This window comes from Gymnodraco acuticeps, unplaced genomic scaffold (assembly GCF_902827175.1).
Source record: "Gymnodraco acuticeps unplaced genomic scaffold, fGymAcu1.1, whole genome shotgun sequence".
NCBI classification, from domain to species: Eukaryota; Metazoa; Chordata; class Actinopteri; order Perciformes; family Bathydraconidae; genus Gymnodraco; species Gymnodraco acuticeps.
Window position 1 is genome coordinate 423,599 of NW_022990304.1, and position 217,476 is coordinate 641,074.

A 217,476-nucleotide genomic window follows, 5' to 3' on the forward strand; every position below is an offset into this window, starting at 1 on the left:
AACATCAGCAGGAAGGACTCTTTAAAGTAGAGACCTACATACTGATATACACCTGAACATCAGCAGGAGAGGACTCTTTAAAGTAGAGACACTACAACTGATATACACCTGAACATCAGCAGGAGAGGACTCTTTAAAGTAGAGACTCTACATACTGATATACACCTGAACATCATCGGAGAGGACTCTTTAAAGTAGAGACACTACATACTGATATACACCTGAACATCAGCAGGAGAGGACTCTTTAAAGTAGAGCCACTACATACTGATATACACTGAACATCAGCAGGAGAGGACTCTTTAAAGTAGAGACACTACATACTGATATACACCTGAACATCAGCAGGAGAGGACTCTTTAAAGTAGAGACACTACATACTGATATACACCTGAACATCAGCAGGAGAGGACTCTTTAAAGTAGAGACACTACATACTGATATACACCTGAACATCAGCAGGAGAGAAACTCTTTAAAGTAGAGACTCTACATACTGATATACACCTGAACATCAGCAGGAGAGGACTCTTAAAGTAAGAGGACATCTACATCGGATATACACCTGAACATCAGCAGGAGAGGACTCTTTAAAGTATAGAACACTACCATACTGTATATACACCTGAACATTCAGCAGTAGAGGACTCTTAAAGTAGAGAACTCTACTGATATACACCTGAACATCAGCAGGGAGGACTTTAAGTAGAGAAACCCTCCATATAAACTCAGCAGGAGAGAACGCTAAGTAGAGACACTACACATACGATACACCTGAAAATTCAGCAGGAGAGGACTCTTTAAAGTAGAACACTACATACTGATATACACCTGAACATCAGCAGGAGAGGACTCTTTAAAGTAGAGACACTACATACTGAATATTACACCTGAACATCAGCAGGAGAGGACTCTTTAAAGTAGAGACACTACATACTGATATAACACCTGAACATCAGCAGAGAGAACTCTTTAAAGTAGAGACACTACATACTGATATACACCTGAGCATCAGCAGGATGAGGACTCTTTAAAGTAGAGACACTACATACTGATATACACCTGAACATCAGCAGGAGAGGACTCTTTAAAGTAGAGACACTACATACTGATATACACCTGAACATCAGCAGGAGAGAACTCTTTAAAGTAGAGACACTACATACTGATATACACCTGAACATCAGCAGGAGAGAACTCTTTAAAGTAGGACACTACATACTGATATACACCTGAACATCAGCAGGAGAGGACTCTTTAAAGTAGAGACACTACATACTGATATACACCTGAACATCAGCAGGAGAGGACTCTTTAAAGTAGAGACACTACATACTGATATACACCTGACCATCAGCAGGAGAGAACTCTTTAAAGTAGAGACACTACATACTGATATACACCTGAACATCAGCAGGAGAGGACTCTTTAAAGTAGAGACTCTAAATATTGATATACACCTGAACATCAGCAGGAGAGGACTCTTTAAAGAGGAACATGTCCTCTTGAGGATATCAGAGAATCTTCTTTCAAAAGTGAGGTTAAGTAATAATCCTCCTCTCCGCTCACCCTCCGTATTCTCTCCTGGTATCTGACTGTAGCTGCAGGAACGATCACCCTCTGCCTCCACTCGGAGCCGAAGAAATGTTCCAGATCTCTCTCCAGAGTTTGCAGACGAGCGAGTTCCTGAGGGAAGTAGATGGGAGCGACGGCGGGGTGTGAAGCGTTTCTGTCCAGCTCCTCCTCCAGAGCTCTGTAGATCTCATACAGCGAGCACAGCAACAGCTGAGGGACAGTTCAGGACAATGTGTCAACAAGTCATATCAAATACACTCTGTTAAAGCTCATTATTTTGTACTCAGATCCCTTAAAACTTGAGGAAGTGTCCCTTATTAAATGTTTTACCTTGTACTGAGGCAGGGTGATCTTTCCTTTCTGGTAGTCCAGCATCAGCGTGGTGTTTTCAGCTCGCACATGACTGTCCTTAGTGGCTGCTTTAATCTGCTCCGATAAATCACTGAAGATGGGCAACACAAAGGACACAGTCATTCAAATATATATCAATCTGACACTGTCTTTGGAACACACAACAAAATGCAACAAATATCAAACTTTGAAATACATACTTTTATACTGAAAAAACTTAATTTACTTTTAAATCTGGAGCTAGAACAGTTAGGGTAACATTTGGACTTCAAAAACTAAAATTGGATTAAAAATGATTAACAAAAAAGACATCTAAAGATTGTCTTTGGAAAACAAAGTAAAATGCAAAAGACAGTATACCAAGAACAACGACCTATCTCAATTTCTGAACGAACCCGGGGAAGTGGGGCAGGATAATATGTTACAATATCTTAAAATGTAAATGACTGTGATAGCCTCTGCAGAAATACGGTCCTATTGCTGGAAAACTGGATAGTTCCCGATGTATCAAACTGCTCTTGTTGTATGTATGTACCAATTTAATTTAGTGTCGTTATTTTTCTTTAATGTAAAGTAATGTAGTTGTCCTGTGTATATGTATGTATTGCTTTTGGCTCAATGTTTTCGTCTTATGTATGGCATTTTTTTTGTATAAAAAGAATGCAAAAGACAAATCTCGGTAAAATATCTTTAATGACTTCGAAAACCATAAAATCATATCCTTAAAATAATAAGAATTGATCAAATCTATATAGATGAAAAAGTTACGGTAAGATTTGGCATTCAAAATCTAATTTGGCTTTGAAAAAACACATATATAAATATATGTAAATATAAAACTCGATTTACTAACTATTTCGACTTATTACCACGGTGTACATTTCTGCTATTTTGTTTTTGTGTTTGACTTATTGTGTTATTTGTAACGTGTGCATAGCAATGTTTCTGCTGTTGTAATCATGTACATTCCCCCCATTGAGGGACAAATAAAGTATTAGTTAATGCCTTGGAAAACATATACAAATATATTGAAAACACAATAATCTAACACTGTAAGGATTGTCATTGAGATCACACAAGAAAAATAGGCAAAAAATAACAAAATAAAATATTGTTTGATGTTGTTGTCTAACCTCCTCTCCAGCCTATGTTTAATTTTAGTGTCATTATTACACATATATATATGTTCAATGCCAATGCTGTTTACACTATGTTTGTTCAAACAGTGTAGTGTATATCAATAGTTATCACCGCAATAAACCGTATCTTAATTTACTTTATTTATTCTGTTCTTGTACAGATCATATTCTATTGACATGTATATAGACTTTTTGCACTACTTTTTATTTAGTATTTTATTATATGTGTTGCATTGTGGGAGGAGCTCAGGTCAGAAGAATTTCATTGCCACTGTCGCTTAATAAAACATTTGAATTGAATTGTGATTATTATTGGGTTAATAAAACATAAAGTCCTACCTGCCGACGTCCTCCGTATCATTCTTCCTGGCACTCTTCATGGTCTCCATCTCTGCAGACTGGAACTAATGGTTGCTCTGTATTTAAAAATGTTGAAATGCACCTGCGATAAACTGAAGGCTGCTCGGTCCTCTGTTTCCTCTCAGCTCTGTGTCGCCTGTGTTTATATATGTGTGACTTTCTGCTGAGTCACATGGGAAGTGTGAGTGGGGTTTGATCATGGGTTTGATGCGAGTCATCACTCTACTGAGGCTTAAACATGACAAGGCATGTAGAGAGGACATCTGAAAACATGATGAGGCAAAATCAAAAACTCTACTTAATGCTCATTCTAGATAAAAAAACACTTAGGGGTGAAATGTAAAGAAATACATTTTCGCAAGTACTGTAAATAAGTCAAATAATGAGGTACATGCACTTTATTTTTGTAATATAACATGATATATATTAGTAATAAAGCGCCAGTCTGCATGATGAATACTTCCAATGACCCACTTCATATGGATATACTATAAAGGGCTCATTCTAAGGTAAACATACTGCATTCTTTAAACTAATAAATACATTAAAAAGGGAAATATATCTTAAGTTTAAGTCAAATAGGAAGTGTGACTACTGAGGCTTAAACATGACAAAGCAGTTCTGTGAATAAAGAGAGGAAATCTGAAAACATGATGTGGCAGAAACCTTGTAAATATTATAATATTCAAAAAGAATATATAACTATTAAAACAAAGATTCAAATGTTTATATAAAATTATATATATATAGGCTATATATATATATAGTTATATACATTTAAATACAGGATATGATGATTACTCTAAAAAATGTATCATTATTTATATATATATATATAGTTATACCTTTACCAGCTGTGACAAAACCAACTAATGTATCAATGATCATAATCCAGACATTACACATAATAAGTACTTTTAATTAGGGCTGTCAAACGATTACAATTTTTAATTAGATTAATCACAGTTTAAAAATTAATTAATCATGATTAATCACCATTCGAACTATGTCCAAAATATGCCATTTCTTTATGTATATTGTTGTGGGAATGGAAAGATAAATGAAAGAAGGCGGATATATCCATTTAACATACAGTATCTATGTTTATTATAACATTTTTCTGCGTGTCAAAATGAAAGACAACCCACACACCTATCAATCATCAAACCGTGGGGTCTTAATTCATTACAGTGTTGATTTCTATCAACGGGGGAGTACTTCAGGAAAGTCGACAGAGGGGGGGCTAGTGGAGTACTTCGTGACCACAGAGTGTGAACGATCAGCTGTTTTAGCGCAGTTCTCCAGTGAAGGGGGGAGTCTCCCTCCGCAGCCGGTTGGCGTAGTTTTGACACAATTCCGTTGTACAGACCGACGTTAACAGCAGCCCTGTCTGTGCACACGGAGACCGACTCTGTCGTCCGGTGATCTAACCGCCTTCTGGAAAAGCTTCACAAGTACGTCATCGGTACGCAAATGCGCTTTGTGACACAAGTGACGGTACGCATTTCAGATTACGCACATAACCTGCGTACCAGTTATGTGCACCCCTGTACTACAGCAAAAGTATTCTCCGTCGGGACTTCCTGCAACAACACCACGCCGTTATCAAAGATGTTCTATTGAGAAGACGATCACTACGTGACAAAAGTTTTCAAAACCGTGGCTACTGAAATCAATCTTACTAACTGCTGTCTGTGCAATTTACTCCGCGCGAGTTGGCAGACTTTATTTTGCTTACTTTAACATCATTTGTCATGGTGGGGCTAAGCCATTTCTTGGTATGGGTGTAGCCCATGGTGTAGCCTACCCCAGCCATACCCTGGCGCTGCCACTGGTGGCACGTATAGGGCGGGCCATTCTGCACATGCGTTAAATGCGTTAAATATTTAACGCAATTAATTCAAAAAATTAATTACCGCCGTTAACGCGATAATTTTGACAGCACTACTTTTAATGTTTCAGTACTTTTACTAAAAGTACGTTTTGCAGGAGACTAACTTTACCAAGTATTTTCACACATTTGTACTGCTACTTGTACTTAAGTAGAATACTAGAGTACTTCTTCCATATCATGTCATTTAAGGTTTATTATTACATTCTAATTGAGTCATAGAGATTATTTAGGTTGATTAAACACACTTTGTGGACTCCTCATCACAACAACCCAGTGAGATCCAGCCCCTCTCCCCTGTCTGGTATGTTGTAGCCCCGCCCCCTTATGCAAGCAGCCTCCATTGGTGTGTGTTGAGGGGGAAGTGTGTTGTAGCGGATTTCATACACACACTCACACACACACACTTTAAAATGCTCCACAGTAAACATGTAGACTTCATACATGTTGAACTACACATGTTGCGTCCAAGGGCTCGCCTGATGTAAAAGGTAATGGTGTGTTTATGGATCATAACGCCGGACACTCATCTGTTCACCGGTCGATGGCAGAGCCGCATCCCCAGGAGAGGCACTAACCGTCGGCTGGAGAGCTGCTGCACACCCGGGGGATTACATGCTGTCTAAATGCACGTTTACACCTATTTAAAGTCGGTATATTATATATTATCCCATTAGATGCATGTGTTGTCTAGTGAGTCGCCATATTATTTTGGATTTGTGGATGTTTTCAGGAGTAGAGGTGTTAATGTTGGCTAATCATGGCCCACATGCAGGGAGTGAATGATGCAGTGTTATGGAGTTACTTCATAACACTGCATAAAAACATGATTGTAATGTATTGAATTACATTTACTCTAATACTGTACTTAAGTAGCCTAACATTTTAAGGTAGCCTGCTTGATGGTGGAAGGAGTTCTCATTTAAAAGTAGTAATACTGATTTGTAAAAATACTGTTGCAAGTTCAAATGTATTTAATATTACTTGAGTAAAAGTACAAACGTTTTGGCGTCAAAATATACTTAAAGTAGGCCTTATACAAGATGGGAATTCTCAAGCAGTACAAGTACCTCAAAACTGTACAGTACTTGCGTAAATGTACTTCATTACATTTCAGCATTGTATTAACTCATGTACTGTACTTAAGTACAATGTTGAGCTACTTTACCTGAGTATACTATACTATATACTTTTAATTTATTACATGTTGGACTCTAAAAATAAATATATTTGGATGTAACCCCTTTGTATTTACCAACACTTTGATTAGTAACTGTCATTTAATTACATATTTTGTCTTAGTAAGTTTAACTAGTAGGCTACCCAGAGGTGTACACAAATACTCAGATTGTATAATTAGGTAAAAGTATCAGTACTTAATTGTAAAATACTGTTACAATTGAAAGTCCTGCATTAAAAATATACTGGTAGTAACTGTCATTTAATTACATATGTTGTCTTAGTAAGTTTAACTAGTAGGCTACCCAGAGGTGTACAAAAATACTCAGATTGTTTAATTAGGTAAAAGTAGCAGTACTTAATTGTAAAATACTGTAACAATTGAAAGTCCTGCATTCAAAATATACTGGTTTCCATAACATAGTGGAGTACAAGTACAAAGTAGCATAAAATGAAAATACTTGTGTATGGTGGAAGTACCTCAAAACCTCATACTTAAATTCAGTATTTAGTTTACATTACACCACTTGCGGGGGGATGATAGGTATCTTATGGTCCTACAATATTCTAACTACCCAATGGATTTTCTTTATGGTTTCTTATGCAACACTGACACACTTTGCTTTGTGTCCAACAGGTAATGGATTCAAACCTCCCTTGTTTAATCCTCCTCCTCTTGATTGGCTGTGTGAAATGCTCGTCTGATAACCAACACAATGGCAGCCGGCGCTTTGGTTACTGTGTGCTGGGAGCCGGGCCTGCAGGGCTGCAGATGGGCTTCTTCCTGTCCAAGGCCAAAAGAGACTACATCATCCTGGAGAGGAACTCAGGACCGGGCAGCTTCTTTAACAAGTAGGAAACCTTTTTGAAACTTGTCGTATGGTAAAGAAGCCCAGAGAAATTTCTGAAGAAAAATTGTAACTGTCTATCCCACACCTTAAAGGTAGGGTATGTAAGTTGGAGAAACCAGCTCGAGATCGCTAGAATTTAAAAATACACGACCGGAGAAAATCTGCCACTTCCTCACAGAGCCCCTCCTCCAACACACGAACGCGCACATGACCAATGAGGGCATGAGATAAGTTTGTGCACAGATGGAAGGCTGACAGGCAGGTAGGCCATCCAGTTACTTTAGCCGGGCCGGCTCAGATGATTGGTCGTGCTGTTTACAGCGCCACGGCTTCCACAGATGACATTTTTTATGTCATTTCATATTTATGGATTTTTTGTCAAAGCACTTAAGATATTCATTGCTATCGGGATGTTAAGAGCATTCCATGGGATATAACAAAAAGTGTATCTTGAACCGGTTTCTCAAACTTACATACCCTACCTTTAAGAAAAGTACGCCATGCACCGAACAGTGGGACTACAACTTCTGTGTCTTGGGCCCAAAACTACTTTATCCCATTGACTCACATTGGAAAAGGGATGACCGTAAATGAGCATATCATAGCCCGCATTCAGATCATTATATCCTAAAAGTGAAAAGTTCGCAAGGGTTTTCTCGACAATAGCAATGGGGTATTTCCATTGGATTTTGGAAAAATCAAGATCTGTTGCAAACACACATTTCTGATATTTCCACGTCTTGTTCAGTAGGATGATCTTCACCTATTAACACCACTTTATGATTTCTGAAGTAAAAAGCTAACGTTAGGTTATAAAGGAACTACAGCACGGTCACATGACTTCACGTCACCACTGCTAAGCTAAAGGTGGCTAATGTTGGGCTATAAAGGAACTACAGCACGGTCACATGACTTCACGTCACCACCGCTAAGCTAAAGGTGGCTAATGTTGGGCTATAAAGGAACTACAGCACGGTCACATGACTTCACGTCACCACTGCTAAGCTAAAGGTGGCTAATGTTGGGCTATAAAGGTAACTACAGCACGGTCACATGACTTCACGTCACCACTGCTAAGCTAAAGGTGGCTAATGTTGGGCTATAAAGGAACTACAGCACGGTCACATGACTTCACGTCACCACTGCTAAGCTAAAGGTGGCTAATGTTGGGCTATAAAGGAACTACAGTACGGTCACATGACTTCACGTCACCACTGCTAACCTAAAGGTGGCTAATGTTGGGCTATAAAGGAACTACAGCACGGTCACATGACTTCACGTCACCACTGCTAAGCTAAAGGTGGCTAATGTTGGGCTATAAAGGAACTACAGCACGGTCACATGACTTCACGTCACCACTGCTAACCTAAAGGTGGCTAATGTTGGGCTATAAAGGAACTACAGCAAGATCCGGGGAAGATTTGGGTATTTTTGTTCTCGAGACTCAAGCTATTTTGGCTTCAATGCGCCACTGAGTAACCTTCATAGGAATTAAGAGGGCCTCCAAAGCTGTATCCACTCCAGCTCTCGCTATACATCCATGGTCTAGCCTCCTGAATCACCTTTGCCTTCTCTGCTCTGTTTTGTCCTTCAAGGTATCCCAGGCACAGGAAGCTCATCAGCATCAACAAGATCCACACAGGAAGGCAGAACCGAGAGTTCAACCTGCGCCACGACTGGAACTCGCTGCTGAGCGATCACCCCGACCTCCTGATGAAGAGAGTGAGCTCTGAGTTTTACCCTCCGGCCGACGCCTTCCCCCTCTACCTGTCCATGTTTGAGAAGCAGCTCGGCCTGAGGGTCCGGTACGGTGTGGACATCGGGAGGATCAGGGCGGTGCAGTCGCCCAAAAACAGGAGCTACATCCTGACGGACCAACATGCTGCAGACTACACATGCAGGTAGTGGAACACCTGGCTGGATCAGGCCTACGTTGGGTCAGATAAGATAAGATGGACCTTTATTAATCCCTGTGGGGAAAGTCAGTAGTTCAACAGCAACAGGGTAAGAATGAAAAACAGGACAGCACAGATTCACACAGATTAGAGATTAATTAAATGAAAGATGCAAATACAATTATATAAATATTAAGTAACTTTTAAATAAGAAATGAATTAAAATGAACATATATATATATTTGGGTCATATATACATCTTAGATATATTTACATGTATGTGTGAAAGCCTTATCTGACGTCCACTGTTTGTCTTTTAACCTCTTTCAAAGTCAGTCAATCTTTCAGTTTGTGTGTACAGACAGAGAGATCGAAATACCGTTTCCCACAATCCCGAATACAATAACAAGATATATTAAAATATGTAAAAAAACATGTATATACCTATATATATATATATATATACACAATCAACAGACACATTTATACATATGCATTATTTCCTTCTCTCCCTTGATCCTCCTTAGCAATGGTGATGTTATGCGTAGCAGCAGTGTGTTATCAAGTATTAACCTCTAAAAGGACCATATTGACCAATCAGAATCGAGTATTCAACTAAGCCCTGTAATCATTCGTGATAATCGGCTCTTTTAATAAAACGTGATGATTTTGATCCTCTCCCTCAGCGTCCTCCTGGTGGCCACAGGTTTGTGGGTTCCTCAGAAGGTGGAGTTTGTGGGTTCTGACCTGGTTGAAGGCTACGAGTCCATCTCCACCGATCCTGAGGACTACAAGGACCAGGCCGTCCTTATTCTGGGGAAGGGGAACTCGGCCTTTGAAACGGCCCAGAGCATCTTGGGAAGAGCGAGCAAGGTCCACATGCTGAGCTCCAGCCCGGTCCGACTGGCCTGGCAAACACATTATGTCGGAGATCTCAGGTAGGGTTAAGATTTGGTTACTACTGCTATCTATTGTGTCTGTTTGCTGGAGGCTGCTTGCACATCAGGGCTTCCAAACCTTTCTTTTAGATGTAGTCCCCTCAACCCTATGAATTCTTCAGGCCTGACACCATTATTTGATGTTAAACTAGATGTTATTTAACACTTCAAAGTGGATATTTACAATACTATTTTCAATTGAATTGGTCGTGTTTAGGCCAGTTTTGTTCAAGTCTGCATTCATACTTCTTCATTCATCTAATTCAAAAGTATATCCCTTGCTATTAGCTTACTATTTTAGCCATTCATGCACTGATTTTAGCTCACTATTTCGACTGCTAATTTGGTTATTTAAGATATTATTTTAGTTATTTATCAATTACTTTAAACTAACTATCTTAGCGAGTCATCCATTATTTTAAGATGACTTAAAAAAAATCTATTCTACTTTTAGCTTACTATTTTAACTTTATGTTCTTAGTGTTTTAACTACTACTTAACTTTTATTTGAGCTTTTAATTTTTACCTTGAGCAAACTGTTTAAAGGTCCCATGTCATGCTTTTCTGTTTATCACCCGTCCCCTTGTGTTATGAAGGTTTTTCTGCATGTAAACGGTCTGCAGAGTCACAAACCCTCAAAGTACACCCTGTAGCGAGTATAACTCTAACACAGAGAAGACCTGTCTGTGCTGCCCCAGAACGCCTCGTTGGACATTTCTCTTTTTCCATTGTTTACTTCTTGGGTATAGTGACGTATTTCGGGTATAGTGACGTAACGTCTGCGGAGCCGTTACGTTTGGACCAATCCGTGGACTTCCTCACACACACACACACACACACACACACACACACACACACACACACACACACACACACACACACACACACACACACACACACACACACACACACACACACACACACACACACACACACACACACACACACGTTGCGAGACTCGCTGCTGCGAGGAGCGGGACACTGTGAGCTGGCTCACTGGTGTGGGGTCGGCGAGACAGCGAGACACCGCGGAACTCAGCCTGGGCACACACACAAACTCCCAGCCAGGCTGCGGGTGTGAGTGTGCCCAGGCTGTGTCTCGCTGTCTCGCAGAAGGCCACTGGGCTCACAGGGAGGGGGGGGCAGGAGCTCCAACAAGCTGTTTAGGACAGAGAGTGAATATACTATACAGAGATGCTGTATGAGAAACCAATGTGAGTTTGGAACATTGCACAATATAAATGTATTCTAGTAGACCTCAACAATGGAATTATGATCAGTAGAAATGGCCATGACATGGGACCTTTAAACTAGTATTTATCCGTTATTTGTTTCTATTTCACAATTAATCAAAGCCTTAATGACAGTTATTCCCAAAACATTGTTTAATTACTTTAAGCTAATTGTTTAGCTCTGCTCACTTACTAACTAATTTACTTATTTAGTAAGACCTCACTCAATATTTGGATATACATTTCTCATTAAATCAGTTTAACGATTTATTTTCTCACATTTTAACGTAGCTACCCCATTGCAACTTTAGAAGGACCCAGTTGGGAACATGTGTCCTTAATTACAACTTCACCAACTGTTCTTCATTAGAGTTATAAGCACTTTTATTCTAAATTGAACTTTTGTTTTTGTTTTTCAGAGCTGTGAATAACGACCTTATAGACACATATCAGCTGAAGTCTCTAGATGGGTTGGCGGAGGCTCGTCTGGAAAAAATCGGCATCACACAACGAAAAGAGAAGAGCAGCAGGAGAGCGGGCACTCAGAATAAAGCAAAGTTATACCTGACTCTAAAGAAGCACATTCAACACCAGGAGAAGAAGAACAGCTCTGACGTGTCAGGAGAGGAAATGCCAGGGTATCACATTGATAACTTCTCCATGCGAAAGCCCTATGACCGAGTGATTCGATGCCTCGGGTTCAGGTTCAACTTCAGCGTGTTTGACAGGTATTAATGGTAGGATTTTTATAAAGAGTGGTGCAAGTATGAGTCCTAAACCTGGAAATAATAAAGCATTTCAGCAATTCTAGTTAACTTATCTCATAGTCAGTGTTTTTTTGGTTGGGTTTAAGTGTCTAAATGAGAAGACTAAACGTCATCACGTCCAACATTAGCCACCTTTAGCTTAGCGGTGGTGACGTGAAGTCATGTGACCGTGCTGTAGTTCCTTTATAGCCCAACATTAGCCTCCTTTAGCTTAGCGGTGGTGACGTGAAGTCATGTGACCGTGCTGCAGTTCCTTTATAGCCCAACATTAGCCACCTTTAGCTTAGCGGTGGTGACGTGAAGTCATGTGACCGTGCTGCAGTTCCTTTATCCCAACGTTAACTTTTTACATCCGGCAATGCATTTATGTTTCAACAATTATAAAAATAGTATCATAATAGTTTGTCTTGTTTTTGGCAATATTCCAAAATCCAATGGAAGAATCCCATTGGCTTTTTATCGAGGGAACCTTTGTGATGTTAACTTCTTGGTCAATCTACAAAATAACGTCATCCCTCCACCACTCCATAATGTATCCAGTAGCATAATGTTCCGCCCTGTCAACAAAGCCTCTCTCTGGTGACTCTGTACATTTGTATATTACTTATATAATGTGTTATCTCCACAGCTCTGCCTGCCCTCCCATCAGTGACAATGCTAAAGGCAGGTTGCCCGGTGTGACGCCATGGTATGAAGGGATGAACACCCCCGGCCTGTTTGTTCTGGGAACAGCTGCTCACTCCAGAGACTACCGCTCATCTGCGGGCGGCTTCGTGCATGGTTTCCGTTACACAGGTACATTACATGCCGGCACACCTGACTCTGTAGACTCTTTTAAATGTCATCTAAAGACATTCCTGTTTGGGCAGGCGTTTGGGTAACTTGTGTGCTTTTATTCTAATGTAATCTTTAATGATTCGTATTTTTTGTTTTTAACATGATTTTTCTTAAACGCTTTTTAAATATTCTGCCACAGTGCGAGCCGTACATCGCGTACTTGAACAGCGTTACCATAGTAACCTGTGGCCATCGACAAAACTGTTCACGACGCAGCTGCAGTCCTGGATTCTGAAGCGGCTCAGCGAAGCCTCCGGGCCGTACCAAATGTTTCAGGTGCTGGGGGACGTTATACTTCTTCGAGGGTAAGCCAGCGGTGTTATTTTGATATCTAACATTAGCTTTTTACTTCTGGAAATCATGACTGCGCCACTCTTTTAATCCCTTCTTCATACTCATTATATAATGATGCTTTCTTCTGTCCTTGACTCTCAGCTCTCACTGTGAATACGTGGAAGAGTTTACTCTCCAGGCTCTGCCCCAGTTCTCCTCTGTCTCGGGCCACGAGGTCTCCGAACATGGGCTGATAGTCCTGGTGATGCAGTACGGGAACAACAAGATCGACTTTCTGGGGCGGAGCAGGGCCGAAACAGACTGGACCAAAGCCTGGAAATCCAACTTCCTGCACCCTGTTTTATACTACTACGACACACTTCCTACTGGTGAGTGGAGATGCTGTTTCAGGAAGAAATAAAAACATTACATTACATTACATTGCATTTAGCTGACGCTTTTATCCAAAGCGACTTACAATAAGTACATTCGACCAGGAAGACACAACCTTGAAGAAAACAGAATCATAAAGTGCATCAGGTTTCATAGAGCCAAACATTTCAAGTGCTACTCAACTGGCTTTAGATAAGCCAGTCCTTTATTAGTATAAAAGTGCTTTGTTAATAAATCTATCGCTCGAGGTGGAGTCGAAAGAGATGAGTTTTCAGTCTGGAAGGTGTGTAAGCTTTCTGCTGTCCTGATGTCAATGGGGAGCTCATTCCACCATCTTGGAGCCAGGACAGCAAACCCATGTGTTTTTGCTGATGGGAACTTGGGTCCCCCTCGCAGCGAGGGTGCAGCGAGTCGTTTGGCTGATGCAGAGCGTAGTGCACGCGCTGGGGTGTACAGTTTAACCATGTCCTGGATGTAGGAAGGGCCAGATCCATTCGCAGCATGGTAAGCAAGTACCAGTGTCTTGAAGTGGATTCTAGCAGTTACCGGAAGCCAGTGAAGGGAGCGGAGGAGCGGAGTGGTGTGTGAAAATTTAGGAAGGTTGAAGACCAAACGAGCCGCTGCATTCTGGATGAGCTGCAGAGGTCGGATGGCACATGCAGGTAGACCAGCCAGGAGGGAGTTGCAGTAGTCTAGGCGTGAGATGACGAGAGCCTGGACCAGAACCTGAGTCGCTTTCTGTGTCAGCTGGGGACGCATCCTCCTGATGTTGTAAAGCGTGTATCTGCAGCAGCGGGTTGTAGCAGCGATGTTTGCAGTGAAGTTGCTTTAGCCGTGTGCAGTTCCTCAGAGACAGCAATGAGAGCAGTTTCTGTGGAGTGACCTGCCTTGAAACCAGACTGGTGCGGATCCAGAAGGTTGTTCTGATGGAGATAACAGGAGAGTTGTTTAAAGACAGCGCGTTCAAGTGATTTAGACAGGAACGGGAGTAGAGAGACAGGCCTATAGTTTATAACATCAGACGGGTTGAGAGTGGGTTTCTTTAGGAGAGGGTTTACTCTTGCCTCCTTGAGACTGTTTGGAAAGTGACCAGAAGTTAGAGAAGTGTTGATGAAATGGGTGAGAAACGGTAGAATATCAGGAGCGATAGTCTGAAGGAGGTGTGAGGGGATAGGGTCCAGAGGACAGGTGGTAGGGCGGGCAGAGGTAATGAGGGTAAGAACCTCACTTGGAGAGAGAGGGGAAAAGGAGGTTAGTGTGTTTGTGGAAGGAGGGTCTGGTGACCCAGCGGTGAGTAAAGGTGAGTCAGAAAAAGAAGAGCGAATATCATCAACCTTTTTTTCAAAGTGGATAACACAGTCGCTTGACAGAAGTGAGGAGGGGGAGGGGCTTTGGGGGGGTCCAAGAGGGTGGAAAATAGTTTTTTGGGATTGGAATAGGAAGATTGGATCTTATCTTGAAAGAAAGTGCTTTTTGCCTGAGAGATCGAAGCAGAGAAAGAGGAGAGGAGAGCCTGATAGGTTAGGAGGTCGTCACGGTGTTTGGATTTCCACCGTTTCCGCTCTGCTGCCCTAAGGACGGTTCTATTAGCACGCAGTGCATCATTTAGCCAGGGAGCAGGAGGGGACTGACGAGCCTGCCGAGATGTGAGAGGACAGAGCGAGTCCAGAGTGGATGAGAGAGTAGAGAGGAGAGTTTCTGCAGCAGAGTTTGGAGGTAGTAGTTGGAACGAGTCAGAGGAAGGGAGGGCTGAGAGCACCGACGAGGCAAAGGTAGAGGGGGAGAGGGAGCGAAGGTTACGGCGGACAGGTGCAGGATGAGAAGAGATTAGTTTGTTATGTTTGTAAAGGGATAGAGAGAATGAAATGAAGAAGTGATCGGATGTGTGGAGCGGGTTTACAGAGAGGTTAGAAGTAGCGCAGTTCCTTGAGAATATGAGATCAAGGACATTGCCAGCTTTATGAGTTGGTGGGGAAGGAGACAGTGAGAAAGCAAAGGCGGTTAACAGAGATGTTAGTTCATCTATCTTCCCCGCTTGGTGGTTGAAGTCTCCAAGAAGTACAGTGGGAGGGCCAGTTTCAGGGATGTGTGAGAGGAGATTATCTAATTCCTCCAAGAAGTCCCCCAAGGCGCCTGGTGGACGGTAGAGAACAACAATGGTTAACTGTATAGGATGGGTTACTGTGACGGCATGGAATTCAAAGGTGGAAGGAGTGAAGTTAGGTAGCTTGAAGAGGGAAAAGCTCCATTTGGGAGAGAGCAGGAGACCAGTGCCACCTCCTCTGCCAGTGGGTCTGGGTGTATGGGAGAAGGAATATGCTGTGGAGAGAGCTGCTGGGGTGGATGTGTTGGATGGAGTAATCCACGTCTCAGTGAGAGCAAGGAAATCCAGGGACTGCAGGGAGGCATAGCCAGAGATGAAGTCAGCCTTAGGAACAGCTGAATGGCAGTTCCACAGGCCCCCTGAAACTAGATGTTGGATCTCAGTGGAGAACGTGGGATAGATGAGAGCAGGCCGGTTATAGCGATTAGGAGATACACGGGGCCAGTGATAATTGCGAGAAGACACATGAACAGGAATGGAGAAAATACACATGATTATAGCATGAGGGGCTAGAAAACTAAAGAAAAGAAAATAGGACACCAGCGGTAATTAGCTCAATCAGAGTAGGATTTGCCTCCTCTTTGCCTCCCGCAGGACTCCAATGTCTTTGTCAGTCTTAGAGACTCCCGCAGGACTCCAATGTCTTTGTCAGTCTTAGAGACTCCCGCAGGACTCCAATGTCTTTGTCAGTCTTCGGCTGTCTGACGCTGAAGCTGACGCTCCAGGAAAGAGCTACCTAAAATGGACGCCTGATTGCTGAGTTCTCACAGCTGATGGGCGACAGCAGAGTGGCCCTGCCTATATTGTAATGCAGGCTTGAGTGCCCACTGCGACCTGTGTAACAGGTTCCCTTGAGCAGATCTGAGATTTAAAAAACAAACTCTGAATGTATGTTAATGTTCTCCTCTTGTTCCCCAGAGGAAGACATGAGGCTGCGTCCCACTGGCTGGCCGTTACCGAGGCCCAAAGCGATGCATCACATGGTGGAGGACTTCCTCGCAGAATGGGACACTCCAATTTCTCATATCCAGCCTCTGCGGCGCTTCCTGGAGCATTGTGTCCAGACTGACCTCAGGGCCTTCTATGCTGGTAAAACTGTTTGTTTGTGATACAAATGGTATTTTTTAAATGTATGAATTAATTTATTTTTCATGTATTTATTTGTGTATTAATTATTAAAATGGTGATCGCAAATTTAAGGGTTAACATTATTGATTTATCATTGATTATATAGCAGACCATTTATTTTTATTTTTATTTTTAATTGTACATTGATTTTACATTTCTGTCCCTTTTTAAGAAATAATTTATATTTATTTAAAATAATTACTTGGCCTTTTAAAAAACAAGATATATTTTTAAATAACTTGGCTGTTTTTGGAAATATATATATATATATATATATATATATATATTCTTATAATTTCTGTGGCTTCTAGAAATATATATATTTAAAATAATGTCAGTGTTTTAAAAAAAATTAATTATAAAAAGAAATGATTTTAGAATTTTTCTTTATTATTAATAATTCCTTTCGTTTTTTAGAATTATTATATCTATTTTTAATAATTTCTGTATGTTTTAGAATGTTTTAATTTTTTTTTACAATTTCTGTGTCTTTAGAAATATAATTTTAAAATGATTTCTGTGTCTTCAAGTGTTCAAGTTTATAAATGATGAATTTTGTAAAAACCTTTTTTATTTAAATAATAATTTCTGTGTCTTCCAGAATCCTGTTTCCGCTCCTCCCTAACCCACCGCAAGCCGCCGCTGTTTTGTCAGCAGGGATACTTGAAGCGGCAGGGAGTCGCTCACAACACTCAGCTGTGGCAGCAGGTTCACGGCGCTGGGCTGATGCCTACTGACCAGGAAACGGGAAAAACATCGGGGTCCGACCCAGCGTTCCCAAACTACCTGGCACAAGCTGGAGCCTCCGTGTCTTCAGGACTGAAACTAGACTTCTGATTGTTTTACTGAAGCGTGATGAAGCTATGCCTGAGATGCTGTTAAGGACCCTCAGCCTTGCTACCTCCAGCATCCATAATGATTCTGTCCATAAAACCAAATACCTTGACATAGTAACAACCTACTGATCACTGGTTCCAAATATTGTCGGCTTGTTACCCTTTAAAATAAGGCATGTATAATAACAAACGTGATGTAAATGTCTCACACTTGACCATTTCAACCAAAGAGTGATTTTGTTTTCTTTATTTTGATATTAAGGGTCCAAAGAAGTAATATTATCCAGTAATTCACAAGAAAAAGAGCAAAGATTAGTCCATAAAAAACGTAATGTGTTGATGACTTATGTGTTTACTTTTTTAATAATGATCTCACAGCCCCTCCAACGTCATCATAATGCGACCTGTTGGGGACCCGACCCCCCATGTTGGAAATCACTGCTTATCACTGGAGCGGCACGTTGCCCCTTGAATCTTCCATTATTGTTGTTCCTTGTAAAATATGTAAGTGCTTTATATATAACCATTTTCATATCATGTAAATCTAAATTATCTGAAGCTTTATAGGTGGAGGGTGGGTGTTACCAAACGATTATGCATTCTACCTTTTAAATGACGTTACCTGATGAAACGTATATTAAAGAGAGTGCTTTTAAATCAAATGAATGTGTTTTGTGGACTATAATTAAAATTACTATCATTAAAATATATATTTTTATTTAATTTCAAAATTCTTACTTCAACTCTTTGTTTATAAAAATATTTTATTATTTTTTGTATTTATCTTTAACTTTTTTTTAATCTTAAATGGAACAATTGTCCATTAACAAATGTGTTAATGGGCTCAGGGGGAATATACCCTAGAGGGGAAGGTGCTGTCATAACAACCTGTACACTATAGGTCCACCCCATCAACTCACTGAACAGAACAACCTGTACACTATAGGTCCACCCCATCAACTCACTGAACAGAACAACCTGTACACTATAGGTCCACCCCATCAACTCACTGAACAGAACAACCTGTACACTATAGGTCCACTCCATCAACTCACTGAACAGAACAACCTGTACACTATAGGTCCACCCCATCAACTCACTGAACAGAACAACCTGTACACTATAGGTCCACCCCATCAACTCACTGAACAGAACAACCTGTACACTATAGGTCCCACCCCATCAACTCACTGAACAGAACAACCTGTACACTATAGGTCCACCCCATCAACTCACTGAACAGCACAACCTGTACACTATAGGTCCACCCCATCAACTCACTGAACAGAACAACCTGTACACTATAGGTCCACCCCATCAACTCACTGAACAGAACAACCTGTATCTCTAGGTCCACTCCATCAACTCACTGAACAGCACAACCTGTACACTATAGGTCCACCCCATCAACTCACTGAACAGCACAACCTGTACACTATAGGTCCACCCCATCAACTCACTGAACAGCACAACCTGTATCTCTAGGTCCACTCCATCAACTCACTGAACAGCACAACCTGTACACTATAGGTCCACCCCATCAACATACTGAACAGAACAACCTGTACACTATAGGTCCACCCCATCAACTCACTGAACAGAACAACCTGTACACTCTAGGTCCACCCCATCAACTCACTGAACAGAACAACCTGTACACTCTAGGTCCACCCCAACAACTCACTGAACAGAACAATCTGTACACTCTAGGTCCACCCCATCAACTCACTGAACAGCACAACCTGTACACTATAGGTCCACCCCATCAACTTACTGAACAGAACAACCTGTACACTATAGGTACACCCCATCAACATACTGAACAGAACAACCTGTACACTATAGGTCCACCCCATCAACTCACTGAACAGAACAACCTGTACACTATAGGTCCACCCCATCAACTCACTGAACAGAACAACCTGTACACTATAGGTCCACCCCATCAACTTACTGAACAGAACAACCTGTACACTATAGGTCCACCCCATCAACATACTGAACAGAACAACCTGTACACTATAGGTCCACCCCATCAACATACTGAACAGAACAACCTGTACACTATAGGTCCACCCCATCAACTCACTGAACAGAACAACCTGTACACTATAGGTCCACCCCATCAACTCACTGAACAGAACAACCTGTACACTATAGGTCCACCCCATCAACTCACTGAACAGCACAACCTGTACACTATAGGTCCACCCCATCAACTTACTGAACAGAACAACCTGTACACTATAGGTCCACCCCATCAACATACTGAAACAGAACAACCTGTACACTATAGGTCCACCCCATCAACATACTGAACAGAACAACCTGTACACTATAGGTCCACCCCATCAACTCACTGAACAGAACAACCTGTACACTATAGGTCCACCCCATCAACTCACTGAACAGAACAACCTGTACACTCTAGGTCCACCCCATCAACTCACTGAACAGAACAACCTGTACACTATAGGTCCACCCCATCAACTCACTGAACAGAACAACCTGTACACTATAGGTCCACCCCATCAACTCACTGAACAGAACAACCTGTACACTATAGGTCCACCCCATCAACATACTGAACAGAACAACCTGTACACTATAGGTCCACCCCATCAACTCACTGAACAGAACAACCTGTACACTATAGGTCCACCCCATCAACATACTGAACAGAACAACCTGTACACTATAGGTCCACCCCATCAACATACTGAACAGAACAACCTGTACACTATAGGTCCACCCCATCAACTCACTGAACAGCACAACCTGTACACTATAGGTCCACCCCATCAACTTACTGAACAGAACAACCTGTACACTATAGGTCCACCCCATCAACTCACTGAACAGAACAACCTGTACACTATAGGTCCACCCCATCAACTCACTGAACAGCACAACCTGTACACTATAGGTCCACCCCATCAACTCACTGAACAGCACAACCTGTACACTATAGGTCCACCCCATCAACTCACTGAACAGCACAACCTGTACACTATAGGTCCACCCCATCAACATACTGAACAGAACAACCTGTACACTCTAGGTCCACCCCATCAACTCACTGAACAGAACAACCTGTACACTATAGGTCCACCCCATCAACATACTGAACAGAACAACCTGTACACTATAGGTCCACCCCATCAACTCACTGAACAGAACAACCTGTACACTATAGGTCCACCCCATCAACATACTGAACAGAACAACCTGTAGACTATAGGTCCACCCCATCAACTCACTGAACAGCACAACCTGTACACTATAGGTACACCCCATCAACATACTGAACAGAACAACCTGTACACTATAGGTCCACCCCATCAACTCACTGAACAGAACAACCTGTACACTATAGGTCCACCCCATCAACTCACTGAACAGAACAACCTGTACACTCTAGGTCCACCCCATCAACTCACTGAACAGAACAACCTGTAGACTATAGGTCCACCCCATCAACTCACTGAACAGAACAACCTGTACACTATAGGTCCACCCAATCAACTCACTGAACAGAACAACCTGTACACTATAGGTCCACCCCATCAACTCACTGAACAGAACAACCTGTACACTATAGGTCCACCCAATCAACTCACTGAACAGAACAACCTGTACACTATAGGTCCACCCCATCAACTCACTGAACAGAACAACCTGTACACTATAGGTCCACCCCATCAACTCACTGAACAGAACAACCTGTACACTATAGGTCCACCCCATCAACTCACTGAACAGAACAACCTGTACACTATAGGTCCACCCAATCAACTCACTGAACAGCACAACCTGTACACTATAGGTCCACCCAATCAACTCACTGAACAGAACAACCTGTACACTATAGGTCCACCCCATCAACTCACTGAACAGAACAACCTGTATCTCTAGGTCCACCCCATCAACTCACTGAACAGAACAACCTGTATCTCTAGGTCCACCTCATCAACTCACTGAACAGCACTGAGTCTGATGAATAGCCAACAGAGTATGAGGTGCTTCAGATAAGGATCTGCTCATCCAGTACTCATGTAAAGTATTATTCAGGATTCAAGGCTTTATTGTCATGTGCACAGCAGCTACAGTGTACATACAGTATGTCAATGAAAAACTGAAGTCACAGGCTCCTCCAACAGTGCAACATTAATATATATAGGACATAAAACTAATAAAATATTGCAAAATAATGTTTTGAGATGTGCAAGTAAATACAAATAAAATAGTGCAAGTGCATAGAAGAGACTATAAACGTAAATTGAATATGATGCAAGAAGCAAACTGATGAATGTTTATGGATGTTCTTTACAGAGTTCAGGTGTTTAATAGTCTTATGGCCTGTCGAATGAAACTGCCTCTGAGTCTGGTGGTTGTTGTCCTAATGCTGCTATATTTTACTTCTTTACTTAAGTTCATCAGCTTTGTACTTCTACTGGGGAAATGCATCATCACAAAGATAAAACATGGCTGTTTCTCTGAGAAAACATGTGAAAAGTTGACTCTTAAGCAGTATGTGGTTTTCACAGGGCACTGTTACAGACACATATAGAATATGATGCAGATTAATCTAACCAACAGACCTCAGTAATGAACCTGGAACCTCAGACACAAAGTAAGAGTCTGTTTCTACTGGAGACTGACCTGAAGAGGAAAATGTGTCTAACTGTTTGGCTCCCTCTAGTGGCTGCATGACATCTGAATCTGAGTGTTTGATTAGGTGATCCATCAGCTGATGGTGAACACACTTGGCCGATCAGCAGCTACTTAAACTCAGGTGTGTGAGTCTCACGTTTAATCCCTTTGTGTGTGGCTCCGACATATCAAGTCCTCAACCAGGTAAAGTGACTCAACATTTCCTTCATAACAGACAACATAGCAAATGCTTTGGAAAGATTTGGAAGCATCATTTTTTGGAGTGTTGGCAAGAGCTTTCTGATTCAAAATCTGGGTACTTAGGCTGTCATTCTTTTTGATGAATTCAGTATTTTCTTCTCCCTGACACATTGGGGGGTTTCTATACTGTAAACAGTTCTTTGGTTGTGTTCAGATTTGGCCATGCCCTTACCCTCTGAGATTTACCATAACGTTTCCAACAGTTCGATGATTCATTTTTGGGTTTTTCGTTCAATATTATCTAGTGTGTTCCATTTTTATTCATTGGCTTTATTTACTTTTGTTCCACATTTGAGATCAGAGCTTCAAGCTTTTAAAATGTATGTTTTGGTGTTGCAAGTCACTTTTGGTACAGAGTGTGAGGAGAGGTCTAAAGGGTTCAGAACAACAAATCAACATGGCTTATTTCACCCTAACATGCTTGGTGTATGAACATTAAAACTCTGGTGGCAAACAATTGTGTATATTGAATATAATATTTAAGAATCTAAATGTCTAATATTCATGTGTAGATGCAGGTCTCTAGCCACTGCAACAAAGACAGACCAAAGTGAGAAACATAACTGAAATGCCCTCATTAGCAATGCTTGAGAGGTAGCTAGGTGTGAATGTCTTATCTGAACTGCAGTGGTTATTTGTTCCCCCTTTCTTGAGCAGTGCATATTTTAAAATATTGTAAACATGCACTGAATTTGGTCCAAATACTCCTAGTAAATTATATCCTAAGAAAATACTCTCAAAAAGTGTCATCCTGTTTGTGTAATGTTTGCTCAGATCTACAGTTCTTTAGAATTATTGCTGTGGATCCACACCTGACGGATCCTCCTCCTCTGCAGGTCCAATATGGCGACGAAAGCTGTGAACAAACCTCCGTCAGCTCACCCAAGCAGAGTGCATGGAAACACTCGGGCTAACAGTGGTGGGCCGTCCTCTGATCAGCATGATCCAGGACTATACACCCCCTGCCAAGACCCCGGAGCTCCACCCCACCACCTCCAACACCCCCACCTCCAACACCACCACCTCCATGGCCGGCCTGTCTACTACGTCCATGCTCCACCCCAACCCCCACCCCCTTTCCACCCCTCCCAGTGGCCCATGCCCTTCTCCTATAACCCCTTTGCTGGCTTCCCAGGAATGGGTGAGTCTTGAGTTTTTACATTTTGCTGGAAACATTTAAAAATTCATTTTGTTCTATATTTTAGGTGAAAGCCAAAGACTGGGTTCAGTTAGTTTGATGCAAGTAATGGACACAATAACATGAACACTACAACATTTATTATCCAACACCAGAGATGGAAGCAGTACTCAGATCTTGTACTTGAGTAAAAGTACCAGAGTGTAGGAATACTCTGTTACAGTAAATGTACAAAATATAGTTGAAGTCATGACAGTAAAAGTAGTCATTGTGCAGATTGGTCCATTTCAGAATAATATATATGATATGTTTTATAATGATTGATCATGAAAGTGTTCTCAAAGCTGGTGAAGGTGCAGCTAGTTTGAATGACTTTGTATACTGCAGGGTAGCTGGTGGATTTACTCCAGGTGGAACTAAAGTCTGATCTAAGACTTGATTAGATTTCACATCATTCATCCACATCTGTGAAGTAACTAAAGGTATTGAGTAGGGATGCACCGAATATTCGGCCACCGAAAATTATCGGCCGAAAATGGTTAAAAAGGCCCTTTCGGCCGAAAGGGTTTTAGCACCGAAAAAATATCACCGAATGTCAGAACAGGCTTACGTTGGTAACCTAACGTGTTGTTGTGATGACGTAATAAAGACGCGGCGACCATGCTCGCGGCTGGCTCACAGGGGGGGGGGGGGGGGGGAACATTGACCTTTGTCATCGAGATTGCCTTGAGCCTTTAACAAATCGTATTAAATAATCTGATGACAGACTGTAAACAGAATAGCTGAAATTTTAACAAACTAAATAGCTCAGTTTCCTCTAATCATTAACCTATGTTTGTATAATGTAGTTAACTCCGTGTGTTGCTGCTAGCATACATAACACCTGACGTGGAAACGTTACTCGTGGATGGGGCTACAGAGCTGCTAGAAAGACGGTCGAACCCGGTACATTCCTCCGTCTGCATGCGGTGCACTTTTGATAAATGTTTAGACAAATTGCTCGTGCTTACATGCTAAACTCTTATTGCACTTATGGTAACAAGTATTCTCCACATCGAGACGGGTAAAGTTTAACCACACCTCGGAGCGCGTTCTCTCCGCCATCTCCGCAGTGTGCTCCGCTGCATGTAGCAGCTGCGTGTGTGTAAACTGCCCCGCCCCCTCGCACACAGACGGGGGAGAGATCTCGTCTGATCGAAAATACATCATAAACGCATTTGTTGTCTTTGCATATTAGAAACGAGTTGGCGACACTAAGACTGCGATATAATGTTTTTTAGCAATAATACATGACATATATAAATGTACTGTATGCATTCAAAAGTGCTGAATAAATGTTTTATGGACCCCTAATAGTGATTATTATTTAAGTTTTGCCATAATCATGTCTATTTCCATAATCAGGTAGCTGAACAACATTGGTAAAAAATGTATATATATATATATATTTCTATTAATCATTTTCGGCATTCGGTTTTCGGCCAACTGTTTCCTATTTTCGGTATCGGTTTCGGCCAAGAATTTCCCATTCGGTGCACCCCTAGTATTGAGTAACTGTTTAAATAAAAGTTGAGTAAAAATACAAAGTAGCAGAAATGTAAATGCTCAATTAAAGTACGAGTATCTCAAAATTGTGCTTGATGAAATGTTCTTGGTTACTGGACATCACTGTCAAACACAATGGTCTTATACTGTATGTATGAAACTTTGCTTTAACTTTTCTATGACAGAAATGTAAACACGGATATTGAAATTTGAAGGTGCTGCTCACTGAACTTGAACGTCCATCTCCAATTCACCGTTTCTTGTTTCTACTTTTCAGGCTATGGTATGGGGATGCCCCCGTTCCCTCCTCCCAATCCCTATATGGAGGTTCCAGCATACATCATGCCCCGCCCTGACATGCAACCGGTCGACTACAGACGTTTCATCCACCCCCAGACCCAGGCTCCTAGCGTAGCGTATCAGAACACATACCAGCCCTGTAGAGTCCACCCACATCATACCGACCCAGTTAGAGAAACCGTGAACTCTGCGGTCCAAACAGAACCCCAACAGAGAGGAAGAGGTTTCAGTGAGGAAAGCCCACTCAACAGTGCAGATTCGGGTAGTGGAACCGCAATAAACTCTCCTTCGTCCTCGAGCTCAAGCTCCCAAAAACAAAACACTGCTGAAGTTGAGAAGGACGCGTTACACAAGCAGTAATGAAAAAGACCTCCCGGTTAAAGAGACCAGTATCAAACATGGCTTTAACGTCCTCCGACCTACAGGAACGACAGCCATCCAGTCATGTATCCGAGAAACCCTGGACACTGAGAAGAGCCGAAAAGATAGTGTGGGTCAGGAGAATGTTGCCCCATGCAGGAACGCTCACTGTAACATGTGGTCTGTTGGCTCTCAAGATGGTATGGTTCCTGTGTGTAGCTCCCCCCAACAAGAGGAGAAGGTTGTCAAAGAGAGGCGGATCTCCGTTCCTGACATCCTCATGAGTTGGGGAGGTGGTACGCCTCAGGAAAAGATGATGGTAGATAAGCTGCTTCAGAATGACCTCCAAACTGAAGTAGAGCAGGATAAGTCTGTTCACCAGAGTGGAGTCGAGACCAGAATCAGTCCAGAGGTGGCTTATCCTAAAGATGATGCTGAGGGTAACTTAATCTCTGAGCGCAGTGAAGTCCTTTTCAAGATCCTCAAACTGAGAGAAGCTGAAGAAGAACAACACGCAGAGTCCAGCAACAATGAAGAGTATTTGGGACTCGTTGGCTCCGTAAGGCGTTGTCTTCCATTCGCAGATGAACTCCTACAATCCTCATCCCATAAGCTCCCTGACAATGAGCAAGACTATAGCATCGAGACAAATCTGCTTGAAGACACGGCACAAATCATTCCCTCTATAAATAATAGCTCCTACCTGAAGAGAACCTGGAACGAGTCCATTTGGTCCGTGGAGTCTCTGGCCCCCTTCATCCCCACCAAGGAGTGGTTACAGCGTGACGACCTGTTGGCAGCCGATGTGATCGTGGAGCTAGCCGAGAACGACAACCCCATTGTCAAATCTTCCCCCACTAAAGAGGACAAAAATAGGTCTTCTGAACCTGAGGCTAATCGAAGCCCAAACCAGGACATGTTAAATGAGCAGCTGCAGGAGAAAAGAACCAGCCCTCCTCAGCAGGAAGAGAGTCTGAACTTGAACTATATTGGGAAGACGTGCGCAAGAAAGCTGAATCTACAAAATGGAGCGGGCATCGAGGTGGAAGATGGAGCACTTGGGAACGAAGAAGTTAGTCTGCTTGGAAAAGAGCAGCTGGGCCTCCCGATGGCTGATCAGAAGACGGCAGAAGTGTCTCCATCGAAGGTGGACTTTGGAGTCCAGTGTAATGAGTTCCAGGAACACAAGTGTGCCTGTGAGGAGAGGAGATGCAGCATGGGACCAAACGGGAATCAGCCTTTTACATATTCTGGTGATCTTCTTTTTGATTTGACCATAATTAAATGATCCTGAAAATGACCATGGTGCTGTAACTAGCTTGCTTGTCTTGTAGAAACTAAGAATGGGAACTATAGACAAGGAGAAGGACCAATCATGAGGGGACAAACCCAGAAGAACCAGAGGAAACAAGGCTACAGGAAGCCCAGGGGTCAAGGTAAGGTGTCTAAAAATTGATTTAGCCAATACAGCATCTTCAGGTTGGAAAACACTGAACTGGGCTCAAATGACTCGTCTAAAATGTTGACACTTTCTGTGTGATTCTGGACCCTGCCCATTTTAGGAAATGTCAGTCATTATTTTTTAACCATAGAATGTTCTGTTGATTGAACAGCATCGGAAAAGAAATGCATGAAAGAGTTTAATCATCCATCCCAACGTAAAGTAATGCAGGGCTTTGGACGCGTTCTTGAACCTCTTAAACCCCACGGACCAGCCGAAGGGGCCGAAACCACAACAGTGTCCGAGGGCATCTTAAGATTTAATAAACTATGAATGTTTCATATCCATGTAACTGGAAGAAACTCAGCTAACTGATCTTTTTTTTTTTAACGAAAAAAAACACACAGCTAACGTTGAGCCTCTGAATTAGCCACGAACGAAAAAATGCTAACGGCGTGTGCACAGGAAACACGGTATAACACCCTTATTACTTATCGTAACTGCACATTCAACCCATCGATTAGCATCGTGAGAAGACACATCGATCGGTATCTAGATCCTCACTCCATGATAAGAACTCGCGACATAATAAGCAAACAGACATCATAACACGTGGCGCTAGGTAGCAAAAACGGCAATTTGTCTCACCTTCGTTGTTGTCTGATCAAAAGTGGTCTTCAATGGCATTAAAACGATAACAACGCTGCTGAAGGTTAATCCAATGTGTCTGTCACTTTGAAATTATTTCTGATAATCCATAAGCAATAAACCTACTTTTCCGATTTCAGAGCGTGAGATGGGTTTCGGTTTATGGCAAACTGCATGGGCGAAGCCCCCTCTTTTTTTTTGGTAACGTTGGTGTGTATGTGGAAATTCCCCTTCGATTCTATTGGCCCTAACGGTTTAAAAGAGATGTCAATCACCAAAATCGACCAATGGGTTCCAGAGAAACGGCAAAAACGCCCATTTCCACCCAAATCACCCCAGAGGTGGAGTTTTTTTGCTAAACCTCTCTACAAAGGTCAAATGTCACTTGTTTTGCATCAATCTTGATACAGGGTACTTATTATATGTTGTACTTTGGATTCGTACAGCTTTTAGTATACTAACCCATCATCCAAGGGTATTTTTCACTTATAAGTACAAAATAATTTATAGTTGTTTTACTATGTTCAATCTGCATTTTCTTTAAAATAAAAAAACATCTATATTGATTCAGACTTTTCTACATCCAACTCACAGGTTTATCATTATTTTTGAGAAAAAAGATTATTTATTTTCCCCTTTTTTTAAAAGTGTAGTTATGGTCATTTGTTCTGGAAATGTCATTTTCGAGCCTGAGACCTGACAAACAGGCTTGGGGTCTAATTTTTGATTGATAAAAGTCAAAGTTTTTCTGAAACTAACCCAGAAAATCTGCAAACAGAATTTTCAGATTTAACTTTTAAATTCAGGACAGTGTTGGCTTGACAACATAAATTGACCAAGTATTACCTTATTTTGTTTACCAAACAAATCAACATGTTAATGGTAGTCCCAACAACTGTTCAGATTTGAGCAGAACATGGTGTGATGATGTAGGACACAAAGCTGATTGGACATATTTTCAGGCCCTTTTTTAAAATGTCTCTATTTTTAAAGACGGCAGCCAGCATGAGGCCTACAGTGGATACTATGGCAAACCTGGGAAACACCAAGGTGAAAAATGTGTCATTTGTTAGGAGTGGTGGTCTCGGTCATGCGGGGTGGATTCAGTTTTCAAGTTGGAGTCTTTCATTTCAATGAAATGTCTTAATTTAGACTGTTGGAACATTTGAAGGGTTACTTTAAAAAATGTATTCCGTTACAATTACTAGGTACGATAAACAATTTGAAATGTGGGTGTCACAATATAAAAGTTATGTAAGATTATTAGTTTTGGATTACTTCAATGTGCTGCTCACTGGACTTGAACGTCCATCTCCGAGTCACCATTTATTTGTTCTACTTCTCAGGCTATGGTATGGTGCAGCGGCGATTGTATGGTGATGTACGGAGCCCCAGGGGACATGGAGAAGGAAAAAAAATTGGTTGGGAATTTTTTTTTCATTTAGCTCAATGTAAATCCTTGTAGGAGTCGGGAGGGCTGATAATTTATGCCGACAAATTACTCAGACCTACTAATTAACCTAACAGAAGTTATTGAGTCCATGTAAGTTTACTGCTTGGCTCAGATCCACCAACGTCAGCAAGATCTCACCTCTATTAACTCCTGAAGAACCAGGTTCAATTAACTGCCGTTTCAATTCAGACGATCCTCTAAATCTGTTTAAGCGATCCCGAAGGATTTTGATATCAGTAAATAACGTCTGGCCCTACCTAAGTGTGAGTGTGGCAGGGTGCAATCTTACCTTTTGAAGCAGGAGAGTAGAGCGCAGATGTCTTTAAGTTGTCCCAATCCAAAAGGTGGGATCAGTTTATTTGAAGACAAATTGTCCAAATGTATACAGGGTGTTTACCTTCTCTCGTTACAATATTATAATCCTACTAAACATTTCATGCTGGGGTCATTTCCTAATCTAAAACCTTAATTCATAGTTTAGACATTAAAGTCTTCCGACAAAATCCAAAAATAATTTCCTCACCGATCAACGGGGTTAACATCCACACTCTATGGCCTGACACATTTAAGAGGTTGCTCCTCAAAATGTTCAGATTGAGTTCCGACATAACCCAGAGGGATCTCCTCACGGATCGAAGGTTCTAACATTCACAGCCTATAGCCTGACACATTTAAGAGGTCGCTCCTCAGAATGGTCAGTTTGGCAACACAGAAACCACAACAATGGAGCGGTTCATCGATTTTTACTTTGAGCTTGGCCTCAAATATAAAGATATAACATCAGTGCTTGGCAATAGGCACGGGTTTCACATAAGTGAAAGACACCTCAAGAGAACACTCAGAGCGAGGGGACATGCACGTCGCAAAGCATACTCTGAGCCGAGTTATTGCCGGATTCGAATTTTGCGGATCAATAACGTTGTAAAAATACAAACAACATGACTTTACAATCATAGCAAGTTAGACAACGAGCTACAGAGTCGTTTTAATCAGAACAGTTCGATATGCGCCGTCATCCGAGCTAAACTTCAACAATTGGTAACAATCTGCAGCTGAAGGAGAGAGAGGAGTGCTTAGGACTTAGTGACTGAGTCCTAAGACTACAGACGTTTCCTCCACCCCCAGGCCCAGGCTCCTAGCGTAGCGTATCAGAACCCATACCAGTCCTGTAGAGTCCGCCCACATCATACCGACCCAGTTAGAGAAACCGTGAAGTCGGAGATCCAAACAGAACCCCAACAGAGAGGAAGAGGTTTCAGTGAGGAAAGCCCACTCATCGGCGCAGATTCGGGTTTAGTTTAATATAAAAAAGGTTTCTTAAATGATTGGCAAAGACTAGAGGATACAACAAGTTTACAAGAGCTGTTTTACTACAATATACGCTTTAAAAGCAAAGTATTTTTGTTCAATTAATCAGGTACATAAAAAAAAAAAGAACTAGCCTGAATACAAATAAATCAAATTGCAGGCAGTACCTCTACTCTAATATATTTATTCTAAAATATATTGTTGTCCAAATATATATATTTTTTTTACCAGTAATCTGATTACCTCTTTTAAACTTTAAATTGGGGATTACACTTTCCTTTGTCTCCTGCTAAATTGCTAACATATTAAAACTACCATTTGAATCCATTTTGCAGTCTGCATTATGGCCACGTCCTAATTCTTTCCACCAGAGGGCGCAAATAAATCTTTCGTTGGCAGTCTCGGCCAACTTAACCCCTCCACCTGTACCATTTGTTGTAGGAAAAAATAAATTAGAGGTGTTGCTGTATGTATTCTTTCAATTGAGAACAAAATAAATCTTATCACTTGGCATTATGACTTATGTGGAAAATGTGAGTCTATTTCCTGTGATTGGACCAACTCTGACTTGCATGATGTATTGGTGACAAATCGGACTTCCTTTGGCCTAATAACATGCGTTTCTTCTTCCAGGTGGAAATGGACGTAATCCACCGTACTGAGCACTGCAGCCTCTTCAAGAACTCTTATTTTTAAACAAATGCAATATTAAAATGTATTTTTAATTAAAAATGTAATGTCATATTTTTCAATAAATGTTTTTTATATTTTAATGTTCACTGTCTCTCCCATCAGTTTTTTCCAAACTAACTAAGTTATCTAAACTTTTGGGATTCCCTGGGAACATGTCGGTTAGGAATCATGCTCACACCTCAGGGCGCTAGCTACACATTCAGAGTGGAATAAAACCAGGCAGGTTTGGACAAACGAGACCCCTGGGGGCCCAGACTGTAAGGAGTGTGGCTGCCGCTCCAATGGGGCTTTTATTGTTTATACACTTGTGTTTGTCTGTTTTTTTTATTCTCCCATTTAAGTTGAAGGCTATCTTTATTCATGTAGCCTATAGTGCTTAGTGTACTCTGGTCAATTGTAGTTATTCTACCCAGAATGCATATGTCAATAAAGGAGGGCTTTCCCTTTTTCCCCACACTTCAAGCACTACCTGGGGGTAGTTTCTAGAATAGTCAACGCCCTCACTTGTAAGGCATAAACTACTGCTCATTAAGTTCTGGAATGTTCTGTCCTCTCAGGTCAGTGTCAACACCATGTTGAAATATCAGATGAAGTAGAGCAGTGTCATTTGAAGTGGATTTAAAGTTGAATGTAAAATGGTTGTTATGGTTAGGAACCATCCTTCGGACTGCTGAGCGGAAGCGGTGGAAATCCAGACACCAGGACGACCTCCTAACCTATCAGGTTCTCCTCTCATCTTTCTCTGCTTCGATCGCTCAGGCAGAAAGCACTTTCTTTCAAGATAAGATCAAATCTTCCTATTCCAATCTCAAAAAAACTATTTTCCATCTTATCCACCCTCTTGGACCCTCCCAAAGCCCCTTCCCTATTTAGAGACAATGGACGTCCACTCTCGGGAGAGAGACCTCCAGCATGTGTCCCTGAAATGGGGACTCAGGTTATTTCACACATCCAGGACAGAGACCGGGGAAATCACCTCTCTGTGGCCCCTCACAGACCACCAAAGGACGGACTACAGACCTCCAGCATGTCTCCCTAACATGGGCACTTCCATAACCTTGCACACCGTGAGACCCCAGGCCCCCGGACTTAAGCACTCCCCCACGGACTAAACCCAGATGATCACACCGTACAGAACCTCATGCCCCTGGTAACCCTAAAAGGGGGGTGGATTTTGCGGTGCTTTACCGTCCGCCCATCAGAGAAGCGGGGTGTGATGAAGTAGGGTCGACCCTATATCATGTGAAGCCACCGATCCGTGGTCCCCGAGGGAACTGATGCCCGGAGCAAGGCCAATTGCTGAATGCCGCAGCCGAGTAAGGCCGCTATGCAACAGTGGAGGATTAGAGAAACTGATGTTTGCCTGGCACTCCGTGGGGAGGTGGAACTTCCACCCCGCTGCGGAACCCGTGGTGGGACCCCTAAGTCAGACGGTTCGTCTTGAAAACGCTTCATATCGGACGGCCCGGGAGGTAAGAGACACGCAGGGTTACCCCGACGCAGCACACCCTCCCGGCCGTCAGAGTCGAACCCGCAGTTCGGAGGAACCGACCGCCAGAGCACCGGCACGAGGCCGGGCCGGCGGAGCCCCTCAGATGGTGGGTCGCGTTTGCCATTCGATCAGTGAGGTGAGAGGAGAAGACCGCAGCAAAAATTGACAAAATCCGTTAATGTACAGTCGAGTTGGGGGGGGCTGGACAAAGGCCGTCGGAGGGCACCCAGGACCGGGCAGTGACCCCGGTAGAAGGAACCGGGTGAAACGGGCCAAAACAGAAAAAGAAAGAAAAAGAACCAGGCAAAAGGGGTGAAAATGTAAAAAAGTATCCGGAAATAGTGCCTCATAACCCGGGTAGAGTCCCCTGTCAACTCCCGTGTCATTCCTCCACAGGAAAAATAGTCAGATTCAAGTTTTTGGAGAACCATAAAAAAGGGGTGAAAATGTAAAAAAAAGTATCCGAAAATAGTGCCTCATAACCCGGGTAGAGTCCCCTGTCGACTCCCCAAACATTCCTCCAGTTCAAAAACTTAAAGTTTGGTAAGAACCATGCTGGGGGGTCTCTAGGCAACAAATTCATCCGAGCCAGAGTGCACAAGAAGCGGACACATTCCTCCATGAAGTGAGACAGCCGTTTTTTTTCTGAGTCCTCTGAAAAACTGGGTTTCCGATTTCGTGCGGAGAAGGGGAGGCTTGGTTTCCCCTCTCCGTTGTAAGTTGCAATGGGGGAGTGGAAAAGTGTCCGGGGCTTCCGCCCGAAAAGCCGAAGACTTGAGCTTTTCGGAGCCCCTCCTCCGTTGGAACTCTGTCGTTTATTCGAGAATTTTTTTTAACTTCATTTTTGATTATTTTAAGATATAATTGTCCGCGCATGGCATTCCGCCTATGAGCTCCAAAATTCGGCCTGGAACCTCCAGGATCTGTGGGCTAAGCTCCATAAACTGACAAAGTCACCCAGAAATGTCACTTTTATAGCCCAAAAATATATAATACAAATTCATTTAAATAGTAAAAAGTACAATTGTGCTCCGAATTACCCGGAATTTGATTTATATAGCCCCATGATAGTGAATACAAATCATTTTCATGGAAAAAAGTGTTAAAACGCCTGATTAAAGCATATGCAGGACCCCAGTGAGCTCCAGACTATGTGCATTGTGTTAGGGAACCATATTAATGATAGAATAAATCATTTAAATGCAAAAATAATGATTACAAATCAGTTTTAGGGTGACAACTGTGGAGAGGAGCCTGAAAATGACTCTCCAGCACCCCGGAGAAGCAGGGTCTCAGACTCACAGGCACACAGGCAGAGACCCAGGGTGATGCACATGGCTCTTCCACACAGCAATAAGTCTTTGAAAGCTGGGGAAAAGTTCTGTGAATAGAGGGAGAGAGCAGCCAGAGAGAAGCGGGCTGTGAGACCCACAGAGCGCACCCACAGAGCTCCTTGCAGCACATGGCTCTCCCACCCAGAGGACAGGCTGCTTCACAGCACTTTGTAACTCAGGAAAGCAGCTTGAATCGTGGGTACATGAGTGTTAAAAGTGCATTAAACTGTTTTAATTCCAATGCACATTTGACTGCATAAACAGCCGGTCATATGGACAGGAAACTGTCCATTTCGTCCACATTTGACTCATGAAATGTAAAAGAAGATAAGTACAGCAGAGTCACTGCTGTTAGAAGGGTCTCACACTCACAGGCACACAGGCAGAGACCCAGGGTGATGCACATGGCTATTCCACCCAGCAATAGGTTTTTGAAAGCTGGGGAAAAGTGATGTGAATAGAGGGAGAGAGCAGCCAGAGAGAAGCGGGGTGTGAGACTCACAGAGCGCACCCAGAGAGATCCTTGCAGCGAATGGCTCTTGCACCCAGACTGCACCCAGAGAACAGGCTGCTTCACAGCACTTTACAAGCCAGGAAAAGTGATTGAATCCTGGGTATACATGTTTTAAATAGTCTTATACCTCTAGGGCGCATCACTGCATTTTACAAGCCAGGGAAGATGCCTGAATCCTGGGTAAACATTGTTTAATTGTTTAAGTGTTTTTAAATGTGTGAAACAGTGTTTTGTCACTTTCAAAACTCTCCCGTCATTGACCGGAGAAATTGGGTCGATGTTGTATTCAATCTGACCGTTAATATTCCAGTGAGATGAAGTATGTACAATGACCGGAGTGATTCCATGTTCATTTTATCCCAAAACCGGAGCATTCCATCACCCCCTCCTCCCTTCTGTCAAGCGACTTTGTTAACCACTTTGAAAAAAAGGTTGATATTCGCGCTTCTTTTTCTGACTCACCTTTACTCACCGCTGGGTCACCAGTCCCACCTTTCACCCACACACTAACCTCCTTTTCCCCTCTCTCTCCAAGTGAGGTTCTTAACCTCATTACCTCTGCCCGCCCTACCACCTGTCCTCTGGACCCTATCCCCTCAAACCTCCTTCAGACTATTGCTCCTGATATTCTACCGTTTCTCTCCCACTTAATCAACACTTCTTTAACTTCTGGTCACTTTCCAAACACTCTCAAGGAGGCAAGAGTAAACCCTCTCCTAAAGAAACCCACTCTCAACCCGTCTGATGTTATAAACTACAGGCCTGTCTCTCTCCTCCCGTTCCTGTCTAAAACACTTGAATGCGCTGTCTTTAAACAACTCTCCTGTTATCTCCATCAGAACAACCTTCTGGATCCGCACCAGTCTGGTTTCAAGGCAGGTCACTCCACAGAAACTGCCCTCCTTGCTGTCTCAGAGGAACTGCACACGGCTAAAGCAGCCTCCCTCTCCTCTGTCATCATCCTGTTGGACCTGTCTGCTGCATTCGACACGGTGAATCATCAGATCCTCCTCCGCACTCTCCAAGAACTTGGAGTTCCAGGCTTTGCACTTTCCTTCCTCACCTCATACCTGAAAGACCGTACCTACAGGGTAACTTGGAGAGGGTCAGAGTCCGACCCTTGTCAATTAACTACAGGGGTCCCTCAGGGCTCTGTTCTTGGTCCCCTCCTCTTCTCCCTGTACACAAACTCGCTCGGATCTGTCATTAGCCCGCATGGTTTTTCATACCACTGCTACGCTGACGACACCCAATTAATTCTGTCCTTTCCCCGCTCAGAGACCCAGGTCGTCGCACGCATCTCTGCTTGTCTAGCGGACATCTCTCAGTGGATGTCTGCTCACCACCTCCAGCTCAACCTTGACAAGACTGAACTGCTTTTCCTTCCGGGAAAAGATTGTCCCACTCTTGACCTAACAATCAACATTGGCACCTCTGTTGTTTCCCCGACTCAGACTGCAAGAAATCTGGGTGTGACCCTAGATAGCAAACTGTCCTTCACTGCAAACATCGCTGATACAACCCGCTGCTGCAGATACACTCTTTACAACATCAGGAGGATACGTCCCCAGCTGACCCAGTAAGCTACGCAACTTCTGGTCCATGCTCTCCTCATCTCACGCCTAGACTACTGCAACTCCCTCCTGGCTGGTCTACCTGCATGTGCCATCCGACCTCTGCAGCTCATCCAGAATGCAGCGGCTCATCTGGTCTTCAACCTTCCAACATTTTCCCACACCACTCCGCTCCTCCGCTCCCTTCACTGGCTTCCAGTAACTGCTAGAATCCACTTCAAGACACTGGTACTTGCGTACCACGCTGCGAATGGATCTGGCCCTTCCTACATCCAGGACATGGTTAAACTGTACACCCCAGCGCGTGCACTCCATTCTGCATCGGCCAAATGGCTCGCTGCACCAGCACTGCGAGGGGGAACAAGTTCCCATCAGCAAAAACACGTCGGTTTGCTATCCTGGCTCCAAAATGGTGGAATGAGCTCCCCATTGAAATCAGGATAGCAGATAGCTTACACACCTTCCGGCGCAGACTGAAAACTCATCTCTTTCGACTCCACTTCGAGCGATAGAATTACTAACAAATCATTGCTAACAAAGCACTTATATACTAACAAAGGACTGGCTTATCTAAAGCCAGTTGAGTAGCACTTGAAATGTTTTGGCTCTATGAAACCTGATGTACTTATATGATTCTGTTTTCTTCAAATGTGTATCTTGTTGGTCGAATGCACTTATTGTAAGTCGCTTTGGATAAAAGCGTCAGCTAAATGCAATGTAATGTAATGTAATCTCACAGCCCCTCCAACGTCATCATAATGCAACCGGTTGGGGACCCGACCCCCCATGTTGGAAATCACTGCTTATCACTGGAGCGGCACGTTGCCCCTTAAATGTTCCCTTATTGTTGTTCCTTATCAAATATTTAAGTGCTTTATATATAGCCATTTTCATATCATGTAAATCTAAATTATCTGAAGCTTTATAGGTGGAGGGTGGGTGTTACAAAACGATTATGTATTCTACATTTGACATGACGTTACCTGATGAAACGTATATTAAAGAGACTGTTTTTAAGTGGAATGAATGTGTTTTGTGGACTATTATTTACTATCATTAAAATTACTATCATTAAAATATATATTTTTAATTAATTCAAAATTCTTACTTCAACTCTTTATTTTATACAAATATTTTATTATTTTTTGTTTTTATCTTTCACTTTTTTAAAATCTTAAATGGAACAATTGTCCGTTAACGAATACAACTGGATAAATATTAATGTTTGTTTATGAAGAGATTATATTTCAGGGCAGAGTGTTAATGAAAATATCAGTTAACCAAACATTAGAGGATTATCATTAACTAAATATGCATAAATAAGTAACAAGAATTCATACTCTTATTTTACATTCAAGTTTTCAACGGTAACTATGTTTGGAGGTACATTTCAGAGAGGTTGTGTAGAACTGTGCATGGCCTGGAACATGTGTGTAACTGTTTGGCTCCCTCTAGTGTCCCAATGGCTGCATGACATCTGAATCTGAGTGTTTGATTAGGTGCTCCATCAGCTGATGGTGAACACACTTGGCTGATCAGCAGCTACTTAAACTCAGGTGTGTGAGTCTCACGTTTAATCCCTTTGTGTGTGGCTCCGACATATCAAGTCCTCAACCAGGTAAAGTGACTCAACATTTCCTTCATAACAGACAACATAGCAAATGCTTTGGAAAGATTTGGAAGCATCATTTTTTGGAGTGTTGGCAGGAGCTTTCTGATTCAAAATCTGGGTACTTAGGTTGTCATTCTTTTTGATGAATTCAGTATTTTCTTCTCCCTGACACATTGGGGTTTCTATACTGTAAACAGTTCTTTGGTTGTGTTCAGATTTCGCCATGCCCTTTTACTTTAATGTTTCCAACTGTTTGACGATTCATTTTGGGGTTTTTCGTTCAATATTATCTAGTGCAGGGGTTTTCAAAGTGTGGGCAGGTGAGCCTCACCTCAGAGAACATAAGAACAGCCGCGCCCCCCCTCCCAATTATTATTGCTATTATTATTATTAGTGTTGCTATAATGCAGGGGTATTATTATCCAGTTTAATGCCCTTACCTACTGGCCTAGTTAAATCAAAGTGGTTACTTTTTTTGGCTGGGCAGTGTAGTTTCTCACACCGTCTTATTTGACTTTCTCAGGACTTCAAACAGTTTTTTGGGGGAAGGCCCCCACAAAGAAAAAAATATATTTACACACGTAAGGTCATCATCTTAACAGTTGTTTATGCTCATCGAGTCATCCGTGAGCAGAACATCAAGTTGGCATGCCTACAGCTGAATGTGGCGATTACCGTCTTGTTCAGCAAAACGGCTCACAAACGTATTAAGATCTAAAGCTTTAGTGCGTTTTGATTCAATGCTGAGTACAGCCAAACTTGAAAGTCTCTTCTCTGTCATTGTAAACCGCAAATACCTCATTCCTTCCGTCTACTTGGGGTCCAAATGCGCCGTCCCGTTCAAATGAAAACGCCGCCAATCATATTTCCTCGCTCGCGCCAGGGAGGGGTTACAAGGCTCGCGTCTTGTGCTGCATTCACTTGCACTCGGACATTAGGGATTTTCTCTCATAAATGTCCGATGAGCCACAACTTTTATTTCAAAACAAAGCTGAAGTTTTCTGCCAGACACTGTCTCCTCTTTCACTTTTGGTAACTTCACTAAAAATCGATCCATGTTGCCGCTCGCATTAAGTTAGGTGAAGTTAACTTGCTAGATTTCACTGTTTCTCGCTATTTTTTCTCACGCTGCGCCTCCCTTGAAGCTCTCTGGTGCCCCCGAGGGGAGGCGAGCCTCTCACTTTGAAAACCGCTGATCTAGTGTGTTCCATTTGTATTCATTGGCTTTATTTACTTTTGTTCCACATTTGAGATCAGAGCTTCAAGCTTTTCAAATATATGTTTTGGTGTTGCAAGTCACTTTTGGTACAGAGTGTGAGGAGAGGTCTAAAGGGTTCAGAACCACAAATCAACACGACTTATTTCACCCTAACATGCTTGGTGTATGAACATTAAAACTCTGGTGGCAAATAATTGTGTATATTGAATATAATATTTAAGAATCTAAATGTCTAATATTCATGTGTAGATGCAGGGCTCTAGCCACTGCAACAAAGACAGACCAAAGTGAGAAACATAACTGAAATGCCCTCATTAGCAATGCTTGAGAGGTAGCTAGGTGTGAATGTCTTATCTGCAGTGGTTATTTGTTCCCCCTTTCTTGAGCAGTGCATATTTTAAAACATTCTTAACATTGTAAAAATGCACTGAATTTGGTCCAAATACTCTAGTACATTTTATCCCAAAAACAAAATACTCCCAAAAAGTGTCATCCTGTTTGTGTAATGTTTGCTCAGATCTACAGTTCTTTAGAATTATTGCTGTGGATCCACACCTGACGGATCCTCCTCCTCTGCAGATCCAATATGGCGACGAAAGCTGTGAACAAACCTCCGTCAGCTCACCCAAGCAGAGTGCATGGAAACACTCGGGCTAACAGTGATGTACCGTCCTCTGATCAGCATGATCCAGGACTATACACCCCCTGCCAAGACCCCGGAGCACCACCCCACCCCCACCCCCACCCCCAACACCACCCCCAACACCACCTCCCTGGCCGGCCTGTCTTCTACGTCCATGCTCCACCCCCACCCCCACCCCCTTTCCACCCCTCCCAGTGGCCCATGCCCTTCTCCTATAACCCCTTTGCTGGCTTCCCAGGAATGGGTGAGTCTTGAGTTTTTACATTTTGCTGGAAACATTTAAAAATTCATTTTGTTCTATATTTTAGGTGAAAGCCAAAGACTGGGTTCAGTTAGTTTGATGCAAGTGATGGACACAATAACATGAACACTACAACATTTATTATCCAACACCAGAGATGGAAGCAGTACTCAGATCTTGTACTTGAGTAAAAGTACCAGAGTGTAGGAATACTCTGTTACAGTAAATGTACTCTCATCAAAATATAGTTGAAGTCGCGACAGTAAAAGTAGTCATTGTGCAGATTGGTCCATTTCAGAATAATATATATATGATATGTTTTATAATGATTGATCATGAAAGTGTTCTCAAAGCTGGTAAAGGTGCAGCTAGTTTGAATGACTTTGTATACTGCAGGGTAGCTGGTGGATTTACTCCAGGTGGAACCAAAGTCTGATCTAAGACTTGATTATATTTCACATCATTCATCCACATCTGTGAAGTAACTAAAGGTATTGAGTAACTGTTTAAATAAAAGTTGAGTAAAAATACAAAGTAGCAGAAATGTAAATGCTCAATTAAAGTACGAGTATCTCAAAATTGTGCTTGATAACATGTTCTTGGTTACTGGACATCACTGTCAAACACAATGGTCTTATACTGTATGTATGAAACTTTGCTTTAACTTTTCTATGACAGAAATGTAAACGCGGATATTGAAATTTGAAGGTGCTGCTCACTGAACTTGAACGTCCATCTCCGATTAACCGTTTCTTGTTTCTACTTTTCAGGCTATGGTATGGGGATGCCCCCGTTCCCTCCTCCCAATCCCTATATGGAGGTTCCAGCATACATCATGCCCCGCCCTGACATGCAACCGGTCGACTACAGACGTTTCATCCACCCCCAGGCCCAGGCTCCTAGCGTAGCGTATCAGAACCCATACCAGCCCTGTAGAGTCCACCCACATCATACCGACCCAGTTAGAGAAACCGTGAACTCTGCGGTCCAAACAGAACCCCAACAGAGAGGAAGAGGTTTCAGTGAGGAAAGCCCACTCATCAGTGCAGATTCGGGTAGTGGAACCGCAATAAACTCTCCTTCGTCCTCGAGTTCAAGCTCCCAAAAACAAAACTCTGCTGAAGTTGAGAAGGACGCGTTACACAACAGTAATGAAAAAGACCTCCCGGTTAAAGAGACCAGTAACAAACATGGCTTTAACGTCCTCCGACCTACAGGAACGACAGCCATCCAGTCATGTATCCGAGCAACCCTGGACACTGAGAAGAGCCAAAAAGAGAGTGTGGGTCAGGAGAATGTTGCCCCATGCAGGAACGCTCATTGTAACGTGTGGTCTGTTGACTCTCAAGATGGTATGGTTCCTGTGTGTAGCTCCTCACAACAAGATTGTCTTCCAGACGCAGATGAACTCCTACAATCCTCATCCCATAAGCTCCCTGACAATGAGCAAGAATATAGCATCGAGACAAATCCGCTTGAAGACATTACACTAATCATTCCCTCTATAAATAATAGCTCCTACCTGAAGAGAACCTGGAACGAGTCCATTTGGTCCGTGGAGTCTCTGGCCCCCTTCATCCCCACCAAGGAGTGGTTACAGCGTGACGACCTGTTGGCAGCCGATGTGATCGTGGAGCAAGCCGAGAACGACAACCCCATTGTCAAATCTTCCCCCACTAAAGAGGACAAAAATAGGTCTTCTGAACCTGAGGCTAATCGAAGCCCAAACCAGGACATTTTAAATAAGCAGCTGCAGGAGAAAAGAACCAGCCCTCCTCAGCAGGAAGAGAGTCTGAACTTGAACTCTATTGGGAAGACGTGCGCAAGAAAGCTGAATCTACAAAATGGAGCGGGCATCGAGGTGGAAGATGGAGCACTTGGGAACGAAGAAGTTAGTCTGCTTGGAAAAGAGCAGCTGGGCCTCCCGATGGCTGATCAGAAGACGGCAGAAGTGTCTCCATCGAAGGTGGACTTTGGAGTCCAGTGTAATGAGTTCCAGGAACACACGTGTGCCTGTGAGGAGAGGAGATGCAGCATGGGACCAAATGGGAATCAGCCTTTTACATATTCTGGTGATCTTCTTTTTGATTTGACCATAATTAAATGATCCTGAAAATGACCATGGTGCTGTAACTAGCTTGCTTGTCTTGTAGAAACTAAGAATGGAAACTATAGACAAGGAGAAGGACCAATCATGAGGGGACAAACCCAGAAGAACCAGAGGAAACAAGGCTACAGGAAGCCCAGGGGTCAAGGTAAGGTGGCTAAAAATTTATTTAGCCAATACAGCATCTTCAGGTTGGAAAACACTGAACTGGGCTCAAATGACTCGTCTAAAATGTTGACACTTTCTGTGTGATTCTGGATCCTGCCCATTTTAGGAAATGTCTGTCATTATTTTTTAACCATAGAATGTTCTGTTGATTGAACAGCATCGGAAAAGAAATGCATGAAAGAGTTTAATCATCCATCCCAACGTAAAGTAATGCAGGGCTTTGGACGCGTTCTTGAACCTCTTAAACTCCACGGACCAGCCGAAGGGGCCGAAACCACAACAGTGTCCGAGGGCATCTTACAATTTAATAAACTATGAATGTTTCATATCCATGTAACTGGAAGAAACTCAGCTAACTGATCTTTTTTTTTTTTTACGAAAAAAAACACACAGCTAACGTTGAGCCTCTGAATTAGCCACGAACGAAAAAATGCTAACGGCGTGTGCACAGGAAACACGGTATAACACCCTTATTACTTATCGTAACTGCACATTCAACCCATCGATTAGCATCGTGAGAAGACACATCGATCGGTATCTAGATCCTCACTCCATGATAAGAACTCGCAACATAATAAGCAAACAGACATCATAACACGTGGCGCTAGGTAGCAAAAACGGCAATTTGTCTCACCTTCGTTGTTGTCTGATCAAAAGTGGTCTTCAATGGCATTAAAACGATAACAACGCTGCTGAAGGTTAATCCAATGTGTCTGTAACTTTGAAATTATTTCTGATAATCCATAAGCAATAAACCTACTTTTCCGATTTCAGAGCGTGAGATGGGTTTCGGTTTATGGCAAACTGCATGCGCGAAGCCCCCCCTTTTTTTTGGTAACGTTGGTGTGTATGTGGAAATTCCCCTTCGATTCTATTGGCCCTAACTGTTTAAAAGAGATGTCAATCACCAAAATCGACCAATGGGTTCCAGAGAAACGGCAAAAACGCCCATTTCCACCCAAATCACCCCAGAGGTGGAGTTTTTTTTGCTAAACCTCTCTACAAAGGTCAAATGTCACTTGTTGTGCATCAATCTTGATACAGGGTACTTATTATATGTTGTACTTTGGATTCGTACAGCTTTTAGTATACTAACCCATCATTCAAGGGTATTTTTCACTTATAAGTACAAAATAATTTTTGAACGGACACTATAATTTGTTGTTTTACTATGTTCAATCTGCATTTTCTTTAAAATAAAAAAACATCTATATTGATTCAGACTTTTCTACATCCAACTCACAGGTTTATCATTATTTTGAGAAAAAAGATTATTTATTTTCCCCTTTTTTAAAAGTGTAGTTATGGTCATTTGTTCTGGAAATGTCATTTTCGAGCCTGAGACCTGACAAACAGGCTTGGGGTCTAATTTTTGATTGATAAAAGTCAAAGAGTTTTTCTGAAACTAACCCAGAAAATCTGCAAACAGAATTTTCAGATTTAACTTTTAAATTCAGGACGGTGTTGGCTTGACGACATAAATTGACCAAGTATTACCTTATTTTGTTTACCAAACAAATCAACATGTTAATGGTAGTCCCAACAACTGTTCAGATTTGAGCAGAACATGGTGTGATGATGTAGGACACAAAGCTGATTGGACATATTTTCAGGCCCTTTTTTAAAATGTCTCTATTTTTAAAGACGGCAGCCAGCATGAGGCCTACAGTGGATACTATGGCAAACCTGGGAAACACCAAGGTGAAAAATGTGTCTCATTTGTTAGGAGTGGTGGTCTCGGTCATGCGGGGCGGATTCAGTTTTCAAGTTGGAGTCTTTCATTTCAATGAAATGTCTTAATTTAGACTGTTGGAACATTTGAAGGGTTACTTTAAAAAATGTATTCCGTTACAATTACTAGGTACGATAAACAATTTTAAATGTGGGTGTCACAATATAAAAGTTATGTAAGATTATTAGTTTTGGATTACTTCAATGTGCTGCTCACTGGACTTGAACGTCCATCTCCGATTCACCATTTATTTTTTCTACTTCTCAGGCTATGGTATGGTGCAGCAGCGATTGTATGGTGATGTACGGAGCCCCAGGGGACATGGAGAAGGAAAAAAAATTGGTTGGGAATTTTTTTTTCATTTAGCTCAATGTAAATCCTTGTAGGAGTCGGGAGGGCTGATAATTTATGCCGACAAATTACTCAGACCTACTAATTAACCTAACAGAAGTTATTGAGTCCATGTAAGTTTACTGCTTGGCTCAGATCCACCAACGTCAGCAAGATCTCACCTCTATTAACTCCTGAAGAACCAGGTTCAATTAACTGCCGTTTCAATTCAGACGATCCTCTAAATCTGTTTAAGCGATCCCGAAGGATTTTGATATCAGTAAATAACGTCTGGCCCTACCTAAGTGTGAGTGTGGCAGGGTGCAATCTTACCTTTTGAAGCAGGAGAGGAGAGCGCAGATGTCTTTAAGTTGTCCCAATCCAAAAGGTGGGGTCAGTTTATTTGAAGACAAATTGTCCAAATGTATACAGGGTGTTTACCTTCTCTCGTTACAATATTATAATCCTACTAAACATTTCATGCTGGGGTCATTTCCTAATCTAAAACCTTAATTCATAGTTTAGACATTAAAGTCTTCCGACAAAATCCAAAAATAATTTCCTCACCGATCAACGGGGTTAACATCCACACTCTATGGCCTGACACATTTAAGAGGTTGCTCCTCAAAATGTTCAGATTGAGTTCCGACATAACCCAGAGGGATCTCCTCACGGATCGAAGGTTCTAACATTCACAGCCTATAGCCTGACACATTTAAGAGGTCGCTCCTCAGAATGGTCAGTTTGGCAACACAGAAACCACAACAATGGAGCGGTTCATCGATTTTTACTTTGAGCTTGGCCTCAAATATAAAGATATAACATCAGTGCTTGGCAATAGGCACGGGTTTTCACATAAGTGAAAGACACCTCAAGAGAACACTCAGAGCGAGTGGACATGCACGTCGCAAAGCATACTCTGAGCCGAGTTATTGCCGGATTCGAATTTTGCGGATCAATAACGTTGTAAAAATACAAACAACATGACTTTACAATCATAGCAAGTTAGACAACGAGCTACAGAGTCGTTTTAATCAGAACAGTTCGATATGTGCCGTCATCCGAGCTAAACTTCAACAATTGGTAACAATCTGCAGCTGAAGGAGAGAGAGGAGTGCTTAGGACTTAGTGACTGAGTCCTAAGACTACAGACGTTTCCTCCACCCCCAGGCCCAGGCTCCTAGCGTAGCGTATCAGAACCCATACCAGTCCTGTAGAGTCCGCCCACATCATACCGACCCAGTTAGAGAAACCGTGAAGTCGGAGATCCAAACGGAACCCCAACAGAGAGGAAGAGGTTTCAGTGAGGAAAGCCCACTCATCGGCGCAGATTCGGGTTTAGTTTAATATAAAAAAGGTTTCTTAAATGATTGGCAAAGACTAGAGGATACAACAAGTTTACAAGAGCTGTTTTACTACAATATACGCTTTAAAAGCAAAGTATTTTTGTTCAATTAATCAGGTACATAAAAAAAAAAAGAACTAGCCTGAATACAAATAAATCAAATTGCAGGCAGTACCTCTACTCTAATATATTTATTCTAAAATATATTGTTGTCCAAATATATATTTTTTTTTTACCAGTAATCTGATTACCTCTTTTAAACTTTAAATTGGGGATTACACTTTCCTTTGTCTCCTGCTAAATTGCTAACATATTAAAACTACCATTTGAATCCATTTTGCAGTCTGCATTATGGCCACGTCCTAATTCTTTCCACCAGAGGGCGCAAATAAATCTTTCGTTGGCAGTCTCGGCCAACTTAACCCCTCCACCTGTACCATTTGTTGTAGGAAAAAATAAATTAGCGGTGTTGCTGTATGTATTCTTTCAATTGAGAACAAAATAAATCTTATCACTTGGCATTATGACTTATGTGGAAAATGTGAGTCTATTTCCTGTGATTGGACCAACTCTGACTTGCATGATGTATTGGTGACAAATCGGACTTCCTTTGGCCTAATAACATGCGTTTCTTCTTCCAGGTGGAAATGGACGTAATCCACCGTACTGAGCACTGCAGCCTCTTCAAGAACTCTTATTTTTAAACAAATGCAATATTAAAATGTATTTTTAATTAAAAATGTAATGTCATATTTTTCAATAAATGTTTTTTATATTTTAATGTTCACTGTCTCTCCCATCAGTTTTTTCCAAACTAACTAAGTTATCTAAACTTTTGGGATTCCCTGGGAACATGTCGGTTAGGAATCATGCTCACACCTCAGGGCGCTAGCTACACATTCAGAGTGGAATAAAACCAGGCAGGTTTGGACAAACGAGACCCCTGGGGGCCCAGACTGTAAGGAGTGTGGCTGCCGCTCCAATGGGGCTTTTATTGTTTATACACTTGTGTTTGTCTGTTTTTTTATTCTCCCATTTAAGTTGAAGGCTATCTTTATTCATGTAGCCTATAGTGCTTAGTGTACTCTGGTCAATTGTAGTTATTCTACCCAGAATGCATATGTCAATAAAGGAGGGCTTTCCCTTTTTCCCCACACTTCAAGCACTACCTGGGGGTAGTTTCTAGAATAGTCAACGCCCTCACTTGTAAGGCATAAACTACCGCTCATTAAGTTCTGGAATGTTCTGTCCTCTCAGGTCAGTGTCAACACCGTGTTGAAATATCAGATGAAGTAGAGCAGTGTCATTTGAAGTGGATTTAAAGTTGAATGTAAAATGGTTGTTATGGTTAGGAACCATCCTTCGGACTGCTGAGCGGAAACGGTGGAAATCCAGACACCAGGACGACCCTCCTAACCTATCAGGTTCTCCTCTCTTCTTTCTCTGCTTCGATCGCTCAGGCAGAAAGCACTTTCTTTCAAGATAAGATCAAATCTTCCTATTCCAATCTCAAAAAAACTATTTTCCATCTTATCCACCCTCTTGGACCCTCCCAAAGCCCCTTCCCTATTTAGAGACAATGGACGTCCACTCTCGGGAGAGGAGACCTCCAGCATGTGTCCCTGAAATGGGGACTCAGGTTATTTCACACATCCAGGACAGAGACCGGGGAAATCACCTCTCTGTGGCCCCTCACAGACCACCAAAGGACGGGACTACAGACCGCCAGCATGTCTCCCTAACATGGGCACTTCCATAACCTTGCACACCGTGAGACCCCAGGCCCCGGACTTAAGCACTCCCCCACGGACTAAACCCAGATGATCACACCGTACAGAACCTCATGCCCCTGGTAACCCTAAAAGGGGGGTGGATTTTTGCGGGCTTTACCGTCCGCCCATCAGAGAAGCGGTGGGTGTGATGAAGTAGGGTCGACCCTATATCATGTGAAGCCACCGATCCGTGGTCCCCGAGGGGAACTGATGCCCGGAGCAAGGCCAATTGCTGAATGCCGCAGCCGAGTAAGGCCGCTATGCAACAGTGGAGGATTAGAGAAACTGATGTTTGCCTGGCACTCCGTGGGGAGGTGGAACTTCCACCCCGCTGCGGAACCCGTGGTGGGACCCCTAAGTCAGACGGTTCGTCTTGAAAACGCTTCATATCGGACGGCCCGGGAGGTAAGAGACACGCAGGGTTACCCCGACGCAGCACACCCTCCCGGCCGTCAGAGTCGAACCCGCAGTTCGGAGGAACCGACCGCCAGAGCACCGGCACGAGGCCGGGCCGGCGGAGCCCCTCAGATGGTGGGTCGCGTTTGCCATTCGATCAGTGAGGTGAGAGGAGAAGACCGCAGCAAAAATTGACAAAATCCGTTAATGTACAGTCGAGTTGGGGGGGCTGGACAAAGGCCGTCGGAGGGCACCCAGGACCGGGCAGTGACCCCGGTAGAAGGAACCGGGTGAAACGGGCCAAAACAAGAAAAGAAGAAAAAGAACCAGCAAAAGGGGTGAAAATGTAAAAAAGTATCCGGAAATAGTGCCTCATAAACCGGGTAGAGTCCCCTGTCAACTCCCGTGTCATTCCTCCACGAGGAAAATAGTCAGATTCAAGTTTTGGAGAACCATAAAAAAGGGGTGAAAATGTAAAAAAAAGTATCCGAAATAGTGCCTCATAACCCGGGTAGAGTCCCCTGTCGACTCCCCAAACATTCCTCCAGTTCAAAACTTAAAGTTTGGTAAGAACCATGCTGGGGGGTCTCTAGGCAACAAATTCATCCGAGCCAGAGTGCACAAGGAGCGGACACATTCCTCCATGAAGTGAGACAAGCCGTTTTTTTTCTGAGTCCTCTGAAAAACTGGGTTTCCGATTTCGTGCGGAGAAGGGGAGGCTTGGTTTCCCCTCTCCGTTGTAAGTTGCAATGGGGGAGTGGAAAAGTGTCCGGGGCTTCCTGCCCGAAGCGCCGAAGACTTGAGCTTTCGGAGCCCCTCCTCCGTTGGCACTCTGTCGTTTATTAGAGAATTTTTTTAAACTTCATTTTGATTATTTTAAGATATAATTGTCCGCTGCATGGCATTCCGCCTATGAGCTCCAAAATTCGGCCTGGAACCTCCAGGATCTGTGGGCTAAGCTCCATAAACTGACAAGTCACCCAGAAATGTCCACTTTATAGCCCAAAAATATATAATACAAATTCATTTAAATAGTAAAAAGTACAATTGTGCTCCGAATTACCCGGAATTTGATTTATATAGCCCATGATAGTGAATACAAATCATTTTCATGGAAAAAAGTGTTAAAACGCCTGATTAAAAGCATATGCAGGACCCCAGTGAGCTCCAGACTATGTGCAATTGTGTTAGGGAACCATATTAAATGATAGAATAAATCATTTAAATGCAAAAATAATGATTACAAATCAGTTTTAGGGTGACAACTGTGGAGAGGAGCCTGAAAATGACTCTCCAGCACCCCGGAGAAAGCAGGGTCTCAGACTCACAGGCACACAGGCAGAGACCCAGGGTGATGCACATGGCTCTTCCACACAGCAATAAGTCTTTGAAAGCTGGGGAAAAGTTCTGTGAATAGAGGGAGAGAGCAGCCAGAGAGAAGCGGGCTGTGAGACCCACAGAGCGCACCCACAGAGCTCCTTGCAGCACATGGCTCTCCCACCCAGAGGACAGGCTGCTTCACAGCACTTTGTAACTCAGGAAAGCAGCTTGAATCGTGGGTACATGAGTGTTAAAAGTGCATTAAACTGTTTTAATTCCAATGCACATTTGACTGCATAAACAGCCGGTCATATGGACAGGAAACTGTCCATTTCGTCACATTTGACTCATGAAATGTAAAAGAAGAATAATTACGCAGAGTCAAATGCTGTTAGCAGGGTCTCAGACACTCACAGGCCACAGGCAGAGACCCAGGGGAGCCTGGCTATTTCCACCCAGCAATACGTTGTTTTGAAAGCTGGGGAAAGTGATGTGAATAAGGGAGAGAGCATGCAAGAGAGAAGCGGGGTGTGATACTCCCATAGCGCACCCGAGAAGATCCTTGCGCCGCATGGCTCTTGCACGCACAAACAGACTTCACCAGAGAACAGGCTGCTTCTGGAGTCAACAGCACTTTACAAGCCAGGAAAAGTGATTGAATCCTGGGTATACATGTTTTAAATAGTCTTATACCTCTAGGCGCATCACTGCATGCATTTACAAGCCAGGGAAGATGCCTGAATCCTGGGTAAACATTGTTTAATTGTTTGTGTTTTTAAATGTGTGAAACAGTGTTTTGTCACTTTCAAAACTCTCCCGTCATTGACCGGAGAAATTGGGTCGATGTTGTATTCAATCTGACCGTTAATATTCCATGAGATGAAGTATGTACAATGACCGGAGTGATTCCATGTTCATTTTATCCCAAAACCGGAGCATTCCATCACCCCCCCTCCCTCTGTCAAGCGACTTTGTTAACCACTTTGAAAAAAAGGTTGATATTCCGCGCTTCTTTTTTCTGACTCCACCTTTACTCACCGCTGGGTCACCAGTCCCACCTTTCACCCACACACTAACCTCCTTTCCCCTCTCCTCTCCAAGTGAGGTTCTTAACCTCATTACCTCTGCCCGCCCTACCACCTGTCCTCTGGACCCTATCCCCTCACAACCTCCTTCAGACTATTGCTCCTGATATTTCTACCCGTTTCTCTCCCACTAAATCAGCAACACTTCTTTAAACTTCTGGTCACTTTCCAAACACTCTCAAGGAGGCAAGAGTAAACCCTCTCCTAAAGAAACCCACTCTCAACCCGTCTGATGTTATAAACTACAGGCCTGTCCTCTCTCCTCCCGTTCCTGTCTAAAACACTTGAATGCGCTGGTCTTTAAACAACTCTCCTGTTATCTCCATCAGAACAACCTTCTGGATCCGCACCAGTCTGGTTTCAAAGGCAGGTTCACTCCACAGAAACTGCCCTCCTTGCTGTCTCAGAGGAACTGCACACGGCTAAAGCAGCCTCCCTCTCCTCTGTCCATCATTCCTGTTGGACCTGTCTGCTGCATTCGACACGGTGAATCAATCAGATCCTCCTCCGCACTCTCCAAGAACTTGGAGTTCCAGGCTTTGCACTTTCCTTCCTCACCTCATACCTGAAAGACCGTACCTACAGGGTAACTTGGAGAGGGTCAGAGTCCGACCCTTGTCAATTAAACTACAGGGGTCCCTCAGGGCTCTGTTCTTGGTCCCCTCCTCTTCTCCCTGTACACAAACTCGCTCGGATCTGTCATTAGCCCGCATGGTTTTTCATACCACTGCTACGCTGACGACACCCAATTAATTCTGTCCTTTCCCCCCGCTCAGAGACCCAGGTCGTCGCACGCATCTCTGCTTGTCTAGCGGACATCTCTCAGTGGATGTCTGCTCACCACCGTCCAGCTCAACCTTGACAAGACTGAACTGCTTTTCCTTCCGGGAAAAGATTGTCCCACTCTTGACCTAACAATCAACATTGGCACCTCTGTTGTTTCCCCGACTCAGACTGCAAGAAATCTGGGTGTGACCCTAGATAGCAAACTGTCCTTCACTGCAAACATCGCTGATACAACCCGCTGCTGCAGATACACTCTTTACAACATCAGGAGGATACGTCCCCAGCTGACCCAGTAAGCTACGCAACTTCTGGTCCATGCTCTCCTCATCTCACGCCTAGACTACTGCAACTCCCCTCCTGGCTGGTCTACCTGCATGTGCCATCCGACCTCTGCAGCTCATCCAGAATGCAGCGGCTCATCTGGTCTTCAACCTTCCAACATTTTCCCACACCACTCCGCCTCCTCCGCTCCCTTCACTGGCTTCCAGTAACTGCTAGAATCCACTTCAAGACACTGGTACTTGCGTACCACGCTGCGAATGGATCTGGCCCTTCCTACATCCAGGACATGGTTAAACTGTACACCCCAGCGCGTGCACTCCATTCTGCATCGGCCAATGGCTCGCTGCACCAGCACTGCGAGGGGGAACAAGTTCCCATCAGCAAAAACACGTCGGTTTGCTATCCTGGCTCCAAAATGGTGGAATGAGCTCCCCATTGAAATCAGGATAGCAGATAGCTTACACACCTTCCGGCGCAGACTGAAAACTCATCTCTTTCGACTCCACTTCGAGCGATAGAATTACTAACAAATAATTGCTAACAAAGCACTTATATACTAACAAAGGACTGGCTTATCTAAAGCCAGTTGAGTAGCACTTGAAATGTTTTGGCTCTATGAAACCTGATGTACTTATATGATTCTGTTTTTCTTCAAATGTGTATCTTGTTGGTCGAATGCACTTATTGTAAGTCGCTTTGGATAAAAGCGTCAGCTAAATGCAATGTAATGTAATGTAATCTCACAGCCCCTCCAACGTCATCATAATGCAACCGGTTGGGGACCCGACCCCCCATGTTGGAAATCACTGCTTATCACTGGAGCGGCACGTTGCCCCTTAAATGTTCCCTTATTGTTGTTCCTTATCAAATATTTAAGTGCTTTATATATAGCCATTTTCATATCATGTAAATCTAAATTATCTGAAGCTTTATAGGTGGAGGGTGGGTGTTACAAAACGATTATGTATTCTACATTTGACATGACGTTACCTGATGAAACGTATATTAAAGAGACTGTTTTTAAATGGAATGAATGTGTTTTGTGGACTATTATTTACTATCATTAAAATTACTATCATTAAAATATATATTTTTAATTAATTCAAAATTCTTACTTCAACTCTTTATTTTATACAAATATTTTATTATTTTTTGTTTTTATCTTTCACTTTTTTAAAATCTTAATGGAACAATTGTCCGTTAACGAATACACTGGATAAATATTAATGTTTGTTTATGAAGAGATTATATTCAGGGCAGAGTGTTAATGAAAATATCAGTTAACCAAACATTAGAGGATTATCATTAACTAAATATGCATAAATAAGTAACAAGAATTCATACTCTTGATTTTACATTCAAGTTTTCAACGGTAACTATGTTTGGAGGTACATTTCAGAGAGGTTGTGTAAGAACTGTGGCATGGCCTGGAACATGTGTGTAAACTGTTTTGGCTCCCTCTCTAGTGTCCCAATGGCTGCATGAACATCTGAATCTGAGTGTTTGATTAGGTGCTCCATCAGCTGATGGTGACACACTTGGCTGATCAGCCAGCTACTTAAAACTCAGGTGTGTGAGTCTCACGTTTTAATCCCTTTGTGTGTGGCTCCGACATATCAAGTCCTCAACCAGGTAAAGTGACATCAACATTTCCTTCATAACAGACACATAGCAAATGCTTTGGAAAGATTTTGGAAGCATCATTTTTTGGAGTGTTGGCAGGAGCTTTCTGATTCAAAATCTGGGTACTTAGGTTGTCATCTTTTGATGAATTCAGTATTTTCTTCTCCCTGACACATTGGGGTTTCTATACTGTAAACAGTTCTTTGGTTGTGTTCAGATTTCGCCATGCCCTTTACTTTAATGTTTCCAACTGTTTGACGATTCATTTTGGGGTTTTTCGTTCAATATTATCTTAGTGCAGGGGTTTTCAAAGGTGTGGGCAGGTGAGCCCTCACCTCAGAGAACATAAGAACAGCCGCGCCCCCCCTCCCAATTATTATTGCTATTATTATTATTAGTGTTGCTATAATGCAGGGGTATTATTATCCAGTTTAATGCCCTTACCTACTGGCCTAGTTAAATCAAAGTGGTTACTTTTTTTGGCTGGGCAGTGTCGTTTCTCACACCGTCTTATTTGACTTTCTCAGGACTTCAAACAGTTTTTTGGGGGAAGGCCCCCACAAAGAAAAAAATATATTTACAACACGTAAGGTCATCATCTTAACAGTTGTTTATGCTCATCGAGTCATCGTGAGCAGAACATCAAGTTGGCATGCCTACAGCTGAATGTGGCGATTACCGTCTTGTTCAGCAAAACGGCTCACAAACGTATTAAGATCTAAAGCTTTAGTGCGTTTTGATTCAATGCTGAGTACAGCCAAACTTGAAAGTCTCTTCTCTGTCATTGTAAACCGCAAAATACCTCATTCCTTCCGTCTACTTGGGGTCCAAATGCGCCGTCCCGTTCAAATGAAAACGCCGCCAATCATATTTCCTCGCTCGCGCCAGGGAGGGGTGTTACAAGGCTCGCGTCTTGTGCTGCATTCAACTTGCACTCGGACATTAGGGATTTTCTCTCATAAATGTTCCGATGAGCCACAACTTTTATTTCAAACAAGCTGAAGTTTTTTCTGCCAGACACTGTCTCCTCTTTCACTTTTGGTAACTTCACTAAAAAATCGATCCATGTTGCCGGCTCGCATTAAGTTAGGTGAAGTTAAACTTGCTAGGATTTCACTGTTTCTCGCTATTTTTTTCTCACGCTGCGCCCTCCCTTGAAGCTCTCTGGTGCCCCCGAGGGGGAGGCGAGCCTCTCACTTTGAAAACCGCTGATCTAGTGTGTTCCATTTGTATTCATTGGCTTTATTTACTTTTGTTCCACATTTGAGATCAGAGCTTCAAGCTTTTCAAATATGTTTTGGTGTTGCAAGTCACTTTTGGTACAGAGTGTGAGGAGAGGTCTAAAGGGTTCAGAACCACAAATCAACCACGACTTATTTCACCCTAACATGCTTGGTGTATGAACATTAAAACTCTGGTGGCAAATAATTGTGTATATTGAATATAATATTTTAAGAATCTAAATGTCTAATATTCGTGTAGATGCAGGCTCTAGCCACGCAACAAGCCCGACCAAAGTGAGAAAACATAACTGAAAATGCCCTCATTAGCAATGCTTGAGAGGTAGCTAGGTGTGACTGTCTTATCTGCAAGTGGTTATTGTTCCCCCTTTCTTGAGCAGTGCATATTTTAAAACATTCTTAACATTGTAAAAATGCCACTGAATTTGGTCCAAATACTCTAGTACATTTTTATCCCATAAAACAAATACTCCCAAAAAGTGTCATCCTGTTTGTGTAATGTTTGCTCAGATCTACAGTTCTTTAGAATTATTGCTGTGGATCCACACCTGACGGATCCTCCTCCTCTGCAGATCCAATATGGCGACGAAAGCTGTGAACAAACCTCCGTCAGCTCACCCACGCAGAGTGCATGGAAACACTCGGGCTAACAGTGATGTACCGTCCTCTGATCAGCATGATCCAGGACTATACACCCCCTGCCAAGACCCCGGAAGCACCACCCCACCCCCCCCCAACCCCCAACACCACCCAACACCACCTCCCTGGCCGGCCTGTCTTCTACGTCCATGACTCCACCCCCACCCCACCCCCCTTTCCACCCCCTCCCAGTGGCCCATGCCCTTCTCCTATAACCCCTTTGCTTGGCTTCCCAGGAATGGGTGAGTCTTGAGTTTTTACATTTTGCTGGAGGAGAACATTTACAAAATTCATTTTGTTCTATATTTTAGGTGAAGCCAAAGACGGGTTCAGTTAGTTTGATGCAAGTGATGGTACACAATAACATGAACACTACAACATTTATTATCCAACACCAGAGATGTGAAGCAGTACTCAGATCTTGTACTTGAGTAACAGTACCAGAGTGTAGGAATACTCTGTTACAGTAAATGTACTCTCATCAAAATATAGTTGAAGTCGCGGACAGTAAAGTAGTCATTGTGCAGATTGGTCCATTTCAGCATAATATATATATGATATGTTTTATAATGATTGATCATGAAAGTGTTCTCAAAGCTGGTAAGGTGGCAGCTAGTTTGAATGACTTTGTATACTGCAGGGTAGCTGGTGGATTTACTCCAGGTGGAACCAAAGTCTGATCTAAGACTTGATTATATTTCCACATCATTCATCCACATCTGTGAAGTAAACTAAAGGTATTGAGTAACTGTTTAAATAAAAGTTGAGTAAAAATACAAAGTAGCAGAAATGTAAATGCTCAATTAAAGTACGAGTATCTCAAAATTGTGCTTGATAACATGTTCTTGGTACTGGACATCACTGTCAAACACAATGGTCTTATACTTGTATGTATGAAACTTTGCTTTAACCTTTTCTATGACAGAAATGTAAACGCGGGATATTGAAATTTGAAGGTGCTGCTCACTGAACTTGAACGTCCATCTCCGATTAACCGTTTCTTGTTTCTACTTTTCAGGCTTATGGTATGGGGATGCCCCCGTTCCCTCCTCCCAATCCCTATATGGAGGTTCCAGCATACATCATGCCCGCCTGCCTGACATGCAACCGGTTCGACTACAGACGTTTCATCCACCCCCAGGCCCAGGCTCCTAGCGTAGCGTATCAGAACCCATACCAGCCCTGTAGAGTCCACCCACATCATTACCGACCCGTTTAGAGAAACCTGTGAACTCTGCGGTCCAAACAGAACCCCAACAGAGAGGAAGAGGTTTCAGTGAGGAAAGCCCACTCATCAGTGCAGATTCGGGTAGTGGAACCGCAATAAACTCTTCCTTCGATCCTCGAGTTCAAGCTCCCAAAAACAAAACTCTGCTGAAGTTGAGAAGGACGCGTTACACAACAGTAATGAAAAAGACCTCCCGGTTAAAGAGACCAGTAACAAACATGGCTTTAACGTCCTCCGACCTACAGGAACGACAGCCATCCAGTCATGTATTCCGAGCAACCCTGGACACTGAGAAAGAGCCAAAAAGAGAGTGTGGGTCAGGAGAATTGTTGCCCCATGCAGGAACGCTCATTGTAACGTGTTGGTCTGTTGACTCTCCAAGATGGTATGGTTCCTGTGTGTAGCTCCTCACAACAAGATTGTCTTCCAGACGCAGATGAACTCCTACAATCCTCATCCCATAAGCTCCCTGACAATGAGCAAGAATATAGCATCGAGACAAATCCGCTTGAAGACATTACACTAATCATTCCCTCTATAAATAATAGCTCTACCTGAAGAGAACCTGGAACGAGTCCATTTGGTCCGTGGAGTCCTCTGGCCCCCCTTCATCCCCACCAAGGAGTGGTTACAGCGTGACGACCTGTTGGCAGCCGATGTGATCGTGGAGCAAGCCGAGAACGACAACCCCATTGTCAATCTTCCCCCACTAAAGAGGACAAAAATAGGTCTTCTGAACCTGAGGCTAATCGAAGCCCCAACCAGGACATTTTAAATAAGCAGCTGCAGGAGAAAAGAACCAGCCCTCCTCAGCAGGAAGAGAGTCTGAACTTGAACTCTATTGGGAAGACGTGCGCAAGAAAGCTGAATCTACAAAATGGAGCGGGGCATCGAGGTGGAAGATGGAGCACTTGGGAACGAAGAAGTTAGTCTGCTTGGAAAAGAGCAGCTGGGCCTCCCGATGGCTGATCAGAAGACGGCAGAAGTGTCTCCATCGAAGGTGGACTTTGGAGTCCAGTGTAATGAGTTCCAGGAACACACGTGTGCCTGTGAGGAGAGGAGATGCAGCATGGGACCAAATGGGAATCAGCCTTTTACATATTTCTGGTGATCTTCTTTTTGATTTGACCATAATTAAATGATCCTGAAAATGACCATGGTGCTGTAACTAGCTGCTTGTCTTGTAGAAACTAAGAATGGAAACTATAGACACGGAGAAGGACCAATCATGAGGGGACAAACCCAGAAGAACCAGAGGAAACAAGGCTACAGGAAGCCCAGGGGTCAAGGTAAGGTGGCTAAAAATTTATTTAGCCAATACAGCATCTTCAGGTTGGAAAACACTGAACTGGGCTCAAATGACTCGTCTAAAATGTTGACACTTTCTGTGTGATTCTGGATCCTGCCCATTTTAGGAAATGTCTGTCATTATTTTTTAACCATAGAATGTTCTGTTGATTGAACAGCATCGGAAAAGAAATGCATGAAAGAGTTTAATCATCCATCCCACGTAAAGTAATGCAGGGCTTTGGACGCGTTCTTGAACCTTCTTAAACTCCACGGACCAGCCGAAGGGGCCGAAACCACAACAGTGTCCGAGGGCATCTTACAATTTAATAAACTATGAATGTTTCATATCCATGTACTGGAAGAAACTCAGCTAACTGATCTTTTTTTTTTTTTACGAAAAAAAACACACAGCTAACGTTGAGCTCTGAATTAGCCACGAACGAAAAAATTGCTAACGGCGTGTGCACAGGAAACACGGTATAAACACCCTTATTACTTTATCGTAACTGCACATTCAACCCATCGATTAGCATCGTGAGAAGACACATCGATCGGTATCTAGATCCTCACTCCATGATAAGAACTCGCAACATAATAAGCAAACAGACATCATAAACACGTGGCGCTAGGTAGCAAAAACGGCAATTTGTCTCACCTTCGTTGTTGTCTGATCAAAAGTGGTCTTCAATGGCATTAAAACGATAACAACGCTGCTGAAGGTTAATCCAATGTGTCTGGTAACTTTGAAATTATTTCTGATAATCCATAAGCAATAAACCTACTTTCCGATTTCAGAGCGTGAGATGGGTTTCGGTTTATGGCAAACTGCATGCGCGAAGCCCCCCCCTTTTTTTTTTGGTAACGTTGGTGTGTATGTGGAAATTCCCCTTCGATTCTATTGGCCCTAACTGTTTAAAAGAGATGTCAATCACCAAAATCGACCAATGGGTTCCAGAGAAACGGCAAAAACGCCCATTTCCACCCAAATCACCCCAGAGGTGGAGTTTTTTTTGCTAAACCTCTCTACAAAGGTCAAATGTCACTTGTTGTGCATCAATCTTGATACAGGGTACTTATTATATGTTGTACTTTGGATTCGTACAGCTTTTAGTACTAACCCATCATTCAAGGGTATTTTTCACTTATAAGTACAAAATAATTTTTGAACGGACACTATAATTTGTTGTTTTACTATGTTCAATCTGCATTTTCTTTAAAATAAAAAAACATCTATATTGATTCAGACTTTTCTACATCCAACTCACAGGTTTATCATTATTTTGAGAAAAAAGATTATTTATTTTCCCCTTTTTTTAAAAGTGTAGTTATGGTCATTTGTTCTGGAAATGTCATTTTCGAGCCTGAGACCTGACAAACAGGCTTGGGGTCTAATTTTTGATTGATAAAAGTCAAAGTTTTTCTGAAACTAACCCAGAAAATCTGCAAACAGAATTTTCAGATTTAACTTTTAAATTCAGGACGGTGTTGGCTTGACGACATAAATTGACCAAGTATTATCTTATTTTGTTTACCAAACAAATCAACATGTTAATGGTAGTCCCAACAACTGTTCAGATTTGAGCAGTACATGGTGTGATGATGTAGGACACAAAGCTGATTGGACATATTTTCAGGCCCTTTTTTAAAATGTCTATTTTTAAAGACGGCAGCCAGCATGAGGCCTACAGTGGATACTATGGCAAACCTGGGAAACACCAAGGTGAAAAATGTGTCTCATTTGTTAAGAGTGGTGGTCTCGGTCATGCGGGGCGGATTCAGTTTTCAAGTTGGAGTCTTTCATTTCAATGAAATGTCTTAATTTAGACTGTTGGAACATTTGAAGGGTTACTTTAAAAAATGTATTCCGTTACAATTACTTGGTACGATCAACAATTTTAAATGTGGGTGTCACAATATAAAAGTTATGTAAGATTATTAGTTTTGGATTACTTCAATGTGCTGCTCACTGGACTTGAACGTCCATCTCCGAGTCACCATTTATTTTTTCTACTTCTCAGGCTATGGTATGGTGGCAGCAGGCGATTGTATGGTGATGTACGGAGCCCCAGGGGACATGGAGAAGGAAAAAAAATTGGTTGGGAATTTTTTTTTCATTTAGCTCAATGTAAATCCTTGTAGGAGTCGGGAGGGCTGATAATTTATGCCGACAAATTACTCAGACCTACTAATTAACCTAACAGAAGTTATTGAGTCCATGTAAGTTTACTGCTTGGCTCAGATCCACCAACGTCAGCAAGATCTCACCTCTATTAACTCCTGAAGAACCAGGTTCAATTAACTGCCGTTTCAATTCAGACGATCCTCTAAATCTGTTTAAGCGATCCCGAAGGATTTTGATATCAGTAAATAACGTCTGGCCCTACCTAAGTGTGAGTGTGGCAGGGTGCAATCTTACCTTTTGAAGCAGGAGAGTAGAGCGCAGATGTCTTTAAGTTGTCCCAATCCAAAAGGTGGGGATCAGTTTATTTGAAGACAAATTGTCCAAATGTATACAGGGTGTTTACCTTCTCTCGTTACAATATTATAATCCTACTAAACATTTCATGCTGGGGTCATTTCCTAATCTAAAACCTTAATTCATAGTTTAGACATTAAAGTCTTCCGACAAAATCCAAAAATAATTTCCTCACCGATCAACGGGGTTAACATCCACACTCTATGGCCTGACACATTTAAGAGGTTGCTCCTCAAAATGTTCAGATTGAGTTCCGACATAACCCAGAGGGATCTCCTCACGGATCGAAGGTTCTAACATTCACAGCCTATAGCCTGACACATTTAAGAGGTCGCTCCTCAGAATGGTCAGTTCGGCAACACAGAAACCACAACAATGGAGCGGGTCATCGATTTTTACTTTGAGCTTGGCCTCAAATATAAAGATATAACATCAGTGCTTGGCAATAGGCACGGGTTTCACATAAGTGAAAGACACCTCAAGAGAACACTCAGAGCAAGGGGACATGCATGTCGCAAAGCATACTCTGAGCCGAGTTATTGACCGATTCGAATTTTGCGGATCAATAACGTTGTAAAAATACAAACAACATGACTTTACAATCATAGCAAGTTAGACAACGAGCTACAGAGTCGTTTTAATCAGAACAGTTCGATATGCGCCGTCATCCGAGCTAAACTTCAACAATTGGTAACAATCTGCAGCTGCAGGAGAGAGAGGAGTGCTTAGGACTTAGTGACTGAGTCCTAAGACTACAGACGTTTCCTCCACCCCCAGGCCCAGGCTCCTAGCGTAGCGTATCAGAACCCATACCAGTACTGTAGAGTCCGCCCACATCATACCGACCCAGTTAGAGAAACCGTGAAGTCGGAGATCCAAACAGAACCCCAACAGAGAGGAAGAGGTTTCAGTGAGGAAAGCCCACTCATCGGCGCAGATTCGGGTTTAGTTTAATATAAAAAAGGTTTCTTAAATGATTGGCAAAGACTAGAGGATACAACAAGTTTACAAGAGCTGTTTTACTACAATATACGCTTTAAAAGCAAAGTATTTTTGTTCAATTAATCAGGTACATAAAAAAAAAAGAACTAGCCTGAATACAAATAAATCAAATTGCAGGCAGTACCTCTACTCTAATATATTTATTCTAAAATATATTGTTGTCCAAATATATATTTTTTTTTACCAGTAATCTGATTACCTCTTTTAAACTTTAAATTGGGGATTACACTTTCCTTTGTCTCCTGCTAAATTGCTAACATATTAAAACTACCATTTGAATCCATTTTGCAGTCTGCATTATGGCCACGTCCTAATTCTTTCCACCAGAGGGCGCAAATAAATCTTTCGTTGGCAGTCTCGGCCAACTTAACCCCTCCACCTGTACCATTTGTTGTAGGAAAAAATAAATTAGAGGTGTTGCTGTATGTATTCTTTCAATTGAGAACAAAATAAATCTTATCACTTGGCATTATGACTTATGTGGAAAATGTGAGTCTATTTCCTGTGATTGGACCAACGCTGACTTGCATGATGTATTGGTGACAAATCGGACTTCCTTTGGCCTAATAACATGCGTTTCTTCTTCCAGGTGGAAATGGACGTAATCCACCGTACTGAGCACTGCAGCCTCTTCAAGAACTCTTATTTTTAAACAAATGCAATATTAAAATGTATTTTTAATTAAAAATGTAATGTCATATTTTTCAATAAATGTTTTTTATATTTTAATGTTCACTGTCTCTCCCATCAGTTTTTTCCAAACTAACTAAGTTATCTAAACTTTTGGGATTCCCTGGGAACATGTCGGTTAGGAATCATGCTCACACCTCAGAGCGCTAGCTACACATTCACAGTGGAATAAAACCAGGCAGGTTTGGACAAACGAGACCCCTGGGGGCCCAGACTGTAAGGAGTGTGGCTGCCGCTCCAATGGGGCTTTTATTGTTTATACACTTGTGTTTGTCTGTTTTTTTATTCTCCCATTTAAGTTGAAGGCTATCTTTATTCATGTAGCCTATAGTGCTTAGTGTACTCTGGTCAATTGTAGTTATTCTACCCAGAATGCATATGTCAATAAAGGAGGGCTTTCCCTTTTTCCCCACACTTCAAGCACTACCTGGGGGTAGTTTCTAGAATAGTCAACGCCCTCACTTGTAAGGCATAAACTACCGCTCATTAAGTTCTGGAATGTTCTGTCCTCTCAGGTCAGTGTCAACACCGTGTTGAAATATCAGATGAAGTAGAGCAGTGTCATTTGAAGTGGATTTAAAGTTGAATGTAAAATGGTTGTTATGGTTAGGAACCATCCTTCGGACTGCTGAGCGGAAACGGTGGAAATCCAGACACCAGGACGACCTCCTAACCTATCAGGTTCTCCTCTCTTCTTTCTCTGCTTCGATCGCTCAGGCAGAAAGCACTTTCTTTCAAGATAAGATCAAATCTTCCTATTCCAATCTCAAAAAAAACTATTTTCCATCTTATCCACCCTCTTGGACCCTCCCAAAGCCCCTTCCCTATTTAGAGACAATGGACGTCCACTCTCGGGAGAGAGACCTCCAGCATGTGTCCCTGAAATGGGGACTCAGGTTATTTCACACATCCAGGACAGAGACCGGGGAAATCACCTCTCTGTGGCCCCTCACAGACCACCAAAGGACGGACTACAGACCGCCAGCATGTCTCCCTAACATGGGCACTTCCATAACCTTGCACACCGTGAGACCCCAGGCCCCCGGACTTAAGCACTCCCCCACGGACTAAACCCAGATGATCACACCCGTACAGAACCTCATGCCCCTGGTAACCCTAAAAGGGGGGTGGATTTTGCGGTGCTTTACCGTCCGCCCATCAGAGAAGCGGGGTGTGATGAAGTAGGGTCGACCCTATATCATGTGAAGCCACCGATCCGTGGTCCCCGAGGGAACTGATGCCCGGAGCAAGGCCAATTGCTGAATGCCGCAGCCGAGTAAGGCCGCTATGCAACAGTGGAGGATTAGAGAAACTGATGTTTGCCTGGCACTCCCGTGGGGAGGTGGAACTTCCACCCCGCTGCGGAACCCGTGGTGGGACCCCCTAAGTCAGACGGTTCGTCTTGAAAACGCTTCATAACGGACGGCCCGGGAGGTAAGAGACACGCAGGGTTACCCCGACGCAGCACACCCTCCCGGCCGTCAGAGTCGAACCCGCAGTTCGGAGGAACCGACCGCCAGAGCACCGGCACGAGGCCGGGCCGGCGGAGCCCCTCAGATGGTGGGTCGCGTTTGCCATTCGATCAGTGAGGTGAGAGGAGAAGACCGCAGCAAAAATTGACAAAATCCGTTAATGTACAGTCGAGTTGGGGGGGCTGGACAAAGGCCGTCGGAGGGCACCCAGGACCGGGCAGTGACCCCGGTAGAAGGAACCGGGTGAAACGGGCCAAAACAGAAAAAAGAAAGAAAAAGAACCAGGCAAAAGGGGTGAAAATGTAAAAAAGTATCCGGAAATAGTGCCTCATAACCCGGGTAGAGTCCCCTGTCAACTCCCGTGTCATTCCTCCACAGGAAAAATAGTCAGATTCAAGTTTTTGGAGAACCATAAAAAAGGGGTGAAAATGTAAAAAAAAGTATCCGAAAATAGTGCCTCATAACCCGGGTAGAGTCCCCTGTCGACTCCCCAAACATTCCTCCAGTTCAAAAACTTAAAGTTTGGTAAGAACCATGCTGGGGGGTCTCTAGGCAACAAATTCATCCGAGCCAGAGTGCACAAGGAGCGGACACATTCCTCCATGAAGTGAGACAGCCGTTTTTTTTCTGAGTCCTCTGAAAAACTGGGTTTCCGATTTCGTGCGGAGAAGGGGAGGCTTGGTTTCCCCTCTCCGTTGTAAGTTGCAATGGGGGAGTGGAAAAGTGTCCGGGGCTTCTGCCCGAAGCGCCGAAGACTTGAGCTTTTCGGAGCCCCTCCTCCGTTGGCACTCTGTCGTTTATTAGAGAATTTTTTTAAACTTCATTTTTGATTATTTTAAGATATAATTGTCCGCGCATGGCATTCCGCCTATGAGCTCCAAAATTCGGCCTGGAACCTCCAGGATCTGTGGGCTAAGCTCCATAAACTGACAAAGTCACCCAGAAATGTCACTTTTATAGCCCAAAAATATATAATACAAATTCATTTAAATAGTAAAAAGTACAATTGTGCTCCGAATTACCCGGAATTTGATTTATATAGCCCCATGATAGTGAATACAAATCATTTTCATGGAAAAAAGTGTTAAAACGCCTGATTAAAGCATATGCAGGACCCCAGTGAGCTCCAGACTATGTGCATTGTGTTAGGGAACCATATTAATGATAGAATAAATCATTTAAATGCAAAAATAATGATTACAAATCAGTTTTAGGGTGACAACTGTGGAGAGGAGCCTGAAAATGACTCTCCAGCATCCCGGAGAAGCAGGGTCTCAGACTCACAGGCACACAGGCAGAGACCCAGGGTGATGCACATGGCTCTTCCACACAGCAATAAGTCTTTGAAAGCTGGGGAAAAGTTCTGTGAATAGAGGGAGAGAGCAGCCAGAGAGAAGCGGGCTGTGAGACCCACAGAGCGCACCCACAGAGCTCCTTGCAGCACATGGCTCTCCCACCCAGAGGACAGGCTGCTTCACAGCACTTTGTAACTCAGGAAAGCAGCTTGAATCGTGGGTACATGAGTGTTAAAAGTGCATTAAACTGTTTTAATTCCAATGCACATTTGACTGCATAAACAGCCGGTCATATGGACAGGAAACTGTCCATTTCGTCCACATTTGACTCATGAAATGTAAAAGAAGATAAGTACAGCAGAGTCACTGCTGTTAGCAGGGTCTCACACTCACAGGCACACAGGCAGAGACCCAGGGTGATGCACATGGCTATTCCACCCAGCAATACGTTTTTGAAAGCTGGGGAAAGTGATGTGAATAGAGGGAGAGAGCAGCCAGAGAGAAGCGGGGTGTGAGACTCACAGAGCGCACCCAGAGAGATCCTTGCAGCGCATGGCTCTTGCACCCAGACTGCACCCAGAGAACAGGCTGCTTCACAGCACTTTACAAGCCAGGAAAAGTGATTGAATCCTGGGTATACATGTTTTAAATAGTCTTATACCTCTAGGGCGCATCACTGCATTTTACAAGCCAGGGAAGATGCCTGAATCCTGGGTAAACATTGTTTAATTGTTTAAGTGTTTTTAAATGTGTGAAACAGTGTTTTGTCACTTTCAAAACTCTCCCGTCATTGACCGGAGAAATTGGGTCGATGTTGTATTCAATCTGACCGTTAATATTCCAGTGAGATGAAGTATGTACAATGACCGGAGTGATTCCATGTTCATTTTATCCCAAAACCGGAGCATTCCATCACCCCCTCCTCCCTTCTGTCAAGCGACTTTGTTAACCACTTTGAAAAAAAGGTTGATATTCGCGCTTCTTTTTCTGACTCACCTTTACTCACTGCTGGGTCACCAGTCCCTCCTTTCACCCACACACTAACCTCCTTTTCCCCTCTCTCTCCAAGTGAGGTTCTTAACCTCATTACCTCTGCTCGCCCTACCACCTGTCCTCTGGACCCTATCCCCTCAAACCTCCTTCAGACTATCGCTCCTGATATTCTACCGTTTCTCTCCCATTTCATCAACACTTCTCTAACTTCTGGTCACTTTCCAAACAGTCTCAAGGAGGCAAGAGTAAACCCTCTCCTAAAGAAACCCACTCTCAACCCGTCTGATGTTATAAACTACAGGCCTGTCTCTCTCCTCCCGTTCCTGTCTAAAACACTTGAACGCGCTGTCTTTAAACAACTCTCCTGTTATCTCCATCAGAACAACCTTCTGGATCCGCACCAGTCTGGTTTCAAGGCAGGTCACTCCACAGAAACTGCCCTCCTTGCTGTCTCAGAGGAACTGCACACTGCTAAAGCAGCCTCCCTCTCCTCTGTCATCATCCTTCTGGACCTGTCTGCTGCATTCGACACGGTGAATCATCAGATCCTCCTCCGCACTCTCCAAGAACTTGGAGTTCCAGGCTCTGCACTTTCCCTCCTCACCTCATATCTGAAAGACCGTACCTACAGGGTAACTTGGAGAGGGTCCGAGTCCGACCCTTGTCAATTAACTACAGGGGTCCCTCAGGGCTCTGTTCTTGGTCCCCTCCTCTTCTCCCTGTACACAAACTCGCTCGGATCTGTCATTAGCCCGCATGGTTTTTCATACCACTGCTATGCTGACGACACCCAATTAATTCTGTCCTTTCCCCGCTCAGAGACCCAGGTCGTCACACGCATCTCTGCTTGTCTAGCTGACATCTCTCAGTGGATGTCTGATCATCACCTCAAGCTCAACCTTGACAAGACTGAGCTGCTTTTCCTTCCGGGAAAAGATTGTCCCACTCTTGACCTAACAATCAACATTGGCACCTCAGTTGTTTCCCCGACTCAGACTGCAAGGAATCTGGGTGTGACCCTAGATAGCAAACTGTCCTTTACTGCAAACATCGCTGCTACAACCCGCTGCTGCAGATACACGCTTTACAACATCAGGAAGATACGTCCCCAGCTGACACAGAAAGCGACGCAACTTCTGGTCCATGCTCTCGTCATCTCACGCCTAGACTACTGCAACTCCCTCCTGGCTGGTCTACCTGCATGTGCCATCCGACCTCTGCAGCTCATCCAGAATGCAGCGGCTCGTCTGGTCTTCAACCTTCCAACATTTTCTCACACCACACCGCTCCTCCGCTCCCTTCACTGGCTTCCAGTAACTGCTAGAATCCACTTCAAGACACTGGTACTTGCGTACCACGCTGCGAATGGATCTGGCCCTTCCTACATCCAGGACATGGTTAAACTGTACACCCCAGCGCGTGCACTACGCTCTGCATCAGCCAAATGGCTCGCTGCACCAGCACTGCGATGGGGAACAAGTTCCCATCAGCAAAAACACGTCGGTTTGCTATCCTGGCTCCAAAATGGTGGAATGAGCTCCCCATTGAAATCAGGATAGCAGATAGCTTACACACCTTCCGGCGCAGACTGAAAACTCATCTCTTTCGACTCCACTTCGAGCGATAGAATTACTAACAAAGAATTGCTAACAAAGCACTTATATACTAACAAAGGACTGGCTTATCTAAAGCCAGTTGAGTAGCACTTGAAATGTTTTGGCTCTATGAAACCTGATGTACTTATATGATTCTGTTTTCTTCAAATGTGTATCTTGTTGGTCGAATGCACTTATTGTAAGTCGCTTTGGATAAAAGCGTCAGCTAAATGCAATGTAATGTAATGTAATCTCAAAGCCCCTCCAACGTCATCATAATGCAACCAGTTTGGGGACCCGACCCCCCATGTTGGAAATCACTGCTTATCACTGGAGCGGCACGTTGCCCCTTAAATGTTCCCTTATTGTTGTTCCTTATCAAATATTTAAGTGCTTTATATATAGCCATTTTCATATCATGTAAATCTAAATTATCTGAAGCTTTATAGGTGGAGGGTGGGTGTTACAAAACGATTATGTATTCTACATTTGACATGACGTTACCTGATGAAACGTATATTAAAGAGACTGTTTTTAAATGGAATGAATGTGTTTTGTGGACTATTATTTACTATCATTAAAATTACTATCATTAAAATATATATTTTTAATTAATTCAAAATTCTTACTTCAACTCTTTATTTTATACAAATATTTTATTATTTTTTGTTTTTACCTTTCACTTTTTTAAAATCTTAAATGGAACAATTGTCCGTTAACGAATACAACTGGATAAATATTAATGTTTGTTTATGAAGAGATTATATTTCAGGGCAGAGTGTTAATGAAAATATCAGTTAACCAAACATTAGAGGATTATCATTAACTAAATATGCAGAAATAAGTAACAAGAATTCATACTCTTATTTTACATTCAAGTTTTCAACGGTAACTATGTTTGTAGGTACATTTCAGAGAGGTTGTGTAGAACTGTGCATGGCCTGGAACATGTGTGTAACTGTTTGGCTCCCTCTAGTGTCCCAATGGCTGCATGACATCTGAATCTGAGTGTTTGATTAGGTGCTCCATCAGCTGATGGTGAACACACTTGGCTGATCAGCAGCTACTTAAACTCAGGTGTGTGAGTCTCACGTTTAATCCCTTTGTGTGTGGCTCCGACATATCAAGTCCTCAACCAGGTAAAGTGACTCAACATTTCCTTCATAACAGACAACATAGCAAATGCTTTGGAAAGATTTGGAAGCATCATTTTTTGGAGTGTTGGCAGGAGCTTTCTGATTCAAAATCTGGGTACTTAGGCTGTCATTCTTTTTGATGAATTCAGTATTTTCTTCTCCCTGACACATTGGGGTTTCTATACTGTAAACAGTTCTTTGGTTGTGTTCAGATTTCGCCATGCCCTTTTACTTTAATGTTTCCAACTGTTTGACGATTCATTTTGGGGTTTTTCGTTCAATATTATCTAGTGCAGGGGTTTTCAAAGTGTGGGCAGGTGAGCCTCACCTCAGAGAACATAAGAACAGCCGCGCCCCCCCTCCCAATTATTATTGCTATTATTATTATTAGTGTTGCTATAATGCAGGGGGTATTATTATCCAGTTTAATGCCCTTACCTACTGGCCTAGTTAAATCAAAGTGGTTACTTTTTTTGGCTGGGCAGTGTAGTTTCTACACACCGTCTTATTTGACTTTCTCAGGACTTCAAACAGTTTTTTGGGGGAAGGCCCCCCACAAAGAAAAAAATATATTTACACACGTAAGGTCATCATCTTAACAGTTGTTTATGCTCATCGAGTCATCCGTGAGCAGAACATCAAGTTGGCATGCCTACAGCTGAATGTGGCGATTACCGTCTTGTTCAGCAAAACGGCTCACAAACGTATTAAGATCTAAAGCTTTAGTGCGTTTTGATTCAATGCTGAGTACAGCCAAACTTGAAAGTCTCTTCTCTGTCATTGTAAACCGCAAATACCTCATTCCTTCCGTCTACTTGGGGTCCAAATGCGCCGTCCCGTTCAAATGAAAACGCCGCCAATCATATTTCCTCGCTCGCGCCAGGGAGGGGTTACAAGGCTCGCGTCTTGTGCTGCATTCACTTGCACTCGGACATTAGGGATTTTCTCTCATAAATGTCCGATGAGCCATAACTTTTATTTCAAAACAAAGCTGAAGTTTTCTGCCAGACACTGTCTCCTCTTTCACTTTTGGTAACTTCACTAAAAATCGATCCATGTTGCCGCTCGCATTAAGTTAGGTGAAGTTAACTTGCTAGATTTCACTGTTTCTCGCTATTTTTTTCTCACGCTGCGCCTCCCTTGAAGCTCTCTGGTGCCCCCGAGGGGAGGCGAGCCTCTCACTTTGAAAACCGCTGATCTAGTGTGTTCCATTTGTATTCATTGGCTTTATTTACTTTTGTTCCACATTTGAGATCAGAGCTTCAAGCTTTTCAAATATATGTTTTGGTGTTGCAAGTCACTTTTGGTACAGAGTGTGAGGAGAGGTCTAAAGGGTTCAGAACCACACATCAACACGACTTATTTCACCCTAACATGCTTGGTGTATGAACATTAAAACTCTGGTGGCAAACAATTGAATATAATATTTAAGAATCTAAATGTCTAATATTCATGTGTAGATGCAGGGCTCTAGCCACTGCAACAAAGACAGACCAAAGTGAGAAACATAACTGAAATGCCCTCATTAGCAATGCTTGAGAGGTAGCTAGGTGTGAATGTCTTATCTGCAGTGGTTATTTGTTCCCCCTTTCTTGAGCAGTGCATATTTTAAAACATTCTTAACATTGTAAAAATGCACTGAATTTGGTCCAAATACTCTAGTACATTTTATCCCAAAAACAAAATACTCCCAAAAAGTGTCATCCTGTTTGTGTAATGTTTGCTCAGATCTACAGTTCTTTAGAATTATTGCTGTGGATCCACACCTGACGGATCCTCCTCCTCTGCAGGTCCAATATGGCGACGAAAGCTGTGAACAAACCTCCGTCAGCTCATCCAAGCAGAGTGCATGGAAACACTCGGGCTAACAGTGATGTACCGTCCTCTGATCAGCATGATCCAGGACTATACACCCCCTGCCAAGACCCCCGAGCACCACCCCCCCCCCACCCCCAACACCACCCCCAACACCACCTCCCTGGCCGGCCTGTCTTCTACGTCCATGCTCCACCCCCACCCCCTTTCCACCCCTCCCAGTGGCCCATGCCCTTCTCCTATAACCCCTTTGCTGGCTTCCCAGGAATGGGTGAGTCTTGAGTTTTTACATTTTGCTGGAAACATTTAAAAATTCATTTTGTTCTATATTTTAGGTGAAAGCCAAAGACTGGGTTCAGTTAGTTTGATGCAAGTGATGGACACAATAACATGAACACTACAACATTTATTATCCAACACCAGAGATGGAAGCAGTACTCAGATCTTGTACTTGAGTAAAAGTACCAGAGTGTAGGAATACTCTGTTACAGTAAATGTACTCTCATCAAAATATAGTTGAAGTCGCGACAGTAAAAGTAGTCGTTGTGCAGATTGGTCCATTTCAGAATAATATATATATGATATGTTTTATAATGATTGATCATGAAAGTGTTCTCAAAGCTGGTAAAGGTGCAGCTAGTTTGAATGACTTTGTATACTGCAGGGTAGCTGGTGGATTTACTCCAGGTGGAACTAAAGTCTGATCTAAGACTTGATTATATTTCACATCATTCATCCACATCTGTGAAGTAACTAAAGGTATTGAGTAACTGTTTAAATAAAAGTTGAGTAAAAATACAAAGTAGCAGAAATGTAAATGCTCAATTAAAGTACGAGTATCTCAAAATTGTGCTTGATGACATGTTCTTGGTTACTGGACATCACTGTCAAACACAATGGTCTTATACTGTATGTATGAAACTTTGCTTTAACTTTTCTATGACAGAAATGTAAACGCGGATATTGAAATTTGAAGGTGCTGCTCACTGAACTTGAATGTCCATCTCCGATTAACCGTTTCTACTTTTCAGGCTATGGTATGGGGATGCCCCCGTTCCCTCCTCCCAATCCCTATATGGAGGTTCCAGCATACATCATGCCCCGCCCTGACATGCAACCGGTCGACTACAGACGTTTCATCCACCCCCAGACCCAGGCTCCTAGCGTAGCGTATCAGAACCCATACCAGCCCTGTAGAGTCCACCCACATCATACCGACCCAGTTAGAGAAACCGTGAACTCTGCGGTCCAAACAGAACCCCAACAGAGAGGAAGAGGTTTTCAGTGAGGAAAAGCCCACTCATCAGTGCAGATTCGGGTAGTGGAACCGCAATAAACTCTCCTTCGTCCTCGAGCTCAAGCTCCCAAAAACAAAACTCTGCTGAAGTTGAGAAGGACGCGTTACACAACAGTAATGAAAAAGACCTCCCGGTTAAAGAGACCAGTAACAAACATGGCTTTAACGTCCTCCGACCTACAGGAACGACAGCCATCCAGTCATGTATCCGAGCAACCCTGGACACTGAGAAGAGCCAAAAAGAGAGTGTGGGTCAGGAGAATGTTGCCCCATGCAGGAACGCTCATTGTAACGTGTGGTCTGTTGACTCTCAAGATGGTATGGTTCCTGTGTGTAGCTCCTCACAACAAGATTGTCTTCCAGACGCAGATGAACTCCTACAATCCTCATCCCATAAGCTCCCTGACAATGAGCAAGAATATAGCATCGAGACAAATCCGCTTGAAGACATTACACAAATCATTCCCTCTATAAATAATAGCTCCTACCTGAAGAGAACCTGGAACGAGTCCATTTGGTCCGTGGAGTCTCTGGCCCCCTTCATCCCCACCAAGGAGTGGTTACAGCGTGACGACCTGTTGGCAGCCGATGTGATCGTGGAGCAAGCCGAGAACGACAACCCCATTGTCAAATCTTCCCCCACTAAAGAGGACAAAAATAGGTCTTCTGAACCTGAGGCTAATCGAAGCCCAAACCAGGACATTTTAAATAAGCAGCTGCAGGAGAAAAGAACCAGCCCTCCTCAGCAGGAAGAGAGTCTGAACTTGAACTCTATTGGGAAGACGTGCGCAAGAAAGCTGAATCTACAAAATGGAGCGGGCATCGAGGTGGAAGATGGAGCACTTGGGAACGAAGAAGTTAGTCTGCTTGGAAAAGAGCAGCTGGGCGTCCCGATGGCTGATCAGAAGACGGCAGAAGTGTCTCCATCGAAGGTGGACTTTGGAGTCCAGTGTAATGAGTTCCAGGAGCACAAGTGTGCCTGTGAAGAAAGAAGGTGCAGCATGGGACCAAACGGGAATCAGCCTTTTACATATTCTGGTGATCTTCTTTTTGATTTGACCATAATTAAATGATCCTGAAAATGACCATGGTGCTGTAACTAGCTTGCTTGTCTTGTAGAAAATAAGAATGGGAACTATAGACAAGGAGAAGGACCAATCATGAGGGGACAAACCCAGAAGAACCAGAGGAAACAAGGCTACAGGAAGCCCAGGGGTCAAGGTAAGGTGTCTAAAAATTGATTTAGCCAATACAGCATCTTCAGGTTGGAAAACACTGAACTGGACTCAAATGACTCGTCTAAAATGTTGACACTTTCTGTGTGATTCTGGACCCTGCCCATTTTAGGAAATGTCAGCCATTATTTTTTTAACCATAGAATGTTCTGTTGATTGAACAGCATCGGAAAAGAAACGCATGAAAGAGTTTAATCATCCATCCCAACGTAAAGTAATGCAGGGCTTTGGACGCGTTCTTGAACCTCTAAACCCCACGGACCAGCCGAAGGGGCCGAAACCACAACATCTGCAAGCAACAGTGTCCGAGGGCTTCTTAAGATTTAATAAACAATGAATGTTTCATATCCATGTAACGGGAAGAAACTCAGCTAACTGATCTTTTTTTTTTCTTTTTTGCAAAAAACCCCACAAAACTAACGCTGAGCCTCTGAATTAGCCACCAGCGAAAAAATGCTAACGGCGTGTGCACAGAAAACACGGTATAACACTTACTTATCGTAACTGCACATCCAAGCAGCAAAAACGGCAATATTGTCTCACCTTCGTTGTTGTCTGGTCAAAAGTGGTCTTCAATGGCATTAAAACGATAAAAACGCTGCTGAAGTTAATCCATAGGTTAATCCAGTGGTTCTCAAAGTGGGGGGCGCAGAGGCATGACAGGGGGGGCGAGAGACCAGGAGAAAAAATGGTTATTAAAAAAAAAAAAAAAATTAAAAAGATTTTTTTTTTAAATCATATTTTGAAAAAGTATTGATTCGAAAATAATATGATACACTACAGTACTATTACGTCTGTGTTTCATTAAAGCTCGGCTCTGTGTGTGTGTGTGGAACGAGCCATTTTGTGTGTTTGCGCGAGAGAGAGAGCGTACCGGAGATCGTTGATGTTAGCTTCTGGTGCTAGCGAGCTACGCTAACGGATATAAGGAGTTTTTTCAACAACAAAGTGGAGGAGAGTCCACTCCTGTCAGACTGAGAGACTCAGTGAGCTAAAGGACTCTCAGTGTTATCTCAGTGGGTCTCAAACGTTTTGGTCACCATTAATATAAATAAATTATGAAATACTATATGACATTACAAAATGTATAACGTTTAAAAGGGGAGTGATTTGTAAAATATCCATAAAGAAATAGTAAATCTGTTTACAGTTCTGTGTTGAGAGATGTATCCATACTGTAGATCTCTTCATTTTGCTCTCAAAGTGCACCAGATTGATGCTTTTAACTTCAATATTTAAAAATAAATCTTCCCGGGGGAGCTTGCCCCCGGACCCCCCTATGTGCGGTCCACACACCACCTATAAAAATAGCACTTTACCCCTGCTTACACCTATATGCCATGAGCTGATATCGAGCCTTCATTGCAACAGTTGCGGGTACACTGTGTATTTGCGTGGGGAGTGTTGCAGTAGAACATTCCACTGTAGTGCCCGGTACATTAATGGGAAACCCTAAATGTTTGAGCACCCTGTATGAAACGTCAAGCTACCCCACAGTACCCCCAAAATAAATCTTTCGCGCCGCCACTGAGCCTGACTATTTGTGTTGGGGGGGACCCGACTTTTTTTTTTCTCCAAAGGGGGGGCCTGACAGAAAAAGTTTGAGAACCACTGGGTTAATCCAATGTGTCTGTGTCACTTTGAAATTATTTTTGATAATCCATCAGCAATAAACCTATATTTCAGAGCGTGAGAGAGGTTTCGGTTTATGGCAAACAGCATGCGCGAAGCCCCCACTTTTTATTTGGTAACGTTGGTGTGTATGTGGGAATTCCCCTTCGATTATATTGGCCCCAACGGTTTAAAAGAGATGTCAATCACCAAAATCGACCAATGGGTTCCATAGAAACGGCAAAAACGCCCATGTCCACCCAAATCACCCCAGAGGTTGAGTTTTTTTTGCTAAACATCTCTAAAAAGGTCAAATGTCACTTGTTTTGCAGCAATCTTGATACAGGGTACTTATTATATGTAGTACTTTGGATTCCTAAAGGTTTTAGTACTAACTCATCATCCAAGGGTAGTTTTCACTTATAAGTAAAAAAAATGTTGGACGGACACTATAATTTACAGTTTTGTACTGTGTTCAATCTGAATTTTCTTTAAAATAAAAAAACATCTATATTGATTCTGACTTTTCTACATCCAACTCACAGGTTTATCATTACTTTGAGAAAAAAGATTATTAATTTTCCCCTTTTTAGAAGTGTAATTATGATCATTCGTTCTGGAAATGTCATTTTCGAGCCTGAGACCTGCAATACAGGCTTGGGGTCTAATTTTGTATTGATAAAAGTCAAAGAGTTTTTCTGAAACTAACCCAGAAAATCTGCAAAACAGAATTTTCAGCTTTAACTTTTAAATTCAGGACTGTTGGCTTGACAACATTAATTGACCCAGTATTACATTATTTTGTTTACCAAACAAATCAACATGTTAATGGTAGTCCCAACAACTGTTCAGATTTGAGCAGAACATGGTGTGATGTAGGACACAAAGCTGATTGGACACATTTTCAGGCCCTTTTTTAAAATGTCTCTTTTTTTTTACAGGCGGCAGCCAGCATGAGGCCTACAGTGGATACTATGGCAAACCTGGGAAACACCAAGGTGAGAAATGTAAAAATAATATTATCAAATTGCAGGCAGTACCTCTATCTCTAATATATTTATTCTAAAATATATTGTTGTCCAAATATATATATATTTTTTTTTACCAGTAATCTGATTACCTCTTTTAAACTTTAAATTGGGGATTACACTTGCCTTTGTCTCCTGCCAAATTGTTAATATATTAAAACTCTACCATTTGAATCAATTTTGGAGTCGGCATTATGGCCACATCCTAATTCTTTCCACCAGAGGGCGCAAATAAAGCTTTCGTTGGCAGTCAAGGGCAACTTAACCCCTCCACCTGTACCATGTGTTGAAGGAAAAAATGAATTAGAGGTGTTGCTGTATGTATTCTTTCAATTGAGAACAAAATAAATCTTATCACTTGGCATTATGACTTGTGTGCAAAATCTATTTCCTGACCTTGGACCAACTGACTTGCATGATGTATTGGTGACAAATCGGACTTCCTTTGGCCTAATAACATGCGTTTCTTCTTCCAGGTGGAAATGGACGTAATCCACCGTACTGAGCACTGCATTCTCTTCAACAACTCTTGTTTTTAAACAAATGTAATATTAAAATGTATTTATAATTACAAATGTAATGTCATATTTTTCAATAAATGTTTTTCATATTTTAATGTTCACTGTCTCTCCCATTTGTTTTTTCCAAACTCAGTTTAAGGTATCTAAACTTTTGGGATTCCCTGGGAACATGTCGGTTAGGAATCATGCTCACACCTCAGGGCGCTAGCTACACATTCAGAGTGGAATAAAACCAGGCAGGTTTGGACAAACGAGACCCCTGGGGGCCCAGACTGTAAGGAGTGTGGCTGCCGCTCCAATGGGGCTTTTATTGTTTATACACTTGTGTTTGTCTGTTTTTTATTCTCCCGTTTAAGTGGAAGGTTATCTTTATTTATGTAGCCCAGGGGTGCCCAACCTTTTTTGAACCGAGAGCTACTTTTAAAGTTGCCAGTCTACCGAGATCTACCAGTCCAAATAGAGAGGCGAAGCCATTACTGAAAGCCTACTACCAGGTATAAATACACACTTCTACTTGTATAAAACTGACCTTTGCACGATTAATACTTCATAAAATACTGCAGATCCTTTATCTTACCTCTTTCTAATCTACACAAGTATTTAACTGAAGTTACACAGCAGTGTTGTTGATACAGAGTTGGAGTTTATTCACACGTCACTACAGTGGGTAATGTTTTCAAGAAACATTGAACAGTGCTGCCACATGACTCAGGGAAAAAGAAAATACTCTGAACCCTTTCTTTGCCATTAAAATGAGGCTTACTAATAAGACAACTCGGATCTGAAGCTACTCAGGAATCTGCTGCCAAAGTGCAATAAAAAAGACAACATGAATAGAATCAAACCCTTTTTTGTAGCATTTTAGTAGATTATAAAAAGAAATGCCTTTAAAATAGGATGCAAGCAACACTAGTTTCTTAACCTGAATTGATAATAGACTATAATCAATTTAAGTTTGCATTCTTATACCATTTTGTACAATAATTAAAATGAATAAGTTCAAACAAACTAAAACTTAAATCTGATTAATAACGGTATCTAACTTGAGTTTTTATTATATCAAAAACCTGTAGAAATGCTTCTGTTTTTACTGTCCCCAAAAGCGCGTCGGCAGCCTCCAGGAATGCTTCTTTCACAACTTCGCCGTCTTTGAAAGACTTCATGTGTTTCGCAAGAACGTGACAGACCCGATAAGATGCTCTGGTAGCAGCCTTGCTCTTGTTGTTGGGCCTGGTGAAAATGGACTGCTGTGCATTTAGCTGTCCTTTCAGGCCCCTCCCCTTTTGGAGCGTAGGGCAGAATTAGGAGGGAATTCCATCTCGTAGCATTTGTGCACTGTTTTGAAATGCCGCTCCTAAATTACCCTTCTTCGATAAAGCCACGCTCGCATTGCAGATGAGACAGATGTACTTTGAATTGGAATAGATACAAAAATAATCATCCTCCCACTCGGAGTGAAAATTATATATTTTGGGCTTTTTTGCTTCTGCCATAATTGCTGCATAATTGTGTGCAGACTGTCACTCCTGTTGACACCTATGGTTGACACGGACAATGTCAGCGAAATAGTGCCCACTGCCCACCAGCCACGCCCCGACACATGGGGTCACGCCGGCCAATCACAAAGCTTTGGTGCGTTCATGTGCATTATTCTGGCACGGGAAGATTATGTTATAGGACATTAACGATAAAACAGAATATTGTTCTATTTTTAGACACATCTCGTGATCGACTTGGAATCTTCCCGCGATCGACCGGTCGATCGCGATTGACTGGTTGGGCACCCCTGATGTAGCCTATAGTGCTTAGTGTACTCTGGTCAATTGTAGTTACTCTACCCAGAATGCATATGTCAATAAAGGAGGACTGGCCCTATCTTTCAAAAGATAAATCTGTCTATTTATACGTTATATGTGATATTCTCACGGTTCCCAATGAATCCTCATGCTAATGTTAGTGCAATTTATGGCTCACCAACTTTAAATGTTAAAACGGAGAGATCAATAAAATACAAACACAGATATGGTTGAGATGAATCATTATTCAGTTGCGCAACAACAATAATAATATTGGAGTACCTCACCTTCTGCCACAGCAGCCAATTGTGGAAATGCCCCCCAGACTAGAAAGATCTCTTGTGGTTTATACACGTAAAACACACACGAACATACACTTGAAACATACGTGGCAGAGATAGATATGTTAATATTCATGACGTCTTTAGGAGTCTTGCAGGATATGAATTATCCAACGAACAAACTATATATATGTTTGGACATGACCACATAATGTTCCTTACATTAACTAACAAACTATTATAATCTAATCAGCGCCTTTGTACTTCCTCTGACATTGGGTAAATGTACTTAACGTGGGTACATCTGCTGATAATTGCGGAAGAGGCAATGGAGCCTCTCTGACCTGTGTTACCTTAATAAATAAGCGAGAAACGCGCTGTAATAAGGAATCTGCCATGACACTAGCATGTGTTTGATCTCTTTGCAACTGTAGCTTGATATTGTATGCAACATTAATGTTTGTTTTAACATGGGCCTCCCTACACTTTATTGTAGGCCTATTTTAATATACATCTCAATGTGACATGTATACAGATGTAGTGGGGATCACTGATATGACCTTCATTTTGCCATTAGGTGGAATCTCACCAACACAATTTACACAAGTGCTGTACTGAAAATAAAATGAGAGAATAGAATAGAAAGCCTTTATTGTCATTATACAAAAATATACAATGAGTACTGTATTTTAGAATGTTCTACTACTTTATACTTTTACTCCACTACATTTTGTAGGCAAATGTTTTACTCACATTTATTTCAAATTTTGTAACTATTTGATTTGCATAGTTGGATTATAATACAAAATATAAATTAGCTAATACATTATCATAAGTTAAGATAGTTAAAGGTGGGGTAGGTAAGTTTCAGAAACCGGCTCGAGTGCACTACAATTTGAAAGTACACAGCCGAAAAGAATCCGCCCCTTCCTTCAGACTTCCTTACAGAGCACCTCCTCCAACACACATGAACGCGCACATGACGTCAGCAGACTGGTGAAAGTGGCCGCCTGTTGCTGGCGAGTCATTGAAGTACTGCTGCAATGCACGCCCAATGACGGCACGCCCAATGAGGGCACGAGATACATTTGTGCGTGCACGAGATGGAAGGCTGACAGACAGGGCGGCAATCCAATCCGTTTAGCCGACCCGGCTAAACGGATTTTAGACTTTTTACAGTATTACGGCTTCCACAGATGACATTTTTTTATGGATTTTTTGTCAAAGCACTTAAGATATTCATTGCTATCGGATGTTAAGAGCATTCCATGGAATATAACAAGTGTATCTCGAGCCGGTTTCTCAAACTTACCTACCCCACCTTTAAGATAAGCCAGTGTGTATAACATCATTACCATTAACCCCACTTTTACCATTTAAGTGCAACATTAAATTATGAACACATTAATACATGAATAATAAACTATATGGTTCTTATTTGTGCCAAACTGCATGATGAGTACTTTGCTTTTGGTACTTAAAGTATAAGTTGGTGCTAATACTTTTGTTCTTCTACTTAAGTTCAACTTTGAATGCTATACTTATTCCACCTCTGCATTTTTTCAGTTCAGTGAATGCAACAGAGGCAAGACACCAGACCAATCACCAGAGAGTTGCATGGAAATAAACGTGTCTTATTGGCTGACAGGTGGCTCATACAACAACCCCAGAGCCCCCACTTGCGCCAGGTAAACAAGGTATGTAAATGTCAGTAAACTTCCAAGTAAAAGGAATTATTATTATTTATTTTTTCATGTAAGCAAAGCATAAATTACAGCTACGTTGACGTTACTTTGAATCGCACGGGTAAGCTAAACCGTTAGCAAGTAGCTATAGCTAACCAGGGATATTAAATTAACACTTTGTCATACAATATAAATGTTATCTTTTTAGCGTTACCTGGTGATTTAAAAAAATCCTCTGGAAAATGTTGACTTACTGTCAGTGTTCGACATGAAGCTAGAAGCTACCTTAAAATATCCATAAAGAAAATCTATTTGAATAAATAGTGTACAGTTTCAAACCTCCTCACTTTAACGCTGTAAGAACACCAAAAGTAGAAAGGCTTATAGAAAGTGTGGATGCAATGTGAATGGCACAGTAAAACAATGGTGCACTCATTTCCTTCAAAATGAAAACCGGAGAGAAATGCTGATCCAATAATCACGTCACAGATCATAAATCTTCTCCCAACTGGGCGATCTCCTCCAGCAGGAAGTCGATGTCCTCCCGTTGTGTGGCCGGGTTGGAGAACACACACCTGAAGAAGTTGACTTTGTCACCCAACGGCTGATAGCCAATCAGAAGAGAGCCCTTCTCCATCATCCTGCCTTTGATCAGAGGAGCCACCTGCAGAGACGTATGAAGCATTTTGAAATCATAAAAGGAAGCAGTGGGGCCTGATCCTTACTGAGGGAGGGGCCGCTGGGCTCCTGTACTGACCTGATGGAGCCTCATGTCTCTGTCAGGGCCAGGCTGCAGGCCCCTCAGGCTGGGGGGGAGGTACCAGAAACACACGTTACTGTGCTCCGGCTGTCAGAGAGGAGAGCAGATATCCAGTGAGAGTTGAGAGGGGATTTACAGGGATAAATCTTCTTCAAAATTTGAATTAGAATATTCTAAATGTCTCAGGAGAATTGGGGTTTTGTTAGGATGCAATACATGAAAGATACATTAAAAAATATGGATTTCAAAATAAGTTTGTGTATGTACAGTACGAAATCAAATTAAATGAATAAAATATATCACATAACAATTTGAAGTGAAATGTCTAATACAAAATCAAATACAAATACTTTTAAAAACATAAGAAGTCAAAGTTCAAACGTGCACATTGTAATACAATATATAACATGTATGTAACAATATATAAAGTGGTGAATTAGTATTCATAATTGGATAATTAAAGCTGAAGTGAAGAGTTTACAAGGGATGCTGCTTATAGTGAAGTAAATCCTAGTGACTGCAATCAGAGTTAAAGGGCCATTTTATGCTCATTTTCAGGTTCATCTGTGTATTTTGTGTCTCTACTGTGACATGTTTCAATGGTTTATGGTTCAAAAAGCTCTCTTCTCCTATTGCCTGTTAGCCTTGGCAGACCAAGATGCACCGAAACCTACAGAATATTACAGGAAAGGGAAAACCGCAAAAAGCAAAATAGGGCCTCTTTAAATGGTTTGATGGCTACAGGCAGCAACAACTTGTTTTTGCTGTCAGTAGTGCATCTTGGGGATATTAGTATTAGCACTGAAGGTACTCCCTATTTCAAAGGACCAACCAAAAACACAATAATGCCTGGCAATATTCTTTGGATGGTAAGTGCAGGAGATTTAAATGCAACAGAAAATGTATCTGTCTACGATAGTTGTCTGAATCTAAAGCCTGGCAAAACAATTAGTGTATGTAACCTAGAATTGAAATCCTGGCTTAAAATCAGATGTCTTGATGTATTTTAAAACTGACACATTTGGCAACCGAAATTGTGAATGTTTCCTGTACAAAAACTCATTAGATGAATATATTTCATTACCACATAAAAAAACAGCCTTACTTTGTGTTTGAAGACCAGTTCAAAGTCAGTCCTCCTCTGCAGCTGCTCGTACAGATATTCTGCATTCTCTAAGCATTTGTTGACCTGAGATCCAAATCCCTGGGAGCCCTGAGCGAGTGAGAGACACAGACAGCGACATAGAAAGTTAAACAGCAGTAGTCATCTTATCAAAGTGTTTTAAAAAGATTTAAAATTAACAAGCACGCAAAATAATGAATGAAAGTGTTATGTCACCCAGGGGACACAGACACACCAAACTGCATTTCTCTATATCAGTCAATGCTCACAGTAAAACTTCACAGTACAGAATCATCCAATGAAAATGTATAGCTCGTTGTCTCTCTGGTACTGAATGGAGTTGTCTCTCGTTTTATTCTATATGAAATATGTCAGTGAATCCCCACTGGTGAATGTCTGAAGCTTCTACAGTGGGTGTAGAATCACTATAAACAGTGATGCTAACAAGTGACTAAAAGACACTGGTAAAAGTCATCACGCCACATATTAGCCACCTTTAGCTTAGCGTTGGTGACGTCTGTTTATATCCTTACTTAAAGGTCCCATGTCATGCTTTTCTGGTTATCACCCGTCCCCTTGTGTTATGAAGGTTTTTCTGCATGTAAACGGTCTGCAGAGTCACAAACCCTCAATGTACACCCTGTAGCGAGTAAAACTCTAACACAGAGAAGACCTGTCTGTGCTGCCCCAGAACGCCTCGTTGGACATTTCTCTTATTCCAATGTTTACTTCTTGGGTATAGTGACGTATTTCGGGTATAGTGACGTTACGTCCGCGGAGCCGTAACATTTGGACCAATCCGCGGACTTCGTCACACACACACACTCGGCGGGACGTTGCGAGGCTCGCTGCTGCGAGGAGCGGGACACCGTGAGCTGGCTCACTGGTGACACCGCGGAACTCAGCCTGGGCACACACACAAACTCCCAGCCAGGCTGCGGGTGTGTGTGTGTGTTCGGGCTGGGTTTCGCTGTGTCTCGCTGTCTCGCAGACGGCCACTGGGCTCACAGGGAGGGGGGGGGGGGGGGGGCAGGAGCTCCAACAAGCGTTTAGGACAGAGAGTGAATATACTATACAGAGATGCTGTATGAGAAACCAATATGATTTTGGAACGTTGAACAATGTAAATGTATTTAGTAGACCTCAACAATGGATTTATGATCAGTAGAAATGGCCATGACATGGAACCTTTAACTATCCCTAATTTTGTCAATTGCATTTATGCTTCAAATATCACAAAGTGGTGTTAACATGGGGCAGCAGTGGTGGGAAGAAACTAAGTACACTTACTCAAGCACTATACTTAAGTACTTTACTTGTGGTACTTTACTTGTCCATTTAATGCTACTATATACTTCTTCTCCCTTACATTTTGGAACATTTGTTGTACTTTTGACTCCACTACATTTAATTACCACTTATAGTTACCAGCTACTGTTCACATATACAACACAGGACATTTGTATTGGATATAATGCAGTACGTTACTATCAATATATTAAAAATAAATCTAAAATTGTCTTAATATTAACGTACTACAACATTTAAATGTTCTTACATGTAATTGTAAGAAATTAAAATAAGAATTTTAAATTCTATAGTAATATAATACTTTCAAAACAGTGCATAATGGGTATGTAATGGAGTATTTTTAGACCAAAGGATTACTACTTTTACTTAAGTAAAGGATCTAAGTACTTATTCTACCACTGTGTGGAGATTATCCTGCTGAACAAAACTAATCATAATTATTTTCTTCAACTTTCCCATTGAAAGAATCCCATTGCTTTTTGTCGTTTGAGCCCTTGTGATGCTAACTTGTAAAGCAGCTTAGAAAAATACACTACGTCATCACTGCTTCACTGGTTGTCCAACTAATCGTTCAAATACATTTGTGCATATTTTATCTAATAAAGATAAGGACAAAAAGAAAAGGATTCCCATCGAAAAGGAAGTCCCCATCATCAAGAGAAAATCAGATGCAGTCTTCACATGAGTCACTCTCGTATTGCACAGGAATACCTTTGCCTTCCACATGAGCCAAAGCTTGAAGACGTCCTGATGTCGGCCACACTGGATGCTCTTATCTCCGGTGTCGTAGTTCACATCGTAGTGTTTGTCCGTCTGGAAGAGGTAAGTGGCCCCAATCTCATTACACCCCTGTAAGAGACCCTGAGGAGGAACACAAAATAGTATTTTTAAAAAAACCCTGTTTGCAGAACAAGATTAACAGTCAACAGCCACACCAGCTGTTTAGGATATATTTTTAAGACATTTTACATAAAACATTTCACCAAAGTTGACAAAGACGATGAATGAACCCAATTGTTTACCCTGGACCACCAATTTCACTCTCATAGTGGCGCCATGGTTCTTAGTATTCATTCTGAAGGCATCCTAAATATCTGTACAAATGTCCAATGCATCTAATAGTTTTGAAGAAGAGAGTTTTGGACAGATACACACACCAACAAGCCATGTCAGCATGGCTAAAAACATTCAGTTGATAGCCTCAAAGATTGTGATGTTTTATGTACACTTCAATTAAAGGGTACAGCATTATGTCTTACCCTCTTCTTGATCAGTATGACGGAGCACTGCAGAGGGACACCCATCATCTTGTGAGGATTCCAGGTGACGGACCAGGCTCTGGAAAACAATCACTTCAAATGTAAATTGGACCAACTATCAGACTTGTTTTAGCAACCACAGCACACACAAGTTATTATGTTTATAAAAGCAATTCACTGTGAAAGGGCACCAACAATAATGCTCAGCCTTGGAGCCTCAGGGGGATAAATGTTTATAGGAGGGGCTAATGAATGTTGACCCAACAACAACAACATGTAGTAGTAGGCTACAGAAAAACAAGATTCAACAATGTGAGGCTAATATGCTACAGTTACATTATTGAAATGCAGGTTGTAAAACAATGAAAACACACCAAATGATGTTCATTTTCACAAATGAAATGCATAAACAAAGTGTATTACAACAAGAGGGGACAAACAACCACCTCTACAGAAAGCTCACCATACAGTCTATTTGTGCAAAACCGGGGGAAAGGTTAGCATTTTACCACTACCAGTTCCAACCTCCTGAAGGCAACGTTTTTTTAAATGTGTTTTTGGTTAGATTCCTAAATAAAGTGAAATCGATTTTAAAGTTTTGTTCTACGACATAAAATACGTCAGTAAATACCCCACTGCTAAAAGTGCAGAGCTTATGTGGAACAGCGGTTGCTAACATGTTGCTAACATGTTGCTACATGTTGTTGTTGTTGGGTCAACATTCATTAGCCCCTCCTATAAACATTTATCCCCCTGAGGCTCCAAGGCTGAGCATTATTGTTGGTGCCCTTTCACAGTGAATTGCTTTTATAAACATAATAACTTGTGTGTGCTGTGGTTGCTAAAACAAGTCTGAAACTGCTCTCATTGCTGTCACGGAGGAACTGCACACTGGCAAAACTGCATCCCTCTCCTCTGTCATCATCCTTTTGGACCTGTCTGCTGCATTCGACACGGTGAATCATCAGATCCTCCTTCGCACTCTCCAAAAACTTGGAGTTTCAGGCTCTGCACTTTCCCTCCTCACCTCATACCTGAAAGACCGTACCTACAGGGTGACTTGGAGAGGGTCTGAGTCCGACCCTTGTCAATTAACTACGGGGGTCCCTCAGGGCTCTGTTCTTGGTCCCCTCCTCTTCTCCCTGTACTCAAACTCGCTCGGATCAGTCATTAGCCCGCATGGTTTTTCTTACCACTGCTACGCTGACGACACCCAATTAATTCTGTCCTTTCCCCGCTCAGAGACCCAGGTCGTCGCACGCATCTCTGCTTGTCTAGCTGACATCTCTCAGTGGATGTCTGCTCATCACCTCAAACTCAACCTTGACAAGACTGAGCTGCTCTTCCTTCCGGGAAAAGATTGTCCCACTCTTGACCTAACAATCAACATCGGCACCTCAGTTGTTTCCCCGACTCAGACTGCAAGGAATCTGGGTGTGACCCTAGATAACAACCTGTCCTTCACTGCAAACATCGCTGCTACAACCCGTTGCTACAGATACACGCTTTACAACATCAGGAAGATACGTCCCCAGCTAACTCAGAAAGCGACTCAGCTTCTGGTCCAGGCTCTCGTCATCTCACGCCTAGACTACTGCAACTCCCTCCTGGCTGGTCTACCTGCATGTGCCATCCGACCTCTGCAGCTCATCCAGAATGCAGCGGCTCGTCTGGTCTTCAACCTTCCTAAATTCTCCCACACCACTCCGCTCCTCCGCTCCCTTCACTGGCTTCCGGTAACTGCTACAATCCACTTCAAGACACTGGTACTTGCTTACCATGCTGCGAATGGATCTGGCCCTTCCTACATCCAGGACATGGTTAAACCGTACACCCCAGCACGTGCACTACGCTCTGCATCAGCCAAACGACTCGCTGCGCCCTCGCTGCGAGGGGGACCCAAGTTCCCATCAGCAAAAACACGTGGGTTTGCTGTCCTGGCTCCAAGATGGTGGAATGAGCTCCCCATTGACATCAGGACGGCAGATAGCTTGCACATCTTCCGGCGCAAACTGAAAACTCATCTCTTTCGACTCCACTTCGAGCGATAGAACTATTAACGAAGCACTTTTATACTAATAAAGGACTGGCTTTTCTAAAGCCAGTTGAGTAGCACTTGAAATGTTTTAGCTCTATGAAACCTGATGTACTTATATGATTCTGTTTTCTTCAAGTTGTATTTTGTTGGACGAACGCACTTATTGTAAGTCGCTTTGGATAAAAGCGTCAGCTAAATGCAATGTAATGTAATGTGTCTATTATTAGCCACATTTAGCTTAGCAGTGGTTATGTTAATTTGCCACAGAGCTTGTTTTCTGCAATATTCTCAAATCCAATGGAAGGGAGACCTGGCCAAGCTAACTTCCTGGTTGGCCCACACAAATAAATCGTCACTGCACCATTTGATGCTAACCTTAGCTATGCTTATCATGCACACACAGTATCTTATTATAAAAAGGAAATCAGGTGATGAGGCTGGGATCCACAATGAGCTACACATATTCTTTGTAGTGGTTGCTCCACAGAAACTCCTGGAGGAAACAAAGACATGCTGAGTGAAGTGGATAGGTTGTGTGGTTTTACCGTTCAATGCCCTGAAGTTTCATCCTGTGTCTGTCTGACATCAGCAGGCCTCCACCCCACGCCGCCTGCAGGCAAAAATCAAAGAAATTCCTCAGCAACACTGCGTTCCCACCCTCCACCCAATGAGAAAGCTTTATTTATTAAAACATAAAAGCAGAGCAGCCACGACAAAACACGGGTCAGTCAGTGCACTACCTTAAAGGGGACCTATTATGCAAAATGCACTTTTTGATGTCTTTTATACATAAATATGTGTCACTGGTGTGTAAGGAAACTCACAATGTTTCAGAAAATACAACCCTATCTCTACTCCTCCTTACACTAGTCCTCCTCGCACTTAGAGTAAAGTTGTTATATATAATACATATAATGGCACTTTTCTAGCAGTAAACACTTAAGAAAGCACATGTCAAGCTATGCGCTGTATCAGAAACAATGTGCAGTGTGTTTTGGGAGTAATATGGTCTGTGTTTACATTAGCAAGCATGCTAACACTCAGAGCTAACGCTGTACTGGAGAGAATATGTGTAACGTAATGTCCTTGTAGTAAACCGTGCGTGAGAGAAACGTTTGAGCTCCATACTGTTACAGAAATAATGCTTGAAGTGGTTGGGAACATAGTATGGCATTTAATCACGGCAGCGTTTAGCTGAGCTACTCCCGGTAGAAAACTCTCTTAGCAGGGGAAAGCTGCGTGACGCTACAAAGGGGCGTGGCTAGCAGCAGACGTTCAATTTAAAGCAGAATCAGCCTGTTTGGAACAGGGCTGGAATAGAGGGGTATGAGCAGAATGAGGCATGGCTACAACGGGTGATCTGTTTGGTATTTTAAGCAAAAAACTTCACAGACATGTTTTGTATTGGAATGGCCAGGGGTAGACATTAAGGGTAAAATGCCACTGGCCCTCCGGGCCGGTGGAATTGTATTATCACTGGCCCCACCATTGTACTAACCACTGGCCCAGAGCGTTCGTCCACCAAAAAGAAAATCGACTAATAATGAAGAAAATGATCACATTGTTGCAGTAGTAATTTATGCTACATTACTACTTGTACTACAACATTTGAATCATTAGTTCTTCCTCATTTTCCTCAATTGTTCATATTTGGTTTATTAAAATAATGATATTGTGGTCATTGTTAAAACATTTCTGCTATTATTATGAGTATTATTATTTGTATAATGCACTTTCTGCCTTCCTGTCATTCGGAGTTAGACATGTAATGGCTATAGATTAGATTATAACCTTCATTATCCTAAACTGCTGGGACATTTCGCCAATACCTTTTATATTGTCTACTCTTCACTTACTTGTCAGCATAGGTCGGCATTGATGTACAGAGCCGACAGAAGACCTTGTTTATATTGGCATCATATTGAGAGGTGCAGCCAGTGACGCATCCTAAAACCAGGAAGTAAGCTGCTGGTTCCCTCGACAGAAAGCAATGGGATTTCTCCACAGGGTTTTGGAAAATAGCTGGAAATAAGGTCTGTGGAAAACAAACCTGTTTGATAAATGGGTCATTCTACAGAAAAGGTGGAATCTGGGTGATACAAATCTGCTGAAATATATTCCTTCTAAAAACATCTAAAACCTGTTAAATAGCAATAACTAACTCTTATCTTGATGAATCCACAACAAGTAGAGCTTAAAGTATTTTTATTTTTTAAATAATTGTTATACTTTATACAAAGCTTATTTGTATAGGAACGTCACTGGTGTTACGTGTTACCAGGAAGAAGAGTAACACCAGTGACGCTAACACCAGTGACAATTTGGAGAAAACACTACCATTTTAACAAAATGGCTGCCATGTGTCAGACCAAATATGGCTTCAGTCAATATCAAAATCGTTTAACTATTCAATACAATACATTTTCCCATTCAAATGTTCACCCCTAGGGCTATGCAATGAGTAACACTAATGACAGACTTGAAAGACGCATGTAAAATTTGAAGATAAAATGACACCTTTAACAAATAAAGTAAGAAGTATCTGACTTATGTCTTTGCCCACTGCACTGCCTCAAATGATCTCTTGGTACAGGAGGCACTTCAGAGACAGTACATTTTTTCAAAAATAAAAGCGTTTTGTGTAGCAGTAACACCAATTACGTAATTTTGGGTGACTGACATTTATTTGATATTATTAATAATAATTTGCGTTTTTTTTTTACCATTTCAGTGTTATATGTAATGCTTGTAATGTTATGTAAATATAAATTAGATGTATTTATTGAAAAAAAAATCTTTTAAATTAAAACTATAGGCTCCACTTCCAAGGCAGTTCCTTGAACTTGGCATTTTAAATAAATTGCAATTTACGTATAAAACCATTTTTTATTTATTTGTTATTTAGTACCATTGCAAAGACAATCTCTATTTATTCAACATATATAATGAATGTGAGTATTAGGTCAACGTCATGTATTTTGGTGTCTGCAAATGTAAGTGACACTTCCACCTTTTCTGTAGAATGTCCCAAATGCACGTTTTGTTCAGCCGGATAATCTCCACATGTCTACCTTACTTTTATAATTTTCGAATCATAAATCTAATCGATAGATTATAAAAGGGTTTTAGGACGCGTCACTGCACCACTAGAAGCCAACTCCATCGATCAAGCTGGCTGAAACTTTCACTCCCTCTTCTTCTCATGCTCCCTGTCACTCTCCTTTAACTCCTCCGGTGACTTTCTTTTATTTGAAGATTGTTTTTTGCCCGGCTACCGCTGGTATTAAAAACATTTTGCGAATGGTTAGGTGGCACGATAGTCTGTAGTGAAGGAGCGCGGTCCCGCTCACGGGAGCCTGCTCGCGCTGAGCTCCTCAGCAAACAGCTGTTTGCTTTTCCTCCAACAACGACAACCGACTCACGGAACGCTTTGTTGTAGCGCTGATAAACGAAACAATTTAACTAAATTGCTAGTCAAAATACCACAGGACTTTTTTTTAAAGCAATATTTTTAGTGGCCCGAGCGGGCAAGTGGAAAGTACGTTATGCTGGCCCGGAGTGTCTAAATAGTGCTTCCGGGCCAGCGGGCCATTTATAATGTCGAGCCCTGGGAATGGCCCTACAATATATTTTTCAAATATAGCATGATCGGTCCCCTTTAACTGTCCTAGTAACTGACTTAAAAACCAATACAAAAAACCTGTAAAAAACATGCTTTAATCTGTTCTACGGGTATTATACTGTTGTTATTATTAAGTGTTCTAGTAGCATGCACTCTGAGACGGTAGTATATATATATATATATATATATATATCCTTCTGCAGGATGATTACATTAGTTTTGGTATACAAAACAATGAAGGGGTTTAACTTCTAACAAATAATGTATACACTGTGGTATCACTACTTGTGTTTGAGCTAAAGATCTGAGTAGCCTACTTCCTCCACCACTGCCTTACATCAACATGCATCCACAGTGTGTGTTTGTGGCAGATGTCAGCGATGGCGTTGAGAGGATCGAAGGCTCCGTACACCGTGGTTCCTGCTGTCGCATTCACATAGAATGGAACCAAACCCTGAGGAGAGAGAACTCAAGTCAGTCTCTTCATGTGGATGCACTGATCCAAAGCCAATTAAAGTATGTCATGATACTGTGGGATAACAGAAAATGTGGACACATTGTTCTCCATTGAACAGGACATTCTTTCGTTATTTTTTAAATCTTTCTCCATTCATACTACCTTTTCTTTAGCTGCAACAATGGAAGACTCAAGGTCAGCAGGAATCATTTTCCCTCTGAAAAGAGCCAGAGCAGACAAGGGTTCAGTAAACAGCATAGGACTGTGTGACTATATAACTTCTAAAATACTTTAATAAATGTACTCATTTTAAAGGTCCCATGTCATGGCCATTTCTACTGATCATAATTCCATTGTTGAGGTCTACTAGAATAGATTTACATTGTTCAATGTTCAAAATCACATTGGCTTCTCATCCAGCATCTCTGTATAGTATGTGTATTCACAAGCCCAGGATGCCCCCCCCCCCCCTCCCTTTGAGCCCAGTGTGCTCTGATTGGTCAGCTCGCCCACTCTGAAAAAGAAAAATCTCCAACGAGGCGTTCTGGGGCAGCATAGACAGGTATTTTCTGTGTTGGAGTTTTACTCGCTACAGGGTGTACTTTGAGGGTTTGTGACTCTGCAGAGCGTTTACATGCAGAAAAAGCTACATAACAACAAGGGGACGGGTAATAACCAGAAAAGCATGACATGGGACCTTTCAGTTATTAAAACAGGAATAAAAACGCATGTTGTATTGTTGTTTGGTACACTGAAAGAACAACTGAAACATTTGAGATGTTGAATTTAATAAAATGTGTTATGTGAACAAATTACACATAACTATTAGGTTAATTGAAAGCAATATATTACACACACACACACACACACACACACACACACACACACACACACACACACACACACACACACACACACACACACACACACACACACACACTGAAAGCTGCATCAGGTGAGCAAACATTTAACAGTCTTGTGTTGAGCATTAACTTTTAACAGCCTATTGGACCCACCTTTCATCACATTTCACCACGAACACATTCTCGCTGCCCATCCCCAGCACGGAAGCAGATTTCTTCCCTGAATAGTGACTCTGAATGGGAGAAAAAACATCCATTCATCTTAATTTGTCCCATTTCAAAGACAACGCCTATGGTGCAGCTGAAAGCACGGAGTATTGTTTGGTTCTAAGAAGAAGACCCAGGTGTACAGATGCCTCTATCCAGAGCTTCAGCTTTTTGTTCACAGAAATGCCGTCCTGTCATTCTGTCTTTCTGTTCAGATTAAAGGTTGGTGAGCAATATGAAGTATATCAAATATCACAACATGTCTCAATATCGACTTTGTGATGATATTGTAGAATTGGAGGAAAAATAATTTGATTCTTTACTACCAGTACTAATACCACACTTTGAAAATGTTCACGTTCAAGTTAAAGTAATGCATCAAGAATGGAAAGTGAGTAAAAGTAAGTAAGTACGATTAGGAAAATGTACTGAAAAAGTAAAAGTACTCAACTCCAATAATATATTTGTTTGTATTGCAGCAAATCTCCACATTTAAGAAGCTGGAACTGTGAAATATTTTTGAACAAAAAACCTCACTCATGGTTTAAAAGTGTGGTAGGTAAATTTGGAGAAACCAGCTCGAGTGCGCTAGAATTTGAAAATACACAACCGGAAAAAATCTGCCACTTCCTTACAGAGCTCCTCCTCCAACACACACATGACCAATGAGGGCACGAGATAAGTTTGTGCCCAGATAGAAGGCTGACAGGCAGGTAGGCCATCCAGTTACTTTAGCCGGGCCGGCTCAGATGATTGGTCGTGCTTTTTACAGCGCCACGGCTTCCACTGATGACATTTTTTATGGATTTTTTGTCAAAGCACTTAAGATATTCATTGCTATCAGGATGTTAAGAGCATTCCATGGAATATAACTAAAAGTATCTCGAGCCGGTTTCTCAAACTTACCTACCCCACCTTTAAGTAACTTAATGTTGGATGGTTTAATCTATATAAAATAATCACTTTAAAAAAGTTTTTCCTGAGAATTATGTGTCAAATCTGAATTTATAAAGTAACTGGTAAATAAAAATAAATATAGTGGAGTAAAATGTACAATATTTAGTTCCAAAATGAGTAGTATAAAGTAGTATAAAACAAAAAGTTCAAGTACCTCAAAATGTGTACACAAGCAAGTACCTGAGTATCTGTACTTAGTTATTTTACACCACTGTATTAGGGTTGGCTATAGGTGCTTTTTGTATTCTAAAAATGTGGATACAATGACGTCGTAGGTAAAGGTACAATTACGTTTTATTTTCACTAAAACCATTCTTTATAATGCTTTTCATCAGCCTTAAAGAACAAAAGTATGTGTCTTTGTGTGAGAAACTGACTATTAGGAAGTGGCATGCTCACTGCTAAATAGACTGGCTGGGGAATTCCCTACAATAATTCATATATTGATGGAATCTGGGTCTGCGAGTGTGATGGACATTTTAATATTAGATGTAACTGTAATAGAAATGTCCATTCGATGTGTTTGGCGTATTCAAGTCACATGAGAGTGGGAAAGTACTGAGTCCCCCTTTCCCACATAATACAACGCTATGTTTAACTTACGATTAACTGTGTGGCTCAGTATTACCAGATAGGGAGTTGTTTTTGCACTTAGTTGGCCGTCTCAAGGACGCAGGTGTTTCAACACACTTCATTCAGACTTTCAGACCCGTGACTCTGTAATGTTCGGGTCCTTTCCTGCGCAGAAAAGCCTATTACATTTTCAAAGACAATCGGTCTCATTTCGAGTTTGCTGAGCTCATGTCACTGATAACTTGAGATCTCTTTGACCGCGCTCAAAGACCCAAAAAAAACATTACAAAAGACCAAATGGAATTGACCTTTACCTCTATTAAATGTAAGGATATCTCAACTTTTGTGCACAACTCAACAAAACAGTCGTTTTTAGACATGCGGAAAAGAGAAAACAGCACAGATGAATTGAAAATGTGATTTAATGAATTGTTAATGGTCATTGTTGTCCACAAATACATTTTGTAAAAGACCAAGGTACGTTTTAACCGTTTGTTTTTCAGTTTCAATTAGAACTAAAAAACAAACGTTTAAAACGTACCTTGGTCGTAAAAGGTCTGCCAATGCCATCGGAAACATTCTCAAACTTAAAAGAAACCTTAGTTCATATCTCATCGCTCCACGGTGGATCAGACGGACATTGCATTTGTTCACAGCTTTACAATCCACTATGGAAGAAGTTCTCTGTTTTATAAAATAATGGTGTATTATCAAATGTATTCAGTAAAAAACTAAGTGTCATTTTAAGATGTACAGTTGTTCCTGCCCTGGCTAAAGCTAGGATGTGTATGTAGGGTCAGATTCAGGACACTGAGATGCTGTATACAGTGTAGGGGCTATCTGAGGCTGAAGAGTGAGAAATCCTGAGGACCTGAACGCATCACATGCATCCACCTTGTCGGCTCGTGCAGACATGCTCAGTCACATCGACCATATTTAGTTAAATCCAGTGGTGTAATGTAACTAAATACATTTACTCAAGTACAGTACTTAAGTAAAAAGTTGAGGTACTTGTACTTTACTTGAGTATTTTCACATTGGGCTACTCCACTACATTTGGTATGCAAATATTTAGTTACTTAAAAAATATAAATCAGATAATTCATTGTAATTTATTATTATAGGTTAGTATTGTATATAAAGTAATTCAAATAATCCCCTCTTTTACAAAGTGAAACATTGAAATTATGAACACATTAATGCATTAATAATTATATTAACATGTTTAAAATATATATGTATTTATTTACTTTTGGTAGTACTTACACTGTAGTATTGCTACTTTTACTGGAGTAAGAGTACCCCCTCTGGTTACATTTCAAGATGATAAAGTATATAACATCGACAAAGGGAAGGCACGAGTGAAGTTGGAGACTGACACTCCGGAGATAAACATACGCTTGTGTTCTCTCGTTGTTTAAAAGAAAACAGTTTTCATTTGAACTTTGATGAAGTTATTTTCTGTGTGACCCTGTGAAACCTCAAACTGACTTATAATTTGGCTCTGACAATAACTTCTGAACTCAAACAACCCCGTCCTACAGAGTGTGAGTGTGTGTGACAGTGAGTGTGGTGTGTTTACATGTTCTGAGGTGAAGAGGGCCAGCCGGGGCAGGGCTCCCATGCCTCTGGTCTTCACCTCGGGGTAGAAGTGGTATCTGGCCACCAGGATGCTGTACAGGTTGGATATTGTTCCTCCTTCAGGAAACACAATGCACAGTTTAAAAAGCAACTACACTCAAAACCTGAGTCTGTATTTTTGTGTTGCACTGTAAAGGCAGGACACATATTTGAATGCATGTAATGAAAAATGACTTTATATACTAAGAATAATGGTAACTGTGTTAATGTATAAACTTCTGTTATTGAAATAAAGTAAACTTTTCCTGGACTTCTGAAGACACAACCAAATATCTCAATATTGACATTGTGATGATTGGCTATAGGTGCTTTTATATTCTAACCCTTACCCTAAAAAATGAACATAGTGAGATGTTATAATCATCAGTAATGTGGATATAATGACTTAGTAGGTAAAGACAGCTCTCTAAGGTACAATTCAGTTTTATTTGTGACGCTTTTACTAAAACCATTCTTTATAAAGTACTTCAAAATGTGTCTTGATTTGAGAGACTGTCTGTTGTATCCCAATACCATCATACGATTTAGTGCACTGTAAGGAAAATGACTTTTGGACACCTCAAGCTGAGAATAATACTTAATGTGTAGGGTTGGGTATCGTTTGGATTTTAACGATACCGGTTCCAATTTCTGTTCTGCTTATCGATTTCTGTTCTTATCGGTTCTTGATTTTGGTTAAAGGGTAAAAATAGGTCACATGTCAATTTCACAATAAAAGAGGTATTCATGAAAACCTTTAGTCAGATTTGTATTTATATTTACAAATCACTTCATACTGTTTCATTTTGTTGCTGTTATTAAACAAAGTTATTTAAAAGTTAGTTAGGTAGTGCAATTCCCCCGGGCTCCTCTACTGTTACAGTGTCCAACCATATACAGTCTATAGCTGCTTTCACACCAAGTACTTTGCCGTACTTAGTTCCCAGTACTTAGTCCCGCCGAACTCTTTAGTCCCTGGAACTGTCCTAGTAAATTGCGTTCACACTGGAATAAGTCCCTGAGGGAGGATTACGCAAATGAAGCCGCTGACATCACTTCTTCTTCTTCTGGGTTTACTGGCAGGCCGCAAACAACTTCACGGCGTATACTGCCATCCGGAGTCCCTGGAGTTGGGGACTGGCTTCAGTAGAAGCTGCTGGTTAGCGTCTTCCGAGTAAATCGCCAGAAGCGCCGACACCTCCTCATCTCCACCGCTCCCATGTTTTTTTGTGTTGCCATAAGTTAGTCTCTCTCCCTTTGTGCGCTGGGCTAATGCTAATAATGCTAATGCGAGCAAATAAAATGGCGGCTTCACAAAACCTTTCTGAGTTTTACGGGGCGTGGTTTGCAATTCGCCCAGCCGATCAGGAAAGCCCCTGCTCTCTAGCAGGGACTGAAAAGGGGTGAAAAGGTTTGCGCAAACTAGGTTCTAGTTCCAGATCTTTTTTGGTGTGAAACCAAAATCCCAAGAACTATCGGAACTATTCCTGGGAAAAGTGCTCCGGTGTGAAAGCGCTTTATGTGTCCAACATATGTCCTGCAGTAAATATCTGACATCTGCCCGATTGCTTAACTGTTTGTAAAAATATAAATCATAATTTCATTTAAAAAGTAACTTTCTATAACCTGCTTTACGGGTGACATACTGACTACCCTTTGCTCCTGACTGCTGAAGCAAAAATAAATGTGACATCATACCTTAAACTTTTTGTTTCTTGATATGTTCAGCATCACACCTAAATCTTTCAAATGTTTCTCAAAATAAGTTCCAATCCATCCATTCATTCCTGCATCCATTACCTGGACAGAAGATTCCATCTCCCTCATCCGCAGACCATCCCACAATGCTTTGCATCTTCTTCAGCAGAAACTCCTCCATGAGGATGAAAACAGGAGACACCTCATATGTGAACCTGGAAAAGAAAAACATTGAGTTGTATTATACTGTAAAGACAAAAGATTCGTTTTATAACTGGGTTCTTGCAAACATTTGTTTCTATAAAGGAACCTCACCACGGTCACATGTCTGTACATCACCACCGCTAAACTAAAGGCAAGGCAAGGCAAGGCAAGGCAAGGCAAGGCAAGGCAAGGCAAGGCAAGGCAAGGCAAGGCAAGGCAAGGCAAGGCAAGGCAAGGCAAGGCAAGGCAAGGCAAGGCAAGGCAAGGCAAGGCAAGGCAAAGCAAGGCAAGGCAAGGCAAGGCAAGGCAAGGCAAGGCAAGGCAAGGCAAGGCAAGGCAAGTTTATTTATATAGCACTTTTCAACACAAGGCTATTCAAAGTGCTTTACAAAAAATGAAAGACATTAAGAAAATGGCATTTAAAATCAGTCATTAAAAAGAAAAGCTAATCAAATAAACATTAAAAGAAATAGTACATGGATAAAAGTTACAGTGCAAAGTCTAAGATATGAAAGGTGGCTAACGTTCGGCGTAATGACGTTTAGATCATTGAGTCACAAATTCAAGCTTCAGACATTAGCCAGTGGGGTATTTACTGACATATTTTATGTTGTAGAAATAAACGTGAAGATCTTTTCAGCAGTTATTAACCACAACAATGTTTACCTCTACTGAAAATATAAAAATGCTAATTAATTTCCGGGTTTCAGGACTCGTGCCTCCTTTAATGGCCAGCAGTCACATGAGACACTGACTTACACGTGGCTCTTTATTTTTTTCATTAAAAGCTTTCCCTTTAACAATGACAGTCTGGATGAAATCCAACCCCACTATTACATTTGAGGAAATATCAAAAAGAAATCCAACATTTTGATTTTAAATGTTTTTTTTTAGGTTTTAGAAATCCTGCACCATGCTATGAGGACCCAACTAGACTCTAAGAATATGGATTTTATTTAATAAACTGTACACTGAAAAAACTGAACCATTGACTTTAATTAAGTGTATTACTGTATGTCAACATATTTCACATAACTGTATTAGGTTAGTCGAAAACAATAATATTAAGTTGAACCTAATATTTTAGTTTGAACTTAATATTATTGCTTTCAACTAACCTAATCTAATCTGTTGACATAATACATCTAATAAGTATAAATACCTGAATTCGATAAGAAGAAGTAAACATACAATTCTAAAGTAAAACACAAGTGCGTAAGGTAGAGTCCTTTTATTGTTGAGATCTTACATGTTGGTGTTGGCTGCCGAGGTTAACCACTCTCCTGCCACACCAATCACATCCAGACCTGAAGACAGCTGGTTGAAGAAACGGGGATGACCTGAACAAAAAGTAATACGAGAATGATCATGCAAAATGCACTTTGTGATGTCTTTTATACATAAATATGTGTCCCCGGTGTGTCGGGAACTCACGCAGCGTCAGAAAATAAAACCCTTTCTCTTTTCCTCCGTACCCAAATCTCTAAAAACGGGGGTCCAACGAGCGGATACAGATTTGCTGCCGATATGACGTCAAATCGGCGGCGGACCCACAGAAAGTTGCTATCAGAAACAATGCCGGACGTGTTTTGGACGTAATCTCGTCTTTGTTTACATTAGCAAGCCTCGCTAACACTCAGAGCTAACCTGTACTGGAGAGCACGTGTGTTTAAAAAGCAGGAAATAAAAAGGAACTCGCCTTGTGATAAACCAGCAAGAGAAAAAGCATTTGAGCTACATACTGTTCCAGTAATAATCCTTGATGTGGTTTAGAACAGGTTGGCGTTTTATCACAGCAGAATTTAACTTTATCTCCGGTAGAATTCTGATCAGGCATTAGCTCCGCCTCCTCTTTTTTTTTTTTTCAAGCTAAGGACCCAAAATCCGCGTTTCTCTAACAGGGCTGCAAAAGAGGGGTATGAGCAGTGGGGACTGGTCATTAGGGGCACAGCCCCACCTAGTGTCAGCAGAAAGTATTAAAAATAATGATTACAAAAAAATGCAAACAAATATATAAAATATATTATAAGATCATGTTTAATCATCTGATTCGTCTGTACATTGCTGTTTTAGTCTGTGTTCTTCTAATTAGTTTCTACAGTGAGTGCCTATTGAGCTGTTTAGAGCCATGTGGGACAAAACCCGATCCTGCCCCTCCCTCACACTGTCTAAGTGAACGGTGACTGTAAAAACTACACTGCGCATGCTCAGAGTATTGTCCTATTTAATGTGTGTGAGAAAAAAATAATGACCATAGTGGCATTGAGCTGCCATCCCCACCATACGTCATCTCACATCATTCAGAGCTGATTGGCTGTAAGTACGTGTGCCGCGAAAAGTGTGGTGTGTGTAGAGGAGACGAGAGAGCTGCAGTGACGCATCCTAAAACCCGCATGGCTTCCCTCGACAAAAAAGCAATGAGATTTCTCCATAGGATTTTAGAAAACAGCTCCAAATAAGATCTGTGGGAAACAAACCTGTTTGATAAATGCATGTTTTGTTCAGCCGGATAATATCCACATGTCTACCCTAGGGAAGCGACGCGGAGCGTTGCTGGCGTTGCTCGCTTCAAAAGTTAAGCAATGTTCAACTTTTGACGCCTCGGCAGAAGCGTCAGCCAATCGAATCATATGCCAGTACAAGCTCTAGCCAATCAAACCGCTGCTTGTGTGTCAGGGGCGGGAGATTCATGTGATTGGTTGTTGGTCGAGTGTCAGACACGCCCGCCGGCAAGCGTCAACGCACGCCGCTGTGTGGACGGGCCGTCAGTGCCAGTGCCTCATCAGCCATGAACCTCACTGCAGAAGCTTATATATAGACGTTTTTTGTGCCCCACCACTTTTGTACATATAAAAACGCCACTGGGTATGAGCAGTATGTTTTCCAATATAGCGTAATAGGTCCACTTTAAAGTATAACAATAAAGATAAAACAAAAAGTCAAATGTGACCAATCAGGCCCTTACTGCTCGCACAGTCATTTCACAGAGATTTGAAGTTTAAGCAGTGATGTAAACTAACTAAGTACATTTACTCAAGTACTGTACTTCTACCACTACATTGCATTTTATAAATGTAGGTAATTTGCACATTTGTATTAACAATTTCAATTATATTCAACACTTAAATAAGACTTTAGTGACATTTGGAGTAAATTCACAAGCTACCCTGCAACTGCATGTCCATTTTGGATTTATTTAAACTAGGGCTGTCAAGTTAACGCGTTAATAACGCATTAACGAAAAGTATTTGTAATGTTCTGAGGTTGTTGTGTTTAATATTCATGATAATATTTGTCATTGTTCAAATGATAATAAACATTAGCATAAAGCATATTTGTCCACTTATATGTTGATAAGAGTATTAAAAACTTGAAAAATATTCCTCTAAGGTACATTTAGAACAGATCAAAAATGTGCGATTAATTTGCGATTAATCGCGATTAACTATTTGAATCGACTGACAGCCCTAATATAAACATTTACTCAAAAGCATTGCACAATATTGCACAAGAGAGTTTGTTAGAGCAAAGCTATATAAGTAAATATATATGAAGAAACAAAGCCACTTGTGTAGGGCAGTGCCTCAGGTGACTAATATCCTGAATAAGGCATGTTTGTACAAGATGAATAACCCACAATTCATTTCTCAGTTTGAGACCAAGAAAGCACAAGCTGATTTCCACATATCATAATGTAATCTCTTTGAGTGCTGCCAAATGTAAATGTGTTCACACGCAGACTTGAAGAGGAAGGGATGAAATGACGCACAATGAAAGTCTTATTGCCAGTACACGTTGCTGTTTAAAAGTGTTGTGAAATAAGTTTAATTGTCTAGTTCGAGTTTGTGTGTTGTTTTAACTGTAAGTTATGCAAACACAATATTTGTAGTTGTCATGTCTAATGTACATGTAACGCACTTAAATGAAACAAATTGAAAACCTTTCACTTCCTTGTACCACTACCTTGATGACTGGAGCAATACATATAACTGTGAATAATAATAATGCTTGTTTACAGGGAAAATGTAGTAGTGGGTAAACACTAAACAGATTATTGTTATACTTTCTTTAAAAAAATATGCTGTTATTAGTCATGAATGAAACTATAACAAGGTTAAGAAAACATTTGTTATGTGCGCACACACATACTCGCTTTTATTTGCATTGGGGACCAAGAGCTGATCAATACTTGTGAGGAACCAACCTTTCACACACACACACACCCACCCACACACACACCCACACACACACACACACACACCTGTATGGACACCATACTTGAGAGTGTCTCTACAGTCCTCCAGGATCTGCTCCAGATTCTCTGGTTGGTCGGGCAGCTCCAGGCTGAAGCCGTCCAGCCCCTCCCTCAGCTGGTGAGGGTGGTGGAAGTCAAGGACCTAAAACACAAAGAGAAATATTTGTTTAATTGCCTGTGTCTCATGCTTATTCATTTGAATGAACATTTAACAAACCTTTTTTTTAACATTGAAACCACATTTCCGTGACTATTCAGGCCCATATCCAAAATCTGTCACTATTACGCTTTGGATTTTCATATCCAACTCTGTTAAAGAAAATACGCTTTTGGGACAACATGGAATGCACATGTGCAATGTCTTAATCTTTAGCTTTTTCCATTCATTTTTCCCTCTTTAGTCTTTATTTGATTTCCATGTGTATCAGCAGTGTTTACTGAAACCATAGGAAAGTGTTTTCTAATCATTAAATTCCCTTAAAACCATTACTATGCATCTGCACCGATTTGTTTATTTTCCCTTTCCAGCCAATAGAATGGTTCTGTTTGAACGTCATCGTACAAAGGGTTAAGATACTGTTCAGGATTCTACAGTAACCCCGCTGAACACCATATCGCTGTTTGAAGCCGGTGAGCACCTTGGAGCTCCTCTGACTGGACTTGCTGATGTAGGTCAACAGGATGTGAACCAGCTCCTGCAGGAACCCTCTGGTCATCTCCTCGCCTCCTGCAGCTGGGAGCAGATCTGTGCACCAAACACACACACACACACACACACACACACACACACACACACACACACACACACACACACACACACACACACACACACACACATACTGGTTTTTAATCTCACTGGAGACACAACTCTGATCATCACTTGCAGGGACCAACCTTTCACATGCGCACAGACAGACTTGTTTTTATTCTCGATGGGGACCAACAATCTGATAATCTAGTTCAAGGACTAACCAAACACACTGACACACACACACACACACACACACACACACACACACACACACACACACACACACACACACACACATATACATATACAGTATTTCTCTTTCAAATGAACGTTGCCTCACCTGGAGAAATGGCACATGTTTGCATAAGCATTTAGCTATCAGAAGTGATAAATAGCTGTCAGTTAAAATCGGTTATATTTTTCGGCATGCCTACTTATCGTTAATGATTTATCTGTGATTCAGTGCCAGTCTCTACTTTTCTGAAAGTGCGCAAGCATGTTTTTTGTAGTTCACTCTATGGAAACACACTGATTGATTGATTGATTGATTGATTGGGGTTTGTAAAGATGCATTTGTATACCCCTCACGGAGCCTTGGACATGCTGACCATCAGTGACCGAAGACCCTGGTCTTGACTATCAGGCGGTCCGAAAACGGCTTTCTCTCTCACCTTTGCTGTAGATACTGCTGAAGTCAGCAGGTGTCTGTCCATTGTCTCTCACTGCTGCCGAGGCCTGCTGCTTCTCCTTGCCAGTAGCACTTATTATGTCTGAAAGTACAAAACACGTAACGTTTAATCACAGTTGAAATAAACGTACCACTGCAAAAACTGCAGATCTAACCAAGTGTAATAATCTTAAATTTAGATTCTAAATCTAGTTTGTCTTGATTTGAGTTTAAATGGCTTATCTAGTGCTTTCTATGGAAGATTTTTGACTTAATTCAAGTAAATGTTACTTGCCTTGTCTTGATAAGCAACTTTGTCTTTATTTTAGTTATGTTTAACTAGAAACAAGGGACCTGTCTATAAAACATCCACTTCAAGGCTAGAAGCCTTATTTTAAGCACTAGTATGGCAAGAAGAAAAAAATGAATTTCAAGCATCAGCTCTGTGGTTAACATAAGTTATTTTCCCAGCTGGTAAAGACACAATTCAAACAAGAATTAACATCTCTTTTAATGATAATCAAAAAATGAACTGATAATCATCATAACACACTCTCCTAAAGGATATGGACCAGAATAACTGATATGCATGACATTGACTCTTGAGGTAGGTGTGCAATCTCTACTCTGTTACTGCCCTGGAACTGGTAACACGGTGGGGGTCCCTGAGCAGTGAGGACACTGTTGGGAGGGGCTGCCAGCTACTCAGTACCCCCTCCCTCTTCCTTCAAGCAACGTCTCTTTCCCCTGTTATCTGGTCTCTTATTATCTATGGCAGTGGTTCTCAAATGGGGGTGCGCGGACCCCTATGGGTACGTTGGAGTACTGCAGGGGGTACGTGAGATTTATTTTTATGTTAATTGAAAAAATAAATAAATACCAATTTTAGGAAAAGTAAGGAAGTTTGAGCAGAGTGGGTTTATATTAACAGAGTTACACATATTTCAAAACGCGAAGTGTAATAACTGCAGTGGCCTTCCTGTCAGCATGACAAAGATCCTCAGTGAAGCACAAGCCCATGTTTCACTACATTGTAAGTACAACTTATTAAAAAGATCAGTTCAATGCAACTAATGTCGTCTTAGTGTTATTGCATGATGTTAAAATTGGTTTGCCATGAATTTAGTGATGGATTGTAAACATTTGAAATGTAGCATTTAAGTGTTTCTCAGTTACTGTTGTTGTTTTAATAAATCAGACACCGATGGTGCAGCACTGTACTGTACCTCTTTATATAGGCATTTCTTCCCTAACAAATTGTTTTTGCGCTGACCAGGGGGTACATGGCTGAATTTTTTTTTCAAAGGGGGTACATTAATGAAAAAAGTTCGAGAATCACTGATCTATAAGCAATACTGGACAAAGAACAATATCTTAATTTCTGAGGTTGTGGTGCTTTTCATTTATCACACCAAACTTGTTCAAACAATCCATGCCACATTACACATTTAAACATGAACAGCTTAACACACCAAGTATGGCTGAGCGATATGGATAACAAACAAAAAATATCACAATATCTTTGACTTTGATTTTCACACACTTCATCAGATGTGGACGACTATAACGATTGCTCTCAGAGGTGCGTGCGAATTTGGCGCTTGCTGCATTATTTAATTATGCGAAGACCCGCCCCTACTCTGCTTCTCATTGGCCCTGAAAGAAGAAAAACCTGGAATGTGCATCCATGTGGTGTTTGTATCTCTCATAGAGTCGGAAAATTAGTGACTTTATTTACCATGTGTTTGTCAGAAGCTGGATCAATGACAATATCCACTAAAAGATGTAAACAACGAATGCCAGTACTATATTATTTACATCGAGAGATCCTCCTCAGTCCTCAGTGTTTACAAGTGGATGGCTGTTTGTGTCCAAATGATGGAAAACGGGGAATTACCTATTTCACGAGGATCACCTGAACGCCAAGCCAAGCGCCAGCGGAATGTATAAATAACACGTTGGTCAGTTCACCTTCACCAGAGAGGCAGGACAGCGACCAAGAAGTGCAGTTAAGGTAACGTTAGTAACTGAACGTAGGAATAAAAGTCAATAGGCATATGTAACATATTAGTGCTTTCAATTTATTAAGTATTAGTACATTCATTGGTTAACTGTTAGCTGAATTAGCTAAGATAGCTAGCTAACTACGAAGCACGTGTTGCTAGCTAACCTTAACCTCACTAATGGGGTATGTAAAAATTAAGCTAGCTAACGTTAACTACTCTCAGATAAATAAACTGTCTGTAAGGAACACAAAATTAGCCGACGTTAATATCATACGTTTTCTTTTGGTATTCAGTAATTGTATCTGTTAAAAGCTAGCAGTTACAGGGCTCGACATTATAAATGGCCCGCTGGCCCGGAAGCACTATTTAGACACCCCGGGCCAGCATAACGTACTTTCCACTTGCCCGCTCGGGCCACTAAACATATTGCTTTAAAAAAAATGTCCTGTGGTATTTTGACTAGCAATTTAGATAAATTGTTTCGTTTATCAGCGCTACAACAAAGCGTTCCGTGAGTCGGTTGTCGTTGTTGGAGGAAAAGCAAACGGCTGTTTGCTGCGGAGCGCAGCGCGAGCAGGCTCCCGTGAGCGGGACCGCGCTCCTTCACTACAGACTATCGCGCCACCTAACCATTCGCCAACATGTTTTTAATACCAGCGGTAACCGTATATCTCTTGTTAATTATTTAGACATCTAACATCAGTTTGCTGTTTTCTCTGTATCAAAGTTCTATTGATTTTTACACTCAGGTTTTGGACGAGATGGGCCGAATTCTAGAGGCAGGCAACAAGAACTTCACTGACCAGATCAAAGCCAGATGGGAAAGCTTTTGCGGAAATGCGCTGTTCTTTGGAGTGTGGAACAAGTCGTTGAAGCCACCAATGGGTCTGGATACATGTAAGCATAATGTATAGATAACACTGATGTTTTATAGGTTGGGGGTGACCATTTCATGGCCGCATGGGATGTGATTGTATTAGCTTATTTTCATTGTTTTGATAGGACAGGATCTCCTTTTTGATGACTGAATTATGGCAAAATGGTAGTTATAAGGTAGTAGTGGTCACTAGAGGGTTTAAACACTACTACCTTATGCCATGTATGGTGACCCTTATTGTTTTGCTTTCCCTTGTGCAACTGACAAGTGCTTTTTATATCCCCTGCAGTGAAAGTGTCAGGGATATTATAAATTCACCCCGCGCTGCCCCCCCACTATCCAGCCAAACTTTCAGTTTGCTGATCTGCAATCACTCTTTCATTTCGCTGTGCACATTCAATATCCCTAGGAGAACCGTTTGATTTTGGTGATCCAACTGTCTTAGCCAACATTCAGGCCAATTTTGAAAAAAAAGTAGCACCAGTTTACATTACATTACATTGCATTTAGCTGACGCTTTTATCCAAAGCGACTTACAATAAGTACATTCGACCAGGAAGACACAACCTTGAAGAAAACAGAATCATATAAGTACATCAGGTTTCATAGAGCCAAACATTTCAAGTGCTACTTGAGGTTTCCCAAGGTGACATTAAGATTCATGTCGCTTCAGGGATACGCATACACTGTCGTTCACCAACAGCATAGTTTTTGCATGATTATCTTATACTCCCTTGGGCTCTGCACAGAACTATTTGTTTGCTTGTGTGCTTACTTTTCAGTTACACAACACTTAATGTAGGGCTGTGCAATTAATCGTATTTTAATCGCGATTACGATTATGGCTTGCGACGATTATGAAAACAGCATAATTGACAAAATACGATTATTTTGCTGGGTGCGCTTTCGCCCCTCCCTAAAAGCCCACTCGGCCACGTGGGAGTGACATGTGTTGTGAGTGTTCAGCGCGAGCGAAGATGTCAGAACAAGAGCAGCAACTAGTTAAAAAGAAGGGTAAAACTATTTCCACTATTTGCAAGTACTTTGCCATTACATTTCACATCGCTAAAGATATGTGCCCAGTTAGCACTGTTAGCAACCAGGGCTTTAAGCAACTTGTCAACACGTTGGACAAGCGTTACGCGATGCCGTCTCGGTATTATTTCAGCAGGTCTGCGCTGCCTGCACTATGTGACAAATGCCGTGGGGAAGTTGAGAGAGATGTGGCTTCAGCTGACTACTTTGCGACCACAACAGACCTATGGTCTAGCCCAGGGGTGCCCAACCAGTCGATCGCGAGATGTGTCTAAAAATAGAACAACAATATTCTGTTTTATCGTTTATGTCCTGTAACATAATCTTCCTGTGCCAAAATAATGCACTTGAACGCATCAAAGCTTTGTGATTGGCCGGCGTCACCCCATGTGTCGGGGCGTGGCTGAGGGTCTTCAGTACAGGTGGCAATATCGTCACCTGCCTGCGCTCATCTCTGAAACCAGACCATGTAAACAGGCTGGTGTTTCTTGCGAACAATCTTTAAGAGATGACACGAGCAGCCCTACCAGCATTTGCCATGGTGGCCTACATTTTTTTATTTGGTCTTAAATTGTAGTTCAACATTTATTTCCTGTTACTTCTGGACCATGACGGTTGGCCAGCCTGAGTGGAATATGTTGAATATGTTGAACCAACATGTTGGCTATATGTTAAGTAGTTTTCAGTAGGTTGTGACAGTGCACTGCAACATATTTGATTTCATTTATTTTGGTCTAATTTATTTTTATTTATCATATTAATAATATATGTTTAGTATTGTTTTGGAAGTGCGCTCCAACATATTTGTTCTTGTTTATTGGTAAAATATTATTTGTTTTAAAGTTCAATAAATGGTCAATGAATAATTGTCAAAATAATCGTGATATCAATTATTGACCAAATAATCGTGATTATGATTTTTGCCATAATCGCACAGCCCTAACTTAATGTCAAAGTCAAATTGCCTAACAAAAACAAGCACAATGCATTTGATCATGTCTCCATATTGTTTTTCAGCTGGACAAGCGATTGCTTTGATGAAGGCACTTCCCTCAATGTTTCCTTCCCCAACTGCCCCACCCAAAAAGCTTGGGTCAGCAAGTGAGGCACTGTTCCATGTTCTTGAGGTGAGTCTGAGTCAGTATCAGTTCAACTGAAATAAAACTTGATATGCCCTGAGGTTTAATTTGTTTCTACTTTTTGTCTCTACTTTGTTGCTCTCAGCCATCCGAGGACCCCAATACGTTTCTCCAGAGACGGCCCATCACCAGTCCAGTCATCCTAGACTCTACTAACCTCCTCCTGGCTGTTGGCAAAATCCCACTGATGACCCTACCTAGGGAAATGATGCACGAGGCTCCACTCATCCTGATGGGGTGTTTTTACACCTTCCACCTCACCTACCCCAAATGTGTTGCTACTCTCCTATCCGTCATCCAGACTGAGGTACTGAAGGACAGTATTCACGAGCGTGACCTTACTCATTCGTACAAAAAAGCAATAGCTGAATGGGCAGAATTCACAAAAAAGTAGAGAACTTGAATTCTGTGTCCAATGTTTGTCAGTTCTATGAGGATGTATATATGTTGAAGAGCTTTGTTCATTTAATAAATGATCCTGTTTGTTATGGACTGACTTAATAAAAACGTGTTTTTTGAAAGAATTGTCATGTTTACTTATTTTAAGAGCATGTGTTCTAATTTATCTCCCTAAAAACAAGAATTTCATTACATGTAACTTGTTATCGCTTTTATCCAAAGCGACTTACATACTCAATACTGTGGTGTCTTCAGGGACACAACGACATGCTGACTGCAGTGGGGTTTGAACCTATGCTCCCCTAACACCAACGCACTACCCACTGCGCCACACGCCTCCCTAAATCTCATTTTAAGTAATTTGATGCCCTAGTTTTGAGTGATATTAGGCTTCTTTTGCATTAAACAGGCTTAACTAGATTGCTTGAAATGAGTCTTTTTAATCTTATTTTAAGATTGCATGTGCTATAATGATAGTCGGACAGCCTGACTTGTTTTAAGACATCTTATCAAGTGAAATTTGCTTACTGCACTGGCAGCCAAATGTACTTGTTTTAAGTGCAAGCATGCTTATATCTAGAACGTTTGGCCTTACATTTGACAGGGCGTTTTTACACATTGAGGAGCTAGTAGCAAGTAAAGGACCGACTTCTCCTTCGTTTAAAGAGTTGTTCTGAGATGAAGCTCACAAAGTCATTTTCATATCTTGCGCTTTTAGTTTTGCACACCTTGCAATATATTCACTAGTGTCTATCACAAGCAGGCAGCATATAAGCCAGGGCTCGACATTATAAATGGCCCGCTGGCCCGGAAGCACTATTTAGACACCCCGGGCCAGCATAACGTACTTTCCACTTGCCCGCTCGGGCCACTAAACATATTGCTTTAAAAAAAAAGTCCTGTGGTATTTTGACTAGCAATTTAGTTAAATTGTTTCGTTTATCAGCGCTACAACAAAGCGTTCCGTGAGTCGGTTGTCGTTGTTGGAGGAAAAGCAAACAGCTGTTTGCTGAGGAGCGCAGCGCGAGCAGGCTCCCGTGAGCGGGACCGTGCTCCTTCACTACAGACTATCGCGCCACCTAACCATTCGCAAAATGTTTTTAATACCAGCGGTAGCCGGGCAAAAAAAAATCTTCAAATAAAAGAAAGTCACCGGAGGAGTTAAAGGAGAGTGACAGGGAGCATGAGAAGAAGAGGGAGTGAAAGTTTCAGCCAGCTTGATCGATGGAGTTGGCTTCTAGTGGTGCAGTGACGCGTCCTAAAACCCTTTTATAATCTATCGATTAGATTTATGATTCCAAAATGATAAAAGTAAGGTAGACATGTGGAGATTATCCGGCTGAACAAAACGTGCATTTGGGACATTCTACAGAAAAGGTGGAAGTGTCACTTACTTTTGCAGACACCAAAATACATGACGTTGACCTAATACTTACATTCATTATATATGTTGAATAAATAGAGATTGTCTTTGCAATGGTACTAAATAACAAATAAATAAAAAATGGTTTTATACGTAAATTGCAATTTATTTAAAATGCCAAGTTCAAGGAACTGCCTTGGAAGTGGAGCCTATAGTTTTAATTTAAAAGATTTGTTTTCAATAAATAAATCTAATTTATATTTACATAACATTACAAGCATTACATATAACACTGAAATGGTAAAAAAAAAAAACGCAAATTATTATTAATAATATCAAATAAATGTCAGTCACCCAAAATTACGTCATTGGTGTTACTGCTACACAAAACGCTTTTATTTTTGAAAAAATGTACTGTCTCTGAAGTGCCTCCTGTACCAAGAGATCATTTGAGGAAAAGTGGGCAAAGACATGGAAAGTCAGATACTTCTTACTTTATTTGTTAAAGGTGTCATTTTATCTTCAAATTTTACATGCGTCTTTCAAGTCTGTCATTAGTGTTACTCATTGCATAGCCCTAGGGGTGAACATTTGAATGGGAAAATGTATTGTATTGAATAGTTAAACGATTTTGATATTGACTGAAGCCATATTTGGTCTGACACATGGCAGCCATTTTGTTAAAATGGTAGTGTTTTCTCCAAATTGTCACTGGTGTTAGCGTCACTGGTGTTACTCTTCTTCCTGGTAACACGTAACACCAGTGACGTTCCTATACAAATAAGCTTTGTATAAAGTATACAAATTATTTAAAAAATAAAAATACTTTAAGCTCTACTTGTTGTGGATTCATCAAGATAAGAGTTAGTTATTGCTATTTAACAGGTTTTAGATGTTTTTAGAAGGAATATATTTCAGCAGATTTGTATCACCCAGATTCCACCTTTTCTGTAGAATGACCCATTTATCAAACAGGTTTGTTTTCCACAGACCTTATTTCCAGCTATTTTCCAAAACCCTGTGGAGAAATCCCATTGCTTTCTGTCGAGGGAACCAGCAGCTTACTTCCTGGTTTTAGGATGCGTCACTGGCTGCACCTCTCAATATGATGCCAATATAAACAAGGTCTTCTGTCGGCTCTGTACATCAATGCCGACCTATGCTGACAAGTAAGTGAAGAGTAGACAATATAAAGGTATTGGCTTTAGGGAAATGTCCCAGCAGTTTAGGATAATGAAGGTTCTAATCTAATCTATAGCCATTACATTTCTAACTCCTAATGACAGGAAGGCAGAAAGTGCATTATACAAATAATAATAGCAGAAATGTTTTAACAATGACCACAATATCATTATTTTAATAAACCAAATATGAACAATTGAGGAAAATGAGGAAGAACTAATGATTCAAATGTTGTAGTACAAGTAGTAATGTAGCATAAATTACTACTGCAACAATGTGATCATTTTCTTCATTATTAGTCGATTTTCTTTTTGGTGGACGAACGCTCTGGGCCAGTGGTTAGTACAATGGTGGGGCCAGTGATAATACAATTCCACCGGCCCGGCCTCTGTCTAAAGGGCATTTTACCCTTAATGTCTACCCCTGTAAGCGTCTCTGTGTCATCAAATCACCTACATTTTCTATTCAAATGGCCTGACAGCTTGCCTGCTAACCCCCAATGTAAGGGTATGTTTGCTTTAATGCTTTTTGGTTAGTGAAATGTGTCCTTAGGACCAAATTGGTTAAATTACAGGTCGTTGGCATTAAACCTCATATACTTAGATATGAGAGATTGTAATTGTAATCATAATCATCACACTAATGTCCAGTATTGTTGCTGTTTAGAAGATGGTTCTTTATTTGTCTGTTATATCATTCAAGGAATGGCATGAAACAAAGTGGACATCTCAGATACAGTATAGCTGTTGCCTTGTTTGCAGATCAGCACACAGTGTTACACTAAATGCTGTAGCTCTTTCTAGCCTGTCATTAAGGATGCCACTATACGTTTTTTATGATTGATTACATTACCTTATTTCCCCCTATGTTTTGTTTCTCTAATTAAAATGTAGCTTCAATTCTCACGCTTAATTTGAATTAACATATGATATACACTTTACATGAATGCCTTATCATATCCAGGTCACATTCAAACAGAAGAGCTGCAACAATACACTTTACTGTCATCACGTCTAGTTCACATCTTCACTTAATGTGTAAATAGAGTGGCATTAAAATGTATCCTACCTTGCTGTAGGAAATCCATGTCAGTACAAATGAATGTCAGTTCCTCAAAGAGCTATTTAGTTCAGACCTATTATAGCACTCTGATGATAGAAACAAAAAAACAGTTGTAATCTTTTTTCAGTTTTTCTATAAATACTCAGACAGTGAGGGGAAGCATGCTTCTTTTATTGAGCAGCAGGTGGAGGAGGTGTGGTCGGCAGCCAGCTGCTGTTTGGCTTCCACTGAAAGGATGACGCTTTAGTTGTGTAACTAGTTAGAGCTATAGGTTTCCTTTCTCCTATTTGATCACAGTGTTTGGGTAAAGCAAGGTAAACCCAAACAAAAAGGGTTTTGGTTTTATTTGAAGAGGGTTTGAAACTTCTGTTTCTCAGTTTTTTGCATTTTGTTGAAATTGCCAATCTTTAAACATATTCAAACATTTTCAATGTTGTGTTAAGAACAGGGGGGTCGAACTGATTTTACTTCAGGGGCCACATGCACCCAAACAATTATTTTGTTCTGTAGCATAATCCTCATTAGCCAAAGACCTTAGGCAAGAGTGTTCACACTTGTCAATCAAGTGTCCATATGGAAAAAACCAAGTACCTGAGTCATGGTCATTTTCATTTCAGAATATTACCAAACTGTGTTTCTCTGATTCATAAATGCAGTACCTTTCCATTACCCTGCAATTCAGCCTGATACCAGCAACAATGTTCTATTATTGATTAAACTGCTATTATTTTCTGAAATATTGTACTACATCCTTGATCTTTAATGATTTTTTGAGGAGTCTTAGGGGACGTTTTCAACTGTCTGTTGTGTTTGGTCAACAATCTGACACCTACATATATAGAGAGAATACAATGACATCAAACTGAGAATCTGAACTCATTAGAGGAGCTACAATACGACATTTAGGATATTTTCAGAAAAATTGAACCAATAGACAAATTATTGGTAATGCATTTTATATCAATGTGAAATATAACTTAAATTAGTTGTGTCATCTACATGTTGAAGTTTAAATAGGCATCCTTTTGTCATAATTTAGAAATGTTCAACTTTAAACTTTACACATTCCCTCCATGTCAGATGAGCCCTCACACAAAGCCTTTATCAGAGGAGCCAGAATAAGCACACTTTTTTAAATTTCAAGACAATATGTTGATAATCTTATTATTTGGCAACACATTTTCTGTCAATTGAAATACTACTAGTTTTCACATGTTTTGCGGCCAAACGTGGGTACTACAACGTCCGTGTCAGTCTGTGACGTCATTGCGCACACAAATACTTGTTCCCATCGACTTAAAGTCCGTAAATCAGGGTGTACTTTTTCCAGCTAAATACACTATCCAGTAATAACACTTGTATAGCCCTTATTTGAATCATGAGGGGTTTAAATATGTTAAATGCCCTAAAAGCCGCATCCAGAGTTATTCTCCCTCTCCATTCGTCTTATTTAAAAGGCCTGTATGAACATATTTGGGTTTAAGAAAATGTATATAGAAAGAATAACTAAACAGTATGAAGCTGTCAGGTAACCTCTGATGTTGACTATTGATTGTGTTTTTGGTTTCATGTTACTGTTAGTATTGGTTGTAAGCAGCTGTGATTGACAGACCATTGATTTCTGAGAAAGGGGTAAAATAAGAATTTCTTCTCCCTGCTCCTTTCCATCATGGACTAACAAACTGCTTATCTTTTCATGTTTGGTCTTGAAATAATTGCCATGAGTGGAAAAAAACAACTAGAAGCGGAGATCGAAGGCGGGGCTTAAGGGAAAACTAAAGTGCGCACGTACAATTGTTTAATGATAGCTCTGCTCAGAGAGTTAGAAAAGGGGAGAGACTTTGAAAAGTTTAACTTTCCACCCATGACATTTCAACATGTCCAACTGCATGTTAATCCATCAACACAAAAGGGGTCGGAGAGGTATGTAAATGTCCTTAACAAAGCCTTTGAACCATGACGAGAGTACCGCAACATATTTCCAATTGTTTTCTCATTCCTTACTCAGGTGGGGAAACTAGTTTCCTTTCAGGGAGTTGAAGCTCAACCATTAATGCATGCTTCTCCCTGCTCCTTTCCATCATCGGCTACACAAAAAGAGAAAGTGAACATATTTAGTTTTATAATCATTGCCATGAATGGAATAAATCACTATAATTATATGCCAGCAAACTGAACTTTAAAGTTGAGGTCTGCCAAACAGCAACTTCTTTCAGAGGAAACTGCTCTGACTGGTGAAGCTTCTTCCATATCAAAATGATCCACTCACATAGTGATAATGACCCCTGGCGTTCACAATACGAACTGCATCTAATATTACTGCTCACAGAGACTTTTAGACCATCTGCTGGTTGTCAACAGTTCCACCATTTCACAGACACACTAGCATGTGCAAACTATGTGTTAAGCAAGTTTGGATTGTTTCATTGAAAATGCACATGTTAAGGAAATAGTACAACTGAATAGATGTTGCAAACACCTTGCATACTATATAGTGATCCGTTGCAACCGTTTTGTTTTTGTTTTAAATATGACTTTGAAACAGAAATTGGGGGAATTGGACCTGAATTTATTACCAATTATTACATGGCTTAGTTGAATACTCGATTCTGATTGGTCAATTGGTCAAGATCCCCAATGAGCCTGTCGGGTGTTCTTTTCCCCATGACAGCCTCGCGGCACATTATCCCTTACTTACTGTTCAAATCCCAAATGAATAAGAAAGGAGAGTGTCTACCAAAGATGACCATCTGCTAACCCACCCAACTGGTGAATGCACACACTGTTATAAACGAAACAGTTCAACATATACTACTCCATTGTAGAACGTGTCTTATTCTGTTATTTGGGAGTGGGAAACAGCATCCTAAAGGAATATGTGTGATCATACAGATTTTCACAGATTGCAGATCAGCTTGGAAATCAGAAATCACATCATTTGTCAGTCTTCACTGTAGAGTTTATTGCAGTATTGTTGGCATAAGGTTAGACAAGGAAATTAATCCTATTTTTAGATTATACTACTGCTATGAAAAAAGGGAGGGAAAATGGCAAGAACATATCTAATATACACTGAACAAAAATATAAATGCAACACTTTTGTTTTTGCTCCCATTTTTCATGAGATGAACTCAAAGATCTAAAACATTTTCTATATACACAAAATAACAGGTGTGGCATATCAAGACCAACAAATGATTTTTACTGCCTTAGTTTCACAACAATTGGGAATGTGACAGCATCAACATCATGTCGGCCATCTTTGGAGGATACCAGCGAATGCAACCATAAAGCTAATTATTACAGCGAGCTAAACAGTGATAACCCTTTTAACTATACCTGTGAAAAAGATGTTTAAAATGTGAGCATAAAGGATGTGTTTGTGATGTAAAGAAGTCTATTTTACCGCCTTAGTTTGAGCCGCTGAGCAGCAATGTCATTCACAATATATATATACTTTTTCTGGCAATATTCTATAAGTTCTTTTTTGTTTTTTGCATATAATGATTCTGTCCATAAAACCAAATACCGACATAACATCCTACTGATCACTGGTTCCAAATATTGTTGGCTTGTAACCCTTTAAAATAAGGCATATATAATTACAAACATGATATATATGTCTAACACTTAACCATTTCAACCAAAGAGTTTATTTTGATATTTAAGGGGTCCAAAGAAGTATAATTATCCAGTATTTCACGAGAAAAATATTAAAGATTAGTCCCTAAAAAAACCTAATTTGTGTGCAACAGATGACTTGTGTGTTTCCTTTTTTAACCCTCCTGTTGTGTTCGGGTCAAATCTGACCGTTTTAATTAATATCGTATGCTGAAAAGCGTATATATTACAGCACAAATTTTTGTTGAATAGATTTCAGTGGTTCAAAATGTCAGGTCGTGATTTATTGACAAAGGAAAAAAGTGGGTCCCGAGGCGTGACCAGTTGAGAACCACTGCATTAGAGGATTATCATTAACTAAATATGTATAAATATTTCACAAGAATTCATACTCTTATTTAACATTCAAGTTTCAAACGGTAACTATTTTTGTCGGTACATTTCAGAGAGGTTGTGTAGAACTTTCCATGGCCTCTTAACCTGACAGTGGCGATGACATATTAAAACATATAAAATAGTCCCGGTCTTGAAGTTGTTTTCATTGATTGAAGGCATGTTACACGGACATTCTTTTTTTGCTAGCTATTTTCTCGCAAGCTAAAGGCTAATTACTCAATACAACCTTGCTGCAGATTAATCTAAACAACAGTATATTAAGGAGTTAAAACATTTAGAGCAGTAAACTCAATAAATGCAGCAATACACCTGCACACTTTAACTTTAGTGAGGTTTTAAATACAGGATGTTTACTTGTACTGGGTTTTTATTAAATAACTATGTTCTGCTTGTTTTTAGCTGCATGTATATTTCTATTTTACTGAAAATAATCCCTATATCTATGTGTTCCTGTTCAGCTTGTCACTACCCGATCTGCAGCTCTGCCCGATCTGCAGTGCGCATGTGCGAGATGGTCCGCCATATTGGACAACGCCGGACGGCAACCCAAGTAGGACAACATTGACACAGTGGCTTTTGGCAAAGCTCAAAAGGAAAACTCGAGAGAGAGATGAGTTATTGTTATTACAACGTGACTTCACTATTATTTAACAACCCTTTTTATTGGGTTCTTTTATTTGGGGTTAAGTACATTGTCAGAATAAGTGAGAAATGGATTTAACTTCTGTTAGACAGCTATATGCCATACATTTTTGCACACATTCACAGTAAATATGTATTCAGTATGATAGCTGTCTAACAGAAGTTGAATTCATTTCTCACTTATTCTGACAATGTACTTAACCCCAAATAAAAGAACCCCATAAAAAGAGTTGTTAAATAATAGTGAAGTCACGTTATAATAACAATAACTCATCTCTCTCTCTCGTTTTATTTTTGAGCTTTGCTAAAAGCCACTGTGTCAAAAGTCCATCTTGGGTTGCCGTCCGGAGTTGTCCAATATGGCGGACCATCTCGCACATGCGCACTGCAGATCGGGTAGTGACACAGCTGATAGGGCTGGTTGAAGAGAGGGAGGAGCTGCAGACGTTGAAAGTGAAAATGTGAAGTCAGACTGCCAGACTCCCAGACTCCATTATATACTTCGACAGAGCAGGAGGAAGAAAACAGGGTGAGTGTTAACAACAGGCTCTGCTGCGTGTTCAAGGCATTAATAATTTACACTGTTAAACTGTATGTATAAAACAATTGGTTATAAAAAAATAAATATATTTTCTAGAGTCCAAGGTGACATTTCCTGGTTTCTAACATAACCGGTAACTGCCCAGCGCAGACCAAATGGAGAGCTGTGTGTGTGTGTGTGTGTGTGTGTGTGTGTGTGTGTGTGTGTGTGTGTGTGTGTGTGTGTGTGTGTGTGTGTGTGTGTGTGTGTGTGTGTGTGTGTGTGTGTGTGTGTGTGTGGTGTGTGTGTGTGTGTGTGTGTGTGTGTGTGTGTGTGTGTGGTGTGTGTGTGTGTGTGTGTGTGGTGTGTGTGTGTGTGTGTGTGTGTGTGTGTGGTGTGTGTGTGTGTGTGTGTGTGTGTGTGTGTGTGTGTGTGTGTGTGTGTGTGTGTGTGTGTGTGTGTGTGTGTGTGTGTGTGTGTGTGTGTGTGGCCAGGTAGGTTCACACGTACGAGGAATTTGACTAGGGCTGCTGTCGGATAATCTGAGTGAAACGTCCAATTGTTTTTCTTTATTACACACGTAAACGGAAGAGCGTTTGAGAGGCCTTTTTGCTTTTTACCTTACTAAATGGTCTAATGGTCATTGGAGCGAGGGGCGGGGCGAAACTCACGGAAGTGATTTCAAAACAAAAGCGGTGATAATATTATAAACAAAGGGAAACAAGGTGAATTTAGCGATCACAACGAAAACGGCCAAGACACATATTGAGCCCAGAAAATGGATGTTATTAAGGGCTGTAAATATAATAAGCCTCTGTCTAAAATGGACAACGTTGTTAGGAGATTTAAACTATAGGCTACAGCGATTCTGCACTGCGGTCAACTCCGCCGCCTCTCGAGTTTTTTCAAATCAGCTGCTTTTCATTCCTGCTATATTTGACGAGTGATACAAATATGTTTTACCACAAGTTCTTAAGGAAACTGACACTGTTGGACTCGGTTCTAGTTTGACTTCTACCAGAAATAAAGTACTTTTACTGTGTAGCCTACTTTGTGAGTAATCCTCTGTCAGAGTCCCCTCCTTAGTAGCCTACATAATGCATGTTTTTCTGCTATCTTTGATGAATGATAAGAATATAATGTTACCATTAGTTCTTAATGGGATTGATACTGTTTGACTTTCTTTTTGTTAGCCTACTACTTACAATACATTGAAGTACTTTTACTGTGTATTTTTTGAGAAATACTCTGTCAAAGTCCCCTGCTGAGAACAAAATCAAGCCACTTCTGCTAAGTTTGATGAGGGAATTATTTTGTGTTGCAATTAGTTCTTCGTGAGGTTGATCCTGTTGGACTCAGTACTAGTGAAACTACCCCCACAAGTACTATGAAGTACTTACTGTGTACTGTTCCAGTACTCCTCTGTCAATGTCCCCTCCTGAGTACAATAATGCATGTTTCTCTGCTATTTTGAATAAGCGTTCAAAAAAACTTTCTTCCTGAGACTGATATTGTTGGACAGAGTATTTTAAGAGGATGGTGGACATGATATCAGCAATACTTCCAGTCAGTACTCCGGCAGCAGCATTTTACACCTTGGAAAGTCTTTAGAGTCTGGCCTGGATAGCTGGTCTATCCTTCAGCACACTGACACACCCTGTCACTCTTGTTGGCCTCTTATGATGCTGCTGTCTTTTAATATATGATTATTGTGGAAGCTATTCAGTATTTTCACATTTATTTAATGTATTTATTTGTTATTATTTTGTTTTGTAGAATTAATTGATTTACAGCCATATTATTTAAGTTAAGTTGTGTTCCAGCTGAAATGCTTTTATTTTGAAGGTGATGGGTCACTTTGGGCACACAGCTGGGTTTATTTAAGGCAATCAGGGCACAGCAGCAGGCAGTGGGCACCGGGAAGGTATATGTTTTTTTTTACCAGTGTCAGGGCTGAGTTTCAGCAAACATTTAAACATCTTTTGCTGTATTGTTCCCGCAAGGTGAAACTAATAAATACCACGAAAACGTTGATGCCTTGTCTGGACAATGGATTAATTACCGGCTCCTGATCTGCGTAACATCTGCTAACTGGTGCCTCAGTGGCCTTTTGAAACGTTGGTGTTGTTGACAAATAGCCACTACAATTATTTCTCTGCTCCTAGTTCATTCATCGCAGGTTCTTCCTTCAGTCCCAGTCATTGCATGTCAATCAATAGACCTTCGAAAAATGTGTCCAATTCAACAAAATGTTTTTTTGTGAGTGAAGGCCAGAGCTAAATTATAGATTGAAAATAAATCCACATCCTCCTATGAAACGTATTTTATTTACTTTTCCATGTTATACTTATACTTACTTGCATTAGAACATTTGCATGTTGAACTACATGCTGGATATCTTCCCCAGCCTCAAGGAAATACATTAAAATAAATGAATTCATCATTTAAAAAAATTGATAAAAATGTATAAATTAATAATGTTGTGGGCAAACATTTCAAATTTAAATGAAAAATAAGTTTACTTTTGAAATGATTTCTCACAAAAACCTTTCTAAATTATAGTAAATTATTAAAGGTTTCGTCAATATACGTTTTTCTGCCTAAAATAGTTGAAATTGAGCGTAAAACTATATCAAACACCACATGCATGGCAATTAACCAATTTTTTGCCCGCTATTTAAATTGACTTTGGTTAGTTAATAAAAATATTGATATTATATATATATATATATATATATATATATATAATTGATGCAGTCTTTCTGAACACTTTTTTAAAAAAAATACTGCAAATGAAGAATATTTTAAATTTTAACTTACGTTGAAAATATTTGTGAAAGGATACATTCTTCATGGGCTTCAATGGCTCTAGTAACGGGTGTTTTATGGTTGCTTGTATTATCCTCAGATAGTGATTTGTTTAAATAACTACTGACATTTTAATAAATATTGCAAAAAAGGCATATAACCTGGCCGGCTTAGCAGTCTGTATTTCTTCAAGCACCACAAGATTCAGAGTTTATAAAGTACAATTCTGGGCCATTGATTGTGTCATTTCTCCAAACACATACAGTGACAATGCCTGTTTTGAAGCCTTAAAATGGTGCAGGAAAAGGACTTTACATTGTATTATACTTAAAGACAGGGCTATTCAGTTAAGAGAAGAGAAAAAGGAAAGCAAATTGTTATAATGGGTGATGTAACATTAATGACAGACATAATATGAGGTCCTTGGCACTGTGTGATCATGGGGCATCACCCTTACAGCATCAGGACAATATCATTGGAGTCAGACACTGGAAGTGTGCTGGGACTGATGGAAGGATGAGGCTGATGAGACTGAAGAATCTGTGACGAATTAGCGGCTGAGAAATAATCATATATTAAAAGACAGCAGCATCATAAGAGGCCAACAAGAGTGACAGAGTGGGTCAGTGTGCAGTCTACCATCCTCTTAAAATACTCTGTCCAACAATATCAGTCTCATGAAGAAAGGTTTTTTTAACGCTTATTCAAAATAGCAGAGAAACATGCATTCTTGTTCTCAGGAGGGAACATTGACAGAGGATTGTTGGAAAAGTACACAGTAAGTACTTCATAGTACTTGTGGGGGTAGTTTCAGTAGTACTGAGTCCAACAGGATCAACCTCACGAAGAACTAATGGAAATAAAAAATAATTCCCTCATCAAATTTAGCAGAAGTGGCTTGATTTTGTTCTCAGCAGGGGACTTTGACAGAGTATTTCTCAAAAAATACACAGTAAAAGTACTTCAACGTATTGTAAGTAGTAGGCTAACTAATACAAAGTCAAACAGTATCAATTTCATTAAGAACTAATGGTAACATTATATTTTGTATCTATCTATCCATTTTCTGGGCTCAATATGTGTCTTGGCCGTTTTCGTTGTGATCGCTAAATTCCCCTTGTTTATAATAATCACCGGTCCTTCAGCAGGATACTGTAGTGATTCAAAGTGTGATTTTAACAAACGAGTGCTTTTGCTTTGAAATCACTTCCGTGAGTTTCGCCCCGCCCCTCATTCCAATGACCATTTGACCATTTAGTAAGGTAAAAAGCAAAAAGCAAAAACGCCTCTCAGACGCTCTTCCGTTTACGTGTTTAATAAAGAAAAACAATTGGACGGTAGATACACGGATTCTCCGGTCCACATTAATACAAATGATCCCAATACGTATGATTGTATGAACTATGACAATATCTTAAAATCAATACAGATGTATTTATTATAAACGTTAGTCCTTAACATCTGTCACTGTGTATATCACCATTCAAACATCTTTTAAAAGTTGAACAAACCCCACACAGCTCAGTAAAGACTGTGAGATGTTGACTTTATTTGATCATTTCAGTAAAAACTAACGTTCATATTTCTCTTTTTGATTATAATACTGATGAACGTTCAAAACAAAGCACTTTGGCAACTTACCACATACGTTTTAAAATGCGTAATAAGCACCGTAACTTTCATGATATCATTTCTCTGTCATAATCGTTTGTTTCCGTGAACGTCCGACCGTTGTGTGACGACAAATGCTGCGGCTGCAAGGCATTGTGGGGCAGCATTTTCTCCTCTCCTTTCGGTGAGGGAGGTCGAGTGGTTCCTAAGCTAAAGGAGGTTATAAATGAAGTTTGAAACCTCGGCTGAAGTCGAATAGTCCATTTAGCTTAGGAACCTTCCTAACGGAGTGAAATTACCGGGAAGTCCCTCAGTGGCAGCCATGATAAGAGCCGTTCCAATTCTCTAGATCAGTGCTTCTCAAACTTTTTTCAGTAATGTACCCCCTTTGAAACATTTTCTCAGCCAAGTACCCCCTGACCGACCCCGGACATTTTTGACAGAAAAAGCCAGTATAAATAATTACAATATAGTGATGTTCCAACTAAGGATATTTTCATCTTTATGCATGAAAAAAACATTTTTCCAAGGAGTTTTTCAATTGAATTAATATATGTTTAACAAACCAATGAACAAAATGATATATTATTAAAAACCATAAATACAATACACAAATGTAACATGTTTATATGAGGACCCCCTTAGTGGTTCTAGGAATATTTTATATACAATTGTGTTTTCTATTTAACTTATTGTACTAAGATTATTTTTGTAATCATGCATGGTATTTTTTTAATTAACCTTTTTATTTTATTTACCTCACGTAACCCCTGCAGTACCCCAACGTACCCCTAGGGGTCCGCGTACCCCCATTTGAGAATCACTGCTCTAGATGATAGGAAAGGAGGTTTCTAACTTCCTTTATAACCTCCTTTAGCTTAGGAACCACTGGACCTCCCTCGACGAAAGGGCCTTGCAGCCGCAGCATTTGTCGTCACACAACAGTCGGCCGTTCACGGAAACAACCGATTATGACCGAGAAATGATATCATGAAAGTTACGGTGCTTATTAAGCATTTTAAAACGTATGTGGTAAGTTGCCAAAGTGCTTTGTTTTGAACGTTCATCAGTATCATAATCAAAAAGAGAAATATGAACGTTAGTTTTTACTGAAATGATCAAATAAAGTCAACATCTCAGTCTTTACTGAGCTGTGTGGGGTTTGTAAAACTTTTAAAAGATGTTTGAATGGTGATATACACAGTGATAGATGTTAAGGACTAACGTTTATAATAAATAAATTTGTATTGATTTTAAGATCTTTTCATACAATCATACGTATTGGGATCATTTGTATTAATGTGGACCGGAGGGAGAGGGTGACGAGCATAAGTTTCACTTTCATTTTTTATTTCATTACATTACATTACATTGCATTTAGCTGACGCTTTTATCCAAAGCGACTTACAATAAGTACATTCGACCAGGAAGACACAACCTGAAGAAAACAGAATCATATAAGTACATCAGGTTTCATAGAGCCAATACATTTCAAGTGCTACTCAACTGGCTTTAGGTAAGCCAGTCCTTTATTAGTATATAAGTGCTTTGTTAATAGTTCTATCGCTCGAAGTGGAGTCGAAAGAGATGAGTTTTCAGTTTGCGCCGGAAGGTGTGTAAGCTATCTGCTGTCCTGATGTCAATGGGGAGCTCATTCCACCATCTTGGAGCCAGGATAGCAAACCCACGTGTTTTTGCCGATGGGAACTTGGGTCCCCCTCGCAGCGAGGGCGCAACGAGTCGTTTGGCTGATGCAGAGCGTAGTGCACGCGCTGGGGTGTACGGTTTAACCATGTCCTGGATGTAGGAATTTCAATTCCAACTTTGGTCATGAAGAATATGTTTCTCTGTTGTCCCCGTTCATAAAGCAAAGCAGCAGCATCAGAGCACAGAGTCTCTAGATGAGTTTACAGTAGTCCCTCGTTCTTATTAAACATCCATGTTGTAGTCCGCTGTAGAAAACTGTAGTTTCCATGGTTACCCCACAGCAGCAGACGCACACAATGACGTCCGCTGGCGCATCATAAACACGTCGGATAGTGAAAGTGCATTCGGATTCTCTAAAGTACTGCAGTCTCTTCTCCTAAGTCCTTTTGAATTCTCCTATCCACTATCCCTTAACCCCGTGACGTTTCACTTAGAGGTCAAGGAATAGACGATAGGGTTAGACGTTAGGAGCTGATTTTTGGATTATCCGACCGCAGCCCTCCTTTCCTTTCATGTAGAGAATTCGAACGGCACTTATCATGGCTGCCACTGAGGGACTTCCGGGTCATTTCACTCGGTTAAGAAGGTTCCTAAGCTAAATGGACTATTCGACTTCAGCCTAGGGCCCTTTCTCATTTCACTAATTTCCGGATCCTCCTTGGATGTATTTCCGGCAATGGTGATGTTTACAAGAGTCGTGACGCATGGCCGGATTTATCTCAGCCAATGACAGCTCTGCATGCATCCCCTGGATATTATTTTATTAACTGCTTTCATCGCGACGCGATGTTTACAGTGAGAACAGCTGTGCGGTCCGTGCAGAAAGCAGAGCAGTGTGTATAATATATATCACTCAGTATAACAGGCCTACTCTCTTTATTTGTATGCTTTAGTTTAGATATCTACAAACAAAGAGTCGATATTTTTCTAAAAACATTTAGTGCTTCACATAATAAAATACGCAACGGCTGTATCCTGATATATATCATGCTTTAGGACAGGGGTGGGCAAACTTTTTGGCTCGGGGGAGTTGTCAACTGATCACCATCTGGTGGTGAGTTGGGTTGAGTGGCGGGGGAAGCCTCTGGATAGACCTGGTAAGCCCAAACGTGTAGTTCGGGTGAACTGGGAACGTCTGGAGGAGGCCCAAGTTCAGGAGGCCTTCAACTCACACCTCCGGCGGAGCTTTTCAGGCATTCCTGTGGAGGTTGGGGACATTGAACCAGAGTGGTCGGTGTTCAAAGCCTCTATTGCCGAAGCAGCGGCGGGGAGCTGTGGTCTCAAGGTCCTAGGTGCCTCAAGGGGCGGTAACCCTCGAACCTCCTGGTGGACACCGGTGGTCAGGGAAGCCGTCCGACTGAAGAAGGAGGCCTTCAGGGATTTGTTATCCCGGGGGACTCCTGAGGCAAAGCCCCGGGGGTGGATGAGATCCGCCCAGAAATGCTGAAGGCTCTGGGTGTTGAGGGACTGTCATGGTTGACACGTCTCATCAACATTGCGTGGAAGTCAGTACCGAAGGAGAGGCAGACCGGGGTTGTGGTTCCCCTTTTTAAAAAGCGGGATCAGAGGGTGTGTGCCAATTACAGAGGCATCACACTACTCAGCCTCCCCGGGAAAGTTTACTCTAAGGTACTCGAAAGGAGGGTCAGGCCGATTGTCGAACCTCAGATTGAGGAGGAACAATGCGGATTCCGTCCTGGTCGTGGAACGACGGATCAGCTTTTTACTCTCGCAAGGATCCTGGAGGGGGCCTGGGAGTACGCTTATCCGGTCTACATGTGTTTTGTAGACTTGGAGAAGGCGTATGACCGGGTTCCCAGGGAGTTACTGTGGGAGGTGCTGCGGGAGTATGGGGTGAGGGGGTCTCTACTCAGGGCCATCCAATCTCTGTACTCCCAAAGCGAGAGCTGTGTCCGGGTCCTCTGCAGTAAGTCGGACCCATTTCCGGTGAGGGTTGGCCTCCGCCAGGGCTGCGCTTTGTCACCAATCCTGTTTGTAATATACATGGATTGGATTTCGAGGCGTAGTCGTGGGGGAGGGGGTCTGCAGTTCGGTGGACTAAGGATTGCACCACTGCTTTTTGCAGATGATGTGGTTCTGATGGCTTCATCGGTCTGCGACCTTCAGCACTCACTGGATCGGTTCGCAACCGAGTGTGAAGCGGCTGGGATGAGGATCAGCACCTCCAAATCTGAGGCCATGGTTCTCAGCAGGAAACCGATGGACTGTCCACTCCAAGTAGGGAATGAGTCCTTACCCCAAGTGAAGGAGTTCAAGTATCTCTGGGTCTTGTTCTCGAGTGAACAATGGAGCGTGAGATGGGCCGGAGAATCGGAGCAGCGGGAGCGGTACTGCAGTCGCTTTACTGCACCGTTGTGACGAAAAGGGAGCTTAGCCAGAAGGCAAAGCTCTCTGTCTACCGGGCCATTTTCGTTCCTACCCTCAACTATGGTCATGAAGGATGGGTCATAACCGAAAGAACGAGATCGCGGATACAAGCGACCGAGATGGGTTTTCTCCGCAGGGTGGCTGGTGTCTCCCTTAGGGATAAGGTGAGAAGTTCGGTCATCCGGGAGGGACTCGGAGTTGAGCCGCTCCTCCTTCGCGTCAAAAGGAGCCAGTTGAGGTGGTTCGGGCACCTAGTTAGGATGCCACATGGGCGCCTCCCTAGGGAGGTGTTCCAGGCACGTCCAGCTGGGAAGAGACCAAGGGGTAGACCTAGGACCAGGTGGAGGGATTATATCTCTTCGCTGGCCTGGGAGCGCCTTGGGATCCCCCAGTCAGAGCTGGTTGATGTGGCCAGGGAAATGAAAGTTTGGGGCTCTCTGCTGGAACTGCTACCCCCGCAACCCGACCACGGATAAGCGGAAGAAGATGGATGGATGGGCCACTATGAGTTTTAAAATTTGACAGACGGGCCGGGCCAGTAGCAGATCGGTGAAAAAATATTTAGCTGTCCACTACTCATTAAACACTCGACACTCATTTTCGACTTTTCTTTTCTTTGTTCCACTCATTGTTACAGATGCAGGTGGAACGGGGAATTAGGTTCAAAGGTGAATTATTGCGTCATTACGTCATCGTTTGCGTCATGACGTAACCGTTTACGTGCCTTCTTATGACCCACACAGCGTTTTACGTCGCTAATTTTCTCCGCAACACCGCTCACAACATCAATAGAGGACTGCGTCTGGTAGTTTTCAATCATATGAAACCAGATTAAATTAAAGAACTACTTCTCCAACCATATAGGCTACCTTTCTCCAGAGTGCCGTGGTTCATTGTTTATTAATGTGGTTCAGCTACATTATCGCCCGCTGCAGTGCTGCTCGTGCACCGGAGTTTAGTCTACTGTTAACTCGTGGCAGCGGCCGCTGTATAGTATTCACTGTCCGACTGTCACACAAGCAGCTGATACATATCCCCCATCCCCATAAGTGAATGTGTTTCAGCCTGAATTGACGCTCTTTGGCATCACAACGCGGTTATGAAAGTTTCTCTGGGATTCTACAGGTGATGTTAGCATAGCAACCTAAGCTAATCAGACTATATTGACTACTTGTTGCTATCAAAATTCATCCTGAAATATTTGTGATCTTTGTAAACGTTGTGATCTTGAGTTGAATCAGTTCCTGTGGGTTTTATTGGTCTGGCTGCACATCATGAGTTAGTGTAGATGGAGCAGAGTTTCAGATGTGAAGTCACCTCTTTATTATTGAAGTAGAAGCACGTTGTCTTTCATATTAATGAGAGATCTTTTCACTTTTTCTCTCTTACAGCTTTTACCTGTTGGAGTTTCCACTTTCTAACCTTCTTCAGCTCTGAACAGATTATTAAACCTGGAGATATTTCAAATTGGAACTTTGTTTTCTAAAGTTACATCATGTTTTCTTTATTCAGACTGGAGGACTGCAGCTTGTCAAGGATGAGCTCTTATTATCTGGCCTCAGCTCTGAAGTCCAACCCCTCCCATCTGAGGGATCTGGATCTGAGTAGCAACAAACTTCAGGATTATGAAGTGAAGCTGCTGAGTGATCTTCTGGAGAGTCCAGACTGCAGACTGGAGACTCTCAGGTCAGTTCTCCATCTTTTACTTCTTTGCTGAGATGAAGAGAGTTGTGTTGACTCTGAGCTGCAGACATCAGGCTGATATCACACTGATCCTCACTGAGCATCTTAGTGCTGACTCTCCTACCCTGCATAATTCACTCATCTTAAACACCTGAAACTCATCTTATATTCTGCAGCACGCTTTTAATAAATTATATAAAAAATACAACAAATGCATATTTATATTAAAACTCCCAAACACTAATATTTTTCAGTTTTCTGAAGCTGCGTGATGCTTTTACTGACTGAATAGTTCAAACTGAAGATGCTGTGATTTGATGACTCCATTATTCCTAATATAAATATTCTGGACATTTGTCTTCACATTTCTTCAAAACTCCTCCTGAAATATTTGTGATCTTTGTGAACTTTGAGATCTTGAGTTGAATCAGTTTCTGTGGGTTTTATTGGTCTGGCTGCACATCATGAGTTAGTGTAGATCAGGGGTCACCAACCTTTTTAGGGTGAGGGCTACTTTCAAAAAATAAAACAAGTCGGGGGCTACTTTTACTGCTCTTTTTATTGTTTTTTTGCAGTGTATAATTTTAGCACATTTTAACATTATGATGTGCTGACCTTTAACCTTTGTGTGCTGTTTGGGTCTGTGGGACCCGTTTTCAGTGTTTACTAAAATAACATGTATTCAATTTAATTATTTTAACCTGCTTTATTTGGGGGTGGACCTCACCTCCTCTAGGGGGGTCCTCACCTCCTCTAGGGGGGTCCTCACCTCCTCTAGGGGGTCCTCACCTCCTCTAGGGGGGTCCTCACCTCCTCTAGGGGGGTCCTCACCTCCTCTAGGGGGTCCTCACCCCCTCTAGGGGTCCGGGGGCATGCTCCCCTGGGAAGATGTTTTTTTAAATGTTGAAGTTAAATGCATCAATCTGGTGCACTTTGAGAATTGAAGTAACGTGTTATAGCAGAAAGTTTAATACAGTGTGTTTCTGGTATATTAATTGTATTATGTCACCTGATATATAAGAAGTGTGTTTTTATATATTCATGTGTGTACTTAATTACTTTGTATTTAATAGTAGCAGTCTGTATAACAAGAAGCTGGAAATATGAGAAGTGAAACATCCCTATTAGGAGTAGTGGAGATGTGAGAGATGAGATATCCTTATTTGGACACAGCGTGGCAAACATCTGGAGGAGAGCAGGGTAGGATGTGTGTGTGTTCATTGCAGTGGCTATATATATGCTGTATAATTACTGCTCAACTATACCTGTGTTTGTGTTTTATTGATTTCTCTCTGTTTTATTCTTTCATGTTGTGAGTACTAAATTGCCACAACATTGTGAAGTAGTTGGCTTAAATCTGCTTAATTACTCTGTATGAAGGAGGAGCAGTTTTGCATGACAGGAGACTAGAGAGGTGGGAGAGGAGACTTTCTTATTTAGACACAGCATGTCAAGTATCTGGAAGGTTACCTGTCTAAAATATGTGTGTGATATTAAAGTAACTGATATGTATTACTTGTATTGGCCAACTATAAACAGCTATGTCGTAAACATATCTTTAAGATACCAAAAGTATGTGAAACTGTGTGTGTATTGAACTGATGGGGAAGGGGGCCGGAGAGAAGGAAGTCTATGCAAAAAATACCTCAAACTGAAGAGACTCTTATTTCAGGGTCATCTCGGCTGGCTCACGCTGATTCGCTGCGACAGGCTATCGTTTTTATATCTCCCAATAGATGGGCCCTATGGGAGGAGCATCCTACACAACTCCTCCCCGTTGTTCTTACATGTATCCCTGTTGTGTGCTTTGTCCGGCCTCTTTTTCTACTGCTGCCAAGATAGTAAGATCTAACAGCACACGAACCAGAGCAGGGGTACCCCTTTTAACTTGTAATGTTGTTCTTTTACCATTAAAACAGATTATAGTTTAACCTTTCTCCTGGTGCTTTGAATTCCTTCTTTTATAAATCTGACCAGCTCATCAAAGGACACGCGGAGCCGAGGTGGGTTTCAGACCACATATTGCTTCAACAACTTTGAGCACAACATGAATGTATGGATACAGCTCTCAGCACTCAGATGAAAGGGAGCTGTATACTTTTCAATAATCCAAACATCTTTAGAATATGATCACAACCAATAACAAATCATTTAAACTGGTTTATTCTTATCTTACCTAGTTACCATTCTGTCTTTTCATTTATGCATATTTTACTAATCACTCCCCTTTTTAAACTGTTTTTTTTACTGTCCTATAGTACACATTGGAATGATTTCTTACTCTATCTATATTAAATAGATAAAGGTGTGCTCTCCCTAGCTCTCTATCCCTCTCTCCCTCCCTCCCTCTCTGTCTCACTCGCTCACAGACGCTCCTCCGTGGCGATGACGGCTTGCGTTAAAAAATAATAATAAACATATTTGTAAAGTGGGGAGACACAAACGGGATTTCCAAAAGAGTGGGGGACATGTCCCCCCTGTCCCCAGTGGAGATTACGCCATGCGTGTGTGTGTGCGTCAAGTGGAATAAATATATATGCAAGTTGCAACACACAGAGTAAAACTCTGGCCCTCATGTGCTGTATAGGCTGGCATGACAGGCTGTTCAATGGGGCTGATGTGTAGATTCTGCCAGAAGGAAAATCAGCGGGGAGGGGCCACATTGCTTTTCTTCCCGACTGCAACGCTGGTCCCGCAAATCAAGCAAGAACGTGATTGGTCGATATTCATTGTGGGGGTGGGGGAGGAAGGGTAGATATATGTTAGATAGATATAGAGTTGTAGTAAGTAGATAGAGTTCGCTATGATTTAGGTTTCGTTTATGCATAGGGGAGATCATTTGAATTACATTTCCTTTTTTGTTTTGTGTATTTTATACATTTTGGATTTGCTTGGCGAGCTATTTTTAGAATATTCCCCCTGCGGGCGACTCACGTTGCCCCTGCGGGCGACTAAGTGCCGGCACCGTGTTGGCTACCCTTGGTGTAGATGGAGCAGAGTTTCAGATGTGAAGTCACCTATTTATTATTGAAGGAGAAGCACGTTGTCTTTCATATTAATGAGAGATCTTTTCACTTTTTGTCTCTTACAGTTTTTACATGTTTTGAGTTTCCACTTTCTAACCTTCTTCAGCTCTGAACAGATTATTAAACCTGGAGTTATTTTAAACAGGAACTTTGTTTTCTAAAGTTACATCATGTTTTCTTTATTCAGACTTAAGGACTGCAGCTTGTCAAGGACGAGCTGTTTTCATCTAGCCTCAGCTCTGAAGTCCAACCCCTCCCATCTGAGGGATCTGGATCTGAGTAGCAACAAACTGCAGGATTATGATGTGGAGGTTCTGAGTGACTTTCTGAAGAGTCCAGACTGCAGACTGGAGACTCTCAGGTCAGTTCTCCATCTTTTACTTCTGTGCTGAGATGAAGACAGTTGTGTTGACTCTGAGCTGCAGACATCAGGCTGATATCATTCTGATCCTCACTGAGTATCTTAGGGGTGTGACGGTGTACGTACGGGCCCTTCGGTTCGGTACAAGTGTGTACCAAAGTGTGTACCGAAGTGTACTGAACGAATATAACGTTAAACGTAAACAATTGAGAACGTGAACAACTTTTGGAAGTAATCTCAGGTGCTGCGTCGCAGCATTCAGAGTAATTTGCTCACATTGGGTTCAACGCGTCATAGAGCGAGCAAGTCATTTCATTGGACGAGAGGCATACTATGAGAGCTGGTCACAGGGATGCGTTCAAATGTAGTCAGTAATTTGAGGAACTGTCGAAATGGCGAACGCAGATAAAGTTGAGCTCGAAAATCCTCCAGCATCATTGAAGTCTCCGGTTTGGGAACATTTTGGTTTCGCAGTTACGTACAAGGATGAGAGACAAAGACAGGTGGACCGAACCAAAGCTGTTTGTCGGCATTGTTCAACTAAAATAGGTTACGCGGCTGGCAATACATTAAACTTGCACACTCATTTGAAAAGGCATCACCGAACGTGAATATCACCGGTACCAAAAGAAAAAAGACTGAAGTGCAAACCCAACTCCCACTGCATGTAAGCCTCCACCACTCGCAGAGAGTTCAGACCGAGCCAAAGCTATTACAAACGCCACATATCCTTATGTTGCCATGTTAGCAAAGCGCTACCTGGCTGTATCTGCTACCTCTGTCCCTAGAGAGGGTGTTCTCCACAGCAGGAGACATTGTTAGTTTCAGCAGATCTGCCCTTTCGGCAAGCAATGTGGACAAGTTCATCTTTCTTTAAAAAAACATGAAATACAATGACAAGCAAGTCCTAATGTCAAGCTGGCTGCTCAGGTGCTAGTACAGTTAAAATACAGATTATTTCAGTTAATCGAAATGCTCCACCTTAATGTTTATTTTATTATATGTTGTATTTATTTGAGTGAATATTCACAGTTTAATAATAAATAAAAACCCAAAACTAATAGTTTATGTTTTGTGAGTACCAGTGGTGGCGCCAGGGTATGGCTGGCGTAGGCTACAGCCATACCAAGAAAGGGCTTAGCCCCACCTTAGCCCCACCATGAAAAATGATGTTAAAGTAAGCAAAATAAAGTCCGCCAACTCGCGCGGAGTAAATTGCACAGACAGCGGTTAGTAAGATTGATTTCAGTAGCCACTTGTCCACTTGTCTGGAAATACAGAAGACTAGAAACGGTTTTGAAAACTTTTGTCACGTAGTGATCGTCTTCTCAATAGAACATCTTTGATAATGTCTTCTGGCCAATCAGAATCAAGATAACGGCGTGGTGTTGTTGCAGGAAGTCCCGACGGAGAATACTTTTGCTGTAGTACATCTCTATATACATCGATACAACATTACGTGTTGATAGAAATCAATACGTAATGAAATAAGACCCCACGGTTTGATGATTGATAGGTGTGTGGGCTGTCTTCATTTTGACGCACAGAACAAAGGGGGCTATCCACCCTTATCCACAATGTAAAGTAATTCACAGCCTCTTCCCTCTTCTCTCTGTGAGGAGCAGCAGGTTCAGCTTTCAGAACAAAGTAACAACAAACTAAAATGGCATTCATTTTTTAAAATATGTCGTGGAGTAATAGATTTATTTATGTTTCTTCTCAAGAGAGTACCAGAATGTGTATTTGATGTTAGTATTTCAAAAAATCTCCTGGGGGACAATCCCCCCAGACCCCCCTGCAGGGGTTGGGTTTTCAGCATGTCAACTCTTTCACCTGTGGAGAAATTGCAGGATTGGCTCCAGGTCGCCCTTTTTATTTACTACAAGACAAATGTGTTTTTTATTTCATACAGTTCAATTTGGATTGAGACAGGGAAATAATCTAAACCTCACGCGTGGCGTTTCACTGTCAAGGGCAGCGTGTATGTAATTACATTGCAAATACTGACCTGAGCCCCACCACTGTGTGGGTTAGCCCTACCATAGATTACCCAACACAAATACTCTGGAGCCGCCACTGGTGAGTACTAGTACAGTAAAGTTCAAATACAGATTATTTCAGTTCATCGAAATGCTGCATCTTAATTTTTATTATATTTTGTATTTATTTGAGTAAATACATTATTCACAGTTTAATAATAATTTTTAAAAAACATCAAATATTTAATGGATTGTGATAATTTTTTATGCTGTACCGAAAACGTACCGAACCGAACCGTGACCTAAAAACCGAGGTACGTACCGAACCGAAATGTTTGTGAACCGTTACACCCCTAGAGTATCTTAATGCTGAGAATCCTACACAGCATAATTCACTCATCTTAAACACCTGAAACTCATCTTATATTCTGCAGCATGCTTTAAATAAATTATAAAGTACATATTTATATTAAAACGTTTTCTGAAGCTGCACGATGCTTTTACTGACTGAATAGTTCAAACTGAAGATGCTGTGATTTGATGACTCCACTATTCCTAATATAAATATTCTGGATATTTGTCTTCACATTTCTTCAAAATTCATCCTGAAATATTTGTGATCTTTGTAAACGTTGTGATCTTGAGTTGAATCAGTTCCTGTGGGTTTTATTGGTCTGGCTGCACATCATGAGTTAGTGTAGATGGAGCAGAGTTTCAGATGTGAAGTCACCTCTTTATTATTGAAGTAGAAGCACGTTGTCTTTCATATTAATGAGAGATCTTTTCACTTTTTCTCTCTTACAGCTGTTACCTGTTGGAGTTTCCACTTTCTAACCTTCTTCATCTCTGAACAGATTATTAAACCTGGAGTTATTTCAAATTGGAACTTTGTTTTCTAAAGTTACATCATGTTTTCTTTATTCAGACTTAAGGACTGCAGCTTGTCAGGGACGAGCTGTTTTCATCTAGCCTCAGCTCTGAAGTCCCATCTGAGGGATCTGGATCTGAGTAGCAACAAACTGCAGGATTATGATGTGGAGGTTCTGAGTGACTTTCTGAAGAGTCCAGACTGCAGACTGAAGACTCTCAGGTCAGTTCTCCATCTTTTACTTCTGTGCTGAGATGAAGACAGTTGTGTTGACTCTGAGCTGCAGACATCAGGCTGATATCATTCTGATCCTCACTGAGTATCTTAGGGGTGTGACGGTGTACGTACGGGCCCTTCGGTTCGGTACAAGTGTGTACCGAAGTGTACTGAACGAATATAACGTTAAACGTAATAAATAGAGAACGTGAACAACTTTTAGGAAGTAATCTCAGGTGCTGCGTCGCAGCATTCAGAGTAATTTGCTCACATTGGGTTCAATGCGTCATAGAGCAAGCAAGTCATTTCATTGGACGAGAGGCATACTATGAGAGCTGGTCACAGGGATGCGTTCAAATCATAGACTGTATATATAAATGGACGTAGGGTCCGTGACGTCACCCATAGGATTCTGCAGAGTTGCCGTGAAGCCCTTAGTAGGCGGAGTCGGCCACTAACGGCTCGACAGTGACGCCAGAGTTCAACTCCGCCTTCTCCAAATAAGGGCAAAGAGGCGGAGCCGAGGCGGGACCTGCTGCCACCGAGCTGGAAGTTCCAGAGCTAGCTGAAGCTACCAAGCTAAGCTAACATGCTCCCCATCTGCCGTCGCATTTTACGTTTCTAAGGTAAGCGGACATGAAACTATTCAGCAAAACTATAAATAATAATCTAAGTTATTGAGCTTTTAGCATAATACTTCAGAATCTTAAAACCCCTTAACGTTTGTATGCAATTGTGCTAAATTCAACTCTGGAATCAAGCAAATATTAATATGTTTGCATGACATTAGTTATTTATATTTTGATATCACTTAACTATACGTTTAATACATTTAAGTCAAGCTAAGGTACATGTGATGGTAGCTAGTTAGCGCTCTTACCTGTGAGGCCTCCTCCAAACAGCATAATAACCAGACTGTATCATTAAAACTAAGTACCAGTTATAGATCCTTGACTTTAGACAAACAATTCAGAAGACAAAATGTATTTAAAGACCAATCTTTATTTGAATGTGCCTCTTAACCTGAGATATTAGTTATACAGTAATAGTATTGACAATCTAAAAAAACTGAGCAACTCAACAGTCAACTTTATGTTTCTTATTGTCTAAAGCATTTATTATTTTCATTTTCCCAATCTCATATTCAGTGTGGACGGATTGAGACAGTCTGGTGTCCAGAGAGCTGCAGAGACTTCAGGGAGAAACCTCCGTGTGGTGGACGTCCTGTCTGTTGGTTTGGAGAGGACTGAGGGTCTTTCCTCTGCGAGGAGGACCAGGCCTGATGGAGGAGCCCATGCTGGGCAAAGCTGATACCAACTACACAGGCCTAGTCGGTCACTTTATTTGACTAAATGTGTTTAATACATTTAATAGGTTTACACCTTCTGTCCATATGTGCTTTTTATTTAAAACATTTGATTAACTTTTGGTTCACATTTCAATAAATTGTATTTGCTCTCCTTTTGTCCATTATTCTTACTGAAAATGTTAGATTACACATTCACATCTGACTGAAGATTGGCCCCATTTATTTGTGACGTTGCAAAACAAGGTACATGTTGTGAAGCTCATAAAGTGAGGCAAATAGAAATAATCAGCTGATGGAGTGTAGATGTGGAAATAGCTGCATTCGATCAGCTGACTGTTTTTACAATAAAAGTAGTTTCTTAGTGAATGTCCTGTACTGGTCTTAAAATCTCATAACATCAGCTTTTAATGTTCCTCTTGGATGTTCTTCTTGACCCTCAGAGAAGGAGAAAATGTCCTGTCTTTCAGGCATGTCCTTTCCTAACAAAAATGACAGGAAACATAAAACATATTATTGCAGAACAAGTGTGTTATTTATGAAAGCGGTGTGTTTGTGTGTTTAGGGGCTGTAGATATAATTATTTTGTAATTGTAATGTTTTTTTTTTTATTTCAACAATGAGCTACAAAGACAAACAGATTATGAATGAACAGTATGAAGTTCATCAACATTGAAATATATGTTATTATCAAAATAATATTTAACTGTTATCAAAACGTAGTGCAGCTGTAGAAGCTTGCTCTGTTGTCTCACTGAAAGAATCACTTTACCACGTTTTTTACAGACAATATTGAGAGATAAATAGTAGCAGTTCTCACTATGTGTTAAATATCTTTGCCTTCAATACATTAAATTAGAAAGCTGACAAAGTCATATTGCTTGTTAACATCTAAATGTAACTTTTTGCATGGAAAAAACCCTCAACTTAACTGATGTGTAGGTGATCTAGTATTTAGTATTGTTTAATGGAATGTATATCAGTGTATTCAAGTCAATACTTCATTCATTTAAACCAATATCTTTCTTGATTCTTTGTACAGTATGAAAAAAGAGTCTTTGTACCTGAGCTGAAGTTCACTGCTGTGAGGAGTCCAGTTCTGTCTCTCACTCTCTGGTCCAGCCTGTCTGCATCACCTGGACACTTTAAACAAACAGAGATATATATATATATGTAAAGTACCATGTGTACAAACAATATAACTGATTCTCTTCTGTTGAACATGTTGGATTGTGTATTGTCCGAGTCAGGGGCCTTTTTATTTTACTGTAACTTTGGAAGTTGTGTTACCAATGCTTACTGTTTATTTGATACCCATTTGGTAATACAATTAATAAAAACAACAAGGTTTGGGTTCGTTCTTCAGATGACTGTGACGTTAACGTGTAAGCTCAATAATGAACTCCAGCTCAACCAACCATATTGTAATATCTAAGTAATCATCTTGAAATATGACATTAATAATTGTAATATACACACATCTTATTGTGAGGTTGATTTCACATACATTACTTCGACATAAGCTTGTCTACATACTTGAGCATAGCCAATTTAAATTAACCTTAGATGCATACAGTTCTACCTACATAATAAAATATCTCTAAGTTACAAGGATGTAACCTTATTTTATCAACCTCAAACAGAAGCCGTTTGTTCAACAGTATTATCCCACTTAACACTTGTCTATTTCGTTGTAACCTTTATATATACAGTCTATGATTTTAACTTGGAGGCTACGACTACAATCGTTAGCACCGATGTAGCTACCACTAGCTTACATGCTAACCCAAGCCTTACCATTCATTACGTAGCTGATTAAAATCATTAACACATAAATAGAGCACTAGAATTTCACTTACCGCAAAACCGCATTCATGCACCGTCTGTTTTAACCGCAGAGCGAGTCACAATAGTCCGATATATAAGCATGAAGAACAAACAACCACGGCCGGCTACAAGTTGTGTTTCCTGGATGAGCTGAGCAGGCAGAGTCCCTGTAGCTAGCTTCACGGAGCAGCTAGCAGAGAGACAAGAAGCTAACAGCGGCAGGCACTTGACAGAGCCGTCACTCAATGTGACCACGCCCTAATTTATGCACAAACTTTAAGACCTAATATAAATAAAAGGGTCGCGTTAGAAAACAATTCACTCACAGATCCATAATCATGAAGGTGGAATCTAACTATATCAATAATAAAATGTATGGAGCCAGGGGTAGAAACATGTTTTTTTCTGCTGTAAAGTTGGGCATTTTAACATGGGGGTCTATGGAAATTGCTCCTTTCTGCAGCCATCGCCTATCGGCCAATATATGAACTGCAGTGTGTGGCACTTCCGTATTGGCTTCCCGGCTCTACCCCACAGTTTGCCGCTTGGTTCATATGTAGTCAGTAATTTGAGGAACTGTCGAAATGGCGAACGCAGATCAAGTTGAGCTCGAAAATCCTCCAGCATCATTGAAGTCTCCGGTTTGGGAACATTTTGGTTTTGCAGTTACGTACAAGGATGAGGGACAAAGACAGGTGGACCGAACCAAAGCTGTTTGTCGGCATTGTTCAACTAAAATAGGTTACGCGGCTGGCAATACATTAAACTTGCACACTCTTGAAAAGGCATCACCGAACGTGAATATCACCGGTACCAAAAGACTGAAGTGCAAACCCAACTCCCGCTAGCATGTAAGCCTCCACCACTCGCAGAGAGTTCAGACCGAGCCAAAGCTATTAAAAACGCCAAGTATCCTTATGTTGCCATGTTAGCAAAGCGCTACCTGGCTGTGTCTGCTACCTCTGTCCCTAGAGAGGGTGTTCTCCACAGCAGGAGACATTGTTAGTGCCAGCAGATCTGCCCTTTCGGCAAGCAATGTGGACAAGTTCATCTTTCTTTAAAACAACATGAAAATACAATGACAAGCAAGTCCTAATGTCAAGCTGGCTGCTCAGGTGCTAGTACAGTTCAAATACAGATTATTTCAGTTCATCGAAATACTCCACCTTAATGTTTATTTTATTATATGTTGTATTTATTCGAGTGAATATTCACAGTTTAATAATAATTAAAAACACTAAACTAATAGTTTATGTTTTGTGAGTACCAGTGGTGGCGCCAGGGTATGGCTGGCGTAGGCTACAGCCATACCAAGAAATGGGTTAGCCCCACCTTAGCCCCACCTTGAAAAATGATGTTACAGTAAAGTAAGCTAAATAAAGTCCGCCAACTCGCGCGGAGTAAATTGCACAGACAGCGGTTAGTAAGATTGATTTCAGTAGCCACTTGTCCACTTGTGTGGAAATACAGAAGACTAGAAACGGTTTTGAAAACTTTTGTCACGTAGTGACAATAGAACATCTTTGATAATGTCTTCTGGCCAATCAGAATCAAGATAACGGCGTGGTGTTGTTGCAGGAAGTCCCGACGGAGAATACTTTTTCTGTAGTACATCTCTATATACATCGATACAACATTACGTGTTGATAGAAATCAACACGTAATGAAATAAGACCCCACGGTTTGATGATTGATAGGTGTGTGGGCTGTCTTCATTTTGACACACAGAACAATGGGGGCTATCCACCCTTATCCACAATGTAAAGTAATTCACAGCCTCTTCCCTCTTCTCTCTGTGAGGAGCAGCAGGTTCAGCTTTCAGAACAAAGTAACAAAACACAAAAATGGCATTCATTTTTTAAAATATGTCGTGTAGTAATAGATTTATTTATGTTTCTTCTCAAGAGAGTACCAGAATGTGTATTTGATGTTAGTATATCAAAAAATCTCCTGGGGGACAATCCCCCCAGACCCCCCTGCAGGGGTTGGGTTTTCAGCATGTCAACTCTTTCACCTGTGGAGAAATTGCAGGATTGGCTCCAGGTCGCCCTTTTTATTTACTACAAGACAAATGTGTTTTTTATTTCATACAGTTCAATTTGGATTGAGACAGGGAAATAATCTAAACCTCACGCGTGTCGTTTCACTGTCAAGGGGAGTGTGTATGTAATTACATTGCAAATACTGACCTGAGCCCCACCACTGTGTGGGTTAGCCCTACCATAGAGTACCCAACACAAATACTCTGGAGCCGCCACTGGTGAGTACTAGTACAGTAAAGTTCAAATACAGATTATTTCAGTTCATCGAAATGCTGCACCTTAATGTTTGTTATATTTTGTATTTATTTGAGTAAATACATTATTCACAGTTTAATAATAATTTTAAAAAAACAACTATTTTTTTTGTTTTGTGATCATTTTTTATGCTGTACCGAAAACGTACCGAACCGAACCGTGACCTAAAAACCGAGGTACGTATCGAACCGAAATGTTTGTGAACCGTTACACCCCTAGAGTATCTTAATGCTGAGAATCCTACACAGCATAATTCACTCATCTTAAACACCTGAAACTCATCTTATATTCTGCAGCATGCTTTAAATAAATTATAAAGTACATATTTATATTAAAACGTTTTCTGAAGCTACACGATGCTTTTACTGACTGAATAGTTCAAACTGAAGATGCTGTGATTTGATGACTCCACTATTCCTAATATAAATATTCTGGATATTTGTCTTCACATTTCTTCAAAATTCATCCTGAAATATTTGTGATCTTTGTAAACGTTGTGATCTTGAGTTGAATCAGTTCCTGTGGGTTTTATTGGTCTGGCTGCACATCATGAGTTAGTGTAGATGGAGCAGAGTCTCAGATGTGAAGTCACCTCTTTATTATTGAAGTAGAAGCACGTTGTCTTTCATATTAATGAGAGATCTTTTCACTTTTTCTCTCTTACAGCTTTTACCTGTTGGAGTTTCCACTTTCTAACCTTCTTCTTCTCTGAACAGATTATTAAACCTGGAGATATTTCAAACTGGAACTTTGTTTTCTAAAGTTACATCATGTTTTCTTTATTCAGACTTAAGGACTGCAGCTTGTCAGGGATGAGCTGTTTTCATCTAGCCTCAGCTCTGAAGTCCAACCCCTCCCATCTGAGGGATCTGGATCTGAGTAGCAACAAACTGCAGGATTATGATGTGGAGGTTCTGAGTGACTTTCTGAAGAGTCCAGACTGCAGACTGGAGACTCTCAGGTCAGTTCTCCATCTTTTACTTCTGTGCTGAGATGAAGACAGTTGTGTTGACTCTGAGCTGCAGACATCAGGCTGATATCATTCTGATCCTCACTGAGTATCTTAGGGGTGTGACGGTGTACGTACGGGCCCTTCGGTTCGGTACAAGTGTGTACCAAAGTGTGTACCGAAGTGTACTGAACGAATATAACGTTAAACGTAAAAAATTGAGAACATGAACAACTTTTTGGAAGTAATCTCAGGTGCTGCGTCGCAGCATTCAGAGTAATTTGCTCACATTGGGTTCAACGCGTCATAGAGCAAGCAAGTAATTTCATTGGACGAGAGGCATACTATGAGAGCTGGTCACAGGGATGCGTTCAAATGTAGTCAGTAATTTGAGGAACTGTCGAAATGACGAACGCAGATAAAGTTGAGCTCGAAAATCATCCAGCATCATTGAAGTCTCCGGTTTAGGAACATTTTTTGTTTTGCAGTTACGTACAAGGATGAAGGACAAAGACAGGTGGACCGAACCAAAGCTGTTTGTCGGCATTGTTCAACTAAAATAGGTTACGCGGCTGGCAATACATTAAACTTGCACACTCATTTGAAAAGGCATCACCGAACGTGAATATCACCGGTACCAAAAGACTGAAGTGCAAACCCAACTCCCGCTAGCATGTAAGCCTCCACCACTCGCAGAGAGTTCAGACCGAGCCAAAGCTATTACAAACGCCACATATCCTTATGTTGCCATGTTAGCAAAGCGCTACCTGGCTGTGTCTGCTACCTCTGTTCCTAGAGAGGGTGTTCTCCACAGCAGGAGACATTGTTAGTTTGAGCAGATCTGCCCTTTCGGCAAGCAATGTGGACAAGTTCATCTTTCTTTAAAAAAACATGAAAATACAATGACAAGCAAGTCCTAATGTCAAGCTGGCTGCTTAGGGACTAGTACAGTTCAAATACAGATTATTTCAGTTCATCGAAATGCTCCACCTTAATGTTTATTTTATTATATGTTGTATTTATTCGAGTGAATATTCACAGTTTAATAATAAATAAAAACACAAAACTAATAGTTTATGTTTTGTGAGTACCAGTGGTGGCGCCAGGGTATGGCTGGCGTAGGCTACAGCCATACCAAGAAAGGGCTTAGCCCCACCTTAGCCCCACCTTGAAAAATGATGTTAAAGTAAGCAAAATAAAGTCCGCCAACTCGCGCGGAGTAAATTGCACAGACAGCGGTTAGTAAGATTGATTTCAGTAGCCACTTGTCCACTTGTGTGGAAATACAGAAGACTAGAAACGGTTTTGAAAACTTTTGTCACGTAGTGATCGTCTTCTTAATAGAACATCTTTGATAATGTCTTCTGGCCAATCAGAATCAAGATAACGGCGTGGTGTTGTTGCAGGAAGTCCCGACGGAGAATACTTTTGCTGTAGTACATCTCTATATACATCGATACAACATTACGTGTTGATAGAAATCAATACGTAATGAAATAAGACCCCACGGTTTGATGATTGATAGGTGTGTGGGCTGTCTTCATTTTGACACACAGAACAAAGGGGGCTATCCACCCTTATCCACAATGTAAAGTAATTCACAGCCTCTTCCCTCTTCTCTCTGTGAGGAGCAGCAGGTTCAGCTTTCAGAACAAAGTAACAACAAACTAAAATGGCATTCATTTTTTAAAATATGTCGTGGAGTAATAGATTTATTTATTGTTCTTCTCAAGAGAGTACCAGAATGTGTATTTGATGTTAGTATTTCAAAACATCTCCTGGGGGAGAATCCCCCCAGACCCCCCTGCAGGGGTTGGGTTTTCAGCATGTCAACTCTTTCACCTGTGGAGAAATTGCAGGATTGGCTCCAGGTCGCCCTTTTTATTTACTACAAGACAAATGTGTTTTTTATTTCATACAGTTCAATTTAGATTGAGACAGGGAAATAATCTAAACCTCACGCGTGGCGTTTCACTGTCAAGGGCAGCGTGTATGTAATTACATTGCAAATACTGACTTGAGCCCCACCACTGTGTGGGTTAGCCCTACCATAGATTACCCAACACAAATACTCTGGAGCCGCCACTGGTGAGTACTAGTACAGTAAAGTTCAAATACAGATTATTTCAGTTCATCGAAATGCTGCATCTTAATGTTTGTTATATTTTGTATTTATTTGAGTAAATACATTATTCACAGTTTAATAATAATTTTTAAAAAACAACAAATATTTAATGTTTTGTGATAATTTTTTATGCTGTACCGAAAACGTACCGAACCGAACCGTGACCTAAAAACCGAGGTACGTACCGAACCGAAATGTTTGTGAACCGTTACACCCCTAGAGTATCTTAATGCTGAGAATCCTACACAGCATAATTCACTCATCTTAAACACTTGAAACTCATCTTATATTCTGCAGCATGCTTTAAATCAATTATAAAGTACATATTTATATTAAAACGTTTTCTGAAGCGGCACGATGCTTTTACTGACTGAATAGTTCAAACTGAAGATGCTGTGATTTGATGACTCCACTATTCCTAATATAAATATTCTGGATATTTGTCTTCACATTTCTTCAAAATTCATCCTGAAATATTTGTGATCTTTGTAAACGTTGTGATCTTGAGTTGAATCAGTTCCTGTGGGTTTTATTGGTCTGGCTGCACATCATGAGTTAGTGTAGATGGAGCAGAGTCTCAGATGTGAAGTCACCTCTTTATTATTGAAGTAGAAGCACGTTGTCTTTCATATTAATGAGAGATCTTTTCACTTTTTCTCTCTTACAGCTTTTACCTGTTGGAGTTTCCACTTTCTAACCTTCTTCAGCTCTGAACAGATTATTAAACCTGGAGATATTTCAAATTGGAACTTTGTTTTCTAAAGTTACATCATGTTTTCTTTATTCAGACTTAAGGACTGCAGCTTGTCAGGGACGAGCTGTTTTCATCTAGCCTCAGCTCTGAAGTCCAACCCCTCCCATCTGAGGGATCTGGATCTGAGTAGCAACAAACTGCAGGATTATGATGTGGAGGTTCTGAGTGACTTTCTGGAGAGTCCAGACTGCAGACTGAAGACTCTCAGGTCAGTTCTCCATCTTTTACTTCTGTGCTGAGATGAAGACAGTTGTGTTGACTCTGAGCTGCAGACATCAGGCTGATATCATTCTGATCCTCACTGAGTATCTTAGGGGTGTGACGGTGTACGTACGGGCCCTTCGGTTCGGTACAAGTGTGTACCGAAGTGTACTGAACGAATATAACGTTAAACGTAATAAATAGAGAACGTGAACAACTTTTAGGAAGTAATCTCAGGTGCTGCGTCGCAGCATTCAGAGTAATTTGCTCACATTGGGTTCAATGCGTCATAGAGCAAGCAAGTCAATTCATTGGACGAGAGGCATACTATGAGAGCTGGTCACAGGGATGCGTTCAAATCATAGACTGTATATATAAATGGACGTAGGGTCCGTGACGTCACCCATAGGATTCTGCAGAGTTGCCGTGAAGCCCTTAGTAGGCGGAGTCGGCCACTAACGGCTCGACAGTGACGCCAGAGTTCAACTCCGCCTTCTCCAAATAAGGGCAAAGAGGCGGAGCCGAGGCGGGACCTGCTGCCACCGAGCTGGAAGTTCCAGAGCTAGCTGAAGCTACCAAGCTAAGCTAACATGCTCCCCATCTGCCGTCGCATTTTACGTTTCTAAGGTAAGCGGACATGAAACTATTCAGCAAAACTATAAATAATAATCTAAGTTATTGAGCTTTTAGCATAATACTTCAGAATCTTAAAACCCCTTAACGTTTGTATGCAATTGTGCTAAATTCAACACTGGAATCAAGCAAATATTAATATGTTTGCATGACATTAGTTATTTATATTTTGATATCACTTAACTATACGTTTAATACATTTAAGTCAAGCTAAGGTACATGTGATGGTAGCTAGTTAGCGCTCTTACCTGTGAGGCCTCCTCCAAACAGCATAATAACCAGACTATCATTAAAACTAAGTACCAGTTATAGATCCTTGACTTTAGACAAACAATTCAAAAGACAAAATGTATTTAAAGACCAATCTTTATTTGAATGTGCCTCTTAACCTGAGATATTAGTTATACAGTAATAGTATTGACAATCTAAAAAAACTGAGCAACTCAACAGTCAACTTTATGTTTCTTATTGTCTAAAGCATTTGTTATTTTCATTTTCCCAATCTCATATTCAGTGTGGACGGATTGAGACAGCGTGGTGTCCAGAGAGCTGCAGAGACTTCAGGGAGAAACCTCCGTGTGGTGGACGTCCTGTCTGTTGGTTTGGAGAGGACTGAGGGTCTTCCCTCTGCGAGGAGGACCAGGCCTGATGAAGGAGCCCATGCTGGGCAAAGCTGATACCAACTGCACAGGCCTAGTCGGTCACTTTATTTGACTAAATGTGTTTAATACATTTAATAGATTTACACCTTCTGTCCATATGTGCTTTTTATTTAAAACATTTGATTAACTTTTGGTTCACATTTCAATAAATTGTATTTGTATTTGCTCTCCTTTTGTCCATTATTCTTACTGAAAATGTTAGATTACACATTCACATCTGACTGAAGATTGGCCCCATTTATTTGTGACGTTGCAAAACAAGGTACATGTTGTGAAGCTCATAAAGTGAGGCAAATAGAAATAATCAGCGGATGGAGTGTAGATGTGGAAATAGCTGCATTCGATCAGCTGACTGTTTTTACAATAAAAGTAGTTTCTTAGTGAATGTCCTGTACTGGTCTTGAAATCTTATAACATCAGCTCTTAATGTTCCTCTTGGATGTTCTTCTTGACCCTCAGAGAAGGAGAAAATGTCCTGTCTTTCAGGCATGTCCTTTCCTAACAAAAATGACAGGAAACATAAAACATATTATTGCAGAACAAGTGTGTTATTTATGAAAGCGGTGTGTTTGTGTGTTTAGGGGCTGTAGATATAATTATTTTGTAATTGTAATGTTTTTTTTTTTATTTCAACAATGAGCTACAAAGACAATCAGATTATGAATGAACAGTATGAAGTTCAACATTGAAATATATGTTATTATCAAAATAATATTTAACTGTTATCAAAACGTAGTGCAGCTGTAGAAGCTTGCTCTGTTGTCTCACTGAAAGAATCACTTTTACCACGTTTTTTACAGACAATATTGAGAGATAAATAGTAGCAGTTCTCACTATGTGTTAAATATCTTTGCCTTCAATACATTAAATTAGAAAGCTGACAAAGTCATATTGCTTGTTATCATCTAAATGTAACTTTTTGCATGGAAAAAACCCTCAACTTAACTGATGTGTAGGTGATCTAGTATTTAGTATTGTTTAATGGAATGTATATCAGTGTATTCAAGTCAATACTTCATTCATTTAAACCAATATCTTTCTTGATTCTTTGTACAGTATGAAAAAAGAGTCTTTGTACCTGTGCTGAAGTTCACTGCTGTGAGGAGTCCAGTTCTGTCTCTCACTCTCTGGTCCAGCCTGTCTGCATCACCTGGACACCTTAAACAGATATATATATAAAGAACCATGTGTACAAACAATATAACTGATTCTCTTCTGTTGAACATGTTGGATTGTGTATTGTCCGAGTCAGGGGCCTTTTTATTTTACTGTAACTTTGGAAGTTGTGTTACCAATGCTTACTGTTTATTTGATACCCATTTGGTAATGCAATTAATAAAAACAAGGTTTGGGTTCGTTCTTCAGATGACTGTGACGTTAACGTGTAAGCTCAATAATGAACTCCAGCTCAACCAACCATATTGTAATATCTAAGTAATCATCTTGAAATATGACATTAATAATTGTAATATACACACATCTTATTGTGAGGTTGATTTCACATACACTACTTCGACATTAGCTTGTCTACATACTTGAGCATAGCCAATTTAAATTAACCTTAGATGCATACAGTTCTACCTACATAATAAAATATCTCTAAGTTACAAGGATGTAACCTTATTTTATCAACCTCAAACAGAAGCCGTTTGTTCAACAGTATTATCCCACTTAACACTTGTCTATTTAGTTTTAACCTTTATATATACAGTCTATGATTTTAACTTGGAGGCTACGATTACAATCGTTAGCACCGATGTAGCTACCACTAGCTTACATGCTAACCCAAGCCTTACCATTCATTACGTAGCTGATTAAAATCATTAACACATAAATAAAGCACTAGAATTTCACTTACCGCAAAACCACATTCATGCACCGTCTGTTTTAACCGCAGAGCGAGTCACAATAGTCCGATATATAAGCATGAAGAACAAACAACCACGGCCGGCTACAAGTTGTGTTTCCTGGATGAGCTGAGCAGGCAGAGTCCCTGTAGCTCAGGGGTGGCCAACCAGTCAGAGGTTAAGAGCCACATTTTTTCTATGTTACTGCAAAGAGCCACATCAAACACACTGATACCGCTTGTTTCAGTTTTTTGTTTTCTGGAGACAAGATTTCAACCATGTCACTGATGCATTTTTGTGGCATTGGGATATATATTTTTTAAATCCTCTGGAGCAGAGAGAGGGCTGTGGATTATTGTTATTGATTAATGCATCAGTGTTTCTTAGGGTCAAAAACACTAAACTCACAACTTGAAATGAAAGCGTTTAGTTTATTTAATAAAAGAGCACATGTTCAATGTGAAAAGTGACAGTAGTTATAGATTATTTGCAATTTGGTGCTATGTATATATTAAAAAATAATAATAATTATATATATTTTTTAAACACCTTGAATTTCAGGGGGGGCGCGGGGCTCCGTTGGCGGGGTGCAGCGCCCCTCCAAGACAATGGTAGGGGAAACACTGGATAATGTTTAATCAACGATAGGTTTTCCCCCCCTCAAAGGTGATTGGTTCACCGCATCGCAGGTATTATTGTGATTGGCTCTTGGGCCACATCAAAATTAGACGCGCTGGCATCCTCTCATACTGACACATGACACCACACATACACACGTAGAGCCGGGACGAAAGTAACACAGGACGAAAGTAACGGAGCGATTTTATCCGAGCCCAAACAACTTTGACCGGCCAAATTACGTCAGAATGATCAGCATTCGATACTTAACAGACCTACTAAATATTAGGTTTAACTCTGAGGAGTAGTGTTGTCACGGTACCAACATTTTGGTTTCGATACCAAGTCAAGAATTGCGATTCCGATTATTTTTCGATACTTTTCTTAAAAAAAGGGAAACAGTCTTAATTGTAATTATTGTGCTTTATTTCACACCAGAACCATAACACAAACTTTTAAACAATGAGAACAATAAATAAAATAAATGACAAGAATTCGTATTAAATAAAATTAATACATGTCTCACAGACAGGCCGAGGCGCAGCGGCAGCTGCACTCCCACTTGCAGCCATGCTTCTCGTTTTCTCACATGCTCTGGCAGCTAGCGCGTGCATGAGAGAGGGGAGGGACTTAGAGCGTGCTTGAGAGGGGCGGGACTGCAGGCACGGCTGCAGTACAGGGAGTGGAAGCAGAGCGCTGAACACACACGGCTCTTATTAAAACAGCGCTTTCTCACCGGAGTACTTTTCTCCGTCATTCTTAAAGTACCGATACTAATGAAACGGAGGAATCGTAACGTTTTTAACGGCAGGGTATTGCGGTACCTTTCAAGTATTGGTACACCGTGCAACACTAGTCAGGAGTCAGTGTCTCTCCCCCAAACTCACACATATAAAATTCGATATGAACTGAAGAGCCGCATGAAACTAGGCAAAGAGCCGCATGCGGCTCGAGAGCCGCGGGTTGGCCACCCCTGCTGTAGCTAGCTTCACGGAGCAGCTAGCAGAGAGACAAGAAGCTAACAGCGGCAGGCACTTGACAGAGCCGTCACTCAATGTGACCACGCCCTAATTTATGCACAAACTTTAAGACCTAATATAAATAAAAGGGTCGCGTTAGAAAACAATTCACTCACAGATCCATAATCATGAAGGTGGAATCTAACTATATCAATAATAAAATGTATGGAGCCAGGGGTAGAAACATGTTTTTTTCTGCTGTAAAGTTGGGCATTTTAACATGGGGGTCTATGGAAATTGCTCCTTTCTGCAGCCATCGCCTATCGGCCAATATATGAACTGCAGTGTGTGGCACTTCCGTATTGGCTTCCCGGCTCTACCCCACAGTTTGCCGCTTGGTTCATATGTAGTCAGCAGAGCCATATAATAGAAGAGTTACGACAACGGAAGTCCAAAAACGGTTATCGTCACGTGGTTCATGTAGAAGAGGATCGTTCCCCGGAAGTTCATGGCGGGCAATGTGAATGCATTGATAACAGGAGATAGAACTACGATTTTTGGTAATTATTAGTGAATAAAGGTTTTGATTTGCAAAATGTATACAACGAATCGATATGTGTATGTATTTACATCAATATGTTTTAAAAAATAAAATAGAATTTGCTAATATTAAGTGATAATATTAGGATTAGTGTGAACAGTTTACATGTTAGGCTAACAGTGCCTTGGTTAAAGAGCCTGTTGCTGTTTATTTATAGCTTTGAATTCTTTAAAACCAATAGTATCTTCTTAAACCTGTATGGTAGTCAGGAGCATCACTTTCTAATGTTTATTGATATATTTAGAGGGAGGGGATCTAAAGTAATGCTTTAAAATTCAGATTAGATTAATGTCTACCATTTTTTTTAATTCATGGTAGTTTCAATAATCCCATGGTAATTGAGGACACAAGTTATCTAAATGACTGTCATCTTTATGGCTTTCAGAAAGGACAGGAGACCGACAGGTGACTATCAAAGGACTAGCAGCAGCAGCATGATGATGATGTTAAATGTGTTGTTTTAGGAACATCCATTGCAAATACATGGAATTCAATAAACATTGAATAGCATATCATGCAGTTTGTCTGTGCCTTTTCCTCGGTGTTGTCCTGGTGTGCTGTGCTGCCTCCTAGTCGCCACCATGGTTTGCTGTGCTGCCTGGGGATGCTCCAATCGCTCAGAGAAAGGAGTATGAATGTACAGCTTCCCCACTGACACAGAGCGGAGGAAGCAGGAGCAATTTCACGACCAACAGCAAAAAAATATGTGATTTATATACAAACACTGCATTTGCACTTTTTCACAAAACGAAAACCACACCATTGGGAAAGCTTAATGTTTTGTTTAATACAAAAAACAGGGAAAGGCTTGAAAAACACTGAGAGTTGAGACTCAGGGTGCAGGGTGAGGGTCTCAGTGCAGGTATTCAGGCTCCATTGAATCCCCCTCTGGTTCTTGTGCTGAAAGAGGGATAAACAGACAGGAGAAAGGGTTATACACACCTATATAGCACACCTATTGGATGGGAAATTGCCTTGGGGAGATAAGGTGTGGTCTTTGTTCCCAACTGAAGTTATGGAACTTTATTATTTGTGAGTTTAACAAAGTATGACAAATGGCATCAGTAACATATGTGATATGAATTTCTATAAAGTTGTCTCACATTCTTGGTCATATTGTATATACAGTATGTAATGAGTATAACATGTCCAGTAAGTATAAAGTGTTTCCTAATACTGTGTATTCAACCACTATGGAATATGTATGTGGGCAGACAAAACTGAGTTGTTCTGTGTGTGAAGTCACTCAAGTCACTCCGCAGGCACATTTTGATGCAGACCAGTTTGTCAAGACAAAAAAGGGCAAGACTAGGCTGAGAGCAGAGGCTATACCCACCATCTTCGTGCATCGCCCTGTGGTCAAAAAGAGAAGGGCCCCTGCACCACGATTCACCCCGGGACCTGTATCTACAAAGCCCATAGCTCATGATCACAGCGATAGTGTGAAAGGTGACACAGGTATAATAAGTATGAACTCTTAGTAACAAAAGTAATATTTCTTATTTTTAAGTGGTATAATAGTTTAAATGTTTGAACATTTACAGTGCCATGTCTTCTACTTACATTAGTCTCAAAGATTGAGGGAAGAAGGGAAGGGATCACTGCCCTCCACCTGCCAGAGGAGTGCAAACAACAAAAACAAGCAAGGTGTCCCGTCATGTACCTGGAAGTTTGGGTTGGCAAAATGGAGTAAGAGAGGGACTTGAAAAACCTTGGTGGCTGTCTACTCATGTTGTTACAGTTGTCTTGGTTACAGCTCTCAAGTTTTTTTTTGTGCCATTTCCACATCTTTAGAAAATATGAAAAAATTGAAGTGAAATCAACCTCTTCTCTGGAGAACAAACTTTGATTTCTCTGTCTTGTGAGTTTGCAGTCTTGCAGTTTTGCTCCTCCACCTGTAACATCACTGCCCCTCCAGCTGCCATACAGTAGGTTACTAACAAGATTACTTATATAATACAGTGATAGAATACATGTTTAGTATGCTTACTTATATAAAACAGTAGTATTAAACTTACCTTGTGTTTTCACACTCACTCAAGTCCCTCTCCCTTTGCCATCAATCCAAAATCAGCTGAGCTGCAACATTATACAGGCAGGTAATAATCAACATAATCACAAGGACACAATATGGCTCTGCTAAAAACACTCACTCTTACACGCACCAAAGTTATATTTATCTAATATTTAACTCCCTCCACCCCCGCATACAATCCCGTTTAGAAGCCCCTCTTCTCTAATTCAACAACGTTGGACCAAATGACATTAAGAGAATGGAATTTACAATTAAAAGGTTGTTCAACGTCTGTTGCTAACTTGCTTCGGTATCCTAGCTTGATCTGTTATCTGTAAACGTTCCCTAAATCTACTGATTTAGGGATAATCCACTGACATCCTTTAATACACATGTTAATTTGAATCAGATGTACTGATAATATCCGCAATATAAATCTTTAAACTTCTTCTTACCTTTAAAAGTCCGTCACGAACGGTTATTATGCTGCAACTCTACCGCTCTGCTAGCCTTGGCGCTAACTTCCGGGGAACGAATGAGAGGCTCCACGATCCGCCATTGCTGTAAAAAAGTGGTCCATTGGAGTGAACGGAGATGTCATAACTCTTCTATTATACGGCTCTGGTAGTCAGTAATTTGAGGAACTGTCGAAATGGCGAACGCAGATCAAGTTGAGCTCGAAAATCCTCCAGCATCATTGAAGTCTCCGGTTTGGGAACATTTTGGTTTCGCAGTTACGTACAAGGATGAGGGACAAAGACAGGTGGACCGAACCAAAGCTGTTTGTCGGCATTGTTCAACTAAAATAGGTTACGCGGCTGGCAATACATTAAACTTGCACACTCTTGAAAAGGCATCACCGAACGTGAATATCACCGGTACCAAAAGACTGAAGTGCAAACCCAACTCCCGCTAGCATGTAGGCCTCCACCACTCGCAGAGAGTTCAGACCGAGCCAAAGCTATTAAAAACGCCAAATATCCTTATGTTGCCATGTTAGCAAAGCGCTACCTGGCTTTGTCTGCTACCTCTGTCCCTAGAGAGGGTGTTCTCCACAGCAGGAGACATTGTTAGTTTGAGCAGATCTGCCCTTTCGGCAAGCAATGTGGACAAGTTCATCTTTCTTTAAAAAAACATGAAAATACAATGACAAGCAAGTCCTAATGTCAAGCTGGCTGCTTAGGGACTAGTACAGTTCAAATACAGATTATTTCAGTTCATCGAAATGCTCCACCTTAATGTTTATTTTATTATATGTTGTATTTATTCGAGTGAATATTCACAGTTTAATAATAATTAAAAACACAAAACTAATAGTTTATGTTTTGTGAGTACCAGTGGTGGCGCCAGGGTATGGCTGGCGTAGGCTACAGCCATACCAAGAAATGGGTTAGCCCCACCTTAGCCCCACCATGAAAAATGATGTTACAGTAAAGTAAGCTAAATAAAGTCCGCCAACTCGCGCGGAGTAAATTGCACAGACAGCGGTTAGTAAGATTGATTTCAGTAGCCACTTGTCCACTTGTGTGGAAATACAGAAGACTAGAAACGGTTTTGAAAACTTTTGTCACATAGTGATGGTCTTCTTAATAGAACATCTTTGATAATGTCTTCTGGCCAATCAGAATCAAGATAACGGCGTGGTGTTGTTGCAGGAAGTCCCGACGGAGAATACTTTTGCTGTAGTACATCTCTATATACATCGATACAACATTACGTGTTGATAGAAATCAATACGTAATGAAATAAGACCCCACGGTTTGATGATTGATAGGTGTGTGGGCTGTCTTCATTTTGACGCACAGAACAATGGGGGCTATCCACCCTTATCCACAATGTAAAGTAATTCACAGCCTCTTCCCTCTTCTCTCTGTGAGGAGCAGCAGGTTCAGCTTTCAGAACAAAGTAACAACAAACTAAAATGGCATTCATTTTTTAAAATATGTCGTGGAGTAATAGATTTATTTATTGTTCTTCTCAAGAGAGTACCAGAATGTGTATTTGATGTTAGTATTTCAAAAAATCTCCTGGGGGACAATCCCCCCAGACCCCCCTGCAGGGGTTGGGTTGTCAGCATGTCAACTCTTTCACCTGTGGAGAAATTGCAGGATTGGCTCCAGGTCGCCCTTTTATTTACTACAAGACAAATGTGTTTTTTATTTCATACAGTTCAATTTGGATTGAGACAGGGAAATAATCTAAACCTCACGCGTGGCGTTTCACTGTCAAGGGGCAGCGTGTATGTAATTACATTAGAAATACTGACCTGAGCCCCACCACTGTGTGGGTTAGCCCTACCATAGATTACCCAACACAAATACTCTGGAGCCGCCACTGGTGAGTACTAGTACAGTAAAGTTCAAATACAGATTATTTCAGTTCATCGAAATGCTGCATCCTTAATGTTTGTTATATTTTGTATTTATTTGAGTAAATACATTATTCATAGTTTAATAATAATTTTTAAAAAACAACTATTTTTTTTGTTTTGTGATCATTTTTTATGCTGTACCGAAAACGTACCGAACCGAACCGTGACCTAAAAACCGAGGTACGTACCGAACCGAAATGTTTGTGAACCGTTACACCCCTAGAGTATCTTAATGCTGAGAATCCTACACAGCATAATTCACTCATCTTAAACACCTGAAACTCATCTTATATTCTGCAGCATGCTTTAAATAAATTATAAAGTACATATTTATATTAAAACGTTTTCTGAAGCTACACGATGCTTTTACTGACTGAATAGTTCAAACTGAAGATGCTGTGATTTGATGACTCCACTGTTCCTACTATAAATATTCTGGATATTTGTCTTCACATTTCTTCAAAATTCATCCTGAAATATTTGTGATCTTTGTAAACGTTGTGATCTTGAGTTGAATCAGTTCCTGTGGGTTTTATTGGTCTGGCTGCACATCATGAGTTAGTGTAGATGGAGCAGAGTTTCAGATGTGAAGTCACCTCTTTATTATTGAAGTAGAAGCACGTTGTCTTTCATATTAATGAGAGATCTTTTCACTTTTCTCTCTTACAGCTTTTACCTGTTGGAGTTTCCACTTTCTAACCTTCTTCATCTCTGAACAGATTATTAAACCTGGAGATATTTCAAATTGGAACTTTGTTTTCTAAAGTTACATCATGTTTTCTTTATTCAGACTTAAGGACTGCAGCTTGTCAGGGATGAGCTGTTTTCATCTAGCCTCAGCTCTGAAGTCCAACCCCTCCCATCTGAGGGATCTGGATCTGAGTAGCAACAAACTGCAGGATTATGATGTGGAGGTTCTGAGTGACTTTCTGGAGAGTCCAGACTGCAGACTGGAGACTCTCAGGTCAGTTCTCCATCTTTTACTTCTGTGCTGAGATGAAGACAGTTGTGTTGACTCTGAGCTGCAGACATCAGGCTGATATCACACTGATCCTCACTGAGTATCTTAGGGGTGTAACGGTGTACGTACGGGCCCTTCGGTTCGGTACAAGTGTGTACCGAAGTGTGTACTGAAGTGTACTGAACGAATATAACGTTAAACGTCAAAAATTGAGAACGTGAACAACTTTTTGGAAGTAATCTCAGGTGCTGTGTCGCAGCATTCAGAGTAATTTGCTCACATTGGCTTCAACGCGTCATAGAGCGAGCAAGTAATTTCATTGGACGAGAGGCATACTATGAGAGCTGGTCACAGGGATGCGTTCAAATGTAGTCAGTAATTTGAGGAACTGTCGAAATAGCGAACGCAGATAAAGTTGAGCTCGAAAATCCTCCAGCATCATTGAAGTCTCCGGTTTGGGAACATTTTGGTTTTGCAGTTACGTACAAGGATGAAGGACAAAGACAGGTGGACCGAACCAAAGCTGTTTGTCGGCATTGTTCAACTAAAATAGGTTACGCGGCTGGCAATACATTAAACTTGCACACTCATTTGAAAAGGCATCACCGAACGTGAATATCACCGGTACCAAAAGAAAAAAGACTGAAGTGCAAACCCAACTCCCGCTAGCATGTAAGCCTCCACCACTCGCAGAGAGTTCAGACCGAGCCAAAGCTATTACAAACGCCACATATCCTTATGTTGCCATGTTAGCAAAGCGCTACCTGGCTGTGTCTGCTACCTCTGTCCCTAGAGAGGGTGTTCTCCACAGCAGGAGACATTGTTAGTTTGAGCAGATCTGCCCTTTCGGCAAGCAATGTGGACAAGTTCATCTTTCTTTAAACAACATGAAAATACAATGACAAGCAAGTCCTAATGTCAAGCTGGCTGCTTAGGTACTAGTACAGTTCAAATACAGATTATTTCAGTTCATCGAAATGCTCCACCTTAATGTTTATTTTATTATATGTTGTATTTATTCGAGTGAATATTCACAGTTTAATAATAAATAAAAACACAAAACTAATAGTTTATGTTTTGTGAGTACCAGTGGTGGCGCCAGGGTATGGCTGGCGTAGGCTACAGCCATACCAAGAAATGGCTTAGCCCCACCTTGAAAAATGATGTTAAAGTAAGCTAAATAAAGTCCGCCAACTCGCGCGGAGTAAATTGCACAGACAGCGGTTAGTAAGATTGATTTCAGTAGCCACTTGTCCACTTGTGTGGAAATACCGAAGACTAGAAACGGTTTTGAAAACTTTTGTCACGTAGTGATCGTCTTCTTAATAGAACATCTTTGATAATGTCTTCTGGCCAATCAGAATCAAGATAACGACGTGGTGTTGTTGCAGGAAGTCCCGACGGAGAATACTTTTACTGTAATACATCTCTATATACATCGATACAACATTACGTGTTGATAGAAATCAATACGTAATTAAATAAGACCTCACGGTTTGATGATTGATAGGTGTGTGGGCTGTCTTCATTTTGACACACAGAACAATGGGGGCTATCCACCCTTATCCACAATGTAAAGTAATTCACAGCCTCTTCCCTCTTCTCTCTGTGAGGAGCAGCAGGTTCAGCTTTCAGAACAAAGTAACAACAAACTAAAATGGCATTCATTTTTTAAAATATGTCGTGGAGTAATAGATTTATTTATTGTTCTTCTCAAGAGAGTACCAGAATGTGTATTTGATGTTAGTATTTAAAAAAATCTCCTGGGGGACAATCCCCCCAGACCCCCCTGCAGGGGTTGGGTTTTCAGCATGTCAACTCTTTCACCTGTGGAGAAATTGCAGGATTGGCTCCAGGTCGCCCTTTTTATTTACTACAAGACAAATGTGTTTTTTATTTCATACAGTTCAATTTAGATTGAGACAGGGAAATAATCTAAACCTCACGCGTGGCGTTTCACTGTCAAGGGGAGCGTGTATGTAATTACATTAGAAATACTGACTTGAGCCCCACCACTGTGTGGGTTAGCCCTACCATAGAGTACCCAACACAAATACTCTGGAGCCGCCACTGGTGAGTACTAGTACAGTAAAGTTCAAATACAGATTATTTCAGTTCATCGAAATGCTGCATCTTAATGTTTGTTATATTTTGTATTTATTTGAGTAAATACATTATTCACAGTTTAATAATAATTTTTAAAAAACAACAAATATTTAATGTTTTGTGATAATTTTTTATGCTGTACCGAAAACGTACCGAACCGAACCGTGACCTAAAAACCGAGGTACGTACCGAACCGAAATGTTTGTGAACCGTTACACCCCTAGAGTATCTTAATGCTGAGAATCCTACACAGCATAATTCACTCATCTTAAACACCTGAAACTCATCTTATATTCTGCAGCATGCTTTAAATCAATTATAAAGTACATATTTATATTAAAACGTTTTCTGAAGCTACACGATGCTTTTACTGACTGAATAGTTCAAACTGAAGATGCTGTGATTTGATGACTCCACTATTCCTAATATAAATATCTGGATATTTGTCTTCACATTTCTTCAAATTCATCCTGAAATATTTGTGATCTTTGTAAACGTTGTGATCTTGAGTTGAATCAGTTCCTGTGGGTTTTATTGGTCTGGCTGCACATCATGAGTTAGTGTAGATGGAGCAGAGTCTCAGATGTGAAGTCACCTCTTTATTATTGAAGTAGAAGCACGTTGTCTTTCATATTAATGAGAGATCTTTTCACTTTTTCTCTCTTACAGCTTTACCTGTTGGAGTTTCCACTTTCTAACCTTCTTCAGCTCTGAACAGATTATTAAACCTGGAGATATTTCAAATTGGAACTTTGTTTTCTAAAGTTACATCATGTTTTCTTTATTCAGACTTAAGGACTGCAGCTTGTCAGGGACGAGCTGTTTTCATCTAGCCTCAGCTCTGAAGTCCAACCCCTCCCATCTGAGGGATCTGGATCTGAGTAGCAACAAACTGCAGGATTATGATGTGGAGGTTCTGAGTGACTTTCTGGAGAGTCCAGACTGCAGACTGGAGACTCTCAGGTCAGTTCTCCATCTTTTACTTCTGTGCTGAGATGAAGACAGTTGTGTTGACTCTGAGCTGCAGACATCAGGCTGATATCAATTCTGATCCTCACTGAGTATCTTAGGGGTGTGACGGTGTACGTACGGGCCCTTCGGTTCGGTACAAATTGTGTGTACCGAAGTGTACTGAACGAATATAACGTTAAACGTAATAAATAGAGAACGTGAACAACTTTTAGGAAGTAATCTCAGGTGCTGCGTCGCAGCATTCAGAGTAATTTGCTCACATTGGGTTCAATGCGTCATAGAGCAAGCAAGTCAATTCATTGGACGAGAGGCATACTATGAGAGCTGGTCACAGGGATGCGTTCAAATCATAGACTGTATATATAAATGGACGTAGGGTCCGTGACGTCACCCATAGGATTCTGCAGAGTTGCCGTGAAGCCCTTAGTAGGCGGAGTCGGCCACTAACGGCTCGACAGTGACGCCAGAGTTCAACTCCGCCTTCTCCAAATAAGGGCAAAGAGGCGGAGCCGAGGCGGGACCTGCTGCCACCGAGCTGGAAGTTCCAGAGCTAGCTGAAGCTACCAAGCTAAGCTAACATGCTCCCCATCTGCCGTCGCATTTTACGTTTCTAAGGTAAGCGGACATGAAACTATTCAGCAAAACTATAAATAATAATCTAAGTTATTGAGCTTTTAGCATAATACTTCAGAATCTTAAAACCCCTTAACGTTTGTATGCAATTGTGCTAAATTCAACACTGGAATCAAGCAAATATTAATATGTTTGCATGACATTAGTTATTTATATTTTGATATCACTTAACTATACGTTTAATACATTTAAGTCAAGCTAAGGTACATGTGATGGTAGCTAGTTAGCGCTCTTACCTGTGAGGCCTCCTCCAAACAGCATAATAACCAGACTATCATTAAAACTAAGTACCAGTTATAGATCCTTGACTTTAGACAAACAATTCAAAAGACAAAATGTATTTAAAGACCAATCTTTATTTGAATGTGCCTCTTAACCTGAGATATTAGTTATACAGTAATAGTATTGACAATCTAAAAAACTGAGCAACTCAACAGTCAACTTTATGTTTCTTATTGTCTAAAGCATTTGTTATTTTCATTTTCCCAATCTCATATTCAGTGTGGACGGATTGAGACAGCGTGGTGTCCAGAGAGCTGCAGAGACTTCAGGGAGAAACCTCCGTGTGGTGGACGTCCTGTCTGTTGGTTTGGAGAGGACTGAGGGTCTTCCCTCTGCGAGGAGGACCAGGCCTGATGAAGGAGCCCATGCTGGGCAAAGCTGATACCAACTGCACAGGCCTAGTCGGTCACTTTATTTGACTAAATGTGTTTAATACATTTAATAGATTTACACCTTCTGTCCATATGTGCTTTTTATTTAAAACATTTGATTAACTTTTGGTTCACATTTCAATAAATTGTATTTGTATTTGCTCTCCTTTTGTCCATTATTCTTACTGAAAATGTTAGATTACACATTCACATCTGACTGAAGATTGGCCCCATTTATTTGTGACGTTGCAAAACAAGGTACATGTTGTGAAGCTCATAAAGTGAGGCAAATAGAAATAATCAGCGGATGGAGTGTAGATGTGGAAATAGCTGCATTCGATCAGCTGACTGTTTTTACAATAAAAGTAGTTTCTTAGTGAATGTCCTGTACTGGTCTTGAAATCTTATAACATCAGCTCTTAATGTTCCTCTTGGATGTTCTTCTTGACCCTCAGAGAAGGAGAAAATGTCCTGTCTTTCAGGCATGTCTGTGTCAGTAATTTGAGGAACTGTCGAAATGCGAACGCAGATAAAGTTGAGCTCGAAAATCCTCCAGCATCATTGAAGTCTCCGGTTTGGGAACATTTTTGGTTTTGCAGTTACGTACAAGGATGAGAGACAAAGACAGGTGGACCGAACCAAAGCTGTTTGTCGGCATTGTTCAACTAACATAGGGTACGCGGCTGGCAATACATTAAACTTGCACACTCATTTGAAAAGGCATCACCGAACGTGAATATCACCGGTACCAAAAGAAAAAAGACTGAAGTGCAAACTCAACTCCCGCTAGCATGTAAGCCTCCACCACTCGCAGAGAGTTCAGACCGAGCCAAAGCTATTACAAACGCCAAATATCCTTATGTTGCCATGTTAGCAAAGCGCTACCTGGCTGTGTCTGCTACCTCTGTCCCTAGAGAGGGTGTTCTCCACAGCAGGAGACATTGTTAGTGCCAGCAGATCTGCCCTTTCGGCAAGCAATGTGGACAAGTTCATCTTTCTTTAAACAACATGAAAATACAATGACAAGCAAGTCCTAATGTCAAGCTGGCTGCTTAGGTGCTAGTACAGTTCAAATACAGATTATTTCAGTTCATCGAAATGCTCCACCTTAATGTTTATTTTATTATATGTTGTATTTATTCGAGTGAATATTCACAGTTTAATAATAAATAAAAACCCAAAACTAATAGTTTATGTTTTGTGAGTACCAGTGGTGGCGCCAGGGTATGGCTGGCGTAGGCTACAGCCATACCAAGAAATGGCTTAGCGCCACCTTAGCCCCACCTTGAAAAATGATGTTAAAGTAAGCTAAATAAAGTCCGCCAACTCGCGCGGAGTAAATTGCACAGACAGCGGTTAGTAAGATTGATTTCAGTAGCCACTTGTCCACTTGTGTGGAAATACAGAAGACTAGAAACGGTTTTGAAAACTTTTGTCACGTAGTGATCGTCTTCTTAATAGAACATCTTTGATAATGTCTTCTGGCCAATCAGAATCAAGATAACGGCGTGGTGTTGTTGCAGGAAGTCCCGACGGAGAATACTTTTGCTGTAGTACATCTCTATATACATCGATACAACATTACGTGTTGATAGAAATCAACCCGTAATGAAATAAGACCCCACGGTTTGATGATTGATAGGTGTGTGGGCTGTCTTCATTTTGACACACAGAACAATGGGGGCTATCCACCCTTATCCACAATGTAAAGTAATTCACAGCCTCTTCCCTCTTCTCTCTGTGAGGAGCAGCAGGTTCAGCTTTCAGAACAAAGTAACAACAAACTAAAATGGCATTCATTTTTTAAAATATGTCGTGGAGTAATAGATTTATTTATGTTTCTTCTCAAGAGAGTACCAGAATGTGTATTTGATGTTAGTATTTCAAAAAATCTCCTGGGGGACAATCCCCCCAGACCCCCCCTGCAGGGGTTGGGTTTTCAGCATGTCAACTCTTTCACCTGTGGAGAAATTGCAGGATTGGCTCCAGGTCGCCCTTTTTATTTACTACAAGACAAATGTGTTTTTTATTTCATACAGTTCAATTTAGATTGAGACAGGGAAATAATCTAAACCTCACGCGTATCGTTTCACTGTCAAGGGGAGCGTGTATGTAATTACATTGCAAATACTGACTTGAGCCCCACCACTGTGTGGGTTAGCCCTACCATAGAGTACCCAACACAAATACTCTGGAGCCGCCACTGGTGAGTACTAGTACAGTAAAGTTCAAATACAGATTATTTCAGTTCATCGAAATGCTGCACCTTAATTTTTATTATATTTTGTATTTATTTGAGTAAATACATTATTCATAGTTTAATAATAATTTTTAAAAAACAACAAATATTTAATGTTTTGTGATAATTTTTTATGCTGTACCGAAAACGTACCGAACCGAACCGTGACCTAAAAACCGAGGTACGTACCGAACCGAAATGTTTGTGAACCGTTACACCCCTAGAGTATCTTAATGCTGAGAATCCTACACAGCATAATTCACTCATCTTAAACACCTGAAACTCATCTTATATTCTGCAGCATGCTTTAAATCAATTATATAGTACATATTTATATTAAAACGTTTTCTGAAGCTACACGATGCTTTTACTGACTGAATAGTTCAAACTGAAGATGCTGTGATTTGATGACTCCACTGTTCCTACTATAAATATTCTGGATATTTGTCTTCACATTTCTTCAAAATTCATCCTGAAATATTTGTGATCTTTGTAAACGTTGTGATCTTGAGTTGAATCAGTTCCTGTGTGTTTTATTGGTCTGGCTGCACATCATGAGTTTAGTGTAGATGGAGCAGAGTCTCAGATGTGAAGTCACCTCTTTATTATTGAAGGAGAAGCACGTTGTCTTTCATATTAATGAGATCTTTTCACTTTTTCTCTCTTACAGCTTTTACCTGTTGGAGTTTCCACTTTCTAACCTTCTTCAGCTCTGAACAGATTATTAAACCTGGAGATATTTCAAATTGGAACTTTGTTTTCTAAAGTTACATCATGTTTTCTTTATTCAGACTTAAGGACTGCAGCTTGTCAAGGACGAGCTGTTTTCATCTAGCCTCAGCTCTGAAGTCCAACCCCTCCCATCTAGAGGATCTGGATCTGAGTAGCAACAAACTGCAGGATTATGATGTGGAGGTTCTGAGTGACTTTCTGAAGAGTCCAGACTGCAGACTGGAGACTCTCAGGTCAGTTCTCCATCTTTTACTTCTGTGCTGAGATGAAGACAGTTGTGTTGACTCTGAGCTGCAGACATCAGGCTGATATCATTCTGATCCTCACTGAGTATCTTAGGGGTGTGACGGTGTACGTACGGGCCCTTCGGTTTGGTACAAGTGTGTACCGAAGTGTACTGAACGAATATAACGTTAAACGTAAAAAATTGAGAACATGAACAACTTTTTGGAAGTAATCTCAGGTGCTGCGTCGCAGCATTCAGAGTAATTTGCTCACATTGGGTTCAACGCGTCATAGAGCAAGCAAGTCAATTCATTGGACGAGAGGCATACTATGAGAGCTGGTCACAGGGATGCGTTCAATATGTAGTCAGTAATTTGAGGAACTGTCGAAATGGCGAACGCAGATAAAGTTGAGCTCGAAAATCCTCCAGCATCATTGAAGTCTCCGGTTTGGGAACATTTTGGTTTTGCAGTTACGTACAAGGATGAGAGACAAAGACAGGTGGACCGAACCAAAGCTGTTTGTCGGCATTGTTCAACTAACATAGGTTACGCGGCTGGCAATACATTAAACTTGCACACTCATTTGAAAAGGCATCACCGAACGTGAATATCACCGGTACCAAAAGAAAAAAGACTGAAGTGCAAACCCAACTCCCGCTAGCATGTAAACCTCCACCACTCGCAGAGAGTTCAGACCGAGCCAAAGCTATTACAAACGCCAAATATCCTTATGTTGCCATGTTAGCAAAGCGCTACCTGGCTGTGTCTGCTACCTCTGTCCCTAGAGAGGGTGTTCTCCACAGCAGGAGACATTGTTAGTTTCAGCAGATCTGCCCTTTCGGCAAGCAATGTGGACAAGTTCATCTTTCTTTAAACAACATGAAAATACAATGACAAGCAAGTCCTAATGTCAAGCTGGCTGCTTAGGTGCTAGTACAGTTAAAATACAGATTATTTCAGTTCATCGAAATGCTGCACCTTAATGTTTATTATATTATATGTTGTATTTATTCGAGTGAATATTCACAGTTTAATAATAAATAAAAACCCAAAACTAATAGTTTATGTTTTGTGAGTACCAGTGGTGGCGCCAGGGTATGGCTGGCGTAGGCTACAGCCATACCAAGAAATGGCTTAGCCCCACCTTAGCCCCACCTTGAAAAATGATGTTAAGTAAGCTAAATAAAGTCCGCCAACTCGCGCGGAGTAAATTGCACAGACAGCGGTTAGTAAGATTGATTTCAGTAGCCACTTGTCCACTTGTGTGGAAATACAGAAGACTAGAAACGGTTTTTGAAAACTTTTGTCACGTAGTGATCGTCTTCTCAATAGAACATCTTTGATAATGTCTTCTGGCCAATCAGAATCAAGATAACGGCGTGGTGTTGTTGCAGGAAGTCCCGACGGAGAATACTTTTGCTGTAGTACATCTCTATATACATCGATACAACATTACGTGTTGATAGAAATCAACCCGTAATGAAATAAGACCCCACGGTTTGATGATAGATAGGTGTGTGGGCTGTCTTCATTTTGACACACAGAACAATGGGGGCTATCCACCCTTATCCACAATGTAAAGTAATTCACAGCCTCTTCTCTCTGTGAGGAGCAGCAGGTTCAGCTTTCAGAACAAAGTAACAACAAACTAAAATGGCATTCATTTTTTAAAATATGTCGTGAAGTAATAGATTTATTTATTTTTCTTCTCAAGAGAGTACCAGAATGTGTATTTGATGTTAGTATTTCAAAAAATCTCCTGGGGGAAAATCCCCCCAGACCCCCCTGCAGGGGTTGGGTTTTCAGCATGTCAACTCTTTCACCTGTGGAGAAATTGCAGGATTGGCTCCAGGTCGCCCTTTTTATTTACTACAAGACAAATGTGTTTTTTATTTCATACAGTTCAATTTGGATTGAGACAGGGAAATAATCTAAACCTCACGCGTGGCGTTTCACTGTCAAGGGGAGCGTGTATGTAATTACATTGCAAATACTGACCTGAGCCCCACCACTGTGTGGGTTAGCCCTACCATAGAGTACCCAACACAAATACTCTGGAGCCGCCACTGGTGAGTACTAGTACAGTAAAGTTCAAATACAGATTATTTCAGTTCATCGAAATGCTGCATCTTAATTTTTATTATATTTTGTATTTATTTGAGTAAATACATTATTCACAGTTTAATAATAATTTTTAAAAAACATCAAATATTTAATGTTTTGTGATCATTTTTTATGCTGTACCGAAAACGTACCGAACCGAACCGTGACCTAAAAACCGAGGTACGTACCGAACCGAAATGTTTGTGAACCGTTACACCCCTAGAGTATCTTAATGCTGAGAATCCTACACAGCATAATTCACTCATCTTAAACACCTGAAACTCATCTTATATTCTGCAGCATGCTTTAAATCAATTATAAAGTACATATTTATATTAAAACGTTTTCTGAAGCTGCACGATGCTTTTACTGACTGAATAGTTCAAACTGAAGATGCTGTGATTTGATGACTCCACTATTCCTAATATAAATATTCTGGATATTTGCCTTCACATTTCTTCAAAATTCATCCTGAAATATTTGTGATCTTTGTAAACATTGTGATCTTGAGTTGAATCAGTTCCTGTGGGTTTTATTGGTCTGGCTGCACATCATGAGTTAGTGTAGATGGAGCAGAGTTTCAGATGTGAAGTCACCTCTTTATTATTGAAGTAGAAGCACGTTGTCTTTCATATTAATGAGAGATCTTTTCACTTTTTCTCTCTTACAGCTTTTACCTGTTGGAGTTTCCACTTTCTAACCTTCTTCAGCTCTGAACAGATTATTAAACCTGGAGATATTTCAAACTGGAACTTTGTTTTCTAAAGTTACATCATGTTTTCTTTATTCAGACTTAAGGACTGCAGCTTGTCAGGGATGAGCTGTTTTCATCTAGCCTCAGCTCTGAAGTCCAACCCCTCCCATCTAAGAGATCTGGATATGAGTGGCAACAAACTGCAGGATTATGAAGTGGAGCTGCTGAGTGATCTTCTGGAGAGTCCAGACTGCAGACTGGAGACTCTCAGGTCAGTTCTCCATCTTTTACTTCTTTGCTGAGAGGAAGAGAGTTGTGTTGACTCTGAGCTGCAGACATCAGGCTGATATCACACTGATCCTCACTGAGTATTGTAAGGGAAACTTCTGCAGCAATGGAGAGTCAGGACTCAGAGAGACACGGGACAACCAGGAGTTCTGATGTCAATCACTGATATTTAATACAAGTATCGGCCGGAGAAATTCACATCACAAGTCACATTAGCCAGAGATTCTGACTGCACGGGTAGTTTGCCACGTCAAATCTGATCAGCCTCGCATCTTGGTAGACCCTTTAACCATTTTACAGAGAGTCAAATCCACATATTGGGGATGGGCGTAAACACCTGGAGACACAGGAGATGTCTCTCACATCTGTGGTGCTTAGAAGCCAGCGTTCTCACAGTCGTAAAACCCCCCCTGTGCCCGCTAGGTCAGGCCATAAAACCTGGTAGTATCAACATACGACTGCATTATCACATTCCTTACGGGAAATTAGAAGCAGGGTTGGTCGTAAATGTCAACACACAGAATAGGTTAAATATCTAGGAGTAAAAACAGAAATATTCTTTGACAGTCTGACTTTTTATCATTTATTGATACCTTTAAAACATTAGTCTAATAATAATTTGGTCAATACTTAAATCAATAGGCGTCTTCAGATTTGAGTGTGGTCTCACCGTACATCAATTACATCACAAAGTAGAATAAGATTGAAACATTCAACCACAATGATTGATACAACCAATCATAACAGAAAAATCATCTCTCATCAATGTTTTGGATCATCTTTTGTCAAAAGCACAATAATTAACACACATAAAACACAGATGCATAATAGCAAAAACATCTATTTTAAAATAATATGTTTTAAAAATTAACCATTAGTTAATCTCCTTTATCAAACTATAAAATCAAAACCAGCTTGCAGTTTTCTAATCACTAGTCAAAAGCATTTAAAACGTAGGATCATAAGAGATCCAGCTAAGGTATACACTTCACAGTTGTGATTTGATCAATCTGTAATCTGCAAAATTGCAGTGTCTTCAATTTTAGGATTATTTTACGTTTACTTCATTACATATTAAATCAAAAGACTATGGCATGATAACATAATTACATTACTTCAACTATCAATCATTATGTCATTTCAAAATCTGAAGGGAAAATTAAACAATTCTCAAAATGTTTAACAATCTGAAAAGGAAACATTAGGCAAATATTCAAAGACTTTTGTAAAAACCTGGAAAGGAAGGTTTAAACGTTTAAAACTTGAAACATCATTGTAGGTCTTTCTGTGCATGGATAATACATTGAAGAGTAGTGTTGTTAAGCCTGATTGCTGGACAATTAAGGATAGTAACATTATCTGTTATAATATTAGAAATATCTTATTGTTCAATACCTTATAATCTGAAAATATCAATTAATTTATTTTGTTTAGTGTGAAAGTGTGATGGAAACTTCTGTGCAGCAATGCAGAGCCAAGGCTCAGGAAAGGATGGAAGCTGGAGCGGCTTTAGTCAAACACTGATATTTATTGAGAGTAGAATACGGCCGGAGAGATCACAAAGTATATCACATTTTCATGTGAGCCACCAAGCAACACTCTGAAGACAAAGAGTAGAAACATAGATAGATATATCCTTAAAGGAGGGACCTAAAAAGCCCGCCTTTCCTACCTTAATCATTATCAGACATTGGAACAAAGACCCGTTGTGCCAAACTTCTCACCCACAGGAAGGCAGATGACCTCTTGACCTGTGTCCTCCTCACATTACAGGCAGGAGCATATGCGACTTAACGAAAAGCATATGTTTGTAAATTAATAGTATCTCAGAAAAGCTGAGAACCTCAAGACACAAAGAGATCTCCTTAAAATATTCTCTGACAGAAAGTGTAATCTGATCTGACAAAAATATATTTATCACCACTATTTAACACATATCTGTTCATCGGAAATATAAAGACAATCATTAATTGCACATCTGTAAACATCTGGTCATTCAATTCAAATGTTATCTTTGTACGAGAGCTGGAAGAACATGTCTTCCTGACTCGTTCTCCTCCTCTCTTTATGACACAGAATGTCTGGTGTGTAAAGGCATCCTGATACTGTAGATTAGCACTGAGGTGCTGATTGGCTCAAAACTCTTCTTCATCAGAGCGCCATATTTCAACCCCCCCAATTGCTCTGCTTTTGTGTGGCTCATTCAGTGAGCACTGTATGATCCCCCAGTGAAATGGAGGCTCATCTGCCTCGATTCCTTCTGCTATCTGCTTGAGAGCAGTGCAACTGCCTATTCCAAGTGGCACATCCAGATGCCCCCCCCCATGATGGGAGAGGTTAGGAAGACATCTGCTCCTCCAGGAAACATGGAACCTTGTATTATAAAAGCCTCTGAAGCCATCGCTCGTCCTGCAGAGTTGTCTGCTTGAGCCCACCGAGCAGAAAGATGAAGAAGCATCCCATCTCATCAGAAAGTTGAAGATTAGAATCCTCTCATCTCGAACGACCTCGTGCCTCCTTGCCCGTGGATGGGGTGCTCTCTGCAGCCGCAGAGTGTGACCCTCTCTCTCTGACCCTTGGCTTTTCAGAGCTCTCCTAGTTATTGGGTTAACACTTGATAGGGATGTTTTCCTGAGTGCAGACAACTCAAAGTAATGGATTAGCACATTATCATTTAATTACAAAAATAGGATAGGCCCCTCAGAATTATTTGGGAGCCTTCCTGAGACATGCACATGCATACATTTAAGGTTTGTGTTATTCATTTAACATGCAAGAATCATATACTCATCAGTCCAAAGCAGAGAAATGTTATTTTAAGTTAAATGTGAGCTAGTCCCTGTAGATATAACCCCTTCTCAATGATTCTAAATGTTATATTAATTCACCATTTACCGTTTGATAAAAGATTAGTTTATCAGAAGTACATTTCCTCTTCCATAAAACATAGGTTTGAGAAATGAATGTTCCAATATGAAATCAATTACTCAAGATAATTGACTCTCCCCTCCCTTTTCTTACATATGTCACATATGTAATAACAACGTAGGAGTCTATTTAAACATGGTATCGTCTATAAGCTATTAATCGAGAAGACGCAGTATCAGTATGCAACTCGCAAATATCTCTTCTCTCTTTCCTATCCCTCTCTTCCCTCTTCTCTCTATAATCTCTTCCACATCTCTCTCTAATCTCTCTTCCTCATCCCTCTCTCTTCCTCATCTCTCTCTCATCCTCATCTCCCTCTTTCCTCACTTCCCCATGTCTTTCTCTTCTCACTTCCCCATGTCTTTCTCTTCTCACTTTCCCATCTCTTTCTTCTCTCACTTCTGTTAGATATGAAATAAAACATACAAGTCCATGTAAGCATGGTATAGATCATAATCCATTACTCGAGAAGACTCAGTATCACCTGTGCGCAGCTCACAAAAAACAATTGTGAGAAACATATATTATGCAGGAAATGCATACCTTTGTTAAAAAAACAAAGCATAGCCGATGCAGGAGGAAAAGCTTCAACCCCCTTAACATCTGAGTTACCACTGAAGGCATAGCATGAATGATAGTGGGTGTCATTACTGAGAAATGTCAAACAAATTCAAAACCTTACATTTGAAAACAGGTTTGCATTCCTCCACTTAAGGTGACGTTATCATTGGAAACAATAAAAACGAACTGTTTTGATGTAGAATCTATAAATTGAATCGTTAGAGCAGAACAGAATGGTTGTATTGTAGCCTGAGTTCCGTGCAGCCTCTAGTTTCACCAGGTGGAAACATGGTCCATATAATGTGAATACATGCAGAATTAGACAGTAAGAGGCTCCTGACATTAGGCCTATACTAAAAATAGTAGGGGCTTTTAACAGCTTGCCAACTTACAGGCATCCTCTGCATAGCAGTATGAATAGCCTTAAAAAAAAATTAAAAACCCACTCTGCGGTAACGAAAGTCATGTGTCTGACCCAAATGCCCCAAGTGAAGCCGTTAGTCTCATCTGACTGACCCAAGGGTTGGTGCTGGTGTGACAGGGAGGCTCCCAAGTGTTCAAAGCAGATGTCAAGCTTTCAGTTCATGGCTCGGTGGGGGGAGCAGACCCACGTGAGACAGTATCAATGGCTGCAATGTTCAGTTTGAAGAGTGTCATTGTCTCTGGGAGCAGGAAATGGTGTCCATTCTCGGACCAGACCATTAATGTCATTGCATGTAAGCAGCCATAGCATCTCTGCGACTGCACTCAGCCGGACTGTAGCAGGGCAGAACTGGGTGACTCTTAGTGAAGCCGTCCAAGGCCATAGACAAAATGGAACCACGTACTAACAAAAAGGACATCAATGTCTCTCTTTACCATTGGCCTAATCATAAAACAAATTAGTGGGAAAAATGTGGAACACTAATCCATCATGTGAAATGTTGAGTTAATTTAAATAATTACTTATGGGTTGAAATCAAATTAACATTAACATTAGAACTAAAGTCAGTTAAAATTGGACTTGCACGGATCAGAATCTAATCAATACACAATTTTCCCAGCTCTGTAACGAAAAGGATAACAACATTAGGTACATTACAGGAGTGTGAAAACACCCAAACATGCACACTTATCTTATTCTAGTAGAGATTAGAGCACAGGTCTAATGTTGTGAACAGAATTGTCAAGTCAAAGTTTTAGTTATTTTATCTTATGTACCACATTTAATTTAATAATTAACCTTGAATTACTAATAACTCTAAAGAGGGCAACAATTTACAAAGTGGATAAGGCTTCCAAAGTGTGTGTGTGTGTGTGTGTGTGTGTGTGTGTGTGTGTGTGTGTGTGTGTGTGTGTGTGTGTGTGTGGTGTGTGTGTGTGTGTGTGTGTGTGTGTGTGTGTGTGTGTGTGTGTGGTGTGTGTGGTGTGTGTGTGTGTGTGTGTGTGTGTGTGTGTGTGTGTGTGTGTGTGTGTGTGTGTGTGTGTGTGTGTGTGTGTGTGTGTGTGTGTGTGTGTGTGTGTGTGTGTGTGTGTGTGTGTGTGTGTGTGTGTGTGTGTGTGTGTGTGTGTGTGTGTGTGTGTGTGGCTTGTCTGCCCAAGGTTTAAAACATTTGGGAAAGCAGTGAGAATGTTTACGAGAAACAATTCGTAGCTTATACTGAACTCGAAAGACACTAGACTGGAATTTTTTTTTTTTTTTAAGAAATCAAGACACTTGTACATTAATTAAAGGCATCTGACATTTAGCTCGAGCTGGGTTAATACTCTCTTTATGGTATTTAAATTGGGCCAAGTAGAACCCCTTCATGGATTTGGCTTGCAACACAAAGTGATACTGATCTCTGTCTGTTAGGATTTGGAAGTCTCATGATTTATTGTGTGGGCCAGTGAAGGAGAGGCCGTTGGAAAACAACATATGTCTTCGAACTGCAATTACTGATCTTAAAGAGAACATTATACTTCTTACAAAAAAAAAACAAAAAAAAAAGAATTGCTCAAAATAAAAAACCTCAACAAATATATTGATCCTGGCTTAACCAACGACCTTTACTCTGTTGTCAGTATAGTTTAACAACTATTAGAATGTTAGTAATGTCTATGGAGACTAATTGGTTGATACTAGAAATAATTTGAAACAGTTTAATAAAGAATGTTAAACTACATTTAAAACTGTAATTGAACTTCAACTTATATTAATTATCTGATTCCAGTGGCCAGTTGGAACAGATAATCAACAACGTTTCCATTTTGCAGCAACAGCGCAAAAGGTTTCAACAATAATTAGTATTATGTCTGAGTCTGGTTATGTCTTATCTGCTTTGTTTCGGAATGTGTTCAATACATTACATTTTTTTATTCATTATTACCATACAATACATAGATTAAGAATAAATGAAACAAATAATACAACATTGACCTAATTGAGCAGACAGATTATTTTTGCAACCCTGATCTCCTCAGGCCGGTCTTTACGACCAGCAGTGATGCCTCTGAGGGTCTCAGGGTGTAAGACGGGCATAGGGTTTATACAAGGTCACAAAGATATCTTAACATACCAGCAATACAATTTTTAAAATGTATTCTTAAAGCAATATCATCTTATTTTCTTCTTACACCTACAGTGCACACCCTAAACAGTGTGCTTCTTGTTTACATTTTCCCCTGCACACTCAGATGCAGGACACAAAAACACTCTTTTGCTATTTATTTTCATTTTGCAGCACATTTATACTACCAGAATTTTGCTTTACATCTTTATATTATTATTTTTTTTTTTCTCAAGTCATTTACTTTTGGTGAGATAACTAAAGTTTAGTTCATTTTACCCTGGCGATGGACTGATTCATTATTAGTTGTTACAAAACATACACAAGACGGCGGGTAGACAAACCAATATAGACCCCCCATACAAACAATTAGACAAACAAACATGAACTCGCAATAAACACCAGCGCGACAGCAGAGTTCATCCAGCTCAATTTAGTCCGAATTAAGAGGTTTCAGAGGGGGTAGGGAATTATAGAAATGGGGCGCCTTGACTCGCACGTCCACCCTTGTATACAAGTGCTAAGATCGTGCCTGAAGACCGTCCAAAAGCGATAACTAGCTTATCCTCTTGCGACACCACTACTCTATTCTAGTGGCGCTATGAACCCCCGACCAGGAGAACATAGACTTTCTTCCGCTACCCTTTCTCTCCAACAACAGCCCAGTTAACTGTAGTCCTACTCGACCAGCCTATACACCCGTCATCGAGTTCATCACAACGATGAAACACAGTTTTGTTCTACACTTGCTTGCCACTGCCCACCCGTGATCAATTAGCCTATAATTGTATGTATGCACCCCGGACCGCCACCAGCTCCTCCAGCTGCTGCTGGAGCCGTGTTCACAGAGGTGATGGGGGAATATCTCGGGCTGCATATTTTTAACTGCTAGTGTTGGCCGCTGAAACCCCCAGAATTCGGCGATTTGTCCAATACAAATCTTTACATTGCTTTCATACAGAAGCTCCACTTTACTGATGTATTTCTTTAAGGTTTCTCTAAACATGAGCTGTGCATGCTTGTATGGTACTTCCGTCCTGAGCAGCATACACAGAGAAAATCAGCCAAATGTTCATTAACCAAAAACGAAACACAACCGTTCAGTTTCACAGGTAATTTTAGGATACCGTCAATCACAGATTCTGGTAAGGCAATATCCAAATGTGGATTTGAAATTACACTTACCAGTTCTGAAGATTTGTTGGTATCCTGCCGACAACGCCAATTTGTAAGGGAAACTTCTGCAGCAATGGAGAGTCAGGACTCAGAGAGACACGGGACAACCAGGAGTTCTGATGTCAATCACTGATATTTAATACAAGTATCGGCCGGAGAAATACACATCACAAGTCACAGCAGCCAGAAATTCTGACTGCACGGGTGGTTTGCCACGTCAAATCTGATCAGCCTCGCATCTTGGTAGACCCTTTAACTAGTTTACAGAGAGTCAAATCCACATATTGGGGATGGGCGTAAACACCTGGAGACACAGGAGATGTCTCTCACATCTGTGGTGCTTAGAAGCCAGCGTTCTCACAGTCGTAAAACCCCCCCTGTGCCCGCTAGGTCAGGCCATAAAACCTGGTAGTATCAACATACGACTGCATTATCACATTCCTTACGGGAGATTAGAAGCAGGGTTGGTCGTAAATGTCAACACACAGAATAGGTTAAATATCTAGGAGTAAAGACAGAAATATTCTTTGACAAGTATTTTAATGCTGAGAATCCTACCCTGCATAATGCACTCATCTTAAACACCTGAAATTCATCTTATATTCTGAAGAACGCTTTAAATAAATTATATAATATATTTTTCAGTTTTCTGAAGCTACGTGATGCTTTTACTGACTGAATAGTTCAAACTCAGGGTTTCTGCGGAGTCTTAAAAAGTCTTACATTTGATAATCAGAATTTAAGGACTTAAAACGTCTTAAATATGGTCAAAGAAATTATAAAGGTCTTACATATGATTTAAAAGGTCTTAAAAACGGATCGGATTTGAAAGGTAATCTACTTCTGTGTTGCGATCACGTCTAAATGTGTTTTGGGGGAAATGTCCGGGCTGCAAAGTAACCAGTACGGTAAGAGTCTTTTAGTTCCCCTCAACATGGAACCAGTAATCACTAACTTTGCATCCCCTCGGCCCCTTATCGGAGAACACCCAGCTAGTAACCTAGCAACCAAGCTTCAGCTAGCGAAAACACGCTCGTGAACCGTTGCGCTGGTGTTATGTATGCCCGTCGAGATATGCATGCACCTCACGGGAGAGCGTTCAGCGTAAAGCAAAAACTCCCAGACATTTCAATGATTTGTACGGCAAAGTGGTTTGGAAGCAATATCATTTCCTTTTTGGAGGGCATGCTTAACACGGCATAACACCGGAGCCTCGCAGCGGGGACATTTTTGCGCTGTTCCGAGTTTGTTCTAATCCGTCAAAATGACAGACTGCTTTCAGATGAGCTCTGCCTCACCTCAGAATGCGTCACCCCACAGAAACTGGCTGGAAAGCGGGCCCTAAGCGCATGCCTGCACCATCTCACTGTATGTCACCAATGTAATGTTTGTAGATCGCTTTATTACATTTATCCTCGCCATCCATAGTCTCTAAATAACTTATTTCACGTATATATATGATATTTAGGCTCGCTGGTCTCATCATACAACGGCAATGACAAAAGCACCAGGGGAGGCAGCCATAACCTCTGCCGCACTGAAGGGGGCGCAAGTGAGCCCACAGGTTCCTGTTGCTACTGTTATTCTACGCAGAGACGGTAGCGGTAGACGCGAACAACAAACTAGACTTTTGAAACTACAGGAAGATAAGGAGGACTTTTACAAAAAAGTAATAGAGATTGTTGTCCAGAAGGATAGCATGGACTTAATCTTCAAGTCAAGGTAAGACCACAATTGTAATGCAAATGGAATCTTACTAAGAAAGAACAATCCAATATTTAGATTGTGAGTATCCTTTTGTTGAACGGTCTGTTTAAAATGAATTGAAGCATCAGACTAAAAAAGCTTTTGAAAATAACCGAATATTTCGATTACGGTCAAAAATATAATATTTGTAAATCTGACGCTGAAAGAGTCAGTGCCTCACCAGCCATGAACCTCACCGCACGTCACTGCTAAACACCAATCCTACAACAGCAACGATGAAAGATTGTAGCCAAGGCAGCAGAGCTCAGAAGATAGCTCATGTCACACATACATACTAGGGGTGTTGAAAATAATCGTTTCTACGATGCATTGCGATGCGGACGTGGACGATTCGGTCTCGATGCAGTGACGGAAGATAATCGGTTATAGCGTAGTAACGTTGCTTCCTGATTATCCAGCCGCGGCTTTACTATAACGTTTTTTTTTTCTGTCACTTTAATATCAAATCGGTCGGTGACGCAGAGATCAGGGAACAGACGTGACAGCGGCACAGCAACACCAAACACAGAGCAGTCTGGTTAGCAGTCAATCCACCAACACAAGAACACCAGTCCAGAACCAACAGCAGAAGGACCCGCTCTGAATCACTCCGTGTCGCTGCGGCTCAGAGACACAGGGATTTATGTTTTTCAAAAATAATCACGTTACAGTCATGTCAGGTTTTTGGTGGATTTAATTAAGTCTTGGATTGCAGAGTATGAATGTCCTCTAGTAATTTTCAGACTATATATACGTGTGTAAAGTTTGTGAAGGCAGGAGGAAAAAAGCTTCCGCGATCACCGTCTCCTCTCTGCTGCTCCAAGCCCCGCCCCCTCCCTGAAAATAATGCGTGACAGGCTGATAGTGACCCGATAGAAACTTTATTATTCACTTAATCACTGAGATATAATGAAGCTAACTTAATCTCATACATTCATGGGATTTATGTAACAGTAAGACAGAGAATGTAAGTGTGCACCCACATGCAGTATTTTTGTTTGTATATGCTATTGTAAATACTCCTGTTGTCTGCTGTGTGTGATGCCACATTCAGGACATTCAGTGTCCTTTCTTTAACAGAAGACCGTTGCTAGAAGCTGCAGCTAGACTGCAGAAGCATTATTTTTTTGTTTTTGAGGATGGAACAACTTCACACACAGATATAGGGAGGCTAGACCTATACAATTTATTTATTTTGGTTTATAAATTAATGTCAAGACATTTATGTTATTGATTTCTGAAGCACTTTCTAAATAATAAAAAGAGAGTTCATATGTATTTACTGCATGTATGCATTGATGAAAAATAAGCCATGTGCAGTAATATAGAAAATTGAGGATGCAACGCATTGGTATGAATCGTGATGCATCGGGATATCGAATTGAATCGAATCGTTGACAGGATAATCGTAATCGAATCGAATCGTGAGACCAGGGAAGATGCACAGCCCTAATACATACACACTTTCACGGTTAGGCATTTATTTTTGTTCTAGTTTTCGTCTAACACGCTAACACAGTTCTGTGTACTGTTATGTTCAGTCATCGTTCTTATGTTGAACGTGAATACATTTACTTTGAAAGTAATTATGGGACGTATTTCTTCTTTCATAGCAATTTTCCTTCATACTTTCTTGCCGTGAAATAGATCTTAAATTCTATACAAAGTGGTCTTAAAAATGTCTTAAAAAGTGTTACATTTGAGTTGTTGAAACCTGCAGGAACCCTGCAAACTGAAGATGCTGTGATTTGATGACTCCACTATTCCTAATATAAATATTCTGGATATTTGTCTTCACATTTCTTCAAAATTCCTCCTGAAATATTTGTCATCTTTTTAAACGTTGTGATCTTGAGTTGAATCAGTTTCTGTGGGTTTTATCAATCAATCAATGTTTATTTATATAGCCCAATATCACAAATGTTACATTTGTCTCAGTGGTCTTCACAGTGTGTACAGAATATCAGTATGACAATACGACACCCTCTGTCCTTAGACCCTCACATCGTACAAGGAAAAACTTCCGGAGAAAACCCACAGTTTAAGGGAAAAATGGGAGAAACCTCAGGGAGAGCAACAGAGGAGGGATCCCTCTCCCAGGACGGACAGACGTGCAATAGATGCCGTGTGTAAATTGAAAAGATAATACATTTGCAACATAGGTAGTCCAAATGTTTGGAAATGCATGTGTGTATAATAGGAAGATGAATCCACGAGGATATCCATCCAGGACCTATGATCCAGGACCACAGCCACGACTCAAGATCCAGGGCTCGCGATGCAGGACACAGGACCGCAGGATCATCCATGACTCCGGATCCCGGCGTATATAGACACCAAAAAGAAAGACATTTGGGGAAGCTGGGTTAATCGGAACATGAGAGTACACAGGTATAGACAGAGAGAAGGAAGAAGTAAGATGTCCCCCGACAAACTAAGCCTATATCAGCAAAACTAGGGGCTGAATCTAATCAGCCCTAACTATAAGCTTTATCAAAAAGGAAGGTCTTAAGCGCACTCTTAAAAACGGATAGGGTGTCTGCCGCCCGAACACAAACTGGAAGCTGATTCCACAAATGTGGAGCTTGATAAGAAAGGCTCTGGCTCCCATTGTACTTTTAGAGACTCTAGGAACAACCAACAACCCTGCATTCTTGGAACGCAATGCCCTAATAGGACAGTAGGGTATAATGAGTTCTTTAAGGTAAGATGGCGCCTGCCCATTAAGGGCTTTGTAGGCGAGAAGAAGAATTTTAAATTCTATCCTGTGTTCTATAGGGAGCCAGTGTAAGGCAGCCAGAACAGGAGTAATGTGGTCCCTTTTCCTAACTCTGGTTAGTACACGAGCTGCAGCATTTTGAATCAGCTGAAGCGACTTGACTGACTTCTTGGTACACCCTGATAATAAAGAGTTACAATAATCCAGCCTTGAAGTAACAAATGCATGGAATAGTTTCTCTGCATCGTTTTGAGGCAAGATATGCCTGATTTTTGCAATGTTACGTAGATGGAAGTAGGCGGTCCTTGAAATTGATTTTATGTGGGCGTTAAAGGATAAATCGTGATCAAATATAACACCAAGATTCCTTACAGTCTCACTGGAGGCCAAATTAATGCCATCCATAGTTAGTATATCCTTTAGATAATTTGTTTCGTAGATTCTTCGGGCCAAGTACAATAACTTCAGTTTTGGTCGTGTTTAACATAAAAAAATCTAAGGTCATCCACGTTTTTAAGTCCTTAAGGCAGTCTTGAATTTTATTTAGATGATTAATTTCATCAGGCTTGATTGATAAATATAGTTGAGTATCATCCGCATAACAATGAAAGTTTACAGAATGATTCCTTATAATATTGCCTAACGGAAACATATATAATGTGAACAAAATAGGTCCGAGCACTGAGCCCTGTGGCACTCCATGGCTAACTTTGGTTTGCGTGGAAGATTCATCATTGACACGTACAAACTGAGAGCGTTCAGATAGATAGGACCTAAACCAGTCCTATCTGTCTGGCTGCACATCATGAGTTTGTGTAGATGGATCATGAGTTAGTGTAGATGGAGCAGAGTTTCAGATGTGAAGTCACCTCTTTATTATTGAAGGAGAAGCACGTTGTCTTTAATATTAATGAGAGATCTTTTCACTTTTTGTCTATTACAGTTTTTACCTGTTGGAGTTTCCACTTTCTAACCTTCTTCATCTCTGAACAGATTATTAAACCTGGAGTTATTTCAAACAGGAACATTGTTTGCTAAAGTTACATCATGTTTTCTTTATTCAGACTGGAGGACTGCAGTTTGTCAAGGATGAGCTGTTATTCTCTGGCCTCAGCTCTGAAGTCCAACATCCACCTGAGAGATCTGGATCTGAGTCAGAACGAGCTGCAGGATTCAGGAGTGAAGCTGCTGAGTGATCTTCTGGAGAGTCCAGACTGCAGACTGAAGACTCTCAGGTCAGTTCTCCATCTTTAACTTCTGTGCTGAGATGAAGAGAGTTGTGTTGACTCTGAGCTGCAGACATCAGGCTGATATCACACTGATCCTCGCTGAGCATCTTAATGCTGACTCTCCTACCCTGCATAATGCACTCATCTTAAACACCTGAAACTCATCTTATATTCTGAAGCACGCTTTAAATAAATTATATAAAAAATACAACAAATGAATATTTCTATTTAAACTCCCAAACATTCATATTTTTCAGTTTTCTGAAGCTACGTGATGCTTTTACTGACTGAATAGTTCAAACTCAGGGTTCCCGCGGAGTCTTAAAAAGTCTTACATTTGATAATCAGAATTTAAGGACTTAAAAAGTCTTAAAATATGGTCAAATAAATTATAAAGGTCTTACATATGATTTAAAAGGTCTTAAAAATGATCGGATTTGAAAGGTATTCTACTTCTGTGTTGCGATCACGTCTAAATGTGTTTTGGGGGAAATGTCCGGGCTGCAAAGTAACCAGTACGGTAAGAGCCTTTCAGTTCCCCCCAACAATTTGTATTGAAATAAATCAACATGGAAGCAGTAATCACTAACTTTGCATCCCCTCGGCCCCTTATCGGAGAACAACCTGCTAGTAACCTAGCAACCAAGCTTCAGCTAGCGAGAACACGCTCGTGAACCGTTGCGCTGGTGTTATGTATGCCCGTCGAGATATGCATGCACCTCACGGGAGAGCGTTCAGCGTAAAGCAAAAACTCCCAGACATTTCAATGATTTGTACGGCAGTGGTTTGGAAGCAATATCATTTCCTTTTTGGAGGGCATGCTTAACACGGCATAACACCGGAGCCTCGCAGCGGGGATATTTTTGCGCTGTTCCGAGTTTGTTCTAATCCGTCAAAATGACAGACTGCTTTCAGATTTTTCCGTCATTGTTAAAAAAATCCGTCATAGAAGGAAAATATTCGGTTAACACGACCACTGCCTCCGGGCGACGTTTGGGTCTACGTCAACCCTAAAAGCGGAGGTGCTGTAGACGCTAAATAACTTAGCTAAACACCAATCCTACAACAGCAACGATGAAAGATTGTAGCCAAGGCAGCAGAGCTCAGAAGATAGCTCATGTCACACATACATACACACTTTCACGGTTAGGCATTTCTTTTTGTTCTAGTTTTTGTCTAACACGATAACACAGTGCTGTGTACTGTTATGCTGTTATGTTCAGTCATCGTTCTTATGTTGAACGTGAATACATTTACTTTGAAAGTAATTATGGGACGTATTTCTTCTTTAATAGCAATTTTCCTTCATACTTTCTTGCCATGAAATAGATCTTAAATTCTATACAAAGTGGTCTTAAAAATGTCTTAAAGTGTTACATTTGAGTTGTTGAAACCTGCAGGAACCCTTCAAACTGAAGATGCTGTGATTTGATGACTCCACTGTTCCTAAAATAAATATTCTGGATCGTTTTCTTCACATTTCTTCAAAATTCCTCCTAAAATATTTGTCATCTTTGTAAACGTTGTGATCTTGAGTTGAATCAGTTCCTGTGGGTTGTATTGGTCTGGCTGCACATCATGAGTTAGTGTAGATGGAGCAGAGTTTCAGATGTGAAGTCACCTCTTTATTATTGAAGGTGAAGCACGTTGTCTTTCATATCAATGAGAGATCTTTTCACTTTTTGTCTCTTACAGATAAGGTTAAGGTGAACCTCTTTAGAGCTTATTGCACTCCTCTCTATACTGCCCCCTTGTGGGTCAAGTATAAGAAGGCGAGCCTCAAGAAGCTCCAGGTTGCATATAGGCCTAATGACTGTTTGCGTATACTGCTTAGAAAACCAAGGCGGTGCAGTGCAAGTGAAATGTTCTGTAACGCACGAGTCAACACGTTCCATGCTCTTTCTCTCTAATGTACAAATTTCATCTGTCGATTGAATGTTTCTCATAACTTATGCTGCTGTCAAATCCGTGTTTCAGTGCTGTACGATACCAGTCACCTCTGTGGAAACATTGGTATAACTGCCTTTTTTAATTTATATTTGAGTGTTGTATGTTTTTGTAATAATGGACCAAGAGTCTCTTTAAATAAAGATGATTGATTGATTACAGTTTTACCTGTTTGGAGTTTCCACTTTCTAACCTTCTTCATCTCTGAACAGATTATTAAACCTGGAGTTATTTCAAACAGGAACATTGTTTTCTAAAGTTACATCATGTTTTCTTTATTCAGTCTGAGGAGCTGCAGTTTGTCAGAGATCAGCTGCTCTGCTCTGGTCTCAGCTCTGAAGTCCAACCTCCATCTGAGACATCTGGACCTGAGTCTCAACGCTCTGCAGGATTCAGGAGTGGAGCTGCTGAGAGATCTTCTGGAGAGTCCAGACTGCAGACTGGAGACCCTCAGGTCAGTTCAATAACTGTATATAATAATAACATTATTATAATTATGTATACATCTTTTTTTGAATATTCATTATTTGTCTAATTTTCCAGAGAACAAATACATTTAAATTATTTTGTTCTGTTTTTGATAATGGTTGAATATTGATCAGAATAAGAAAGATGAGAGAAGGTGAATGTGTGAGGGAGAGAGTTTGAGCTTCCACAGACTCTCTGTGCTCCATGAGTCAGTGGAGATGCTGTCAGTACTGATGAGCTGTGAGGGACAAGAAGGAGTTGTTAAACATCTGATGAGAGAAACTGCTGCAGAGAGTTCCAGATTATCAGGGATTTGTTTCTACATCATTGCTGACGTTAAAACCGTCTTCGGCTCTGATCAGATTATTTAATTTTAAGTTATTTCAAACAGGAACATTGTTTTCTAAAGTTACATCATGTTTTCTTTATTCAGACTGGAGCGCTGCAGGTTGTCAGATATCAGCTGTTCTGCTCTGGCCTCAGCTCTGAAGTCCAACCCGTCCCATCTGAGAGATCTGGACCTGAGTCGGAACAATCTGAAGGATTCAGGAGAGCTGCTGAGAGATCTTCTGGAGAGTCCAGACTGCAGACTGGAGACTCTCAGGTCAGTAAGGGCTCTCTGCTGGTTCAGCAGTTTTGTATTAAACACAGGGAGGTGGATGTGTTTCTCTCACTGGATGTGGACAAGTCAGTGATGTTACCCACTGACTGCAGGCTCTTCCTTTTATTCTTCCAAAAACAATATATTGTAAGCAAAGCTAATTAGTTATTAAGCAACTTTCTAACAGACATATGGGATTTTACAAAAGAGTGATAAAGGTAGTCTATTTTGTTTTCCTGTCATGTTATTTGTTTCTAGATTACTGAGCAGTTATTTCCTGTGATGCAGCTGAGAGCAGTCAGTCGTAGTGTTTGCAGAGAAGATATGATGGGATGTAAAGCCTTAGATCAGTCAGGACTCTGAAGCTCAAAGAACAAACTCTTATTTTAAACTGGATCCAAAACTGTTGGATTGTGTTCATCCCTACAGGATCAGAGGAGAGACGATCAGAGCCAAGACCCAGAAGAACTGTGAGTATTGAAACCATATCCTCCATTCATCAAACCATTAAACTCTGATCCTAAAAGGTTCAACAGAAACATGTTTTAACTCCATCTTGTTACAGCTCTCTCAATCATTTAGGATTCTAATGTTTCTCTTTGTTTAATTATTATTATTATTTTGTTTTAATTAATTTTATTATTATTGATGTCTTTTCTGTCACTTCTTCCCTCCATCAAGTGACTCAGGTGTGGAACAGGAAGTGAAGCCAGACAGAGAGGTGAGAGAGAAGCAGCTGCACCGTGTGGAGTTTATTGATGAGGTTTCACCACTGATTAAAATGTAGTTATTAGTCAGTGTTTTTCTGGGATCCAGAGAAATCTGCAAGCTCAGGTTTGATTTGTTCACAGTTTAGTTATGACGGGGCGTGTTTGACACGTGAAGAGGAGCGTGGAGGCATTTCGGAAAATAATCAAGAATGATGAGACTTTCTGTCCTCAATATCAAATGATTTGACAGTATATCTTTCATTAAAAACAAACAATCAATTGCACTGAAAGCTTTTCTTGAACAAAGATTTGTCACCATAATTCTGCAGACGTTTAATTTACCAACTCGTATCAGAGTTAGGATTCAGTTTGTTACCAATTAGGTTTTTCACATGCAAGGAATTTGTTGTGGTGTGATGTTGCAAAGAGAAGAAACACAAATAAAGAACAGGAACTACAATTTAAAAAAAAAAAATGATTCTGCTGTGCTGTGATTGGCTGTTACTGTGATTGGCTTGTAATACTGTGCTGTGATTGGCTAGTTCTACTGTGTAGACTCAATTGAATTTAGATTTTGTCTCACGATGCTCTGCTCTGGAATTGTAGTTTGTGTTCATTGAGCTGAACTTTGTGCCTTTCATAATTCCAGGCTCCAGTTTCCTTCTCACCGTAACAAACACCTGAATCTTTAGACAGGTAATCCTATAACAGGACCAAACAATACTTTTTAAAAAAACGACATAGAATTGAATGCCTCTGTGTGTAAGATGGTGTCAGGCTAACAGAAACATTGAAATGTCTCTGAAACATTTTGGATGATTCAACAACATATATAAAACATAGGTGTAGTCGTTTAGGTGATTCACGAGGAGCTGTTACATATTAAGTACATATATTGTATAAGTACATACAGTACATACATATTAATACTTTTTAGGTGAACAACACTCCACCTCTGGGATCGTTGAGCAATACAAATATCTCAGTTTTCCTTAAAGCAGAAGACAGGAAGTGATTCACAGAGCAGATGTTATCAGTAGCAGAGTCACTACATTTATAAGACCTCTGAATGAAGTGATTGTTGGTTATTTAATAAAAGTGTTTTCCTGTTTATCTTCCAGGTCCACGAGGAGAAACGTCCCAAAGAAACGTTGCTTTTTGCTGTGTAAATCAGATCAGAGCATATTCCAAGCAGCAAAGAAAACAAGAACTGGTGAAACAGGTTTTGGATAACACACCTCTCGCTGCTATGCTGGCTAACGTTGTTGTTGTTGTTGTTGTTGTTGTTTTAAACAGGAAGTCAGCTGTGCTCTGTATGAGGATAAAGACACACTGTGAATTGTAAATTGTTTGCAAAGTAGAACATGTGTTTAGAGTTTGAGACTGGAGCTGAGCTTTGTCTCACAGTCCGTTTCAATCATTGAGATGTTTCATCAATTAAAACCAAAATATGATAGTCTACTTTTACTGCCTTAGTTTCACAACAATTGGGAATGTGACGGCATCAACAGCATGTCGGCCATCTTTGGAGGATACCAGCTAATGCAACCATAAGATTAATTATTATAGCGAGCTAAACAGTGATAACCCTTTTAACTATACCTGTGATTAAAAGATGTTTAAAATGTGAGCATAAAGGATGTATTTGTGATTTAAAGAAGTCTATTTTACCGCCTTAGTTTGAGCCGCTGAGCAGCAATGTCATTCAGAATAAATATATACTTTTTCTTGAAATATTATATAAGTTCTTTCTTGTTTTTGCATCCATGAATATATACAGAATATAATGATTGTGTCCATAAAACCAAATACCTTGACAGAATAACATCCTAATGATTCAACCCTGATAAATATGTCATGTGGGGTTCCTCAAGGCTCCATCTTAGGACCTTTGCTTTTTAATATTTATATGCTACCTCTGGCTGAAATTATTAAAAAGAGCGATCTAAGCTATCACATCTATGCAGACGACACCCAGATTTATTTTAAAATTACACCGGGAGACTACTCTCTGATTAGAACACTGAGCAAGTGCATTGAGCACATCACTGACTGGATGACTCAGAACTTTCTCCAATTGAACAAACAAAAAACTGAGATCATTGTTTTTGGAGCAAAAAAGGACCGATTAAAAGTAATCACAGAGCTTCAGTCGGCAGACTACAGAGTAACTCACAAAGCAAGAAATCTGGGTGTAGGGATGAACTCAGACCTGAATTTTAACAGTCACATAACAACAGTTATTAGGTCTGCATACTACCACCTGAAGAATATATCAAGGATTAAAGAACTAATGTCGCAACAGGATTTAGAAAAACTTGTCCATGCTTTTATTTTCAGTAGACTCGACTACTGCAATATTGTATTCACAGGGCTCACTAAAAAATCTATCAGAAAGCTGCAGCGGATTCAGAACGCTGCTGCTCGAGTCCTCACTGACACTAGAAAGTGGATCACATCAGTCCGGTTCTGAGATCATTACACTGGCTTCCAGTCTGCCAAATAATTGATTTTAAAATACTACTGCTAGTTTTTAAATAGCTAAATGGCTTAGGACCGAGGTATATAGACGACCTACTCCATCACTATGAAGCATCCAGGAGTCTCAGGTCTTCTGGGTCGGGTCTCTGTTCCGAGAATAACCACTAAACATGGAAAAGCAGCTTTTAGTTATTATGCACCAATAATATGGAACAAACTGCCCAAATCGTCACGTCCGCCGAAACAATTCCTATTTTTAAATCCAGACTAAAAACGCACCTATTTGCCGCTGCTTTTAATTGAGCTGCCCATACTCACATGTATCACAATGTATTCTGTACCTGCTGTTTATTTATTTATTTAATGTCATTACCTTTGCTTATTATGCCTGTTTTTAAATGGCTTTTTAATAATGTATGTAATGCTGTATTTGTTCTTAAATGTATTTTGCTTTTAATCTGTAAAGTACTTTGAATCGCCACGTGCTGAAAAGTGTTATATAAATAAAATTGCCTTGCCTTGCCTTGATTCTACTTTAAAGGGGACCTATCATGCAAAATGCACTTTTGTACGTCTTTTATACATGAATATGTGTCCCCGGTGTGTCAGGGAACTCGCCAAGTGTCAAAAAACACAACCCTATCTCTTTTCATCCATACCCAAATCTCTAAAAACGGGGCATCAACGGATCTGATACAGACTGATCCCGATTTGAAATTGTTCTGACGTCAGAAACGGGGAGCTCTGCCTATATCCTCAACATCCTCATCCTCCTCGACCTGAGTGCAGCCTTCGATACCGTGAGCCACTCCATCCTGCTTACCCGACTCCAGGACATCGGTATCGAAGGTACTGCACTCAGGTGGCTCCAGTCCTACCTCTCCGACAGATCCCACTTCATCTCCCTCAACAACCACTCCTCTGCCACAGCTTCAGTCACCCAAGGTGTTCCCCAAGGTTCAGTACTCGGCCCCCTCCTCTTCATCATCTACATCCTCCCCCTTGGTCAGATTCTCCGCCAATACAACCTGTACTTTCACTGTTACGCCGACGACACCCAGATTTACCTCAGCACCAAATCCCCCAGAACCCCCCCCCCCCCCCCCCCCCCTCACCCACATCGAATCCTGTGTGACTGCACTAAAATCCTGGATGCAACACAACTTCCTCAAACTCAACAGCAATAAAACTGAACTCCTCCTCATCGGCTCCAAATCCACCCTCAGCAAAACCCCCAACCTGACAGTCACCATTGATGGCACCCCTGTTTCCCCCTCCACCCAGGCACGCAACCTTGGTGTTATATTTGACCCCACCCTCTCCCTCGAGCCCCACATCCGTCAAGTTGTAAAAACCTAATTTTTCTACCTCCGCAATATTGCCAAACTCCGTCCCTCTCTCACCGCCCTGCAGCTGAGCGACTCATTCACGCCTTCATCTCCTCCCGCCTTGACTACTGCAACTCACTCCTCTACGGCATCAGCTCCACCTCCCTCAGTAGACTCCAGCGTGTCCAGAACGCAGCCGCCAGACTCCTCACCCACACCAAATCATGGCATCACATCACCCCGGTCCTCAAAGAACTCCACTGGCTCCCCGTTTCACACCGCATCCATTACAAACTCCTGGTCCTCACTTACAAAGCCCTCCACCATCTGGCCCCCCCTACCTCACTGACCTCCTCATCCTCTACCAACCACCCCGGTCCCTCAGATCCACCTCAGCCGGTTTGCTTTCCATCCCCAAGGCCAAACTCCGGAGCTTCTGGGACAGAGCCTTCTCTGTGGCAGCCCCGAAGCTCTGGAACTCCCTCCCCCAATACCTCCGTGAGTCTGAGTCCCTCACCCTGTTCCAGTCCCGCCTCAATACCCACCTCTTCAACTCTGTATCCATAAGCCCCCCCCCCCCTCTCAATCAACTTCCTCCTGACTGCTTTTCTGTTTTGTTTTGTTTCTTTTTGGCATTGTCTTTGTTTTGTTTGTGTACCCTCCCTCCCAAATGTAAAGCGTCTTTGGGTTCAAGAAAAGCGCTATAGAAATAAAATATATTATTATTATTATATGACCAACTCTCCCACCTATCAGGGGAATGAGAGATTGCGTGGCATGGTAACAGCATGGAAACATGACGCTCGTGCCTCGCCCCCCCCCTCATTTGCAGGGGGGCGAGGTCAGCTGCTGCTCATTTGCCACAGAATCAGCAAAAACAGGGCTGGAATACAGCAAATAGAGCGAAATGCATGATCTGTTTGGTATTTTGGAAAAAAAACTTCACAGACATGTTTTATGGCCCTACAATATATTATTCAAATATAGCATGATAGGTCCACTTTAAATCTAAATTATCTGAAGCTTTATAGGTGGAGGGTGGGTGTTAAAAAACGATTATGGATTCTACATTTAACATGAGGTTGCCTGATGAAACATATATTAAAAAGACTGTTTTTAAATAAAATAAATGTGTTTTGTGGACCATTATTAATTTAAATATATATTTTATTATTTCTCTTTTTATTCCAAAATGGTTACTTTGACTTCTTATTTTAATATATATATTCTTTTATTTGTTTTATATTTATATTTTTTTAAATCGTAAATGGAACAATTGTCCCTTCAAAATATTAAATAAATTCCGATTTCAACCACAGTGCGCATGTGTAAAGCAACGTGTCTGATTGGCTGCTCGCTTCTATCGCTTCTATTTGAGGGGAGCTACTGAACAACACGGACTCTGATTGGTTGTCACTGACTCAGAGCTGCTGACTGTCCAATGGGAGCGCTTTTTAATACCTTTACCCGATAATGGAAAATGTGAAATAGGGGACATTTTGGTGCTAGAAGGAAGGGTGTGAAAATACTACAAATAACCCGGAATATAAGCACTTTTTTGGGGCAGTTTGGACTAACCTCCCGTGCAATGGCTCCATGGTTGAAAGGTATTACCGACGGCTTCATTTCCTGTTTTTCTTTGGCAGTAGTAGTAGAGGTTTCAGTATAATGTTTATATGTACAGTAGATTAGAGAGTATTCAAATGTATTCTGTATATTCTATAATGTCTAGATACTCCTCTGACTATAGGTCGAGAATATGTATGTATTGTTTTGACATTTTTTGTATTTATCTTTATTTTATTTGAGTCTTTTTGTAATTCCTGTATGTTGACTGTCAAATGCTGCTTTGACAACATCATTTCCTAACTTTGGGATCAATAGTCTGTCTGTGTGTCTGTCTGTCTGTGTGTCTCTTATATATCTACACAGCTCTCAATGTTCATAACAATACTGCACATATTTGTAATACGAATGTATTATTCGGAGTAGCCTACTGTGCAATAGTATACTGTACATCGTTTTTGGGTATATCCATATTTTAGTTTTATAGTCAGCAGTGAATATTACATTTGATTTTTGGGTTGTTTTTCTTACTTTGTATCTTCCCTAACTGTGTTGTATTTACTCCGAGGCAAATTCCTCGTATGTAAGATACGGGACCTTTTTAAACTCTATCACCCTTCAGTAAAGTGAACTGAGAACTTCCACACCACCACTATGTGCAAAATAAATACTATTACCATCATTACAAAACACTCTGCTATACAACATGTGCATTATTATTATTATTATTATTATTAACAATGTGCTATGATAAACGTGCAATTGCGTATCTGCCACTACGTTGTTGTTTTTTTGCACTACTAATTACTGGTAATATTTACATTAATGATTTGACCGTCTATGTTTCCTGATATTGAATTGCTCTTTTTACGGCACTGTTAGTGTACAGTTTTATTATTATGCTGCTGTGTTTTATTGTATTTTTGTAACTCTGGCACAACAATTTCCTTCGGGATAAATAAAGTATTATCTTATAGTCTGTGTTGTTGTGTGTGTGTGTGTGGGGGGGGGGGGGTCTACTAAGGGCCGTGGTGGTTATATAATATTCTGACTCTGATTCTCTCTAGTTGTGTAAACATCCATAACATATGGACGGGTGGAGCCCAATCGTGGCCTCGGATACTGAGCGCTCCAGCTCCGAGGGGGAGTACATGCTGGAGCCCGGAGCCCAGGATGGGAGCCTGGAGGCGGGGGAGGGAGAGAGCATGGCCCCCTCTGGAGGAACCACTGCTTCTGCTGCTTCTGGTTCTTCTGCTGCTATGGGGTTCGGGATGAGCGGCACCGGGGAGGGGAAGCTGGTTCTGGGTCGGGTCGGTCAGAGGGACGACACGGAGCTGAGGGTGCTGCACCTGCTGTGGGAGCGGGGGGGCGAGGCTCTGAGCAGCCGGGCGGGGAAGGTGAGCTGCAGGAGGAACCACAGGCTGAGCCGAAACCTGGGGCCTCTGGGGAAAGATATCTATGGTGAGTAACATTTAACTTAATTAGAAAAAGAAACCAAACTATTTAAAGTGCATTTACAAAGTATTTTCAAAGTCAACTTTATTGTCAATCTTTCAGTTTCAGTCATATTTAACTCAACTAGAAAAATGAACAAAACTATTAAAAGGGCATTTACTCAAGTACTTTCTATATTGACATACTTGTATTCCTCTTGAGTATTTCCACGTTGTCCTGTTTCTACTCCATTACATTTAAGTGACAAATACTGTACTATATCTATTCAAAGTCAACTGTATTGTCAATCTTTCAGTTTGTGTACAGACAGAGAGAGATCGAAATACCGTTTCCCACAATCCTAAATACAAAAATACAAATGTATATAAAATATGTATATCCTACAATCAACAGACACATAACATTTTTCTATTTTGACATACTTGTACTGCTCTTGAGTTTTTCCACGTTGTCCTGTTTCTACTCCACTACATTTAAGTGACTAATATTGTACTATATCTATTTAACACTTATAGTTACTAGCTACTTTGTACATATAGTTAGACAGGATATGCATATGATATGATGCAGTACTGTTCTAAAAATGTACCAGGTATTTAAAAAAGTTAATTGAATTGGCTCAACTCTGACAGACTTCAAGATACAAAATATGTGACATATATTTGTTTCTGATTTAACAAAATAAAAACACTATTCTAAAATAATATGATTCTGTGAAAAGAGCCATTCTGAAAACTGAGTACTTTTACTTTTATAATTGGAGTACATTTAGCTGATAATACTTCTCTACTCAACATTTTGAATTCAGGATTTGTACTTGTAATTGAGTATTTTAAGTCCATAGTATTTCTACTTTACTTAAGTAAAGGATCTCAGAGCTAGGTGTAGGCTACATTTGTTTAACAAAATACCTGCAACAAATCAAGCTCAGCTTTATGTGTGTACAGTGGTGGAAGAAGTACTCAGATCCTGTAGTAAAAGTAGAAATACTACGCTCCCACAACACTCCATTACAAGTACAAGTCCTGAATTGAATGCATTCCCTAAATACAGAAATAATATCAGCTAAATGTACTTCAAGTATCAATGGTAACATTTCCAAAATATTATTATTCTGCTTTTATCACCAACAAATACATTTCATATTCATTTAATATTGTAGTTTGTGAATTTTGCCCCAATTGAAGGTACTTGCATCATATCATGTGTTGCTCAGAGAAGCTAGTAACTATCCCAGTGTTAGCCTTTGTTTGTCTGTTCCCATTCATCCAGCCGCAATATTTACATCATTATCACTTTGAATATCTTATCTCCCCAGCGGTGAAGCGACTGAGGGAAGCAGCAAACAGCAACGACATCGACACAGGTGAACAGTCCACATATTTATATATTATTACAAAAAGACGTATTTTATTCCACTATACAGCGTTTATTTTACATTTGGTATTATCTTATTTTATTTCATGCATTTCACTAGCACCATTGTCTCAGTTTTGTTTTATGCCTTAGGTCAGGAGTGTCAAACTCAATGTCATGGCGGGTCACGTTAGCATTATGGTGTGACGGCCCCTTGGCCTTAGACTCAGGTCCCTGGTTAGCCACTCCCCAAATCAGGAGAGATTGCTGACACCTGATTTGGGTTGACTGCTCAGCTACAAGTATGGGTGCCTGAGCAGAAAGTCAGTCTTTCTCTCCTCTTGGGTTGCTTGGCTCTACTGGACCTTGGTTGGTTGGTTGGTTGGTTGGTTCTTTATATACTGATGCATGTTCACACCCACACACATTACTGATTAACTGACTTCATAGTTAATTTAGTTTCTTTAAATAAATGCACTTCAATTGGATGAATCATGTTTGGTCTCCTTCCTTTGTCCGTCCTTGAGCCAGGGCGTGACAATGGTTACACTCAAACGGTGTAACTATATAAATATACAGTACCAGTCAAAAGTTTGGACACCTTCTCATTCGAAGGTTTTTATTTATTTTAATAATTTTCTACATTGTAGATGAATACTGAAGACATACAAACTATAAAAGAACACATATGGAATTATCTAGCAAACAAAAAAGTGTTAAAAAATCCAGAATATTATTTATATTTGAGATTCTTCAAATTAGCCCCCTTTTGCCTTGATGACAGCTTTGCACACTCTTTGCTTCCCTATATAAATATATATTAAATAATGTATTATATCATATGACATTATTGGCTCTGCATTGGATCATTCAGTTCCGGTAATAACTTCATAAATAACTACGTCTGAAAGCAGAAGTCTAGGGTAAATAATAGAAAGCAAATATTCAACAATTACACCAATTGGATTGAATATTATATTCTTTGCAAACTCTTGCGGGCCACATCAAATGAGGCCGCGGGTTGGATTTGGCCCACGGGCCTTGAGTTTGACACCCCTGCCTTAGGTATATGTTGCATTATAGGAGGAGCCTGACTGTTGTGCTTTAGGCAAACAAGCCTTTGAATCTTGGACAGTGCTGGGGATGCAGTAACATGTCTATGATTAATAAAGGTTGCTGTCGTGGCTTCCTTCCTTGTTTTTCTTAAACAGACATTTTAACTCGTTTTCTTCCTTTATATTAGTTACAGTTTGAAGAGTTGCTTGGCCTCCGATCTGAGCCACCATTGCACTAAACTCCTGAACCCCTTAATCATCCTCCATGTGCAACAAACATGACTGTGTATATTTATACATATATATCATTATTATAAATACAAACCTATTATTATTTATTACATTTCTTTTTTTGTACCCCTGGAAATAATGACTGCACGTTATTCTTACATAAGTATGTATACTGCGTGTATTTGTTGTCGTATGTTTTGATGGCACTTTTAAAAGGGAGAAGCTTTTCTTTCTTTCAGTGGACATGTTTAATGACATTAAATGATTCTATTCTATTAGACGATGTTATGCGATGTGTTTGCTCAAAATAAAATAACTTTTACACATGCAACTAAGAAAAGAGACCTTTACAATATTCAAAACCAATCGGCAAAACTCAAATAAAATAACAAACAACTTGGGTGTTCTTTCTTTCTTGATGAGGCTTATATAACTTGATAATTTAAAGGGTAATTGGACGGTTAAAAACTGTTCCTCGACGGTGTCTTTCTAGCAGGTTGCTGCCCATCACTGTCACTTTAGAGAGGCACCGTGGGAACTGTAGTCTTTTATAGTGTGTTGACTACAGACGTCACAATTAGATGGCCTTTCTTATAAAAACGAAATACTGGCTCTAACAGTTGTGTTTTTCTGATTGTGTTCTCCCAGTCCGGAAGCTCCTGCAGGACGACATCGACCCGTGTGCCGCCGACGACAAAGGGAGGACGGCCCTCCATTTCTCCTCCTGCAACGGCAACGAGAGCATCGGTGGGTCGGTGGTTAAACTGATCGGGACAGCATTAAAGGAAACCATGTATAGAGAGGCGAAGTCCGGTGGACCTCCATGGGACCTTATTTCAGAAAAATTATGTATTGAAGTCAATGGGGAGAGAAAAGATATCTTTCGATCCCGTTTGAATTGTGCCACGAATTACACATATGATGTTTGTCAATCCAAAAGATAATTTTGCAAGTCAAGAAAAAAAAATGTTGTCGTAAAACTGTGAAGTAACACTTTTGTTTGTGTGAAACCACTCAATGAACTACATCTCTGGTCTCGCACGACACACGTCACCAACACCAAGACGGACGTCACGTTGGCACATTTGAAAATCACTACAAGTCTGGGCATGTTGAGAGCTGTATACACAAAAGGGGAGTTAGTCGGTTCCGGTGGAGGGAATAAATTACGACATCAGTCATGACATCACTTACGCGACTCTGGGATTTGTAGTCTTTCTAGTTGCATATTTTTCATAGTCCATATTTCCATATTTCAACAGTTTTACGACAAACTGTGAGTTTTTTGACATGGAAATGATTTTTTAAGATTGACAAACATCATGTGTAATTCATGGCACAATTCAAACGGGATCGAAAGATAATTTTTCTCTCACCAATGACTTCAATCCATAATTTTTCCGAAATAAGGTCCCATGGAGGTCACCGGAAAGGGAGGGACTTTGTGTCTCCATACTGCATCAGGGTTGGAGCATAACTTGTACTTTAGAATAGAATATATCTGTATTGGTCACCATACAAAGTACAACGACATTTCTTTGGCAACTCTCACTGCAGTAAAAAATAAGCTTTAGTTAATATTACTTATAAACAATATTAGATGGTTTTTGCATTAAAAAAACACACAAACCAAACAATAAGAGTCAGTTGCCATGACAGTATCATAGGAAATCATTTACACTGCATCAGGGTTGGAGCATAACTTGTACTTTACTTTCTTTCAAGGCCTTTTTTTTTTACTTCAATTCATAATTCAAAGTGACATTTTGTTACTTTCCCTTTACTGAATTGATTTTGTAAGCTTTAGTTATAACTTATAACAATATAAGATCATTTTCACATAAAATAAAACACCTATTTATAATAAAAAAACGTATTATTCACTTATTTTGAATAATCTCTTGGTGTTTTTTTAAATGTAATTTACTCTACGTTTTGAATTAATATCATGTTTATTGTCAAGTAGGTTTACACGTACAATGAATTTGCTTTGTAGAGAATGAAAAATAAGAAGCAGGTGTAGAAGTTAAAATAAATAATCCATAATTGTTTGTATTAAAACTAATAGAAAGAAATGCTTACAATAAATATACAAAAAAGTAAGTACAACAACAATGATGAAAGACTAAGATATGTGCAGTGTTTCAGGATTTAGAGGGAAGAGCTGTGCCGTTCTGAAAGAGGAATCATTGAACAGAAATGAGTGAGATAAACGGTAGAAATTGGAAAGTTTGAAGTAGTTATATAAGTATTTTATAAGTATATATATATATAAAACTTTAACCTCCTTTTTTTCCAAATGTGTGTAGTGCAACTGTTGCTGAGCCACGGCGCGGACCCCAACCAGAGAGACAGTCTGGGGAACACCCCCCTGCACCTGGGTGAGAGAACAGTCTGCTGCTTTCACTCTCACACACTGACAGAACACACATCCTTTACTCAAGTAGAAGTACAGATACTCGTGTGTAAAAATACTCGAAGTACTGACTAAACTTCTTTACTCAAGTCAAAGTAAAGAGCTTTGAAATGTACTTCAGTAAAAAGTACCCATAACTAGCAGCTGTTTTAAAGAGTACCTGACCTCCCTTTATATTAATAGAACAATAATGTCGTTGTTAGCTAATGAATGTTTCCATGCTGAACAACGGCAACATGACAACGTTTCCATTGGTCCTTCTTCTTTAGAGAAGACCAGGAAATGATGGATACACGGATCGTGTTCAAATCAATAGGCACGCAATGACTCTAAAGAATAATGATCACGCACCAAACACACATTCAGACTAAAGGAACCAGCTGTTTGGAAAATGAGAGAAGTAGAAAGTACAGGTATTTGAGTTCAACATGTAAGAAGTAGAAAGTACAGGTATTTGAGTTCAACATGTAAGAAGTAGAAAGTACAGGTATTTGAGTTCAACATGTGAGAAGTAGAAAGTACAGGTATTTGAGTTCAACATGTGAGAAGTAGAAAGTACAGGTATTTGAGTTCAACATGTAAGAAGTAGAAAGTACAGGTATTTGAGTTCAACATGTAAGAAGTAGAAAGTACAGGTATTTGAGTTCAACATGTGAGAAGTAGAAAGTACAGGTATTTGAGTTCAACATGTGAGAAGTAGAAAGTACAGGTATTTGAGTTCAACATGTGAGAAGTAGAAAGTACAGGTATTTGAGTTCAACATGTAAGAAGTAGAAAGTACAGGTATTTGTGTTCAACATGTAAGAAGTAGAAAGTACAGGTATTGAGTTCAACATGTGAGAAGTAGAAAGTACAGGTATTTGAGTTCAACATGTAAGAAGTAGAAAGTACAGGTATTTGAGTTCAACATGTAAGAAGTAGAAAGTACAGGTATTTGGGTTCAACATGTAAGAAGTAGAAAGTACAGGTATTTGAGTTCAACATGTAAGAAGTAGAAAGTACAGGTATTTGAGTTCAACATGTAAGAAGTAGAAAGTACAGGTATTTGAGTTCAACATGTGAGAAGTAGAAAGTACAGGTATTTGAGTTCAACATGTGAGAAGTAGAAAGTACAGGTATTTGAGTTCAACATGTAAGAAGTAGAAAGTACAGGTATTTGAGTTCAACATGTAAGAAGTAGAAAGTACAGGTATTTGAGTTCAACATGAGAGAAGTAGAAAGTACAGGTATTTGTGTTCAACATGTAAGAAGTAGAAAGTACAGGTATTTGAGTTCAACATGTAAGAAGTAGAAAGTACAGGTATTTGAGTTCAACATGTAAGAAGTAGAAAGTACAGGTATTTGAGTTCAACATGAGAGAAGTAGAAAGTACAGGTATTTGTGTTCAACATGTAAGAAGTAGAAAGTACAGGTATTTGAGTTCAACATGTGAGAAGTAGAAAGTACAGGTATTTGAGTTCAACATGAGAGAAGTAGAAAGTACAGGTATTTGTGTTCAACATGTAAGAAGTAGAAAGTACAGGTATTTGAGTTCAACATGTGAGAAGTAGAAAGTACAGGTATTTGAGTTCAACATGTAAGAAGTAGAAAGTACAGGTATTTGAGTTCAACATGTAAGAAGTAGAAAGTACAGGTATTTGTGTTCAACATGTAAGAAGTAGAAAGTACAGGTATTTGAGTTCAACATGTAAGAAGTAGAAAGTACAGGTATTTGAGTTCAACATGTAAGAAGTAGAAAGTACAGGTATTTGAGTTCAACATGTGAGAAGTAGAAAGTACAGGTATTTGAGTTCAACATGTAAGAAGTAGAAAGTACAGGTATTTGAGTTCAACATGTGAGAAGTAGAAAGTACAGGTATTTGTGTTCAACATGTAAGAAGTAGAAAGTACAGGTATTTGAGTTCAACATGTAAGAAGTAGAAAGTACAGGTATTTGTGTTCAACATGTAAGAAGTAGAAAGTACAGGTATTTGAGTTCAACATGTAAGAAGTAGAAAGTACAGGTATTTGAGTTCAACATGTGAGAAGTAGAAAGTACAGGTATTTGTGTTCAACATGTAAGAAGTAGAAAGTACAGGTATTTGAGTTCAACATGTAAGAAGTAGAAAGTACAGGTATTTGGGTTCAACATGTAAGAAGTAGAAAGTACAGGTATTTGAGTTCAACATGAGAGAAGTAGAAAGTACAGGTATTAGAGTTCAACATGTAAGAAGTAGAAAGTACAGGTATTTGAGTTCAACATGTAAGAAGTAGAAAGTACAGGTATTTGAGTTCAACATGTAAGAAGTAGAAAGTACAGGTATTTGAGTTCAACATGTAAGAAGTAGAAAGTACAGGTATTAGAGTTCAACATGTAAGAAGTAGAAAGTACAGGTATTTGAGGTCAACATGTAAGAAGTAGAAAGTACAGGTATTTGGGTTCAACATGTAAGAAGTAGAAAGTACAGGTATTTGAGGTCAACATGTAAGAAGTAGAAAGTACAGGTATTTGAGTTCAACATGTAAGAAGTAGAAAGTACAGGTATTTGGGTTCAACATGTAAGAAGTAGAAAGTACAGGTATTTGTGTTCAACATGTAAGAAGTAGAAAGTACAGGTATTTGAGTTCAACATGTAAGAAGTAGAAAGTACAGGTATTTGAGTTCAACACGTAAGAAGTAGAAAGTACAGGTATTTGAGTTCAACATGTAAGAAGTAGAAAGTATAGGTATTTGAGTTCAACACGTAAGAAGTAGAAAGTACAGGTATTTGAGTTCAACACGTAAGAAGTAGAAAGTACAGGTATTTGTGTTCAACATGTAAGAAGTAGAAAGTACAGGTATTTGAGTTCAACATGTAAGAAGTAGAAAGTACAGGTATTTGAGTTCAACATGTAAGAAGTAGAAAGTACAGGTATTTGAGTTCAACACGTAAGAAGTAGAAAGTACAGGTATTTGTGTTCAACATGTAAGAAGTAGAAAGTACAGGTATTTGAGTTCAACATGTAAGAAGTAGAAAGTACAGGTATTTGAGTTCAACATGTAAGAAGTAGAAAGTACAGGTATTTGAGTTCAACACGTAAGAAGTAGAAAGTACAGGTATTTGTGTTCAACATGTAAGAAGTAGAAAGTTCAGGTATTTGTGTTCAACATGTAAGAAGTAGAAAGTACAGGTATCTGTGTTCAACATGTAAGAAGTAGAAAGTACAGGTATTTGAGTTCAACATGTAAGAAGTAGAAAGTACAGGTATTTGAGTTCAACATGTAAGAAGTAGAAAGTACAGGTATTTGAGTTCAACATGTAAGAAGTAGAAAGTACAGGTATTTGAGTTCAACATGTAAGAAGTAGAAAGTACAGGTATTTGAGTTCAACATGTAAGAAGTAGAAAGTACAGGTATTTGAGTTCAACATGTAAGAAGTAGAAAGTACAGGTATTTGGGTTCAACATGTAAGAAGTCAAAGTTAAAACTCGTCAGAAAAGTAAGTAGTGGAGTAATGTACTGATACCAGAAACATGTACTGAAGTACAGTAACGAAGTATTTGTACTCCACTACTTCCCACCTTTGGCAGCTGCAGATAGTTATCAGATGAAGGACATACAGCAAAGGTTTTAGTGATGGTTTTCTTGCAGCAGGAGTTTTCAAACCTTTTCTCTTTGTGTATATGTGTGTTGTAACTTCTGCTTATTACCCTGTGTGTGTGCAGCGGCCTGCACCAACCACGTGCCTGTGATCACCACGCTGCTGAGAGGAGGTGAGAGCTCAGTCACACTAATAATTAAATTAAAATACTTAAAAAAAATAATAGAATAAGCATATGTATACAAAATCAAAGTTTAATTATGAATGTGCAGTAAAACCAATATATGTATGAGCAGGAAGTAAAGGCACATTGACATATATTGTAGTGTACAACAATTCATTTTACTTTCTGTTAATATTTTTATTCCGTTTGATCTTTTTTTGACATTTTACTTGAACTTATTATGTTTATATAAATATCTTTATTTATTTTGTATTTAACTTTTTTTTTTTTTCATCTTAAAATTAAGAAATTGTCACAAAACCCGGGATAAATAAATTATTATGGTTCTCATTTCCCCCAAAAAAGAGGTACCACAGGGAATGTTTAAGTGTAAGTTAGAAAATATTATGAGGTCTACAAAAATCCTCATGCAGAAAAAAAAATGCTGCAAAAATGTGTGTTTTTTACGGTTTCTCAGTAAATAAATGTAATAAAAACAACAAAGAACAAAGAAACCCATATTTTTCTCCTACATTTCATGACTAATTGAAAACAGCTTGGCTTGTATTGACCATGGATGTATAATAAGAACTGGATACAGCGTAGGAGGCGGGGCCTCGTTCTTTATGAGAGCTGCTCTTTGGTGCATGAGGACAAAATGGCCCAACTTTTGAGAGAGTGAAACGTCACAGATTACCCAGCATGCCTGAGAAGTACCCGTATGTGCGCTCATAGAGCATGCGCAACTTTAACTAAAATGCTCGTTCACATCAAGCCGTCCCGTGGTTTCGATGCGCGTTTATAATGCAGAGGAAAATAACTCTCAGAATAACGTTATTAGCACATTTTACAACTTGAGGACCGAATGTTTTTAATAAGGGCTATACAAACGTTCATACTGGGTAGTTTATTTGGTTAAAAAAATCCAACGATATACAGACGTCACTTTCCCAATGTTAGTCAATGGGAAAAAGTCTTTCCGGGCCTAGGGACGTCACGGACTGATACGGAAGTTGCAGTACCGCCGTTTGGACACTACGAATTGTGGGAACAGAGTCCGGAGCACTTCCTGGGGGCTTGGTATTAACCCCTTCATCTAACAAAAACCATAAAAATAAACATTGACTCTGAGATGAGGGAATCGGACGTGTTAAAATGCCAGTTTATATCAAGTTTTAAGGACCCAATCCTGCTCTATAACACTCTACCGTGATTTGTATTCAATCACAATCAAGAATCCTTGGAAATTATTGAAGATTTGTGCTTTTATTGTGTGTTTAGGAGCCCGTGTGGACGCTCTGGACCGAGCCGGACGGACTCCTCTTCATCTTGCTCGCTCCAAACTGAACATCCTGCAGGACGGAGACTCGCGGAGCATCGAGACCCTGAGAGGGGAGGTCACTCAGGTACAGCAGTTATAGCTCGCTTAGGCTTTTAAAGCTCCTTCCATGAACTCTATTCGTGATTCAAGTTCAAGGTTCAAGGCTTTTATTGTCATTTGTACATTAGCTACAGTGTAGATATGTCAATGAAAACCTTAGGTCACAGGCTCCTCCAACAGCAACACAATAAAACAGATAAAATAGCACAAGTAGATAAAATAAAATAGAATATAATAGAAATAGTGCCGAATAGTCTACATATTAGTCATTGGCATATTGAATCAGAATCAGGTTTATAACCAGGTTTACACGTACGAGGAATTTGACTTGGTGTCGTGGTGCATACATAGAAGTAAAACAAAAATGAAAACACAGATAGAGAACTAGAAAAATATAAAAAATAATAAAAAATATAGTTAAATATAACAGTATTTACATTGCAATGGGAATAAAAATATGGAATACAAATAAAACATCGGCAGCAATAAGAAAAGAAAGCAGATATTATTGTACATTGTGTGCATTAATGTAATGCATAGAGTCTATGATGTGGCTGAGGTAAAGGGTAAGGTAAAGGTAAAGGGTAAGGTAAAGGTAAAGGGTAAGGTAAAGGGTAAATTGCAAACAGATGAATGATATGGATGTTCTTTCAAAGTGCAGGTGTTTAACAGTCAATGGCCTGTGGGATGGAACTGTCCCTGAGTCTGGTGGTTTTAGTTTACCGTATTTTCCGGACTACAAGTCGCACCTGAGTACAAGTCGCTCTTGTCAAAACAAAAAAAAACATATATAAGTCGCTTCGGTCTATAAGTCGCATTTATCCACTGAAGTCTTCATCCTCTGTGTCGCTGTGTCTCACTATCACAGAACAAAATAATCCACACAATGAGCTACGGCACATAATACTAATACGCTAATTAGCCTAGCCGCTAATTAGCTTAGCCACTCGGAATTCTAACTGTATTTATAGAGTCGCTGTTAAACATATAGACTGTATAGTCCGGAAAATACGGTAGTTAGTTTTTAAGAAAGCCAGATGTTTATACGTGTCTTTCCCTGCAGATCATCCAGATGTTTATAGGCTACTAGGGCTGTCAAACGATTAAATATTGTAATCAGATTAATCACAGTTTAAAAATTAATTAATCATGATTAATCACCATTTAATCACCTATGTCCAAAATATGCCATTTATTTATGTATATTGTTGTGGGAATGGAAAGATAAATGAAAGAAGGCGGATATATCCATTTAACATACAGTATCTATGTTTATTATAACATGTTTCTGCGTGTCAAAATGAAAGACAGCCCACACACCTATCAATCATCAAACCGTGGGGTCTTAATTCATTACGTGTTGATTTCTATCAACGGGGGAGTACTTCAGGAAAGTCGACAGGGGGGGGGGGGGGGCTAGTGGAGTACTTCGTGACCCATAGGCGCATTCACACTGCGGTACTTTCCCACAAAGGTTCATGTGAACTTAGTTCATGAGAACTCTTTAGTTCGCATGAACTAAGTACAGATCGCGTTCACACTGGAATGAACGATTAGGCAAATGAAGCCGCTGACGTCACTTGTTCTTCTTCTGCTTTGGGCTTACTGGCAGGCCGCAAACCACTTCAAGGCGTTTACTGCCGCCCAAAGTCCCCGGTCGGAAGTCCCCGGAGTTGGGGACTGGCTTCAGTAGAAGCTGCTGGGAGTCCCAGCAGCTTCTACTGAAGCCTTCCGAGTAAATCGCCAGAACGCCGACACCTCCTCATCTCCACCGCTCCCATGTTTTATTTTGTGTTGCCATAAGTTAGTCTCTCTGCGTTTCTGCGCTGGGCTAATGCTAATGCTAATAATGCTAATGCGAGGATAATAAAATGGCGGCTTCACAAAACTTTTTGGGAGTTTTGCGGGGCGTGGTTTGCAACCCGCCCAGCCAATCAGAAATGTAGCTCTTTTCTCACAAAAGAGCCTCTCGAAAGTCCCTGCTCTCTAGCAGGGACTTTCGTGCGGGTAAAAAGGTTCACATGAACTAATTTTAGTACCGGCTCTTTTTGGTGTGAACGCGATAAAAGAGTTCACATGAACTAAGTTCACATGAACCTTTGTGGGAAAAGTACCGCAGTGTGAATGCGCCTTATGTTCGTGACCAGAGAGTGTGAACCTGGTGTGAACGTTGTGATCAGCTGTTTTAGCGCAGTTCTCCAGTGAAGGGGGGGGGAGTCTCCCTCCGTAGCCGGTTGGCGTAGTTTTGGCACAATTCCGTTGTACAGACCGACGTTAACAGCAGCCCTGTCTGTGCACACGGAGACCGACTCTGTCGTCCGGTGATCTAACCGCCTTCTGGAAAAACTTCACAAGTACGTCGGTACGCAAATGCGCTTTGTGACACAAGTTACGGTACGCATTTCAGATTACGCACATAACCTGCGTACCAGTTATGTGCACCCCTGTACTACATGGATGTATAATAAGAACTGGATACAGCGTGGGAGGCGGGGCCTCATTCATTCCTATGAGAGCTGCTCATTAGCACATGATGATAAAATGGCCCACCTTTTGAGAGAGTGAAACGTCACAGATTACCCGGCATGCCTGAGAAGTACCCGTATGTGCACTCATAGAGCATGCGCAACTTTAACCAAAATGCTCGTTCACATCAAGCACGTCAATTTTTGTACACGTAACAGCACCGAGCGTTCATGACAGCATGGTAATGGATTGTTGTTATCATGGATTTGATATGAACGAGGCGGCAGTTAGCAGCTAGCGGCTAGCTAGTAATGATGCTAATGTACACATCAATCGTTATGTACTTATATTACGCTGTAACAGGATCTAGTGATATCCAACAGAGCTTCATTTAGCATGAAATAATTATTGCGCTGTATATATATATATTTATATACAGTGCAATAAGCTTCTTAGTGCAATACGAAGCTACAGGGACGTTAATAATGTCGGTAATATTAACTTTATTTAATACAACATTTACGGTACAAGATTTAATCATACAGCCCATGTATGATAATGAATTACAGCAAACATGTGCAATATATCCATTATTACAGATCCGTGGGATGGCAGTAAGACGATATGGATCCGTTCTTATCCATGGGTAAAGATAAACGCAACTCACATTGGTTCCTCATACAGCATCTCTGTAAACTACGTGTATTCACTGAATTTCACACTCTGCCTTTAACGGCTCGTTGTAGCTCCAATAGCTCCAGCCCCACCCTCCCTGTGAGCACAGTGTGCTCTGATTGGTCGGGACACGTAACATGAACGTGCCGGGCGGCGCGGTCCCGTGGGTTAGATGTGCGTTCATAATGCAGAGGGAAATAACTCTCAGAATAACGTTATTAGCAAATTTTTACAACTTGAGGAACGAATGATTTTAATAAGGGCTATACAAGTGTTCATACTGGGTAGTTTATTTAGTTTAAAAAAAATTATCCAACGATTTACAGACCACTCTTTCCCCATGTAAGTCAATGGGAAAAAGTGTTTCCGGGCCTGGCAACCAAACGGAAGTGTAGTACCGCCATTTGGCCAGCACGAATATTTTCATCTGAGTCCGGCGCACTTCCTGGGGGCTTGCTGTACTACAGCAAAAGTATTCTCCGTCGGGACTTCCTGCAACAACACCACGCCGTTATCTTGATTCTGATTGGCCAGAAGACATTATCAAAGATGTTCTATTGAGAAGACGATCACTACGTGACAAAAGTTTTCAAAACCGTTTCTGGTCTTCGGTATTTGGAAGTGGCTACTGAAATCAATCTTACTAACTGCTGTCTGTGCAATTTACTCCGCGAGTTGGCGGACTTTATTTTGCTTCCTTTAACATCATTTTTCATGGTGTGGCTAAGCCATTTCTTGGTATGGGTGTAGCCTACCCCAGCCATACCCTGGCGCTGCCACTGGTGTGATGTATGGGGCGGGCCATTCTGCACATGCGTTAAATGCGTTAAATATTTTAACGCAATTAATTCAAAAAATTAATTACCGCCGTTAACGCGATAATTTTGACAGCATTAGTTTATACGTGTCTTTCCCTGCAGATCGTCCAGATGTTTATACGTGTCTTTCCCTGCAGATCATCCAGATGTTTATACGTGTCTTTCCCTGCAGATCATCCAGATGTTTATACGTGTCTTTCCCTGCAGATCATCCAGATGCTGAGGGAGTATCTGAACCTGATGGGTCAGAGCGAAGCTAAAGAGAGGCTGGAGCACATCTCCACTCAGCTTCAGCACACGCGCACCAAAGAGCAGGTCAACAAGCTACAATGTTTACATTCATTTATTGATTATTTCTGCTGTTTTTATGTTTTTATTTTGTATTTTTTTAACATGTATTTCCCCCCTTCATATGATTATTATTTGTATGATTTTTTATTTATTTTCAATGTATAAGAATTCAGGTTATTATTTACTTTTTTTAATTTATTTGTTTATAGAATAAAACATATATATATATATATATATATATGTTTCTCCCTCTCAATATGATTATTTTTGTTCTGAATCTTTATTTATTTCAAGTTATTCCAAATTATTTGGGCTGTTTTTTTTATAATTGATTACGTTTTTCGTGTTTGAATTCGAGGCACACGATAACCAATGCTAATTTTATTTATTTTAATTATATTAAATGTAAACAAGTTTGCATTTTGAAATAATACAAGTTCATATTTATGATGTAACTTAAATGTGCGCCTTGTGATTTGCACATATCGATTATTTTCGAATTGAATTGACTTATATTTTACTTGTACATAACTGTATATCTATTCCTTTCTTTTCCAGGTGGACGAGGTGACGGATCTGTTGGCCAGCTTCACATCACTCAGTCTACAGAAACAGAATTTGGGGGATCGGTAGAAGATGAAGTGAGAAGAGAGTTAACGTCCAGCTGCTTTTCAACAACGCCTCTGCTCCACGAGCCTCAACCTAATTCTTAATGATGCCGGGTGTTTCTCTCAATACTGGCTAACATAAAGCTTCTTATTGGTTAAAATAAAACAAAAAGTCAAATGTTAAAGCCCAGTACTGCAGTGTGGTAGATATCCATTAAGCTAATGGACAGGAAAAGGTTTCACATAAGATAAGATAAGTACTTTATTGATCCCATTGTTTTTTAGATAAAAAGGACAAAAGAATCCCCTCTGGGAGAAATGCATCGAGAAGGAAGCGCTAGTGGAACAGATGCAGAATGCAGCGGGGATGTCACTCTCGTGTGTGTCTGGAGAGGGAGCGTGTGTGTGTGTGTGTGTGTGTGTGTGTGTGTGTGTGTGTGTGTGTGTGTGTGTGTGTGTGTGTGTGTGTGTGTGTGTGTGTGTGTGTGTGTGTGTGTGTGTGTGTCACGGCTGTGTCTTTGTGTTCTCTTTTTGCCTGCAGGATAATTATGAGTCGTGTTTTTCACTCAAACAGTTTTCACTGTTGTTTTCTGGTTTTCGTTATGAACAGCGTCTCTGTTGCCTTTTCTCTCGTACTGCATGTCATGTTTGTGAAGCGTACTGTAAAGAAATGACTTGATAGTTGTTGGAGAATTGATTTGACTCAATAAATCAATATGTTTGGCTATACTGGTGAAATATTGTCTTTAATACAATGTTATGAAGAATGGATTACAAATACCTTATTGATCCCAGGGGTAAATAGGGTCATGTTGCAGGCCCATGCTTAAATAAAGAAAACGTATTAAAGGTCCCAGCAGGAGCTCCAACAAGCCGTTTAGGACAGAGAGTGAATACACATACTTTACAGAGATGCTGTATGAGAAACCAATGTGAGTTTGGAACATTGCACAATATACATGTATTTGAGTAGACCTCAACAATGGAATTATGATCAGTAGAAATGGCCATGTCATGGGACCTTTAACAATAAATATCTATTTTTTATTGCACATTTTTACTTTTTACAATTTGTAAAAGGTATGTGGACTAAAATATAAATTAATATTCAAAATAACAAAACTGCTGAGGAATGGGATCAGGTGTGTTGAAATAGTTGAAATGCAGGAATAGGCGAAGTATAAATAAGAATATTTGTTGAAATGTGTTTTACTTATCATTTGTATAGCACTTCTGACTTTTCATACACAGGATGCAGCTAACATTGCATTTAGCATGTAAGGTCAAATATACAAGACACTATAAATATAGACAGAAATAAATAAAAACATTTAAACATTTTGTATAATAAACCATTAAAATGTAAATTGATAAATACTACATATTTAAACATAAATAAGGCACTTAAATATATATAAATATATACGTATTTATTTGAATATCAACATGTCAAATTAGCGCTTTTTGTAGTTTGTAGTTCTTCAGCGAATGCATTACGGAAACGGCTATTTTCCCCCTCCTCTGATTGGCTGCATCACCAAACCCCGCCCCCTACGTCCACACGTATTGTTGCAATCTCAAAAATAAAAGATGGCGACTCGACCCGCGTAAATTGGAGCTCTAGAAGGTAGTACATTTCAAATACACACGTTATTCCCTCTCTTTCTCGGGTTTACAAACAACACAGGCTATAACCCCAGAGCACGTGAAGACCTGAGTAGAGTTGAATGCATGCTTGCCTCATTATTGTATGCACTTTTAACACCCGCGGCCTAGCTGTGGTTATAAGCCTCGGGTTTGCCTGCGTTGTTTATCCCGAACAACTGGGGGGTTGCTCAGCGACACGGATCTGAGTGGTGGAGATGTTGGGAGTCCAAGTGAATGGAGAAGGGGTGTGTTTGTGTATCTTTACGAAAGGAGGCGGGAGTTTGTTATTAGCTATAATTTATCTAACTCCTTTGTAGTTAACAGACCACATTCTTTTTGTATTTTTACTAGTGTTTATCCTCAAGAAGCATCAATCAATGAGCACTTTAGAACAGCGTTTTGTCCAGGACACCTGCAGCTCCAGATCAGCAGGAATAGCAACCCCTATGGACTTTGTTTATATCCTGCAGAGGTGGGAGAAGTACTCAGATCTTGTACTTGAGTAAAAGCACAAGTACACAGATCTTGTAATTGAATAAAAGTGGAAGTACTCAGATCTTGTACTTGAGTAAAAGCACAAGTACACAGATCTTGTAATTGAATAAAAGTAGAAGTACTCAGATCTTGTACTTGAGTAAAAGTAGAAGTACTCAGATCTTGTGCTTGAGTAAAATTAGAAGTACCAGAGTGTAGGAATACTCTGTTACAGTAAAAGTCCTGCATTCAAAATGTTCCTCAAGTAAAAGTAGAAAAGTATTGTCATCAAAATATAGTGAAAGTAGTGACAGTGAAAGTAGTCGTTGTGCAGATTGGTCCATTTCAGAATAATATATATGATGTGTTTTATAATGATTGATCATGAAAGTGTTCTCAAAGCTGGTGAAGGTGCAGCTAGTCTGAATGACTTTGTATACTGCAGGGTAGCTGGTGGATTTACTCCAGGTGGAACTAAAGTCTGATTCAACACTTGATTAGATTTCACATCATTCATCCAGATCTGTGAAGTAACTAAAGGTATTAAATACATGTAGTGGAGGAAAAGTACACCATTTACCTCTGAACTGTAGTGGGGTTAGATACTCGAGTAAAGTACAAGTGTCCCCAAAGTGTACTTGAGTAAATGTACTTAGTTACTTTACACCACTGGGAGTAGCTGCCCTATTTAGTCGTAGCGTCTAGGTAACGTTACATTATGAAGAATGTGTAGCCTTGTTTTTGTGTAATGTTGAACTGATTGTTTTTGTCCAGAATAGATATTTTATATATTCAATACTTTAACTTTAATTCTCTTTTCACTTTACAGGTCTGGATCCTGCCTTATGTTGTCATTGACGTTCTGTGACGGATCGACGTGTTGACGGAAGAGGGGCTATGGCTTTTGAGGAGATCAAGAGTAAAGGAGGAATGGGTAATAATATCTGCCTGTAAATTACATCTAGTAAAGGCTTATCAAACAGGCCATTTTTCACAGTTATATTTATATAATTTGCACAGGATATGACACGTATAATAGCCTTTATAGAATCTGTGTTTCATACAATCTTTATTTTTTTAAGTAAATAATACTCAGTGAATCTATTGTAGATATGGTGATGGACGGAGAAAGAGGCCTTGTAGCCGGTCGGAGCCAGAGAGAGAAGAGGAGGTCCTACAAGGATCTGTTGAGGGAGGAAGAGGAGATCGCTGCTCAGGTCCGGAAGTCTTCCAAGAAGCGCCCAAAAGTAAGTCGACTTTCCACGTTACATTGACCTCAAATCACAGAAAGCCTCAAAGACATTATGCCACTAATTATGCCGTTATAACACTTTGTAATCGTTTAAACTCACTGGTGGTGAAATAAAAAGCAATTGTGTCATTTCAATTCAGGATTCAGAGCTGTTCATGCTCGGAGGAGACTCGCACAAGAAGAAGAAGAAACACAGCGATGACTACTACTACAGAGGTGAGAGGATGATACCTCAAGGTTCAAGGCTTTTATTGGTCATGTGTGCATAGTGTGGTTATGACGATGAACATCTTAGGTCACAGGCTCCTCCCACAGTGCAACACAATGAAACAGATCAAATAGAATATAATAGAAACAGTGCAGAATAGTCTATATACAGCAATTGGAATATGGATATATGAGTTGCAAACAGATGAATGTTATGGATGTTCTTTCAAAATGGCCTGTGGGATGAAACCAGCGTTTCCGCCAGGGGGGCGTCTCGCCGTCATTTGACGCTCTTATTCAGCTCGGAACGCCCTGAACTCGAGCCGAGGGCGTCCACAAAATGTTATAATTTGAGAGAAGATCGAGAGTTTTTATCGCTTGAAATGACGAAAAGGAAAAAGGACATCCCTCTGTTGGAGGGGCAAAGGAGGCCGGTGGGATTATTTTCACCGCCAGCAAAGCCTGTTCCTGCCGCATCTTCCAAGGACTGTGTGTGTGTGTGTGTGTGTGTGTGTGTGTGTGTGTGTGTGTGTGTGTGTGTGTGTGGTGTGTGTGTGTGTGTGTGTGTGTGTGTGTGTGTGTGTGTGTGTGTGTGTGTGTGTGTGTGGTGTGTGTGTGTGTGTGTGTGTGTGTGTGTGTGTGTGTGTGTGTGTGTGTGTGTGTGTGTGTGTGTGTGTGTGTGTGTGTGTGTGTGTGTGTGTGTGTGTGTTGTGTGTGTGTGTGTGTGTGTTGCACGATTTTGGGGAAAAATCTAATTGTGATTTTTCTGACAGATATTGCGATTCGATTTGCGATATTTGTTTTTAAGGACCCAACGGAAGTTTATTGTAAAATGCGGCCATAACTCCGGCTAGGAAGGTCGTATCAACGTGCTCCCGTCTCCAGCACCCCCGCAGCCTGAGCTACGAGTGACAGAACTAAACTTACATGAAGCTTCCGTTGCTTTAAAGTCAAGCTTCAGTTTAAGATTCACCCTGTAATAGAAACATGTGATGGAGCATCACTAACCTGACCCAGATGCTTTGTTTCACCAAAGCATCTAGAGCTCCATTGGAAGCCATTTGGAAAGGGCAGGCACTTTCAAAAATACTTGGCAGGTGATTGGATCAATCTGTCTATCAGCTTCTATCAGGGGCCGCTTCTGATTGGTTATCAATGGCTGGTACATGTGGAGCACAGCACTTCTGATTGGTGTGGATGACTGAGACACAAGAACAAAAGAAAAGTTTTTTTAAAACGCGCTCTCGGGGTGGACGCCCTCTCAGCCCTGGTCTGGAGGAAACACTGGATGAAACTGTCCCTGAGTTTGGTGTTTTTTTTGGTTACAAACACATTTATCTCCGTTACAGTTGCATCGTCTGCTGCTGAATTTCCCCACGGGGATTAATAAAGCTCCATCTTATCAAAACACTCGGCATCTGTATTAACTTTTCTTTTTGTCGTCCCTGTTTCAGACCACGATGGCCCTCCTTCCCACAAGAAGAAGCACAAATCTGCAGACCGCTCCCCCATGTCCTCCCCCTCCTCCTCCCTCCCAACAGACACAGCGATGGGCCTCCTGCAGGCCATCACCTCCCCTCTGGCCACCGGTTCAGACCCCAGCCCCCATTTACACAAGAAACCCTCGTACCCTCCTTTCTCCTCGCACTCCTCCAAGGACCGTAAGCGTGAGAGCAGCAGCGGCGGCGGCGGAGGAAGCAAAGGCAGCCATTCCTTCTCTCACAACCGTCCTCCATCCTCTTCCTCCTCCTCAAAGAAGCACTCCTCCTCCTCCTCAAAGTCGTCCCTGTTTCACGGCGGCGCCCCCAAAGAGGAGCCGCTGACGCTGCGGGAGGCCGACGGGCTGAAGATGAAGCTCATCATGTCGCCGGAGAAAGAGGAAGGAGAGACGTTCCCGTTCCCGCCTCCTCACTCGTCTAAAGGAGGCGGGAAGAAGGAGAAGGACAGAGACCGGACGCAGCACTCGAAGACGCCCAAGAAGAAAGTCCAGCAGAGCAGAGATCCACTGCCTGTGGTGGGGAAAGAGGTGGAGGTGGAGGGTAAGATACATCTAAATAATGTTGTTTTTAGATAGGCTGGAGTCTCTACTTTAAAGAGTCCTCTCCTGCTGATGTTCAGGTGTATATCAGTATGTAGTGTCTCTACTTTAAAGAGTCCTCTCCTGCTGATGTTCAGGTGTATATCAGTATGTAGTGTCTCTACTTTAAAGAGTCCTCTCCTGCTGATGTTCAGTAGTATATCAGTATATAGTGTCTCTACTTTAAAGAGTCCTCTCCTGCTGATGTTCAGGTGTATATCAGTATGTAGTGTCTCTACTTTAAAGAGTCCTCTCCTGCTGATGTTCAGGTGTATATCAGTATGTAGTGTCTCTACTTTAAAGAGTCCTCTCCTGCTGATGTTCAGGTGTATATCAGTATGTAGTGTCTCTACTTTAAAGAGTCCTCTCCTGCTGATGTTCAGGTGTATATCAGTATGTAGTGTCTCTACTTTAAAGAGTCCTCTCCTGCTGATTGTTCAGGTGTATATCAGTATGTAGTGTCTCTACTTTAAAGAGTCCTCTCCTGCTGATGTTCAGGTGTATATCAGTATGTAGTGTCTCTACTTTAAAGAGTCCTGTCCCTGCTGATGTTCAGGTGTATCAGTATGTAGTGTCTCTACTTTAAAGAGTCCTCTCCTGCTGATGATCAGGTGTATATCAGTATGTAGTGTCTCTACTTTAAAGAGTCCTCTCCTGCTGATGTTCAGGTGTATATCAGTATGTAGTGTCTCTACTTTAAAGAGTCCTCTCCTGCTGATGTTCAGGTGTATATCAGTATGTAGTGTCTCTACTTTAAAGAGTTCTCTCCTGTTGATGTTCAGGTGTATATCAGTATGTAGTGTCTCTACTTTAAAGAGTCCTCTCCTGCTGATGTTCAGGTGTATATCAGTATGTAGTGTCTCTACTTTAAAGAGTCCTCTCCTGCTGATGTTCAGGTGTATATCAGTATGTAGTGTCTCTACTTTAAAGAGTCCTCTCCTGCTGATGTTCAGGTGTATATCAGTATGTAGTTGTCTCTTCTTTAAAGAGTCCTCTCCTGCTGATGTTCAGGTGTATATCAGTATGTAGTGTCTCTACTTTAAAGAGTTCCTCTCCTGCTGATGTTCAGGTGTATATCAGTATGTAGTGTCTCTACTTTAAAGAGTCCTCTGCCTGCTGATGTTCAGGTGTATATCAGTATGTAGTGTCTCTACTTTAAAGAGTCCTCTCCTGCTGATTGTTCAGGTGTATATCAGTATGTAGTGTCTCTACTTTAAAGAGTCCTCTCCTGCTGATGTTCAGGTGTATATCAGTATGTAGTGTCTCTACTTTAAAGAGTCCTCTCCTGCTGATGTTCAGGTGTATATCAGTATGTAGTGTCTCTACTTTAAAGAGTCCTCTCCTGCTGATGTTCAGGTGTATATCAGTATGTAGTGTCTCTACTTTAAAGAGTCCTCTCCTGCTGATGTTCAGGTGTATATCAGTATGTAGTGTCTCTACTTTAAAGAGTCCTCTCCTGCTGATGTTCAGGTGTATATCAGTATGTAGTGTCTCTACTTTAAAGAGTCCTCTCCTGCTGATGTTCAGGTGTATATCAGTATGTAGTGTCTCTACTTTAAAGAGTCCTCTCCTGCTGATGTTCAGGTGTATATCAGTATGTAGTGTCTCTACTTTAAAGAGTCCTCTCCTGCTGATGTTCAGGTGTATATCAGTATGTAGTGTCTCTACTTTAAAGAGTCCTCTCCTGCTGATGTTCAGGTGTATATCAGTATGTAGTGTCTCTACTTTAAAGAGTCCTCTCCTGCTGATGTTCAGGTGTATATCAGTATGTAGTGTCTCTACTTTAAAGAGTCCTCTCCTGCTGATGTTCAGGTGTATATCAGTATGTAGTGTCTCTACTTTAAAGAGTCCTCTCCTGCTGATGTTCAGGTGTATATCAGTATGTAGTGTCTCTTACTTTAAAGAGTCCTCTCCTGCTGATGTTCAGGTGTATATCAGTATGTAGTGTCTCTACTTTAAAGAGTCCTCTCCTGCTGATGTTCAGGTGTATATCAGTATGTAGTGTCTCTACTTTAAAGAGTCCTCTCCTGCTGATGTTCAGGTGTATATCAGTATGTAGTGTCTCTACTTTAAAGAGTCCTCTCCTGCTGATGTTCATGTGTATATCAGTATGTAGTGTCTCTTACTTTAAAGAGTCCTCTCCTGCTGATGTTCAGGTGTATATCAGTATGTAGTGTCTCTACTTTAAAGAGTCCTCTCCTGCTGATGTTCAGGTGTATATCAGTATGTAGTGTCTCTACTTAAAGAGTCCTCTCCTTGCTGATGTTCAGGTGTATATCAGTATGTAGTGTCTCTACTTTAAAGAGTCCTCTCCTGCTGATGTTCAGGTGTATATCAGTATGTAGTGTCTCTACTCTTTAAAGAGTCCTCTCATGCTGATGTTCAGGTGTATATCAGTATGTAGTGTCTCCACTTTAAAGAGTCCTCTCCTGCTGATGTTCAGGTGTATATCAGTATGTAGTGTCTCTACTTTAAAGAGTCCTCTCCTGCTGATGTTCAGGTGTATATCAGTATGTAGTGTCTCTACTTTAAAGAGTCCTCTCCTGCTGATGTTCAGGTGTATATCAGTATGTAGTGTCTCTACTTTAAAGAGTCCTCTCCTGCTGATGTTAGGGTGTATATCAGTATGTAGTGTCTCCACTTTAAAGAGTCCTCTCCTGCTGATGTTCAGGTGTATATCAGTATGTAGTGTCTCTACTTTAAAGAGTCCTCTCCTGCTGATGTTCAGGTGTATATCAGTATGTAGTGTCTCTACTTTAAAGAGTCCTCTCCTGCTGATGTTCAGGTGTATATCAGTATGTAGTGTCTCTACTTTAAAGAGTTCTCTCCTGCTGATGTTCAGGTGTATATCAGTATGTAGTGTCTCTACTTTAAAGAGTCCTCTCCTGCTGATGTTCAGGTGTATATCAGTATGTAGTATCTCTACTTTAAAGAGTCCTCTCCTGCTGATGTTCAGGTGTATATCAGTATGTAGTGTCTCTACTTTAAAGAGTCCTCTCCTGCTGATGTTCAGGTGTATATCTGTATGTAGTGTCTCTACTTTAAAGAGTCCTCTCCTGCTGATGTTCAGGTGTATATCAGTATGTAGTGTCTCTACTTTAAAGAGTCCTCTCCTGCTGATGTTCAGGTGTATATCAGTATGTAGTGTCTCTACTTTAAAGAGTCCTCTCCTGCTGATGTTCAGGTGTATATCAGTATGTAGTGTCTCCACTTTAAAGAGTCCTCTCCTGCTGATGTTCAGGTGTATATCAGTATGTAGTGTCTCTACTTTAAAGAGTCCTCTCCTGCTGATGTTCAGGTGTATATCAGTATGTAGTGTCTCTACTTTAAAGAGTCCTCTGCTGCTGATGTTCAGGTGTATATCAGTATGTAGTGTCTCTACTTTAAAGAGTCCTCTCCTGCTGATGTTCAGGTGTATATCAGTATGTAGTGTCTCTACTTTAAAGAGTCCTCTCCTGCTGATGTTCAGGTGTATATCAGTATGTAGTGTCTCTACTTTAAAGAGTCCTCTCCTGCTGATGTTCAGGTGTATATCAGTATGTAGGGTCTCTACTTTAAAGAGTCCTCTCCTGCTGATGTTCAGGTGTATATCAGTATGTAGTGTCTCTACTTTAAAGAGTCCTCTGCTGCTGATGTTCAGGTGTATATCAGTATGTAGTGTCTCTACTTTAAAAAGTCCTCTCCTGCTGATGTTCAGGTGTATATCAGTATGTAGTGTCTCTACTTTAAAGAGTCCCTCTCCTGCTGATGTTCAGGTGTATATCAGTATGTAGTGTCTCTACTTTAAAGAGTCCTCTCCTGCTGATGTTCAGGTGTATATCAGTATGTAGTGTCTCTACTTTAAAGAGTCCTCTCCTGCTGATGTTCAGGTGTATATCAGTATGTAGGGTCTCTACTTTAAAGAGTCCTCTCCTGCTGATGTTCAGGTGTATATCAGTATGTAGTGTCTCTACTTTAAAGAGTCCTCTGCTGCTGATGTTCAGGTGTATATCAGTATGTAGTGTCTCTACTTTAAAGAGTCCTCTCCTGCTGATGTTCAGGTGTATATCAGTATGTAGTGTCTCTACTTTAAAGAGTCCTCTCCTGCTGATGTTCAGGTGTATATCAGTATGTAGTGTCTCTACTTTAAAGAGTCCTCTCCTGCTGATGTTCAGGTGTATATCAGTATGTAGTGTCTCTACTTTAAAGAGTCCTCTCCTGCTGATGTTCAGGTGTAATATCAGTATGTAGTGTCTCTACTTTAAAGAGTCCTCTCCTGCTGATGTTCAGTGTATATCAGTATGTAGTGTCTCTACTTTAAAGAGTCCTCTCCTGCTGATGTTCAGGTGTATATCCAGTATGTAGTGTCTCTACTTTAAAGAGTCCTCTCCTGCTGATGTTCAGGTGTATATCAGTATGTAGTGTCTCTACTTTAAAGAGTCCTCTCCTGCTGATGTTCAGGTGTATATCAGTATGTAGTGTCTCTACTTTAAAGAGTCCTCTCCTGCTGATGTTCAGGTGTATATCAGTATGTAGTGTCTCTACTTTAAAGAGTCCTCTCCTGCTGATGTTCAGGTGTATATCAGTATGTAGTGTCTCTACTTTAAAGAGTCCTCTGCTGCTGATGTTCAGGTGTATATCAGTATGTAGTGTCTCTACTTTAAAGAGTCCTCTCCTGCTGATGTTCAGGTGTATATCAGTATGTAGTGTCTCTACTTTAAAGAGTCCTCTCCTGCTGATGTTCAGGTGTATATCAGTATGTAGTGTCTCTACTTTAAAGAGTCCTCTCCTGCTGATGTTCAGGTGTATATCAGTATGTAGTGTCTCTACTTTAAAGAGTCCTCTCCTGCTGATGTTCAGGTGTATATCAGTATGTAGTGTCTCTACTTTAAAGAGTCCTCTCCTGCTGATGTTCAGGTGTATATCAGTATGTAGTGTCTCTACTTTAAAGAGTCCTCTCCTGCTGATGTTCAGGTGTATATCAGTATAGTGTCTCTACTTTAAAGAGTCCTCTCCTGCTGATGTTCAGGTGTATATCAGTATGTAGTGTCTCTACTTTAAGAGTCCTCTCCTGCTGATGTTCAGGTGTATATCAGTATGTAGTGTCTCTACTTTAAAGAGTCCTCTCCTGCTGATGTTCAGGTGTATATCAGTATGTAGTGTCTCTACTTTAAAGAGTCCTCTCCTGCTGATGTTCAGGGTGTATATCAGATGTAGTGTCTCTACTTTAAAGAGTCCTCTCCTGCTGATGTTCAGGTGTATATCAGTATGTAGGTCTCTACTTTAAAGAGTCCTCTCCTGCTGATGTTCAGGTGTATATCAGTATGTAGTGTCTCTACTTTAAAGAGTCCTTCCTGCTGATGTCAGGTGTATATCCAGTATGTAGTGTCTCTACCTTTAAAGAGTCCTCTCCTGCTGATGTTCAGGGTGTATATCAGTATGTAGTGTCTCTACTTTATAGAGTCCTCTTCCTGATGATGTTCAGGTGTATATTCTCTGTTATGTAGTGTCTCTACTTTAAGGTCCCTCCTGCTGATGTTCAGGTGTATATCAGTATGTAGGGTCTCTACTTAAAGAGTCCTCTCCTGCTGATGTTCAGGTGTATATCAGTATGTAGTGTCTCTACTTTAAAGGTCCTCTGCTGCTGATTGTTCAGGTGTATATCAGTATGTAGTGTCTCTACTTTAAAAAGTCCTCTCCTGCTGATGTTCAGGTGTATATCAGTATGTAGTGTCTCTACTTTAAAGAGTCTTCACTGCTGATGTTCAGGTGTATATCAGTATGTAGTGTCTCTACTTTAAAGAGTCCTCTCCTGCTGATGTTCAGGTGTATATCAGTATGTAGTGTCTCTACTTTAAGAGTCCTCTCCTGCTGATGTTCAGGTGTATATCAGTATGTAGTGTCTCTACTTTAAAGAGTCCTCTCCTGCTGATGTTCAGGTGTATATCAGTATGTAGTGTCTCTACTTTAAAGAGTCCTCTCCTGCTGATGTTCAGGTGTATATCAGTATGTAGTGTCTCTACTTTAAAGAGTCCTCTCCTGCTGATGTTCAGGTGTATATCAGTATGTAGTGTCTCCACTTTAAAGAGTCCTCTCCTGCTGATGTTCAGGTGTATATCAGTATGTAGTGTCTCTACTTTAAAGAGTCCTCTCCTGCTGATGTTCAGGTGTATATCAGTATGTAGTGTCTCTACTTTAAAGAGTCCTCTCCTGCTGATGTTCAGGTGTATATCAGTATGTAGTGTCTCTACTTTAAAGAGTCCTCTCCTGCTGATGTTCAGGTGTATTTCAGTATGTAGTGTCTCTACTTTAAAGAGTCCTCTCCTGCTGATGTTCAGGTGTATATCAGTATGTAGTGTCTCTACTTTAAAGAGTCCTCTCTGCTGATGTTCAGGTGTATATCAGTATGTAGTGTCTCTACTTTAAAGAGTCCTCTCCTGCTGATGTTCAGGTGTATATCAGTATGTAGTGTCTCTACTTTAAAGAGTCCTCTCCTGCTGATGTTCAGGTGTTATATCAGTATGTAGTGTCTCTACTTTAAAGAGTCCTCTCCTGCTGATGTTCAGGTGTATATCAGTATGTAGTGTCTCTACTTTAAAGAGTCCTCTCCTGCTGATGTTCAGGTGTATATCAGTATGTAGTGTCTCTACTTTAAAGAGTCCTCTCCTGCTGATGTTCAGGTGTATATCAGTATGTAGTGTCTCTACTTTAAAGAGTCCTCTCCTGCTGATGTTCAGGTGTATATCAGTATGTAGTGTCTCTACTTTAAAGAGTCCTCTCCTGCTGATGTTCAGGTGTATATCAGTATGTAGTGTCTCTACTTTAAAGAGTCCTCTCCTGCTGATGTTCAGGTGTATATCAGTATGTAGTGTCTCTACTTTAAAGAGTCCTCTCCTGCTGATGTTCAGGTGTATATCAGTATGTAGTGTCTCTACTTTAAAGAGTCCTCTCCTGCTGATGTTCAGGTGTATATCAGTATGTAGTGTCTCTACATGCTGCCTGTGCTGCATTGTTCTCTGCTAGCCGCCCCGGCAGGTTGGAATCTTTGAACCTGTGTGACACTTTGCCACAAAAGCCTATCATTATGACTTTTGAATCATAAATAAATCAAAAGTATTGCATCCGTCTTTGGGCACCTGTCATTGCCAAGGTGACATTTTCTTTGCATTTGGTGTGAACACAGCAGATTGGTTATAGCTGAAAGTAAAGAGCTGTATTAGTACATATATTGCTACTGTACTACTGATAGCATTGGTGCACCCATAGTAAAAGTATGTATACCCCATGTTAGGGCTGCTCGATTATGGCAAAAATCATAATCTCGATTATTTGGGTCAATAATTGTGATTGCGTTTATTAAATGTGATTATTCATTGACTTTGAAAACATCCATGTATTGAAAAAAAAATGTTTAACAGTATGTTTTTAACAGTTGATTACCCTGAACTTTAAGTATAATTCAACTGAAAAACTAAAAACATATATAAATAAATAATTTTTATTTCGATTACGTTGTTTTCGGAATCGTTGAAAGCCATAATCGTCATCGCGATTAAAATACGATTAATTGAACAGCCCTACCCCACGTTTTGTTTTGTAATTAATAATCCTTACTGTGTTCTCTGCTACTCAGGTCATTACGGAGGAGGCATGGGAGACGACAGCTCTTCCTCTGGGGCAGAACTGGAGGCCGGTGAACTGGTTATAGACGATTCGTACACACACCTGTCCAAGAAGAAGAAGAAGAGCAAAAAGAGCAAGAAGAAGAAGGACAAGGAAAAAGACCGAGACAAGGAGAAAAGTGGGAAGGACAAGAAGCACAGCAAGGGGTTTGGAGGTGAGGACTGTTTGCTGAGTTGTAGTACAGCTGAGTGTTGTTGTTTTTTGTCTATTTACGGCATAAAATACGTCAGTAAAACCCCACTGGTAGATTTAGTTTATTTGTTTAAAGTGTCGTGGTCAGTCCCCATCGATCAACTGCCACAAAGAACTGTAAATGGAGCAGCTTTAGCCAACATTGCTCATTTCCAGCTGTTGTCCCCGGCCAGATGATAATAGACACCTTTTTAAAATCACATCAACAGCATTAGTTATAAAGACAAGTAGATAGAGGCGCAAGGATACAAGAGAACAATGAAATGCAAACACACGTTACTACGTACATGTCACATATAGCACATCACAATCACACAAAGGACACGAGGGGAAACATCTAGGATCTCAACATGTATCACACACGCCTATCCAACACAGACGAGTGTGCAGGTTCTCAGTGAACCATTTAAAGGTCGCCTATCCTACTGTTTTTCATCAATATATCACAGGTCTCAGATATATCCAGAGCCTGTCTCTGATTGGCTGAAACACCAAACAGATCATTGCAGCATTACCCATAATCCCCTCTGTTTCAGCCCTGTTTCAAAAGTGCACACAATGGTGCTCAAGGAGGAGATTCAGGTATAAGGGGGGGGGGTTACCTTGGTTGCTGATTGGCTAATGGTTACCCAAGACAAAACATCGTTATGACATCATAAAGTGGCCAAAATCTGATCAGCTCATTTCAGACAGGTTTTTATAGAAATGGATCAAAAAGAGAGAGAATCTTTGTTCCTGAAACTTTCAGAGTCTCTTTCCCACAGAGGGGGACACATGTTGATGAAGAAGAGACATGAAGAAGAGGGGACACATGTTGAGTGAGAAGAGACATGAAGAAGAGGGGACACATGTTGATTAAGAGAGAATGAGAAGAGGGACACATGTGTGGAGTGTAGAAGAGACATGAAGAGAGAGGGTGACACATGTTGATGTAGAAGAGACATGAAGAAGAGGGGGACACATGTTGATGTAGAAGAGACATGAAAAAAGAGGGGACCATGTTGATGTAGAAGAGACATGAAGAAGAGGGGACACATGTTGATGTAGAAGAGACATGAAGAAGAGGGGACACATGTTGATGTGTAGAAGAGACATGAAGAAGAGGGGACACATGTTGATGTAGAAGAGACATGAAGAAGAGGGGACACATGTTGATGTAGAAGAGACATGAAGAAGAGGGGACACATGTTGATGTAGAAGAGACATGAAGAAGAGGGGACACATGTTGATGTAGAAGAGACATGAAGAAGAGGGGACACATGTTGATGTAGAAGAGACATGAAGAAGAGGGGACACATGTTGATGTAGAAGAGACATGAGAAGAAGAGGGGACACATGTTGATGTAGAAGAGACATGAAGAAGAGGGGACACATGTTGATGTAGAAGAGACATGAAGAAGAGGGGACACATGTTGATGTAGAAGAGACATGAAGAAGAGGGGACACATGTTGATGTAGAAGAGACATGAAGAAGAGGGGACACATGTTGATGTAGAAGAGACATGAAGAAGGGGACACATGTTGATGTAGAAGAGACATGAAGAAGAGGGGACACATGTTGATGTAGAAGAGACATGAAGAAGAGGGGACACATGTTGATGTAGAAGAGACATGAAGAAGAGGGGACACATGTTGATGTAGAAGAGACATGAAGAAGAGGGGACACATGTTGATGTAGAAGAGACATGAAGAGAGGGGACACATGTTGATGTAGAAGAGACATGAAGAAGAGGGGACACTGTTGATTGTAGAAGAGACATGAAGAAGAGGGACACATGTTGATGTAGAAGAGACATGAAGAAGAGGGGACACATGTTGATGTAGAAGAGACATGAAGAAGAGGGGACACATGTTGATGTAGAAGAGACATGAAGAAGAGGGACACATGTTGATGTAGAAGAGACATGAGAAGAGGGGACACATGTTGATGTAGAAGAGACATGAAGAAGAGGGGACACATGTTGATGTAGAAGAGACATGAAGAAGAGGGGACACATGTTGATGTAGAAGAGACATGAAGAAGAGGG

General features: G+C 40.8%; 8 protein-coding genes across 20 annotated transcripts; 6 read left to right on the forward strand and 2 right to left on the reverse strand.

Annotated features, from left to right (window-relative positions):
- Positions 1–1,568: 1,568 nt before the first annotated feature.
- On the reverse strand, positions 1,569–4,459 carry hmox1a (heme oxygenase 1a; the record flags this gene model as incomplete). The annotated part of the gene is given in 3 exon segments (XM_034222728.1): positions 1,569–1,784; positions 1,905–2,016; positions 3,404–4,459. Coding segments are annotated over 3 exon segments (378 nt in total), but the record flags the coding sequence as incomplete, so codon positions are not given.
- Positions 4,460–5,641: 1,182 nt separating this feature from the next.
- Positions 5,642–18,410, forward strand: foxred2 (FAD-dependent oxidoreductase domain containing 2). 3 transcript variants are annotated; one of them, XM_034222681.1, is made up of 10 exons: positions 5,642–5,964; positions 7,132–7,346; positions 8,941–9,246; positions 9,927–10,178; positions 11,830–12,138; positions 12,806–12,972; positions 13,154–13,319; positions 13,450–13,676; positions 16,703–16,873; positions 17,514–18,410. In XM_034222681.1, exons 2-10 carry the CDS (start codon positions 7,135–7,137, stop codon positions 17,747–17,749), a joined length of 2,046 nt encoding a protein of 681 aa, XP_034078572.1. In that variant the 5' UTR covers positions 5,642–5,964; positions 7,132–7,134; the 3' UTR covers positions 17,750–18,410. The 3 variants fall into 3 exon arrangements, with proteins under 3 accessions (XP_034078572.1, XP_034078573.1, XP_034078574.1); XM_034222682.1 differs by having other exon boundaries at positions 5,643–5,943; XM_034222683.1 differs by having other exon boundaries at positions 5,647–5,806.
- Positions 18,411–23,733: 5,323 nt separating this feature from the next.
- Positions 23,734–31,597, forward strand: LOC117550335. Its single transcript, XM_034222735.1, has 4 exons — positions 23,734–23,803; positions 25,623–27,258; positions 27,340–27,441; positions 31,489–31,597. Exons 2-4 carry the CDS (start codon positions 26,181–26,183, stop codon positions 31,515–31,517), a joined length of 1,209 nt encoding a protein of 402 aa, XP_034078626.1. The 5' UTR covers positions 23,734–23,803; positions 25,623–26,180; the 3' UTR covers positions 31,518–31,597.
- Positions 31,598–71,349: 39,752 nt separating this feature from the next.
- LOC117550310 lies at positions 71,350–75,771 on the forward strand. The gene is made up of 4 exons (XM_034222685.1): positions 71,350–72,330; positions 72,412–72,513; positions 75,080–75,136; positions 75,643–75,771. The coding sequence occupies exons 1-4, from the start codon at positions 71,613–71,615 to the stop codon at positions 75,669–75,671; spliced, it is 906 nt and encodes a 301-aa protein (XP_034078576.1). The 5' UTR covers positions 71,350–71,612; the 3' UTR covers positions 75,672–75,771.
- A 3,971-nt stretch (positions 75,772–79,742) lies between these two features.
- zgc:163121 (uncharacterized protein LOC100038790 homolog) lies at positions 79,743–110,972 on the reverse strand. The gene is made up of 16 exons (XM_034222702.1): positions 110,884–110,972; positions 101,819–101,917; positions 101,035–101,141; positions 100,403–100,538; positions 97,391–97,481; positions 96,040–96,152; positions 94,202–94,317; positions 91,036–91,115; positions 90,182–90,236; positions 89,900–90,016; positions 86,486–86,550; positions 83,903–83,981; positions 83,355–83,504; positions 81,315–81,422; positions 80,207–80,296; positions 79,743–80,113 (listed from the first exon to the last, which is right to left on the reverse strand). Exons 1-16 carry the CDS (start codon positions 110,900–110,902, stop codon positions 79,940–79,942), a joined length of 1,599 nt encoding a protein of 532 aa, XP_034078593.1. The 5' UTR covers positions 110,903–110,972; the 3' UTR covers positions 79,743–79,939.
- Positions 110,973–115,927: 4,955 nt separating this feature from the next.
- Positions 115,928–181,827, forward strand: LOC117550326 (ribonuclease inhibitor-like). 10 transcript variants are annotated; one of them, XR_004569611.1, is made up of 17 exons: positions 115,928–116,065; positions 126,083–126,256; positions 129,467–129,640; positions 132,545–132,709; positions 138,921–139,094; positions 141,996–142,169; positions 152,658–152,831; positions 155,724–155,897; positions 160,223–160,396; positions 163,285–163,458; positions 176,198–176,368; positions 178,593–178,763; positions 179,211–179,381; positions 179,808–179,848; positions 180,060–180,099; positions 180,738–180,784; positions 181,210–181,827. XR_004569611.1 is itself a non-coding variant. In XM_034222704.1 (16 exons), the coding sequence occupies exons 2-15, from the start codon at positions 126,108–126,110 to the stop codon at positions 180,083–180,085; spliced, it is 2,112 nt and encodes a 703-aa protein (XP_034078595.1). In that variant the 5' UTR covers positions 115,928–116,065; positions 126,083–126,107; the 3' UTR covers positions 180,086–180,099; positions 181,210–181,827. The 10 variants fall into 10 exon arrangements, 9 of the variants coding, with proteins under 9 accessions (XP_034078595.1, XP_034078597.1, XP_034078598.1 ...); XM_034222704.1 differs by lacking the exon at positions 180,738–180,784; XM_034222706.1 differs by lacking the exons at positions 176,198–176,368; positions 180,738–180,784.
- A 3,519-nt stretch (positions 181,828–185,346) lies between these two features.
- Positions 185,347–202,667, forward strand: ankrd54 (ankyrin repeat domain 54). The gene is made up of 9 exons (XM_034222684.1): positions 185,347–185,504; positions 186,531–186,924; positions 188,237–188,284; positions 190,209–190,307; positions 191,870–191,941; positions 195,661–195,708; positions 196,981–197,105; positions 201,247–201,354; positions 201,889–202,667. Exons 2-9 carry the CDS (start codon positions 186,552–186,554, stop codon positions 201,961–201,963), a joined length of 948 nt encoding a protein of 315 aa, XP_034078575.1. The 5' UTR covers positions 185,347–185,504; positions 186,531–186,551; the 3' UTR covers positions 201,964–202,667.
- Positions 202,668–203,492: 825 nt separating this feature from the next.
- Positions 203,493–215,411, forward strand: hmgxb4a (HMG box domain containing 4a; the record flags this gene model as incomplete). Of its 2 annotated transcripts, none has more annotated exon segments than XM_034222726.1 (6): positions 203,493–203,565; positions 204,889–204,993; positions 205,170–205,306; positions 205,452–205,527; positions 206,973–207,557; positions 215,208–215,411. In XM_034222726.1, coding segments are annotated over 5 exon segments (1,039 nt in total), but the record flags the coding sequence as incomplete, so codon positions are not given.
- Between the last annotated feature and the right edge of the window lie 2,065 nt (positions 215,412–217,476).

Bases quoted from the DNA above. Each gene is read 5' to 3' on its own strand.
- foxred2 (XM_034222681.1), top strand. From the start codon at position 7,135: ATGGATTCAAACCTCCCTTGTTTAATCCTCCTCCTCTTGATTGGCTGT. The intron at 7,347-8,940 runs GTAGGAAACCTT...TTGTCCTTCAAG, and splicing joins CCGGGCAGCTTCTTTAACAA to GTATCCCAGGCACAGGAAGC. The intron at 12,139-12,805 runs GTATTAATGGTA...TTATCTCCACAG, and splicing joins AACTTCAGCGTGTTTGACAG to CTCTGCCTGCCCTCCCATCA.
- LOC117550335 (XM_034222735.1), top strand. From the start codon at position 26,181: ATGTGGTCTGTTGGCTCTCAAGATGGTATGGTTCCTGTGTGTAGCTCC. The intron at 27,259-27,339 runs GTGATCTTCTTT...CTTGTCTTGTAG, and splicing joins TCAGCCTTTTACATATTCTG to AAACTAAGAATGGGAACTAT. The intron at 27,442-31,488 runs GTAAGGTGTCTA...TTCTTCTTCCAG, and splicing joins CAGGAAGCCCAGGGGTCAAG to GTGGAAATGGACGTAATCCA.
- LOC117550310 (XM_034222685.1), top strand. From the start codon at position 71,613: ATGGTTCCTGTGTGTAGCTCCTCACAACAAGATTGTCTTCCAGACGCA. The intron at 72,331-72,411 runs GTGATCTTCTTT...CTTGTCTTGTAG, and splicing joins TCAGCCTTTTACATATTCTG to AAAATAAGAATGGGAACTAT. The intron at 72,514-75,079 runs GTAAGGTGTCTA...TTTTTTTTACAG, and splicing joins CAGGAAGCCCAGGGGTCAAG to GCGGCAGCCAGCATGAGGCC.
- zgc:163121 (XM_034222702.1), bottom strand. The intron at 90,237-91,035 runs GTGGGTCCAATA...GGCTCTTTTCAG, and splicing joins GTGGTGAAATGTGATGAAAG to AGGGAAAATGATTCCTGCTG. The intron at 83,505-83,902 runs GTAAGACATAAT...GTTCCTCCTCAG, and splicing joins TCATACTGATCAAGAAGAGG to GGTCTCTTACAGGGGTGTAA.
- LOC117550326 (XM_034222704.1), top strand. From the start codon at position 126,108: ATGAGCTCTTATTATCTGGCCTCAGCTCTGAAGTCCAACCCCTCCCAT. The intron at 129,641-132,544 runs GTCAGTTCTCCA...TTCTTTATTCAG, and splicing joins TGCAGACTGGAGACTCTCAG to ACTTAAGGACTGCAGCTTGT. The intron at 163,459-176,197 runs GTCAGTTCTCCA...TTCTTTATTCAG, and splicing joins TGCAGACTGGAGACTCTCAG to ACTGGAGGACTGCAGTTTGT.
- ankrd54 (XM_034222684.1), top strand. From the start codon at position 186,552: ATGGACGGGTGGAGCCCAATCGTGGCCTCGGATACTGAGCGCTCCAGC. The intron at 186,925-188,236 runs GTGAGTAACATT...TTATCTCCCCAG, and splicing joins TCTGGGGAAAGATATCTATG to CGGTGAAGCGACTGAGGGAA. The intron at 197,106-201,246 runs GTACAGCAGTTA...CTTTCCCTGCAG, and splicing joins TGAGAGGGGAGGTCACTCAG to ATCATCCAGATGCTGAGGGA.